A 287,089-nucleotide genomic window follows, 5' to 3' on the forward strand; every position below is an offset into this window, starting at 1 on the left:
GAATTACAATGTCATCGGCGAACCTCAAAGTTTTTATTTCTTCTCCGTGGATTTCAATTCCTACTCCAATTTTTCTTTTGTTTCCTTTACTGCTTGCTCAATATACAGATTGAATAACATCGGGGATAGGCTACAACCCTGTCTCACTCCCTTCTCAACCACTGCTTCCCTTCCATGCCCCTCGACTCTTATAACTGCCATCTGGTTTCCGTACAAATTGTAAATAGCCTTTCGCTCCCTGTATTTTACCTCTGCCATCTTTAGAATTTCAAAGGGAGTATTCCAGTCAACATTGTCAAAAGCTTTCTCTAAGTCTACAAATGCTAGAAACGTAGGTTTGCTTCTCCTTAATCTATCTTCTAAGATGAGTAGTAGGGTCAGTGTTCCTACATTTCTACAGAATCCAAACTGTTCTTCCCCGCGGTCGGCTTCTACCAGTCTTTCCACTCGTCTGTAAAGAATTCACGTTAATATTTATGAAACTGATAGTTCGATAATTTTCAAATCTGTCAACGCCTGTTTTCTTTGGAATTGGAATTATTATATTCTTCCTGAAGTCTGAGGGTATGTCGCCTGTCACATACATCTTGCTCACCAGATGATACAGTTTTGTCAGGGCTGACTCTCCCAAGGCTGCTAAACAAACTATAGGACATGAAATACGGGGCTAGTATAAATGATTCATTCGTTTTCAAAACTCTATGTTTTCCAACGTCTCATATGGATAAATGTAACTGATATATGAATAGAACTGTAACCTCACCAAGTTTGCATTTTGCACTGGGTCTACGTTCTATGAGTGCACCTCTGGTCACACGACACACTTCAAAGCGGAGGTCAAGCGCGTTCTTAATTTATGCATCAACATCCTGATAATTGTCATCATAGGAATTATGTGAGCTACTCAGTGTTCTTGGGAGTTGGAATGCGTGAACGAGATTCTTAATGTGCCCCTAAAGAAAAAGTTACAAGGTGGAAGGTCTGACGCCCTGGGGTGGGAGGGGGGGGGGGCGTAAGAAGTCATAGCCAATTCACCACTCCACGGCGACTAGCATCGGTGCTGCAGCGACTGGGTGTGCCTTTTTGTTGAAAGATTAAATTCTCATAATCAGCAGTCAGCTGTGGAAACAAACACAACTGCAACATACCGTAATAAGAGGTATTCGTCACAGTATTCTCACTGAAGAAAAACGTCCCCTACAGCTTCGTCTGTGACTTCACAGAAAACATTAACCTCCAGCGAATCTCCATCACGCGACGCAATTTCATGAGGCAGTCCCTTACTCTCACAGTATTGCGGTTAACATTTCCAAATAAATGGAAAGTTGCTTCGTCGCTGACTATGAGCTTGGAGGGGAAATATTCGTCAAATGCTTCCTCCTTTGTGATGGCGCCGACCACAGTCTTCTGGTTTCAACTGTTGCACGAGATGTAGACAGAACGGTTCGATGTGTAAAATCTTGCAAACTCATGCACCCAGTGTGTTGCGGTATTCCAAGTTCGTGGCTTGCGCGGCCAATTGACTTTCTTGGTATGCGTACGAAAATTCCCTCAGCCTCTCCACGGTTGTATCTGGCACACTTGGTCAACCGGTACTTTTCTGTTAACACAGACAGCCAGTGTCCTTAAGCTGTCGGTGCCAATGCACAATGCTTTGTTTTTATGGCGGTTCTTTTCCATAATTCTTTCTGAATGCACACTCCATTGATGCAACGCATTAACATCTAGCGTATTTCAACAAACAATAACACTCTTCTTGCGTTGTTGCCATTTTGTCAAATCACTGCATTCGTAACGCCAGCTGGCGTGCACAATGCAGAGTGAGTTTAGGGTTGTATTCATGCATCATATTTGTACATGTAATACTTCGGAAAATAGGAAACTTTGAAAACGAGTTAATCGTTTATAGAAGACCTGTATTATCCGTTCGGACGTAATCGGGATTTTTACATATCTCGGCAAAGTTAATCTGGAGTAGAGTTTTCAGCAGGAGAATCGTGACAGTACCACCTATGGCTAGACCTACACTGGATCGGTATTCCTTCCGATACGATGTAAAGTGCTTACAGGAACCAATGTCGCTGTCCATCATCTGCCATGAATGTCTACAATGGCCCAAGTTAAGACCCGACTGGGAAGCAGTTACAGTTGTGTCATGGGATACCATGGCTGACAGAATAATTTTTTCTGTTGGCTTCTCTGGAAAAGAACGTTCTCCTTAATAAGAGATGTAAGAAAAAGTTATTGTCGTAGCAGTTTAATGAAAAGTTAAAGCAATTTGAAGTCCAGCATTACAAATATTGTAATTAAAATCTTCATTTTACAAATAATTGCTCCCTTAGGGACTGCCACAGTTCAGGTTTAACATCCTGGTTATGGTAGCCTCTGTTCTGCTGGTCCCATTGGCGAGACTCACTCTTTGCAAGAAAAATCGAAAACTCTTTCTCGATTTTAGCCGTCATTATGTGCCATCAGTTTGAGCTATCGAACTAGAGACTAACAGAATATCTGCCAGTATGATTAACTTAGAAGTAGATATCCTCGGTGTAGCGAAGCACCGTAAATCACTAAATAATGGTTAGTCTTCTGGTCCAGTTAGGTTCCCTCTAGAGTATGCTGATGCAATAGTCCCATATTCAGCAATCGTATAAAACCGCTCGATCGACGAAAGATGCGTACCAAAAGACTGAAAAGTTGCACAGCTCACACCAATGCTCGAGAAAGAAAATAGGAGTAATGCGACGAATTACAGAGTCGTATCACTGACGCCTACACGCAGTAGGATTTTGGAACATATACTGTGTTCGAACATTATGATTTACTTCGAAGGTAACGGTCTATTAACAGATGACCACTACGGATTCAGAAACTATCGTTCTTGTGAAACACAAGCACGATGTAATGAATGGTATCGACAGTGGGTGGCTTTTGTCGCCGTTCCTCGGAAGAAACTTGTAATCAAATTACGTGTCTATGGAGTATCGCTTCAGTTGTCCGACTGACTTCGAGATTTCCTGCCAGAAAGGTCACAGTGCGTAGCAATCGAAGCAAAATCATCTAGTAAAGCAGACTGATCAAGACTGGATATGTCGTCTTGTTCTTTTCAAGCGGCTTCACTTTTACTCTTTAGGCTGAATTTGTGATGACCGCTCGCAACTGTGCCGCTACAAATTGGACAAATGAGACCTCTCACTTGATAGCCGCCATACTCGCGGACGATAGTCATCCAGAATGGTGCAGAACCCCGATTCGTCGTTGTTCAGTCCGCCTCCATAGCTGAGTGGTGAGCGCGTTAAAATGCCATGGAGAGGTCCGGGTCCGATTGCCGGCTGGGTCAAGACTTTCTCCGCTAGGGCTGAGTGTTGTGTTGCCTTCATCATCATTTTATCCTCATCGATCCGCAAGTCGCCGAAGTGGCGTCAACTAATAAGACTTGCATCAGGTGACCAGTCTACTTGACGGTAGGCCCTAGCCATACACATATTTCATATATCATTGTCGCCATAGATAATGCGACGCCATTCATCAACAGATCATACTTCCTTATCACGATGCCAGTCCAAACGCATCTGTTTGTTTTGTAGTGTACCTGGAACGGCAATTCCCTAGTCCGGTTGCAGCCAGTCTGCGACGAATAATGCGGCATGACAAAGAATATTTCGGGAATCCATTACATTTTCTTGGACGTATAACCGCTCTTTTAATTGAGAACAATATTATCAGGTTTATTCTCAAATAGGGGAGAGGTGATCGATAGTATCGAAAATAATTAATAGCACTGAAAAAATCTGAATTAAAATTATCGATATATAATCTCTCATCAGAATAACGCTCGCATCAAAATAGCGCCTCACGGAAATCAAAGAGGCTTCAAGGCGGCTACTTTTGTTTCCAAATTCTACAATACAAACCATGCGCGGGTATTGTTAGTTCTCTTGTCTTGTTTACTGCGCTCTAAATAAGACTACGTAGCTGCGGTGTGCGACATAGCTGGCATTTCCGTGTGATATGCTACGAAAGGGATCAAGGCACTTCTGTTAAACTGCAAAAAAAGTTACTATGGTTAATTTATGTGAGACAGACTTACGTTTAAACGTATACTGAGGTCTACATAGATCTTTGCCTTAAGGTCACGGACTAAGAATACAGGGTGCGTCAAAAAAATGTATACACTCTTTGAAGCGTCATAGAAAATTTATTTCCCGTTCTACAATGTTAAATTTCTGGAAATGGAAAGCTTAAAGTCCAATTGGAAAAATAAATGTACCTTGCAAATGGTGCAAACTGGTGGCCTTCAGCATCAATACATTTCTGAGTGCGAGTCACCACTGATTCCGAACATCGTACCAAAGTGTCCAATGAGATTTCTGCGCAAACCGCCTGAATCTCATTCCAAAGTGTGTCCAGGTTACGTGGTTTACGTTTGTACACCTCATCTTTTACTGTGCCCCATAAGAAGAAATCCAGCGGCGTGAGGTCTGGAGAGCGTGCAGGAAACTCAATTGGTACCCTGCATCCTATCCACTGGCCTGATCCAGGTATGCTCATACGTCCCTATGATAGTGCGGCGGGGCGCCATCTTGTTGGAAATAAAACTCATCATTACCGCATAATGTACGAATGGCAGGGAATATGGAGTCAGCAAGCATTGTTAGGTACGTTTTTCCAGTAACAGTACTTTCAAAGTGGAAAGACCCAATTAGTCCCCTTCCAGACAAACCACACCACACATTTACACCAGGCAAATTCATAGCCTTTTCAACTGTAATGTGAGGATTATCTTCAGCCCAGTACACACAATTGTGCCTATTGACAGTTCCATTGAGTTTGAATTGGGCTTCATCCGACCAAATTATGCTACCCATAAATCCCGGTTCACGTCTCACCATCTCCTGAACCCATTCACAAAATTCTAACCTTCAATCTGGATTGTCGTCACTTAGCTGCTGCACCAGCCTTGGAATGTACACACGAAAATTGCCTTTCTTCAGATTGCGTAGCACACTACTAGCACTTACATTAGTCTCACGTGCCACTTGCCTTGAAGACTTTTGAGGCGAATGCTGAAACAGTTCCAAGACCGCAGTTGTGGAATCATCCCTTGTAGCTGTACGAGGTCGCCCTTATCGACCTTTATGGACATCACACACTGTTCCATGAATTTCGAATTTGTCTCGTAGACTTGTAAGTGTTAACCTTGAAGGTGGTTCTGTACCATACTCACTTCTCTGCTGTCTTCGAACCACAGCTACATTCTCAAACTTCCAGTACCACTTAACTATCTGCTTCCGCACTTCAAAGATCAAACGCACATCCGCCATGTTGCAGTTACTTCCTTGCCACTGCTGCCACCTGTTTAAGAAACATAACATTAATTTCTTACAGATATTTAACCTTGTAGAACGGGAAATAAATTCTCTATGACAGTTCAAAGTGTGTATACATTTTTTTGACGCGCCCTGTATATGAGGAATTGTGTGCGCGAGAAAAAGTAGCGTTCAGTATTAAACTCAATTACATACCGAATAACTAATAATGCGACATGTGGACTGTGCGAAAAAACGTTAAATTGAATATGAGAACGGAATTGGACACTTAGATTTGTGAAAGTAAAACTGTATGAAGTCTGAATGACTATATCGAAGTATAGTAATGGACCATAGTCCTTGCTATAATATCTTTAAGTGGAAAACTACCAAACTCACGGACATTTTAGTTGCCGCAATTGCTGCGAGTAATTGTAGGATCAATTCTCCTTTTCTCTATATACAAAACGCAATGGTTCATAATCATTTAATTATTATTAAATGTTGTTAATAAAAAACTAAAGTGATTTCCACAATAACGTGTGTATTCGTCAACGACAATCATAGGCAAGCTGCAAAATGTATCTCTGGTTGACAAAAGATTTGATTATGAAATATTACGAAGCATAAATTGTGATTTAAAAGCTATTTAACATTTCATTTCCAATCGGACGGAAATAATACAAAATCAGAAACAGTGTGACTAAGTAGTAATGTCGGAAATAGGAACTTGAAATAATAACTAACATCCAAAGACGTTATTAACTATCTTGTCTTCTGTAACTCAGCATCAAATGAAAGGTGATCGACTGTGCAAAAAGTCAACATTAATTGTTATTATGAAAACCCGAAATTTAGTCGCCGTTACAGCGAAGATGTTGGTTGCTGCTCTGATGTGTAGATCTAACGAAAGGTCGGGCAACATCAGTACCTTACGTCAGAGAAGTCGACGACAGGAGATCGACTGAGGGCGGCTATGGATGGTAGACGCAGTTGTGAAAGGGATACCAGGTGCGTGGTGCACAACATGGCGATCCTCCCTTGTGGTGGTCAGACGTGGTCGACAGGAAAATTGATGAAGAGTGTGCCTGCCCCACGTTCCCATAAAGTCCAGCATCGGAAAACAGTTACATTCGAATGCCTACAATCTGGATATTGCATGACTCGACTAGTCGGCCAAATGGAGACCCACAATGAAGCCCTCTTGATGTGTGTAGTGGGTACATCACGCATGATCAGGTCTGTGGATGCCGAGTTTGACTTTTAACCGCTGTTGTGGCTGAATGGAAAGTTGGTTGTAGATTCAGTTTTTGTCAATAGAGCAGCCTGATGACGGTGAAGTGTGTCACTGAAACCGGTTGCATGTCAAAGCGTTATAAACACACTGACCATCCGTTGTCCCACACTCCACCCCAAAGTACAAAATGAATATAGAAAAGCGTCTGACGGCCAGCCGGTGTGGCCGAACGGTTCTAGGCGCTTCAGTCTGGAACCGCGTGACCGCTACGGTCGCACTTTCGAATTCTGTCTCGGGCATGGATGTGCGTGGTGTTAGGTTTAAGTATTTCTAAGTTCTAGGGGACTGATGACCTCAGATGTTTAGTCCCATAGTGCTCAGAGCTATTTGAATCAAGCATCTGACGCTGTTCACTTCCCTTATATACCCTGCAAGGTAACAAAACTAAACACGAAACACCTTAATGCGCACTGGTGGCCGTTCCCCCTCCAACAACCAATATACTGCCGACCGCTCATTCAAGACTTTGGTGGGATCCAACAAGTCAGCTCGTCAGAGAACCCATTTGCGCCATGCCTGCTCAGACAAAGCGCTTTGAGACTCTACATTTAATAATGTTTTTCCTTAATTATTTTGTTTTGATTTTACGACTACTGTCTCAGTCATTCCGTTGTTTTGCACACATCCACTGAAGAAGAGACTTATGATTTGATGAAAGATGATCAAGCCTCGTACCTGGCAAACAAGAAATCAATTTTTCCCTATATCGTCGCTAAAACTTTACATTCAGCACATTTTGGCGCCTAGTGTGGCCTTGATATTACGCTGGTTATCGCCCTGTATTCTTGCTGCCTGCACAACGGCTCCTTCATCCGAGGAAACAGGAAGGTTCAAATGGTTCAAATGGCTCTGAGCACTATGGGACCTTACATCTGAGGTCATCAGTCCCCTAGAACTTAGAACTACTTAAACCTAACTAACCTAACGACATCACACACATCCATGCCCGAGGCAGGATTCGAACCTGCGACCATAGCGGTTGCGCGGTTCCAGACTGTAGCGCCTAGAACCGCTCGGCCACACCGACCGGCAAACAGGAAGGAATCACAGGCTACAATGTCAGGAGATTACAGGCAGTAAGGAAATATTTGATTGTTCAGAGAATGTGTTCTTGCAGTATGAAATGGGGCGTTGTTGTGGAGAGAAACCGCCCCATGACACGTTCCGGCGACGTTTCTTCATGATAATCTACCGCAGACTCGTCAGGAGAGTTCGGTGGTATGTTCCTGTGACCGGTGTGCCCCTTACAATGATAATCTGTTATCACAAAAAATCCTCAGCATAACGTAGTCGGATACTCGTGGGCCATGGCGTTTTTGGCAGCGGTGAGTCCACATGTTCCCACTGCTTGCCTTGCCATTTTGTCTCGGGGTCGTAATGACAACACCCAGTGCTAGTCAACAGTGGTTAGGCGCCTAAGGAATCCATCTGGACTGATCTCACACAGCTGCAACATTTCTGCTGCTGCCTCGGTTCGGCGATCTGTTTGAAGCTTGTAAGCAGCTGCGAAACATTTTATCACGTTCAGAATGTCGATCAAGGTGCTGAAAAACTGATCTGTGACTAATTTTCTCTCTTTCCAGTTATCTCATCGACTGTGGTACGCTTAGACCTTCGCTTCTTTGGGGAATCTCGGTTCTTCACGGAAAGATGAACTGCCACTTTGTTGCTCGCTATTCAGAGTTGTTTGACGACACTGGAAACGACTGCGCCAACTAACCACCGAGACGTATTGTTGTGAATTCTTGCCGTACATTTCCACCAACTCAGCATAGCCTATTGTAATCCATAGCGCACTAGGTATGGTCCCTCAGACGGTGCGAAAATTTTCGAATTCACTCTCCTAGTCCAGCTCTAGCGGAATGCCAGTGCGCTTCTCCTACCCTCCTTAAATCGCCAACCCTATAATATTTTGCTGTCGATAGCATTACCGCCTTCTTTTTTTTTTTTTTTTTGACACATATTACTCGCACGTGTTGGGGTCTCCCAGGCCGTGCCTCGTGAACTATGTATCTGTTTTCTTCGGTATGGTACAAAATGTGTCTGTAGCAACGCGTCACTTTTAACGATCGTAAGCTTGATGAAATTTTTAGACGGTGGATGGAGGAAGATGTCAGTGGTACAGATCAATGAATAGACGAAAAACAATAGCCGGTGCTTACAATTTTGCTAGTAGAGGACCATCCAGAGGAATAACTTCAAGAAATTTGTGATGGGGACCTTTCTGGTTCTCCAATGAAATACTTAAACTATTAATTAAAATAAAATGTGTTTTGAGTGGTGATAAAAAAATTACATCCCATCAATAAATTTCAAATTTTCGTTCCTATCGAGGTCAATTTTTATGTAGAAGTTTAAATCCAGGAATTTAGTTTTAAGTGAAAATTAACTTACCGTAGAATACTATAATGTCGCAGAATGTGAAATTGTTTCTCTAAAGGTGCGTCCACACTACTGGTGCTCGCCATACTTGTGCTCGTTATACTTGTCTGTCGGGAGACTTGTCAAACTTGTCTGACTTGCGCTCGTGCTGCTTCTGTCTTCGTCCACACTACTCCAGTTGCTTGCCAGGCTTTGGCTCCTGAGGATCCGCACCGTACTCGCAGCCGTGGCCAGTACCAGTTTCCTAATTTAAAAATGGACGAAGTGGTTATAACAAGTGCCTTGTGATGCGCCGTTTAGCTGAGCAAGAGGATAGAAGAAGACGCTACAAAATCCCAAGAAAACGCAGGTGGTGGATGACCACAGCTTTCATAAGCAGAAAAAGATATTGTGGGAGTGATTTGATGGATGACTTGGATGTTGAAAACATACATGCCAAGACATTTTGCCGTATGTCCGCATCAGATTTTTAATATCTGATAAATTTGGTAGGACCGAAAATATCAAAGGCTGACAGCAAATTTCGGAAAGCTATACCAGTTGCTGGGCGGTTGGAACTTACGCACAGATGCCTAGAAACTGGCGATTCCTACACCAGCTTCAGTTTTTTTAAAGTCTCCAAGCAAGTGATATCAAACATTGTTCCTGAAGTATGTGCAGATCTTACTGGCAGCTTGAAGGAGTTTGTAAAGGTAAGTTAATAAATTATACAAATTTTGTTATTAATGCACTTTTATTCATCAGGTAATAAGCAAAAGAAATAAAAACATTTAGATTTAAAGAATGAGAAACAATTAAACGCAAAGATTATTACTTTTAATTATTATAAATCAAGCAGATCCAGAAAATGTGGAGAGCCTTGTTCGGTGTTTTCAGAAGTCTGTTGGAAGTTGCTTTATATCTGCTCATGGGCATGAACTTGGTGAGTTGAAGGAATCTGTAAATGCGACGAGCAATAAAAACATTTAGATTTAAAGAATGAGAAACAATTAAACGCAAAGATTATTACTTTTAATTATTATAAATCAAGCAGATCCAGAAAATGTGGAGAGCCTTGTTCGGTGTTTTCAGAAGTCTGTTGGAAATTGCCTTGTATCTGCTCATGGGCATGAACTTGTTGAGTTGAAGGAATCTGTAAATGCGACAAGCAACTGTAATCGCTGTTGGTTGAATTTAGTCTAGAATGCCGCTTTCTGCTCTGAAAATCGTGTCGGAAAATTCTTTTTTAACAAAAGCACGTGTTCTGTTATCCATGGGCCGTAGAACGTTCGCTATGTACTCTCCACAGGCGTCAAACTCGTCTCTGGTTTTAAATAAAGCAGTTTGTAGTGCATTATATGCCTCTCCTGTACGAGAATCTTCGGCTCCTGTTTCTCTTCTTTTTTCTTTTTTTAGGTGAAGTAAATACCTTCGTGCGTTTGTTTGGTGTGAGTGGTAGTTTGTCGCCTTGTGTTGTTTGATGATCGACACCTTGACTACAAATTTCTTCGCAAGTGCTCGCTGTACCTTCGTTTGTATCCATGTCCGCGAGCCTCAGTTCTTCCAAATCCTCCTTAAATTCCTCCTAAAACAAAGCGACGACAAAAGATTGATATAAACAATAGCAAAGCAAGTAAAATAAAAATAAAAGAATGGATGTAGGAATAGGGAGATACACGATAATAATCGTAAAAAATTGGGAACAATGTCAAGTTGATAAGTCAAATTCAGAACATTTGTTATAATGATTACTACCTATTATTACGCAAAATTACTGCTTTAATTATTATTAATGGTCATAATTATTAGAATGTCCATTATTGTCTATGCATTTGATAATTACTTACATTATTAGCAGTTATTAGTTTCTATTTACATTTTTGCAGATGCCACAGGCACAACAAGAGTGGTTAGTTGTAGCAGAGGACTATGACAGAAAATGGAACTCTCCTCATTGCCTCGGTGCACTGGATGACAAACACTGCACAGTCCAAAGCCCAGTTAATTCTGGAAGCGATTTTTTCAATTATAAGACATTTTTCAGTATTGTTCTTTTTGGTCTAGTGGATTCTGACTATTGTTTTTTTATGCTGGTGTCGGCTACCAAGGTCGAATTTCAGAGGGTGGTGTTTTTCGAAATACATCTTTTTTTGAAGAATATGAGTAATTGTACCATCGTTTTTCCGGACGATCGTACCCACCCAGGTAGACAGAAAAAGTACCCTATATTACTGGCGCAGACGACGCATTTCCCCTCAACAATCACATCACGAAGCCGTAAAGTGGACAACAACCACGGAGGTCAATGAAAAGAATTTTTAACTACAGACTTTCAAGAGCACGGCGGATTGTGGAAAATGCGTTCGGAATACTTTGTTCCGTATTCCGGATACTAAGAAAGCCTATATTACTACAGCCTGAGAAAGCCCTTAGTGTTCCATAATTTCTTGCGAAAAAATTCTGCTTCCAGACAAGTTTATACCCCTGTAGGAGCAGTGAATCATGAGGAGAACGGGCATTTAAAGCCAGGAACTTGGAGAAATGAGATCAGTCCTGCTACACGATTAGCGAGCATTCCATGACGTTCAGTGCAGACTGCCCAAGACATTAGAGATGAATTCGCTGCTTATTTCATTTCCGAAGAGGGAAGATTGCCATGGCAAGACGGTTACCAATAACTTACTAAAGAATTTTCACCTACTAGCTACGTACGTACTAGTGACTGCCTGACTGCACACATTTCAACTACCTAGATATGTGAAGTTTTACCTTTATTAATTCCTATTTTATTATTTTTATTTTCTCAAATAACATAATATACAAATAAAATACATATATATGTACAGGTGCTTCAGTATACTGTGTTAGAAAAATAAATGTTATTCATTATTATTTATTTATTACTAGCTGAGTACCCAGAGTTGCCCCAGAATGTATCCAATCCTGTTACTCCATTTCCTCCTTTCCCCTCTGTGACGTTCAGAACTCATTTAGCCATAAACCTTATAATTTTATTACAATTAGAACTTTTTTAATTTTTAAATTTGAAAACTATAAGCAATTACTAGGTACATTCCTAATAGAAATGGTAGTAAGCTAAAATAAATACGAAAAAATATCTTAAGCAATAATATGATTAATGGTATATAAGGGAATAACACCAAAAACTTTAAAATTAACAAATGAGCGGGGATCGAAATGTAAGCTGAGAAAGATAAAAAGTGGAGACAGAACCAAAAAGGGACTGAATCCCATTAAGTTTGTTAATAGTTTGTTTATACATTTCCAAAAATAAATATATTTTACTTACATCTCTGTTGATTGTGTTACATGGCTGACATTTGCAATACAGAAATTCACATGCTTTGAAAGCGAACCAGTTTGGAGCGTTCACTTCCTCAATCCCAGTGCGAGACTTCCCAGGCTCATTCTTCTTCTGTCGGACTTTCCTATAAGTGGCTGATAAGCTGGTCATTTTTTTTTGTAATTCGGCCACATCCAGGCCGAGTTCTGTCGCGATGAAATCCCACACTTCACTTTTTTTTAAATTTTATTTTATATTGTGAATTTGTTGCCTCCCACAGCACAGGATATTGTTCATAAGTATTTATGAATTTAATGACAAAATCGTCGGTCCACTCCATTTCAAAAGAAATACCGATGTCCACAACACAGAGAAAGAATAATACCAAGACCAAACTGTACGAGTGCAGCGAGCCAACGGGTCAATGCTTGCTGCTGTCCACACCACTCGCGCAGCTAGCCGCGCATCCCTTTGATGTACCGACAACAGCAGGAGTCAGACAAGCCTTAAGCTCGGGCGGCTCGGAAGCCTGTTTCGCGGCGAGCCCTCGGAGCCTACCCAAATCCACATTACTCGGAAGGCTCTCAAGTCTCACAAGTACACTAGCCACACGAGAAGTATGGACGCACCTTAACACTTATTTTAAGTGTACTATTAAATAACTGCACAAAAGTATGTGATTTTGTGTGATAAGAAGTGAAATACTATAGGCATTAATTACTACAATAAAATCAACAACGAGTATTTAAACAATACCTAAATAATTGCACGTGTTCTATAACTAATATAAAAATTTCATAAGATTTTCGCTTTATATCTCGGTTTAAACATGGGTGTCTCGAAGACCTCGCCTCAAAGAGTACGTTACAGAAAGATTAAGGGATAGCTTATTTCACGGTAAATCTAGAAAAGCAAATTAGTGCACGATACTCCAATATTTATCAATGGGCTGCGTCATTTTTGCATCATTTAGTGGCATGCTCAGATATTTGGTGCGGAAATTTCAATGTATACTAGGACTGCTGGCATGTATCGACGAACAATCAAACATAAGTAGATAACTTTAATTTTTCGAGGTGATAATTAAAAATCAGCGACCATCCCCTTTGTGTGCGTTCATGCACATGGGAACTGTATGTCAGCGGTCATCCCACTTGTGTGTGTTCATGCGCATGGAAATTGTGTGTGTGTGTGTGTGTGTGTGTGTGTGTGTGTGTGTGTGTGTGTGTGTGTCTGTGTGTGTGTGTGTGTGTGTGTGTGTGAGTGTGTGTGTAAAATAGAAAGAGAGACAGAGAAAGAAACGAGGTCAGATAGGCTGAGGAGTATTACGCTTTACAATGCCTCTGTGCCATGTGAGATGCAGTACGTCACCCTTTTAACCGCTAGTTCGTTTCCGTTGTCATGTAACTGATTTTTCTTAGTATTCCGCTATCAGAAAATTCTGCCATAGTCCGTGACTTCATCCAAGTACACAGCGGTTTCTCATAAGACTCTTCTGCACGGTAGATAACTATAATATTGTAGTAAGGAAACAACTATTAAATATAAAGGGCGATAAAAAGTCCCCGTTCGCGGGCCCCTCCTTGTCTATATGTCGGTGCTTATATACCCGCATCGGACTCGCTCTAGGTTGAATATGTGCTGCAGCACCACACTAAAATAGAAACTTTTTCAGCACGTGAGACAGTTGCTTGAAACAACCACATATAAAAATCTTTCACATAACAACAATTTATACTGTTTGAAGTTATTTTACTGAAGCAATGAAGAGACTGTTGTGATCTCCAGCCTGAAAACTGGTTTGATGTAGCTTTCCCACGCTAGTGCATGCGCAAATATTAAAAAGCAAAAGTAGATCATAACTGAAAAATATCATGGTGTATCTTATACCGAACCGATCGAGACTGGATCAGCGCTCGAAACCGGTGGCGGTAGATAAAGCATAAAAGAAAACCATCTCTGGTGGATTATGATTATAACAGTATGCGACAGTTACATTTCAAAAGCTCCTATTCTCTTATTTTCTGAATTGTTTATTGCTCACGTTTCACTACTACACAAGGCTACATTCCAGACCGCTTGAGAAATGAATATCTCTTTTTCAGAAATGATTGTCTAGATATTGCCAGTCTGCACCTCACTTCGGCCATCGTCACTTGTTTTGCTGTCTGCTACTTTCACTGTCTCATTTCCTAATCTAATTTCCTCAGTATCGCCTGATTTAAATCGACTGTATTCCATTACCCTTCTTGTGCCTTTGCTGATGTCTATCTTATAAGATCTTTTCAAGATACTCTCCGTTCTATTCAACTAATCTTTCAAAACCTCTGAGGGCTCTAACAGAATTACAGTCATTAGCAAACTTCAGAGCGTTTATTTCCTGTCCCTGAAAGTTAATTCCTTTTGTAAATGTCTACTTCATTTTATGACATCAAATCAAAAAGTCCTTACCCCTACTTTTATTAGCCAATGTAAGGTACTTACAGGTAATGACGAATAAGCACCCTATTCAAGGTCCTTACACTATTTTGCCACATAGTCCCCACACTGGAACACACATTTGTCCCATCGCAGCACGAAATTTGAGGTGCCCCTGCAGTGGAATTCGTCCGGCTAACTATGGAACCACCGTCGGACTTTCGAATCTCCGTCCTGCCAGGAACTTCTTCAGCGGTCAGAAAACGTGGAAATCACTAGGGGCGCGGTACAGAATCTCCCAGTGAAATGCGCGGAGCTTTTCGGCAGTTCTGATTGCCACGTGAGGTCTCGCATTGTCAGGGAGCGGAAGCACGTTGTCCACATCGAGAATCCCTCGGCACGTGCCACAGAGCTGACAGTGTGGAACAATAACTGTCGGCATTGATAGTTGCACCTTTTGGCATGAAATCCAGCAGGAGCGGTCCACAGCTATCCCAAAAGGTCGTAAACATCACTTTCCCAACATATGGAGCTGAACGAAACTTTTGTCTTAGACGAACCCACATGTTTCTACATCATGCTCTGCTGCTTAGATTCTGGCGTGAAATGCAGTATCCACGTTTCATTGCCAGCAACAATGCGGTCCAGGAAACTTTCACCCTCCTTGGAGTACCGTTCGAGATGATTTAGTGGCTTTCGTCACGCCATTCAACTGCTTAAATACCCACCGGCATGAAACCTTCCGGTATCCTAAGGACCCGTGAACGATGTCATAAGCACTTCCATACGATATGCTGGGCTCCTGGGAAATGGCCGTGACGTGCATACGCCTATCAGCTTTTACCATTGCATCTACGCGGGAAATGTGGCCGATCGCTCATCGTCATGCAAGACTTCAAGGTCTTTGCCCAACTCAACAACACCTCACAGTTCTCAAAGTGAGACAGTTCTCCCCATATGTGGAATGCTTTTCCCTGTAGGTCTCGACGGGCTTTCGTCCCTTGTTCCAAAGTAAACAGATCACAATTCATTGCTCTAACGCTGTGGACGTGTGAAGCACAACCGCCATCTTTAACAACTGACAGCATCGCGGTGCGGTGGAGCTACGGGTAGATAAGGCCAGCACGAACCAATAAAGGTCCAACGCTGGGAATGGGTATGTTGACTTCGCATTTACGGCCGTAATTTGGCTAAAAAAAGGGGAAAAGACTTTCTGGTTTGCCATCATATGAAAACACGTACATTATCTGTTCAAAAATATCCACACACTATGTAACGCGTTATTGGCCACTAGATGTCATGAGAGGCGGACTGTCAAATATAAAAGGAGGCGGGAACTACTGTGTTCTACATCTACATCTACATCTACATGGATACTCTGCAAATCACATTCAAGTCCCTGGCAGAGGGTTCATCGAACCACCTTCACAATTCTCTATTATTCAAATCTCGTATAGCGAGATGAAAGAACGAACACTTATATCTTTCCGTACGAGCTCTGATTTCCCTTATTTTATCGTGGTGATCGTTCCTCCCTATGTAGGTCGGTGTCAACAAAATATTTTCGCATTTGGAGGAGAAAGTTGGTGATTGGAATTTCGTGAGAAGATTTCGTCGCAACGAAAAACGCCTTTCTTTTAATGATGTCCAGCCCAAATCCTGTATCATTTCAGTGACACTCTCTCCCACATTTACAACATTTTCTATGTGTTCCTTCCAATTTAAGTTGTTCGTAATTGTAACAATTAAGTATTTAGTTGAATTTACGGCTTTTAGATTAGACTGATTTATCGTGTAACCGAAGTTTGAGTTCCTTTTAGCGCTCATGTGGATGACCTCACACTTTTCGTTATTTAGGGTCAACTGCCACATTTCGCACCATTCAGATATCTTTTCTAAATCGTTTTGCTGTTTGTTTTGATCTTCTGATGCCTTTATTAGTCGATAAATGACAGCGTCATCTGCAAACAAGCGAAGACGGCTGCTCAGATTGTCTCCCAAATCGTTTATATAGATAAGGAACAGCAAAGGGGCTATAACACTACCTTGGGGAACGCCAGAAATCACTTCTGTTTTACTCGATGACTTTCCGTCGATTACTACGAACTGTGACCTCTCTGACAGGAAATCGCAAATCCAGTCACATATCTGAGACGATATTCCATAAGCACGCAATTTCACTACGAGCCGCTTGTGTGGTACAGTGTCAAAAGCCTTCCGGAAATCCAGAAATACGGAATCGATCTGAAATCCCTTCTCAATAGCACTCAACACTTCATGTGAATAAACAGCTAGTTGTGTTTCACAGGAACGATGTTTTCACAACCCATGTTGACTGTGTGTCAATAGACCGTTTTCTTCGAGGTAAGCCGGCCGCTGTGGCCGAGCGGTTCTAGGCTCTTCAGTCCGCAACCGCGCTGCTGCTACGGTCGCAGGTTCGAATCCTACCTCGGGCACGGATGTCTGTGATGTCCTTAGTTTAGTTAGGTTTAAGTAGTTCTAAGTCTAGGGGACTGATGACCTCAGATGGAAAGTCCCATAGTGCTTAGAGCCATTTGAACCATATTCGAGGTAATTCATAATGTTCGAACACAATATATGTTCCAAAATCCTGCTGCATATCGACGTTAACGATATGGACCTGTTATGTAGTGGATTACTCCTACTACCTTTCTTGAATATTGGTGTGACCTGTCCAACCTTCCAGTCTTTAAGTACGGGTCTTTTGTCGAGCGAACGGTTTTATATGACTTAATGACTCCGAACATGGACCAGCCACTGGATGTAATCTGAGTAAAGAAACCAGCAAGTACATTTCAAGCCTTCTAAAGCTTCCCAAGTAGTCTGTTTGCGATTATGATGTGGAAACGCGAAGGAAGAATCGCACCTACACTAAGACCAGGCTGACCTTACGTACTGACGGATAGGGACCGTCGAACATTGCGGGGGGGGGGGGGGGTTCGTTGTAAGTGACTGTATGGGGAGTTACAAAGAATCGATTACAATGGACTGTGGATGACTGGAAACTAACGATTTGGAGTGATGAATCAGAACGTATCCGGGGACAATCCGATAAAACGTTACTTTCCATCACGTGTAGTGCCAACAAGAAGTACGGAGGATATTGTGTTATGGTCCAGGGCTGTTTTATCGTTTAGTGTGTGGTCCCATTATCGTGTTTAAGAAAACGCTAAATGTGGACGGATATGAACACATTTAACATCTCGGAAATAATTTATATTGACATGACAATGCACCCTGTCATAAAGACGCATCTGTGCAGCATTGGTTTGTGGACAGTGAAATTCCTGTAATGGACTCTCCTGCCCAGGGCACCAAGCTGAACCCAACGCAACACCTTTGGAATGAGCTGGGACGACGCCTTCGCTCCAGACTGCAGAATCCCACATCACTACTTGCTTTTAGCTGTTGAGTGAGAGTGAACCGCCATTCCTCCACAGACATTCACACACCTCTGTGAAAGTGTCTTCAACAGAATTCAAGCCGCCATAACGAGGACGGATAGTCACCCAGTATCAATGTACACGTATAAGGGTCCGGCTACTTTTGATCACATAGTGTTGGTGTCTGTAACGCTACTCTCATATTCCAAGTTGTCTCTCTCCTTTATGTAAACGATGCTACACTACTGCCAATTAAAATTAGTACAACACGAAGATGACGTGCTACAGACGCGAAATTTAACCCACGGGAAGAAGATGCTGTGATCTGCAAATGATTAGCTTTTCAGAGCATTCACACAAGATTGGTGCCGGTGGCGACACCTACAACGTGCTGACATGAGGAAAGTTTCCAACCGATTTCTCATACACAAACAGCAGTTGACCGGCGTTGCCTGGTGAAACGTTGTTGTGATGCTTCGTGTAAGGAGGAGAAATGCGTACCATCACATTTACGACTTTGATAAAGGTCGGTTTGTAGCCTATCGCGATTGCGGTTTATCGTATCGCGACATTGCTGCTCGCGTTGGTCCAGATCCAACGACTGTTAGCAGAATATGGAATCGGTGGGTTCAGGGGGATAATATGGAACGCCGTGCTGCATCTCAACGGCCTCGTATCACTAGCAGTCGAGATCACATTGGAAACGGGTGTTCGTCATCACCATACTGGCGTATCTCCCGGCGTGATGGTATGGAGTGCCATAGGTTACAAAAAATAGTTCAACTGGCTCTGAGCACTATGCGACTTAACATCTGAGGTCATCAGTCCTCTAGAACTTAGAACTACTTAAACCTAACTAACCTAAGGACATCACACACATCCATGCCCGAGGCAGGATTCGAACCTGCGACCGTAGCGGTCGCACAGTTCCGGACTGAAACACCTAGAACCGCTCGGCCACACAGGCCGGCACCATTGGTTACACGTCTCGGTCACCTCTTGTTCGCATTGACGGCAGTTTAAACAGAGGACGTTACATTTCAGATGTTTTACGACCCGTGGCTCTACCCTTCATTCGATCCCTGCGAAATCCTATATTTCAGCAGGATAATGCACAACCACATGTTCCAGATCCTGTACGGGCCTTTATGGATACAGAAAATGTTCAACTGCTGCTCTGGCCAGCACATTCTCCAGATCTCTCACCAACTGAAAACGTCTGGTCACTGGTGGCCGAGCAACTGACTCGTCACAATACGTCAGTCACTACTCTTGATGAACTGTGGTATCGTGTTGGAGCTGCATGGGCAGCTGTACCTGTACACACCATCCAAGCTCTGTTTGACTCAATGCCCAGGCGTATCATGGCAGTTATTACTGCCAGAGGTGGTTGTTCTGGGTACTAATTTCTCAGGATCTTTGCACCCAAATAGCGTGAAAATGTAATTACATGTCCGTTCTAGTATAATATAGGTATTTGTCCAACGAATACCCGTTTATCAACTGCATTTCTTCTTGGTGTAGCAATTTTAATGGCCAGTAGTGTATTTGAGGTTGTGTGAACACGATCTATGATTAAAATTGCGACGAAGAACTCGTGAGCGCATGTGAATGTTGCGACAGAGACACCTACGTGTTGTCACAGAAGGACTGGAAAGAGTGCTTCGAAGAGATCAACGGTGTGGAATACTGTAGCAACTCCGTACAAAAGTTATTGCGCACCGTACAAAACAGTTCTCTGTGGTCCGCTCACGTAGAGGGCACGTTTGCTTCGCGATAACACGCGTTCTAGCGATACCCAAAACACGGATGAGCCGTTCGAAAAGCTTCCGTGCGAGCCACTGGACCACCCACAGTCCAAACCGGAACTAATGCCTTTTTTTTACAGCGTCCGTAACATGTCTTATCACCTCGCTGCAATAGAAATTTTTTCTTGGAAGTACGTCGTTGCATGTTCTCATGAGATAGCTTAGCCTTTTGCCATACCGGTACACGGATGGACCGTTCGAATAGCTTCGTGCGAGCCACCGGACCACCCACAGTCCAAACCGGAACTAATGCACTTTTTTACAGCGTCCGTAACGTGTCTTATCACCTCGCTGCAATAGCTAATTTTTCTTGGAAGTACATGCGTTGCATGTTCTCATGACATCGCTTAGGCTTTTGCGATACCGGTATTTAGCTCTGTATACGTTAATTAGTGCTCCTTGAAGTTTTTCTTCGTTTCATCTGATGTTCCGATGACACATGTAGCAGGGGATTTACATACATTTAATGTGGTGACATACATTAAATTTTTAAGGAAACAGGTATCAATGTAGCCAGTGGTAATTCTGTAGAATATGATGTATCTTTCATTTTAACCAAAAGGGAAATATAGTGCATAGGAAAATATGTTTTCTGGTCGGTGTTCCATTTAAATGACAAGGAATACGGACACGACTACAATTCACCGTAACTGCTCGCTGACTGACACACAATGTCTTTTTCCCGTTCCTTCAAATGCCTCGTCTTGTGCGGCCGTCCCCGTTTGACGCTATTGTCACGCTGACGTTATGCTGTGTGACGTATAGCTTTCTGTGTACGACTGCCAGACCTCTTGTAACACGCTCCCGCAGTTCAATTTATTTCCAACAAGTTATTAAAATGTCATGTTACTTTAGCTATCTCGTACATAAATTTCACAGAGCAATTTACTTTAATGATATTGGGTGTGTTAACGTGGTATAGAAGAAAAGATGTATCATGGGATCGAGGTAAAATATTCTGTTCAATGTCTTCAGGCTGTTCACCAGAATACACGGAAATAAAAATCATTATAAAGGCAAGGCTCCTACGAAAGTAATATACAGTGTCTGAAGCACACATTTATCGAATTCATTTTGGAAGTAATAGATACATATAAGACAAACAGTCATGATGGGATTACATGTTTCTTGCATATCATGAGTAACAAAATAAGTCGTTTGCGTTTCATGGACGGAAATTCGTATAAAGGCACTCACTATCCTGTTGTGTTATTGCACTGTCCAATCTTCATTCTCCATAATTACCTCAAAAATTCTCTTCAAAATTGATGTGATAGGGTTTGTAGTTCTTGAAGTGAAATTGTCGTCCATTCTTCTCGTATCCCTCTTCTCAGCTCACATATGAGCTCAAATTGCCTTCAATTGCGATGAACAGGCCTTGCGAATATCCCCCAAACGTTTTCCACGGGGTTCAAATTAGAGATGGGCAAAACTGTTCTTTTCAGAGATCGGATCAGAACTGTTCACTCCCTGAAATGAACTAGCTCTTTTTCATGACTCACCACTCATTCACAATAGAAAATAAAGGGAAGGCACATTGTCCTTTAAACTTGGTTTATTCCAGTACTATACCTGTATTTTGATCTTATTTGATCCTATTTTGAAGTAACACAGATAATGAGTAAGAATTTTGTATTGTTTATTGAAATTTCCACGATATGACAAAGTTTTTGATTATTGATTTATTTTGCACTATCGTGGTTTTTTGGGTGATCGGAAAATGTTGTAACTTGAGATTTACATTAACAATATATTTGGCTATAATGTATTAAAATTTCATTAACCTCGTACAAATACATCGCAAGCCATATATTTTTAAAGTGAACGTTTCCTTTCGAAGACGCCTAAAATCGCAAAATCCGTACCAGAATAAGAAAAAAAAATATAAATTTGACTGTAAGACTAAAGTGCTGCATATAGCCTTACGCAGAATAAAACAAGGAAAATATTGGTGTATCACATTTTGCGATACGTTTATCGGTTCACTCGTAATTAAAGCGTAAATTCGAGTGTCCATAATAAAAATCCTATAGTAAGAGGAGTCGTCAGGAACCTAATCTGATCAGTTTAAACAAATAAAAATAAAATAAAAACAAATGATGTATACATAACATAATAATGTAATATACATAGCAGTATTACTACGAAGAACAATATCCAGTAGAGACGAACTCTGATGCAGAAGCGCTGAGTCAAGCAGGTCGAGCCGCGAGCTATATTACTGCGTGAGCTAAGACCGCAGAGACCAGAGTGACACCTGAGTTGCTTTGCTCAACGCTCTGGCTAGAGTCGAGAACGGTGGGATGAGCGTTGAGCGGGCGAGTTCCGAGGGTGGGGGAAGCGATGAACGGCCACCAGTCACCGGCTCCGAGACAAATCGTCCGTTCTCTTGCGAGCAGGTTGTTGCAAGTAGTTCTTATGTTCTCCACTAGGAGGCTCTCTGTCCTGTTGCTCGCATCAACTGCCCAGAGGGCAGGACGTGCGACTGAAACGATCGCCGACAGAGTGTGATGCTAAGTTAAGCTGCGCCAGACACTGCACGCGGCAGAGGACGCACAGAGACGGCACGACATATGTGAAACACAAAATCCAATGGGGCACTGCACAATGCAGGCAGCCAAGGTAGAAGCAGGGCAGAGGCCGGCGCCGGCAGTGTTGTGTGGCGTGCACTGTGCTCTGACCAGCAGAGGCGCTGCTGATATGCTCCGTCTCTCTCTCTCTCTCTCTCTCTCTCTCTCCGCCGTGGGAAACGTTTCGAGCTACCGTTCTTTTTTTCTGAATCACTGATTGTTCACTCCTTTGAAAGATTGAACTCTATGAATCAGTTCAGGAATGGATCCCCCATCTCTAGTTCAAATCCAGGCTACGTGCAGACCAGAGCAACACATCGATATCTTTATCTTCAAACCACTTTCCCCTTGTTGACGAAACATGCACAGATGCATTATCGTGTTCAAACATTAGACTTCCGTCCCCTACATCCCCATACATTCTAATCCGTTCTGTCTATAGCATCTCCTACTGTTCACCAAAACAATGCGTGTTTAGCATTAGTACAGAGGGCTCCAAAATCATAACACTTACACCACCAAAATTTATCCTCATTCTTACCTGCTGCTGTGTTCTCAGATCACGACAATCATGCTGAAATCCATCCGGACCCTCTAATTCAAACTTCCTCTTATCACTAAGCGCGTGATATATGACCGAGCGATGCCGGCACGGTAGCTCAGCGTGTTCGGTCAGAGGGTTAGCTGACCTCTGTAATAAAAAAACGGAGTTAATGGATCAATGACGGACTGAAACGGGTGTCTTGCGACGTCCGCCCCGAGCAGATACAATGAACAAACACGAACAAAATGGGATTTAAAATAAAGCGAGGTGGCGCAATGGTTAGCATACTGGACTCGCATTCGGGAATACGACGGTTCAAACCCGCGTCCGGCCATCCTGTTTTAGATTTTCTGTCACTTCCCTAAATCGCATCGGGCAAATGCCGGGATGATTCCTTTGAATGGGCACGGCCGACCTAACCCCATCCTTCCTTAATCCGATGGGACCGATGACCTCGCTGTTTGGTCCCCTCCCACAGATTAACCAACCAACCCTGATATATGTTTATGCTCAGGTGTTAGAGTAGTTATCTGCTGTCGTTTCTTGAACGCAATACGTTTGCCATCAGACAAAAGTTGTCGTTCACGTCTGGCAGTTACTGGCAGCTGTAAACCAGCAGGAAGTTGAGAAGAACAACAATTTGTGGCCATCGCTTTACTCAAGAGTAACCGTTTCGATGCCTTATATAATTTTCTACTTTGCCCATATTTTCAGTCCTCCCCAGTCTAACGAAATTATATATCACTGTACTTGAATGGTTCAATTTCTTGGCGATTTGACGATTAGAATGTCCCATTTCCTTCTAGGCGCCGACTTTCCTTTTTCATCACACGGAAACTGTTTCCCGCGTGGCATTTTCACACACAGGTTTATGAACACAATACGCATTGTCACTGTTTTCTGTATGCAGGAAAGGTGCACAGACGCGCACGCTAACACCGCATAGATCCGACTGGCATAATACCGATTTCCACCTTCTACTACCTGAATCGTTGATATCTTGTTATGCACTGTACTCTTGATATCAAATGTGATACCATTTGACTGCATTTTTCACTATACTGGATCTCATACTACACACGTCAAAAAAAGCCTTGCATCATCCCGGTTTCCAGAACTCCTGAAGATACACATTGACTGTGGATTTTGTATCACATACACAGTCCCTTTGACGACACTAAATCCGCCCAATAATATAAACAACCAAGCATGAGCAGCGCCTATTAGACGGGGGGGGGGGGGGGGGTCCGACAGCCGATCAGTTTCAGTCATTCCACCAGGAAGGAGGTACACGGCTCGTGTTGTCTGTAGTTCAACCATTCCTAGACGGTCAATACCGCGTTTCGATCGCGTCCGTATTGTTGCTTTGTGCCAGGAAGGGCTCTCAACAAAGGAAGTGTCCAGGCGTCTCGGAGTGAACCAAAGAGATGTTGTTCTGACATGGAGGGGATACGTAGAGACAGGAACTGTCGATGACATGCCTCTCTCAGGACGCTCATGGGCTATTACTGCAGTGGATGAGCGCTACCTACGGATTATGGCTCGGAGGAACCCTGACAGCAACGCCACCATGTTGAATAATGCTTTTCGTGCAGCAACAGGACGTCGTGTTACGACTCAAATTGTGCGCAATAGGCTGCATGATGCGCAACTTGACTCCCGACGTCCATGGCGAGGTCCATCTTTTCAACCACGACACCATGTTGTGCCGTAAAGATGAGCCCAACAACATGCCGAATGGACCGCTCAGGATTGTCATCACGTTCTCTTCACCGATGAGTGTCGCATATGCCTTCAACCAGACAATGTTCTTTGAAGGCAACGCCGTCAGACTGAACGCCTTAGACACACTGTCCAGCAAGTGCAGCAAGGTGGAGGTTCTCTGCTGTTTTGGGATGCCATTATGTGGGGCCGACGTACGCCGATGGTGGTCATGGAAGGCGCCGTAACGGCTGTACGATACGTGAATGTCATCCTCCGAACGATAGTGCAACCATATCGGCAGCATATTGGCGAGGCATTCGTCTTCATGAACGACAATTCGCGCCCCCATCGTGCCCATCTTGTGAATGACTCCCTTCAGGATAACGACTTCGTTCGACTAGAGTGGCCAGCATGTTCTCCAGGCATGAACCCTATCGAACATGTCTGTGATAGATTGAAAAGGGCTGTTTATGGTCGACGTGACCCACTAACCACTCTCAGGTATCTATGACGAATCGCCTTTGAGGAGTATGACAATCTGGATCAACAGTGCCTTGATGAACTTGTGGATAGTATGCCACGACGAATACAGGCATGCATCAATGTAAGAGGACGTGCTACTGGATATTAGGGGTACTGGTGTGTACAGCAATCTGGACCACCACCTCTGAAGGTCTCACTGTATGGTGGTGCAACATGCAATGTGTGGTTTTCATGAGCAATAAAAAGGGCGGAAATGATGTTTATGTTGATCTCTATTCTAATTTTCTGTACACGTTCCGGAACTCTCGGAAGCGAGGTGATGGAAAACTTTTTTGATGTGTGTTTTTTTTTTTTTTTGTATGTAGACCGTGCGCACCTATTCCAAGCGATAATGTTAATTTTCCTATAAATATTCATTCCTTTATACTGATTTCCACTAGTGTATAAGCAGGTGTGATGTTCACTAAGATATTTAAGTGGCAGAGGAACTGCACAAGGTCTGTTTTTATGTCATATCCTTTAGAGCATGGGTCGCCAAACTACGGCCCGCGGATCGGATCCGACCTGCGACTTAAGTTCTTCCGGTCCGCGCGACGCTACTTAAACGTGCTTCACACGAAGTATGTAGCACGAGACGTTGTGATACAATTTAAATTTGATCATTATTTTTAGAGCAAAAAGAGATCTTAAATATCGTTTTTAGAGTAATAGATCTTCTGACTGCTATATGCCTTAAACGCGCCATTTTCAGCTTTAAATTAGTGTATGTAAATATAGTATAGAACGACGGTGCGGCCCACGCTCTTCATTTTGTCCGTTATCCTGCCCGCTGTGAAAAAAGTTTAGTGACCTCTGCTTTACACAAATGTTGTTCGAGTTCAGACGCTGCTGTACAGTGTGGAGTCAATCTCTAGAGATTTCTTGCAAACCCATGTAAGCCTTACGGACATGAAGCTCTGTATAGTAGCTTGGAAAGTCACTCTGACTCGTTGCCCCCTATTGCTCCCTCCCCGTGCACTGTCTTACGCGGGCTTCGGTGTTCCCGCATTGTCAACAGTGGTAAGAGCAGTCGAATGGCAGTCTTGAAATTTTTTTTACTCTATCTTTTAGACCTGTCGTCGGCTGAAAGCATTACAGTCTTTTGAGTCTGCAACCAATGCGAGCAGGTAACAGTTCGCCTACATACGATCTTGTAAAGAGGAGATGCAAAATATTTCTGGTGGGGAAAAGGAAAGAACGGAAACAGTGTTCACGTGGAGTCGTCTCCAAGAGGTTTAGTGGGAAGACCTCATCCGGAGTGGTTGACGTGTTCCCTGCCCACCAGATGTTTTTTTTTTTTTTTTGTTTTCCTTTCTTCCTTCACGTTTCTGGACACTGTCTTCGGATTCATTACAGAGTCACAGACATTGAACATTAACATAAACAAGAACTATACTGGAAGCCCCCTACAATTATTATATATATACACTCCTGGAAATGGAAAAAAGAACACATTGACACCGGTGTGTCAGACCCACCATACTTGCTCCGGACACTGCGAGAGGGCTGTACAAGCAATGATCACACGCACGGCACAGCGGACACACCAGGAACCGCGGTGTTGGCCGTCGAATGGCGCTAGCTGCGCAGCATTTGTGCACCGCCGCCGTCAGTGTCAGCCAGTTTGCCGTGGCATACGGAGCTCCATCGCAGTCTTTAACACTGGTAACATGCCGCGACAGCGTGGACGTGAACCGTATGTGCAGTTGACGGACTTTGAGCGAGGGCGTATAGTGGGCATGCGGGAGGCCGGGTGGACGTACCGCCGAATTGCTCAACACGTGGGGCGTGAGGTCTCCACAGTACATCGATGTTGTCGCCAGTAGTCGGCGGAAGGTGCACGTGCCCGTCGACCTGGGACCGGACCGCAGCGACGCACGGATGCACGCCAAGACCGTAGGATCCTACGCAATGCCGTAGGGGACCGCACCGCCACTTCCCAGCAAATTAGGGACACTGTTGTTCCTGGGGTATCGGCGAGGACCATTCGCAACCGTCTCCATGCAGCTGGGCTACGGTCCCGCACACCGTTAGGCCGTCTTCCGCTCACGCCCCAACATCGTGCAGCCCGCCTCCAGTGGTGTCGCGACAGGCGTGAATGGAGAAACGAATGGAGACGTGTCGTCTTCAGCGATGAGAGTCGCTTCTGCCTTGGTGCCAATGATGGTCGTATGCGTGTTTGGCGCCGTGCAGGTGAGCGCCACAATCAGGACTGCATACGACCGAGGCACACAGGGCCAACACCCGGCATCATGGTGTGGGGAGCGATCTCCTACACTGGCCGTACACCACTGGTGATCGTCGAGGGGACACTGAATAGTGCACGGTACATCCAAACCGTTCTACCATTCCTAGACCGGCAAGGGAACTTGCTGTTCCAACAGGACAATGCACGTCCGCATGTATCCCGTGCCACCCAACGTGCTCTAGAAGGTGTAAGTCAACTACCCTGGCCAGCAGGATCTCCGGATCTGTCCCCCATTGAGCATGTTTGGGACTGGATGAAGCGTCGTCTCACGCGGTCTGCACGTCCAGCACGAACGCTGGTCCAACTGAGGCGCCAGGTGGAAATGGCATGGCAAGCCGTTCCACAGGACTACATCCAGCATCTCTACGATCGTCTCCATGGGAGAATAGCAGCCTGCATTGCTGCGAAAGGTGGATATACACTGTACTAGTGCCGACATTGTGCATGCTCTGTTGCCTGTGTCTATGTGCCTGTGGTTCTGTCAGTGTGATCATGTGATGTATCTGACCCCAGGAATGTGTCAATAAAGTTTCCCCTTCCTGGGACAATGAATTCACGGTGTTCTTATTTCAATTTCCAGGAGTGTATTTTGCGTTGTGTGACGTCCCCTCTCCCCTTTTGTTGTTGCTGTATATGTTGAGCCGCTACTGCTACAGCTCAGTCGGTGGAATGGAGACGCGACGCGCAGTGATGGTTGTCCCCGTCGGATAACGTGGAACATCACCTGAAAATCTCTAAAGAAAATTGTTCCTCGCGTAATGTATGGAAGTCCGTTTGCCAGTCCGCGCAGTCTTCTCAGCGATGCGAACTGCTGATTTTAGTTGTCTGTTATGGTGATTTGCTATGCCCGGTTAGTTAGTTATTGTAGGATTGAGTGAATCATTCATCATCTACATCTACATCTACATCTATACTCCGCGAGCCACCTTACGGTGTGTGGCGGAGGGTACTTATTGTACCACTATCTGATCCCCCCTTCCCTGTTCCATTCACGAATTGTGCGTGGGAAGAACGACTGCTTGTAAGCCTCCGTATTTGCTCTAATTTCTCGGATCTTTTCGTTGTGATCATTACGCGAGATATATGTGGGCGGTAGTAATATGTTGCCCATCTCTTCCCGGAATGTGCTCTCTCGTAATTTCGATAATAAACCTCTCCGTATTGCGTAACGCCTTTCTTGAAGTGTCCGCCACTGGAGCTTGTTCAGCATCTCCGTAACGCTCTCGCGCTGACTAAATGTCCCCATGACGAATCGCGCTGCTTTTCGCTGGATCATGTCTATCTCTTCTATTAATCCAACCTGGTAAGGGTCCCATACTGATGAGCAATACTCAAGAATCGGACGAACAAGCGTTTTGTAAGCTACTTCTTTCGTCGATGAGTCACATTTTCTTAGAATTCTTCCTATGAATCTCAACCTGGCGCCTGCTTTTCCCACTATTTGTTTTATGTGATCATTCCACTTCAGATCGCTCCGGATAGTAACTCCTAAGTATTTTACGGTCGTTACCGCTTCCAATGATTTACCACCTATGGCATAATCATACTGGAATGGATTTCTGCCCCTATGTATGCGCATTATATTACATTTATCTACGTTTAGGGAAAGCTGCCAGCTGTCGCACCATGCATTAATCCTCTGCAGGTCTTCCTGGAGTACGTACGAGTCTTCTGATGTTGCTACTTTCTTGTAGACAACCGTGTCATCTGCAAATAGCCTCACGGAGCTACCGATGTTGTCAACTAAGTCATTTATGTATATTGTAAACAATAAAGGTCCTATCACGCTTCCTTGCGGTACTCCCGAAATTACCTCTACATCTGCAGATTTTGAACCGTTAAGAATGACATGTTGAGTTCTTTCTTCTAGGAAATCCTGAATCCAATCACAAACCTGGTCCGATATTCCGTAAGCTCGTATTTTTTTCATTAAACGTAAGTGCGGAACCGTATCAAATGCCTTCCTGAAGTCCAGGAATACGGCATCAATCTGCTCGCCAGTGTCTACGGTACTGTGAATTTCTTGGGCAAATAGGGCGAGCTGAGTTTCACATGATCTCTGTTTGCGGAATCCATGTTGGTTATGATGAAGGAGATTTGTATTATCTAAGAACGTCATAATACGAGAACACAAAACATGTTCCATTATTCTACAACAGATTGACGTAAGCGAAATAGGCCTATAATTATTCGCATCTGATTTATGACCCTTCTTGAAAATGGGAACGACCTGCGCTTTCTTCCAGTCGCTAGGTACTTTACGTTCTTCCAGCGATCTACGATAAATTGCTGATAGAAAGGGGGCAAGTTCTTTAGCATAATCACTGTAGAATCTTAAGGGTATCTCGTCTGGTCCGGATGCTTTTCCGCTACTAAGTGATAGCAGTTGTTTTTCAATTCCGATATCGTTTATTTCAATATTTTCCATTTTGGCGTCCGTGCGACGGCTGAAGTCAGGGACCGTGTTACGATTTTCCGCAGTGAAACAGTTTCGGAACACTGAATTCAGTATTTCTGCCTTTCTTCGGTCGTCCTCTGTTTCGGTGCCATCGTGGTCAACGAGTGACTGAATAGGGGATTTAGATCCGCTTACCGATTTTACATATGACCAAAACTTTTTAGGGTTCTTGTTTAGATTGTTTGCCAATGTTTTATGTTCGAATTCGTTGAATGCTTCTCTCATTGCTCTCTTTACGCTCTTTTTCGCTTCGTTCAGCTTTTCCTTATCAGCTATGATTCGACTACTCTTAAACCTATGATGAAGCTTTCTTTGTTTCCGTAGTACCTTTCGTACATGATTGTTATACCACGGTGGATCTTTCCCCTCGCTTTGGACCTTAGTCGGTACGAACTTATCTAAGGCGTACTGGACGATGTTTCTGAATTTTTTCCATTTTTGTTCCACATCCTCTTCCTCAGAAATGAACGTTTGATGGTGGTCACTCAGATATTCTGCGATTTGTGCCCTATCACTCTTGTTAAGCAAATATATTTTCCTTCCTTTCTTGGCATTTCTTATTACACTTGTAGTCATTGATGCAACCACTGACTTATGATCACTGATACCCTCTTCTACATTCACGGAGTCGAAAAGTTCCGGTCTATTTGTTGCTATGAGGTCTAAAACGTTAGCTTCACGAGTTGGTTCTCTAACTATCTGCTCGAAGTAATTCTCGGACAAGGCAGTCAGGATAATGTCACAAGAGTCTCTGTCCCTGGACCCAGTTCTGATTGTGTGACTATCCCATTCTATACCTGGTAGATTGAAGTCTCCCCCTATTACAATAGTATGATCACGAAACTTCTTCACGACGTTCTGCAGGTTCTCTCTGAGGCGCTCAACTACTACGGTTGCTGATGCAGGTGGTCTATAGAAGCATCCGACTATCATATCTGACCCACCTTTGATACTTAGCTTAACCCAGATTATTTCACATTCGCATTCGCTAATAACTTCACTGGATATTATTGAATTCTTTACTGCTATAAATACTCCTCCACCATTGGCGTTTATCCTATCCTTGCGGTATATATTCCATTCTGTGTCTAGGATTTCGTTACTGTTCACTTCCGGTTTTAACCAACTTTCCGTTCCTAATACTATATGCGCACTATTTCCTTCAATAAGAGATACTAATTCAGGAACCTTGCCCTGGATACTCCTGCAGTTTACCAATATTACGTTAACTTTTCCTGTTTTTGGTCTCTGAGGACGGACGTTCTTTATCAACGATGATAATGTCCTCTCTGGTAAGCCGTCAGGTATTTTATCGTTTCGCCCAAGGGGGGGTCCCTCTAACCTAAAAAACCCCCGTGTGCACGCCACACGTACTCTGCTACCCTAGTAGCTGCTTCCGGTGTGTAGTGCACGCCTGACCTGTCTAGGGGGGCCCTACAGTTCTCCACCCAATAACGGAGGTCGATGAATTTGCAACCATTATAGTCGCAGAGTCGTCTGAGCCTCTGGTTTAGACCCTCCACACGGCTCCAAACCAGAGGACCGCGATCGACTCTGGGCACTATGCTGCAGATATTAAGCTCAGCTTGCACTCCGCGTGCGATGCTGGTTGTCTTAACCAAATCAGCCAGCCGCCGGAAGGAACCAAGGATGGCCTCAGAACCCAAGCGGCAGGCGTCATTCGTTCCGACATGTGCTACTATCTGCAGCCGGTCACACCCAGTGCGTTCAATAGCTGCCGGAAGGGCCTCCTCCACATTACGGACGAGACCCCCCGGCAAGCACACCGAGTGCACACTGGCATTCTTCCCCGACCTACCCGCTATTTTCCTGAGGGGCTCCATAACCCGCCTAACGTTGGAGCTCCCTATAACTAATAGGCCCGCCCTCTGTGACTGTCGGGACCTTGCCGGAGAATCGGCCACTGGCCCAACAGGCGAGGCATCCTGTGGTGGCTCGGAAACGATGTCATCACCACTAGGAAGCACCCCGTACCTGTTGGAAAGGGGTAAGGCAGCTGCCACGCGGCCAGATCCCACCTTCGCCTTTCGGCCAGGCACGCGAGAGCCCACCACTGTCCGCCATTCACCCTGGAGTGATGGCTGACCGGTAAGATGCTCACTGCCGGAAGACGCAGCGACATCAGGGGTTCCATGTGATTCCAAGGCCACCGAAGTAGGCATAGGTCTCACCACAGTTGCCCCAACGCCACTACGAGCCGACGCCTGCGCCTCGAGCTCGATGAGCCTAACAGACAAAGCCTCCACCTGCCCCCGAAGAGTGGCCAATTCTCCTTGCGTCCGCTCACAACAACCACAGTCCCTACACATGACTATGTTTACCCTACCCTATACGGTGACAATTTCCCAAGATAATCTTCTGATGAGCTACTCTGATAATCAAGAAACACTCACTGAAATACGAGACGCGAAAACTACGCTAGGTTTTCCCAGAAAAACTATTTAAAAGCTAAGCGCAGCAAATATGTACAAAAACGCTTTATACAAACAGTACTCGCTGCTGCTGGTGCTCTCGCTCTCGCTGTCACAAGACAACTGCTGATTCAAGTGACTAGTGGCTAACGGCCGCGAAACAAACAAATGACGGTTTTAGGGCGCTTTCTGTTCTAAACGATCAAGAAAACACTAAGAAATCTAACACGAAAACTACGTAAAGTTTTATCAAGAACTGTTAGTTACTATGCAGAGCAGATAAACACAAATAGAATCCCTTCCTTAGTGGAAGGTCGTAAACAAAATGCAAAATAAACGCTTTATACAAACAGTACTCGCTGCTGCTGGTGCTCTCGCTCTCGCTGTCACAAGACAACTGCTGATTCAAGTGACTAGTGGCTAACGGCCGCGAAACAAACAAATGACGGTTTTAGGGCGCTTTCTGTTCTAAACGATCAAGAAAACACTAAGAAATCTAACACGAAAACTACGTAAAGTTTTATCAAGAACTGTTAGTTACTATGCAGAGCAGATAAACACAAATAGAATCCCTTCCTTAGTGGAAGGTCGTAAACAAAATGCAAAATAAACGCTTTATACAAACAGTACTGTGCTGCTGCTGGTGCTCTCGCTCTCGCTGTCACACCACTGAAGCGAGGAAAAATTCATTTGCGGTTCAGTATCAGTCGTTGTTGTTACGTTGCTAGGCAGAATTGTTCACTATGGCACGACACAAATCCAGAGATAATCTGTAATGCTATCTTCCTTCTGTGCGTCGTAATATTATTTCAGCAAAACACTCCTTTCAATGATCAGTGTTCATCAAGTCACTCTTTCAATTAAAATGTTCACAGTTAATTAATTTTGATCATCAACTATCACACAGTTCAATTAATGATGGAGTCTACACGTGAGATTTCCATTACTGACGAGCAATTTTTATTGTTTCTTCTTAGCAGTTAGTTTATAATCATCACACACCACGCACACCCCTGGATCAGATCAATTACGATTCTTTTCATTTCGGTGATCGTGGCAATTACGACAACTTTTACAATCGGCGTATTTGTATTGTCTTCGTGTGGTCGTATTAATGGTTCCTACTCAAGATTAATCAGGTATTGCAGTCTTCGGTACTATGTCCATTCTTCGTTGTAACTGTTCACTTTGATGAAGGTTGAGTCCAACAATAATATCTCCAATAATTAAAGTTCATGAACTTGTCATACACTATCAGAATATCACTTCAGTTCAAGTTCTCAAGTCAGAATAACTGAGAACGAACTCCGCGCATCTCTGTCACGCAATAGTACTTTTTCTTGAATAGAAACAATCTCGTAGCGTTCCGTTTGTAGTACTATAATAAACGGTGCTCTCCCACGATTTGATAGCAAGCAAGCTAGCAAGCGACAAACATTTCCATGATGGAGCATTGTAGACGCATTGAATTTCCTTTTGCCGGCCGGTGTGGCCGTGCGGTTCTAGGCGCTTCAGTTTGGACCCGCGTGACCGCTACGGTCGCAGGTTCGAATCCTGCCTCGGGCATGGATGTGTGTGATGTCCTTAGGTTAGTTAGGTTTAAGTAGTTCTAAGTTCTAGGGGACTGATGACCTCAGAGTCCCATAGTGCTCAGAGCCATTTTTTTTTTAAATTTCCTTTACGACGCTTTTACAACTCTCTTTCACAATAAATGTTAGCTCTGACCGACATATTACCGTGAACTTAGCTTTCGTCGTACTGTTTTGCAGTTATTACGGAGATGTTTGATAGCTAATTAAAAACAACCTTTCTTTCTTTCTACTTTTATATCATGACATACTCAGTAATTATTGAAATTGGTGTTCATCAAAAGTTTAAGGTGTTATATTATTATCAAAGTTGTCGTAACTGTCAGGATAACACTGTTCCCTACTTTAAATTATCATGACATTCTTATTTGGGTTTTCCGGTTTCTCGGGGTGTTACAGTTGTCGTGAACTTTCTCACAAAAATAGCCCTTGCAAAGTGGCAAAAAACGTTTTTCTCAAAAAGCTTTTGACAAGGATTCCTGCTGTAGAATCGCCCTATCTCAGAGCTGGAATAAATCAGAACAAGGGCTGATTCTGCAAAATTCGATCAATGCAAATGCTGGCTCTTGCCCACAGTTACTAGAATGTTCTGAAACCTCAAAAAATAAGCGTTATTTTTGTAATGAACTCTTCAGAAGCGATGACGAGTTGACCGTCATGTCGAATTTACAGATTCGCTTATGATATGCTGTTGGATAGTAAATGGGTACACATTACTGAACAGGAGTTACGTTACGACGATAGACGCGTAGGCCTCTTTTCTTCTGCAGTATGTAGCTCTTGACGAGATTACCTCCACTGCCTGGTTGAACTTGCCTGACTGACACGTGCGATGCACTGCCTCATGTGGTTCTCGACGTACTCGCACATTGCCCCCAGCATCTGTCAATGTCTACGTATTGGCGTTCTCGCACACTGCCATCGGTATAAGCCAAAAAGTGTGTCTCTATGTGCTCTCATACTGCCATTGACGTGTGTCATCGTACACCTCTCGATGTACTCACACACTGCAGCTGGCATGGGCCAGTGTGCATATCTCGACTTACTCGTACATTATCATTGGGATGTCCTAACATCTCGACATGCACACTGCCATTGGCATGTGCCAGTGTGCACGGCGAATGACAAGTCCAGCTATCCTTTTTCCATGCTTACAGCGTCCAAGAGCAGTGTTACTGTCTCCTTAAATATATCTTGCACGAGACACGCAGACTAGGCAGAGGTACACACGCAACGACTGATGGCTTCTGTACCACATGGTGTGGCTGCACCACGGTTACTGTTGCGCAGATCTAACCCAGCGAAAATTTGTTGCACTGCTGGCATTTATCCGCTGCTGTACTTCGCAGCATTTGATATGGTGGCACGTGAAAAGTCGTGTCTGCGTGCTCTCGGTAGCGGACATGAGTGTAAGGAGAGGAAATAAGAGAAGCGTTCAGTGAAATTAAAAGTAAAATTTTGTCCACAGATCTTGCTGAATATCCCAAGGGGTTTTGATCTTGTGCAACTTTTGCAAGCGGATCCAAATCATCTATTGAGTCCCTCAGTGGCCGTACTGGTACTGAGTTGGAAGAAGACAGAAAGAATACCAACATACTGAATTCGATTTTCTGAAATTCTTTCGCCGCGGAAGATGGTAATATGGTCCCTCCTTTCAATGAATGCGCGAATACCGTAATGGCAGATAGACAAGTAATCACTGAATTCAAATGCAAAGAAAATCACTTAATAGTCAAAAGGCATCTAGGCCGGGTGAGATACCTGTGAGTTCTGTGAGTTCCTACAAAGATTATGCGAAATAACTTGCTTCCCCTCTAGGAGCGATTTATCGTAGATTGCTGGAACAACGAAAGGTACCCAGCGACTGGAAGAAAGGGCAGGTCAATCACGTTTTCAAGAAGACTGTAACGACCTCATGGAAGACCTGCAGTGGACTGATGATTGGTGCTGGGGTCGCCAGTTGACCCTAACGTAAATAAATGCAGCGTACAGCTCATAAATAGGCAAAGAAATCCTCTACTGCACTATTACATTATTGGTAACAAATCATTGTGGCTACCCTAAAATACCTAGGAAGTGCCATACGGAGCGACCACAAGAGGAATGACCACATAAAACAAATAATAGGAAGAGCAGATGCCAGACAGGTTCATTGGAAGAATCCTAAGGAACTGTAATGCATCCATGCAGGAAGTGGCTTACAAAACACTTGTTCAACAGATTTCTGAGCATTCTTACCAGTCTGGGATCCTTACCAGGCTGGGTTATTAGGACATACTGACAAGATGCAACGAAGAGAGGCACGTTTTGTCGCGGGGGTTAGTCGATGCGAGAGCTTGAAATTTGTTCAACCCTAACCATGAATTATTAGGATATTCTTACTGCATAGGATAAGAACTACACTCAGCAGAAACCTATCTTGCTTTTTTTTTTTTTTTTGGTCATCAGTCTACTGACTGGTTTGATGCGGCCCGCCACGAATTCCTTTCCTGTGCTAACCTCTTCATCTCAGAGTAGCACTTGCAACCTACGTCCTCAATTATTTGCTTGACGTATTCCAATCTCCGTCTTCCTCTACAGTTTTTGCCCTCTACAGCTCCCTCTAGTACCATGGAAGTCATTCCCTCATGTCTTAGCAGATGTCCTATCATCCTGTCCCTTCTCCTTATCAGTGTTTTCCACATATTCCTTTCCTCTCCGATTCTGCGTAGAACCTCCTCATTCCTTACCTTATCTGTCCACCTAATTTTCAACATTCGTCTATAGCACCACATCTCAAATGCTTCGATTCTTTTCTGTTCCGGTTTTCCCACAGTCCATGTTTCACTACCATACAATGCTGTACTCCAGACGTACATCCTCAGAAATTTCTTCCTCAAATTAAGTCCGGTATCTGATATTAGTAGACTTCTCTTGGCCAGAAATGCCTTTTTTCCCATAGCGAGTCTGCTTTTGATGTCCTCCTTGCTCCGTCCGTCATTGGTTATTTTACTGCCTAGGTAGCAGAATTCCTTAACTTCATTGACTTCGTGACCCTCAATCCTGATGTTAAGTTTCTCGCTGTTCTCATTTCTACTACTTCCCATTACCTTCGTCTTTCTCCGATTTACTCTCAAACCATACTGTGTACTCATTAGACTGTTCATTCCGTTCAGCAGATCATTTAATTCTTCTTCACTTTCACTCAGGATAGCAATGTCATCAGCGAATCGTATCATTGATATCCTTTCACCTTGTATTTCAATTCCACTCCTGAACCTTTCTTTTATTTCCATCATTGCTTCCACGATGTACAGATTGAAGAGTAGGGGCGAAAGGCTACAGCCTTGTCTTACACCCCTCTTAATACGAGCACTTCGTTCTTGATCGTCCACTCTTATTATTCCCTCTTGGTTGTTGTACATCTTGTATATGACCCGTCTCTCCCTACAGCCCTACTTTTTTCAGAATCTCGAACAGCTTGCACCATTTTATATTGTCGAACGCTTTTTCCAGGTCGACAAATCCTATGAAAGTGTCTTGATTTTTCTTTAGCCTTGCTTCCATTATTAGCCGTAACGTCAGAATTGCCTCTCTCGTCCCTTTACTTTTCCTAAAGCCAAACTGATCGTCATCTAGCGCATTCTCAATTTTCTTTTCCATTCTTCTGTATATTATTCTTGTAAGCAGCTTCGATGCATGAGCTGTTAAGCTGATTGTGCGATAATTCTCACATTTGTCAGCTCTTGCCGTCTTCGGAATTGTGTGGATGATGCTTTTCCGAAAGTCAGATGGTATATCGCCAGACTCATATATTCTACACACCAACGTGAATAGTGGTTTTGTTGCCACTTCCCCCAATGATTTTAGAAATTCTGATGGAATGTTATCTATCCCTTCTGCCTTATTTGACCGTAAGTCCTCCAAAGCTCTTTTAAATTCCGATTCTAATACTGGATCCCCTATCTCTTCTAAATCGACTCCTGTTTCTTCTTCTATCACATCAGACAAATCTTCACCCTCATAGAGGCTTTCAATGTATTCTTTCCACCTATCTGCTCTTTCCTCTGCTATTTAGCCATTAATAATTGGCACATCAGTTTAAATGGATAGGAGGAATAAGTACAAAAGTACACCGGGAATGTACTTTAGAGCCAAGTGCGTGCAACCGTAAGTGAAGGAGTAAGAGGGCTGCGTGATCCGGATGCCTATTAGTGGACATGAGTATGGGGTGTTTCCATTCTCCGCCTTCATGAGTGCATCAACTCTGCTGGGGACACTTTCGATGGGGTGTTCGAAAGTCTATGGAAGAATGGCAGTCCACTGTTCCTCAAGAGCCGAGATCGGAGAAGGTGGTGATATTGGACCCTGGAGTCTAGGTGAAGTCGGTGTTCTAGCTCATCCCAGAGGTGCATTTCAGGAATGTTACTGTCCACAAACTATTGCCTCCCAAATGCTACTTGTGCTGAGTGAGAGGGCGTAGCGGTAAGCACACTGGGATCACATACGGAAGGCTACGATTCAAATCCCTGTCCTGTCATACAGATAAAGGACTTCCATGTTTTCCCTAAATCTCTCCAGGCAAAAATCCGGTGTGATACCTTCGAAAATGACTCGGCTGATTCCTTTCTTATCCATCCGTAGTCCGAGCTCGTGCTTCGTCTCAGTACGTTAAACTCTAATCTTCCTTCTCTCTGCCGCATTGTGAGAGGGTGGAATGTCATGCTGAAACGAACAATAATCGTCTGAGAACCATTGTTCTACTGTGCGCAGTACAAAATGCTGTGAAACGTGTTCATATCCTGCCGCATATAGTGTTTTAAAAGCGCAATAAGACGCGACACTCTAATCATGAATAACACTCTCATAACGTGTACTTCACTTTTGGGCTACACGTGATGGCAGGAAACTTTCTCCAGGATGTCGACCAACCAAAACCCTTCTGTCGGATTCCCACAGTGTACCCTTATAACGAGATTCATCGCTCCACGTCAGCCGCGTCGAGACATCCGCTGTTCAGATGCGCCACCTAAAGCGCGCTTAAGACTGACTACAGAAATGTGTGACCTATGATGAGCTGCTCGATCATTGTACCCCATTCTCTATAACTGACTACGAGCAGTCCTTGTGCTAGATGGACTGCGGGTCTCACTTTGGAAATCATAAGTGACTCCTTGAGTTGATTTCATGCGACTTTTCAGAACCACTCTCCGCAATGCTTGTCGGTCCTTGCTCAGCAATAAATGAGTTTTGGTTTAGCTGCCTTTGTTCCTTCGCGTTCCCACTTTACACTCTGTGAGGTCTCGTTTTGTCTCGGCTCGCTGGTGATGGTTGTCCCAGTGGAGATGACGTGTAACGGCCTCCGTCGATCACAACAACACCAATCTGTAACTATCAGAAAAACAAACTCCTCGCGCGGTTTGGTTATTTTTCAGATACTGTCTCTCAAAACCGATATCTAAGTCTCGACGGAGCAGCACGCCGAAGTGTGTGCGCCGCCCTTGCTTGTAATTAAAGCAATGGTGTTCGATGTCTGTCGATCTTCTCCACTTATAAATATAGCGACTGCATTACTCGATAACGCGATGACTCCCTTGATCTGAAATGATAACCAAAAGTCCTTTGGGTGTTCGCGACAGATTTCTCAGTTTAAGCGAACTTGCTGACTGTAGTTCTTATGCCCGGTTTGAGAATGGGTATTCAAACGTTGAAAATATAATGTCTTGAATCATCAGTCCATCACCCAAGCCGAGGCCACATCAGGATTTTGCGAGGACATTGAGCTGTTAATTATTATTCCGTCGTCAAGGCGTCACTACGCCGCGTATTCAACAACTACGCGACGTAATTCCAGAGATAACATACCCTTGAGCAATGTTCAGAATGCGTCGTATTTCGGTGTAAAATTATTGCTGTTTACAGTTAAACTGTCTCTAAATCACTTTTCACCTTTATGTTATCCAAAGAATCAGTTAATTCCATAAATACACTTTAAATGTCCATTAAATGATATAGGCGACACGAAGAAATAATGCTGCATTGAAGTTTATTGTTCTTCGTAATTATTTGTCCCTACACTGAGCACACACACCGATTTTTCATTCAGGGAATTGCGTCTGTTAGCATCACGATAGCTTCTGACAACATATCGCAATTGTAAGTTCTTCGTGATTGCGTTTATCTGTTGCCTGCATTGAGTTTATGTCGGCGATCAGTCTCTTTCTGTGTCCTTTTGAGGTTCGTGACTATTAAGTATCACGAAGGCTAAGTCCCATCACAAATCAGCAATCACATGAGTCATTTTTCTGTCACATATATCAACCATACCGCTATCTGTTTAAACGGTAACATGATTTTACTTCAGTCCGACTTTTGACTAATACTTCCAACCGTAAAACTTTTAAACTTCAGATCGGTTTGAAAATAATCTAGTAGCGCTTAACATGCGTACTACTATTGCAAGAGTACAAGATAGAAGTGAAGTTAACATCTCCATTGCCAAGTTATATTGTAGTCGCAGCGAACTTACAGCTCGATGCGGCTACAACTCTTTTGTAGGATAAATGTTTTCTTTGGTCAATTTATGGTCTGGGCTTTAACCTTCGTAAATAATTTTTTTTTTAAATTCTTTCTTTAAAGTTTCTGTTTCGTATCATATGGCATTCTTTCATTCAGTCCTTTCTTTATGATAAGCATTAGTATTTACATAACATTTTTGTTAATCAAATTGTCAGGAGTGTAAATTTTGTTGTCAGTAAATGTCATCACTGTCAGGATGACTGATTATTCTATTTCTTTTTGCAACAAAGGAGTGTTCATTATGGGTTCTATAATTGGGGTGTTACAAATCACATTATCAGCAGTCGACTTGGCAGCCTTAGGAAGGTTGAAATATCGGTCGAGTATTTGTTACTCAGATGACATCCAATGAGTTCTTCGCATTCGAAGTCACTGAGCACTCCTGGCCGATCCCCTTCTGCTGTTTTTGCATATGTGCCGACAACACATTATTCACCACCGCCTTTTATGCTTCCGGTTCTTTTTAATTGAAAAAATACATCCAGGTCCGCCTTCCGTGGCATCTAGTGGTCAATTCCACTTAACGGTACATAATGAGGCACGGATCCTTTTGATCCTTTTGATCTAGTGTAGATGTAGGACCAAAACGTGGTTATAGCTCATACTAAAGTGTAACCGAGATTGCTAAACCTTGTAAATACAGAGTATAACGAGTATGAGTGTAGACATTTCTGTTGGTGGAGGACGGCGGTGTATTGGACAACATTACATCAGTAATTACGTCATTTACGGACTAGTAAATATAGCCATAATAGGTCGTATGTTTTTAGGTTTGCTTGTACCTCCAAGTACATGTGGCAAGAGTAAGCCGTTAATGCTTATTTTCCCCCGAGCAGCAGGTCAGGTGTAGAAGTGTGGACACATGGATGCAAAACGGTTTTGTCTATACTAACTGGCGTGGTCCATTTAGTGGTGCAGGACGACCGTGGAGAAAACATCAATTCATAAAATTTGTGACGCGTTTGTGGAAGGACCGTTCTACACAGAGAGAAAAAACAACCAGGAGACGGATGTGCGTACATGTTAAGGTACCACACATAAAAATATCTGCACTTATACCTGTTACACCCTGTATATATGACGTAGTTCTCGCGAAGCCGTAATGGATAAATCTCGAGAATCTGTATTCAGAGAATACTATTCGACTATCATCCTGCTACCATCGTATTTCTCGCAAAGTGATCATGAGAATAAGATAAGATTTATTAGGACATGTAGAGAGGTATATAGACAGCAATTTTTCCATGAATCATATAGGAAGGAAATTTATAATATTAGTACGATCTGCCCTCCACCGTGGAATTCGGAGTGTAGGTGTGGATGTAGATGTGTACGTCTCTATGCCAGTGGGGTGAAGCTGGGTCAACTTTGTGGGAAAGACACGTTTCCCTGGAGCATTATTTATTAAGTCACAGAATGGTCTTCTACATCCTCTTTTGCAGCCAGCTGAGTTTTTACTTCCATTTACTCCATTCTGTGTGTGACAGCGTCCTGACATCTTTTTGTCGGACCGTAGCGGTCATTTCGGTAGCTCTCCTCGCATTTATTTCTGGGCCTGGCATCCCAGATAGCGAACTTCCTTTCTCATCACTTTCTGTTACTGCTGGCGGGACATTAGGCGTCCAGGTTCCGGATTCGGAGAAGTGCTTTTCGTTTATTCACTTTTTTGATAACGCGGAATGCATACTGTAATCACTGCTTTTGGGGGTTTAACGCTGACAAATGAGTTCGTTATCGTTATCTGAGTTGCTGTGGCGGCTGAACTCTGCTGCAGACGTCTTTATCTACGTCTGCTGGATAACGCTGCACCGCCCCGAAATACGTAAAGATAACGTTTTTCATCGTCTCACATACAGTAACGGAAAATTAAGTAAGCATGACGTAAAATAATTGTTCCAATGATATTTTATCTTTCTGATCCATCATCAGTCTAATAATGGGTCTCTCCCTCTCTCTCTCTCTCTCTCTCTCTCTCTCTCTCTCTCTCTCTCACACACACACACACACATATATACACTCCTGGAAATGGAAAAAAGAACACATTGACACCGGTGTGTCAGACCCACCATACTTGCTCCGGACACTGCGAGAGGGCTGTACAAGCAATGATCACACGCACGGCACAGCGGACACACCAGGAACCGCGGTGTTGGCCGTCGAATGGCGCTAGCTGCGCAGCATTTGTGCACCGCCGCCGTCAGTGTCAGCCAGTTTGCCGTGGCATACGGAGCTCCATCGCAGTCTTTAACACTGGTAGCATGCCGCGACAGCGTGGACGTGAACCGTATGTGCAGTTGACGGACTTTGAGCGAGGGCGTATAGTGGGCACGCGGGAGGCCGGGTGGACGTACCGCCGAATTGCTCAACACGTGGGGCGTGAGGTCTCCACAGTACACCGATGTTGTCGCCAGTGGTCGGCGGAAGGTGCACGTGCCCGTCGACCTGGGACCGGACTGTAGCGACGCACGGATGCACGCCAAGACCGTAGGATCCTACGCAGTGCCGTAGGGGACCGCACCGCCACTTCCCAGCAAATTAGGGACACTGTTGCTCCTGGGGTATCGGCGAGGACCATTCGCAACCGTCTCCATGAAGCTGGGCTACGGTCCCGCACACCGTTAGGCCGTCTTCCGCTCACGCCCCAACATCGTGCAGCCCGCCTCCAGTGGTGTCGCGACAGGCGTGAATGGAGGGACGAATGGAGACGTGTCGTCTTCAGCGATGAGAGTCGCTTCTGCCTTGGTGCCAATGATGGTCGTATGCGTGTTTGGCGCCGTGCAGGTGAGCGCCACAATCAGGACTGCATACGACCGAGGCACACAGGGCCAACACCCGGCATCATGGTGTGGGGAGCGATCTCCTACACTGGCAGTACACCACTGGTGATCGTCGAGGGGACACTGAATAGTGCACGGTACATCCAAACCGTCATCGAACCCATCGTTCTACCATTCCTAGACCGGCAAGGGAACTTGCTGTTCCAACAGGACAATCCACGTCCGCATGTATCCCGTGCCACCCAACGTGCTCTAGAAGGTGTAAGTCAACTACCCTGGCCAGCAAGATCTCCGGATCTGTCCCCCATTGAGCATGTTTGGGACTGGATGAAGCGTCGTCTCACGCGGTCTGCACGTCCAGCACGAACGCTGGTCCAACTGAGGCGCCAGGTGGAAATGGCATGGCAAGCCGTTCCACAGGACTACATCCAGCATCTCTACGATCGTCTCCATGGGAGAATAGCAGCCTGCATTGCTGCGAAAGGTGGATATACACTGTACTAGTGCCGACATTGTGCATGCTCTGTTGCCTGTGTCTATGTTCCTGTGGTTCTGTCAGTGTGATCATGTGATGTATCTGACCCCAGGAATGTGTCAATAAAGTTTCCCCTTCCTGGGACAATGAATTCACGGTGTTCTTATTTCAATTTCCAGGAGTGTATATATATATATATATATATATATATATATATATATATATATATATATATATATATATATATATATATATATATATATGACCAAAACGACGCACCACGAAGGAATTATCCGACAGGGGTGGACAAAATGCACAGATAAACAAATCATTACATTTTCAGAAAAACTGGATGATTTATTCAAGAGAAAGAGCTTCACAAACTGAGCAAGTTATGCGTTGGTCCCCTTCTGGCCCTTATGCAATCAGTTATTCAGCTTGGCATGATTGACATAGTTGTTCGATGGCTGCCTGATATCGTGCCATATTCTGTGCAACCGGCACACTAGATGGTCAAAATCCCGAGATGGTTCGATGCCCCTGCCCATAATGCACCAAACGTTCTCAACTGAGCTGACATCCAGTGACCTAGCTGGCCAAGGTAGGATTTGGCAAGCACGCAGACAAACACTAGAAACTCTCACCGTTTGCGGGTGGGCATTGTCTTGCTGAAATGTAAGCCCAAGATAGCTTGCCATTGTAAGAGGTCCATGATTAAGGAATTTGTTGCTAGCGCACTCGAGCAGATGTAATTTCGATGGCTGCCAAATTTTTGCTCCCCCCCCCCTCCCCCCACCCAGTGAAGGGTTATGTAAGAGGTCCATGATTAAGGAATTTGTTGCTAGCGCACTCGAGCAGATGTAATTTCGATGGATTGCTCACGCGCTGCCTGCGATATGTAAGCTATAAGAGAATCTGAGACCAAAGAGCAGTGTTGACTGCAGTAGGAACTGTGTAGTAGTAGTAGCTAACAGTCTGGTGAATCTTGTTGGCTGAGCCGGTCGTGGTTAAAAGCAGCCTCGCGCATATGTAGTATTGTTGTAACAAGTCCCATGTAAATGTTTTAAAAATCTCTTAATAATAATTTTTCTCATAAAAAGTAACTTTCGACAACCATTCATTTCAATTTAAAGAATTTACTAATTTCTCCAATCCTTGGTCAACCCGATTATTGAAAGGAAAAATCAGTTGTTTCTTTTTATACATGACAAATCTATCGGGCAGCATTACACAGAGCTGCGCCAGAAAAATTTTTTATAGGAGCAGATATACACGCGTTATCCAGCGGCCTAATTGAGGTAAGATTTTTCAATTTATTCAGAATGAATTTTCATGGCCATGGCGCAGCACTGCTGACGTCCAAAATATACCAGTTTAAATTCACAATTATTGAAAGGTTATAAGTGAGTCGCAATTTTATTGAGAGATTAGTCGCATTTTATTATTGATAGGTTAAGCAATTTATCTTTTAGTAGGTCACGCTAAATGTCAATGCTATACATATTTTCACTGTTGGGTAGTTACGCTAAATGAGAATATTATTTATATTATTTTTTGCTGTTGGGAGGTTACGGAATAAATCTGTTGGAAGCTTACTCTAAATGTGAATGATATAAATAATTATTGTTTTTACTGTTGGGAGGTTACGGAATTTATTTTGTGGGGAGGTTACACCATGAAGAACCACAAAACGGAGTGTACAGTATCTTAGTGTTTCCGAGGCTATGCATCTGGCAGTGCCACCTTACCAACACCGGCAGCACTGTGACATTATAAAGTCTTACCGTGCGAGCTTCTATTTTACTATGATGGTCATAGATGGTGCTCAACAAAATATTTTGACATGCTTAGGAGAAAGTTGGTGATTGAAATTTTGTGAAAAACTCTCCCCACAACGAGAAAAGTAGACCAACTCGCGTATCGTATGATGCATGACACTCTAGTCCTTTTTCGCGATGTCACAAAACGAGCATCCAATCTTTAAACTTGCTGATAAAATATCAGCTGCATTGCACGAAGCATGCAGACTAGCATTCCCATACAGAATAATAGAAATAAGAACTCACAATATTGATTTTTAAACTGGCAGCGATTGCAGCTTGTAAATATAAGGACCCCACGTGATTACAAATACACGGATGTAAGCACGTAAAGCAAATGGTGTCTGGCTATTGCTGACGTTTAAGTCACGTGAAAACTGTAGAAAGTAGTTACTGTAACCACGTTGTCGCGTGAAACGTGTAAATAGTTTGGTTACGCAAACTAAGGCGGAATAAGTACAAATAGACGCGTAACTAACGGAAACTAATTATTGCACAGTAGTCTCAGATACAGCACTGCAGGTGCTTCTGGGATGTATGATTACTGGCCTTTCAGAAAAGCAGTATCACTGTGGAGAACAACTAAGTTAAAATACGAGGTTGCAAAGCGAAGATGCTAGAGCTCCATGTTCTATTCCGAAGTACATGTTTCAAACTGACTACAGTATGTAAGCGTACACCAGATGCGGTTTAAATTCAGAGAAAGAGTACTGATGATCTTATGTGAATTGCGAGGTTTATACGTAATAAATCAATGAGAGGCGGAAAAGATGAGGTGTCAAATATATTGCTTCCCCCTACTTATATCTCCCGAGGAGATCACTAATGTAAAATTAGAGAGATTCGAGCGCGCACGGAGGTTTTCCGGCAGTCGTTCTTCCTGCGAACCATACGCGGCTGGAACAGGGAAGGAAAGTAATGACAGTGGCACGTGAAGTGCCCTCCGCCACACACCGTTGGGTGGCTTGCGGAGTATAAATGTAGATGTAGGTGTAGCATACAAAAAAAGGGGAAAACACTGTTGAAGAAGCAACGAAACAAGCATGCCAGATTTAAAAGAACGCAAAATCTGGAAGATGGGCGATGTTTTACAGAATCTCGAAACTTAACACATACTTCTGTGCGAGACCCTTCTGATCGCTTCTCCATAGAAACTTTGCCTCGAAATCTGGCAGAAAATACAAAGAAATTCTGCTCGTACATGCAGCATACCAGATGCAAGACACAATCAACAGCTACAATCCGTGATAGCACTGATCACGTTACCGATGACATGATACGAAATACACTATCTGATCAAAAGTAACCAGACACTTTATTTAGTGGGGAACTGAGTACTAGATGTTACGAGAGGGCAAGCCATCAATATGGACTGATCAGCCAGAAAATTATGACCACCTACCTAATAGCGGTATGTCCACCTTTGGCACGGATAACAGCAACAACCCTTCGTGCCATGGAAGCAATGAGGTCTTGGTAGGTTTCGGGAGAGAGTTGGTTCCATATCTGTACAGACAAGTCACCTAATTCCCGTAATTTCTGGGGAGGGCGATGAGCTCTGACGCCACGTGTTCGAACGGGTTCAGGTCTGGCGAGTTGTTGTGGGGGGAGGGGGGGGTGAAAGGGTGGCAGCACGTCGATTGGAGCTAGCCTTGAACCACTCCGTCGTACTATTGGCCTTGTGACATGGCGTATTGTCTTGTTGGAAAGTGCCACTGCCATCAGGGAACGTGATCGTCATGAAGGGGGGGTGTACATGGTCTGCAACCAGAGTACGATATTCCTTTACCGTCATAGTGCCTTGCACGAGCTCCTATGGACCAATGGACGCCCAAGCGAATGTTCGTCAGAGCACAACGGAACAGCCGCCAGCTTGTCTCCGTCCCGCAGTACAGGTGTCAAGGAGCTGTTCTATGGAAGAAGACGGATTCGCGCCCTCTCATTGGCATGAAGTATGAAACGCTCTGGCACGGCGTCACTGTCCAGCGCCGATGATCACGTGCCTATGTCACTCGTAGTTGCCGACGCCATGGTGTTAACATTGGCACATGCATGGGTTTGTAATATCTCTTAATATTCGATGAATTATTCTGATACAATTCTAACCTTGAATGACGTTTACAAATTTTCTATCTTCATACTCGCAGAATCCATGCGCAAAATAGTTTCATACAATAGCTATGGGATGAGCGCATGAGTATTCTTTGTAGTACTCTCTCTGGTGGTTGTTAAAAAAAAAAAGTAAGGAATCTTCCGAGATTGTCTTCGTGCCGATTAGCATGAGCTTGGTTTGGAAGAACTGTAATTTGATTATTGAGATTTATCACAGAAGATAACTGATACGAACTGTAGGATTAAAAAGGAAGTATATATATATTGCTCCTTCAAAAAAAGGTGTGTATGTGACATTTGGGAATTAATGATATTTATCGATATATTGCGTAGTTGTTAATCAGAAGGGACTTCCGAAAGACTGGATACGAACCTGCATTTAATTATCCAAGAGCTCCATTACTTCTTCGGAAGGTTAAACTTCATCAAAGCCAAATATCCGCTTGATCTGAGGTTTCCAGACTGATTATACAACGCTCCCAAAATTACGAGGCATTTTATTTGTACAGATTAGCAGACTGCCGCAAAGCACGAGCCTGCAGAGAAGAAGAATCATCGCCTGATTTCATTCTAACAAGTAAAATTTCACAATCATTTTTGAGTGACTGAGCTATGACTGTGTTTCCTATCATGAATGATTGATTGCTCGAACGAATTGAAAGCTACAGAATTACGTAGATAAGGAGAAAAAAATTACAGGTTGTCGACTGCCGAGGCCCATCGTTAGGAGTGTTCCGTGCACTCTATGTTCAGGCACACTTGCATTATGCCCAGAATTAAAGTCTGATATTAGTTCCCCCACAGTTCGCCGCCTGTCCTGTTTTATCAGTCTGTCCAGCCTACGAAGTCCGACGCCTGTAATGAAGGGTGGCCGCCCAACCCACAAAGTCTGGACGTATTTGCACATTAGTTTCGCCACGTTTTGAAAGTACTCCTCGAACACCCTACAAATCTTGCAGTTTCCGAAATGGTCGTGCTGAGCGTCCGGGCCATCACAATCTGCCCTCAGCCAGACTGAGATAGATCACGTGCTTTCCCTGTTCTAAACGCGGACAGCGCGCTCCCTGATACCGCATACACCATGCGTGTGACTAGCGGTCATTATTCGCCAGGAACAGTTTACATCGAAAGTAGGTCGGTGGTCATAATGTTCTGGCTGATCAGCATAAAATGAGACAGATGGTAATCTGTTATCAGTAGACATGCAGTAACAGCAGAATGGTCTACTAGAAAAGCTCAGTGACTGAATGTGCACTGGTCGCTGGATGTCACCTGAGTAACGAATCCATCAGAATAAGTCATCCTTTCTAAATCTGTCAATGTCGACTATTTGTGAAGCGGTTAAGAAGTGAAAACAAAAAGTAGTAACCACAGCTAAACCAGGACCAGGTAGACATGTATGACGGACAGGGACCGTCGAGCATAATGGAGGGTGGTTGTAAAAAAAAACCCGAGAAATCAGTAGGAGTCACACGTGAGTTCCAAAGTGCTACCAGCAGTCGAACTAGCACAATGACTGTGCGTAATGAGGTAAAAAGAATGGGATACAATGGTCGAGCACCTCCTCATGTTCCACATGTTTTCTGTGTCAGGACTAAGCGACGCTTGAAGTGTTGTATAGAGCAACGTCACTGAACAGTGGACGAATGGAAACGAGTGGTTTGGAATGATCAACTGCGGCATACGCTGTGGCAGTTCGACTGAAGGGTTTTAAGGAATTGTCCTTTATTGCGCTTAAGAAAGGGCTAAGTGCAGTAAGGGAACAGTGTGGAACCGAAAACTGTGTCAGTTTCACAATGTATCCTGTCATGAAACAACATCTCTGAAATAACTGTCTGTGGACAATAACATTCCCGAAAAGAACTGACCTGCCACGTACAGCTACCTTGTCCCGATGGAACATCTCTGGGATGAGTTAGAACGTCGACTTCACTCCAGACGCGGCGTCCAACATAACTACAGTACAACCTCTGATCTGTCACCTCTGGGACTGGGGTATGGGTTGGAACGCAAATACTGTCGTATTATCAGGAAGTGCAGAAAAATACGAATTTACATTAAAATAAACAATCTCTAAACTCAAAAATGACAACTATAGGTATGTATATTGTTCTCTACAGTAAAAACATTCCAATAAACCGCACACAAGCCGTTACTTTTGTGTGTTGAAAGAGAGCAATACCGTACTGCACATATTGTCGAAGAAGAAGCAGAATAGCAGAGTCACTGTGGTGTAGTGGTTACGATATTAAAATGTTGCATGGAGAGTCGTGAGTTCAAAACTCAACTGAAATGTAAAATTTTAATTTCTATATTCGGTTCTGGTACATTCTAGAAGTATCCACAAATGTCAAGAATCATTGTACTGGAATGTTCTGTAGCTCCAGCCAGAGCATATATATATATATATATATATATATATATATATATATATATATATATATATATATATATATATATGCTCTGGCCGGAGGCAGTTCGCTCGGCGCTCTTGTATATGCGAGTGCTGAATAAACCTTCGCTAAGTAAAGCTAGTGTTCGTCATTCATCTAATGACATATTCTTCTATATGACAATATGTTCAGTTCTGTAAAAACTGAAGGTATACTATACACTAGTAAAAAATTATTTACAAAGTAAACATCTCATTGCACATCTCTCACATTTAGTGGTAAGATGGCCCGTCAAAAACTGAACATAGATCAAGCATGATAAAAGGACGAAGGTGTAGTGAATTGTGAAAGAAGAAGAAAAGTAGAAACAGTGAACGGTCCAAGCTCAGCATGCACAACATTGAGCAAATTCGAGTAGCTGCGGCGTCGTGGTTCTGTGATCAATGTGTTGGACAGCGAAGGGAGAGTTTCGTGTTCAAATCTACCTCGTGTTAGACATTTCTTTTTTTTTCACAAAATTATGAACTCTCCTCCCAGTCCATGACGTGTCTGTTCACTGCACTCAAATCTGCGTCTGTGGCGTGGTGTGACGTCAGTTTGCAACAGCAAGGTGTAAGGAAGGAACCTCCAGATGTACGTGCCTCCTATTTGTTCTACACATGTACAACGTGTTATGACTCGCGTTGCGTTTTGGAAGTTTCGACTCTTTGAATGCCTCTGCTGTAACATAGGTCACACTCGTTTATTTGTTGCTTTCATTTCTCTGGGAGATCTCGCCTACTCTCACTGTTCATCAAGTGTACACCTGATGGTAATATATTCTCACGATATGACTCATATTCTATACCGATGTGTAGTATGAAAACTGCCAAAAATACAGAAGACGAACTGACACCCCAATGACCGGACGAAAAGTTCATAATTTTGTGAAAGAATTTCTTTTTTTTCTCTTTTTTTTGAGACGAGTTAGATTTGATCATAGATCTCCCCCTTTGCAGTCATCACCGTGACCACATAATTACGACTCTGTGGCTATTCAACTTTCCTCTATGTTGTACATCTTGAGCTTTGAGATATCCACTGAGCTGTTTTAAATAAGATCTGAGGGGAGTGCAATAGGGAATATCCCTTATTAGGAAGAAAGTCAATTATAGATTTCTATTTAGCAGATGAAATTCGTGACTTAGTTCCATTTCTTGATACACAAAATGCCCAAGATATTGTGGTTGAGATCTGCTTGATGTACTGAAGGGAAATACCAAAAGCGTTCTTTGCGTCTGTGTGTGAAATCCGGGTAGGGGCTTCGTCATCATCACCGTCAGAGTCCTCGTTCACAGTTTATTCACTATTTTTTCAAAACAGCAGCAATAATCTGGTTGTCATTGAGCTCTTTACTGGTTTCATTGGCAAATGGCAATCCACTCCTCAACTTCACTGGCAGAGACATCCACTTGTACAGCTTGTAGATCTTTGATTTCCTGCGTATCGTTGTTTTACTCGCCTTCGATCTGATCGAGTGATCAGTCATGACTTACAGCTAAAGCTTAAACCCAGATTTTCACAGCGTGTCAAGCTTTAGTTCCTTTCATGACTCAGCAATCGTATAGATAGCATCTTTGACGTTGAGGCATTTCATAGCTTCAAGTACATTACAGACTACTTCGGACGTCTCTAAAATTGAGCTGATGTACGCTGTTATACCGCCTCTTGAACCATTTTATCGTTCCTTGATCCGTTCGTTGGGTGAGAGATGTGACATTTGGTGGAAGGAAAATAGCTTTTATGTCCGCTTTCACTAAATCACTTAAATGTTGTAGAGAAAATAGGATCTAAATGATCATTAGAAGAAGCAAGGCAGTTAATGGAAGAGGCCTTACCCACACCATTTTATACAATTGAAATTGCACCCACCTCTCCTTCTGAAATTAGGAAGATAATAAACTCTCTCAAGAATAAAAGCTCACATAGAATTGATGGCATTTCCAGCAGGATAATAAAAGCTTGTTCCCAAGAAATAAGTGGAATTCTTAGCCACATATGTAATAGCTCTCTGAAGCAGGGTAGTTTCCCAGATAGACTGAAGTATGCCATTGTTAAACCACTGCATAGAAAAGGGGATACGTCTGACGTCAACAACTACCGCCCAATCTCTCTTCTGACTGCCTTATCCAAAATTCTTGAAAAAGTAATGTATTGTAGAGTAGCTACACACCTTTGTAAAAACAAAGTTTTAACGAAATGTCAGTTTGGTTTCCAGAAGGATTTTTCAACGGAAAATGCTATATATACTTTCACTAATGAAATATTAAATGCTCTGAGTAACCGGAAGTTACGCGATGGGATTTTTTGTGATCTATCAAAGGCTTTTCATTGTGTAAATCATGGAATACTTCTAGATAAGCTCAAGTACTATGGTATGAATGTGAGAGTGCTCAAATTGTTTAAATCATAACTAACTGGAAGAGCGCAGAAAGTTGAAATAAACAGTTCACATAATATGCCAAAAACTGGTGATTTCTCAAACTGGAGAACAATCAAGAATGGGGTGCCGCAAGGTTTGGTCTTGGGTCCTCTGCTGTTCTTAATATATATTAATGACTTGCCATTCTATATTCACGAAGATGCAAAGCTGGTACTTTTTGCCAATGATACAAGTATAGCTATCACACCCAACAGACAAGAATTAACTGGTGAAACTGTAAACGATGTTTTTCAGAAAATCATTAAGTAGTTCTCTGCAAATGGGCTTTCATTAAACTTTGACAAAACATAGTATATACAGCTCTACACAGTAAATGAAATGACACCATTAATATAGACTTCAATCAGAAATCGGTAGTTAAGGTAGAATATTCAAAATTTCTAGATGTATGCATTGATGAGGGGTTGAACTGGAAAAAAACACACTGGGGATCTGCTGAAACGTTTGAGTTCAGCTACATATGCTATTAGGGTCACTGCAAATTTTGGCGATATACATCTGAGTAAATTAGCTTACCACGCCTATTTTCATTCTCTGCTTTCGTATGACATCATATTCTGGGGTAACTCATCATTGAGAAAAAGAGTGTTTATTGCACAAAAGCGTGTAATCAGAATAATTGCAGGGGCTCATCCAAGATCATCCTGCAGACACTTCTTTAAAGAGCTAGAGATCTTCACTGTAGCCTCACTTATGAAATTTTTTATTAACAATCCGAACGAATTCAAAAGTAATAGCAGTGTACATGGCTACAACACTAGGAGAAAGGATGATCTTCACTACTCAAGGTTAAATCTAACTTTGGCTCAGAAGGGGGTAAATTATGCTGCCACAGAAGTCTTTGGTCACTTACCTAATAACATCAAAAGTCTGACAGATAGCCACATAGCATTTAAAAGGAAATTTAAAAGAATTTCTTAATGGCAATTCCTTCTACTCATTAGATGAATTTTTGTATATAGTAAGTGGGTAATTTCCCAACCCCCACAAAAAAAATTAAAAATATTGAGTGTCATGTAATATTTTGTGTAATGTAATATCTTGTATCGACACCTTTTATTAACCTGGCACGTTCCACATCATTATGAATTGTCGTATTCATGATATATGGAACAAGTACTAATCTAATCTAATCTAATCCATAGATGGATGTGATGGGGAACGAATTTGCGTAAAACCAAGATTTGAAAAAACTGCAGTTCATCCAAGCAGATTTTTGAATGAGGTAATAAAACGGCAAGTAAGATAAGTTAGCCATGTTTCTGAATGACCTAGGCTTCTTACATTTGTCAACAATGAAAAGGGGAAGCTTTTGTGTACCATCAGCGTTGCTGCGAGGGGCATATCTTCTTTTAAGTTTCGTTCCTGCCACAGTTTAATTTGATGGAGAGAGCGTTCTGTTTGGCAGCATTTTATAGTTTAGGCTTGTCTCGTCTATGTTATAGACTTGGAAAGTTAACAGTTCTTTTCCTTGGACTACTTTTTAAAACTTGACGAAAAACTCCTTAGCCGCCTCGGCATCAGCAGACATTTTCCGCAGAAATTGAAACGAACCGAACGCCATGACGGATTTCCAGCGACGAATCTATCCTAGCTGCGATCTCACTTCCGGCTTCTAGTTTTTTGTGCAAATCCTTTGCTTTTCTTTTATAATGGGCCCAGATATAAGGATTCCTTTCCTTCTTTCTTGGTGGAACCACATCCACAATGCGTTTTTAAGCGGTTCAAGTTTAGTCTTTTTCAAACTCTTCACCATCTATCGCCACTGTACCTGATTCAATGTCTTTCCGATTTGCTCTGCAATCTTTTACTGTCGAAACGCCTGCACTGAGTTCCTTCGCTGTTTTTTGGAGTTATTCCGCCTTGTGCCGTCTTCGTAGCTCTGCTAATTTTTATTTAATGACATGTGGGAAAAACATACATGACTGTACAGTACACAAAATGTATACCAAACAAATAAATACAGTACAGTAACGAACAAACAAGAACAATGTCGTAAAACATCGAACGGTAAGAACTAAAAACTTCACAGTGCCATAGTGTACAAAAGACACTGACGATGACAAAAGCGATACGAGAGATGACGGTGCACTAAAACAGACAAGCGATAACAAATGGTACCTGTATACAACAAAACAGTAAACAACAATGGCGCGACGAATAGTGGGTCACCGCCACAAGTGGGGGCAAGTTCGGCTCGAGCGAGCACGGTCGGACCAACCGGAGCGGCTGAAAACCGGTGGGCGGACGAGAGCGAATTCTGCTGTACCTTCCATGGATTCGAGACTTGAGGAAGAATGGTTTGCTCTCTCCACAGACATTCAGACAACTCACTGAAAGTGTCCCCAGCAGAGTTCAAGACGACATAAAGGTGAAGAGAGCACACATCCCATATCAGTATCCACTTACAGGTGTTCGAATTCATATGGTCAGATAGCGTAAAAGTAATGCACTGCATTGCAGACTCATATCACAGACGTAGATCCGCAATAGAATTTTGGAACATAGACCATGTTTAAACATAATGAAATACCTAGAAGAAACTAGCTGTTGACACAGCATCGATTTTGAAAATATCGTGCTTGTGAAAGACAGCTGGCTCTTTTTCTTCACGTGCAGTAATGAGAGCTATCGACAGGTGATTCAAACTGATACCATATTTGTGGATTTCCAAAACGCTATTGACACCGTTTTTCAAAAGCTAATTGTAATCAAATTGCATGCCTATGGAGGATAGTCGCGGTTGTATAACTGGATTCGTGATTTCCTGTCGGAAAAACAGTTCGTAGTAATTGATATAAAGTCAGCGGGTAAAACAGAAATGATATCTGGCGCTCTCAAGGAAGTTTTTTAACCACTCTGCTGTTCCTAATCTATATAAACGATTTAGACAATCTGAGCTGCCTACTTAAATTATTATCAGGTGGTGCTGTCGATTGCCGCCTAGTTAAGTCATCAGAAAATCAAAAGCAATTATCCAGAAATGATTTGGGCAAGATATCTGTAAGACGTCAAACATGTCAATAAACTCTAAACAATAAAAAGTGTGAGGTCATCCAAATGATTACTAAAAGAAATCTGTTAAATTTCGGGTACACGACAAATTATCCAAATTTAAAAGCTGTCACCTGAGCTAAATACTTCGGAGCTACGATTACAAACAGCTTAAACTGAAATGTTCAGTTGAAAAATGTTGTGGGGAAGGCGAACCAAACATTTTGTTTTGTTTGCAGAACAGAAGATGCAACGTGTCTACTAAAAGGATTGGCTACACTACATTTGTTCGTCATCTTCCAGAGTATTTCCGTGGGTCAGTACCACAAAGGATTTTATCAACAAGTATGTTGAAAGAAGGAAGATTAGAGTTGGTTGTCTCGTCGAGGACGACATCATTAGAGACAGAGTACAAGCTCGGATTGGGCAAGGCAGTCGGCAGTTTCCCTTCGAAGGATTCGTTCCGGATTTTGACTTCAGCGAAAGGGAAATCACGGAAAAGCTAAATCTGAATGACCGAAAGGGTATACGAACCGTCTTCGTCCCGAACACAGCGTCCTCAAAATGTGTGTTGAAGTCAGTCCACTGGTATTCATCTTTTATATTCTTATGAAGTTAGTCGTGTGTAATTTGAGTCTTAAATTCCTGTACCGCTGACAGTACAGGTCAATGTCTTGAGGGGGTTCTAATGCTCACATGGAAGAGCAGTCTCTTGTTTTATAGTCATGCCCCTTAGATACGGGTCATACCCAGTAACTAAAAGAGTCATGCCTCTGCCACGATTCACATCTTTCATGATAAACCGCTTCCTGATCTCTTGGAAAGTACTGGAGACCCTACGGCTCTTATCGCTAATTTTTAATTTCCTTTGCCAGACGTTCACCTGCATTAGTTGTAACTGGTATCTGTAATCGATGTTTCTGGAATTGCTATTAGTGTTTCCGGTTTATTCATTCGCATGCAGCGCAATATCTGATTGTTGAGCGGGACTGTTGATACATCACACGACGCTGAGTGTAGCCCTTCGTAGTCCGTCGAGTCCAGATGCGCATGACAGTCACGGGAACCTGACCAACTGGAGCAGCATTATCGCGGTACGATAAACCGCAATATAGATAGATGGGCCACGATCGTGACGTCAACTGGATACAGACGTTTCACCTTCTTCCACGAGGCGTATCACGATCTTTTCACAAGCAACCAATATTCAAATGAGAATGTCGAATAACAAACTCGCTGCTTAATCTTACATTATGTACAGAATTTAGATGGCGCTAGTCCTTACTTCGTGCATTTGCGCTAAAATGCTAATCATTTGCGTGTCCAAGCACGTAATAAGTTACACTACATGTCAATTTGACGCATTCGTGGTGTTGAAATATTAATGGGTACCAGAATACTTAGGATAATTGATGACCCAATTTAGACAAGTTCATTCGTTCAGTTGATTAGATTTTCCAGTTGTCACGCTTTCGTCTTAAAACGTGCCGTTAAGTAAGGCGCAGTCGAGTTTTGGTGCAGTCCAGCATGAAGTTGAATAAGGACATCTGCAGAGCTGCTCCAAATGGTTCAAATGGCTCTGAGCACTATGGGACTCAACTGCTGTGGTCATAAGTCCCCTAGAACTTAGAACTACTTAAACCTAACTAACCTAAGGACATCACACACATCCATGCCCGAGGCAGGATTCGAACCTGCGACCGTAGCGGTGGTGCGGTTCCAGACTGTAGCGCCTTTAACCGCTCGGCCACTCCGGCCGGCAGCTGCTCCAAAATAGAGTCCCCACACTCTGTCAGTTCCCATATTTGAGTATCGATCAGTCTGCAGAAAAGTACCGGCCCAGTTGAGTAGAGGTGATCGCCAGTTCCCAGTACATCCCACTCCATTTGCACCAGTAGAACATAAACATGGCGGCAGTATACCTGGATGACATTCATCGTCTGTTCCTAGTTTGACACCCTCTCCCGCCCTCTCAATACTCGCACAGCTGAATTAATACAATAACACTTATCGCCCATTGCTGAGAAGCAATCCGTTTTACAATGAAGAACAACTGTAGTGGAACCTGAAGAACACGTCAATGGTATGAAGTCGGTCATTTCTTTTTGCCTCATCTGTGGGCCCAAATGCGTGTTGCAAAGTACAGTGTTGGGACAAAAATCTTATGATCACAGCACACTGCGAGACTGAAAGTCGCCTGGTGACGTTGCTGGGACGTGATGAAGTAAGAAAAGTATGTAAGCGAAGCAGGAGCGAATGGGGGATTATCACTGCGACGATACGGACCGGTGGAAGATCCGGCGACAGAGTGCAGCCCCGGTACGAACAAGATTTTTGGAGGCACTGCTAAGCGCGCAGTTCATTGACGTGGGGGAGGGGACCAAACATCGAGGTCATCGGTCCCATTGGATTATGGAAGGATGGGGAAGGAAGTTGGCCGTGCGCTTTCAAAGGAGCCATTCCGGCATTTGCCTGAAGCGATTTAGGGAATTCACGGAAAATCTAAATCAGAAAGGCCCGACGCGGGTTTGAACCGTCGTTCTCCCGAATGCGAGTCCAGTGTGTTAACCACTACACCACCTCGCTCGGTGCGCTCATTGTTGAACGTGGGTCTTCGCAGAAGACGATTTCTGCTCGTTCCCACATTGAACCGACAACATCTTTAATTCCGGTTCTGTGGGTGCAATATCATCGAGATTCGACCGTGGATCAATGAAAACGTGTCTCCTGGCCTGTTCGAAAAAACGGACATCACGCACTCATATAACTGATATACCTCTGTTGTTGTTGTGGTCTTCAGAACTGAGACTGGTTTGATGGAGCTCTTCATGCTACTCTATCCTCTGCTAGCTTCTTCATATCCCAGTACCTACTGCAGCCTACATCATTCTGAATCTGCTTAGTGTATTTATCTCTTGGTCTCCCTCTACGATTTTTACCCTCCACGCTGCCCTCCAGTACTAAATTGGCGATCCCTTGAGGCCTCAGAACATGTCTTACCAACCGATCCTTTCTTCTAGTCAAGTTGTGCCACAAACTCCTCTTCTCCCCAATTCTATTCAATACCTCCTCATTAGTTATGTGATCTACCCATCTAATCTTCAGCATTCTTCTGTAGCACCACATTTCGAAAGCTTCTATTCTCTTCTTGTCTAAACTATTTATCCATACATGGCTACACTCCATACAATTACTTTCAGAAACGACTTCCTGACACTTAAATCTATACTCGATGTTAACAAATTTCTCTTCTTCAGAAATGCTTTCCTTGCCATTGCCAGTCTACATTTTATATCCTCTCTACTTCGACCATCATCAGTTATTTTGCTCCCCAAATAGCAAAACTCCTTTACTACTTTAAGTGTCTCATTTCCTAATCTAATTCCCTCAGCATCACCCGATTTAATTCGACTACATTCCATTATCCTCGTTTTGCTTCTGTTGATGTTCATATTATACCCTCCTTTCAAGACACTGTCCATTCCGTTCAACTGCTCTTCCAAGTCTTTTGCTGTGTCTGACAGAATTACAATGTCATCGGCGAACCTCAAAGTTTTTATTTCTTCTCCATGGATTTTAATACCTACTTCGAACATTTCTTTTGTTTCCTTTACTGCTTGCTCAATATACAGATTGAATAGCATCTTCCCAACCACTGCTTCCCTTTCATGTCCCTCTTATAACTGCCATCTGCTTTCCGTACAAATTGTAAATAGCCTGTCGCTCCCTATATTTTACCCCTGCCACCTTCAGAATTTGAAAGAGAGTATTCCAGCCAACATTGTCAAAAGCTTTCTCTAAGTCTACAAATGCCAGAAACGTAGTTTTGCCTTTCTTCTAAGATAAGTCGGCTTCTTCCAGTTTTTCCATACGGCTGTAAAGAATTCGCGTTAGTATTTTGCAGCTGTGACTTATTAAACTGATAGTTCGGTAATTTTCACATCTGTCAACACCTGCATTCTTTGGGATTGGAATTATTATATTCTTCTTGAAGTCTGAGGTAATTTCGCCTGTCTCATACATCTTGCTCACCAGATGGTAGAGTTTTGTCAGGACTGGCTCTCCCAAGGCTGTCAGTAGTTCTAATCGAATGTTGTCTACTCTCAGGTCTTTCAATGCTATGGGCTATGAATTCACAAACTGTGGTGTCACCGCCAGACACCACACTTGCTAGGTGGTAGCCTTTAAATCGGCCGCGGTCCGTTAGTATACGTCGGACCCGCGTGTCGCTACTATCAGTGATTGTAGACCGAGCGCTGCCACACGGCAGGTCCAGAGAGACTTCCTAGCACTCGCCCCAGTGGTACAACCGACTTTGCTAGCGATGGTTCACTGACAAAATACGCTCTCATTTGCTGAGACAATAGTTAGCATAGCCTTCAGCTACGTCGTTTGCTACGACCTAGCAAGGCGCCATTACCAGTTACTATTGATGCTGTAAAACATGTACCGTCAAGAGCGACGTTCACCATTTACGGATTAAAATTAAGTATTCCAGCTGCTACGTACGTTTTCTGCTAAAGTCTAATTTCCTTGACCTGTTCCAGACCTCACACCAGCCTGCGTGAGCTAAAATGCGTGCCTTTCGGCTTCCTCTCATACCGGTGTTGGCTCTCCTGCCAATCCACAACATTTGGCGACGAGGCAACACCGCGTTTGTAACTATACTGCCCTGATTTACTTGTGTAATGGCTTCGCCACCATCTCCAGATGTACTATCCGAATTTTATCGTTTACAGAATCAGCAGACGCAGGCCTTACTGGATGCCCTTGGACAGCTCGTCCAGGGTCAATGTGCAATGCAGAGCAATGTGGCAGCCGCCGCTCCACCGCTAACGCAGCCAAAACACGCAGTTGCACCAACTTTTTGTCCTTTTGATGCTGCACTGGAAAGCTGGACGGAGTGTTCACGCCAATTTGGATTCCATCTCGCCGCCTACAGAATTCAAGGTAACGAGCGGCAGCCTTTTTTATTGTCCTCCGTCGGGGTGCACACGTACTGTGTGATAGTCAAAGTATTTCCCCGATGCGACGTAGCAACTCTGTCCTACGACGAAATTTTGTCTGCATTAGATGCATATTTCAAAGAATCAGTCAATGTAGTTGCCAAGTATACCTTCTTTCGTACAAAACGTACGGCAGGTCAGACTAATCGGGAGTGGGTTGCAATCTTGCAAGGCCTTAGTAGGGATTGTGCTTTTGAGTGTCAATGTGGACTCCCTTATTCAGATACTATGGTACGTGATGCAATTGCACAGAACTTTTCTGATGTTCGTATATGGGAACAGATTTTGAAACTAGTCAATCCCTCCCTTCAACAAGTGATGGATATATTGGATCGGTAGGACACACCTGACTTTGCTCAGGAATCATTTGCAACTTCGCCACCCTTGTGTCAGGTTAACCAGCCCGCCAGGCGAGCTGCACGGAACAGTAAACAGTTCTCGCGCCCGACCGCGCCGCTGCCGCCAAACTCTCAGCCACGTGTACCGCGCCGGCAAGCAAAAGCAGTGCTAAAATCGTGCCCGCGGTGTGCTACTAGACATTCGCGTGAGAATTGCCCATCACGTCAAGCTCTTTGCTTTTACTGTAGTAAAAAAGGACATGTTCAAAGAGTTTGCCAGAAAAAGCTCAGATTGGAAACTCAAAATCATTCCAGGTCCTTTGCTTCGCGCCGGAATCGAACCAAGGATACTCAGGCTCGCGAAACTTCACCCATGGAAATTCATGTAGTTCATTCCACTCCGCCCAGTGCCACTCTCTCTAACAGTGACTGTGTTCGTCCCACATATAGTGTGCGTCGACGTCGCCGGAACTCCCATCAAGTCGCAAGTGATTTTGTACCAGTGTCAGTTCACGTTGCACGAGACAGTCACTCTTGTCGTCAGCAGGACAATAAACTTTTTGTGGACTTGGACATTAACGGCAAAGTGATACCATTCCAGCTCGATACCGGGGCTGCAGTTTCACTGATCAATCAAGACACTTACAAACTGATGGGCACACCTCCACTGCGTGCCGCAAATGTTAAGTACCTATATAGGTCAAGTGATCCCTGTGTTAGGACAGTGCAGCCTTCTTGCCACATACAAGGGACAAACAAAACTTGTGTCATTTTAGTCCTTTATTCTTCTTCTGCAGTGAACTTGTTTGGTTTCGATTTATTTCAGTTGTTTAACTTGTCTATAGTAAATCAGGTCCTATCAGTGAACCAGACTGTGCCTTCAGCCAGTGTTTCTCGTCTATGTGAAGAATTTGCAGACATTTTTGCTCCGGGCCTCGGTTGCGCTAAGAACTATAAAGCACATTTGGAACTGAAAGTTATGAAACGTCCCCTTAGAACAATTATACATGACTGTGCTTAAACTGACACACAGTATTTGCTTTTCAAACAGCTGAGCAAAACTGAACGTACTCAAACATTCATTAAAGTGACACACAATATTTTTAGCGCAACGCAATATGACTTTCAAAAATCCCTACAAAAGAATGGCCCTGACTAACATTAACCTATACCTTTCACAAACCACTTACCTCACAAAAATCTTCGTTACTCAAGCTACAGCAATACAGCGAGCGCCACTACTGCCAGCTAAATAAAAGATTCAAACCACGGAAGGCACTAACTACTAATAGGCATAGTTAGCAAATGATAGATTTTAATAGAGAACAAACAATGTATTTACCTTAATAGTGTTGAAAAATCATAATATATACAGCAGTTCATGACATCCATTTTTACAAATTTCAAAACTCCGCCATTTCTCTCCCCACATCCACAACTGCTGGCGGCTCACCTCCAACTGCGGAACGCTACGCGCTGTTAACATCCAGCTGCCCAACACTACAATGGCAGACAACAATGCTAACTAGCCACAGACTGCACACAGCACAGCCAGTGATTTTCATACAGAGCGCTACGTAACATTGCCAATAAGAAAATATAAACAGCCTACTTACAAAGTAAACGCACAACCGAAATTTTTCAGAGCGCGCAATGTTCCCCACGCATTGCGTGATGAGGTCGCAAAAACATTACACGATATGGAATCACAAGGTGTAATTGAACGTGTGCAGGCTTCTCTCTGGGCATCACCCTTAGTAATTTTGCCAAAACCTTCCGGAAAATTGCGACTTTGTGTGGACTTCAAGGCAACAGTGAATCCACAACTAGTGATTGCAACTTTTCCTTTACCCCGCCCAGAAGATCTTTTTGACAAACTGTGCCCGGGTAAATATTTTTCGAAGTTGGACCTAGCAGATGCGTACTTGCAAATACCGGTGGACGAAGAATCCCAGCGCGTTTTGGTGGTTAACACGCATCTGGGTTTGTATCGATTCAAACGACTGCCATTCGGGTGTGCATCCGCCCCTGCATTGTTTCAGCAGTATCTACAAACTGTTTGTGAGTCGGTCCCTACTGCAGCAAACTATCTGGACGATATTGTGATCTCCACAAAGACGGAAGAAGAACATTTAGCCAATCTCAGAACATTATTTCAAGTCTTGCGACAAAATGGTCTTCGCTTGCGGAAGGACAAATGTGTGTTTTTTGCTCGTGACTTACCCTATTTGGGACATGTACTCAATGCCCAAGGCATACATCCCAGTCCAGAGCACCTCAGTGCCATACAAGACTTGCCTTCGCCGCAGAATTTGAAGCAGCTACAGAGTGTGCTGGGAAAAATAAATTATTATCATAAATATGTCCCCCACGCCTCTTCCATTTCAGCTCCGCTTCATCGCTTATGCCGTAAAGGTGTTCCGTTCGTCTGGACGACGGAATGCGAAGGCGCCTTTCGCCAGTTGAAATCGGCGTTGCTTTCCAATACTTGCCTTACGCCATTCGATCTCCGGAAGCCCCTTTTGTTGATGGTGGATGCATCGGATTTCGGGATCGGTGCTGTGCTTGCGCACAAAGATGGTTCGCACGATCGCCCTATTGCCTTTGCGTCCAAATTGCTCTCGTCTGCGCAACGAAATTATTCACAGATCGAGAAAGAAGCATTGGCTCTCGTATTTGGTGTTACAAAGTTCCATGATTTCTTGTATGGTCGTCACTTTACCATCCTCACAGACCACAAACCTTTGACATCGCTTTTTCATCCGACCAAGCCTGTACCTCCATGTACAGCGCAGAAATTCATTCGCTGGTCTATTTTCCTCTCGCAATACCGCTACGATATCTTGTATCGGTCCACTGCTAAGCACGGAAACGCCTATGCGTTGTCCCGTTTGCCTGTTGCTGAGGATAGAGCATTCGATTCCTCCGAGCTTGCTTGCATGTTCATTGATTCGGAAACCGATGACGTGGTCGAATCGTTTTCGATTGATTTTCGTCGTGTAGCTACAGCCACAGCTGCCGACCCTGTCCTTGCTACCGTTCTGCGTTTTGTTGCTACGCAATGGTCCTTGTCAAAGTCACTGATTGGGGATCCGTTGGTTTTTGCTCACAAGGAGAGACTTTTTGTACGACGTGGTGTTTTGCTGTTGCGTTCTGATAATGATCAGTCCAGGGTCGTGGTCCCACGTTCGTTACAGTCCTCTGTCTTACGGCTTCTCCACCAAGGACATTGGGGTATAGTGAGAACGAAATAACTTGCTTGTCAGCACTGTACTTGGTTCGGAATCGATGCCGCGATTACGAATATGTGCTCTTCTTGCATGGTGTGTGCCGAACAACAATCAGCACCACCGCGGAAATTCTTTGCATGGCCAAAAGCCACTTCCCCTTGGCAACGCTTACATATCGATTTTGCTGGTCCATTCTGGAATGCTCGATGATTGGTTGTGGTAGATTCATTCAGTAATTTTCCTTTTGTTGTCCAGATGTCTTCCACGACGTCATCTGCCACCACCCAAGCGTTATCTGCTATCTTTTGCATTGAAGGTCTTCCACAGACTATTGTTTCCGACAATGGCCCACAATTCCTGTCCGCAGAATTTCAGTCATTCTGCAAGGCCAATGGTATTCAACATCTGACGTCCGCGCCGTTTTCGCCACAGTCAAACGGTGCTGCTGAACGATTGGTCAGGACTTTCAAGTCACAGATGTTGAAGTTGAGAGAGTCGCATTCTCGGGAGGACGCGTTATTGCTCTTTTTGTCCTCGTATCGCTCTCAGCCTCGAGATGGTCGCTCGCCGGCTGAGTTGCTTCACGGTCGCCCTCATCGAACCTTGATGTCTTTGCTACATCCGCCGCATCAGGTTCCTGTAGAGCGGCAGACACCTGCTTTTTCCCCAAGGCGACGTTGTCTACTACCGCAACTATCGAGGTTCACGGCGTTGGCTCGAAGGGCGCATTCTTCGCTGCCTCGGCCGCACTATGTATCTGGTTTTGGGGCCTCTGGTGAGGTGCGTCGGCATCTCAATCAGCTGCGCCTCTGTCGTCGCACGGGATCTGCCGCTCCCCGTCTGCTTTCAGCGACGGTGCCGTCCGGTCAGCGCCCTGGGGACCCATCTACTGGCTCGCCTCAGCCCCAGGTGTTACCGTCGCTGCCTTCCATTTTGCCCCATGGCGACGCGGCGCCGCCGCCGCCGCCGCCGCCGCCGCCGCCGCCGCATGTTCTCCCGGCGGCGACGCCCGCAGTGGACGCGTCGCTGTACCCGCCGGACACCTCCCTGGGTCACGCGCCGCCGATCGCTTCCCGTGACCAGTTGTCCTCCGACATGGAACTCTTTACCGCTCCGGACCATATGTCGTCTTCGCTCGTCGGGTGCCCCGGCCCGATGGAGGTCGACCATTCGGCCCCTCCTGTCTCTCTACGGGCGCATACACCGCATGTTGGCGTGCACCCTGGAGCAGGTTTTCAGGCGTTTCCTAGCTCCCCGCGGACCGAATGGCAGGGTGCGGGTGGCACAGCCTCGCCTGTTGTTAGGCTTCCCACCTCGTCGCATACGTCAACATGGGGTCCTCCCCACGGCGGGCGGAAGCTTTATGTCACAACCGTCCGCCGATTTGCGGGGGAGGAATGTGGTGTCACCGCCAGACACCACACTTACTAGGTGGCAGCTTTTAAATCGGCCGCGGTCCGTTAGTATACGTCGGACCCGCGTGTCGCTACTATCAGTGATTGTAGACCGAGCGCCGCCACACGGCAGGTCTAGAGAGACTTCCTAGCACTCGCCCCAGTGGTACAACCGACTTTGCTAGCGATGGTTCATTGACAAAATACGCTCTCATTTGCCGAGACGATAGTTAGCATAGCCTTCAGCTACGTCATTTGCTACGGCCTAGCAAGGCGCCATTACCAGTTACTATTGATGCTGTAAAACATGTACCGTCAAGAGCGACGTTCACCATTTACGGATTAAAGGTAAGTATTCCAGCAGCTACGTACGTTTTTTGCTAAAGTCTAATTTCCTTGACCTGTTCCAGACCTCACGCCAGCCTGCGTGAGCTAAAACGCGTGCCTTTCGGCTTCCTCTCATACCGGTGTTGGCTCTCCTGCCAACCCACAACACAAACAACAGTGCAGATGCACTTTTGCTTTCGACCTCCGGTGAGAATCTAAAATTAGCAAGCACAGAGCACAGGGTCGGGGACTGGGGCGCTATGTGGGAGTGAGAGCCAGCCGAGATGGTCCGCGCCTTGGCGATTAACACTGTGCATCTGTGGTTCAGCCACTGCCTAGTCAGCGAAAGATTCCGAATTCGTGTCCAGGTCCAGCACACATGTTCACTCGTCATTGCTGATTCTGTATAAAGTCCTGATGCAGCTGATATCATCAGTCCCATCCCTTTCCTTTCCTTTCTCCCCCATCCACCTTCAAGTTACATGATATGTATCTCAGCTGTGGATTTCGCTTTGTGTCTGTTCTTTCGGACATGTCCAGAAGAAAAGACACCACGCGTTCATGTAATATACATTGACTTTAGTTTGACAATAAGCTGAACTGTTTGCAATGCAAGTTTGTTGTCATCTTCAAGTTTCTCGCTATTATCTTTGACGTACACACATACGAAGTCACAAACTCAGGTGTTCACGGTACTGGCAAGCAAAAATTACGAGGGTGAGTCAAATGAAAGCCTTAAATTTGTAATAACAAATCGAAATTTCGCGCTGTTATCCTGTAAGTTGGTAAGCGTGCTACAAATAGCGTGCAGAATGGCCTGTAGGTGGCAGCATAGTGCAGATGCACACATACCGTCACAGTATCATTTAAAGATGGCCGCCCCACTTGCGACTTGCACCAGAGAAGAACAACGTTCTGTTATTCGATTTTTGTCTAGTGAAGGTGTGAACCCTACTGAAAATCATCGACGAATGAAGGCTCAGTACGGTGATGCATGTTTGTCACAGCAGCAAGTCTATGAATGGAGTAGGAGGTTCGCAAATGGTGTGACTTCAGTGGAAGATGCTCCTCGTCCAGGTCAGGCACAACGAGTTGTGACTCCACAGAACATTGCAGCAGTTGAAGCCATAGTGTAGGAAAACCGCCGAGTGACACTGAATGACATTGCAGCATGTTTATAGATTAGTCATGGGTCAGCACACCACATTGTGCATGATGTGCTCCAGTTTCACAAAGTGTCTGCAAGATGGCTGCCACGCCAGTTGACTCCTGAAATGAGAGAAGGACGTGTTGATGCTTTTGAAGAACTTCTTCAGCGCTTTGAACGAGAAGGAGATGGCTTCCTTGCTAGAATCGTTACTGATAACGAAACCTGGGTTCACTTCCACCAACCGGAAACGAAGAGAGCGAGCAAGGAATGGCGCCTTTCCGCACCACCAAAGCCAAAGACGTTTCGAACGGAACCATCAGCAGGGAAGGTTATGCTGACTCTCTTTTGGGACGAAAAAGGCGTCATTTTGGAGCATTACACGCCTAGAGAGACCACTGTCACCAGTGCATCATACACAGATCTCCTAAAAAATCATCTGCGGCCTGCAATCAAATCAAAGCGACGTGGATTGCTGTCAGCAGGTGTCCTTTTGTAACATGACAATGCAAGGCCCCACACTGCCCGTACAACGGTTGCAACAATCACAGACCTGCATTTTGAGTGTCTTCCTCATCCACCATATTCACCAGACCTTGCCTCAAGTGATTTCCATATGTTTGGACCACTCAAAGACGCAATGGGAGGAAAGAAGTTCCGTTGTGATGAAGAGGTACGCCACGCGGTGCATGAGTGGTTGCGAGGACTACGAAAAGAAATTTTTTCTAAAGAAATTTATGCACTTTGTAAGCGCTGGAGGACTTGCATCGAGCGTGGGGGAGATTATGTTGAAACGTGATACAGCTTTGTACCACTTCTGCACAATAAATAATATTTTAAAAAATATTTAAGGTTTTCATTTGACTCACCCTCGTATCTTACAAAAAGCTCAAGTTCTCGATATAGTCACAACTCTTAACGATAGTTTTTTTAAGGTAAATGTGTAGGAACAAAGGCGAAACAATAACCAAAATTAAGCATATTAAACTTTAATTCAACGATTTTCATCCATATTTGACAAAGAGCCAACCACCTTCAAGAGTCACATCATTAGTGACATTTAGTTGAGCTTGTGTGTTAACAGGAGCACGTTAATGAATTTAGTTGTGGCATGTGTTCAAGAAGAACAAGAGCAATAGCTGCAGCCGAATGATTCTGATACTCTTAGCCACCTCATGAGGCCAACTATACTAGAGGGCATACCGAAGATTATTTTCTCACGTTGCGATGTCTTCGCAATTCCGCGAGCGTCACATACGGCTTGCGTCGTCATAACGTCATCTGTGACAGTCCTGTAACCATGAAACATTTGCACATCCCTAAGAAAAGTAAGTGTAAATTCCTCACATCATGCATATTAATGATTGCCATCTACTAACTTTTTTTTAACGAATTACTACTTAGTCCGTTGCGATACCTGCTTATTTCCTGTTAGTGTATAACACCTCTTGCAACTTTCTTTTAGCGTGAATCCTTAGTTCCAGCTATTCATGGATACCTGAACGTCTCATCCTGCGTATCATGTGACATTTCTTCTCTGTGCGTCACGTCTTTTATTAGTCTCTTACATGCTCCTCCTCCTCTGTACCACGTGATGGATCTCCGTCTTCTGCTATTAACAAACGAAACAGAATGTGAAGGAGTTACGGATATTACGTCTCCAGTCTCCGTGATTGGCAGCTGGACGCCACACAATTACGAGGACTTTCTCGCTTATCTGGGAGTCTGTTCGTTGCCACTCATCTCCTATCGTCATCTCACCGATTCAGTGAGACACTGTAAGAAACCTAATTCTGCAAAAGGTCAAAATCTCCCTCGGAGCATGCCCAATCAACTTCATCTCAGCACTAAGCTGCAAGAAGGCTGCAATTCCCGCCAAATCAAAGTATTCTATGTCTGTAATATTAATGAGTCATTACTTGAACCGGCCAACTCATATAAATACATGCCTGTATCACTTTGTAGGTATATGAAATGGAATGATCACACTGGTTCAGTTGTGGGTAAAGCAGATGTTAGACTTCGGTTTATTGATAGAATACTGGGGAAGTGCAAACAATCTACAAAAGAGACTGCTCACAAATCACTACTGCGACCGGTTCTAAAATATTGCTCAAGTGTGTGGGACCTGTGCGAAACAGGATTAGCACGGGTTATCGAACGTATACGGAGAACGACAGCACGAATGGTCACAGGTTTCTCTGATACGTGGCAGTGTCACAGAGATAATAAAGGAACTGAACTGGAAGACTCTTGAAGATAGACGTAAAGTAGCCTAGAAAATCTATTAACAAAGTTTCAAGAACCAGCTTCAAATGATGACTCTAGGAATATATTACAGCCCACTACGTGTCGCTCACACAGGGATTAATAACTGCACGCACACAGGCATTCGAACAGTCATTCTTCCAGCGCTCCATGCGTGCATGGAAATGGAAGAAAGTCTAACAACTGGTACAGTGGGACGTATCCTCTGCCACGCATCTCACAGTGATTTTTCAGAGACTAAATGTAGATGTAAATCAACATCACCTCATGTATCACTTCCAAAGCTCCCTCGCGTGGGTGCAACAACTTCATTCACCTACTTGCTATACGAAAACATCAACAACTCCCGGACAACACTGACTAAGTTTGAGCACCCACGTGGATCATGTGACGAAGATTCCTTCAGATAAGACAACCACGCTCCCTATATACCCTATTTGCCTGTTTCAAACACTTACGGACTATCATATGCAAAACTATTTCACCACTTAAACAGACAACATTTCGAACCACACGTAGGGCGGCGTAACCAACATATCATCTTCATGATGTACGTTCGTCTGCGTGTACCGTAACATCAAAAACTAAATCAACACCGGGGGTGAACCTCAACAGACTTAACCCACACAACAGCAACAAACAGCAGACTTCAACAAAATTCGCCATTTTCTTCGCACAGCTTCACTTCCTGCGCCCTACAACGCCCACTACTCATAACACTTACGAAGCTCTGAAACCGACGGTGGCAAATTGCCCTAAAATCAAATTGTCGTCACTATCACATCCATTTTTACCCACAGAATTAGTTTTAACGATGTTCGTCGCTTAAACCTGTGGCATTCCTCTCTGAAGGGTTTCACGTTGCTCAAATGATGCGCACCCCGGGATTTACGTGATTTGATGGATTAAACTTCAACAACACGGGTTGAACAAAACCGTCCAATTATACCTTACATCTAAGGGCAGGGAAAGACAGGTGTTCTCGAGAAAAGAGAGAAGAAATAAGGAAAAGATTAAACTACATTACGCCCTTCAAGTACATATTAACTGATACACCATACACTAGAACAAACACATGTTTACCATCTGTTAACTTATAACTACAGAATCATTTTTCTATACTCCTATAGTACTCCGAGCGTACCTTTCTCGCCAACTCTTTCTCACCACCTCCGTCAACACAATCTCAGCACAGCTTACTTCCACTGCAACGACTCTGTTGGATACGGCGTCGCGAGAATTCGGGGCGCGTGCAGCTCCTATGCGTTCGATTCTTTTCCTTACTACGGTGAATCGAGTTCGCGTCGCCATCATCATGTATTCGCTTTCGACTATCTTTGCCGTAGGCATAATGACGTAAGCTAGTTGCCTCGTGCCGTCTCACGTACCTTCCGTACCCATGTACTGAAGGAGACGGATTCTTTCGTCCATTATTTCTGCCTTCCTTGTGACTTCGGACGACCCACGACTCGTTCATATTTTCCCGGAAGGTTTCCAAATTGCCTTCACATCGCCCCACTAGGACTTCTTGATATGCGCTTGGTAATTTCGTATAACAAACTCGGAGGAGATCAGAGCCGCTCAAGTGGACAACAAGAAACTCATTGCCCCTCAGCATCTCATGCAAGAACATCACAGGATTATCACACCCCGACTCATTAAACATGGGTCTCGTAATGACGTTATGTCCCACTTGCTCCTGCATTTCTCGTGGCCAATACCAAGTCAAGAATGTTAGTTCGAATTCCGAGAACGACTTGGCGGCTTAATCTCGTCCCACGCATGTTTGATACGGCATCAGCATAATGGTACTCCCAGATAAAATTCAAATATTACCTCACAGGTCAAGTAGGGGACAGCAGATCAGGGAAATGGCAAATCCAGGGGACTGGATGGATTTCCTTGCCGTTATTCCAAAATGTTTGGAATTTGCGGAAGGTAAGTTAATGTTCATTATCACAAGTCCTTCAGGCAGCCTATTGACTACTAGCTGTCTCTGACTCATTACACCGAAATTCTCGTATCTCCTTAATTATTTCTGCCATCACGTCAATGTTGTTTTCTTTCAGTCGTTCTACCGCCTCGGATATTCGCCTCTCCGTATCCACGGACCATTGGTCCACACTCGCTTCTAATGTTTGTACACGTGTGGCTAAACCTTCAACTTACGTCTCTTGTACGACTTGTGACTTTCAAAGTTACCAGTCTGTTGTTACAACAATGGAAGTTGTTACAAGTCGGAGCTGCGACTGCTAATTGTTCCTCCATGTCTACCAAAGCCGATCCGACTCGCTACCTAGATCTTTAACCATTGGCTTGTTTCTTGCGTTCTATGATCCGTTTGTGTCACCAAAGGGTCTGCTCTTTACAGAATAATCTCTGTCGTCTTTGCCGCATCCCTCGACGCACACTCCGTCAGGTTTTGAAGCTGGCTGCTCATCTTCCTTAGCCGTTCATTCGCTGCTTATGTCACCGTCAGGGCTTCACGTCTGGCGACCATCTCGTCACATTGAGCTCGCAGTTCCTCTAAGAGGGTGGATGTCGCACCAGTTACGCCTACATACACCCCTAGCAAGTTCACAGAATTCTCCCTTACACATCTCGCAACGTCCTAAACGTCCGCATTCACATTCGTTTTCCATAATACCACGTCTGTCTCATTCTTGCGTTCGTCCACCAAAACCACTTCGAGCTCCGTTGTGCCTACTGGTATTATGGAATTTACTAGTGGGACCAAAGTAACGCTCTCGGAAACTAATTTTGATAATAACGTTCTATGACTGGCACACAACTCCTTCAGATACAACTCCACTTGGGGCTCGACAACTTCACTCTGCTTCTGCATCTTCGTATGCCTACGTCTTCGTATGCCCACTTCGGATTGTCGAAATCACTGAAGCTACCTTTCGCCACAGCCTGCGTCAACGATTCCTCGAGGCACTGATTCACCTATACCACATGCCTCCTTTCGATTGCCAGTAATCACTTCCCTCACACAAAATTCGTACATCACGTATCCAAGGATTAGCATAGGGTAATCCTCGGTAGTGACACCCAAAAACTTGTTGCAGAACACGGAGCACGCCAGAGAGGAACAGAAAGAACCATGACTCTTTGTTTCTCATTGACTGAGCGAAAATCGTTAATTCCTTAGATTTCGTTACTTGAATTATCTGCAACCGCATATATCACGACTTTTGAAACCCCTGGTACACAATTTTATCCATGTGATTCGCGTAGCTCTTACTTCCCTACTACCTAATCGCTTGCCCGTTCTCTTGCAGTCATTCGTATAAATTACCTTCTCCTTCTCATGTTCAGTCATGCGCGCTCTCCACAAGCTCCCATGTGATGTCCATACCGTCTGCATACTAAATAAAGATGCGATGCAGATCGCTGGCATGGCGCCCGATGCCCTGTGAGGTTACAATGTAAGCACATAATAATGTACAAGCTACCATCTGCCTCTCTGGTATTACACCTATGCTCTCTATAAATTTCAGCTAACCTTTCATCAATAGGCTCCATTTGCAATTTCGGGTTTTCTACGTTTTCAAAAAAAAAAAAAAAAATAAAGAAAAGGTTCAAATGGCTCTGAGCACTATGGGACTTAACATCTGAGGTCATCAGTCCCCTAGAACTTAGAACTACTTAAACCTAACAAACCTAAGGACATCACACCCTTCCATGACCGAGACAGGATTCGAACCTGCGACCGTAGCGGTCGCACGGTTACGTACTGAAGCGCCTACAACCGCTCGGCCACTCCGGCCGGCTATTTTCTACGTTTTCTTATCCCTACAAACACACTCAACTTCTCCAAATATACCAACACACAAAATATGCGAGGAGTCCCCTCCAAGATCCACAGACCAACAACGCCGAACAACAATAAAGTAACGCAACAATAAAGTAATCAGAGCTGGAAAGAACACAACATGGAAAAATGTACACAGTAATTTATACTTAATAACCCCAACTTTTAAAAACAAAGCCATAATTTTAATCATTATCCCCTGATCTAACATATAAAATTTAAATTAGACTCACAATCGCTATTTCCTAATACAACCGTCACCTGGGAACTTCACTGTCAATAATTACATATATTTATCTATGTGACTTGATCAGAAGGTTAAGCTAACGATAAGATCCAGGCTAAGGGTCGCCATTATTTAATGCAAGGCGCCACTGCGTTGAGGCTCCGGTCAATCTGTTTTGCCACTGACACTGAGTATCCTCTCTCAAGGTGCAAGTCACTCATTATCGTCCAAATGAAAAAGCAACTGCGCGCCCGGAAACGGTCACTAACAGTTCGACTGGAATTGTTTGTGTGTCCGGATAAACACTGATAATTACTAAGCTGCGGTGGGGCCCATCGGCTACTGTAATGAAATGAGGGTTCAAATCACGTACATTTATTGCTTGTGAATTCAATGATTGCTCAGAAAAAAATGATCAAAGACGGGAGAATTAGTGTATATACATATACACTGAAGAACCAAAGAAACTGGTACACCTGCATAATATCGTGTAGGCTCCCCCGCGAGTACGCAGAACTTCCGCAACACGGAGTGGCATCGACTCGAATAATTTCTGAAGCAGTGACGGAGGGAACTGACACCGTGAAACCTGCAGGGCTGTCCATTAATACAGAGAGTACGAGGGGTGGAAATCTCTTCTGAACAGCTCGTTGTAAGGCAACCCAGATATGCTCAATAATGTTATTGTCTGGGGAGTTTGATGGCCAGAGGAAGTGTTTAAACTCCGAAGAGTTTTCCTGGAGCCATTCTGTAGCAATTCTGGCTGTGTGGGGTGTCGTTTTGTCCTGCTGGAATTGCCCAAGTACGTCGGAATGCACAATGGAGAAAAATGGATGCAGGTGATCACAGGAATGCTTTACGTACGTGTCAGCTATCAGAGTCGTATCTAGACGTTTCAGGAGTCCCATATCACTCCAACTGCACAGGTCCCACACTGTTACAGACACTCCACCAACCTGAACAATCCCTTGCTGACATGCACGGTCCATGTATTCATGAGGATGTCTTCATACCTGTACACATCTGTCCGCTCGAAGCAATTTGAAGCGAGACGCTTACGACCAGACAATTTGGTTGCAGTCGTCAACAGTCCAATTCTGTGTTGACGGACCCAGGAGAGGCGTAAAGCTTTGTGTCGTACAGTTATCAAAGGTACACGAGTGGGCCTTCGGCTCCGAAAGCGTATATCGGTGATGTTTCGTAGAATGGTTCACACGCTGACACTTGTTGATGGCCCAGCATTGAAATCTGCAGCAATTTGCGGAAGAGCTGCACTTCTGTCACGTGAAATACTCTCTTCAGTTGATTCCGTTGTTGCAGGATCTTTTTCCAGCCGCAGCGATATCGGAGATCTGATGTTTTACCGGATTCCTGATTTCACGATACACTCATGAAATGATCGTACGGGAAAATCCCCACTTCATCGCTACCTCGGAGATGCTGTGTCTCATCGCTCGTCCACCGACTGTAACACTACGTTCGAACTCACTTAAATCTTGATAATCTGCCATTGTAGTAGCACTAACTGATCTCACAACTGCGCCAGACACTTGTTGTCTTATACAGGCGTTGCCGACGGCAATGCCGTATTCTGCCTGTTTACACATCTCTGTATTTGAATACGCGTGCCTGTACCAGTTTCTTTGGCGCTCCAGTGTATGAACATGTGATAATAGTGGATCTTTAGAAAGGATTGGAAAGTTCTCATAAAACAGACCGAACGAACAAGAAATCGTGTTAATTGACTGCTACTCGCGAAACTGAAGTGTTGGTGATGATTGCGTCGGAATGTTAGTGAATAAAGAGAAACAGAGCCCCGAAGAGTAAAATCATGTCTGAAAGGTTACCACCAGCGATTGACTGACTGATATGAACCAACTTGCCTATCATTCCGTCCGAATTTCGTACGCCTTTGCTGTGACCCTTACATCATTTGCAGGAGATGAGGCACGGTCAGGTAACCGTTAGGGAAGGACGCTGGCATGTCACAGCCCGTCTGCTCTTAAATATGATGCTTCTCTCGTGGTGAAGAATTCTGTTCTCTACACCTCTCAATGGCCAAGTGTTCTCTGCTTCTCGTCGACAAAGTCTCTACTGTGGTTCCCGACGGATAAGTGTCTGATACTTTTCTCCTGCTCCTTCTCAGTGTGAGCTCGCCAAAACTGCCATTTTGGCCAGTCTGAGACCACGTGCTTTATTTTGTCAATCCGAGATCCCCCAACAATTTTGTTCTGGAAGGTTCTGACTTGTACGAACTCCTATTTCCAGCAGCTGGCGAGTGCCGCCCTGTACCACATCGCCATTCCGAAAGATTCGAAGTTCTGAAACTGTCAAAAGGCGTCCCACCAAAAACTACCCACAACTTTGTCTCCTCAGTGTTTATGCTCAAGGCCTCAGTGACCCGTCAGCACTAGACAAAATACTCGCCTGTGGAAGCGCCGCGTGGCTACTGCACAATGCTGTGACGTTATCACACGGCACATGCAATCTGCGTAGGTGATCTTTCGGAGAAACCTCAGTATTCACATACGAGAACTGGCGGGGGAATGGCAAGTTCGCTGAACTCAGCACGCAGGTGCGTTCTTTCCGGAGCACAGCTAACTTTGTCAAAGAAGCATGCCGCCCTCTGCCACGGTGAATGCGACAACGGCCGACGCAGGTGGCCGGCTGTAGCCCCAGCTTGTGTCGTCAGCTGTCTCGTCCACTAAAGACAGGCGAAGGCGAGCGGAATCTGGTAACGCCATATTTTCGCCCCGCGGTAACTGCCAGAATGAATTCATCATGCACTTTGGAATTGGGGAGCAGTTAAAGGAATCTACAATTGTCACCCACACTTACGGATCCCAGGGGTCGGCGCTGGGGCCACTGCTGTTTCTTATTTATATAAATGATATGCCTTCTAGTATTGCAGGTGATTCAAAAATATTTCTGTTTGCTGATGACACCAGCTTGGTAGTGAAGGATCTTGTGTGTAACATTGAAACAGTATCAAATAATGTAGTTCATGAAACAAGTTCGTGGCTTGTGGAAAATAATTTGATGCTAAATCACAGTAAGACTCAGTTTTTACAGTTTCTAACTCGCAATTCAACAATAACGGATATCTTGATCAGACAGAATGGGCATATTATAAGCGAGACGGAGCAGTTGAAGTTCCTAGGCGTTCGGATAGACAGTAAGCTGTTGTGGAAAGCCCTTGTTCAGGATCTTGTTCAGAAACTAAATGCTGCTTTATTTACCGTTAGAACAGTATCTGAAATAAGTGACAGCTCAACACGAAAAGTAGTCTACTTCGCATATTTTCATACGCTTATGTCGTATGGTATTATTTTTTTGGGGTAATTCTTCTGATTCAAAAAGGGTATTTTTGGCTCAAAAACGGGCTGTTCGAGCTATATGTGGTGTAAGTTCGAGAACCTCTTGTCGACCCCTATTCAATAGTCTGGGAATTCTGACATTGCCCTCACAGTATATGTTTTCTTTAATGTCGTTTGTTGTTAGTAATATTAGCTTATTCCCAAGAGTTAGCAGCTTTCACTCAGTTAATACTAGGCAGAAATCAAATCTGCATGTGGAATGCACTTCCTTGACTCTTGTGCAGAAAGGAGTGCAGTATTACGCTGCATCCATTTTCAATAAGCTACCACAAGAACTCAATCTTAGCAGTAGTACACTTTTAAGTCTAAACTGAAGAGTTTCCTCATGGCTCACTCCTTCTATTCTGTCGAGGAGATCCTGGAAGAGCTGAAAAATTAAGCAAATTCCAGTGTTAGATTGTTGATTTTCTTTATTCAAACTTACGACTTGTCGCCTGAATATGTTTATTATATTTCATTTTATCTGTTTCTACTATCGTGTTATAATTTCAAGTATTGACTCGTTCCATAACCATGGAGACTTCTCCTTGATTTGGACCCACGGAACAATAAATAAATAAATAAAAAATCCATACTCTGATAGCCTCCTGATGGTGTGTGGCGGAGGGTACCTTGAGTACCTCTATCGATTCTCCCTTCTATTCCAGCCTTGTTTTGTTCGTGGAAAGAAAGATTGTCGATATGCCTCTGTGTGGGCTCTAATCTCTCTGATTTTATCCTCATGGTCTCTTCGCGAGATATACGTACGAGGGAGCAATATATTGCTTGACTCCTCGGTAAAGGTATGTTCTCGAAACTTCAACAAAAGCCCGTACTGAGCTACTGAGCGTCCCTCCTGCGGAGTCTTCCACTGGAGTTTATCATCTCCGTAACGCTTTCGCGATTACTAAATGATCCTGTAACGAAGTGCGCTGCTCTCCGTTGGATCTTCTCTATCTCTTCTATCAATCCTATCTGGTACGGATCCCACACTGGTGAGCAGTAGTCAAGTAGTGGGCGAACAAGTGTACTGTAACCTACTTCCTTTGTTTTCGGATTGCATTTCCTTAGGATTCTTCCAATGAATCTCAGTCTGGCAACTGCTTTACCGACGATCAACTTTATATGATCATTCCATTTTAAATCACTCCTAATGCATACTCCCAGCTAATTTATGGAATTAACTGCATCCAGTTTGTGACCTGCTATATTGTCGCTAAATGATAAAGGATCTTTCTTTCTATATATTCGCAGCATATTACACTTGTCTACATTGAGATTCAATTGCCATTCCCTGCACCATGCGTCAATTCGTTGCAGATACTCCTGCATTTCAGTATACTTTTCCATTGTTACAACCTCTCGATATACTACAGCATCATCCGCAAAAGCCTCAGTGAACTTCCGATTTTATCCACAAGGTCATTTATGTATACTGTGAATAGCAACGGTCCTACGACACTCCCCTGCGGCACACGTGAAATCGCTCTTACTTCGGAAGACTTCTCTCCACTGAGAAAGACATGCTGCGTTCTGTTATCTAGGAACTCTTCAATCCCATCACACAATTGGCCTGATAGTCCATATGCTCTTACTTTGTTCCTTAAACGACTGTGGGGAAACTGTGTCGAACGCCTTGCGGAAGTCAAGAAACACGGCATCTACCTGGGAACCTGTGTCTATGACCCTCTGAGTCCCGTGGACGAATAGCGCGAGCTGGGTTTCACACGATCGTCTTTTTCGAAACTCATGCTGATTCCTACAGAGTAGATGTCTAGTCTCCAGAAAAGTCATTATACTCTTTCCTATATACATCGGAATTTATTGAATTTATTGATTAATTATACCCATCCTACCGACGATCAAGCGTGCTTAATGAAAGAAAAGAACGAAATATGAGACTGGGTACAGCCCGACGCATTTCAGCATGCAGACAAACAAATGATTACAGTTCCGAACAAATTGGATGATTTACTCAAGAGACAGGGAGTCGTTGGATGTCCTCCTGAAGCATATTGTGCCAAATTCTGTACAATTGGCGCGTTAGATCGTCAAAACCCCGAGATAGTTGAGGACCTTGTCCGTAATTCTCCGGACACCCAGCGACCTTGCTGGCCAAGGTGTTGTTTGGCAAGCAAGAAGACAAGCAGTAGAACCTCTCGCTGTGTACAGACAGACCTTATATTGTTGAAATTTAAGCCCATGTTAGCTTGCCATGAAGGGCTACATAACGGGACATGGAATATCGTTGACGTATCGCTGTTCTGGAAAGTTGCCGCAGATAACAAAGGCGTCCTGCAGTGAAAAGAAATGGCACCCCTGGTGTCGGGCTTATGCCTGGTGACAGTCAGGTAGGGCTTCCAGAAACTGTAATCGTTCGTTTGCTGTACATGCACATCGCATCTACCATTTGGATAATTCCTTCATGGTGCGTCATTATCTTTCCTTTTGTCTTACAGTGTACACTCATGTTCATAAATTAAGGATAATGCTGATACATGGTGAAACAACGCTCTGGTGAGCGGTTTTCGGGTTTCAATCAACTAGGGGTATGACCATGCGGTGCATTTGACCTGCGGTCGTCGCACGGTGGCGCTGGCAGCAGTCCACATACGCAGAGGTGTGTTGGTGCATGTCAGAGTACGGTGTAGCGAGTAAGTGTGCAGACGTTTTCGGACGTGCTAATGGTGACTCTGTATTGAAAATGGCTCAAAGAACACAAATTGATAACGTTATGAGGGGCAGAATACTAGGGCGACTGGAGACTGGTCAAACACAACAGGTCGTAGCATGGGTCCTCCGTGTGCCACAAGATTATGGCAACGATTCCAGCAGACAAGGGGGGAGGCGGTGAGGGGTGAGAATGTCTCAATAGGGTTCCTCCAGCCAGTGACTTCCGATTGCTTTTAATAGCCTTAATTTTTATAATACCGACGATAAATTTTAATTTGTTCTTGTTTTGGATATGTTACATACCTTGTTTTTCAAATGTACTTCCATTTTTTAATTATTATAGAACTACACTGCCGGTAAAAAATTATTCCACCCTTTTAGATGTTTCCAATTCACTCAAGAATTATTTTTGCAATTGTGCATATGGAGTACGTGAAATGATTGTGCACTACTGGCCATTAAAATTGCAACACAAAGAAGAAATGCAGATGATAAACGGGTATTCATTGGACAAATATATTATACTAGAACTGACATGTTATTACATTTTCACTCAATTTGGGTGCATAGATTCTGAGAAATCAGTATCCAGAACAACACCTCTGGCCGTAATAACGGCCTTGATACGCCTGGGCATTGAGTCAAACAGAACTTGGATGGCGTGTACAGGTACAGCTGCCTATGCAGCTTCAACACGATACCACAGTTCATCAAGAGTAGTGGCGTATTGTGACGAGCCAGTTGCACGGCCAACATTGAGCAGACGTTTTCAATTGGTGAGAGATCTGGAGAATGTGCTGGCCAGGGCAGCAATCGAACATTTTCTGTATCCAGAAAGGCCCGTACAGGACCTCCAACACGCGGTCGTGCATTATCCTGCTGAAATGTAGGGTTTCGCAGGGATCGAATGAAGGGTAGAGCCACGGGTCGTAACACACCTGAAATGTAACGTCCACTGTTCAAAGTGCTGTAAATGCGAACAAGAGGTGACGGAGACGTGTATACAATCAGGCCGGGTGGTACGCCAGTATGGCGATGACGAATACACGATTCCAATGTGCGTTCACCGCGATGTCGCCAAACACGAATGCGACCATCAATGATGCTGTAAACAGAACCTGGATTCATCCGAAAAAATGACGTTTTGCCATTCGTGCACCTAGGTTCGTTGTTGAGTACACCATCGCAGGCGCTCCTGCCTGTGATGCAGCGTCAAGGGTAACCGCAGCCATGGTCTCCGAGCTGATAGTCCATGCTACTGCAAACGCCGTCGAACTGTTCGTGCAGATGATTGTTGTCTTGGAAACGTTCCCATTTGTTGACTCAGGGATCGAGACGTGGCTGCACGATCCGTTACAGCCATGCGCATAAGATGCCTGTCATTTCGACTGCTAGTGATACGAGGCCGTTGGGATCTAGCACGGCGTTCCGTATTACCCCCCTGAACCCACCGATTCCATATTCTGCTAACAGTCATTGGATCTCGACCAACTCGAGCAGCAATGTCGCATTACGAGAAACCGCAATCGCGATAGGCTACAATCCGACCTTTATCAAAGTCGGAAACGTGATGGTACGCATTTCTCCTCCTTACAGAAGGCGTCACAACAACGTTTCACCAGGCAACGCCGGTAAACTACTGTTTGTGTATGAGAAATCGGTTGGGAACTTTCCTCATGTCAGCATGTTGTAGGTGTCGCCACCGGGGCCAACCTTGTTTGAATGCTCTGAGAAGCAAATCATTTGCATCTCACAGCATATTCTTCCTGTCGGTTATATTTCGCGTCTGTAGCATGTCATCTTTGTGGTGTAGCAATTTTAATGGCCAGTAGTGTATTTACACCACAAGCAGTTCTGAGGTACCAGGTATCGACCCCTGCTGCAACACCCATTTTAGTATGTGGCATAGCCTCCACGGGCGGCAATTCAGGCGCCGACTCTGGCGTCCAGTAAATTGTACAGATGGCGAATACTGTCCTAGAATACGTTATGCCACGCCTCCTCGATCTGTTCATGTAGTTCTGTAAGATTTGTTCGGTGACGAGTCGCCCGTGTCACTTCTCGTCCCATCATATCCCACACATGCTCGACTGGACTAGGGTGTCGTTTCGTTTCGCAGCAGGACCCCATTGGTTGTGACCCTTGGCATCCTAGCAGCACTGCGGTACGTCGACGATATTCTACGCTCCGTTCTATTGTCGTTCATGGCAAGGCAACCTGGGCATAAATTTAGCAAGAAATTGCCCGCCTCTACATATGACGAGAGTTTCTACTGTTTGTCTTCATGCTTGCCAAACAGTACCTTGGCAGTTGACGGATGTCTCCTCGATTGAGAACATATGGAGCATTATGGGCAAAGCCCTCCAACTATCTCAGGATGTAGACGGTCTAACCGCCAGAATCGGAGAGAATTTGGCACAATATTACTCACGAGGACATCCAACAACTCTCTCACTCAATGCCAAGCCCAATAACCACTTGCATAAGGGCCAGAGGAGGGCCAGTGTGTTACTGTCTTGCTCAGTTTGTGAAGCTCTTTTTCTTGGATAAATTATCCAATTTTTCTGAGATTGTAATCATTTGTCTATATACTGCGACGCTTCAAGCTGTAAGGCTGTAGCCAGCCTCGTGTTTAAATTTTTTTTTTACTAAACACACTTGATCCATCGGTAAGATAGGTCTAGTTAATCAACAAATTTCGATGTACATGCAGAAGAGCAATATAATCTGTGTTTGCTAGGGAAGTTGCTGCTCGTCTTGCAGAGCACTTTGAGTGTCACGGACAGTGTGTGGGCAAGCAGTATCCTGTTGAAGCAACACATCACCTCCTGTTGCTAGAACGGCAAAACAATAGGTATAACAACATTCTGCAGGTACCAAGCGCTGGTTAGCGTCGCCTCCAAATACACCAAAGGTGAACGAGAGCTGTAACTTATCGCAACCCAGACCACAAGGCCTGGGGTGGGGTCAACATGTCTTGGACGAATGCAGTCTACGAGACAGCGCTCACCACGTCTGCATCGTAAGCGCGTGCAGGTAGAATTTTCTTTAATCGCCTTTATCTTCTCAGTGATCCTCTGACGCCACCAGTCGAGCCGTACACGTCAATGTTGTATCGTGAGTGGAAGACGGGCTGGAGATGTGCATGCCCGTAGTGCCACTGCTAATACCTGGTTCCCAACAGTACGTCTAGGGTCACAAGCCCTCTTATCTGTGCAGTGATAGCTGTACAATCTGCCACTGCTGCCCTTAAAATACGACGATTCTGGCGGGCGTCTGTGCTGCGTGGACATCCAGAACCTCGTCAACGGGTGTGAGAATCTTCTCGTGACCACTGGTACAAGCATAGTTACACAGCTGACGCAGCACGCCCTACCTGTGTGGCAATTCTCCTAAAGGATCATCGCCCCACTCGGACGGCCACAACTTGACCCCTTTCAAATTCGTCCAGTTGGCTGTAGGCAGCACGAGTGCGACTGCGCTGCATAGTCGCCTGCTTACTTCACACACTTGTATCACAATGAGCCTTCTTCTGGCTGTGAGCATTCTCTGTTAATAGGTAGACACAGATGGCGCTCTGGTAGCTATGCTGCTACGCAATCTATTGGCGGACGACGTTGAAACCAATATCAGTGCATCTACTATCCCCTAGGTGGCATATGCCGTCATCGAACCAAAATCAACGTTGTCATTCCATTAGTACTCATTTTTTTCGGCAGTGTATTTACACTACTGGCCATTAAAATTGCTACACCACGAAGATGACGTGCTACAGACGCGAAATTTAACCGACAGGAAGAAGATACTGTGATATGCAAATGATTAGCTTTTCAGAACATTCACACAAGGTTGGCGCCGGTGGCAACACCTACAACGTGCTGACATGAGGAAAGTTTCCAACCGATTTCTCATACACAAACAGCAGTTGACCGGCGTTGCCTGGTGAAACGTTGTTGTGATGGCTCGTGTATGGAGGAGAAATGCGTACCATCACGTTTCCGACTTTGATAAAGGTCAGATTGTAGCCTATCGCGATTGCGGTTTATCGTATCGCGACATTGCTGCTCGCGTTGGTCGAAATCCAATCACTGTTAGCAGAATATGGAATCGGTGGGTTCAGGAGGGTAATACGGAACGCCGTGCTGGATCCCAACGGCCTCGTATCACTATCAGTCGAGATGACAGGCATCTTATCCGCATGGCTGTAACGGATCGTGCAGCCACGTCTCGATCCCTGAGTCAACAGATGGGGACGTTCGCAAGACAACAACCATCTGCACGAACAGTTTGACGACGTTTGCAGCAGCATCGACTAGCAGCTCGGAGACCATGGCTGCGGTTACCCTTGACGCTGCATCACAGTCAGGAGCTCCTGCGATGGTGTACTCAAAGACGAACCTGGGTGCACGAATGGCAAAACGTCATTTTTTCGGATGAATCCAGGTTATGTTTACAGGAACATGATGGTCGCATCCGTGTTTGGCGACATCGCGGTGAACGCTCATTGGAAGCGTGTGGTCGTCATCGCCATACTGGCGTATCTCCCGGCGTGATGGTATGCGGTGCCATTGGTTACACGTCTCGATGACTTCTTGTTCGCATTGACAGCACTTTGAACAGTGGACGTTACATTTAAGATGTGTTACGACCCGTGGCACTACCCTTCATTCGATACCTGCGAAACCCTACATTTCAGCAGGATAATGCACGACCGCATGTTGCAGGTCCTGTACGGGCCTTTCTGGATACAGAAAATGTTCGACTGCTGCCCTGGCCAGCACATTCTCCAGATCTCAATTGAAAACGTTTGATCAATGGTGGCCGAGCAACTCGCTCGTCACAATACGCCACTCACTACTGTTGATGAACTGTTGTATCGTGTAGAAGCTACATTGGCAGCTGTGCCTGTACACGCCTTCCAAGCTCTGTTTGACTGAATGCACAGGCGTATCAAGGCCGTTAATACGGCCAGAGGTGTTGTTCTGGGTACTGATTTCTCACGATCTATGCACCCAAACTGCGTGAAAATTTAATCACATGTCAGTTCTAGTATAATATATTTGTCCAATGAATACCCGTTTATCATCTGCATTTCTTCTTGGTGTAGCAATTTTAATGGCCAGTAATGTATCTTAGAACAGATTGAAAGTGATGGCTTGCGGTGGAGTCACCGGTAACTAACTGAATTTACTGTTTATGTCTCCTTATATGTTCCAGGCTATTAGGTTTATTTTGTATTCGCTTACTATATCCAAGCTTATATGTTGGGAGTCTGTATTTGCTTCCCTCGATTACGCTTAACGATCATATTGACTTCTGTGCATTTGTCTTTCGTCTTCGTCAGAAATTGTCCTAGTGCTGCATATTTTGTAATCGGGGACGTGATCGCCCGTTTAGGTACTCAGTGTGGAGTGCTGAAGAAATTGTGTCGACTAAAGTGTGTTCCATGCGTCTTCGTTACAAACTACGTTGTGTATGGTGTCCTCTGCTAATGCGTTTCTGTATTGCCCTGTTTGCCCTTGGTTACTGAGCAGCCTATTAGTCAGGCCGGCATGTTTCGTGGTTCCAGTTACCCTGCTTGTACAGCTCGAGTCGTTGCTCAGTGTCACGCAGTGGAAATGCATAAGATAAGGACCGTGACAGAAAGTTAACCATGCCAGGCCTGGGACTGGTGTAGCTCATCTTCAGCCACTCCTGTATGTCATCAGAGAATAAGTTGTATACCTACACGGCGCCCATTGCCGTTCCTGTTGCCAGGTCTCCACCCGCCAGAGTGAGCTGACCCGTGTCGTGAATTGGTACTCCAGTGATCTGTTCAGTTCTGTCAGGTCTGAAAATTTTAAACCCGTATGATGCTGCACGATATCTGACCGTAATATCGACGCGGTTAGTAGCACATACAGTGCTTCCGCTGATGCGGTACCAAACGTTCTGGAAGTTCTTGGTAACATAGTCCTCTGACCTCGCCCGATAGCTCTTTTGTCCATGGCGAGTTTTAGACGATGTGAGCATGCACTCGCAGCAAAGCTCAATACTGATCCAAATAGCGCACAGTGGTATGTTCGTCTCAATGTGGCTGGTAATCTGTAATTGGCCGATTTTGTGCGTGTCAGTTTTTGTAGTATCTTTTTCTGTTTTGTCCGTTGTCAATCATGTATGTTCGTTGAAACAATATTTCTCGTCGTCGTATATCCCTAAATATCTTGTTACTTTTACGCATTTAATGCTTGTGTTCCCAAGTTTAACGCACGGATTCCTTTTCAGTGATTATTTCATTAAAATGTACGCAGTTTTGTTGTTAACCTGTTCGTATTGCACCATTGTTTAATTGTCTGTTGTACTTGCTTTCTCTTCTATCTGGTCTCTTTTGGCAGCCGATGCGAGAACTAATACGTCATCCGCTAGTGCTACTACTCCACACTCTTTAGTGTCTCTTTCCAGTACATGGAGGAGGGTTCATTGGAGTTATGCTAGCAAATGGACCATCAGATCTATCCGTGCGGACAACCCTTGGTTATTTTCTTAATAACTCTGAAGTTGCCCGAGCACAATTCTACGACCCTGTCCCTACATTATTCAAGGGAACTGCGGTACAGAGCTTCAGGTAAGTCCAGTTCTTTAAGCGTCGCGAACATTGTAGACCACCAGAGAGTGTCAAAGGCGCCTACAATGTTTATGGTTACTGCAACTGCATGTTTATATGTGGTTCCTGAGAATATACAGGGTAGCCCATTGATAGGACCGGACCAAATATCCCACGAAATAAGCATCAAACGAAAATACTACAAAGAACGAAACTCGTCTAGCTTGAAGGGGGAAACCAGATGGCGATATGGTTGGCTCGCTAGATGGCGCTGCCATAGGTCAAACGGATATCAACTGTGTGTTTTTTTTAATAGGAACCCCAATTTTTTATTACGTATTCGTGTAGTACGTAAAGAAATATGAATGTTTTAGTTGGACCACATTTTTCGCTTTGTGATAGATGGCGCTGTAATACTCACAGACGTAAAGTACGTGGTATCACGTAACATTCCGCCAGTGCGGACGGTATTTGCTTCGTGATCATTACCCGTGTTAAAATGGACCGTTTACCAATTGCGGAACAGGTCGATATCGTGTTGGTGTATGACTATTGTGATCAAAATGCCCAACGGGCGTGTGCTATGTATGCTGGAAACAGGAAGTGTTCAGCCACATGTGAAACATCAACCACGACCTGCAACAAATGATTATGCCCAAGTAGGTGTGTTAGCTACTGTCGCGGCTAATCCGCAGATCAGTAGCAGACAAATAGCGCGAGAATCGGGAATTTCAAAAACGTCGGTGTTGAGAATGCTACATCAACATCGATTGCACCCGTACCATATTTCTATGCACCAGGAATTGCATGGCGATGACTTTGAACGTCGTGTACAGTTCTGCCACTGGGCACAAGAGAAATTACGGGACGATGACAGATTTTTTGCACGGGTTCTATTTAGCGACGAAGCGTCATTCACCAACAGCTGTAACGTAAACCGGCATAATATGCACTATTGGCCAACGGAAAATCCACAATGGCTGCGACAAGTGGAACATCAGCAACCTTGGCAGGTTAATGTATGGTGCGGCATTATGGGAGGAAGGATAACTGGCCCCTGTTTTATCGATGGCAATCTAAATGGTGCAATGTATGCTGATTTCCTACGTAATATTCTACCGATGTTACTAAAAGATGTTTCACTGCATGAGAGAATGGCGATGTACTTACAGCATGATGGATGTCCGGCATATAGCTCGCGTGCTGTTGAAACGGCATTGAATAGCATATTTCATGGCAGATGGATTGGTCGTCGAAGCATTATATACCATGGCCCGCACGTTCACCGGATCAACGCCTGACAACTTGCGTCAGCGCATTGCCAATGCATATGCGAACGTTACTGAAGGCAACTACTTGCTGTTGAGAAGAATGTCCTTACACGTATTGCCAAATGCATTGAGGTTTACGGACATCATTTTGAGCATTTATTGCATTAATGTGGTATTTACAGGTAATCACGCTGTAACAGAATGCGTTTTCAGAAATGATAAGTTCACAAAGGTACATGTATCACATTGGAACAACCGAAATAAAATGTTCAAACGTACCTACGTTCCGTATTTTAATTTAAAAAACCTACCCGTTACCAACTGTTCGTCTAAAATTGTGAGCCATATGTTTGTGACAATTACAACGCCATCTATCACAAAGCGATAAACGTGGTCCAACTAAAACATTTATATTTGTTTACGTACAACACGAATACGTAATGAAAAATGGGCGTTCCTATTTAAAAAATCGCAGTTGATATCCGTTTGACCTATGGCAGTGCCATCTAGCGGGCCAACCATAGCGCCATCTGGTTTGCCCCTTCAAGCTAGACAAGTTTCGTTCTTTGTAGTTTTTTCGTTTGACGCTTATTGAGATACTTGGGCCGGTCACGATAAATTGACCACCCTATAGTGAAAGCCCCGTTTATGGCATCATCGATTGAAGGCATATTGATGTGAGCTGAGTCAGTGAAGGGCTGTGTGTGCGTGCAAGCGGTCGCACAGGAGCCTCTCCTGGACCGTAGCTACTGTATTTATTAGACAGATAGGTCTGTATGATTCTAGAACTAACGGATTACTGTCCGCAAATTCTTTTGATTTTTATTGAGTTGGCTGTCTTCCAAACTATTGATACTCTGACCAGCCTTAGTGCAGCATTTAATACTCTGGTTAATATTGGAACGACCTGTGGCGATGCCTGTTGTAATACCTCAGAGTGGATCCCATCCGGCCTGGCTGCCTTTTCCTTTCTCAGTCTTGCAATCGCTTACGCAGCCTCCTCTTAAGCAAACGGACAGGTAAAAGTAGTCGTGTGGTTCCTCAAGCTGTTCTTGCAGTGTGCTGTGTGGTACCTAGTCTGTGGTCATGACATCATCACGAAGGAGTTCATCCAGCAGGTAATTTGCTATTTGCCTCCATCCTGGTGTCATGGATCTATCTCCATGCCTTAGCGTTGCAAGAATGAATGGAGATTTCATTTCTTCAGTCAGTGTTTTGTATGGTCCTCCCCGCATGTTTTTTTTGTGTTTGTGTAGCCACAAATTGCCCATGTCGAGTGTTTTTTCTTGGTCTCTGTGAGAGTGGTTGTAAAAGTTTCCTTCGCTACTCTATATGCAGCTTACCTTAGTTGTTCCCTAGTTATAATGATTCTCTGGTATAAACGTCTTCTTCGTTGCGTCCCGCACTCCATACCGATTTTGTTCTTTTCTTGGTTGCTCTTGAAATTGCCTTCTGCTGCGCTTTTTGTAGTGTTTCAAATAGTTTGAGGTCTCGGAATTTCTATTAATCTGTTTTTTTCTTACATTCTCTTTTTTCCCTGTCCGCTGTGCCTATTAATAACTGTTTTGTCTTTCTTTCTCAGGTTGAGGTTGTGTCTTGCGTCTTTGTGGTGTGAAATATTACATTGTGATCGCGTGTCGTTAAATGTTAGATTAAAGTTATATCTACAATCACGAGCCAAAACATTATTGTGGTGTCACCGCCAGACACCACACTTACTAGGTGGTAGCCTTTAAATCGGCCGCAGTCCATTAGTATACGTCGGACCCACGTGTCGCCACTATCAGTGATTGCAGACCGAGCACCGCCACACGGCAGGTCTACAGACACTTCCTAGCATTCGCCCCAGTTAGACAGCCGACTTTGCTAGCGATGGTTCACTGACAAATTACGCTCTCATTTGCCGAGACGATAGTTAGCATAGCCTTCAGCTACGTCATTTGCTACGACCTAGCAAGGCGCCATTGTCATTTGCTATTTATCTTGTGATGCATGAACCATCAGACCGATGTTCACCAATTATGGATTAAAGTTAAGTATTCCAGAAGCTACGTACCTTTTTTGCTAGTATAATTACTTTACCTGTTCCAGACTTCACGCCAGCTTGCGTGAGCTTAAACGCGTGCCTTTCGGCTTCCTCTCATAGTGGCTTGGCTGTCTTGCCAAGTCACAACAATTATGACCACCTGTTATGTTTGTCCGCCTTTGGAACGAAATACATAACTGATTCCGCGTATCAAGGACCCGACAGTTTGTTGGTAGGTTTGTGGAGATATGTGACATTCGATGTCTACGAACAGGTCGTGTAATTCGCGTAAATACTGGCCGCTGATTTGCGTACGCGGTAATGGCGCCGGATAGTGACCCAGATGGGTTCTGTAGGATTTACATCAGACGAATTTGGTCGCCAACACATTCACATGACTACACTACAATGCTCCACAAATCAGTGTAGCACGGTTCTAGCTCCGAGACACGGACAATATTACTGCTGAAAGATGACATCGCCGTCTAGGAAACATCAAGCATGAGCGGATGCCAGTGGTTCGTAACTATCAGCCTATCTTCGATTCATACCACAGGTCCCAGGTAAGCGCGAGAGAACATCTCCCATAGCATACTTGTGCTTCCACAGGCCTGCATCCGCGGCGTGCTGCACGTTTCGAGCCGCCGTGCACCTCGATGACGGCGTTTGTGGAGACAACCATCGACCTTGTGTAGCAAAAATGTGGTTCACCCGAAGAGCCGACACTTTCCCTTGACTGACAGTCGAATCCCGGCGGTCCCTTGCCCATTGCAATCGTAATTGACGGTGTCGTTGGGTCAAAATGTCAACACATAGGAGTGGTCTGATGCGAAACTCCAGGTTCAACAACGTACGATGAGCAGTATGCTCTGAAACACTCTTGCGTACACCGGCATTGTGCTCTTTCATCAGAGAGGCCATAGATCACAATCTATCAATTTATAGAGCAGACAAGCCTCCGAAACCCTTGTTTTGTGAATAGTCGTGGACGTCCAACCATGTACCGCTTAGTGGAAGTTTTACTGTCCTTCCTTGTTTCGTACAAGCTCATGACAGCAGCACGTGAACATTCGCCCAGATTCACCTTTTTCGAGATGTTCACAGGGTCTGCGTAATAATAATCTACCCTTTGTCAAATTCGCTTGCCTCAATAGATTTTCCCATTTTCAGCCCATACCTTCCTTCGCGTGATTCCTCGTCGTGTCTGCTTCGCTTACATACGTGGGCAGTGGTCACAATGTTTTGGCTCATCACCGTATATTGCTAGTTGATCCGTCGCGTCCCGTGTATATTGGGAGTTTTCCTTCCTTGCTTACTACGTGCAGTCCACATTCTTCAATGATGTCGTTAATTACTACTCTTCCCTCGTTTGTCCTGTCTGACTTCCACTGGGTAGACCGTGAGTTGATGTCTGAAGTTACAATTAGTCTCATTCATTGTAGCCGGCTGGAGTGGCCGAGCGGTTCTAGACGCTACAGTCTGGAACCGCGCGACCACTACTGTCGCAGGCTCGAATCCTGCGTCGGGCATGGATGTGTGTGATGTCCTTAGGTTAGTTACGTTTAAGTAGTTCTAAGTTCTAGGGGACTGATGACCTCAGAAGTTAAGTCCCATAGTGCTCAGAGCCATTTGAACCATTTGAATCTTTCATTGTATGTTGTTATGTCCTTCATAAACGCTGCATATGGTTCCACCCTGTGGAAAAACTGTCCATAAATGGGTACCACCACCCATGTTTCATTGCCCTGTGTTACATCAACCGGCACGAGCTGTTCGTTACGTAGCCGGCTGACCTTCTCAACTGCCGATTCAGGGCCTGAACAGCTACGTCGCCTTGGCCTCTGGGCTTGCTGTAGCCGTTATTGCCCTTGTTGGTTGATTGATTAATTTTCCCCCTTTGATGCAGTGCTCTTATAAACACGTGATATCCATTCTTAGCTGTCAATGGTTTTTGGGAATTCTGCAGGAATCAAAATGCCTGCATGACATTACAATGTAGAATTCTCAAAGGTGTTTCGCATATACAGGGTGTAAATTTTAAGTTGAGAAACCACGAAAAAATGTGTAGAATTCAAAGTTGATTATTTCCGAGGGGGAAATCTGCTGGTGCTAAAATTAGCCCTCTACCCCAGCCCCCTGGGGGTGGGGCGAAGGCAACGTTAAAATTTCAAATGGGAACCCCCATTTTTTATTGCAGAATGATATTCTACATAAAAAAAACTACGTACAATTTGTCTTACGAATTTTTTTTTCATTCTTGGTAGTTGGCGCTGTAATTCAAGAAAATCCATGTTCCTTGTATTTGTCTTCAATGTGTTCCACGAAAAAGAAAGGCTTTGCGGCCAAGAAGGTGTCCCCATCGGTCCTGGTACAGACCAGGTACTGGATGACGATTTTGCTCCTTGCTGTCTAGCCCTGTGTTCTTCCTACAACATGGCCAGGGAAGGGAACAAGTTTGGATCGTACTTTGTTGCATCATACGACGCCTCTCCATTTGAAGAGACTTCTGGGGCTGTGTGATCGCCACCAGGAGAAAGTTTAAGTCACATCATGTGTGAACTATCTGTCACGGCGTTACCCACTTCAGATGAGGTTCTCCCCATGGGCGCCACCCAGCCACTGCACAGCAACGGCTACCTGGGAATTCCCGTGCCCCGGTCATGACAGGCACATACTCCATGGCATATATGGGGAGTGAGCAACGCAGGCGCCGACATTGTGATCCCTGTGTGGTCATGGGGCACCATCGTGCAGGTACTTCATGAACTCCCCCACCACAGGGGAATGGCTACCGTGCTGGGTTTTGGGTGCACTATGACAACAGGAAGGTCAGGTGCCAGGGTGGAAGGGTAGATGGGTGGAAGTACAGAAAGGCACTGAGGGGCAGAGCACACACCACAATGGGCGACCTTCCCTGCACGACACAGACTTCTGTAAAATCTGGAAAAGATAACACGTCAAACCCAATAATGGGGACAATGTAATCGTCAATGGAAGATGGGAGTAAAACTATAAATCAAAACGAAAATCGTGAACCAAGGGAGGGTCTGCACCAAGAATACTGGCCGACAGAAAGGCAGAGGAGGTAAGAGATTGTCGAAGCATTGAAGTAATGCTGCAAAGGCTGGGGCCCCATGGCAGCCAAGCTCCTACTTACCACAGAGTGGTGAGCATCCTAGGTGGAGTAATGGTGGCAGTGCCAGTAGTGGCAGGGCTGGCGACAGTGGTGCTGATGGTGCCAGTACCAGTGGTGGTGGTGGTGGTGGTGGCTGCTTCGGTGGCAGCAGTGACAGTGACAGGGGCGACAGTGCTGAGCCGGCACTAACGGTGCTGACAGCGACGGTTGTGCTGACTATTTTGCAGGTGCCACTGTTGCTGGTGGCGTCAGTGCCAGTGGTGACGCTGCTAGGGGTGATGCGCTGGTGAGCAATGGTACTGGTGGCGATGACAGTGGTAGTGACGGTGCAAGACATGGCTGTTGTTTACAATGAAGGACTGGCAGCGATTCGAGGAGTGGCTTGGAGAATAATGTGGATTGTTTACGGTCTGGAGAAAGTAGAATGGATGGTCAACGAGCCCTGTAGCGTGAAGGAAGAGGCTTTCGAATATTGAGTTTGTCTAGGAGCTTGAAATTTGTCTGAGTAGGCGCTGGCTTCGACCTATAATTGAACATAGGACAGAGGAGCAATGTCAGCACCAACGTTATGGGATTGTAGATCGTAATATGTATTAGCACCAGAGTAAGCGAGGAGAAAAGCTCATTGTCGAGTGTCATCTTGAACCACAGAAGCCAAAATGTACTGTTTCAACCACGTGACGAAGACAGCCACAGCTCCAACTCTTCACTGAATTCCTGAAGTAGCAGAGGCTGCGCTGTCGATTACGGGGTAAAGGGGGCATCTCGGTGGGTTAACTTCAGTAAGAAAAGTTCGAAGCCGTGTTGTCGGTACTGTACGCAAATCAGGAGCTGCGGCAAGATGCCTGAGGGTTGTGATTTCGCTCCGAAAAGAGGCAGTGGGCATTGAGAGCACACACATGCAGGGAAAAAGTCAAAAACAGTCGTAAGTAGTGCATGAGTAGGAAACAGGTAATCTGGGAAAACATGAAAAGTCTGTTCATTTGGATACTACTCACAGTTGGGACGTAATCCCTAAGCCAGTTATCTTCTTTCTCGTAGTAGTGTTTGTGACAGAAGCAACACACTTCGATTGCTGTACCTGGGTAGCAAGGAACAACTGTACTTAAATATATTTAACAGAATATTGTAAAAGTTTCTCTATATCTGAACCCACGCTACTTGGTTTAAGCTGAAGGTCAATCACTGACACAGCATTGGAATGTTCTTGGCTGAAGATCAGTGGCTGACGTTGCTCTGGAATGTCCTTAGATAGACAAAGTCTGTGAGTCTGTGGTCGGTGGTGAGCAGTAGGCTGAAGATGGGTTAAGATAGTCCAGTGAGGCAGTGAGTTCGAGGGTGGGTTGAAGATTGGCCCAGCGAGGCGATGAGATTCAGAACAGGTAGAAGACAAACTCCACTGAGGCAGTAAGTAGAGGTTTAGCTACTTGGACGCAGCAATGAAATGATCATCACTCTGCTTGGCCATGTGAACTGGCTGTAGAATGGCTGGGCAGCATTCGTAATACCGACCCACTGGAAGAACATCAGCTCGGCAGTCAGTGGGTACGTGACTCGGGAATAGAGGTAGTACTCAGTGGCAGCAATGCTTACAGCGGTGCTTACGCCTCTGACATAATACTGGCGCAACATAGTACCATGACAGCTGCTGGAGATTCGGATGGAAACAACCCAGCTTATTTGTGTTGATCTCTTTTTTCGTGCTGTCGCCGGAGGTAGTATATAGATATATTTTATGTTTTGCTATCAAATAACGTGAAGTTCTCATTGTAATGTATGACATATAATAATAATAATGTTTATTAAAATTCATATATTGTGAAAAATTGGTGGGATGTTATCTCTACTTGAAAATTACACAGTTTCATACGCACCCCGTTTGCTGCACGATAAATGCTAAGCAAAGTAAGAGCTTTTGTAGCTTTGCCACTGTGCAGGCCACTACGAAAGTAATGTCCCGTGTGATCGATAAAACATTATCTGATCATAGGTGTATGGACACCTATTAGTAGACATAACTATGGGGTGTGTGTACCCTTCACCTTTTTAGCAGCTTGAAATCTACTGGGATACTTTCATTGAGATGCCTAAATACCTGTGCAGGAATGGCAGCTCATTCTTCCTCAAGATCCGAAAGCAGAGTAATTAGTATAACGCTAGTGCGGAATTTTAAATGTGCCAAAGATGACCTTAACATGCACAAAGCGTTACCCTCTGGGAAGAATTTTGAAAAGTTTGACCATGTATTAAACAAACGGACAGAGGGATTCGAACGTGAACTTCGTAAAGGTGGCAATTAGTAGACAGCTGAAATACTATAATTTAGAAAATAATGAAAGTAGAGAAAATTTACATAAATGAAACAAAAAAGCGGTCGCCAGTCTAATTAGGCATAATAATGTGTAAACATTATTCTAAATGGATTTATGTATACTCTTTCAAAAGCATTAATTCTTTCTTAGTAAAGTGCAATGAACACTTATAACGACCAGACGAACTACACAGTGGGTAGCAGTAATTATAAACAGTATAAATTAGCGATCACAGAAATGTAAGAGAGAATTTCTCCCTGTTAACTACAATCATCACCTCAACCATTAACTAATTCAGCACAGAAAATGTTAACAAAAAACAACACGAGAGTAGGAAACTTTCTGGCAGATTAAAACTGTGTGCCCGACCGAGACTCGAACTCGGGACCTTTGCCTTTCGCGGGCAAGTGCTCTACCATCTGAGCTACCGAAGGCAAAGGTCCCGAGTTCGAGTCTCGGCCGGGCACACAGTTTTAATCAGCCAGGAAGTTTCATATCAGCGCACACTCCGCTGCAGAGTGAAAATCTCATTCTGGAAACATCCCCCAGGCTGTGGCTGAGCCATGTCTACGCAGTATCCTTTCTTTGAGGAGTGCTAGTTCTGAAAGGTTCGCAGGAGAGCTTCTGTAAAGTTTGGAAGGTAGGAGACGAGATACTGGCAGAAGTGAAGCTGTGAGGACCGGGCGTGAGTCGTGCTTCGGTAGCTCAGATGGTAGAGCACTTGCCCGCGAAAGCCAAAGGTCCCGATTTCGAGTCTCGGTCGGGCACACAGTTTTAATCTGCCAGGAAGTTTCATATCAGCGCACACTCCACTGCAGAGTGAAAATCTCATTCTGAACACGAGAGTAGGTGGCACCTGGCAAGAGTTCAAGTTTAACTAACATACATATACACATCACAAACGCAATAATATGACACTGAAATAATACATTTCATTTTCATACCACAGTGGCAATGTTTCAGATTCACTGCAAAACCCAGATTCAAATTGACTTTCTCCTGCTAGTAAAGATCAAAGTGGGGGCCCTTAAACTGTCCCTTTCTTTATGAGTAACTATTCTGACATTTCAGAAACACTTTGCATCACAAAAATGCTGAACCGCAACTCCACTTTAAATTATTTAGCCCTCAATGCTTTAAAACAATTTACGCTAGCAATATTCTTATTAAGCTTTGGAAATAAATTAAAGTTAAATTCATAACACCACTAGTGAAGCAAATGATTTCAACTAACCACATTTATGTTCATTAGTACTAAAACTTTGGTACTTTCAAATTAAAGCAGTTCATAGGAAATTAAAACTGTTCATCAGTTAAATATCATGTCCCTCTCTTTTTATCTGTTAAACAAATGATTTAACTAACAACTTACATATACTTTAATGCATTTAAAACTGAACTTAGGCATATTTAAAGAGAAAAAGATTAGCATTTCTTCATAGTTACGATAGTCGGTTATTAACACAGTTAGGATAGGATCATACTTGGTATCGCGAAGAAGTCAGTTCAAAAATTAAACACGTATTTTGCAACACTGATTATTATTGCAAAAGTACACACTGGTTCATACTGACATACATATGTTTTCCAAAGTTGATGAGGCAGTTGCGCAATATTGGTGGCAAGCACGTAGTGGCTTTCAGGTCTCCTTCTGGTGGTTTTAAGCTCTATTTAAAGAGCTTATCCAAATACGAGAGCACCCTTTTTTACAGACGGAACCACATCCGAGGCCATTCCATTATACACCCCTGGAAATTGAAATAAGAACACCGTGAATTCATTGTCCCAGGAAGGGGAAACTTTATTGACACCTTCCTGGGGTCAGATACATCACATGATCACACTGACAGAACCACAGGCACATAGACACAGGCAACAGAGCATGCACAATGTCGGCACTAGTACAGTGTATATCCACCTTTCGCAGCAATGCAGGCTGCTATTCTCCCATGGAGACGATCGTAGAGATGCTGGATGTAGTCCTGTGGAACGGCTTGCCATGCCATTTCCACCTGGCGCCTCAGTTGGATCAGCGTTCGTGCTGGACGTGCAGACCGCGTGAGACGACGCTGCATCCAGTCCCAAACATGCTCAATGGGGGACAGATCCGGAGATCTTGCTGGCCAGGGTAGTTGACTTACACCTTCTAGAGCACGTTGGGTGGCACGGGATACATGCGGACGTGCATTGTCCTGTTGGAACAGAAAGTTCCCTTGCCGGTCTAGGAATGGTAGAACGATGGGTTCGATGACGGTTTGGTTGTACCGTGCACTATTCAATGTCCCCTCGACGATCACCAGTGGTGTACGGCCAGTGTAGGAGATCGCTCCCCACACCATGATGCCGGGTGTTGGCCCTGTGTGCCTCGGTCGTATGCAGTCCTGATTGTGGCGCTCACCTGCACGGCGCCAAACACGCATACGACCATCATTGGCACCAAGGCAGAAGCGACTCTCATCGCTGAAGACGACACGTCTCCATTCGTCCCTCCATTCACGCCTGTCGCGACACCACTGGAGGCGGGCTGCACGATGTTGGGGCGTGAGCAGAAGACGGCCTAACGGTGTGCGGGACCGTAGCCCAGCTTCATGGAGACGGTTGCGAATGGTCCTCGCCGATACCCCAGGAGCAACAGTGTCCCTAATTTGCTGGGAAGTGGCGGTGCGGTCCCCTACGGCACTGCGTAGGATCCTACGGTCTTGGCGTGCATCCGTGCGTCGCTGCGGTCCGGTCCCAGGTCGACGGGCACGTGCACCTTCCGCCGACCACTGGCGACAACATCGATGTACTGTGGAGACCTCACGCCCCACGTGTTGAGCAATTCGGCGGTACGTCCACCCGGCCTCCCGCATGCCCACTATACGCCCTCGCTCAAAGGTGCACAAATGCTGCCCAGCTAGCGCCAATCGACCGCCAACACCGCGGTTGCTGGTGTGTCCGCTGTGCCGTGCGTGTGATCATTGCTTGTACAGCTCTCTCGCAGTGTCCGGAGCAAGTATGGTGGGTCTGACACACCGGTGTCAATGTGTTCTTTTTTCCATTTCCAGGAGTGTAGATTTGGTTACAGAACGCCTCACTTGGCACCTGCGGGGTTGACAATGTGAATGCTGGCTACTGACTACTTTAACATGCTCTCTCTCTTGCAGCCCAGAGTGACCGCCACTTCCACCTTTCCTTGTGCATCAAGTCCCTTCTGTAGTGGAGGGGTTTCCCTAAGTCTTTTCTTTCCTTACAAAACAACTCCCTAAGTACAAACAATTTTGTTTTCATAGACAGACATATTTAATAAAGTTTCATTATTTGAGCACACTGTTAAGTTAAACGAATTATACATAATCAAGTTCCATTTCCCTCCAACAATTCAAAGATCTTAACTCATAAAGAATAAACACTTCAAAGTTATATACAGGGTGGTCCATTGATAGTAACCGGGCCAAATGCCTCACGAAATAAGCATCAAACGAAAAAACTACAATGAACGAAACTCGTCTAGCTTGAAGGGGTAAACCAGATGGCGCTATGGTTGGGCCGCTAGATGGCTCTGCCATAGGTCAAACGGATATCAACTGCGTTTTTTTAAATAGGAACCCCGATTTTCATTACATATTCTTTTAGTACGTAAAGAAATATGGATGTTTTAGTTGGACCACTTTTTTCGCTTTGTGATAGATGGCGCTGTAATAGTCACAAACGTATAAGTACATGGTATCACGTAACATTCCGCCATTGCGGACGGTATTTGCTTCGTGATACATTACCCTTTTAAAACGGACCGTTTACCAATTGCGGGGAAGGTCGATATCGTGTTGATGCATGGCTATTGTGAACAAAAAGCCCAACTGGAGTGTGCTGTGTATGCTGCTCGGTATCCTGGAGGACATCATCCAAGTGTCCGGACCGCTCGCCGGATAGTTACGTTATTTAAGGAAACAGGAAATGTTCAGCCACATGTGAAACGTCAACCACGACCTGCGACAAATGATGATGCCCAAGCAGGTGTTTTAGCTGCTGTCACGGCTAATCCGCACACCACTAGCAGACAAATTGCGCGAGAATCGGGAATCTCAAAAACGACAGTGTTGAGAAAGCTACGTCAACATCGATTGCACCCGTACCATATTTCTATGCACCAGGAATTGCATGGCGACGACTTTGAACGTCGTGTACAGTTCTGCCACTGGGCACAAGAGAAATTACGGGACGATGACACAGTTTTTGCACGCGTTATATTTAGCGACGAAGCGTCATTCACCAGCAGCGGTAAAGCAAACCGGCATAATATGCACTATTGGGCAACGGAAAATCCATGATGGCTGCGACAAGTGGAACATTAGCGACCTTCGTGGGTTAATGTATGGTGCTTCATTATGGGAGGAAGGATAATTGGCCCCCATTTTATCGATGGCAATCTTAATGGTGCAATGTATGTTGATTTCCTATGTAATGTTCTACCGATATTACTACAAGATGTTTCACTGCATGACAGAATGGCGATGTACTTCCAGCATGATGGATGTCCGGCACATAGCTCGCGTGCGGTTAAAGCGGTATTGAATAGCATATTTCATGACAGATGGATCGGTCGTCGAAGCACCATACCACGACCCGCACGTTCACCGGATCTGACGTCCCCGGATTTCTTTGTGTGTGGAAAGTTGAAGGATATTTGCTATCGTGATCCACCGACAACGCCTGACAACATGCGTCAGCTCATTGTCAATGCATGTGCGAACATTACTGAAGGCGAACTACTCGGTGTTGAGAGGAATGTCGTTACACGTATTGCCAAATACATTGAGGTTGACAGACATCATTTTGAGCATTTATCGCATTAATGTGGTATTTACAGGTAATCACGCTGGAACAGAATGCGTTCTCAGAAATGATAAGTTCACAAAGGTACATGTGTCACATTGGAACAACGGAAATAAAATGTTCAAACCTACCTACGTTCTGTATTTTAATTTAAAAAACCTACCTGTTACCAACTGTTAATCTAAAATTGTGATCCATGTTTGTGACAAAGCGAAAAAAGTGGTCCAACTAAAACATTCATATTTCTTTACGTGCTACACGAATATGTAATAAAAAATGGGGGTTCCTAAAGGCAGTTGATATCCGTTCGACCTATGGCAGCGCCATCTATCGGGTCAACCACAGCGCCATCTGGTTTCCCCCTTCAAGCTAGACAAGTTTCGTTCTTTGTAGTTTTTTCGTTTGACGTTGATTTCGTGAGATATTTGGCCCGGTCACAATCAATGGACCACCCTGTATACTTAATTACACTATACTAACTACTCATAATCAATAATGGTGTTAGAGTAGGAATGTCGGATTCTGGGGTCTGTAGAAATTTCAAAGCTCTAATTCATCCCAAAGATATTCCACCGAATTCAAGTCGGGATTCTGGCATGCCAGACGCATTGCCTCACAGTTGCTGCTTTATGACAGCGTGCATTGTCACATTGATACAGTCATCATCTCCGAACTGTTCCTCTACTGTACACAGTACACAGTGCTGTGAAACGTGTTCAGATCCTTTCGCATTCAGTGCTTTCTTATGCACAATAGGGGGACCACACTAACCATGAAAATCGTGGCCTGGTTCAAAATTCCAAATCACTCGTTTCCAGTCACTTGCTATCCACGCCGACGTGCCTTACACCACCTCAAGCATCGCTTAAGCACTGACTACTAAATGTGTGGGTGATGAGGGGCTGCTCGACCATTGTACCTCATTATCTCCAATTCCCTACGCTCGGTCACGCTGCGCAAGTTGGACAGCTGCCAGCAACTTTGGTGCTCCCGAGTGATGCCTTCTGCTGATTCCATGTGATTTTTTACAATCGGTCTCCGCAGTGTTCGACGGTACCTTTATATCAATACATGAGATCTGCCTAGCCTTGCTTTAGCTATGGTAATTCCTTCGCGTTTACAGCTCGCAATCATATCGCCAAGAGTCTACTTGGGCCACTATAGAAGGGATGAAATGGCCCTGACGGTTTTGTTACTTGGGTGACATCCAATGACTAGTTCACGTTTGAAGTCAACTAAGCTCTCGTGACCGACCCATTCCACTGTTACTTCTGATATTGGCGAGTCTGCCTTAGTGAAATCTAGTGGTTATTTAGCATTGCACAGGGGTGTCCAAAAATGTAAAAGAGACAAATTTTTAACAGTGAAACACGCTAATTACACTGGAACTACTGCGGTTTTGGAACTGTTTTGAGCCGGCCTGAGTGGCCGAGCGCTTCTAGGCGCTGCAGTCTGGAACCGCGCGACCGATACGGTCGCAGGTTCGAATCCTGCCTCGGGCATGGATGTGTGTGATGTCCTTAGGTTAGTTAGGTTTAAGTATTTCTAAGTTATAGGGGACTGATGACCTCAGCAGTTTAGCCCCATAGTGCTCAGAGCCATTTGAACCATTTTGAACTGTTTTGAAATGCATTTTCTTGTAAGGAAAACATAAAAATTTCAGGTTGTTTCTTTGCGTATATCAAGACTTCAAGATCAAAACGATGACGGCTCTGCTGACAGGACGAAATGGTTTCACAAGGCGCTGCTTGCTGAGCACTGGTTCAGATTTTTCGCCCTGCAGCAACATGTAAACTATTGTGATACTTCCTCGCAGATTAAAATTTCATGCAGGATGCAGATCGATCACAGATCGTTGCAGATGATGGGTGATGCTACTGTCAATTGAGCTATCCAACGACTCACGACTCTCAATACAACTTCTATCTGTCAATATCTCTCATCTGCGAAAGGGAAAGGTCTGCGTTCGACTCCCAAACCTGTTGTAACATCTCATTTCCTGGCCGCGCCTATGTGCTCTTCCTGCGGCTATAGTCTATGACAGGATCGTATTCTGTGGGAAGGATTAACTGGTCAGTTATTACCTAATCATCCTAAATGGGTTGTGGCTAGAGCATTCATATTTGACTTATAAGGAGGGTAATTTAGGTATGACGGTCGGTGTCTCCAAGACCTATTGGACAAAAAGTTCATAAGATCCTGGTAGAAGTTAGGACATTACACAAGCGCTGTGAGGAGGAGCAAGAAGTGGCCAATGAGACTGCCTAGATTGTGCTGCTGATTCTGATTGGTTAGAATGCTTCAAGCTTGCCTTTTTTTGTGGGGCGTTTTAGGTACTCACGACACTGGGAATTTTGACTGGAGGTGCGGCGTATTTCTGAAACAATAACCCGTGGTTTAAGGTTAGTGTCTTTGATTCGTAACCAAAATGTTCTCTTTACCGGGTATGAACCCCGCCACTGCTTAAATTTGGAATAAAAATCATCAGCAATGGTATCCTAAGACTTCCGGCATAACAAGTCACTTCCGGCATAATAAGTCACTCTCATTCAGCCAACAGCCTTGTCAAAGAGTGCGGAGGAGCTCAGAGAGGTTTAGGGCACTCTCTTGCTCATGATGGGAAACCGCCACTAACGGCGGAAGAATCAGCAATGATCAACGGTATGAGGATGCAGAAGGCATTAAAGATAATGTATATCACCGAATATGTGGTCTTTAATTGAAAAAGTGTCATGATGGCCTATCCATTGGTAAGAGATTCCGAAATAGTCTTCCATTCGCATCTCCGGGAGGGGACTGCCAAGGGGGTGGTGATCGTGAGAAGAATATTGAATAAGCAACGAAAGGATAACGTTCTACGACTCGGGGCGTGGAATATCAGAAGTTTGAAAGTGGTAGAGAAGATAGAAAATATGAAAATGGGAATGCTAAGGCTCAATCTAGATATAACAGGGGTCAGTGAAGTGAATTGGAAGGAAGAAGACAAGGATTTCTGGTCAGGCGAGTATAGGGTGATATCAACTGTAGCAGAAAATAGTATAATGGGAGCGGATTTAGCTATGAATAGGAAGGTAGGACAGAGAGTGACCTACTGCGAACAGTTCTGTGGTAGAGCCATTCTCGTCAGAAGCGAAAGCAGACCAACACTGACAACAATACTTCAGGTATACGTGCCGACATCACAAGAAGAAGAGATATGGAAAGTATAGGAGGATATTGAACGAGTAATTCAGTACGTAAAGGAAGATGAAAATCTAATAGTTATGGTTGATTGGAATACAGTAGTCGGGGAGGGAGTAGAAGAAAAGGTTACGGGACAATATGGACTTGGTAGTAGAAACGAGAGAGAAGAAACACTAATTTCGTTCTGCAATAAATATCAGTTAGTAATAGTGAATACTCTGTTCAAGAATCACAATAGGAGGAGATACACTTGGAAACGGTCGGGAGATAGGGGAAGATTTCAGTTAGATTACGCCATGATCAGGCAGAAATTCCTAAATCAGATGCTGAATTGTAAGGCGTACCTTGTAGCAGAAATAGACTCAGATCACAATTTAGTAGTGCTGAAGAGAAGGCTGTAGCTAAAGATATTAGTCAGGAAGAATCAGTACGCAAAGAAGTTGGATATGGAGGTACTAAGAAATGAAGAGATGCGTTTGAAGTGCTCTGAGACTATAGACTCTGCAATAATGAATAGCTCAGTACGCAGTTCAGTTGAAGAGGAATGGGTATCTCTAAAGAGGGCTGTCGCAGAAGTTGGAAAGTAAACCTTAGATACAAGGAAGACAACTGCGGTGAAACCATAGAAATCAAATGAAGTATTTCAGCAGATCGATGGAAGATTGAAGTACAAAAATGTACAGGGACATTCGGGAATACAGAAATACGAGTTACATAGGAATGAATTAAATCTTAAAGACAGGGAACCTAAGAGGAAATGACTCCACGAAAAATATGAAGAAATCGAACACGAAATTATTGTCGAAAGGATTGGTTCAACATATTGAAAAGTCAAAACAGTCTTCAATGAGACTAATAGCAAGGGTGGTAACATTAAGAGTGCAATGGAAATTCTACGTGAAATGCAGAGGAGAGAGCGGTTAGGTGGAAAGAGTACACTTGTTGCTTCTGCTAGAGAGAGGATTTATCTGATGACGTGATAGAAGAAGAAACAGGAGTCGATATAGAAGAGATAAGGGATCCAGCATTATGTTCAGAATTTGAAAGAGCTGTGGAAGACTTAAGATCAAGTAAGGCAAAAGGGATGGATAACATTCCATAGGAATTTCTAAAATCATTTGGGAAGTGCAACAAAACGCCTAGTCACATTGGTGTGTCAACTGCATGACTCTGGCGACATACCATCAGACTTTCGGAAAAACATCATCCACACAATACCGAAGACAGCAAGAGCCGACAAGTGTGAGAATTATCGCACTATCAGCCTAACAGCTCATGCAGTCAAGTTTCTGACAAGGACAGAGGATGGAAAGGAAACTGGCGATCTATTAGATGACGATCAGTTTGGCTTTAGAAAAGGTAAAGGCCCAGAGAGGCAGTTCTGACGTTGCGGTTGATAATGGAAGCAAGACTGGAGATAAATCAAGACACGTTCATTGGATTTGTCGACCTGGAAAAAGCGTTCGGTAATGTCAAATGGTACAAATCTTCGAAATTCTGAGAAAAATAGGGGTAAGCTGTAAGGAAACATGGGTAATATACTATATGTACAAGGCCCAAGAGAGAACAGTAAGAGAAAGATCAAGAACGAAGTACTCGAATTAAAAAGAGAGTACGACAGGGGTGTAATCTTTCGCCTCTGCTGTTCAATCTATACATCTGAGAAGCAATGGCGAAAATAAAGGATCAAGAGTGGAATTAAAAGTCAGGGTGAAAGGATACCAATGATAGGATTAGGCGATGGCATTGATATCTTCAGTGAATGTGAAGAATAATTACAGGATATGTTGAATAAATTGAACAGTCTAATAAGTACAGAATATGAACTGAAAGTAAATCGAAGAAAGTCGGAAGAAATCAGAAGTAGCAGAAATAAGAACAGCGAGAGACTTAACATCAGGATTGGTGATTATGATGTAGATGAAGTCAAGGAATTCTACTACCTAGGCAGCAAAACAATCCATGACGGACAGAGCAAGGAAGATATCAAAAGTAGACTGGCACTGATGAAAATGGCATTCCTGTCCAAGAGAAGTCTGCTAGTAAAAATGGTTCAAATGGCTCTGAGCACTATGGCACTTAACATCTGAGGTCACCAGTTCCCTAGAACTTTCAACTACTTAAACCTCACTAACCTAAGGACATCACACACATCCATGCCCGAGGCAGAATTCGAACCTGCGACCGTAGCGGTCTCGCGGTTTCAGACTGAAGCGCCTAGAACCGCTCGGCCACACCGGCCGGCCTGCTAGTATCGAACATAGGTCTTAACGTGAGGAAGACATTTCTGAGAATGCACGTTGGAGTGTTATTGTATGATAGTGAGACCTGGACTGCGGGAAAACCAGAACAGAAGTTTTTGAGATGTGGTTCTACAGAATGTTGAAAATCAGGTGGACTGATGAAGTAAGGAATGTGGAGGTGCTCCGCAGAATCGGTGAGGAAAAGCAATATATGAAAACCACTGACAAGAAGAAGGGACAGGATGATAGGGCACCTGTTAAGGCACCAGGAAACAACTTCCATGATACTAGAGGGAGTAGAGGGAGCTGTAGATGGTAAAAACTGTAGAGGAAGACAGAGATTGGAATACATCCAGCAGATAATTGAGGACGCAGGTTGCAATTGCTATTCTGAGACGCAGATGTTGGGACAGGAGACGAATTCGTGACGGGCCGCATCAAACCAGTCAGAAAAGTGATGACTCAAAAAAAAAAAAAAAAAAAAAAAAAAAAAAAAAAAAAAAAAAAAAAATCTGGATCAAGTAAGTATGGTCAGATGCCGAAATTGGGCACTGGAGATCCCAAAATACCTAGGAGTAACACTTTATAGGCCTCTTACTTTCAAGAAGCACTGCATCAACTGCAAGTCCAAAGTTTACACGAGGAACAATCTTCCTCTGGAACTGGCCAGATCACAGTGAGGGTAACCAACCTCAAACTATACGAACTACCGCAGTGGCACTGCGTTAGTATGCACAGAGTATGCACGTCCTGTCTGGCATAATTCAACACATGCTAAACAGGTGGACACTGCTCTGCGTGACACACCCATAATCAGAACATGTAGCTTTAAATCCACTTCAGTCGAATGACCTTGCCACTTCGCAGGAATGACGCCACCTCCTGTTCTACGAGCAATATCTAAAAATGAAGAAAGGAAGTGAAGCTGGAGAGAACCCATTCTGTGTGTGAGGACGAACTTCACCCGCAACAATTGACATCAAGGAAGAGTTTCCTTAGTAGATCAACGACGCTTTGAATCAATGCTGAAAAAGCTAGGTTGCAGCTATGGAGGGCTATGACTTACCTTCCTCCCCCTCCCCCTGAAAATCAATGCTCAGAGCAGAGTTCCTTGTCGAACTTCTCCATCTGGTCTTATTATTTTATACGGCCACTGAATTACGATAAGTCTTGCGGCTATCATCATTTCCACCGTGACGTCATCTACTCCGGAGCATTGCCATTTTTCTTTTCTAACTCAGCTTTCTTTCCATCCAAATTCTACAGATCTTCTCTTTCTATTTCCTCTGTAATGGTTTCACTTCTTGTATATTTATTTCATCCTGTCCATATAGATTTTGGAAATATTCTTTTCCACACTTTCAGAAATTGTGTCTTCCTCCCACATGAATTTTCCTTCTTTGTTGATGACTTTTGAAGAATTTTATTTACACTTTCGTATTAACACGTGACGTTATTTTCAGACCTTGGTAAGTCACTTTTTATTTACATCGTCTTAATGATGTATCATTTATTTCCAAGATCAACATGCACATAAAAAACGAGAGCATTTTATTTGTTGTTTCATGTTGCTGATGAGACATTTTCACACTGACACTGTAACAGAACTCTTTAGATTAATTATCATTATTTTCCTAGCAAAACGAGAGATGTGCTACGCTTCCTACCTGGAACACGGATCATTGTGATAGTTAAAAGACAGTATAATTTTTTTCGTACAATATCAGTAAGTACAGTCAATAAATTGTAGATCGTAGGTAAATTCATTTATTATAAGTACACTATATCTCGCTGTTGGCTTGTCTCGTTGATCAATTGTGGAGTATGATTTTAGAGGTACAGTATGTGTGTGTGTGTGTGTGTGTGTGTGTGTGTGTGTGTGTGTGTGTGTGTGTGTTTTTAACGCTGAATGTTAGTTACGTTAGGAAACTGGTAAACTGTGAAAAGCATAACATGGAGTAAGGCCTGTTGTACTGCATACGAGGGCTATTCGCATAGTAAGTTGCGAAATGGTTGCGAAATGGAAAAAGAGTGTAAATCCGGTGAACACTTGCACGGATGTGTTGAGCAGTGTGTCTAGTACACCTGTCGATCGCATCACGTCGCTGTTGTCAGTTCTGAGCACACAACGTGCACGTAAAAAGTCTAGAACAATAGTGTCTCCCGCCAAGTATGAGTGTCCGCTGCGACGTGTCGTCTGATTTCATGCAAACCCACATGACGTCGCGCATTTCCTTCTTCGTGACAATTCTCGGTTGCACACTGCTGGGTCAGTGAGGTTGACCCTGCAGCGTTTTCGATGGGAAGTGTTTGATCACCCACCATACGGCACAGACTTGACTCCCTTTTATGTTCATCGCTGCTCACATGAATCGCTGTTTATGGAGACAACTTTTTTACGTAGACAACGAACTGCAGACCAGCTTAGAGAAGCCACAGAAAGCACCGGCGTCTACCTTCTATGACGAGGGTATTGGAAAGTTGGTACAACGTTACGACAAATGTCTAAGTCGTAGCGGCGATAACGTAGAGAAGAAGCTGGGAGATAAAGCAAACTGTTGCAAATGAAACATTTTTGATTTTCGTTGTGGTTTCCATTTCGCGACCGATTGCAGATTACTTGTCCAATTGATCTCATATTGTGGTTTCTTCCCGTTCCATTCATGTATGTAGCATGAGAAGAATGATTGTTTAAATGCCTCTGTGTGTGCTGTGCGAGTAATTAATCTAATCTTGTCCTTGCGATCCCTATGGGAGCGATAAGTGTAGATCTGTTGTTTGTTCGTACTCGTCGTTTAAAGCTGATTCTTGAAACTTTGTAGTAGGATTTCTCACATTAATTTACGTCTGTCTTCAAGTGTCTGCCAATTCAGTTTCTTCAGCATCTGTGCGACACTTTTCATGGGTCAAACAAACTTGTAACCATTCGTGATGCTCTTTTCTGTATACGTTCAGTAGCTTCTGTCTGTTCATTAAGCTGGCTGTGTGATGATATAGATTAAGGAATAAAAATGTCCATTTTGTATTAATTTATTTTCTTTGTCTTCAGTGTGAACAGTGCTTAGTACTTGTTCCAAAGGTCGTCTTTTATGGATAAGTGCACTGAGAAAGTAAATTTATTCAGACTGAAGTTTCGGACATGCAGGTGTTCTTTAAATTGCATTTTAAAATACATACAGGCTGGTCAGAAAGGAGGAGGAGGAGGATATTAGTGTTTAACGTCCCGTCGACAACGAGGTCATTAGAGACGGAGCGCAAGCTCGGGTGAGGGAAGGATGGGGAAGGAAATCGGCCGTGCCCTTTCACAGGAACCATCCCGGCATTTGCCTGAAGCGATTTAGGGAAATCACGGAAAACCTAAATCAGGATGGCCGGAGACGGGATTGAACCGTCGTCCTCCCGAATGCGAGTCCAGTGTGCTAACCACTGCGCCACCTCGCTCGGTAGGTCAGAAACAGTCTGAAAAGTTTACAAGGGTGTTGCCTGGTAGGTTGTGCTGAGAAATAATTGCTAACAAGGGAACCTCCCCATCGCACCCCCTTCAGATGTAGTTATAAGTTGGCACAGTGGATAGGCCTTGAAAAACTGAATACAGGTCAACCGAGAAAACAGGAAGAAGTTGCGTGGAACTATGAAAAAATAAGCAAAATATACAACCTGAGTAGTCCTTGGTCAAGATAGGCAACAACAAGGAATAAGCCAGAGTAAGAGTGCCGTGGTCCCGTGGTTAGTGTGAGCAGCTGCGGATCAAGAGGTCCTTGGTTCAAGCCTTCCCTCGGTTAAAAAGTTTAACTTTTTTTTTTCAGTTTATGTGACAAACGCTTGTGTTTTCATCACTTTTTTTGGGAGTGATTATCACATCCACAAGAAAACCTAAATCGGGCAAGGTAGAAGAATTTTTTTTACCCATTCGCCAAGTGTACAAGTTAGGTGGGTCGACAACATATTCCTGTCATGTGACGCACATGCCGTCACCAAGGTCGTATAGAATATATCAGACGTGTTTTCCTGTGGAGGAATCGGTTGACCTATGACCTTGCGATCAAATGTTTTCGGTTCCCATTGGAGAGGCACGTCCTTTCGTCGACTAATCGCACGGTTTTGCGGTGCGGTCGCAAAACACAGACACTAAACTTATTACAGTGAACAAAGACGTCAGTGAACGAACGGACAGATCATAACTTTGTGAAAATAAAGATGGAAAACTTTTCACCCGAGGGAAGATTTGAACCAAAGACCTCTCATTCCGCAACTGCTCACGCTAACCACGGGACCACGGCGCCCCTGAGGTAATACTATCCTTGATGTTGCCTATCTGGCATATGGACTACTCAGTTTGTATATTTTGCTTACTTTTTCATAGTTCCACACAACTTCTTCCTGTTTTCTCGATTGATCTGTGCTTAGTTTTTCAAGGCCTATCCACTGTGCCAACTTATAACTAAATCTGAGGGGGGTGCGATGGGAGGTTCACTTGTAAGAAAAAGTTCGATACGTTGCGACGTTTCCAATTCAGTTAGCACGGAAATGAGTCAATCATGTCGTAGAGAGCTCAAATGCAAGCAACCCGCCAGGGACAGTGTCGCCAAACGTGTTCTTCGTTGTGGTTTCGTCAAACCGAACAAACGTAGCTTATGCTAACTGAAATTTATCGCTTCAGAAAAAGACACATTTCAGCTAGTAATGAGCATTTGAACAAGTCGTGTCACATGGACCCACAAATGTCGGTGCATTGTCTCATTTTAGTGCGCGTAAATTCTTGATGTAGTGCATGCAACGATCTGATTGACTAACGACCATGCTCATTAAATCGGAAACGGCGCAACGTATCAAATTTTTTGCTTAACAATTATTTTCCCGCTCAACCTCCCCTGTAACATTCTTACAGACTGTTTCCGACTATCCTGCATAGTGAGACGTGTATTAGTTTTTCTTTGAAACATGCATATTCCTCTGTGTAATTCTAGGTCGGTATGCTGAAGTAAATGATAAATGGCCATTCTGTATGAACCATGATTTTTTAAAGTGTCATACTGCTAGCATTAAGTATTTCACAGACAGTATCGTCATTAGATGTTTTTACTTTAAAATTTCATACGCGCGTGTGTGTGTTTACAGTAATCGTTTTTATGTTTTTTTCATCCCAACCTTCGTCAGTGGTGCTGAAAATTGTCAAGGGAAGTATAAAAAACCAATGTACAGTAATTGCTGCACTTCTCTCACAAAACAGGATCTCATGTGTAGAAAGAAGTAAGACAGACACAGCCTAAGTGTCATAGAATGACAGTTTATCATTCACCTAAAGGATTATGATAAAGAGAAAACTTATGCAAACTGGTTGTCTCCAGAAAGAAGACTGAGAAAATACATATAGTCCAGAATAAGTAAGAAAATGAAAACGCAAATAGGAAGAAGAAAATGTGTTTCAAACAAAAGGAAATTTATACAAGACAACTTGTTCACAAAATTGTCGAATGTGCTTGGGTGTTGCTGCATAATTTTCATCTGTGGCATCGGTTTGAACTTCTATGCCAGTAGGGGCAACGTCAAGAATATGTTACTTGTGTATTTAACCTACCGTTTATGGCGCCTCATTTACTTAGTACAATTACATGACCATTCTGTAGGACAGAGGCTTTGAAAGTGATCTATTCGAATGCACACCACCGCCATTACTGATTGCACCTAAGCTTCACATGTTACCGCAGAACGAGGAAGTGAGGAAGCAAACATTAAAGAGAGTCAGTTGGTGTTACGTGGCACGTACAAACAAAGCAGTTCGATCAGGGTTTCCACAACGCGCACACATTACCACGTAATGTCAACATTTCGGGTGTTCCCCCGTCACCGCTCCGCCTGACTACTGTCGCGCGTTGACACGGCCCAGCGAGCGCTAGTTATCGCTGCTCAAGGCCAGCCGGTGGAATATCTTTGGTCGCGTCCCCCGTTCCCACGCAGTCCAGAGGCAGCTCGTGCGGCGTGAGCATCGGACAGACGAAAACACCGTGACATGGCGGAACAGGCAGCGAAGATCTCGCAGCAAAGGAGCTGCAAAGGTTAGTTAATTGCAGCTGCATCTGCGACTGACTTGCACTGCTCTTGCACAACGTCTCCGAACTGTACGAGAACCTGTCGCAACTTTCCACTGAAAAGCATTCAGCCACTCTTCGTCCTTAAAGATATTTATGTTTTGACATGGATTTGATGTTACTTCACACACGCTTAACCATTTTTAAGTTCAGCTTTGTGGAAACATTTTCAGCAGTAAATATTATCTTCTTTTATGCAGCGTCTACTGTACCTGTGTCACATCCCACGTGGACCTTTGTTTACAAACATTTGCCTACGTCAGTGCAGCCGGCAAGTAAACAGTAATTCATATTGTGTCAAAACATTGATACAGGAAGTCCTCTTTCACACATGTCAACTTTTTAGCAGATCACCATTCCTCATGTATTACCTGAGTCTTCTTTTGAAACTATGCCTAAGTGGTAGTGTGTCGTGTATAGAATAATGTTAGGCTAAGTATTGAAACTTTGACTCGGGTAAGGATACCCGGCACAGCACTTGTAGGAATTTCTAGTTCAATATCTATCGTAAAGTGGAGGGAAAGGAAAGAGACATTGGTCGGTGATGGAAGTTGAAACCAAGCTATTCTTTTATAGCAATGGAACAGAACTGTCTCCATAAAATAAAAAATAGCTGTGAATTTGTTTAGTGCGAACGGTGCTGCCATTGAACATTTTTAGGGGATGGGACTGGAGGGAGTATGCGTTCAAACATTGTCACGTAGTAGCGCAGACGTGGATTCCAAATATATCTTGTGTGGATAAGAATTATGTAGTGGCATCCCCGCATTTTTCATAGGCGATGTAAGGTATATGTACATAATATGCACCAAATATTCATAAGAGATTCGTCCAGTATATAGTCAAAGATTTCTGAGTTTACCTTTTCATAGGCGATGTAAGGTATATGTACATAATATGCACCAAATATTCGTAAGAGATTCGTCCAGTATATAGTCAAAGATTTCTGAGTTTACCTTCCAGTTTGCTATTCATAAAGAATAGTGAGCTAAGTAACGTGCGAATTTAGATTACGATAGATTGAGACTATCACTCTCAAATCCTGATGTATAGGCATCTTTACCTGGACAGATGATTTGACAGTAGTTAGCATTTACCAAACAGGTCTGCAGTCTTCTATAGATGACACCTTCAACTGTGTTTTCGATAGGTGATGCTTCACAGTCGCAGCGTGTTTTATGAAGTTCATGTGAGACATAGCGACAGTTGCTAAGGAAATTGTACTACTTGTTTTGATCTGAAGTCATCGTAAAGACACAAAAAATTGTGTGTGTGTGAGTGCGTGTGTGTGCGTACTCAGTCTGTTTCTGTAATAACCATTCAGTCACAAGTTAAATAAAGGTATAGCCAAAATTACTTGAAAATTTCTGTCTTCGCATTTTTAAATATGGACAAAACTGCAGGTTGAACGTGTATAGTGGCTGTCTATAAACAGCTCCATTTGAAACGCCGACACCTACCTAAACACTTCTCTACTGTCTTCAAACGACAGAAACTGTCGAAAAGCAACACGTACGTGATATTTGTTGCTATTTCAAATATCAGCATTAAAATCTAATAAGTGCTGCAGCGTTCACCATTAAATGCTTTCACATCCATCAGTGTGTTCAGTCTGCAATTTTGTCCATAAGTGACAAGGAAACAAGTTTAGATGCCGGTTTGACTTTGCATACATCAGAATTGAGACAGGTCATTATCGAAATAATGATTTATTATATATATGCTAAGGCAACTTTTTATCACCAGATGATAGGGAAGAACGCAAAAGGTATCACAGTAAATTCATTTAGCAACTGTTGGTGGGTTTTCTAACATGACTTTCATTAAATCTGTACAAGCGTCGATGGGTCAAGCGTGCGTTACGTAACTGGTTTCTTATCGCCCAGTTCAGAGCGTAATAAATGTAAACAAGGCGATTACAGTTTCTGAAATGGATTAAAATTAGCTTGAGCGCATCTGATTACGACAAACGCAGGCTTGATACTTCATAGCTATTGTTTTCTGCCATGAAAAATGCTTGTTCTCTGCAGCTAACAGTGTTTAAGTATGAAGACCTCTTTTAGGTGGTCAGTTAAGTGGTGGTCTGTTATAATCATTCGGGAAGAGTGATCTTCAGTGTCTGGTAAAGTCATTCTCATCTCCTTTGTGCAGCCTCCCTAACGCACTACTCACTAGTATTACACTGACTCTGTAACAAAGCCACGAACAATTCCTTCTCCATCTTTTTCGACTGAAAAAAAAACTGCTGTTTATACTGAAAGATTTTAAATAAAAGGTGGTTAGCCAATTAACAATATTACGGGAAAGCTGAAGTAATGACATCACCGCTGGGAATAAGAGGCATGTATGGTATTGAATCGTCCTTGCACGTATTCAGACGTCCCACAAACTGTTAAGAAAGTAGTATTTGTTCTCATTCGCGAATAAGGTTGGTCGGGAACGCATACTTGATACAGAGTAATACGAACCAAAGCTATTATCTACCTCTAAGTGCAGTACCACGAACTCGCTATGACATATGTTTACGGAAATACACGTTCATTTTCCTTGAGAAATTCAGAAATAGTAACTCTTTCCTAAACAGTGTGTTTCACTTTTTTATATATTTATTTGTAGCATGACATGGCAATTACATGAGAGCTTATAGTTTTTAATGCAGGCCGTCCTGTAACAGTTCTATTTACAGTAATTTCACAAAAATAAGGCTTCAGAGAATCACGCTAGCTAGTGCTACATCGGCACTGTCAGTTATCTATGCGGCGCTTGTTTAATGATAATGGAGCGTATTTTCTAAGAGACTTACGCACACGTATAGGAGCTAACGCGAGATACGGACCACAGTCTTACAAACTTGAGCCTTGTGAGGCACATGATGTGCCAAATTAAGTGCTCCGTCGTCACACATCAGTTAGTGCGTCTGACTCCTTTATTCGCTTCTAATTGTTTCCTGCCTCTTTGGCGAGCGGACCAGAGTAGCTGTCATTGGAACGGCAGCTTCAGCGGTCCGTTGATGTGGAGTGTTGTGGAAACCATTCCACAATTGATTCCATCAGCTGTTTTTATACATAATTTTACCGCTTAATATCTCTCGGGAGAGGCCAAGTACCACAGCAACTATCAAGACTGCAGAAGTAAAGGTCTGGTGTCGGTCTCTCGATGATACAAGGCGTTTTTCCCCTCGATCTTCAAAACGCGGAAAATCACAAGTTGCAATGTGTTTGGGTAGCAATATGAGCTTACCTCTTGGACCGTAGCCACACGAGTGCTTTGATCTTGAAACAAACAAACTGCAATTTCCTAAGTATTACGAGGATACTACATAAAAGTTTGTGTAGAGAGCAGATCCAGCCATAAATATCTTTAAAAAAGCATTTTTTTTGCCATGAAAGATTTTGGGCCTGCCATGTTCACCTTCGAATGGTTACTCTCGTTGTAGTACAGTATTAGATTGGTCAGCAGCATGTCGCCCTCTCTTAAATTTGGTTCTTGTGATCGTCCTTCGTGTGATTACTTGCGCTGCCTACACTTAAACACCTAGTGCGTCCTCTCAGAAATGTACAAGGCAGAAAACGATACAAAACAACGTTCACTAGAACGAACTGTAAAAAGCGGATGACGTGCTGTTGTCGAATGTAACGCGTATTAAACAAGTGTAGCCGCCTGAAGATGAATATGATGGCTCGAAATTGACCACTGCAATAAAATAGCGTTTTAATAGTATTTGAGGTAAGTTTTGCTCTACATCAACAATGCTTAATTGAATAACAGCCACTGAGTTCAACATGCAGCAGGGATAAAATAATTTTATACTGCCTTTAATGCTGAAATTAGAGAGACCTGTACAAGAAGTGAGTAGTACAGAGTAATGAAAACATTATGTAAACCAGAGTTCACCCTGCTCACAAGAAGCACAGTGTACAAGGTAAACGAAGGATTTTCTACGACAGAATACAAAAGAAAGCATAATCATCTCCGTGGAGTATTGCTAAATCCATTATCTAATTTAGAGCCAAAGGATGGTGCATTGTCTCAGTAAAGGTACAGGCTGCATGCGAGGGCCTTTCGACGAACGTAAGGATGAGTATGGTCAGATAGGAGGAACCTGTATCTTTTATCAGTGAGAAACTGTGGCAGACTAATCGTACCATGCACATATCCCCCATACTAGAAGACTTCCAGCATCCGCCTGAACATCGTCTCATGTGGTATTAGATGTACACTGTCAGATCAAAGGGAGGACGACATCGATATGTAATTTGGAATTGACCTCCAGATGTCACGAGAAGCGGACCCGCTGGTATAAAAGGAGGCAGGAAATGTTGTGTTGTCAGCAGAGAAGCAGTAACAACAAAATGTGTCTGAGAGCACAGTGACTTCTAAAGTGGTTAGTCTTCTTAACAAGATAGTTCAAGCTTTAGAAAAGCTGCCCAAGTCAATTGTTGGTATGGTTGGTAAGTGAAAATGTGAAGGAACAACCACAGACTAGGCAGACTTCATGTACTGGATGGGCCAGGACCGTCTCAATTTGCGTAGGACTGTTGGAAAAAAAAGGCGCACGAAATCAGCGTGAAGTAATCACTCGTGAGTTCAAAAATGCTGCTAGTAGTCCAGCTAGTACAAAGACTGCACATAGGGAGTTAAAAACACATTTCTGTAGTCACTCCTAAGGGACCCTTGAGGTGGTCTAACGAGCGACGATAGTGGACACTGGATGATTAGAAATGATTGATTTGTAGTGATGAACCACTCTGCCCTCTGGGAACCTGATGGAAGGGTTTGGCTAATGACTGGAGAACGTTACCTGACACATGCAGTGCCAACAGCCAGGTACAGGGGATGTGGCGTTACGGTATGATTGTTTTATGTACTGCATAAAGTAAATGAACATTACAGAGCCAATGATTGATTGGATCAGCATAATAATGCATCCTTTCATCAAGCAACATCTGTGAGGCAATTGTTCGTGGCCCTTTCATGAAATGGACTGGCCTGCTCCAAGTCCCAATCTGAACGCAATGTAACACCTTTGGGATGAGTTAGAATGTCGTCGTCGTTCCAGTGACGTCAGCAGAGTTAAAGAGGGCATAAAGGAGAAGGGTTGATACAACCCATATTAATATCCACTAACATGCGTATTTGTATACTACCATCGAGATGTACGAAAGTGTACTTTGCAACAGTTTAAACTACGAGATGTGTAGGTGGTGGCATAAGACACCCGGAAAGTACATCTACGTGATTACTCTGCTATTCACAATAAAGTGTCTGGCAGAGGGTTCAATGAACCACCTTCAAGCTGTCTCTCTACCGTTCCACTCTCGAACGGCACGCGGGGAAAACGAGCAATTGAATTATTCTGTGCGAGCCCTGATTTTTCTTATTTTATCGTGATGATCATTTCTCCCCATGTACGTGGGTGCCAACAGAATGTTTTCGCAATCGGATGAGAAAACTGGTGATTTAAATTTCATGAGAAGATCCCGTCGCAACGAAAAACGCCTTTGTTTTAATGATTGCCACTCCAATTCACGTATCATGTCTGTGACACTATCTCCCCTATTTCGCGATAATACAAAACGAGCTGCCCTTCTTTGTACTTTTTCGATGCCATCCGTCAGTCCCACCTGACGCGGATCCCACACTGCACAGCAATACTCCAGAATAGGGCGGACAAGCGTGGTGTAAGCAGTCTCTTTAGTAGACCTGTAAATCAAGTTTCAACAACTGTCTCGTCAGGTTACTATAACTTTGTAAATCTGTAATCCGCAAGTCACCTTACAGTGTGTGGCGAATGACGAATGGGAAAAATTGTCGGCAAACCGTATTAGCTATAATTTATCTTACTTTTTCGTTGTCGTATCGCGAAACGTGTGTGGAAAGTAATATGTTGGCCGACTCTTCCCAGAAAGAACTCTTGTTTCCATTAGAGTGTCCCAACTTCATAAATCGTTTTTCTTATTACAGTCATGCGTCTCGTTTTTATTATCCAGTTGAGTTTTATTTAAAAAATTGTACTTCTGAGCTTTGAAACTGTTTTTCTGAAAAATTACGTTTTTGGCCTAGGGAAACCACTGTAACTGTAGTGTTTATTATTTGATTAGATAATAAAGAAGTACCGGGTGATCAAAAAGTCAGTATAAATTTGAAAAATTAATAAAATACGGAATAATGTGGATAGAGAGGTAAAAATTGACACACATGCTTGGAATGACATGGGGTTTTATTAGAACAACAAAAAAAAATCAGTATTGCTAGACGCGTGAAAGATCTCTTGCGCGCGTCGTTTGGTGATGATCGTGTACTCAGCCGCCACTTTCGTCATGCTTGGCCTCCCAGGTCCCCAGACCTCAATCCATGCGATTGTTGGCTTTGGGGTTACCTGAAGCCGCAAGTGTATCGTGATCGACCGACATCTCTAGGGATGCAGAAAGACAACATCCGACGCCAATGCCTCACCATAACTCCGGACTGCTTTACAGTGCTGTTCACAACATTATTCCTCGACTACAGCTATTGCAGACTGTAGCACCTAGAACCGCATGGCCACTCCGGCCGGACAAGCATTTATGAAGTTCTTCCATTCACCTAGAAATCTTATTATTGGAGGTTCACTGCTGTTGTGTTCTACTGTTTGCTCCATTGTACCATGCATTCTGGGCGGTGTACAATACCTTATTTGAAAGAGATGAGTTGCATAATACATGCCTGACTCTGAAGACAATAAGGCGACTCCAGACGTCTCTTGGAACCTGTGTGCCTGTAGACTGTGCGGTTGTATCAGTCTGATTCTCCAGCCATCGTTCAGCAATCAGTGTCAAATTAGTTCCCGAGCGCTCTCGCAAATTGTGGTGGATACTGTTGAGAACCCATGCAGATTTTTAGATTTAAGTCTGGGATATGGAGCCGGCTGGAGTGGTCGAGCGGTTCTAGCCGCTACAGTCAGGAACCATCGACCGCTACGGTCTCAGGTTCGAATCCTGCCTTGGGCATGGATGTGTGTGATGTCCTTAGGTTAGTTAGGTTTAAGTAGTTCTAAGTTCTAGAGGACTGATGACCTCAGAAGTTAAGTCCCATAGTGCACAGAGCCATTTGAACCATTTCTGGCATGTGGATGGCGAGAACTAACCTGTTGCACGATTTACTCCATTTCTCGGTCCTCTGCCTGCTGTAGAGATTTGATGGTGCTTTATTGGATAAGGCCTGGAGCCACGGAATTGATGTTGGTTTAAGCGTTACAACGACAATTCTACAGCACCTTGTGACATCTGTTTCTTCGTTTCTGTGTCTGAGAATTTTTTGATAGGTTACTGAACTTCAGCCTCCTCTTACCCGGCAGGTCGTAAACTAGGTATTAACCGCGATGTACTATAAAGACAAGTATTGTTTCAGAAGGAATTTTCAACCTGCAGTGAAGTGTTCTCTGATCTGAAACTTCCTAGCAGATTAAAAATGTGTGCTGCGTAAGAACCTGATACCTTCGCCTTCTACCTTCCAGATTTCGAAGCAGATCTCCCGCATGTCTTGCGGTAAGAGCACTCTTGGAATAAAGGATATTGCGGATACATGGCTTAGCCCATGTTGTGGTACCACTGGTGACTCAGCAGACTTCGTTACCGGCAGAATGACAACGCATTACCGCTCAATGGAGTGTCTGCCGGAGCGAGTGACAAACACTGGTTACTCAATCAGTCGAGTGCAGAGATAGCGTCACACATGAGGAAGCGCAAATAACTTGCCACCAAATTACCCAACCGATAAAATATATTCTTTCGTACTTTGTAACACTGGTGGTATGTTTAGAGTCGAAAAGTTTCCCGTTGGCATACTTTTAGGCTTGTCACTCGCTTTCTTTATGTAATTTATAGTTAGTTTCTGCACCCAGCAAGGGATGTTACATATAAACTGCCACGACACCACCTCCACACACCTGGCAGTACTCCCCTAAGGGCTGCGAAAGTGGACCGAGTTAGCCAAATGCAGTTCCGTCGTGTAGCCAGTAAGCAACACCAATCGTTAGCAGTTCATTTCTACAAACGCCTAACTGAGTGGAAGGAGCTGCGCGACGGTCTTATACACTACTGGGCATTAAAATTGCTACACCACCAAGATGACGTGCTACAGACGCGAAATTTAACCGACAGGAAGAAGATGCTGTGACATGCAAATGATTACCTTTTCAGAGCATTCACACAAAGTTGGCGCCGGTGGCGACACCTACAACGTGCTGACATGAGGAAAGTTTCCAAACGATTTCTCATACACAAACAGCAGTTGACCGGCGTTGCCTGGTGAAACTTTGTTGTGATGCCTCGTGTAAGGAGGAGAAATGCGTACCATCACCTTTCCGACTTTGATAAAGGCCGGATTGTAGCCTATCGCGATTGCGGTTTGTCGCATCGCGACATTTCTGCTCGCGTTGGTCGAAATCCAATGACTTAGCAGAATATGGAATCGGAGGGTTCAGAAGGGTAATACGGAACGCCGTGCTGGATTCCAACGGCCTCATATCACTATCAGTCGAGATGGCAGGCATCTTATCCGAATGGCTGTAACGGATCGTACAGCCACGTCTCGGCCCCTGAGTCAACAGATGGGGACTTTTGCGAGACAACAACCATCTGCACGAACAGTTCGACGACGTTTGCAGCAGCATCGACTATCAGCTCTGGGACCATGGCTGGGGTTACCCTTGACGCTGCATCACAGACAGGAGCGCCTGCGATGGTATACTCAACGACGAACCTGGGTGCACGAATGGCAAAACGTCATTTTTTCGGATGAATCCAGGTTCTGTTTACAGCATTATGATGGTCGCATCCATGTTTGGCGACATCGCGGTGAACGCACATTGGAAGCGTGTATTCGTCATCGCCATATTGGCGTATTACCCGGCGTGATTGTGTGGGGTGCCATTTGTTACACGTCTCGATCACCTCTTGTTCGCATTGACGGCACTTTGAACAGTGGACGTTAGATTTCAGATGTGTTACCAGCCGTGGCTCTACCCTTCATTCGATCCCTGCGAAATCCTACATTTCAGCAGGATAATGCACGACCGCATGTTGCAGGTCCTGTGCGGACCTTCCTGGACACAAAAAATGTTCGACTGCTGCCCTGGCCAGCACATTCACCAGATCTCTCATCAATTGAAAACGTCTGGTCAATGGTGGCCGAGCAACTGGCTCGTTACAATACGCCAGTCACTACTCTTGATGAACTGTGGTATCGTGTTGAAGCTACATGGGCATCTCTACCTATACACGCCATTCAAGCTCTGTTTCACTCAATGTCCAGGCGAATCAAGACCGTTATTACGGCCAGAGGTGGTTGTTCTGGGTGCTGATTTCTCAGGATCTATACACCCAAATTGCGTGAAAATGCAATCACACGTCAGTCCTAGTATAATATATTTGTCCAATGAATACCCGTTTATCATCTGCATTTCTTCTTGGTGAAGCAATTTTAATGGTCAGTAGTGTAGTTGTTTTTATTGATCTCGGCCTTGTATCCATCACTTCCTGGCGCTCTTCGTCCCGTAGGAGCATCACTGTCTCACATTGTGAAGGGGCACAAACCTCTTTGCCTGGGCTACTAGCTGTCATTCTCACAGACAAACAGGTGTGTCGGTACCAAGCAAAATGCCTCTTTTTCCCGTCTTTCATACTGGGAAGACGACGGAGATATTCTGGACTTTATTTGCTGGAAACAAGTGGTGAAGAACTTAGAGATTAGGAACAACGATTCTGCTCCTCTTATGATAAGTAACGTCTAACTATAGATACCAGATACAACGGCATATTGTCGATTTACAGATTTCACAATGGCAAGACACTTGACTTTCATTGACGGAAAGGGCGGTTCAAATTCATTTCCATTCTTAGCGTGGTTTACTTAAATCGCCCAACACACTTGCCAGGATGGTTCCTTTCAGCAGGCGACGACGCAATTCCTTAGCCAGCTACAGCTTTTGCTCGGTCTCTAAAGAGCTCGCCGTCGAGGGGCGTTGAATATATTTTTTTCTTTCCATCGATCTTTTGGAGCGACAGCACTGTTGTAGCCCCGGATAATAGGCTACTACCGATGAAAAGCTTTCAGCTTCCCAGCCGAATGGAAGTGTTGAAGTTAGCAAAATAATACTTGTTGCAATGCTAGCCTTTAAATACAGGGTGTTTCAAAAAGAAATGCGTATCCTGTTGTTAAAATTATCGATCGCTGCGCCTCGGCTCAGTTGTCGGAGAATAGAATACCTTTTCTAGTTTATATTCATCACCGGTCGATGGCTGTTCTCTGCTTGGTTAACGCCGCAATTTGCAAAATAGCTACTCCGCAGCAGAAATCTTTTTTATTCTCGAGTTTGCGAAGTGTAATTCCAGTGCAAAGATGTTTCAAGCTGAGGTACCAAAGTGATCCTTTGGAGTAACATTCGCAGATGGTATCGACAATTTGTACACACAGAATGTGTGTGTCTAAAGGAAAGCGATCTGGCCGCCCTCGTGTTCCCGACGGAACTATCCCGCGAATTCAAACCGCTTTCGAACGTAGTGCTACAAAATCAACTTACAGTTAGTGCCACTTAGGAGTTACAAAGGCCTAAAACAAAAATTTGCCGTGTTTTGAGACGTTGGTTGGTTATGAAGCCGTACAAGTTACAGATCTTACAGGTTCTATGTCATGGTAAACGCAAACTTGTGGCATTTTCTGAGTAGCTTCAGAATTCTATTAACGACACTTTCACACAATGCATCGTTTTCAGTGATGAAGCGAATTTCCACCTTAGTGTGAAAGTAAACAAACAAAATTTGAATACAGGGCCTACAAAACTCAAATCCACATGTACAAGATTAATCCAAAGCCAATGTGTTTTGTGCGATATATCCCACTAATATGTTTACGGCACATTCTTCTTTGATGGAAACAACGGTTAGCTGTATCTTTCTATGTTACAAAACTGGTTGCTTCTGAGGCTACAGGAGGACAACATTTTCCAACAAGATGGGGCACTCCCTCATTGGAGACATAAAGTGCGTGAATATTTGGATGAAACACTGCCGAGCTGTTGGATTGGTTGTCGAACAGCCGACAATTTAACACGTCACCTGGTCCCCATTCTGTATCTTTTCGCCATTGTGCCGATCGTTTCGGTACTCAAGAGCACCGAACGGTCTAGTACTCGAATTAAAGTTCCATCTTTATTCAGTTTGCATTTCGGTAGCGATACCGTTCGGGTCTAGAGAACCGGAGCAGAACCGGAGCACTGCAGCGCGCAGTGCAGCGCGCACAGCGCCACGAACACAAAGCGGCTAGCAGACGACACAGGCGCTCTATTCTTCGCAGTACCGAACTTGCGTTTTCGCAGTACGAAGTGTTGCTAAAAATACCAGAGGAAATGTCGGACGAAAATGAGCTTAGTAGGTTTACAGTTCAGTGACACTGAATAGTGCACTGATACATCTATAAAAACACTCGAAAAATTGATTGAGATTAAAAAGATAAACAGTAAATGATTAAATACCTCATTTCCCTATATGGTACGTCAACGATTTCGGTCTTAAAAACAAAACTGAAAAAAAACGCGTTTTCGAGAGCTCCTGCAGTTCGTCGAAGTTTATAACATGCATCTCATGAATGAAAATGTTTCGTATATGGTGCTACAGTCTAAAAATATCACGGCGGAGATCTTTCATCTCTGTCTACTGTTGTTGAGGATTATATCGCAGATAAAGACTTGTGACAAGCAAGATTATGAAGATGACTGCTGCTAGTTACATTCCCAGTAATTTAACTTGTGCTCTTAGATTCCTGTCTAACCGCATACTCGAAAATCGCTACATATTCGGAAAAAATGGTGAATTATTTCTGACAAGAGAAAATATAAAGGTCACTGTCGGTTGTTTCACTCACAGCAATTTCATCTCGAACAATTTCGTATTTTAAACACACAGAAATCACGAAATCATTACTGAGGAAGTGCGCTCTTACATGTAAGTAATAACGAATATTGCAGAAAAATCTTAACTTACACGAATAACAATGTCTCAGAACGTGTTCCATATATGAAGAGGGAAAAAAAATTTGCACCCATCCGCAATTACGCGTAGCAATCCCGCGCGCTATCCACTTGGCTACGCTAAACAACAGCTATGTATGGCTGAATTCTTATACTATTCCGGAGGAACGTAGGCTGACTTCATTGCCAAACGATGCTGCGTAAGTCAGAAATGCGTAATAGTTTGGAAGGTTTCTAATATCAGGCTTCACATAATTGCTTCTCATTGTTACTTGAAAGTTGTAAACACGTTTCAATAATTACTAACTAAACCATTTGTGGGAAAAAGTACACAAGTCACTAGTAACGTCAGTTCACTCTCATGTAATATACGTAAGCAGAGCCAATGACTTGCTACTTAATGATCTTTAAACTCTTATTTGCATTAAAATAACACGTATGTTGAGAGAATATTGACCGAAAACGTTTTCTTTTTGGATGTAATCATTCACGGTAACAACCTAACCTACTTATATTTCTAACAAAGGAAAATAGTCTATTATGAAGTCACTTTCCAACTGGATGCGTCCTCTGGTGATTCTTTAGTAACACAATCACTAAATCCAAAGCTAAAACCGCTAAATATGTTTAAAATAACAAATTATAGGTGTACATAAACCACAGCTCACCGATCGACAGGGCCATACCGAAATCCAAAACCTCTCGGTACAATTGTCGTAAAATCGTGGCACGACCGTTCGGTAACAGGTCTCAGAAGCTTACTGAATAGCATATTTCGATAAAGAACCGAAAATGACGTCACTACCGAAACGGACCAACTACATGATCGATATGAGCGATACAGAATAGGGCCCCTGACCTCCACAGTCAACCGCTCTGACACCCTGTGACTACTTGCTGTTGAGTTTCATTAAGGACAACGTTTATGCACCAACACTACAACAGAATCTAGAAGAGTTAAAGAACTGGGTCTGTACTGCCATAACAGCAATGACGATGAACAAGCTTAAGAGTCTGGGAAGAATTACAGTATCGATGTGATATTGTTCGTGTCCCTGGTGGAGGATTTATTGAACATCTGTAATCATAGCTTGAGAGATTCGTAAATGTGTGTCTCAAGTTTCATAGTTTTATGTCCCACAGTTTAATAAATATATGCGTTAGAAATACAGCTTTTCGTTTTGAAACATCCTGTAGAACTGTCTCAGCTATATGCAGCTCCCCAGCACGCGTTCTTGGCCATGCTGCGTACTTCATGAGGTGTTTTCTCGCAAACGGTGGATCGTACTATAGTCAGAGTATTTTTGTTCGCATCCGCACCAGTTTCTGGGCATCCTTCATATGTTTAGAAAACTTACATAAATACATGTTGTTAGGTCACTTTTATTACCGGTTGCTAGCACTCATGTCACATTGTTTCTGTCATGGAAGCGTAGCCTTGAGCACGTGCAGCGCTTGTTTCCTCTAATAGCCGCATCAGCCATTTCCGGGAATTGGTTGCTCAGTTAACGACGGTAGACCGCTTCTTTCTTCATCACGACGATTCTCACTTAATAAACTGACATTAGACAACCCAATGATTCACGCACTGTCTGGCGTCTGTAGTCTTTAGATTTACCTGCGAATATCTCCTGCTGAAATATTTAAGATATTCAGAAAATTAATGAGGACTTGATTCTCAGAAGCGGCTACCTATTTTATTTTGCTGATGCATACAGCTCACCACCATGAGCGATAGTAGCATGTATTCCAGGCAGTCTGTAATTTGCCTTGTGCTTAAGCTACAAAATTTCTACGTTAACTATAAGTGTGATTTTTCTATTATACTTCGCATGCTCCTTCCTGAAACATCGTGCAGACGTGCTAACGGTCAGACACAGAAGCATAAACATTTTCATAATACGAACCATTGTGTAACGCATACAGAGCGTGCAGATCCTGTAATGCCGCGTTGTGCCTGTATGCCGTCTTTCCTTCCTTTAGAGCAAGTAATTTTCCATTTATTGTCGAGTAATGCATTGCAGATCACCTCTTTGATCGCTCAGCTCCATGAAAAACACTTTAGATCCTATATTGTATTAGCCTTCTCTACTTATTTGTCCCGAGGAATACAGACGCAGATTTAGCATATACACTCCTGGAAATTGAAATAAGAACACCGTGAATTCATTGTCCCAGGAAGGGGAAACTTTATTGACACATTCCTGGGGTCAGATACATCACATGATCACACTGACAGAACCACAGGCACATAGACACAGGCAACAGAGCATGCACAATGTCGGCACTAGTACAGTGTATATCCACCTTTCGCAGCAATGCAGGCTGCTATTCTCCCATGGAGACGATCGTAGAGATGCTGGATGTAGTCCTGTGGAACGGCTTGCCATGCCATTTCCACCTGGCGCCTCGGTTGGACCAGCGTTCGTGCTGGACGTGCAGACCGCGTGAGACGACGCCTCATCCAGTCCCAAACATGCTCAATGGGGGACAGATCCGGAGATCTTGCTGGCCAGGGTAGTTGACTTACACCTTCTAGAGCACGTTGGGTGGCACGGGATACATGCGGACGTGCATTGTCCTGTTGGAACAGCAAGTTCCCTTGCCGGTCTAGGAATGGTAGAACGATGGGTTCGATGACGGTTTGGATGTACCGTGCACTATTCAGTGTCCCCTCGACGATCACCAGTGGTGTACGGCCAGTGTAGGAGATCGCTCCCCACACCATGATGCCGGGTGTTGGCCCTGTGTGCCTCGGTCGTATGCAGTCCTGATTGTGGCGCTCACCTGCACGGCGCCAAACACGCATACGACCATCATTGGCACCAAGGCAGAAGCGACTCTCATCGCTGAAGACGACACGTCTCCATTCGTCCCTCCATTCACGCCTGTCGCGACACCACTGGAGGCGGGCTGCACGATGTTGGGGCGTGAGCGGAAGACGGCCTAACGGTGTGCGGGACCGTAGCCCAGCTTCATGGAGACGATTGCGAATGGTCCTCGCCGATACCCCAGGAGCAACAGTGTCCCTAATTTGCTGGGAAGTGGCGGTGCGGTCCCCTACGGCACTGCGTAGGATCCTACGGTCTTGGCGTGCATCCGTGCGTCGCTGCGGTCCGGTCCCAGGTCGACGGGCACGTGCACCTTCCGCCGACCACTGGCGATAACATCGATGTACTGTGGAGACCTCACGCCCCACGTGTTGAGCAATTCGGCGGTACGTCCACCCGGCCTCCCGCATGCCCACTATACGCCCTCACTCAAAGTCCGTCAACTGCACATACGGTTCACGTCCACGCTGTCGCGGCATGCTACCAGTGTTAAAGACTGCGATGGAGCTCCGTATGCCACGGCAAACTGGCTGACACTGACGGCGGCGGTGCACAAATGCTGCGCAGCTAGCGCCATTCGACGGCCAACACCGCGGTTCCTGGTGTGTCCGCTGTGCCGTGCGTGTGATCATTGCTTGTACAGCCCTCTCGCAGTGTCCGGAGCAAGTATGGTGGGTCTGACACACCGGTGTCAATGTGTTCTTTTTTCCATTTCCAGGAGTGTAAAATAAAATCTATGTATAAAAAAGAGATTTATGTATATGTTCCAATATAATTCTGAAGGAACTAGGAAAGTCACAAATAAACCCGATTTACGTATGTCATACAATCAGATAAAATAATCTGAGGGTGAGAACTCTAGAATCCTAGAGCAATTCCTAATATTCGGTACACTTGTCGCCCATGTTGCACTGTGATTTGGAACAGCAACTGTTACAAAAGAAATTGAAACAATTGTGTGTCGGTCACGTTTTCGTAGGAAAAAAGTAACTGACATTGATAACTGCTTTGTCTTTTTGACGTGGTACATGTGTGAATCACTAAACGGGAAATATTGCTGAGGCGCTAAGACGCCCTTAGAAGTGATAAGATGATGAGACGATGAGGAGGAGGTGACAGAAATAATCTAAAACTAATCATTTTTAGCGCTAAACTCAGAATTAATAATTAATGTAGAACGCTATACAAGGAACCAAATATGAAAGAAATAATTTTCTCATAACAATTTCGTTGGAGTGACAATTTTCCGCTGGAAGTATATAAATATTCGTTTCATAAATTGAAAGCCTTATTCTTTCTGGAATTTAGTCACTAGACGCGTTTCACCTTTCACATTAACGCAGCTTCAGTGAATTTAATCTGCAGTAACACAGCTGTGTTTTTTATGCGATGCTTCCAGATTAGAAAACAGTTCGCGCTATAATTTTTACATTAATAAGTTATCACTGTTATTCATATGCCTGGCCGAAATGTGCGATTCTTGTCATCTGGTCCTAGGTTCGAGGTCGCATCGTCACTTCACGTCGAGATCTTGTTTTGTAGTTCTTATATCTCGTTAATTGAATGCTCGCTGTCTCTCTCTCTCTCTCTCTCTCTCTCTCTCTCTCTCTCTCTCTCTCTCTCTCTCTCTGTGTGTGTGTGTGTGTGTGTGTGTGTGTGTGTGTGTGTGTGTGTGTGTGTGTGTAGAAGATTTTTAGATTTATCAGACGTTGGATTTCTGGTTTGGAGGTTATTTGGAGTGCATCTGAGAAGAGTTGCTGAAAGCGTTTGGGTGCCATTATTCTCATAACCTGTTGGGATGTTACTGTAGTATTTTCTCTATTAATATCGACTGGGTGTCATTTGCAATATACACGTAATCGTTGTCAAAGGTTCTATCTTCTGCTTTGTTTTTCGTATACTTTACTTTTCTTTCAAGGTCAGAACAAGCCTTTTATTGTTTGTCCTGTGGAGTGAATTGGACTCCATTTTCTGTAATCTTAAAGTATATACGGTGCAAAAAAGCTACTCATTATGTACACATCATCTCAGACATCGTAATGTCGGTGTCGTCGTAACTGCCGTCTGCTTCACGTCTGCTGTGCAGCGAGCTACGTTAATTTAAGTATTAACTGTATTTTTCTTACTTGTCACTTCTTCCGTGTGTTTTTGCTTTTAGGAAGCTTTAATTGTCGAATGCTAGTAATAGTGTTACATTGATTTCGTGTTTGTTTTGAATACACTCAGAGAGAGTCCCTTTAGTCAGCCATAGTGCCAGTAGTGCTAGTGTTTGTTTTCAGTACTGTCCAGAGACAGGTAATGCTATTTTCATTGTTTTCTACAAGAAGTGTCTAGTAACCACAGTTTAGTCAACTATCAGCCGCCTTTAGTGAATTAGCAGTCTAGTTAAAAGTTGATTAACTCTCGACAGTAAATTGATTTCTTAGGATGGATAGGATGTGTGACTGCTGTGTACGGACGCAGGAGGAGCTGGCCACTGTTCGCGAACAGCTGAGCGTGTTGATGGCCGCGGTCAGCCGTCTTCAGGCTGCTGCCACGGAGTGTAGCGGCAGTGGGGAGTCTGGTGCTTCGCATGGTACAACCCCAAGTGTTACATGCTTCACCCACTGTCCCTGCTGTCGAGACATCTTCGCGGGTACCGGGCGCGGTTGGGCCACCTTCTCTCCAAGGGCAGTGGCGGGTTCAGCGGCGTACGAGGCGGAGGGTCAATGTGGAGGCTGGCCGTGTGGCATCGCCCGCTCTGCCTGTGAGTGGATATGTGGCCGCTCCTTCAGCAAGGTCCGAGCATGCACACGGGGGGGGGGGGTTATTAGTTATTGGGAGCTCCAACGTTAGGCGGGTGATGGAGCCCCTTAGGGAAATAGCGGAAAGGTCGGGGAAGAAGGCCAGTGTTCACTCTGTCTGCTTGCCGGGGGGTCTCATCCAAGATGTGGAGGAGGCCCTGCCGGCGGCGATGGAGACCACTGGGTGCACCCGACTGCAAATTGTTGCTCATGTCGGCACCAATGACTCCTGCCGTCTGGGTTCAGAGGTCATCCTCAGTTCGTACAGGCGGTTGGCGGAGTTGAAGGAGGAAAGCCTCGCTCGCGGGGTGTAATCTGAGCTAACTATTTGTAGTATCGTTCCCAGAACCGATCGCGGTCCTCTGGTTTGGAGCCGAGTGGAAGGCTTAAACCAGAGGCTCAGACGATTCTGCGGAGATCTGGGGTGCAAATTTCTCGACCTCCGCTATCGGGTGGAGAAATGTAGGGTCCCCCTGAATAGGTCAGGCGTGCACTGCACGCAGGAAGCGGCTACAAGGGTAGCGGAGTACGTGTGGAGTGCACATGTGAGTTTTTTAGGTTAGAGAATTCCCTCCCTAGGCCCGACAAGACGCCTCCTGAGACGCGGCAAGGTAGGGGTGGGCAAAATGCAACAGGAAATAACAATATTAATGTGCTAATAGTAAACTGCAGGAGCGTCTATAGAAAGGTCCCAGAACTGCTCTCATTAATAAACGGTCACAATGCCCACATAATACTAGGGACAGAAAGTTGGCTGAAACCAGATGTAAACAGTAATAATATTCTAAACTCAGATTGGAATGTATACCGCAGAGACAGGCTGGACAGTGAAGGGGGAGGCGTGTTTATAGCGATAAGAAGTGCAATAGTATCGACGGAAATTGACGGAGATCCGAAATGTGAAAAAATTTGGGTGAAGGTCACGGTTAAAGCAGGCTCAGACATGGTAATTGGATGTCTCTATAGGTACCCTGGCTCAGCAGCTGTTGTGGCTGAGCACCTGAAGGATAATTTGGAAAATATTTCGAGTAGATTTCCCCACCATGTTATAGTTCTGGGTGGAGATTTTAATTTGCCGGATATAGACTGGGAGACTCAGACGTTCATAACGGGTGGCAGGGACAAAGAATCCAGTGAAATTTTTTTAAGTGCTTTATCTGAAAACTACCTTGAGCAGTTAAACAGAGAACCGACTCGTGGCGATAACATATTAGACCTTCTGGTGACAAACAGACCCGAACTATTTGAAAAAGTTAACGCGGAACAGGGAATCAGTGATCATAAAGCGGTTACGGCATCGATGATTTCAGCCGTAAATAGGAATATTAAAAAGGGTAGGAAGATTTTTCTGTTTAGAAAAAGTGACAAAAAGCAGATTTCAGAGTACCTGTTGGCTCAACACAAAAGTTTTGTTTTAAGTACAGATAGTGTTGAGGATCAGTGGACAAAGTTCAAAACCATCGCACAATATGCGTTAGATAAGTATGTGCCAAGTAAGATCGTAAGAGATGGAAAAGAGCCATCGTGGTTCAACAACCGAGTTAGAAAACTGCTGCGGAAGCAAATGGAACTTCATAGCAAACATAAACATAGCCAACGCCTTGCAGCCAAACAAAAATTACGCGAAGCGAAATGTAATGTGAGGAGGACCATGCGAGAGGCGTTCAATGAATTCGAAAGTAAAGTTCTATGTACTGACTTGGCAAAAATCCTAAGAAATTTTGGTCTTATGTCAAAGTGGTAGGTGGATCAAAACAAAATGTCCAGACATTCTGTGACCAAAATGGTACTGAAACAGAGGATGACAAACTAAAGGCCGAAATACTAAATGTCTTTTTCCAAAGCTGTTTCACAGAGGAAGACTGCACTGTAGTTCCTTCTCTAGATTGTCGCAAAGATGAAAAAATGGTAGATATCGAAATAGACGACAGAGGGATAGAGAAACAATTAAAATCGCTCAAGAGGAAAGGCCGCTGGACCTGATGGGATACCAGTTCGATTTTACACAGAGTACGCGAAGAAACTTGCCCCCCTTCTTGCAGCGGTGTACCGTAGGTCCCTAGAAGAGCGTAGCGTTCCAAAGGATTGGAATAGGGCACAGGTCATCCCCGTTTTGAAGAAGGGACGTCGAACAGATGTGCAGAACTATAGACCTATATCTCTAACGTCTATCAGTTGTAGAATTTTGGAACACGTATTATGTTCGAGTATAATGACTTTTCTGGAGACTAAAAATCTACTCTGTAGGAATCATCAAGGGTTTCGAAAAAGACGATCGTGTGAATCCCAGCTCGCGCTATTCGTCCACGAGACTCAGATGGCCATAGACAGGGGTTCCCAGGTAGATGCCGTGTTTCTTGACTTCCGCAAGGCGTTCGATACAGTTACTCACAGTCGTTTAATGAACAAAGTAAGAGCATATGGACTATCAGACCAATTGTGTTATTGGATTGAAGAGTTCCTAGATAACAGAACGCAGCATGTCATTCTCAATGGAGAGAGGTCTTCCGAAGTAAGAGTGATTTTAGGTGTGCCGCAGGGGAGTGTCGTAGGACCGTTGCTATTCACAGTATACATAAATGACCTGGTGGATCACATCGGAAGTTCACTGAGACTTTTTGCGGATGATGCTGTGGTATTTCGAGAGGTTGTAACAATGGAATATTATGCTGAAATGCAGGAGGATCTGAAGCGAATTGACGCATGGTGCAGGGAATGGCAATTGAATATCAATGTAGACAAGTGTAATGTGCTGCGGATACATAGAAAGAAAGATCCCTTATCATTTAGCTACCATATAGCAGGTCAGCAACTGGAAGCAGTTAATTCCATAAATTATCTGGGAGTACACATTAGGAGTGATTTAAAATGGAATGATCATATAAAGTTGATCGTCGGTAAAGCAGTTGTCAGACTGAGATTCATTGGAAGAATCCTAAGGAAATGCAATCCGAAAACAAAGGAAGTAGGTTACAGTACGCTTGTTCGCCCACTGATTGAATACTGCTCAGCAGTGTGGGATTCGTACCAGACAGGGTTGATAGAGAAGATCCAACGGAGAGCAGCGCGCTTCGTTACAGGATCATTTAGTAATCGCGAAAACGTTACGGGGATGATGGATAAACTCCAGTGGAAGACTCTGCAAGAGAGACGCTCAGTAGCTCGGTACGGGCTTTTATTGAAGTTTCGAGAACATACCTTCACCGAGGAGTCAAGCAGTATATTGCTCCCCCCTACGTATATCTCGCGAAGAGACCATGAGGATAAAATCAGAGAGATTAGAGCCCATACAGAGGCATACCGACAATCCTTCTTTCCACGAACAATACGTGACTGGAATAGAAGGGAGAACCGATAGAGGTACTCAAGGTACACTCCGCCACACTCCGTCAGGTGGCTTGCGGAGTGTGAATGTAGATGTATATCACCAGCCAGCCTCTAGGGAAGAATAAACAATAAACAAGCCTTCTAGCCTGGGAAGGAAATTATCTACAAAAAAAAAAAAAAACAAAGCAGAAAAGCAGTAATCCACCATGTAACCTCGAATCTCGTATTTCCCCATTTGTAGCGCCTGCCTCAGGAGTTAGGTGACAATCACCGTGACGCTTTCGCTGACTAAACGAGCACGTGAACACGTGCCAACGCGATCTTCTCCTTTGTATTGTCTCCTTTTTATCGTTTCTATTGCCTCTATCAATCATCTTTGGTACGGTCCCACACTGACGAGCAGTATTAAAGTACCGGATCGAATGAAGGATTTGTAATCTACCTCTTTCGTGGGAGTAGGGTTATTCTAATGAATCAAAGTTTCCGACTATTAATTTTTTCTAGGGTCGCTCCACTTTAAGTCACCTGCCTAAGTATTCTGAATTATATTTGTTCACGTTGAGGATTAGTTGCCAATCGCAGCACCAAGTGTCTATACTCGGGAGGTCTTTGTGCGCTGCGCTTCGGGTTTGTAGGGTTTCGTCTTCTCTACATACGTCTTTCACGAACAGTCGTCACGCAGCTTCAGATTTTATCCACTACGTCTTTTATGTAGACTATGGACAATAATGGGACAATAAAGCTTCCTCCGATGCCACTTCTACGCCTGAAGACATCTTGCCGTTAATTCGCTGAATTTATGAACTCTTTAATGTAGTCACAAAGCCGGTCTGGCGTTCGGCGTGTTTGTATTTTGTTCATCAACCTACAGAGCAGAACTGTACCGAACTCCTTCCAGAGGGAACACGGCATAGCACCTGGGCGCCGATAACTACGGTCATCTTTAAGATCACGTGAACGAATGGGCCAAGCTGGGTTTCACATGATCATTGGTTTTGGAACCCATGTTGAGTACCACAGAGAAGTTTTTGTCGTCCAAGAAAATCACAATACTTTTCCAATCACTTGGACAGTTTCGTCCGTCAAGCGTTCTACGGTAGCCAGAGTGCAGCTAGGCTTACGGAAAGAATGCGCTTTTACACTGAAGATCCAAAGAAACTGGTACACCTGCCTAATATCGTGTAGGGCCCCGCGAGCTCGCAGAATTGCCGCAACACGTAGTGGCATCGACTCGACTAATGTTTGAAGTACTGCTGTAGGAAATTAGATTAGATTAGTACTTGTTCCATAGATCATGACTACGACACTTCGTAATGATGTGATGTGGAACGTGTGAGGTTAATAAAAGGTGTCTATACAAAATATTACATTACACAAAATATTACATGACACTCAATATTTTTTTTTTTGTGGCGGTTGGGGAAATTACATACCCACTTACTATATCCAAAAATTCATCTAATGAGTAGAAGGAGTTGCCATTAAGAAATTCTTTTAATTTCCTTTTAAATGCTATATGGCTATCTGTCAGACTTTTGATGCTATTAGGTAAGTGACCAAAGACTTTTGTGGCAGCATAATTTACCCCCTTCTGAGCCAAAGTTAGATTTAACCTTGAGTAGTGAAGATCATCCTTTCTCCTAGTGTTGTAGCCATGTACACTGCTATTACTTTTGAATTCGTTCGAATTGTTAATAACAAATTTCATAAGTGAATATATATATTGTGAGGCTACAGTGAAGATCTCTAGCTCTTTAAATAAGTGTCTGCAGGATGACGTTGGATAAGCTCCAGCAATTATTCTGATTACACGCTTTTGTGCAATGAATACTCTTTTACTCAATGATGAGTTACCCCGGAATATGATGCCATACGAAAGCAGAGAATGAAAATAGGCGTGGTAAGCTAATTTATTCAGATGTATATCGCCAAAATTTGCGATGACCCTAATAGCATAAGTAGCTGAAATCAAACGTTTCAGCAGATACTCAGTGTGTTTTTTTCCAGTTCAACCCCTCATCAATGCATACACCTAGAAATTTTGAATATTCTACCTTAGCTACCGATTTCTGATTGAAGTCTATATTTATTAATGGTGTCATTCCATTTACTGTGTGGAACTGTATATTCTGTCAAATTTTAATGAGAGCCCATTTGCAGAGGACCACTTAATCATTTTCTGAAAAACATCGTTTACAATTTTACCAGTTAATTCTTGTCTGTTGGGTGTAATAGCTATACTTGTATCATCGGCAAAAAGTACCAGCTTTGCATCTTCGTGAATATAGAGTGGCAAGTTCTTAATATATATTAAGAACAGCAGAGGACCCAAGACCGAACCTTGCGGCACCCCATTCTTGATTGTTCCCCAGTTTCAGAAATCACCAGTTTTTTTGCATATGGTGTGAACTGTTTCTTTCAACTTTCTGCACTCTTCCAGTTAGGTATGATTTAAACCATTTGAGCACTATCCTATTCATAACACAGTACTTGAGCTTATCTAGAAGTATTCCATGATGTACACAATCAAAAGCCTTTGATAGTTCACAAAAAATCCCAACAGGTGACTTCCGCTTACTCAGAGCATTTAATATTTCATTAGTGAAAGTATATATAGCATTTTCCGTTGAAAAGCCCTGATTGGATTGACGCCATGAATCCTACAGGGCTGTCCATAAATCCGTGAGAGTACGAGGGGTGGAGAACTCTTCTGAACAGCACGTTGCAAGACATCTCACATATGCTCAATAATGTTCGTGTGTGGGGAATTTGATGGCCAGCGGAAGTGTTTAAACTCAGAAGAGAGTTGCCGGCCGGGGTGGCCGATCGGTTCTAGGCGCTAGTCTGGAACCGCGCTACCGCTATGGTCGCAGTTTCTAATCCTGCCTCGGGCATGGATGTGTGTGATGTCCTTAGGTTAGTTAGGTTTAAGTAGTTCTAAGTTCTAGGGGACTGATGACCTCAGAAGTTAAGTTCCATAGTGCTCAGAGTCATTTGAACCCTTTTTATCAGAAGAGAGTTGCTGGAGAAATTCTGGACGTGCAGGGGTGCCGCATTGCCCTGCTGGAATTGCCCAGGTCCGTCGGAATGCACAATGGACATGAATGGATCCAGGTGATCAGAAAGGATGCTTACATTCGTGTCACCTGTCCGAGACGTATCTAGACGTATCAGGGGTCCCGTATCACACCATCTGCACACGCCCCACACCATTACAGAGCCTCCACCGGCTTGAACAATCCCCTGCTGACATGCAGGGTCCATGGATTAATAAGGTTGTCTCTATACCCGTACAAGTCCATGCGATCGATACAATCTGAAACAAAACCCCTACGACCAGGCAACATGTTTCCAGTCACCAACAGTCCGATGTCGGTGTTGACGGGTCCAGGCAAGGCTCAAAGCTTTGTGTCGTGCAGTCATCAAGTGTACACGAGTGGGCCTTTGGCTCCGAAAGCCCATATCGATTATGTTCGGTTGAATGGTTCGCATGCTGGCACTTCTGGATGACCCAGTATTGAAATTTGCAGCAATCTGCGGAAGGGTTGCATTTCTGTCACGTTGAACGACTCTCTTCAGTCGTCGCTGGTCCCGTTCTTGCAGCATCCTTTTCCGGCCGCAGCGATATCGCAGTTTTGATGTTTTACCAGATTCCTTATATTCACAGTACACTCGTGAAACGGTCGTAGAGGAAAGTCTCCACTTCATCGCTACCACATGGATGCTGTGTCCCATCACTCGTACGTAGACTAAACACCATGTTCAAATTCACTTAAATCTTAGTAACTTGCTATTGTAGCAGCAATAACCGAACTAACAATTGCCGACCGGAGCGCCGTATTTTGCCTGTTTAAATATCTCTGTATTTGAATACGCATGCCTATGCGACTTTCTTTGGCGCTTCACTGTACAAAAGAATACGGATTCACATGAAACAGGCGATTCTGTGAGTTACGGACTTAAAAGAATGTCACTGTCTTTCCCTAAAGCACAAGATGTGAACTGTCACTGCTGACTAATGCGAAAAATACACACCTCGTGATCGCTTGCACAGATACATGAATGAACGAAATCAGAACCCTACCATCTCAGCGTAGTTACCTAACGCAGGTGTGGTCGGCCTTGCGGCAAGCCAACGTGACAAGATCTTTGATGTTACAGAGTGTTCGCAGAGACGTGATAGGACAAAGTAAGCAGCGTCCTCCATGTGCCCTCCAACTAAATATATTTATAATGTGTTAGTCACAACACGTAACATTTTCTATGCTAAAGTGAATCATGTTTTATGTGGAAACTTACTGGAAAGTAGATAAACTCTAAAGGTCGGTTAGAAATCACTACGGTTAGTTATTCAACGCAGTAACTGTAACCAGAATCAATAAAACTCTGATTCCTTGGGTACAATAAGCCGAGTGATTTAACAGGACAAACACGTGATCATATCAAACAAGAAATCAAAGCTATTACGAAGTGACACATAAGATTTGGCTTGAGCTTCTTGAAGCCCAGTGATAAAAAACGGTTCGTATTTGGCAGGAGGTGAGTTGAATTTCCCATCACATGATCATGGTTCAGAGTTATCGAGGTTTTGGAGGATAAGCGGAATGTTTAAAAGGAAAAAAGGTTTGACAGAATTTAATGTTTTGTCCGCCATATTTCACGACGGACTAGTGAGTATAAAGTCTCGAAGTCACATGTGATGTGGGAACTCTGACAGTGGAATACGTGAACATTAGAGTCGTTTGTACGATGCTGTAAACTGATTTATTATATTCATCGGTACTGGCATTATAGGGTAGGCAAACGCGACCAACGTGTAGCTTGTGTTAGAGTACGCAAACTGCCGATTGCATAATGTGATGGGTACACATGATCATCTCTGATGTACAGGTCATTAAGACTGCTGTCTCATAACTTCACACGTACAGTCGATTAGTCCTAGAGAAACGGTATTGTATCCAGTTAAGGAATTAGCAGACATAACGAAAAAGAAAATTCTTCCTTGAACTAAATCTACAATCCGTATGTCAGCTTTTAGTGTCTGGCGGCGCAGAATAGTCCGTCCATCACTGTTACTTACCCTCTTCAGTCGGATATGGCGCCAGGGACAACGATTGTGATGTGTGTATGTGTGAGCTCGAATATTTAATTCCACCTTCATAGTCTCTTTCCTGGATAAAGGAGTACGAGGGTCATTCAATATTTAGAGACAAATTGGTCCTGGGTAAAAACTGTTAGTAGGGCAAGTTTGGCATCACTGTGATGAGCCCTGATCAGCTCATGTATCAGTATTATTTTGTTTATAACCTCAAAAATACATTTAAAGATGGCAAGTCCGCTTGAAACGTCCACATTAGTTGAACAACGTTCTGTTCGTTTACTTGCTGAAGGCGAGAAACCAGTGAATATATTCTGTAGAATGTCTAAAGTTTATGGTTAAGGTTGTATGAATCGTGCAAATTTTTACAAATTCGTGGAGCAGTTCAAAAATTTTCGCGACTCAGTGATTGACGAACAACGTTCTGGCCGACAAGTGGCAGTTTCAACTCTCTCACTTGAAAGTCTAGTTGATGACATTATTCGTGCCGACCGCCGTGTGACTGTGGAAATGGTAGTTGATAAGGCTCAAGTTAGTACTGGTACAGTTCATAACATTATCTGTAACAAGCTGAAGCACCGCAAAACATGTGCAAGATGGATCCCAAAGGAGTTGACGCTGCTACACTAGGAAACAAGGTTGAGTGTGTGTACAGAGCTAAAGGAACATTATGAAAGTGAAGGTGAGCACTTCCTCAACAAAATTTTAACCTGTGATGAAACTTGGGTTCGCTATTATGAGCCTGAATAATAAAGACAAAGCATGGAGTGGAAGCACGCCAACTCACCTGTAAAGAAAAAATTCAGAAGCCACGCATCAGCAGGAAAAGTCATGTTGACGGTGTTCTGGGATGCTGAAGGTCCAGTTTTTTGTGAGTATCTCGACGAGCAGCGTACAATGAACAGCCAATATTACTCGGGTTTGCTTTTAAACAAGGTGAAGCCAGCCATGAGAGAGACACGTCGGGGATCTCAGAGTAGAGGTGTGATTCTTCTGCAAGACAACGCACGTCCTCAGATTGCTCAACTAACCCGTGAAGCCGTCGACAAAATGGGCTGGGAAGTACTGCCTCGTCCCCCTTACAGTCCTGATTCAGAACCTACTGATTTCCATTTGTTTGGTGCAATGAAGGAGGCATTACGTTAGAAGAGGTTCCAGGACAACGAGGACGTGAAAAAGTTTGTGGGAAATTGGTTCAAACATCAAGATAGTTATTTGCAGCCGGAATAAAAAAAAGCTTCTAACCCGTTGGAACAAGTGCATAAATGTTCAAGGGGATTATGTGGAAAAGTAGGAAAAGTATTGTTTTGTAAAAATAAACGCTTTTTTTCCTCCAGACCAATTTCTCTTTTTAATTATTGAATTACCCTCGTAATATATTGGTTGACTGTTCTCGGAATGTACGGTCAAAGAATTTAAACAGTAAACCGTAGTTCATAACACCTCTTTTTTAACGTGTATCACAGGCGTTAGCAGAGCATCCCCTTGACGCTTTCATGCTTGCTGAATAAACATGTGACGAAACGTGCTGCTCTTATACCGATCTCGTTTTCCTGTCTCCTATTTCCTAAGGCCTATCTCGTATGTATCCCATACTGACGCGGAATAGCAAAGTGTTACTCGAATGAGGGTACTGTACGCTACCTTCTTCTTCCGTAAGACTACACTTTCAGAGGATTCTTTCGATGAATCTGACATCAACCATTTCCGTGTACTTCTCATTGATAAGCTTCTTGGTGGCAGGCGTTCGCAGCGCCTTTGTGGAAGGGTACGTGGAATTCATTAACACACTTTGAAAAAGCGAAATGCTTACGTAAATGTTTAATTCTAGTTGTATTTTATGAAAGTCATAGTTACAGCTATGTTTATCTACTATTAGTTATTTTACGTGAAAAGTAATGTGTACAACGATCGTAATAAATACAGCTGGCAAATTGCTTCCCATCAAAACGGAAACGCGCGATGAAGCTGTAAAAAGTTTGTAAGTCTTAAAATCTATGTGGTATAAAATTATGGGTCACTACCGCAGACCACCATCTATGGCAGTAGTAGCAAGAATGTCCTTTGTGGGATTTCGTTCTTTGCGATACCTTCTGTGTTCCATAGCTCTGGTTTTCTCACATTTATGGAATTCGCAGTTGCCTCGTCTGGCCAGTTCTACGTTCTCGCAGACTACGAACAAATCGAATGCCTCTACGTTCGTTCGCCGTATTACAAACTAAAGCGAAATACACTACTGGCCATTAAAACTGCTACACGACGAAGATGACGTGCTACAGACGCGAAATTTAACCGACAGGAAGAAGATGCTGCGGTATGCAAATGATTAGCTTTTCAGAGCATTCACACAACGTTGGCGCCGGTAGCGACACCTACAACGTGCTGAAATGAAGAAAGTTTCCAACCGATTTCTCACACACAACCAGCAGTTGACCGAAGTTGCCTGGTGAAACGTTGTTGTGATGCGTACCATCACGTTTCCGACTTTGATAAAGGTCGGATTGTAGCCTATCGCGATTGCGGTTTATCGTATCGCGACATTGTTGCTCGCGTTGGTCGAGATCCTATGACTGTTAGCAGAATATAGAATCGGTGGGTTCAAGAGGATAATACGGAAAGCCGTGCTGGATCCCAACGGCCTCGTATCACTAGCAGTCGAGGTGACAGGGATCTTATCCGCATGGCTGTAACGGATCGTGCAGCCACGTCTCGATCCCTATAGTCTGGGAGACGAGTCTTTGGTATTGACAGCTCGGTAGCGTCTTTCCGTTGCTTAGCGACCGCAGGCAGGCAGCCAATGACGGCCTGATATTGAGCGGGTAGCAAGGGCCACGTTGCCGCTCTGAAACCCGGTTGCGCGCGCTTATGAAACTTACCAGTGTCTTGTGTGCAGGCGGTGCGGTCGTTCGTCGTTTGTCTGAAGTTGAATTCGCAGTTTATTTCGTTTTTGTTGTTTTTAGTTTTTCTTTGTTTATGTTTCGTTGTAAACAATGTCTAGTGCGGCGGGTAGTACCAGCCCAACACAAGAAGTGAAACGGAGGAAGAAAAGTGTGCTACACACCCAGGCCCGTGAATTCGTGTGCTCTGTGAGGGATTACTTTGAGAAAGAAAAGGACAAAGGTGGGCCCTTAATTCCTGTTGTTCAGGTTGTGAAGAGAACTGCAGCAGCATTGAAAATAAGTAAGAACACTGTTGTAAAGATAGGGAAAGAAAAGTATAGTGTAGATTGTGACGAGAGTGGCACAACAAAGCTGCACACACCAGGAAAGAAGCGACCGAGTAATAAGCAGGTGACAGCTTTGGACGATTTTCAGAAAGACACTATTCGTCGTCATATATACAGCTATTATAAGAGAAGGGAACATCCCACTCTATGTAAATTACTGGTGTCGCTTCAGAAAGACGATCTTTTTAAAGGGAGCAAATTTTCATTGCTTACAGTGTTGAAAGACATAGGCTTCAGCTATTCACTGTTTAACGGACGCAATACATTAATGGAAAGGACAGATGTAGTTGCACGTCGGTGCAGATTTCCGCGCAGGATCATGGGTGTGGAATTCGAAAGTACAGTGTGGTTACATGAAACTTGGGTCAATGCCAGCCATTCTTTACGTAGAGGCTGGAATGATGGAACGCCCGAGGGGACAATGGCAGTGCCTGTTGGCAAAGGAGGGCGTATTATTGTCTTACATGCAGGAACATCGAAAGGTTTTGTGCCAAACTGCTTGAAAATGTTTCGGTCAAAAAAGACGGGAGATTACCATGAAGAAATGAACAGTGTAGTATTTCAAGAATGGTTCGAGACATCGCTTATGACGAATCTGACAAGTCCATCAGTGATTGTTATGGACAATGCGCCTTATCATTCCGTTGTTCACGATAAGGCACCAACGTTGGCAACAAAAAAATACGATATCATTCAGTGGTTGAAACGGCGAAAAGTAGATTTCAGAGAAGATTTAAGGCAGGCGGAACTGCTCGAAATTGTGGCACAAAAGAAACCCCAATTTCCAACATATGTAATTGACGAGATTGCTAAAAGGCACGGGCATGAAATCGTTCGGCTTCCTCCATACCACTGTCACTTCAATGCAATTGAAGGAGTGTGGGCGCAGATAAAAAATTACATTGCTGCAAACAATAAAAAATTCACGATCTCTGAAGTGGAAACTCTCCTTCTAGCAGCTATCAATAAAGTGACAAGCGAGACGTGGGCTAAAATTGTAAACAGCACTGCAAGTGCCATCAGAGAGGCGGCCAAAACCGAAGGGGTTGTGGAAGAATGCATCGAAAATTTAATCATGCATCTGGGAGAGAGCAGTGATAGTTCGAGTAGTGCTGAGGAAGACAATGTCAAATCAGATTCTGACAGTGATGTGAGTGGTGTTTTTCCATTACAGTAACTACAACGTATTCAGAAATGTAAGGAGGGAGTTTGCTATTGATCTACAACCAGATCATCACATTGTGAGTACTTTCTTCAGATTATAACTCTTAATACACTGACCAATTATTCTGTAGCTTGTAGTAGAACAAATTAATAATGCTAATACTTAACAATGGAAACCAAAACTGCTAATGTTCAACAACTTGCGAAAATAGTTTTCATTTCAGTTGTGAAGTTTAATAAATAACTTTATTATGTTTCAGCATCTTCGATACTTGTACTAAATAGCTCTTATCAGTTTTCGAGTTAATATGTTTCAAGCATCAACTTTCAATAAATTCACGCGTACCAATACGACTTGTATTTTGTCTCGCTTTTATTTTTGCTGCTAGAGAATGCTTGTAGCAGACAGGGCGCCGCGTGCTGTGAGCCACGCTCGGCAACAGCGCCGTCTGCCCGCCGCAACTGTCAGTTCCAATCACTCGTCTCACGGACTGTAAGTCAACAGATTGGTACGTTTGCAAGACAACAACCATCTGCAAGAACAGTTCGACGACGTTTGCAGCAGCATGGAATATCAGCTCGGAGACCGTGGCTGCGGGTACCCTTGACGCTGCATCACGGACAGGAGTGCCTGCGATGGTGTACTCAACGACGAACCTGGGTGCACGAATGGCAAAACGTCATTTTTTCGATTGAATCCAGGTTCTGTTTACAGCATCATGATGGTCGCATTCGTGTTTGGCGAAATCGCGGTGAACGTACATTGGAAGCGTGTATTCGTCATCGCCATATTAGCGTATCACCCGGCGTGATGGTATGGCGTGCCATTGGTTACACGTCTCGGTCACCTCTTGTTCGCATTGACGGCACTTTGAACAGTGGTCGTTACATTTCAGATGTGTTACGACACGTGGCTCTACCCTTCATTCGATCCCTGCGAAACCCTACATTTCAGCAGGATAATGCACGACCCCATGTTGCAGGTCCTGTACGGACCTTTTTGGATGCAGAAAATGTTCGACTGCTGCCCTGGCCAGCACATCTATAGATTTCTCTCCAATTGAAAACGTCTGGTCAATGGTGGCCGAGCAACTGGCTCGTCGCAATACGCCAGTCACTACTTTTGATGAACTGTGGTACCGTGTTGAAGCTGCGTGGGCAGCTATATCTGCTCACGCCATCCAGGCTCTGTTCGACTCAATGCCCAGGCGTATCAAGGCCGTTATTACGGCCAGAGGTGGTTGTTCTGGGTACTGATTTCTGAGGATCTATGCACCCAAATTGCGTGAAAATTTAATCACATGTCAGTTCTAGTATAATATATTTGTCCAATGAAACCCGTTTATCATCTGCATTTCTTCTTGGTGTACCAGTTTTAATGGCCAGTACTGTAGTATCGTTTTACCGTTCACATTACGTGATTTGGTACCGCAGCGCTGTCAGCTAACGAAAAATTAAGGTAGGCTGAAAGTGTGATGGCAGTATTTAACTATAACGACAGAGATAGATGTGACCTACCTCGCCGACACGTCGGCAACTACCTGCATAGCTTCCTGCAGCATCAGGATTGCCGGTTCGCGCTCTAGTCCTGCTGTCTGTTGCAGCTCATTGCGGCAATGTTGACGGCAGCACTGTTCCGGCCGCACAGTGGCGTAAGATACGGCCCGTGTAAACACAGCGTCAGCACAGAACGTGGCAAGTGCATATCCCATATCCTCCTCGTCATTCAAAGTGTGACTTTTTTGTACAACTGACAGCAGTATCACTCTACCCCTTCCGCCTCCAAGACAACGAAAAAAATATAAACAATGTCCATGCCTCGTACTGGAGTGTGGACTGGGCGCCATTGCTGTAACCCACACTCGAATAAACGGATTGTCCAACATGCATCACGCGACAGAAAATAAACGGTAGTCTCACCGTTTTAAACCCAGTGCCAGGCAGATGTGACCGTATGAAGACATGCAAAACAGTATCTGCTAGTCGCAAAGGAAGAAAAACGACTCGCCATAGACATACTAAAAGTGCCTATGAATATCTGGGATGCTCTGGTTTTCCGGCAACAGAACCTCTGTGAGTTCTCTGCTTCGAATGCACCTCCGTTACAGACACCATTCTGAAGGCTACGTATAGCGCCGTCATCTATTGGTATTTCATGAAACTAAGCGGTTGAAACTGGAATATGGCACGATGTGTCCAAAAACGAATTCCGCATTTTTTTCAATCGGAATCGGTCGAGGGAACAAGTGCGGTGCATTACTTATACCCTCGAAAATTCTGAATAGTTTCTCTCCTAACAAGGGAATCTCCCCATCGCAACCCCCTCAGATTTAGTTATAAGTTGGTACAGTGGATAGGCCTTGAAAAACTGAACACAGATCAATCGAGAAAACAGGAAGAAGTGTGTGGAACTATGAAAAAAATAAGCAAAATATACAAACTGAGTAGTCCATGCACAAGATAGGCAACATCAAGGATGGTCTGAGTACAGGAGCGCCGTGGTCCCGTGGTTAGCGTGAGCAGCTGAGGAACAAGAGGTGCTTGGTTCAAGTCTCCCCTCGAGTGAAAAGTTTACTTACTTTATTTTCGCAAAGTTATGATCTGTCCGTTTGTTCATTGACGTCTCTGTTCACTGTAATAAGTTTAGTGTCTGTGTTTTGCGACCGCATCGCAAAACCGTGCGATTAGTAGACGAACGGACGTGCCTCTCCAATGGGAACCGAAAACATTTGATCGGAAGGTCATAGGTCAACTGATTCCTCCACAGGAAAACACGTCTGATATATTCTATACGACACTGGTGACGGCATGTGCGTCACATGACAGGAGTATGTTGTCGACCCACCTAACTTGTACACTTGGCGAATGGGTAAAAAGATTCTTCTACCTTGCCCGATTTAGGTTTTCTTGTGGATGTGATAATCACTCCAAAAAAAGTGATGAAAACATAAGAGTTTGTCACAGAAACTGCAACAAATGTGAATGCAACAGTTTCACAGTCGCACAGTTTTCCCTGTGCTCTGTCAAAAGGGATGTTTTTAACGTTTTCAAATTTTTCCTTATGTAGACCGTCAAATCATGCATATGTCCAAGGAAATCTGAACATGTCCTGGAATTTTGGAGAGCGAAGTTGATTATGTGTGAGTGCCTGAACTTTGATATATAATTGACACACGATCACGTAAACAATACTGCTCTGTGTACCTTTGCAGCTTCGCAAAATCATAGAATCTTTTCACAAAGTATTTCACTTGCCGAAAACCTCGCATCGGACGGACGGACCGGCAGATAATAATTGTCAGAAAATAAAAAAGTAAACTTTTCACTCGAGGGAAGACTTGAACCAATCACCTCTGGTTCCGCAGCTGCTCACGCTAACCACGGGACCACGGCGCTCCTGTACTCAGACCATCCTTGATGTTTCCTATCTTGCGCATGGACTGCTCATTTTGTATATTTTTTTTCATGGTTCCACACAACTTCTTCCTGTTCCTCGAGTGATCTGTGTTCACTTTTTCAAGGCCTATCCACTGTGCCAACTTATATCTAAATCTGAGAGGGGTGCGATGGGGAGGTTCCCTTGTAAGTAAGAATACTACTTGTTTGTTTCTATAGGCCCCGACACTCGCACCAAAGCTGTGAGTACCGGGCGTGAGTCGTGCTTCGGTAGCTCAGGTGGTAGAGCACTTGCCCGCGAAAGGCAAAGGTCCCGAGTTCGAGTCTCGGTCGGGCACACAGTTTTAATCTGCCAGGAAGTTTCATATCAGCGCACACTCCGCTGCAGAGTGAAAATCTCATTCTGGAAACACCCCCCAGGCTGTGGCTAAGCCATGTCTCCGCAATATCCTTTCTTTCAGGGGTGCTAGTTCTGCAAGGTTCGCAGGAGAGCTTCTGTAAAGTTTGCAAGGTAGGAGACGAGGTACTGGCAGAAGTAAAGCTGTGAGTACCGGGCGTGAGTCGTGCTTCGGTAGCTCAGGTGGTAGAGCACTTGCCCGCGAAAGGCAAAGGTCCCGAGTTCGAGTCTCGGTCGGGCACACAGTTTTAATCTGCCAGGAAGTTTCATATCAGCGCACACTCCGCTGCAGAGTGAAAATCTCATTCTGGAAACATCCCCCTGGCTGTGGCTAAGCCATGTCTCCGCAATATCCTTTCTTTCAGGGGTGCTAGTTCTGCAAGGTTCGCAGGAGAGCTTCTGTAAAGTTTGGAAGGTAGGAGACGAGGTACTGGCAGAAGTAAAGCTGTGAGTACCGGGCGTGAGTCGTGCTTCGGTAGCTCAGGTGGTAGAGCACTTGCCCGCGAAAGGCAAAGGTCCCGAGTTCGAGTCTCGGTCGGGCACACAGTTTTAATCTGCCAGGAAGTTTCATATCAGCGCACACTCCGCTGCAGAGTGAAAATCTCATTCTGGAAACATCCCCCAGGCTGTGGCTAAGCCATGTCTCCGCAATATCCTTTCTTTCAGGGGTGCTAGTTCTGCAAGGTTCGCAGGAGAGCTTCTGTAAAGTTTGCAAGGTAGGAGACGAGGTACTGGCAGAAGTAAAGCTGTGAGTACCGGGCGTGAGTCGTGCTTCGGTAGCTCAGGTGGTAGAGCACTTGCCCGCGAAAGGCAAAGGTCCCGAGTTCGAGTCTCGGTCGGGCACACAGTTTTAATCTGCCAGGAAGTTTCAGAAGGCAAACTGTTGTCGAGCGTTTCATACGACTGCGCTACACAAAACACGACCTAGTTTGTTGGGTGGAGTCGTCGGTTGTCGGGTGGTCCTATCCGTCCAACATCCCGACATTTGTCGGTCGGTAGGTAGGTCGATCGGTCAAAACGCTTACATACGTACAGTTTGTCGGTCGGTCGGTTTGTGCGTGTGTAGGGACCCATAAGTCTGTAGGCTTTGAGATATCAGTGAACATGTGAGTCTTTGAGGTACCCGTCTTCAAAGGTAGTTTCGTGTTCAGCTAGCGCTTTCGCATCTGCATTTACTCTTCCAATATAAACGACGCTGTATGTAATCCACAGTAACATTTCCTGCATTATAAAGTATAAAACTAATAAGGGCGTCGTGTGTAAACATATTTACAGCTAGTTTTTTTCAGCACCGTACGTGCAAGCAAATAGATTGTGAATCCAGTTCCTAATTACATCCAGTTGTACTGATTACATGCTGTGAAATGCTGCTTCTAACGAAGAATGAACTTTGCAAATATTGTTTCACAAATTATCTCGAAAATCTTAGCAACTGAGGTAGTAAAAATTATTTCCTGCTCACGGTGGACGTGTAGGATGATTACTGAAAATATGTAACATGACGAAAACCGATTTTGTACACACTCGATGTTCAAATGGCTCTGAGCACTATGGGACTTAACTTCTGAGGTCATCAGTCCCCTAGAACTTAGAACTACTTAAACCTAACTAACCTAAGGACATCTCATACACTCGAATGTAATAGACAAACTATTTACTCTTTTTTGGTTGCTTCTTATAGAGGAACTGTATTGATAATCATGGATCTTTCCTTTAGTTCAATAAGAATTAAGTCCTGGAGGTGGCAGACATCCATGGTAGATGTAGTTCTGCCTGTCAGAGGTTACAGAAGAGCGCGCAGAACATTCAGAATTTGAAGGAGATTCTGATACAGATGACGTAGCAAGTATCTTTACTGTTTCAAACACTGCTACAGTAACTAATAGGAGTCTGGGCAACAGTGGCAGATGGACCAGTGAGATAACATCTAGCATAAGTTTAACAGGTAGGATAAACAGTTTGCCTGTACTCGAAGAAGCATTTTATGAAAGTCGTGAAACTGACTCAGAAACTGAAGTGGCTGCAAACGTAGATTTATACGCATGGCCTAAAGTTTGATGTGAGCCTCTTTCCTTTGGGATGTGTCTTTCTCCTGAGGATACTTGTGGTAACGGAAGCAGACATAGTTTCCTGCAGATGTTCTCAAACATAACAGTGAAACTATCATATATGATTCTGTGCCCCTGATTCATTGTTATGAGTAGTTACCACCCCATAATTCACAATGGACTTGGACATCTGTACTAATAATAAAACTGTAAAACCGGCGTTTCTGACTTTTTAAAAACGCTAATCTCCAAAACTTATATTAGAATTTTCATGGGTTTTCCACATGTAACTTGAGTACAGCGTGTGGCAATCTACAAGCTTCATTTCATCAAAACCGAAACACAGAAAAAATATCGTAATTCAAAATTTTACTCAAACTCGTCTGCTCAGCTTAGTAGTTCGGATGTTTAATCATCACAGTGCAATACACCAAGGAACGAACAGACAGTACCGCTAGTTTCGTAGTACACCAATGAAACAATAGATGACGCTGTTAATTTCTTAAACTCTATGCCAGAATTAAGCTACACAGTCTTATCTTTCCGAAGACAAACTAACATGGAAGGTACTGGGCTATGAGATATGGATTTACTGATTTTGCTTTGTGTATTAAAAACTAATCGACATTGCTTCGCTCCTTTTCATAATTTTATTTATACTCTTTTCTAGGCACAACGGATTTATCAAGTTCGTTTTGTGATTTGTGTGGGTATTTATCACATTTTGAATTAGTTTTGTACACGAATAAAAATGGCTAGAAAACGGTCGAGTCTTTCTGAATACACGAGAATGGCTAAAAGACCAAGGACTGTGTGGTCACAAGAATCCAATGAAGATCGTGAGACGAGAATTGCTGTGGATGGAAAACATCAGACTTTAACTCGCTTTTTGGAAATTCCTTCTGGAAGCGTGGTGCGCTGTAACTCTGATAGAGAATGTCATGTACTAGCTCTCTCCTCAGAACACTTCACCCACGGAGGCTTAAAGTTGCTTTTCTGCAATGTAACATTATTTTGGTGGGAAGTGGCGCCGGAGAGAGAGTTTTTATACCACGAATTTCTCTTATTACTAATTGTGAACCATTGTCCTTTAAACGTATACAGTTCATCGTGAGCGTATGTTATGGCACGACCGTAAATAAAGCGCAAGGCCAAACGCTGCGTGATGTAGTCGTGGACCTTAGTGTCAGCTGCTTTTTGCGCGGGGCCAGCCCTTCATTCATGTCCCCAGTCAAGCTACTTAAAACATTGTGTACAAGGAAACCTCAAAAGCCAGAAGTATATTCCACGGATTCGAAGTGTCGGCACAGTTGTAAATAAATAATCAAAACAACGCCGTGTTCTCAACTAGTACATAACTTCATCAGTCTTATTGATTTATATTCCCAAAGAACATGTTTCCAATTATTTCACTATTTTGCTTGCTGGGCCATTTCGGCACATGAACATCCAACTTCTGTATGACTCACTAGTAGTCAAAAACTGGAGGGTTATCGCCAGTCTAGCTAAAATTGGTATAAAAGTTTTCATACTGGTACTGACATTACTAATTCTCGGACGAATCCCCTTAAAGGATATCAGTTCGCTTGCTTAGAAAACAGTTAGAAAATATTGCGTTCACAAAGCCCAATTTCTCATCTTTTCGCTATATTTCTCCTTGTTGATTATAAATACACGGGAGCAGCTCACACCTCCACTAGCGCGCATTCCCCCATTTCGCGACCACAGTATGGTTCGTGTAAACACATCTCCACAGGAAAAGTTGCAGAACATGTGACTGCAATTCATGTCATGTTTTCGGGCAACATTGCCGCGCTATAATGACGGCGACATATAATTGTTCTAACATGTGTGAACCTACCTCAAGAGTCAATTAATAGAGGTAAACACCAAAGTATATGCGGAATTCGTGTCAGCACTGCGACCAAAGATCGTCATGAGATTTTGACTGTATGTGTTCTGGTTTGTGCTTTCGCTGCAGGAGGTAAATACTGATTCTTCTTGCCGATTTCCGAACGGCAACTCTGAAGGGAATTGTATCGCGTGAACATTTGAACCACCGTTGCTCACAAGAGGTGTCTGTTTATTGCTACCCATAATTTGCTCCGTCGCACGTATTAAAGGTGAACCGTCGAAGGATTGGAAACGCGTCTCTGTCGGATGGATTATTTTTTATCCGCTTGTGAATTTATGGGTTCATTATTCAGCTCGTAGACCCCAAGAAGCCTTGCGAATGGTTCCTCATTACCGCCATCTAAATCCAGAACCTTTCCTGCCCCGTGAAACAGACAACGTTGAGATAGCACGAAGGTGATGTTTCCGTCGGATGAACGTGGTTATAATACGTATTCAGGTGCTTTCCACAACACCAAACATAGTTTCGATTTACGTCTGATAGAAATGCAGTCAGAGCAACATTCCTTCAGCAAACTCTGGCGTCGGCGTAGTTGATACCTCTTTCTTTATTTTTTGAACGGTGACTAAGCATGAGCCTGCAAATCCAAAAATTCGTTTCTCACAATATTTTGTTCCTTCGATTTTTTGTCACTTACTGGGTCTTTCATCTCTGTAAACTATTTCTTTATGCGGGAAGTGCCAGGTTTCACAACGGTACAGCGTCCACGTTGAACTATAGATCCTCCTGTGTCTGGCGGTTTAAGTGAGATCAAAGATCGGAGGAAGGGAAGCGCTGTGGTGTTAAAATCTACCTTCGGGTTTTACTAATCGGATATTTGTGAGGGTTTGTTATTGTAAATCAGTCCCCCCAAACATTCAACCTGCAGAAACCGATGTGGAGATCTCAATGAGAATCTGTTATTGAAATCTTCTCGCTTTATCAGACGACTGAGAGCTTTTGAATGCGACATTCCAGCGAGTTTTCTACCCATCATCCTGATAACACAAGATTACTTAGCCACTGAAATGTGCTGACACTCAGCTTTCGAAAACATTGAAATATCTTATCTTCCATTCAGAGTTCATCTCACCGCCAAGCTTTGTAAATGACATAATTTTCGAGATTAATTACAACAGCTGTGCCACGTGACAGGGGAGAGCAGTATCCGAATCCCGCCTTCCCCCACACGGAAAAAAAATCGCCAACCGAACCCTCAACCTGCAGCGCCGGACAGACGTATGAATTCAGTATCAGACAGAAGAATACCAGAATATTTATGAGATACAGACTCGTAGAAGATGTGCCTAGAACTATGTGCGCTGAAATATCTCAACTATTTCGTCACTTCGTCGTTTCAGCAAGAGATTTTCCTGAGCTGCCCATGCTGAAATTCTAAATTTCTCTGTACCTATTTTTGTTGTATGTGAGAGCAATTTTCACTATATTAGGTTTCATAGCGGAAAATGAAATTTTTTAAGCTACCACATCACTTAGTTATTATTCCAAGTTTACCTAGGATTGTAAACAACATACATAGGAAACTGATGATTTTTTGTTGTTTCGTTCAACAAATAATGCTGAGTCGTAATATTTTGCCACAGAAAAGTTTGAAATGTTGTTATAGACTCCATTTACAATGAGAGAACTCATGGTAGATGTACAGTCTGCATTGTTTTATCATTCAGGTTTGTTAAACATACTCCAACCATTATAGAAACATATACATAATATCACTACATTCATAGCTCTATAATCACGAATAGGTACTTAGACTTTGAGGTGCTCGTAATAGTTTAATCTGTGTTATTACATAGCTAAAACTATGACTGTCTCAGGTTTCCTCTCTAACGGGCTGCAGGAGCAACAAAAATTTGATTTTCATTATTTCTTGTTATTGATGGAATTTAAAAATTTACAATGCTGTCATAATGTAGTCATTAAGAGGCATAGTCTTAGGTTAAATGATTAACACAGTAAGACAGCCGGCCGGAGTGCCCGTGCGGTTCTAGGCGCTACAGTCTGGAACCGAGCGACCGCTACGGTCGCAGGTTCGAATCCTGCCTCGGGCATGGATGAGTGTGATGTCCTTAGGTTAGTTAGGTTTAATTAGTTCTAAGTTCTAGGCGACTGATGACCTAGAGCTCAGAGCCATTTTTGAACAGTAAGACAAATATTTAAGTGAGACAATATGGGACTGTGGATCAGCTTTGATGCAGAACGCTATTACTTCTTTGCCAACCTAATTTCAGTGAAATACCACCACCAGCTGTGGATTTAGTTATTTTAAAACATGGAAAACTTAATATCGTCACAAACACAACGAAAAAAGTTATTACATATGTACTTTTTAGTTCCAGATTGTTTTATATTACCTTTTTATTTTAGAATCTTTTCATAATTTCTATGTTTCTTGTCGTCTTTTCACTGCAGGACCTACAGAATGACACATCGGTGACTATGGCATCTCCCCAAATTAGAATTGTAACAACCACAGTGGAGTAGTTGCACCAGTGGCCAGGACACATTGGTAAACCATCCGCTCCGTATTGTGAAATCGAATTAGTTCGCTCCTGCAAGTGGGCAACCGAATGAACAGACTTGCAAAGCGGGCTGCTGCTGTTACGACTAAATGGACAGGGCGCAGATCATCTTCCTCTCGTTTTGACGACCGATCGTGGCGGCGCAGTGGTTAGCACATTGGACTCGCATTCCGGAGGACGCCGTTCAAACCTGTATCCGGTCATCCGAGTTTAGCTTTTCCGTGACGTCCCAAAATTGCTTCAGGCAATTGCCGGGATGGTTCCTTTGAAAGGGCACGGCCGACTTCCTTTCCTAATCAGATGGGACCGGTGATCTTGCTATTTGGTCCCCTCCCCAGATTCAGCCAAGCAATCGTTCTGACGTTTTCTGCGTCACAGACGTTGCTCATATCGAGCACCTGTAAAGTGTGTGCATTGTCTGCATGTCTTACGTTTTCGCGCCGTCGTCTTCTGAAACCCTCGAGGTACTTCTGAATAACCCTACATATTATAAATAGTAACTGTTGTGTAAATAGCCCTACATATTGTAAGTAGAAACTGTTGTGTACAGACTTCGTATACAATGGTAAGATGAGTTGGGCTATAGTGTGATGCGGCAGCTGTCGTCATAGAAAAACGAGATAGGAGCAGATTTGATTAGCGATCAAGTTAACTCAGTAAAGATAAGATTTACTTAACGTGTACTTCTCCAAGCGTAAGAAGACTCATTACAAATAATTCGCCGGCCGCGGTGGTCTTGCGGTTCTAGGCGCTGCAGTCCGGAACGGCGGGACTGCTACGGTCGCAGGTTCGAATCCTGCCTCGGGCATGGATGTGTGTGATGTCTTTAGGTTAGTTAGGTTTAAGTAGTTCTAAGTTCTAGGGGACTGATGACCTAAGATGTTGAGTCCCATAGTGCTCAGAGCCATTTTAACCATTTTTTGAACAAATAATTCAGCAAGAAATAGTCCAGCTCTCAACTTCAACAAGGAGGAGGCTCACTGTACTAGCACAAACGATGACGCCGTAGCGAAGAGGCTCCAAGTGCGCAAGTGGGTGTGTAGCTGCTGCCGGCTGTCCTACATCGCGGTGGCAGAGAGCGCTTGTGGTCCAGAGCCACTGTAGTCGTGGCTTAGCGGGCGCGCACTATGGGGTCTGCCACATCCGCGCGACCCCTAACGCCATCAGACTGAAACTTGAAATGGTGCAAAAGGCTCTGAGCACTATGGGACTCAACTGCTGTGGTCGTAAGTCCCCTAGAATTTAGAACTACTTAAACCTAACTAACCTAAGGACATCACACACACCCATGCCCGAGGCAGGATTCGAACCTGCGACCGTAGCGGTCGTGCGATTCCAGACTGTAGCGCCTTTAACCGCTCGGCTACTCCGGCCGGCCTGAAACTTGAAAATGCGTTGCCAGCTGTGACGCTCGTGGGGTGATATTGATACGTGATACCACTGAAATGACCCTGTAAGAATTCTCCTTTGGGTTGCATGTGATTGCATTGACTAGTTTTAGTGCCTTTCCAGAAATTATGTTGACTCCACATACCCAGTGGAACATACCTAATACTTCTTCAGAAGGGACCTCTGAACGTTTACTTGCCACAGTATGAAAATACAACGTAACAATGTCGAATATGACTGTGGAGCATTCATGAACGTAGAATAACAGAACGAAACATCGTCGGGATTTCGTTGTCTTCTACCAGGGTGATTCAAGAACGTTTTACACGTTACAGGCCGAACCCATCAGATACCTTTCAGGAATACAGCTTTCGGAAGCTTAAGTGCAGTGTCCCGTCCCGACAAAAGTCCTATCACCAGCTAGAGACGAGGGTGTGTCCTGCTTGGCGGAGTAATGATGTTGATGACAGCGTCGCCTAATGCCCAGCTAAGTTACTTTTAACGGAGTGAGAGGGATATTTAGCACAGCTGATTTTGGAACAGAGAAGAGAAGTCGCTTGCTTTGTAGGAAATGAATAAGGTCGCGAACATTTAAAGATTCAATTTAAGAACGATTTATTTTGCCAATAGTTCAACTTTATTTGGAGAGGTGTCCTACAGCGGCTTTATCTCTTTACAAATCAGTGAGTACACCCTATCACTCTGCATGTTAGTCCTTTCCAGCAACTCCCAGTTCCTGAGTTCTCCTTTCGATACCAGAGATGAGCGTTCTGCTTGCAACTCGTTCTGACAATGGGCAATTAAATATTTTAACCACAGTGGGACACTACTGCGAGACGGTGCTTGTTTCTATTTATATTTCGACACAGAAAATATCAGCTATCACTCGTTGCCACCATACGCAATAATTCACAAAAGAAGGCAAGAGCGAGGCAGAGCTTGTTCCTCTTTATACCCTGACAAACAGAAAGTATCAACTATTACTTATTGCTACTGCTAGAGACAAACTCTACAGAGCTTGTTCTTTACTAACAAGCAGAAAACTCAACATAATAACTGTTGGTGTGTACTAATCGGGAACTCAGTTGTCCTTCCTCCGATCTGTGCAGCTTTCTCGTAATTTACTTGGTGTTGGGAACAATCAAATTAAAACAATCGATTTAGCCAGTTGTTGGAAAACAATCGACTCATTCGATTGTCGCTTTATGTATCGGTTGAATTATTCATATGTATGAGAACAACCGAATGGAAAACAAGCGAGTCAGTCGGTTGCGAGGTCCCGGCAATGCTGCGCTGCGCTCGCGCCGGCTGCAACCCTGGCGCTGGAGACGGCAGTAGAGGCCGCTACGACGGCGGACCAAAGCGCCCGCCCCAGCGACCCTGAAATCACCCGAACCCACAGACTGAGTGAAAACATTCATGTAACTGGCGTAACCGAAGATACTTGTCAACCAGTTGTCTCGCATTAAATGAAATCAGTCAAACCAGGCGTGTGAGTGAAAACATTCATACGAGGCGTGTTTTTTAAGTAAGTACCGTTTTGAAATTAAAAAGAAGACGTGCTAAGATATCTCAACAATTTTATTTTTACATGAAAGCCTGTACTTTAATCTAATTTTCTACATAATTTCCGTCAATATTGAGGCACTTGTCATAACGTTGTACCAGTTGTTGAATACCCTCCTCATAGAAGTTTGCCGCCTGACTTGTTTACCACTGCATCACCACTGTTTTCACTTCGTCATCGTCTTGAAGACGCTGACCGCCCAGGTGTTTCTTCAAGTGCAGGAGCAGATGGTAGTCACTGGGCGCAAGATCGGGGCTGTACGGAGGATGATACAGAGTTTCCCATCGAAAAGATGTGATGAGATCTTTAGTCTGATCCGCCACATGCGTACGGGCATTGTCTTGCAGCAAAACGATGCCCTTGCTCAATTTCCATGGATTTTTGCTTTGATTCTGTTGTGACGTAGGTCACCCATGTTTCATCGCCCGTCACAATTTGGCTTAAGAAATCATCACCGTCGTTGCGGTACCGCTCAACGAAAGTCAATGCACTGTCTAAACGTTTGGGTTTGTGCACATCCGTCAACATTTTCGGTACCCAACGTGCACCCATTTTCGGTAATTCAAGTGCCCGGTCACAATGCCACACAAAACACTACGAGAAATATTAGGAAAGTCATCCCGCAAGGAGGAAATCGTAAAGCGTCTGTTTTCTCTCACCTTATTGTCCACTTCCTGCACCAAACTTTCATTAACGACCGAAGGACGCCGACTCCGTTGTTCATCACGCACATTTGTGAGGCCATCTTTAAATGTTCTCACCCACTTTCTTACCATTCCATCACTCATAATGTTTTCTCCGTAAACTTCACAGATCTCACGATGAATATCGATCGCTTTTAGGCCTTTAGCACTAAGAAATCTTATAACAGCCCGTACGTCACAGTCGGCGGGACTCACGACTGTCGGAGGCATCTTAAACACTCAGTACACAACGTAAACAAGGAAGAATCAGACTGTAATGGCGTCAGTGCGTAGATTAAGGTACAGGCTTTCATGTAAAAATAAAATTATTGAGATATCTTTTTTAATTTCAAAACGGTACTTACTTAAAAAACACGCCTCGTATAACGGCCGCAGTCGACAGAGACTTGTGGGTCGGTTGTGTCGCATTGAATGAAACCACTCAATCACGGCAACTGAGCGAAAATATTCACATATCAGGCGTGGCCGCAGGGACTAGTTTCATTCGGTTGTTTCATTCGACTGAAAAAACCGTCTCAAGGGAAAAACAGTCGATTGGCCAGTCTGTTATTGAAAACAATCGGTTGTCCCACCATTAAGTTTCCCACCATTAAGTTTACCGCAGCAGCAGCATCATCGAAGTGTCACTCCATAGTGAGTCCAAAGCTCGGTCATAGTAATGCTTTTCTGCTTTCTGGTAATCATTGTCTTGGCCCCTTGCACCGGCCGTTTATACGCTGGTTTTTCAGAACTTTTCTGCGATCTTCCCATACTCTCCTGAAGGTGTTCCTAAAGATTCTCCCATTCTGGTTGTATGCCAGTATGTCACCTGGGTTCCCGAGGGTGTTGTCCTCGCCTAGACATTACAGCACCGCCACTTCCAGGGCATACCTCCCACACTTTTGTTCTACTTATTATTTTAGATTTGTCGTTTTCAGTGTTGTCGTTCCTAAAATTTTATCGTCTTCTTTGTGCCGCTCGTTTTCTTGGGGTAAGTGTTGGTCGGATGCGGAAGAGCATCACCCACAACATATCACGCCCCGCGGCCCTCCAACTGCATTCTGGGCTTCCGTCTCACTCCTCTCCTTGCTTTTATCTCTGTCTTGTCGTATCTCGATTACAATCGGGCTTCCCTGGATTTGCCTTCTGTTTGTTTCCTCTGAGGATTATTCTTGGTTCTTATGTATAGGATGAAAGGGCCGGTGACTTCACAGTTTGGTCCCTTTGATTCCGAAAAGCCAACCAACCGTCACTTCCTCAGCAGGTTGTCAACAAGTCTGACTTTGAACGGAAATCTGGCCCACTTTCTGATGTCCGCCTGGCATCAGGTGTTGGAAAAATTGTCTTTAATATTACTCTTAATAAAGTTTCTCTCCTTTTCTCGCAGTCACATCACTTACTACATTAATAAAGTTAGTGATGACAGCAGTATCTGGGAATTTTTAATTTAATACTTACATGCTATCAAATTAAGGCAATTCAAGGGACTTGCACTTGAAAAATGTGTAAAAAACTGTTCTGTTTCAGTACGATTTGTTTTTATAAAATGTCGGAAAATGGTATGTCGCTCATTAAAGGTGCTTCGGTACTTGTAAGTGCCAAGGTGCGGATGAGAATACAGCCCGTACATCCGATTTACTATGGTAATGTGTGTGTGTGTGCGCGCATCAGCAGTGATTATGTAAAAACTGAAACTTTCAGTGTAACTTTGAAGCTATAGAGACAATTATTTAGTAATACAAACTTCGATGACAAATATCAAGTGCGTATTTGGTAGTGTCACTGCTGGATAAAGGCCGCCTAGATTTTTCTGCATTTTATAAAATTCAGCTGTATGCTTCCATGCGGCTCTTGCAAGAGTTCTTTAACCTATCCACCTTCCATTAGGGTGCCTTTTGGTCTTTTATTAGCTCTTTAGATACACCAAAAAATTTCCTTAGTTCACCATCAAGAGTTACTCTGACTACGAGTCCTACACGCCTCCATATAATTTTTATTAAAGACATAATCACATCTTCCTCTCCAGTCTGTACCCGTACCCATTTATTCGTTTACCTGACTTCCTACTATATCCCAGGAAATTTCCACCATGCTAGCAAAGTATCACTATTTTTGAGTGGTTTTCGCATTAAAAGGACATTTCTCACGTCGTAAACTGAAAATTGTAATACACACTGACTGTAAAATTTGCAATTCACACACAGAGGCAGTTCTGTTAATTTACAAAAATCACTTCAGAACATTTTTAGTGATACACGTATTTCTTCTGCTGTACTCTGTTAGAAATTCGGAGATCTACATTCTATTCCTGGTATAACCCTTCACAAATGTTGGAAATGTCGTTTGCGTCTTCAGATTGTTGCATATGACTTAGTCTAGCAATAAGGCAAAGCTCTCTCGTCAACATGTTAAGCACCTTTGAATCAAGTGAAGCTTCCTCATTGTTCTTTGGGATTTTCTCCGCCAATCTTCGACAGTCGCCAGTAAAGATAGCACGTATGTTTGACAGATGTACATTTACGGAAGCAAAATCTACTATTTGTGCACCAAATGTTGCGGGCAGCTGTCACTGAAGAGCGCTGCGATCGCAGATCACGTTAATGAGCACGTACCGTATCTACGTCTACATCTACACACATACTCGACGAACCCCCGTGGAGAAGGTGCTTCCAACTGTACGACCAGGGTTTCTTCCCGTTCCGTTTGCGTACGGAGCGCAGTAAGGACGATTCCTTACCGGCCTCGGTGAGTGCTGCACTTACTGCAGTCTTGTCTTCGTGCTGGTCCTTGAAACTTTGTAAGTAGGATTTCGCGGTATAGTCAACGTCCATCTTCAAGGATTTGCCATTTCAGGTTTTTCATCATTTCCTTGACACTCTCCCTTGAGTCAAACTAATGACCATTCGCGCTGCCCTTCTTTGTAGACGCTGAACATCCCCCGTTAGTGTTTTCTCTTATGGACCCCAGGCACCTTAGCAATATTCTAGTATTGATCGTTCAAGTGTTCTGTACGCAGTAGCCGTTGCAGACTGACTTCATTTTCCCAGTATCCCACCAACGAATCAGTTTGCCACCTGCTTTATCTACGATTGGGCTTATGAGTTATGACTACGTAGGTTTTCCCGGCGTAATAAGTCTTGGAAAATCTCTTCGGGTTTGCCGCATGGTACTAAAATCAACTCGATTCAATATTTCGGCGATCCAATTGTTCGCCACGTTCAGTAGAACGCTGCTTCTGCTGCTGAGTCCCGCTGAGAACTGATGTGTTCATTCTGTTTTATATCCTCACAGACACAGGGTGACAATTATTGAAGTAGACGAAATAAAGTCGTCGTAAGTTCCGAACGGTTTGCCATAGGACGTTCAAACTGCACGGTTGGCTGCGGGTCAGGATGGGAATTAGTATGAGCTGCATGGTTTGGCTTAGTGACGAAGCCCACTTTCAATTGGTTGGGTTCAGCAATAAGCAAAATTGAGACATTTGGGGGACTGAGAATCCGCACTTCGCGATCGAGAAGTATCTTCACCCTCAACGGGTGACTGTGTGTTGTGCAATATCCAGTCACGGCATAATCGGTGCGATATTCCTTGATCGCAAGTGACTACCGAACGGTACGTGAAGGTTTTGGAAGTCGATTTCATCCCCACTGTACAAAGGTACCCTGATTTCGACAAGGTGTGGTTCATGCAAGAAGGAGTGTTTGATGTATGGAGGAGCACTTTGGGGTCGCATTCTGACGCTGAAATACTCAGGGGCCACTGGCATGGGCCTCGATTGGCCGCCATATTCTCCGGATCTGAACACATGCGACTCCTTGTTGTAGGGATGTATTAAAGACAAGGTGTACAGCAATAACCCCAAAACCATTGTTGAGCTGAAAACAGTATTTCAGGAGGTTATCGACAGCGTCGATGTTCCGACACGCCAGCGAGTCATGCAGAATTTGGCTATTCGTCTGCGCCACATCATCGCTAATGGTGGCAGGCATATCGAAAATGTGATAACCTATATCCGGATACCTGTAGAGACGTTTACATGTGGAATAAAGTGCGTACACGCCGTAGTTTGTAAGTAATTTGTTTTTTCCTTGTAGTTCAATAACTGTCACTCTGTATGTATTTTATGTGATGCATTCCAACAACTCGCTGATGTAGTCATGTGATTTTGCGTTTTTCGGCGCGGACAATTTTACATTTTTGGTCATTGAAAGCGAATTGTCAACTTTGTTCTGGTTTGAAATCTCATCAAAATCCATTACATAGGGTGTCCAGGAGGAATGATCAATATTCAGGGAAATGTCAGGTACGATCATTCGAAGCAAACAAGTCTGGTAAACATGGGCTGTAAAATGCTTGCCTTAATAGCTACGAGCACTTGTTCAGTAGAAGACATGTTTTTTTTTGTAGCGAAGATGTAGTAGTGCTCATAGCTCAAATGGTTCAAATGGCTCTGAGCACTGTGGGACTTAACATCTGAGGTCATCAGTCCCCATGAAATTAGAACTACTTAAACCTAACTAACTAAGGACAACACACACATCCATGCCCGAGGCTGGATTCGAACCTGCGACCGTAGTGGTCGCGCAGTTCCAGACTGAAGCGCCTAGAACTGCTCGGCCACTCTGGCCGGCGCTCATAGCTCGTGTGGTATGTATTTTAGAGCCCATGTTTACGATACTTTTTTGGTTCGAATGATGGTTTTTGTAACATCCCTGAATATTGACCATCCCTCCTGGGACACCAGTAGATATCATCTGTGGCACGCCTGAAGTTACTTCATCCTTCGATGACACTCTATCCAAGATAAAATGCTGCGTCCTTCCTACGAAGAGATCGTCAATCAGCTCACTTATTTCGTCTGATAACCCATACGATCGTACATTTGATAATAAGCGTTCGTATGATACTGAATCAGATGCTTACCTGTAGTTAAGAAATGCTGCATCTACCTGAATGTCTCGATCCCTGCATTTCAAGATGTGGTGTGAAGAAAAAGCGACCGATGTGGTTGGCAAGGGGAACTCATTCTGATAATCTCATTACGTTTGTGCTCATGATATGTCCTAAGATTCTACAATAGGTGGATGTCAGTGATATTGGACGGTAGTTTCGTGGTCCCCTTCTGCTACCTTCCATTGTAGACGGATGTAACCTGTGATTTGAGCGATTCAGAGAGCTCACCATCCACGCAAGAAAGCAGGTGCACGTTCGCGTTCACTTCATGTATGTAGACTTTCAAGAGATATACGACCCCATGTGAGCTCAGCCAAGCTTACCCAATTCACCGGAGTGCGCCTGGCATAACAATGTTTGCTTATATCCTCCGAGTTTGTTTGCCTTCGGTGTCGGCCTGAAGCTACAAGCGGCGCTTGTATCTAAAGCACGAGAAATGTTGTTAGTACCTGCAACGTAGTTGCTTACGATACACCAGTATACAAGGTGGTCCATTGATCGTGACCGGGCCAAATATCCCACGAAGTAAGTGTCAAACGAAAAAACTATAAAGTACGAAACTTGTCTAGCTTGAAGGGGGAAACCAGATAGCGCTATGGTTGGCCCGCTAGATGGCGCTGCCATAGGTCGAAAGGATATCAACTGCGTTTTTTTTTCTTTTTAAAAATAGGAACCACCATTTTTACTTCATATTCGTGTATTACGTAAAGAAATATGAATGTTTTAGTTTGACCACTTTTTTCGCTTTGTCACAAACATATGGGTCACAATTTTAGACGAACAGTTGGTAACAGGTAGGTTTTTTAAACTAAAATACAGAACGTAGGTACGTTTGAACATTTTATTTCGGATGTTCCAATGTGATACATGTACCTTTGTGAACTTACCATTTCTGATAACGCATGCTGTTACAGCGTGATTACCTGTAAATACCACATTAATGCAATAAATGCTCAAAATGATGTCCGTCAACCGCAATGCATTTGGCAATACGTGTAACGACATTCCTCTCAACAGCGAGTAGTTCACCTTCCGTAATGTTCGCACATGCATTGACAGTGCGCTGACGCATGTTGTCAGTGGATCACAATAGCAAATGTCCTTCAACTTTCCCCACAGAAAGAAATGCGCGGGATGACAGATCTAGTGAACGTGCGGACGTGCTTCGACGACCAATCCACGTATCATGAAATATGGTATTCAATACCGCTTCAACTGCACGCGAGCTATCTCCGGACATCCATCATGTTGGAAGTACATCGCCATTCTGTCATGCAGTGAAACATCTTGTAATAACATCGGTAGAAGATCAGGCCTACGTAGGAAATCAGCACACATTGAACCATTTAGATTGCCATTGATAAAATGGGGGCCAATTATCCTTCCTCCCATAATGCCGCACCATACATTAACCCGCCAAGGTCGCTGATGTTCCACTTGTCGCAGCCATCGTGGATTTTCCGTTGCCCAATAGTGCATATTATTGCGGTTTACGTTACCGCTGTTGGTGAATGACGCTTCGTCGCTAAATAGAGCGCGTGTAAAAAATCTCTCATCGTCCCGTAATTTCTCTTGTGCCCAGTAGCAGAACTGTACACGACGTTCAAAGTCGTCGCCATGCAATTCTTGGTGCATAAACATATGTTACGGGTGCAATCGATGATGATGTAGCATTCTCAACACCGACGTTTTTGAGATTCCCGATTCTCGCGCACTTTGTCTGCTACGGATGTGCGGATTAGCCGCGACAGCAGCTAAAACAAATACTTGGGCATGATCATTTGTTGCAGGTCGTGGTTGACGTTTCACATGTGGCTGAACGCTTCCTGTTTCCTTAAATAATGTAACTATTAGGCGAACGGTCCGGACACTTGGATGATGTCGTCCAGGATACCGAGCAGCATACATAGCACACGCCCGTTGGGTATTTGGATCACAATAGCCATACAGCAACCCGATATCGACTTTTTCCGCAATTGGTAAACGGTCCATTTTAACACGGGTAATGTATCACGAAGCAAATACCGTACGCACTGGCGGAATGTTACGTGATACCACGTACTTATACGTTTATGACTATTACAGCACCATCTGTCACAAAGCGAAGAAAGTGGTCCAACTAAAACATTCATATTTCTTTACGTACTACACGAATATGTAATAAAAAATGGGGGTTCCTATTTAAAAAAAAAACGCAATTGATATCCGTTTGACCTATGGCAGCGCCATCAAGCGGGCCAACCATAGCGCCATCTGGTTTCCCCCTTCAAGCTAGACGAGTTTCGTTCTGTGTAGTTTTTTCGTTTGATGCTTATTTCGTGAGGTATTCGGCCCGGTCACTATCAATGGACCACCCTTTATATCTATCATCAACAAAGTACACTGAGGACAGACGGAAGATATGTAAAGATATAACAGTAGGTACATTCCGGTAATCTTAGAAACGCGGCGCTACTGAGTTAAATGACGATTGTCAAGTTTTAGCAAGTGTTATTTCTTTCGTTTACTGCTCAGGGCCTTTCGCTGGCAGTATGTGAAAGATTATCTTCAGTGGACAAGTTACGATAATCCTGAACTGTGACCGTGAACTTGTCTTCTGCCGATGAAGACGGCGGCGACGACAAAGACGACTTTTCACTTGTGTACGTCCCATTTGACACAAGTTCAGAATCTTTCTCATTATCCATCAAAGCATTTATCATCCGAAAATCAGATCACACTTTTATAACTACAAGATTTATTAGTTTACTCCAGTAATTTATTACAGTTACTGCAAAGATTTGAGCCAAATATTTTTGCTCGGAGCCCAGCAGTAACGCAGGCAGCTCTTTTAATGATTCGAAGTGAGGAGGTTTATGGGAAGTAGATACAAAAAATATGCAGAAGTTTAACATTGACACTCGATCTTGTGCAGTTACAGCATCGTATAACGTCGTCATGGCAAAATGGCGCGCCGCGCAGTGTGATAGTATGTCTGAAATATCTGTATCATTAGCCTATGTATTAGCAATGAACACGATGGCGGTGTAATACTTTACAATATTTATTGTTTTACAATCCGGCTTTCGGCTGTTAAGTCATCGTCAGGTGCAAAGATAAAAATAAATATTCTAGAAATTGCATCAGTGTAGTGTGGTTTTTCAGTCGTAATGTATAAAATGTTCTAGAAACAACTGAGGGTGCGGTCAGTTAATGCTAATACCTCTTGTTCTGTCAGAACAAAGTTTCGCCCTGATAACGTCAACAGCAAGCCGTCACATTTAGAGGTGACATTTTCTGTAATAGGCCAAAACTCCAGCCGGCCGGAGTGGCCGAGCGGTTAAAGGCGCTACAGTCTGGAACCGCACGACCGCTACGATCGCAGGTTCCAATCCTGCTTCGGGCATGGATGTGTGTGATGTCCTTAGGTTAGTTAGGTTTAAGTAGTTCTAAGTTCTAGGGAACTTATGACCACAGCAGTTGAGTCCCATAGTGCTCAGAGCCATTTGAACCATTTGAACCAAAACTCCAAGCACCCGCCGTTGCAAAGTCGTTGATATTTAGGGCGAAGAGGGGGGGGGGGGAAGACATTCTATGAGTGGTAACTGTGATTTAAACAAGTAATAGTTAAAAATAAATCGAATAAGCGATATATATATAGTATGATATGTGAATTTAAATATGAATGCTCTTTCGAACATGTCCGAAAGAACAGACACCACGCATTCATATAAAGATATATTTGGTGCCATAACCCAACCGCCACTCGTTGCAGATTTGTTTGCGATAGGGATAAGTGAAGTTGCTTTTCGTGGTCCCACAAGTATGCTCAGCTCTTTCAACGATCCCACTTAGTTTCTCTCTTTGTAGAATTAGGTGTATAGACAAAAACGAAGCACTTTTGAATTTGAGTCGTCAGTCCTTAAGTGTGTTACCTTATTCCGTAATTTTTAAGAGAAGATTGGAAAAAATGGCACTGCTTCTTCTCTCTGGGTCTGTTCGAGATCATTTGTCCACACAGGCGACACATCATCCCCTACCTATCTGCCACAGACATTGCCTCCCTTAGACCCTTATACCTTTTACTAATATCATAGTTATAATTATCCTCCTCTGTAGCTGAAAGGGAGGATTCACACTTTTAAACGATGGAGCTGGCAACTGGCTTCGGTTACTGGTGACACCACCAATTTAAACTGTTATGGCCATCATCAGTCAAATAGCTTCAGATGAAGGTATTTGCGCCAAACTGTGAGCCACACGAGAGATATTATTTAACTATAACATTAAGATAAATATTTGATTTTATACTAAGGAAGTCGGAAACGCTTTTGCTAAATGCATATGAGAATTGGATATACTTTCTAATCACTTTCTCTCTCTCTCTCTCTCTCTCTCTCTCTCTCTCTCTCTCTCTCTCTCTCTCTCTCTCTCCCTCTCTCTCTCTCTCTCTCACACACACACACACCATCCGCTCCTCTTCCCTCCCTTTTTCCAGCTCCTCCTCCTGCCCCCTATCTCTGTCCACATACTATGCCCCCTTCTTCCTCACCGTGAGCCTCGTTTTTTATTATTACTGCAAATGAAATGTTGATTGGGAATGGAAGTCGCTTGAGTGAGCCACTAAATCGGTGAGATTATTTGGTATGCAGAGTATTGGAGAGACTTCTCCAGCTGCTGGATCTGTGAGAACAGTAACTTCAATGACAATATTATGCAGAATTTTATTCTACGACCGGGTAGGCCATAATACAACAAAACAGCATATTGTCGTATAGATAATTTTTGTATAAAACTATATATAAAAGAGGCAATACACATGGGAAAAGCGATATGTCTAATACTGTAAATACACGGCTAGCGTAGTTAAAACTGACTGTGAGAAAGTAAACGAAACTGCATATTTGCACAATGTTATATGCAGGGTGAGTGACGTAAGCCGTAACACCCTTTTTATTTCGTGAACGGTTACTCCTATAGGAACGCAGTCTTCGGTAAGTGTTAGACCGTCGAGGGGGGGTTAATGTATTTAGCGGTGGTATCAGAGGCGACACTGAAGCAAGTACTTTTTTTTAATGGAATCGTATACTTTTTATAATTGCATTCGATAGCTCTTGAGAAGGCAAAGTGATTTAGCATTTGTTCGTGTTGACATTGAAACCTGTCTTTAAAAAATTCGAGAAATGTCCTAGAATTTGAAAGCACGGTTGTCGGAATCGGCATTAGCGGTACCAACACTGCCAAGCAGAGCTCCCGTGCTACGCCGTGGAAGAATGTAAACACATTTGCCTGTTTACTTGTCTGCATAGCAGGCCTCTCATCTCTGCTTCAACATTCGTTTCGTGATCACACGTACACCAATGAGGAGAAGTTGATTATACAACTTTTATGTGGTGAATGCAAAAAAAATAAAAAAAAGGTTCATATGGCTCTGAGCACTATGGGACTTAACTTCTGAGGTCATCAGTCCCCTAGAACTTAAGTAGTTCTAAGTTCTAGGGGGACTGATGACCTCAGAAGTTAAGTCCCATAGTGCTCAGAGCCATTTGGATCAATTAATTGTGCAGTCTTGTCAAGATTGAGATGATCTGGGGTTGGAAAAAGGTCGTACCATACTAGAGTGACTAGTGCAGTATTGCATTCAAATGTGAGGATGACACATGGGACACTCAGGTAAGAGAGTACAGTATGCTGTAACAGTATTTTCCTTCTTGTTAAGGTAGGTCTTGGGTGAAATTTGAACCCAATTAGATGGGGATTTGATCGGAATGTTTACGTTTCGAATTCACCTATAAAATTGCTACATTAATGTCCCCCGAAGCGTTTAACGTGAAGTCTAATCTCAGGAACTACTGTAGGGAATTCGATATTGTTTTCACTAATACATAGACAGATTCACGAGGACGGTTTGTGTATGTAATCTATTACCCCTACAACAGAGAAGTGATCCTGTAGTAGAGCCTTTGTGCTACCCGTGCGAAGCCTGGGCAGTTCGCTACTTTATACTAACCAGGTCAGTAATACTTCAGTATGAAGTCAGTGACGTTTCGTAATTACACTTTCAGTTTTTTCACAAACGGACGGGTTTGCCGGTCATGTTCCCTGGAACTTTACTGCTTCTGTAATCGTGCACTTTGATCCTTGACATCTTTGGTTACTAATTACGATGCACCCTAGGCACAGCAGTTGCACATGGACGTCTCTGACGGCCAAAGCCGCCGCTTGTGTCTTTTGGCCATAAACCAGCCCTGTCTCTTCTCAAATTACTAAGCTGCGCTTCAGTCCAATGTTTAAAATATAGCGTTTGTGCGGGATTTCCAGTGACCACAACCAACTGTCTATATACACCCAAACGCAAGTTATGTATATTAAATATTAGAGGTAGACGGGATTTATAGCCCCACTCTAAATATTCTGATAAATTGTCGGAATGATGGCTAATGGGATATTCTTTTACTTTCTTTTTGAATATCTGGAGATTTTTCAATTTCCTGCGCGATATCTACTGGCATGTTAGTATGGACTTTTGCATCAGAGTATAAAACTCAGTTCTGGACTCTTCACAACTATGCGTAGTCTATACGAAATTTATTTTTACGTCTAGTATTGTGGTTGTGGATATCTCAGTTCATCCTAAAGTCACTCCTATTATTAATCAGAATTTTTTTAAGTATATGTCTCGAGCAGATCAACAAAATGACAATTTTCGAGCTGCAAACATGACAGAGCTGAGGTTCTTAGTTAATTTAACCACTTTCTGCTGCAATCTCCATTTATTATCCATCTGGATGCTAAGGAACGTCGTATCTGGATCGCATGACTCGGATAAATAATTTGTTTATTTAGATGCATGAAGGTAACGAAGACATGGTTAGCCAGTTTCATGAAGCAACGTTTCGATGAGCCGCTAGTTGTAAGCGAATGAAATGTGTAGTTCTATTAACGGTGCAGGTACATTCACTGTCTGCATATTAGATTAGAGCTATAATTTTCAAGACACGGATGCCATCCAGCCGCGGATCGAATATGCCCGCCGGAGTATCAGTCCCCTCCATTGGCACTACGCCTATCCGGGTTCAAAGACTTTTTCATGGATTCACCTTTCCCCCTACCAAGTAACACCGAACACTTAAAAAATAGTACAGAATACATGTGATGCTGTTTATGAATGTTATTCTCCTCGATTGTCATGAAGATGAAGATGTGGTGGATGGAAGAGTAAGCAGACACAAAAATGTCAGATTGATGGTTAACAGGCTCGATGCACACGAGCGAGTAACAGTCGCGCATGTTCGAAGCGTCAGAAATTGTTTCAGTGCAGACACTAGGGCTGTTGATAAAATATCGATATCGATGTTTTTTCCAAAAGTTATCCATATACATTGGCGGTATTTTTCTTCCCGATACCTCAGTATATAGATATCGAAATAGCAACATCAAGTGCCGATATATTTATTTTATATTTTTTTCGCAATTTTCGATAAATATTTGAAACTGTTCATTTGAAATTGTAGTAGAGCATAATTTTACTTTCACTACTTTCTGAACTTTCATCACGTCCAGTCTTTCTCACTGACTGTGTGGCACAAAGTAGTAGTCCGATCCGATTGCACTGGAGGTGGGTGGGGGATACGGTGTGAATGAAATAACAAGATTTCCGATGTGAAGAAATAGCACAACAATTACGTTAAAAAACAATTTTTAAAGCAACTAGTGTGCTCTAAAACGGGCAGTGTATTTACAATATGCAGCCGATATTTTTATGTGCCGGTATTTTTTTTCTGTCGATATGTCTACACTTTCCTCGATATCTCTACGGCCGACAATATTATTTTTAATACCGATACATCGGATTCCAGATATTTTTTTTAATAAATCAGGAGTCCTGATGTTAATTGGAGCCTCATATGGGAAGGTAATTCCCTAGGGCCGGCCGGAGTGGCCAAGCGGTTCTAGGCGCTACAGTCTGGAACCGCGCGACCGCTACGGTCGCAGGTTCGAATCCTGCCTCGGGCATGGAAAATTTTGACGTCCTTAGGTTAGTTAGGTTTAAGTAGTTCTAAGTCTTAGGGGATTGATGACGTCAGCAGTTAAGTCCCGTAGTGCTCAGAGCCAATTCCGTAGCCCGACTGCTGCTAGTCTCCGACTAATGGTGTCGCATGACACAAAATATTGCAGGAAGTCCGTTACTTGTTCATCCATGGCAGATTCAGATGAGATGGGGTTACGATATGTTTGGTGCACAATGCAGCTATCGCCTCTTGCGGTTTTTAGACGTGGTTGACCGGATTCCTGACAACGAGTATTGCTGCCTTCACGTTCCCATATAGTCCACCATATGGCTGCTGCCACATCCGGATGCCTCAGAAATCTGTATACTGCACTATCCTACCAGTCGGCCAAATGCAGACCCTCGCTGTTTCACTCGAGATATGCGGCATCTCCTTCAATGGTCACTCAGCATCTGGAGCCGTTCATGCCTCTTATACACACTACCGGGACTACAACAACACCAAACACAAACAAAACTAAACAAGTCTGGTGGCCGCACTATCTGTCACAGAGAATTGTAACTCTAATCATTTACATACCAGTCGATATTGTGTACATGTACAAAGTTAAACTGACATGCTGCCATGATTTCTGGATGACTGTTTTTTTGTCAGGCAGTGTAGACTGGAAGGTCAACAGTATGCATATACACTCATGCTCATAAATTAAGGATAATTGGAGAATGTGGTGCCGCACAACGTGGCACTACACACAACTGGCGCTAATAGCATAGGCACATAGGGAACACACACGACACGGATAGGTAAGTCCACGGTATTTTTTAATAAGTTGAGAAAACCGTCCCGAAACACATGTGCTACTAAACGCCACTGTTTCCTTTGCATGTACCCCGACATCAATATGGGATATGATCACCATGCACATGTACACAGGCCGCACAACGGGTTGGCATACTCTGGATCAGGTGGTCGAACAGCTGCTAGTGTATAGCCTACTATTCTAGCACCAGTGCCTGTCAGAGCTCCTGCAGTGTCCTAGGGGTTTGAAGATGTGCAGGAATAAGTCGACCGGGAACATCCCAGACGTGCTCGATGGTTATTAGGTCTGGAGAACAGGCAGGCCACTCCATTCGCCTGATATCTTCTGTTTCAAGGTACTCCTCCACTATGGCAGCTCGGTGGGGCCGTGCGTTATCATCCATCAGGAGGAAGGGGGGACACACTACACCCCTGAAAAGGCGGACATACTGGTGCAAAATGACGTCCCAATACACCTGACCTGTTACAGTTCCTCTGTCAAAGACATGCAGCGGTGTACGTGCACCAATCATAATCCAACCCCACACCATCAAACCACGACCCCCATACAGATCCCTTTCAAGGACTTTAAGGAGTTGATATCTGGTTCCTGGTTCACGCCAGATGAAAACCCGGCGAGAATCACTGTTGAGACTATACATGGACTCGTCTGTGAACATAACCTGGAACCATTGTTCCAATGACCATGTACTGTGTTCTTGACACTAGGCTTTACGGGCTCTTCTGTGACCAAGGGTCAGTGGAATGCACCTTGCAGGTCTCCGGGCGAATAAACTATGTCTGTTCAGTCTTCTGTAGACTGTGTGTCTGGGGACAACTGTTCCAGTGGCTGCGGTAAGGTCCCGAGCGAGGCTACCTGCAGTACTCCGTGGCCGTCTGAGGGTGCTGATGGTGAGATATCGGTCTTCTTGTGGTGTTGTACACTGTGGACGTCCCGTACTGTAGCGCATGGACACGTTTCCTGTCTGCTGGAATCGTTGCCATAATCTTGAGGTCACGCTTTGTGGCACACGGAAGGACCGTGCTACGACCTGCTGTGTTTGACCAGCCTCTAGTCGCGCTAGTATTCTACCTCTCATAACGTCATCAATGTGTGTTCTTTGAGCCATTTTGAACACACAGTCACCATTAGCACGTCTGAAGACGTCTGCACGCTTACTCGCTTCACCGTACTCTGACATGCACCAACACACCTCTGCATGTGTGGACTGCTGCTAGCGCCACCGTGCGACGACCGCAGGTCAAATGCACCGCATGGTCATACCCCGAGGTGATTTAAACCCGCAAACCGCCCACCAGAGCGTTGTTTCACCATGTATCAGCATTATCCTTAATTTATGAGCATGAGTGTAGATTGAAGAAAGCAGACAGTATACCTGCAATACAGTAAAGCATTGGTTACTCTGAACCGACAAAAATAAAGAAAAATGCATTCTAAACTGTTAATATTGACTCAAGATTTGTACAGTCAGATGAAAGGGATCATGCCAGAGAGGAAAGCAGTCGATGGTTAGGGCGATGTCAAGTTTTGAATGGCCGCATTCGAGCCAAAACGTCAGCGCTAGAACACAAACACGAAATTGTTTAACAATGATACTCGCCTATACCATCTTTCTCGGAATTCGAGTTCGCAGCAAAACCGCCGTAGAACTGCACAAACTTAAAAAACAATGCGGCTCTGTTCTTATCATTATACTCCTTGTGAGATATATAGACCACATTTCAGAGTATTTCTTCGCCTCTTCAACGAACAGTTCCACAGCTAAACCGTCTGCGTCCATGAGAGGCTGTGACGGCAGGTAGGGTAGTGAACACATGTGCACTGCCAAATTCTCACAACTCCTGTTACTCCGCGGTGTCGACGAGATCGTTGCGAAGCAGCTGTTGGCGGCGAGCGCAATTCTCTCGCGACTCCGTTGCGACGAGTTCGCAGCTTCTTTGCCGTGGTTTTCGTTTCACACAGTTCCAATTGAAGGCTGTTTATCTAACGACTTTCAGGGGCAAAAAATAGATTTTCAGTATTTTATATATTTATTCAGACTTTAAGAAGCTGTCATCATCTACTCAATAAGAGGTACAATTTGCGTTAAATTAAAATTTAAACTGTGGAGACTGTGACGTGAGACAGTGCAAATTACTGAGACTGTAAGTATATATCGTTTGAGAAAGAGAGCACTTCGTGATCAAAGAAACTTAACACAGATTCAGACCTTTTCTAAACTTTCTCGTTGATATCCTGCATAGGTTAATGAAAGGACAGAACTTTATCGCTTACTACATTTTCACTATTCATGCAGTAGAACTTCAGTATGAGGCGCGAACTTTTTAATTTATTACTTCTTTACTATTAACTCTATTCGATACGCATTTTGCCAACAGTATCAACATATACCACTTAATGTACCTGCAAAATTATATCATTGTAAAACTGACAGACGGCCGAAGTGGCCGTGCGGTTAAAGGCGCTGCAGTCTGGAACCGCAAGACCGCTACGGTCGCAGGTTCGAATGCTGCCTCGGGCATGGATGTTTGTGATGTCCGTTAGGTTTAACTACACTCCTGGAAATGGAAAAAAGAACACATTGACACCGGTGTGTCAGACCCACCATACTTACTCCGGACACTGCGAGAGGGCTGTACAAGCAATGATCACACGCACGGCACAGCGGACACACCAGGAACCGCGGTGTTGGCCGTCGAATGGCGCTAGCTGCGCAGCATTTGTGCACCGCCGCCGTCAGTGTCAGCCAGTTTGCCGTGGCATACGGAGCTCCATCGCAGTCTTTAACACTGGTAGCATGCCGCGACAGCGTGGACGTGAACCGTATGTGCAGTTGACGGACTTTGAGCGAGGGCGTATAGTGGGCATGCGGGAGGCCGGGTGGACGTACCGCCGAATTGCTCAACACGTGGGGCGTGAAGTCTCCACAGTACATCGATGTTGTCGCCAGTGGTCGGCGGAAGGTGCACGCGCCCGTCGACCTGGGACCGGACCGCAGCGACGCACGGATGCACGCCAAGACCGTAGGATCCTACGCAGTGCCGTAGGGGACCGCACCGCCACTTCACAGCAAATTAGGGACACTGTTGCTCCTGGGGTATCGGCGAGGACCATTCGCAACCGTCTCCATGAAGCTGGGCTACGGTCCCGCACACCGTTAGGCCGTCTTCCGCTCACGCCCCAACATCGTGCAGCCCGCCTCCAGTGGTGTCGCGACAGGCGTGAATGGAGGGACGAATGGAGACGTGTCGTCTTCAGCGATGAGAGTCGCTTCTGCCTTGGTGTCAATGATGGTCGTATGCGTGTTTGGCGCCGTGCAGGTGAGCGCCACAATCAGGACTGGATACGACCGAGGCACACAGGGCCAACACCCGGCATCATGGTGTGGGGAGCGATCTCCTACACTGGCCGTACACCACTGGTGATCGTCGAGGGGACACTGAATAGTGCACGGTACATCCAAACCGCCATCGAACCCATCGTTCTACCATTCCTAGACCGGCAAGGGAACTTGCTGTTCCAACAGGACAATGCACGTCCGCATGTATCCCGTGCCACCCAACGTGCTCTAGAAGGTGTAAGTCAACTACCCTGGCCAGCAAGATCTCCGGATCTGTCCCCCATTGAGCATGTTTGGGACTGGATGAAGCGTCGTCTCACGCGGTCTGCACGTCCAGCACGAACGCTGGTCCAACTGAGGCGCCAGGTGGAAATGGCATGGCAAGCCGTTCCACAGGACTACATCCAGCATCTCTACGATCGTCTCCATGGGAGAACAGCAGCCTGCATTGCTGCGAAAGGTGGCTATACACTGTACTAGTGCTGACATTGTGCATGCTCTGTTGCCTGTGTCTATGTGCCTGTGGTTCTGTCAGTGTGATCATGTGATGTATCTGACCCCAGGAATGTGTCAATAAAGTTTCCCCTTCCTGGGACAATGAATTCACGGTGTTCTTATTTCAATTTCCAGGAGTGTAGTTCTAAGTTCTAGGGGACTAATGACCTGAGCAGTTGAGTCCCATAGTGCTCAGAGCCATTTGAACCATTACAACTGACAGTTCAGGAGATAAGACGTCATAAACACTGATACTAACATAATTAGGATTTTTCGCCTTCAGCCATAAAGGTTTTACTTGCTTAACGCCAATTAACTGATTTGTAAAGTGATCAGACGTTTGAAGCCCTGTTATAAGTGAGAATTAGATTCATTAAAAGATACGTTGGTTGGGAGAGGGGGTTAACTGTCAAGTATAGGTCTATTCTACACTGAAGAGCCAAAGGAACTGGTACACCTGAATAACATCGTGTAGGGCCCCCGCGAGCACGTAGAAGTGTCGCAACACGGCGTGGCATCGACTCGACTAATGTCTGAAATAGTGCTGGAGGGAATGAATCCTGCAGGGCTGCCCATAAATCCGTAAGAGTAAGAGGGGTGGAGATCTCTTCTGAACAGCACGTTGCAAGGCATACCACATATGCTCAATGTGTTCATGTCTGGGGAGCTTGGTGGCCAGCGGAAGTGTTTAAACTGAGAAGAGTGTTCCTGGAGCCACTTTGTAGCAATTCTGGACGTGTTGGGTGTCGCATTGTCCTGCAGGAATTACCAAAGTCCGTCTGAATGCGCAATGAACATGAATGGATGCAGGTGATCAGACAGGATGCTTATGTATGTTTCACCTGTCTGCGTAGTATGTAGACGCATCAGGGCCCCCTATCACTCCAACTGCACACGCTCCATACCATTACAGAGCCTCCATCAGCTTGAATAATCCCCTGCTGCCATACAGGGTCCATGGATTCATGAGGTTGTCTCCATATCCGAACACGTTCATCTACTCGATACTGTTTGAAACGAGACTCGTTCGACCAGGCAACATGTTTCCAGTCATCAACAGTGCAATGTCGGTGTTGACGGGCCCAGGCGAGGCGTAAAGCTTTGTGTCGTGCAGTCATCGAGGGTACACGAGTGGGCCTTCGGCTCCGAAAGCCCATATCGATGATGTTTCGTTGAATAGTTCGCACGCTGACACTTGTTGATAGCCCAGCACAGAAATCTGCAGCAGTTTACTTCAGGGTTACACTTCTGTCACGTTGAACGATTCGCTTCAGTCTAGTTGGTCCCGTTCTTGCACGATCTTTTTCCGGCTGCAGCGATGTCGGAGATTTGATGTTGTACCGGATTCCTGATATTCACAGTACACTCGTGAAATGGCCGTACGGGAAAGTCCCCACTTCGTCGCTACCTCGGAGATGCTGTGTCCCATCACTCGTACGCCGTCTATAACACCACGTTCAAACTCAAATCTCATTAACCTGCCATTGTAGCAGCAGCAACCGATCTAACAACTGCACCAGACAGTTGTCTTATAAAGGCGTTGCCGACACCAGTACCGCGTTCTGCCCATTTATATATCTCTGTATTTGAATACGCATGCCTATACTAGTTTCTTTGGCGCTTCAGTGTATATCTGTATCTTCTGTACTAATAATAAAACTGTGAAACCATCGTGTCTGTCTGTTTAGTAGACGAATTTTCACAGATAACCTGAGCATAGCTTGGGGCAACGTATAGACTTTGATGAAACTGTCAGATCACGAAAAACAAAAAATTATCGTAATTTAAAGATTTAAGAGTCTGCTCAGCTTAATAGTTTGGAGGTTTACCTTAGTGACACGATCGTCACTGCTTGCTACACCAAAGAACCAATAGGCTGCGCGGTTTCCTTTTTTACCTCAGCGACAGAAGTCTTTTTCCGTAAGTTTACGTCAGTGACAGAATTAAGCGCCGCCATCTGATTTTTACGAACACAAACTAACGTTGCATTTACTTGGCTAGGATATGTGGATTTATTGATTTCGCTTCGGGTATTAAAAACTAATTGAAATTGCTTTGCTTATTTCAATAGGTACTTTTTTATATTTGACTTCTTGGTAGGGAAAAACGAATTTACTGATAAAATGAATCTATAAGGGTTCAATGTTTGCTGATAGGGGCACGGAACCCTATAAAGCGGCGGTGTGCAAGGGCCCTACTTTAACGTCGTTCGTTGCGAAGCATGGGCTTATTAGTCCAGTCAAACTGTCAGAAAAAAGCCTGTACCTTGCAAAAGGTGGGGTAGAATATTTTATTTTTTTGAACTCGTTCATATTGTTGGGAAGGTTAGAAAACCAAGTGTTGCCAACAAAATTTCTCTTGGGAAAACTCTCTACAGTCAAAAAACTTCGAAAATTTCGGAATTTTTTCAGTTTTTTCAAAATATCTCAGTTTCATTTGCTCCTATCGCCTTGAAGTCTATTTTCTTTTTTAAAGAGCACAAAATTCTCTACAAATTTGATTTTTACCATTTTTTCTAGTCCCAGTATCTAAGACGCTACAGCGCGTCAAAAAATCGAAATTTTTCAAATTTCGAGCAAAGTGGCAAATTACCTAATTTTTGAACACTGTTATTTCAGTTTCTATTTGTGTAGTATAAACATATTACTCATCATGTTATTAATTGGAATTTACTATCTCACTCTGCTGCAGGGCCAGGACAAACAGCATCATATTCAGTAATTACGAACACATTCACGTCGGATTGCGTGAAGTTTATTTGTGTTACAATATGTAATACGATTGCATGCAGGTGCTATACATTTCCTACAGTTGGTTGACGTTAATGATCAGTTATAAGAAAATAGCCCAAAGCTATGTTTCTTACCTGCAACGTCATTTTGGATCTCAATTTGCTATTCTGTAGGAGTATTTCTTGTCCTGTGTCGTCTGACGTCTTTCCTGTTGTTCGTTTTTTATTCTCTTTGGGTGGTTTTACTTTTTTTGGAAAAAGGGACCGATGACCGTCGCAGTCTGGTCCCTTTAATCCCCTCCCAAACCAAACCAAACCAAACCAATTTGCTATTGTATTTGATGGGTATCCATGTGAGGGAGACAAATGTAGCACAAAGAGTGCTGAGAGGATTCGTAGGTCCAAAAAACATTCTTCTGTTGACGTTGTGGTTGAATCAGAGTTGGTGAACCAAGTCCCTCAGGACAAGTTCTTGTACAACGAACGAAAGAAGATGCGTTTGATCACAGTTCTTAAACAGGAATTTCTGGAGTGTAGCATTGAAGTGCACCAGGCACAAGAAGATGCTGACGTTATGATTGTAACATCTGCCATGTCAAGAACCAAAGATTTTGGAAGTGTTGTCATTGTAGGAGAAGATGTTGACCTGCTTGTGCTCATGACCAGTTTGGGGCAGGGCATTGAAAACTTATTTTTCTTAAAGCCAGGAAGAGGAACTGCAGAAGACAAGTGGTTTTCCACTGCATCTTACAATTTGACAGTGAATATATGCTGTTCACTCACGCCTGTAGCGGATGTGATACAACATCCGCTTTTTTTGGTCAAGGAAAAATTAAGTGCAGCAGTATTGTTGCGAAAAATGAACACCTAACCCCAGCGCTTTGCACGTTCAATAAACCACATGCTACCCGTGAAGAAATAATAACAGCACGAGAACAGGTTACCTACGCATTGTATAGTGGAGGTGTCAGCAGTTCCCACACACTAGACCATTTGCGGTACCAGCTATTCGCCAAGTCTGCCACAAAAAGCAAACTGAAATTTGCACGGTTGCCACCTACACAAGATGCTGCACATCATCATTCGTTGCGGACTTACCAAGTCCAATGTTGGATGGGAAACTGGAAACCTCCTGATAAATGGGGGCTGGAATCACAGTGACCACGGTCCAATACTCGTTATAATGAGCCAAGCTCCAGCACCTGAAGCACTTCTTCACATTGTTTCATGCTCATGCAAGCTGAACTGTCGCGGAGAGTGCTCCTGCAGAAAAGCGGGTTTGAAATGTTCTTCAATTTGCAAGAAATGTATTGGGGTCAACTGTGAAAACGTGCCAAAATTTTTATATGAAGACAGTGAAGATGTTATGGAGGATGTTGAGGAAACCGCTGACGAAATCAACGTACTTGTTGAGGCTGACTCGCTGTTTAAAGAAGAGGTCAATCTGGGATCAACTCTATGTACAGACCCTGAATCCGTATCTCAAGGTATTTCTGGTGACACTGAGGAACCTGGCCCATCAAACCGTTGGAAGTGATGCTCATATCTGTCTCAAGTGCGCTAAAGTGCGATATTACAAGTATTACACACCCAGAACTGTCAACATTTATTAGTAACTGACAATGCATTTTAATTGCAATAAAGCTACTTATTTTTAATGTCTGTGTGGCTTTTATACACAAGAATAATTACCTACCCAATTAGGTTGCCTATTGCAGCTAATAATAGTTCAGTTTTCTGAGACAATTTATTTTGTGTGTGTGTGTGTGTGTGTGTGTGTGTGTGTGTGTGTGTGTGTGTGTCTCTGCCTATGTCTCTTAATGATGTATTTTTATATTTATAGTTTTACAAATACCAGGGCTGAGGTGGCCCATAGTGAATTTCAGGTAGTGATGTAAGAATCACAGTAGTTGGGTGACCAGCAATCGCCATGTTGCATACAGAGAAATTGAATACCTGAAAGTGAGGTGGTAAATTCCAACATATAACATGATGTATAATGTATTTATACTACACAAACAGAAACTGAAAAAATAGTGTTAAAAAATAAGGCATCTTGCCACTATGCTCAAAATTTGAAAAATTGGTATTTTTTGAGGCGCTGTAGCGCCTTAGATCTTGGGAGTAGAAAAAAATGGCAAGAATCAAATTTGTAGAAAATTTTGTGCTCTTTAAAAAAGAAAATACATTAAAGCGATAGGAGCAAATGAAACTGAGATATTTTGGAAAAACTGAAAAAGGCCTAAATTTTCCAAGTTTTTTGACTGCAGAAAGTTTTCCGAAGCGAAATTTTGTTGACAAAACTCGATTTTCTAATCTTTCCAACCATATGAACGAGTTGAAAAAATTAACTCTTCTACCCCACCTTTTGCAAGGTATATCTGCTATTTGACTGGACTATATAGCTAGTATACAATAAAACCCGAGCTAACGCTGCCCACACCCCGCAAACAACTAAGAGCTATACTGTTAAAGGACAGGCACGACATCACAATTACACCTATAAACAAAACACATGCAGGCAAAACATCACAAAATCTAATTGATATCTGATGCCAAGCTTCACAGCACTCACGATGGCTCACTCTGTTTGTTAGAATCGATTAGAGTATGTAGCCAGAAGATTCTCGTACCGTCGAAATGAGTAACGAATTTGAAAAATGCTCGGGGAAATTATGTTTTCTTTAAAAAGATGTGTAACTACCAGTATTGAAATAGTTTCAAATGAGGAGTGTTCTCTTTGTAACGATGGGTAGAAGTTATTGTTATAAACCAGTATAATCAATCAGAATTTTGCCTCATCTATACACGAGGGTGCATTTGATGATTTTATTTATTCTCCTTTGCAAAGAGTGTGGGGACACACAAAAATAGAAAGGGTGTGGAAAGACGGAAAACGTTTCTATATTACGTTACTACACGTAAGATATTTCGAACACATGGGATACTTCCCAAATCACTATAAAGGCTCGGCAGAAGATACTGCCGTACGCAGCTATTTCTGTTCCGTTCATGCATGGAGCCCTGGAAAAGTGATTGCTTGTACAAGGAAAGGTTGTGAATTTCTCGGTCTGTCAGTTAAAAATGCATTCATTTTATGACATACCATCAACTGGCGCATCTTTGCAGCGTGACAACCGTTATATTAGTTTGGTACATAACTTCGTAGCTTTTTTCCATAAGTTTAATAAACGCAACAGACACACGTAACAGCGACTTCAGTCATCAATAATGCATTCACCGAAAAGAATCTCAACACCGAGGAGGAGTCGTGCGACGCAAACGAAAATTGGTTGGCGGGTTTCTACACCTGAAAGATGACATCTATTCAAATTTCGGGCCAGTCGCAATGAGCGTGGCGCTAGGAGCGCCCCTATGAGGATGCAAATCAGGTTTGCTTTAAACACGTGTAGGAAATGTCGTGAGCGTTAGTTACCTTTGGACGTGGTGAGTTGATGTTAGTCAAGAATGCCTTTTACGCGACAGAGAATACATTATCAACACCTCAGTGGCTTTGAACGGGGTCATGTAATAGGGCTACGAGAAGCTGGATGTTTCTTCTGCAATACTGCAGAAAAACTTGGCTGGAATGTAGTAACTGTACGTGACTGCTGGCAGCAGTGATCACGAGAATCTACGGTCGCAACTAGAGCGAATTCGGACGGCCACGTGGTACTACAGAAGAGAAGACCATCGTGTTCGACGTATGACTCTGGCGCATCGTACTCCATCTGCAGCAGCAGGTTGAGCACCGGTTGTCATCACAGTGACACAACGAACTGTTACATATCGGTTACTTCAAGGACAGCTCCAAGCCAGACACCTTTAAGTGCTCATTCTATTGACCCAATTTGTGACCCCGGTGGTGTCAAGCGAGAGCTCATTGGAAGGCTGGGTGAAGGTCTGATGATGTGTTTTGTGATTCAAGCTAGTTCTGTCTCGATCACAGTGATGGCCGCGTGCTGATTAGGAAGAGGCCTGTAGAAGGCCTGCAACCAACCTGTCTAGACACACTGGACACACTGGACACACTGGACCTACATCTGGAGTTATGGTCTGGAGCGCGATTTCATATTACAGTAGGAGCGCTCTTGTGGTTATCCCAAACAGGCTGACTGCATATTTGTGCGTCAGTCTGATGATTCGATCTGCTGTGAACAGCATTCCAGGGGGTGTTTTGCATCACGAAAACGCCCTCCACATACCGCTACTGTAACCCAACATGTTCTCGGGCTATCGACATGTTGCCTTGGCCTGCTTGATTACCAGATCTGTCTCCAATCGAGCATATATGGGACATCATCGGACGAAAACCTCCAGCGTCACCCACAAACAACATTAACTGTCCCTGTATTGACCGACAAACTGCAGCAGGCATGGAAACCCATCCCACAAAATGACATCCGGAACGTGAACATCTACATCTACATTTATATTCCTCAAACCACCCAACGGCGTTTGGCGGAGGGCACTTTACGTGCCACTGTCATCACCTCCCTTTCCTGTTCCAGTCGCGTGTGGGTCGCGGGAAGAACGACTGCCGGAATGCCTCCGTGCGCGCTCGATTCTCTCTAATTTTACATTCGTAATCTCCTCTGGAGGTATAAGTAGGGGGAAGCAATATATTCGATACCTCATCCAGAAACGCACCCTCTCCAAACCTGGACAGCAAGCTACACCGCGATGCAGAGCGCATCTCAGCCTGCCACTTGAGTTTGTTAAACGTCTCCGTAACGCTATCACGCTTACCAAATAACCCTCTGATGAAACGCGCCGCTGTTCTTTGGATCTTCTCTATCTCCTCTGTCAACCCGACCTGGTACGGATCCCACACTGATGAGCAATACTCAAGTATAGGTCTAACGAGTGTTTTGTAAGCCACCTCCTTTGTTAATGGACTACATTTTCTAAGGACTCTCCCAGTGAATCTCAACCTGGCACCCGCCTTACCAACAATTAATTTTATATGATCATTCCACTTCAAATCGTTCCGTACGCATACTCCCAGATATTTTGCAGAAGTAACTGCTAGCAGTGTTTGTTCCGCTATCATATAATCATACAATAAAGGATCCTTCTTTCTATGTATTCGCAATACATTACATTTGTCTATGTTAAGGGTCAGTTGCCACTCACTGTACCAAGTGCCTATCGGCTGCAGATCTTCCTGCATTTCACTGCAATTTTCTAATGCTGCAGCTTCTCTGTATACAACAGCATCATCCGCGAAAAGCAGCATCGAACTTCCGACACTGTCTACTAGGTCATTTATATACAGGGCTATTACAAATGATTGAAGCGATTTCATAAATTCACTGTAGCTCCATTCATTGACATATGGTCTCGACACACTACAGATACGTAGAAAAACTCATAAAGTTTTGTTCGGCTGAAGCCGCACTTCAGGTTTCTGTCGCGAGAGCGCTCGAGAGCGCAGTGAGACAAAATGGCGACAGGAGCCGGGAAAGCGTATGTCGTGCTTGAAATGCACTCACATATGTCAGTCATAACAGTGCAACGACACTTCAGGACGAAGTTCAACAAAGATCCACCAACTGCTAACTCCATTCGGCGATGGTATGCGTAGTTTAAAGCTTCTGGATGCCTCTGTAAGGGGAAATCAACGGGTCGGCCTGCAGTGAGCGAAGAAACGGTTGAACGCGTAGCCCGCGGAAAATTGGCTCATGCCACAACTGGAGACCGACAGCGCCGACTTCATCTTTCAACAGGATGGTGCTCCATCATGATGTTCGGCATTTCTTAAACAGGAGATTGGAAAACCGATGGATCGGTCGTGGTGGAGATCATGATCAGCAATTCATGTCATGGCCTCCACGCTCTCCCGACTTAACCCCATGCGATTTCTTTCTGTTGGGTTATGTGAAAGATTCAGTGTTTAAACCTCCTCTACCAAGAAACGTGCCAGAACTGCGAGCTCACATCAACGATGCTTTCGAACTCATTGATGGGGACATGCTGCGCCGAGTGTGGGAGGAACTTGATTATCGGCTTGATGTCTGCCGATCACTAAAGGGGTACATATCGAACATTTGTGAATGCCTAAAAAAACTTTTTGAGTTTTTGTATGTGTGTGCAAAGCATTGTGAAAATATCTCAAATAATAAAGTTATTGTAGAGCTGTGAAATCGCTTCAATCATTTGTTATAACCCTGTATATTGGGAAAAGCAATGGTCCCATAACACTCCCCTGTGGCACGCCAGAGGTTACTTTAACGTCTGTAGACGTCTCCATCGAGAACAACATGCTGTGTTTCGTTTGCTAAAAATTCTTCAATCCAGCCACACAGCTGGTCTGATATTCCGTAGGCTCTTACTTTATCAGGCGACAGTGCGGAACTGTATCGAACGCCTTCCGGAAGTTAAGGAAAATGGCATCTAGCTGGGAGCCTGTATCTAATTTTTTCTGGGTCTCGTGAACAAATAAAGCGAGTTGGGTCTCACACGATCGCTGTATCCGGAATCCATGTTGATTCCTCAAGAGTAGATTCTGGGTTTCCAGAAATGACATGATACGCGAGCAAAAAACATGTTCTAAAATTCTACAACAGATCGACGTCAGAGATATAGGTCTATAGTTTTGTGCATCTGCTCGACGACCCTTCTTGAAGACTGGGACTACCTGTGCTCTTTTCCAATCATTTGGAACCTTCCGCTCCTCTAGAGACTTGCGGTACACGGCTGTTAGAAGGTGGGCAAGTTCTTCCGCGTACTCTGTGTAGAATCGAATTGGTATCCCGTCAGGTCCAGTGGACTTTCCTCTGTTGTACAACACACTGCATGCTTGCATTCAACATTCTGACGGTTACATCGGTCATTAATATACCAGCATTTCGTATTTGCAATGCCTTATCTCGCGCTTATATTAGCCTCTGAATTTACAGTGTTAATCACTTAAAAATGTTACCTCAACAAATGTATTCCCGAAGTTTGTCCCTGACATTAAATATTTTTTGGTGCTGCGATTTTTTTCTGTCAGTGTATATTCTCCTTCACTATTTACAACAGTCTGCCAAAGCGAGGGGCACGTTTCCGATGCCGCAGCTGTAGAAATCATGTGGTTGAGCGGCGAAGAACACGTCGAGCCACGTTCGAAACGCATTTTCAGCCGCATAGGAAGTTACTTTAAGGGTTCTCGATGGAGATCGGAATTGTGGATGCGTGCATGTGTCTGTAGGAGAGGTCGCTACTGTGTTTGGGCTCAACGATTCCTTTCTTTTCCTTGGGTTAACGTAAGGACACCATTTCTCGTCACCAGTAACGCTACAGGATAGGAATAGTCGGTGTCGTTTCCGATCCAGTTGACGAAGAGCAAGCAGAGATGCACTTATGGCCTCTCGCCGATGTTTGTGATTTTGGCTTCGAGTATGCGATACCCATACACCCGATTTTTGAATCTTTCCTATGATATGCAAATGTCGCACGATGATGATCACAGGTCATCACATTTGCCAACTCTCTAGTTCACTGACGTAGATCATTATGGATTAATGGATTTAAACGATCTTCATCAAACCCCGTAGTTCTTTCTGAATGAAGAGAGTCACTAAAGTGAAAACGAGCCTCCTTAAAACGAGAAAACCACTTTATTGCTGTGTTCTTTCCAGTGGCATTATCCCCATATAAGGCGCAAACGTTTCTGGCTGCCTCTGCTGTTGTCACCCCTCTGTTGATCTCAAACGGAAGAATATGTCGGAAATTCTCAGATATCTCCACTTGGCACTCCATTTTCTAGCGTCCGCAGCTCCATTCACTACCTCCAAAATAAAATGACAATACGTGAACTCAAATAGCAACACTGAGCTACAAATAAAAAAAGACAATCAGTAAATTTATCCATAGCTACCGGAAGACCAACATGCAAAACAAAGGTACTACGAATGTAAGCACCAACCTAAAAATTCTGAACTAAATAAAAAAATGTGACACTTTTTGCATCACATGCAGAAGATATTTAGTAATAGTCACCTTCGTTTTCAGCATTTACAAGTGTTTACAAGACCCTATCGATGTTTTCGCTTTCATCTCGGAAGAGATTTTATTGTCTGGTTTAAAAGTATCTCACAATTCTGATTCACCACATTTTAATAGAAACTGTTTCTTCATGACATTCTGAGTGGGTTTCCACGGGGTTTGTGAACAGAGGAAGGAAGCTTCGGTTACCAAATCCCAACCCATGATGACAGTCGAAAGGTGAAGGGTGGTGAGGGAGAAACAAGTTGTGCTTTCTTGACACAGTTTTGACAGTACACATATGCTATCTCATTTGACTCAACAGGACATGACACGACAATCATTTCGTAGTGGATACGACACACACAGGTAGTGTATCGTTAGATCGTTAATGTTGGCGGCGTCCAGACACATAACGTTAGTGGCCTGGTGTCGACAGCTGATCCAGATCTTGGGAGCACGTGTTCAGAACACTGTAAACAAACTAAATTTCTATTAAAATAACTTTGTGATTAACAGATTGCAGTGGCAGGGGCAGTGCAGCTGGTGTGTAGCCACCCAACCTTTCAAGATGCTGCATGCACCTACTAGTTCTTCACTTTCTAAAGAGCTACCGCATGTTCGCTGATAGGAGTCGCTGTTTTGATAGAAATCGAAAAGTTGTGTGCGACTAAGGAACGATATTCCCTTGTTTCCAGTCACTACCAAACATTATGTTCCAATAATGTGGGCCAGTGTGCTGATATTGGTGTAGACATATTGCCTCCAGGTTAACATTTCCTGACTGAGTTGTGAATGGTGAGCGATTTGTGATTTGTAACTATTTTGAAAATTAGTGATGATATTCTGCAACACCCAAATGGCAGCTTTTTTCAAATGGTTCAGAGCACTATGGGACTTAACATCTGAGGTCATCAGTCCCCTAGACTTAGAACTACTTAAACCTAACTAACCTAAGGACGTCACACATATCCATGCCCGAGGCAGGATTCGAACCTGCGACCGTAGCGGTCGCGCGGTTCCAGACTGAAGCGCCTAGAAACGCTCGGCCACTGCGGCCGGCGGTAGCTTTCTAAAGCCGACTGGAGGCTTTACTCCTTCCTTGCGACCTTCGATGAACAACATTTCCCCAGTTCCGATGAACTAGTAGAATATCTTACATATTACGCTTACCACCACAGAACATTTCATTCCTCACACTCCCTCTTTACCCCAGCGTGTCCCGGTCCCTTGGTGGACTGAGGCATGCTGCGATGCAATTTGTGCACAGAGACGTGCTCTCTGCATTTTTAACCGTCATCCTATGATGGCAAACAGCATTCGTTACAAACAGTTGCATGCATAGTTTCGTTGAGATCTTCTGGTAGCAGAAAAGCTAGCTGGATTCCCTTAACTAGTTCTCTTAAATCTTCCACTCCCTCTTCCATCGTGTGGGACAACCTCCGACGGCTCTCTGGGGCCAAGACCCATACCCCAATTTCCGGCTTTGACAGTAGCAGATGATGTCATAGTGAACCCTACTGATATCTCCAACACCTTGGGCCGCTATTTAGCGGAGATTTCGAGCGCCACCCACCATCAACCTGCCTTCCTCCACCGGAAACCAGTGGAGGCGGCTTGGGTGACACCTTTCTCTTCTCAGAATCGCGAGTGCTACAATGCCGTCTTTACTGTGAGGGAGCTAGATTATGCTCTCACTTCATCCCGATCCTCCTCCCCGGGGTTGGACAATGTTCACATTCAGATGTTGCAGACCCTTTCTCTTCCGGGCAAGCACTTTCTCCTTCTTACGTACAATTGCATCAGATCAAAGGGCGCGCTCCCAAGATGCTGGCGTGAAGCCAATGTCATACCCATACCTAAGCCTGGCAAGGACGAACACCTTCCTTCTAGTTATCGCACCATTTCTGTCACCAGCTGTGTTTGCAAGGGGATAGAACGTATTATTCATGCATGCCTGGTTGGTATGGTGACTCGAGTCCCGCAATTTACTAACAACTGCACAGTGTGGATTTTGAGTGCACCGTCCTGCAGTTGACCATCTCGTCACTTTATCATGTCGTGCATGGTTTTTGGTGGAAATACCAGACTCTGGCCGTGTTTTTCAATATAGAAAAAGCCTAATACATCTGCTGGGGGGCTGGTATCGTCCGTACACTTTAACTGTAGGGCTTCAGTGGCCGCACGCTCCTAGTTTTCAAGCTTCACGTGGGTTCTGCCTAGTCGGACACCTTTATCCAGGAAAAGTGTGCCTCAGGGTTCCGTCCTGACCAGGCGCGGCTCGTAATTAAAGGCTCTGAGGCGGAGCCGCCCCAAAATATATGTTAAAGTAAATTTTGCAAGATCGTATTACATAATTTAAATTATCGGGACGAATTTCGCATATTTCCCATTCCGATTAAAATAACGGCGGTCAACGTTTTTGGAACTGTTTGTATCGATAGATGTTTTCCGAACGGTTAGTAGTGTTTAGGCTGCGCCATGGAACGTCCGTAAGCTGCATGCAGTAGCGGTTTGGGGGCGTGGCTTCTACATAGTACTGCTCTTTTTGGGCGACCCGAAGGCTCAGAGCTTGCAGCCTAAGGGTGTCATACCAACCACCACACATTTTTCAGGTTCCACTATCTATGTAATAAAGGAATGTAGAGTGGCCGAAACTTCGCTATCCAATCTCTGTCTCTGCACATCTCTACTACGCTTCGATGCGTCATTAATCGACGTTTAGTATTATTGTTTTGATAATGTTTTACATAGTTGTTTTGTTTCAGCCATTGGCTATTTTATCCACATTTAGAATAAGTTTGCAAATATCCCGCCAGAGTGCACTACACACAGTAACATACCAGTACTGCCATCTAGCGAGAGTTTCCTAAGTGGTTAGAGGACCAAGCGCGCGAAATTTGTCCCATTACTTTACTTTCCTTGCTTGCTGATGCTGACTGCTTTTGTTGATACCGTGTAATATTAGCAAGTTTCTTTTTCGGAGTATATTTTGCAAGATTTTAGTGAGTTTTACTTGCTGGTGAATATCTGCGACATACCGCGAGTTTGAAACAAGCGCAATATGAATTAAGTGTGCAATTTAATAGGTAAAAACTTGGAACACGGCCATAGAATGAAAGTGAAAGAACTTTGTGCATCCAGACCCGCATTAAAGATCTCTCCGAAACGCGTCTTTCCATATGATTTGTTGCAAAGTGTCAGGAAATGTAATGATGACGTATAAAAACACTTACCAAAGATTTTAACTCGAAGTTAGCTTCTAATAATATTTAATACCTGACTATAGAAGATACAGTACGTAAAATTATGGGTAGAGAGTGATCTGCCCACCCCGTCCACCTGAATTCTTAGTTGTTTATGTCAGACTAATCTGTAGCATAACCCGAGGTCTACGTTGGCTCCGATCGATAAATGCAGCAGCCTTCCCCAGTATAGAAACCACGAGCCGCGCCTGGTCCTGACTGTCGTTCTCTTTCCTATTGCCATTAACCCTGTAATGTCCTGTCTCCTGCCAGGCATCTACAGCTCCCTTTTAGTTGATGATTTTGCGATCTATTGCAGTTCTCCACGGACTTGTCTCCTTGAGCAGCATCTTTAGTGATGTCTCGACTGTCTTTACTCATGGAGCGTTGACAATGGCTTTCGCTTTTCCACTGTCAAAATTGTTCATATGAATTACTGGCGATGCAATTGGCTTCTTCCACCGCCTTTACATCTTGGGCCTGTTGCTCCTCCGGTAATTGAAACAGCGAAATTCCTAGGGCTCATGCTCAATAGGAAACTTTCTCGATCCTCCCATGCATCTTACATGGCTGCCCACGTTACACAGTTCCTCAGTGTCCTAGTGTCCTCAGCGGTACTTTCTGGGGAGCGGATTGTATCAGTCCCTCGTCCATTCGAAACTAGATTATGGGTGTATCGTTCATGCATCTGCACATCCATCTCTCTTATGCCGTCTCAGTACTATCACCATCATGGCATCCATTTGGTCACTGGTGCCTTTTATAATAGCCCGATTGAGAGCCTGTATGCCGAAGCTGCTGAACTACCGCTGTCCATGACTTTCTCCTCAGCAGATACGTATGCTGTTTATCTGCCATACCTGACCAACCAACCTACATCTCCTTCGATGACTCCTTTGATCGTCAGTACGGGGCACGTCCCTCTTCTCTGTTACCTACTGGAGTTTGCTTTCGGTTTTTGCTCAAGCAGCGTATCTTCATGCTATCTGCCACTTTCTCGATGGGTGTGACCTCTTCAGTACTGTGGCTGCATGCAGTGGCCCGTGTTCATCTTGGCCTTCATTTGCTTCCTAAGGATGCTTCTCCAACCTTGCTCTATCGCTGAAGACCTTTGCATGGAGCTTTGTGATAGTGTCTTTGTGTACGCTGATGGCTCTTGGACTGACTGTGGTGTTAGGTGTGCCTTCATCATTGGCACTGATGATTTTGGGTATCTGCTTCTGGAACACTGCTCAGTATTTACAGCAGAGCTCTTTGCTCTGTATCAGACCACGCATTACATTCAGCAGCTCTGCTCCAACTCTCTCAGTGCCCTTCAAAGCCTTCATGTGCAACAGGTCCGGAAAGCTGTCCTGGTCACATCAGTCTGATGGGAAATGAGGCTGTTGACGCTACTGCCAAGGCTCCAGTCCTCATACCTTAGCCCACTAGTTCTCCCATTCCCTCTGATGATCTCTGTGTTGCCGTCTGTCAGCAGGTGACATCACTTTGGTAACACCACATGTCCACCCTTCATGGGAACTAGCTCCAGGCAGTTAAGCCTCACAACATCTTGGATGACCTCCTCTTGGCTCTCTCACGGGCACTTTCCTTTCAGCCATCGCCATTTGTTAAGTGGTGCTCCCCCACCACTTTGTGCTCATTGCTCTCAACCTCTGACGGTTTGCCATTTCCTGACAGAATGCCCTATTTTTAACTGCTTATGTTCTCATTTATGTTTGCCACCTGAGTTATCGGCCATTTTAGCAAACAACGTGCAGGCTGTTGACTGCATTTTATGTTTTATCTGTCATAGTAATATGGCAAGAGATGTTTAATCTTAGTTCAGGACATCCATTTCTCTACGGCATATTTTATGACATTTCTCCAAGACCCTGTTTATAGCTGTCTTTCATTCCATCAGTTGGACTTAATGTGTACTCGTTTTTAACTCATTTTTATTTGTCTTCATGTTCTACGGTTCTGACATGGGCACATACGTGTCCTAAGACAAAACAAAACAGTGAAATTGTTTCTTCTTTCTGTCTCCAACATCTTGAGAGGCCGTAGTGCTATTGATATTGAGTCTTTCAATTCAAAGACAATTACTGACCAAGATTTTCTTCTCATCAAATGCAACAGGCATACCTCTATTAATTCACCACCAACCTGTGATGACTTATTGGGAGAAGATGCTAGCAAACCTTAAAATAAAATGTGGAGAATATTGGATACCAGACAAGATTAGCAAACAGAAATTATACATCCTATGAAAGTTTTGCAGTATTCCCAGACCGGTGCAAGAAAGACAACAACAGGTAGAAAGAAACAAAAATCAACTACCCTTACCAGTACATCAGCTGAACAAAGTTAGATCTATCAGCAGAGACACCACATCAAAGCATTTGCCAAAAAAGCATACATTCAATGAAGTAAAACCTTCAGTTGAATGCCATAAATTGGAAGAGAGCAGCAGCAACTCTCAAGATGCTGACTACGTCCAGTACATCGATTCCTCTAATACTGACTCTGCACAAGTGGTGACAAAATGTTGAAACAGAGAAGAAGGGGGCTTCATTCTAGTCAGAGTAGGAGGGGAAACTGCCATGAGTGAGTGGTCACTATTATGTTGCTCAAGTCTTTAAAATGTATGATGATGGCTGGGAAGTAAAATGTTTTACTACAGTTGTTTCTACTACAAAATTATAAGCTGCAGAAGAAGATGGTACCCTTGTTTCTTTAAATTAAGTAATTGTCAAACTATCCAATCCAATATATGGCACTAGGACTTGCTATGAAAATATGATTTGGTTCTCGATTGATGTAGCTAAATTCGTTGTGCACTAGTTTTATTTCCACAATTTTTTAAATATTTTATAAAGGTGTATTTAGAATTGTTACTAACAGTGTTACAATATGTTATAACGTCAAGTTTAACACATATATTTCAGAACGACACAACACGTATAAGTCACAGAGCAAGTTGACAAGCAAGACATGTGTACACGGTAGCAGTCGAATGAGCACTGAGTCCCAGTCTAGCGGCCGCTGCTCGGCTGGCCGCTTAGGTGGCGCAGCTGCTGCATGGCTGGCAGACAGCGCCGCACGTAGAGGGCACGCGTAATTGCGCGGCGGCGCTTTGAATGATCGGCGAGTCACAACACAATAAGTTTTTGTATTTAGCGTCCTGTAATAATTTATTTAACAGAGGGGTCAGATTAACCCCTACATACCAGTCCAGTTAACCCAGGCACGGGTTAAATTGTCCAATGTAGTGTCAAAGTTCTTCTCCAGTTCTATAAAATCTGTGCGAAACAACGCAAAAATTAAAGTTCCTATAGTTTCTTTGTACATGTTTTTCTCAAGCATCACGAATAAAAGTTTTAAAAGTCCCATTCTATAAGCACGGTTTCAAAGGAAGAAGAAAACATGGGTCCAATTAACCCCAACTTCGCCTAGCTGTTTTTGTATGCTAGAAGCTAATGTCCTTCTAGGATAATGTGCTTAAACAGACAGTCACTGAGATTATATCACGCATTCAAAAACCCATATTATCCTTTACTATATTAATCTGACATTCTGAGAGAATATGCAAACAGTTATTTCTCAAATACATGTGTGCACAGAGAGGTTATACTTACGCATCAACCAGAAGATCAGGCAGATAATGCATTTTCAGCAAACAAAGTTTTCTCATACACATACAATAATGCTGACTCAACAATGGAAGGTAAATATTGCTTTAAACAATAGTATGGGCAGTTGGGTGAAGTGTCCACTAATGCTATATGTTGGAAGGTAGAATAAAGAAGTACCCAATATAAGAAGTTTTAAGCTCCTCTGCAAAATTTCTTCCTGAAGTGCAGCACTCATATCTGGGTTAATGCAGACTCAGTCCACTGCAGTGGAGCAATCCAGAATGAATGATTGCATTAGTGGCAGTGCAAGTGAAACTAATAACTGAAGTGAATCTGTCATAGTACAAAACTGAATGTAGGTTTGATTTAAATTATTCATTTGTCTGGCTACAGTCTTCATAATTGCTTTACTATTATTAAAGACATGTTAAATCTGTAACTGCAGCTACTAAAAAATGAGCAAGCAGAAATTCCACATATAAGCAGAAATCAGACAAAAATTCTAGAAAGTGGAAAAGTGTTAATTAGTACAAAACAGCCAACACATTGGACACTTGGCACTTGAGAATTTACTACGATTGGCTGTCAGGTGGCCCCTATCACTCACCTTACCAAAACATCAATCATAAAGTTATTTTAATCAAAGTATGTACATGTTTTGCTTCATTGAGCTTGTAATGGTCTTTTGGAACTGGTTTTACATGTAAATATTATGTTACATTAGGTGTAATGGTGTCACTTGAAACTTTACACCAGGAAACTTGGTAGAAAGAGACAACTGTGCCAACTGTCTGATGAAAATTTCAGAATACGTCTGAAGTGTGACAGTTTAAAGCTGCTGTTTCAATGTTTTAAATATTTATATGCACTTAGTTTTCCAATAAGGAGTTTGCAGAGTTTATATAATCTTTCCTCTTGCATACTTTGGTGGTCACTTTTTTGGCACAGTTGATGAAGCTACCTCATTTCTGTATCTTTGTCATTGCCATCTGCAAATTTTTTAACATTTAATTTGTTTTGTCAGTACGTCATCTTTCCACTAATTGTGAATGTACAGACGAAGACTAGTGGTTTGTAGTGCCAACATAAGTGATGATGCTCTGGGTTCAATAATGGAGAGTGTGAATACCATGAACCTGAACCTCATTACTAGGCAGAGATATCTCAGAGAGCATGTGTACATCACAGAAGCTCAGAACGAACTAATTCGAAGATTGTCCTGTGCCTTAGTGCTGGCCAAAGAGGTTCCTTATGAAGCATCATGCAATCACTGCTAAGTTTCCTCAGAGCTTCCACGCACCCTGGTAATGCAGAACACTGGGGTTGTGGATGGTGCAGCTGCAAATCTCATCTTCACACAGGTGCACGTGATCAGCCATGCCATGGCTGGCTGCTAACACAGGGGCAGTGCTTGACAGTTTTAAGTGCGTGGAGTAGGTAGAACGTAAAAGATCAGTAGTAGTAAAAAAAAAAAGGTGGTATTCCACAAGTTGAGGTGACAGCCAGTGAGGTCGTCCAAAATGGGAGTGGACCTCAGTGCTGAAGAGGAAGGCATCACTGTGATGGCAGTTCATGTGCCTTACTCCATTGGTGAATGCTGGAGCCGACTATGTTTTTTAAAAACCATAACTGTGAGAACCCCATTTGCTGATAATGTGGGTGTGACAGAATCCAGAGTGACATCCTATGAGAGACTGTATTCTTGGGAGAATGTTCCTATGAGTGTGCTCCCATGAGTCCATTGCTCATCTCATTGTCCTTCCACAACTACAAGACTGTTGATTAGTTTCACTGAGATCTCCTCAGCTTGTAACTGGTGCAAGTCCATTTGCATTATAATTTTTTTGTCATCCAAGTCAATGTGCAGAATGTTGTATATGTGTATTGTAATGCTACTTCTAGATGTCTTTGGCGTCAAGTAGAGTCCATGCTGGTATAAAGTCCATTAACTGTAACAGCAGTCAGTATGCCATGCAGTTAAATGTCAAAGGTTTGCCACCCCTCTAATCACTTTGTGGGTCTGAGTAGAGCAAGTGAGAGTGACAATATCCTCGGCAGCATGCACATGTGCTCAGTATCGTTTGGCTCCCTGCTGTTGTCACAGCCTGTTCCCTGACTGAGGCATAGCCAGACATCATGTCCATTGAATTATTGCATTGTTGATGTTGTAACACTATAAAAAGTCTGTCCACTGAAATTAACCTCCTTTGCAATGCTTCATGGTCATGTGAGATCATTGCTAACTGAGGAGGTAAACTTCACAATCTATAGTGTCTGCAAGGTGTGGTCTGGCATGAGTACCTAAACATTTTATGTAGGTAAGTTGACGTAGTAGCTTTTCTGGTGTTCGAATAAGACATCAGGCAAGGTGCAGTCTCTACCACATCACATTTGTTGATATCCAGAGTAACAATATAATATAATTTATGGGGTCGGCATGATCACCAAGGTGGTGCAGTAAGGTGACGAACTTGGGCTATCATCAGAAATGCCATAATTGTGGACAGTGCACTTAGTGACAGCAAACCACATGTCTGGTTGTGAGGTTGGCAGTTCTGCCAGTGAATTTAGGTGCACACGACTGCCATTAAAATTCTGGGTTCATGTAGCACTGCAGTTGGTCAAAGGATGGTAACTGACAAGCTCTTGTGTGAAGGCCATGGCACAGAAACAAAACTTGGGAAGGTGCCTGTGCATAGCCCAGCCAGATGTGCCATGAATGGCAATGTACGCATACTCTGCAAAACTGTAAACAGTGCAGGAGTTGTTACCTAATCAAACCACATCAGTGCCTATCCATGATGGTTTTGTTGAGAACCATCTTGTTTGTTTATTGAAGAGTTTCATTAGTTGCCAAAATCAGCCAGAAGGTTGGGAATCATTATTGATCATTATTGATACAACTGACACTGCACAAGAAAATATCAGTTTCACAATTAAACAAAGGTAAGAATTCACAGCTGACATGAAGCAGTGAATTCAACACTGTATAAGTCACCGTCTTGTATTTGCTTGACTCAATGACTAAGGTTTTAAGATGGTTCCATTGTTGTTGCAAGCAATATGAGATTTAGAATGTAGACTAATCCACAGCTGATAACATCATTTGATGCAGGGTCACCAATTTATAGTAGATGTAGGTGAAAATGCTGCAGGTTATATAATGGAGATCACAAATACTGTGGATCTGCACTTTATTATTAGTTACAGACGCAGCAGAGAACAAGTGTACACCCCAGAAACTCAGAACAGACTAATTCAAAGATTCTCCTGTGGCAGAGCTGTAGTGTTGGTCTAAGAGTTTGTTACCCTACGTCATGTGATTGCTGCTAGCTCACCACAGGTATATGATGTTTTCACACATTTTCATATACATCAATTAACACAACCACTGAAAGAAATTAAAAAACGTTTTTTTTATTTGAAGGCGGTCCCCTTTTTAGCTCAGGGTATTTTGACCACCCATGGCTATGTTAACCCCTTCACTGACATCTGAATGTTTTTCAACCACAAATCGAAATAAATACCAGTAGGTGGAAGTTGGAGAATGACAATTCTGATGACTGGAATGGATGATCCAACATTTATGTTTCAAATCCCATAATTTTCCTATTGCTGGATGGTCCTGACCTGAAATGATTTGTGTCCAGACTTTTTCCTTTGTCTTTTTTTGTCCAAGCAATCAAAAAGACCAGTAATATATTCACCACTTATCATTTAACTCATTGCAAGGTAATCAGTAATATAAATCATTTTTGCATACTACCAACTTCTTTGTTACTATAGCATTGGAAGTAATTTGTAATAAATACTTCCATCTGTCTCAACATTTGTAAACAACAAGATTGTTCTTCATGATAAGGTTTGTGCTACAGTACATGTGAATGGATGAAGCTTCAGGAGCTTTTGTATTGTATCAGTTAAAAGTTTTGTACTGCACATGCTAGTTGGTGATTTCTTTCTTGCTTGTCATAGTTTTCTGAATAAATTATAATCATAACTTGTATCAGCTATTACTGGTATTAATGCTTTTTATACCCTTTGTTTTTGTTAGTTTTCATTTTTTTCAATACTTCTTTCTTTCAGGTCATGGTTGTGGTCCTGGCTATGCATCTCCCTTGGAAGCTATGCGGTGTGGACCTCGAGAAAAAATTGTGTATGTACCTTGCATTCAGCCTGCTGAAGCTCGAAAGACTAGACCAGACTTCTTGGCAACTGTTGACATTGATCCTGATAGTCCTACATTCTGCCAGGTGAGTGGAGCCTCTCTGTAACAGTTCTGGTTAAGATAATTTACTCTTTCAGATAATCTACTTAAAATTAGAACAAACTGAGATGGTTATGAAACTCATGTTTACCATATTGCTGCTTATTTCAGTTCTGTTCATTTAAATATCAATTTTAATGCAAGCAGATGCTTGTTTTCCTTTAGTAGTGATAAGGGAGGAAGTGTTGTTTGTCGGACAATTTGTAATGTGGCAGAAATTAATTTCCTTTTGTTCTGTGCTTGTAACTCAAAGATTGTGAATTTAAAAATATCTGTGTATTCATAGCTATTCTTCATCAGTGCTCATATGAAGTATGAGGCTCTTCCAAATTGATTTATTAAGATCTGCTATGACAATAAAATGAGTGTTCTATGTTGTGTCAAAGATACAGTTTGAAAACTGGTACTCTTTACAGGTAATACATCGTCTGCCAATGCCTTACCTAGGTGATGAACTCCATCACTCAGGATGGAATGTTTGTAGTAGCTGCCATGAAGATTCAACAAAATGTAGAGACAAGCTGATTTTGCCATCACTCGGCAGTTCAAGAGTGTATGTTATCGATGTTGGAACCAATGAGAGAGCACCTCGAATGCACAAGGTTTGTAATCTTATATAAAACTGACTTTCATTGTTTGTTATTTTCACTGTACTGATTTCTCTTTCTTCCATGCTTGTTGAGTATACAGAAAATTCTGCTGTTTATGATAGATAAAACTGATTATTTTTCCTTCAGTTGTATTTATTTATGTAATTCTTTTTAAAATGCAATCATTTTGAAGGTAATAACTTATGTTTCATCATTAAGCATTTTTGCTTGATAAAATATAAACTTGCACTTGTGCAAATCTAGTTATGCTTTGGTGGGCATCCTATGTATATTCCAACTAACAGTGTGTATCAAAGCACATTAACTGATCGACTTATGCCAGTTAATGTGCCTCAATAGACTGTTTAGTTGGGAATGTATGAGAGGCATTCAGGAATGATTTACAGTAGCAGTTTTTGTACCTTATTAATTAATTAACATGAGTCAATGCTCATCGGATCTCTCAATGTACTCCCCGCTGATATCAATCTATGACTGCCACTTCCTGGGAACTCCATTGCTGCATCATGGAGTCACTGTCTGAAGGTATTACAAACCCACTAATGGGCAGCCGCTTGCAATTATTCATTGTTGCTGAACTTCCTACCTCACAGTGCCTCCTTTATGTTATCGAATAAAGCGTAATTAGATGTAGTAAAGTGTGGTGAATATATTTCACAGGAAACGACCCCAGTGGTGTCAGCTTTGTAATCAAGGCATTGCTGGTCTGGAGCCACACATTTTCATACTTGAGGAGCACTCCTTTCAATGACTTTCCCTGTTGCTTTAGTTGAATTCTGCATCTAAGTTGTGTAAGGGTGTCACAGTAAACCTTGGTGTTGACAATTGTTTCTTGTGGAAGCTAATCCACTAGTAGTATGCTATGTGTGTGAGAAAGGGAAAGGAGAGAAGTAGAAAAGGGAAAAGGACCATTTAGGTGCATTGACAGGATAGATGACGTGTAGTGCTGGAGTGGGAGCAGGGGAGTAGTAGGCAGGTGGAAGCTGTTTCACAGAGGAAGACCGCACTGCAGTTCCTTCTCTAAATCCTCGCACAAACAAAAAAATGGCTGACATCGAAATAAGTGTCCAAGGAATAGAAAAGCAACTGGAATCACTCAACAGAGGAAAGTCCACTGGACCTGACGGGATACCAATTCGATTCTACACAGAATACGCGAAAGAACTTGCCCCCCTTCTAACAGCCGTGTACCGCAAGTCTCTAGAGGAACAGAAGGTTCCAAATGATTGGAAAAGAGCACAGGTAGTCCCAGTCTTCAAGAAGGGTCGTCGAGCAGATGCGCAAAACTATAGACCTATATCTCTGACGTTGATCTGTTGTAGAATTTTAGAACATGTGTTTTGCTCGAGTATCATGTCGTTTTTGGAAACTCAGAATCTACTATGTAGGAATCAACATGGATTCTGGAAACAGCGATCGTGTGAGACCCAACTCGCTTTATTTGTTCATGAGACCCAGAAAATATTAGATACAGGCTCCCAGGTAGATGCTATTTTTCTTGACTTCCGGAAGGCGTTCGATACAGTTCCGCACTGTCGCCTGATAAACAAAGTAAGAGCCTACGGAATATCAGACCAGCTGTGTAGCTGGATTGAAGAGTTTTTAGCAGACAGAACACAGAATGTTGTTAGCAACGGAGAGACGTCTACAGACATTAAAGTAACCTCTGGCGTGCCACAGGGGAGTGTTATGGGACCATTGCTTTTCACAATATATATAAATGACCTAGTAGATAGTGTCGGAAGTTCCATGCGGCTTTTCGCGGATGATGCTGTAGTATACAGAGAAGTTGCAGCATTAGAAAATTGTAGCGAAATGCAGGAAGATCTGCAGCGGATAGGCACTTGGTGCAGGGAGTGGCAACTGACCCTTAACATAGACAAATGTAATGTATTGCGGATACATAGAAAGAAGGATCCTTTATTGTATGATTATATGATAGCGGAACAAACACTGGTAGCAGTTACTTCTGTAAAATATCTGGGAGTATGCGTGCGGAACGATTTGAAGTGGAATGATCATATAAAATTAATTGTTGGTAAGGCAGGTACCAGGTTGAGATTCATTGGGAGAGTCCTTAGAAAATGTAGTCCATCAACAAAGGAGGTGGCTTACAAAACACTCGTTCGACCTATACTTGAGTATTGCTCATCAGTGTGGGATCCGTACCAGGTCGGGTTGACGGAGGAGATAGAGAAGATCCAAAGAAGAGTGGCACGTTTCGTCACAGGGTTATTTGGTAACCGTGATAGCGTTACGGAGATGTTTAACAAACTCAAGTGGCAGACTCTGCAAGAGAGGCGCTCTGCATCGCGGTGTAGCTTGCTCGCCAGGTTTCGAGAGGGTGCGTTTCTGGATGAGGTATCGAATATATTGCTTCCCCCTACTTATACCTCCCGAGGAGATCACGAATGTAAAATTAGAGAGATTAGAGCACGCACAGAGGCTTTCAGACAGTCGTTCTTCCCGCGAACCATACGCGAGTGGAACAGGAAAGGGAGGTAATGACAGTGGCACGTAAAGTGCCCTCCGCCACACACCGTTGGGTGGCTTGCGGAGTATAAATGTAGATGTAGATGTAGATGTAGATGTAGAAGATGGGGATTAGCAGAAGCTGAGGCAAGAGGGTTACAGGAATGAAGAATATGTTGTAACTAGAGTTCCCCGTTGCACGGTTCAGAAAAGTTGGTGGGAAGAATCTGGATGCTACAGGCTGTGAAACAGTCATTAAAGTGAATCCCATCTTGTTGGGTGGCATGACCAGAAACTTGGTGGTCCATCTGTCTCTTGGCTTCTGTCTAGTAGCAGCCATCTATGCAAACAGCCAGCTTGGTAGATGTCAAGCCCATCTAGAATGGAGCAAAGTGGTTGCAGCTAAGTTCATAGATCCAGTGGCTGCTTTCACAAGTGGCACTGCATCTAATGGGGACAGAGATGTCTGTGACTGGCCTTCTAACCTGTCAACACACTTACATAGTCCTTTACCTTTGTCTACTTCTCTCCTCTTGCCCTCTCTCATCCCTCCTCTTTCCTAATCTAATTCCCCCTCATCACCTGACTTCATTCGACTGCACACAATCACTATTGTTTTACTTTTGCCAATATTCATCATAACCTCTCTTCAATACAGTATTTATTTGATTCTGCTGATCTTCCAAGTCCTTTGCTGTTTCTGAAGTTGCAACTCTCTCAAAGTTTGTATTTCTTCTCACTGAACTGTACTACATTTTCCTTGGTCTACTGCTTGTTGAATTTTCATATTCAGTAATACTGGGGATAAGTTACAAACTTGTCTTTCTCCCTTCTCAACTACTGCTTCCATTTCATGTTCTTTGACTCTTATTACTGCAGTTTGGTCTTATGAATTCTGTTTATGCTCCTTACTAATGCCTCTCTTTCCTCCTAAGGTCTCTAATTTTCCTATAGTTTGCACCTATATTTCCTGTAGGAATGCATGTTTCTATGGCATTACATTTAGCTCCTAGCTATTCCTGCATAGCCAGTTTGCATGTTGTCACTCATTTTTTAAACATCTGTATTTCTTTTCTGCCTGCTTCATTTGTTACAGTTTTATTTTGCATTTACATATTGATGTCTTGAGAAATATGAGTGGATATGAAAGCTAAAAGTGGTAAGAACATCAAAATTTTTAAGTGATTTACTGATACGAGGGTTTTTTAATGGTATTTTAGGGGAAAGCAAATGAAATAAGAATTTAATAATAAATGTGTAAATTGGCTCAAAGAGCAGAATTCCATTACAGTGATCAGAAAATTAAGCCAGGAAGATACAGGCAATGTATCTTTTGATAGCTATTTTTATTTATTACCAAGAAATCAGAAACTTCAAACAATGATTACTGTAGCATATTTGGTCATGAGTTTGCTACTGCATCTGTGAGTGTTGTAATTATCTGCCCTCCCTGTAGCTGCTGATGGGATACAGATTCTTTGAAGAAAATTTTGCATCTTCAACCCTTGTAAACAAATTCAGAGTCACGTAAAATATCAGAGCTGGAACCTCAGTTGTGAATCAACGGTCATGTCAATAAAGAGAAAAAAAATTGATACATGATCCACTTTTGGTATTTTCTACCTTCTTTGTGTGAAGTACAACAATGTCCCTAAATTGTCAGCTACACAAAGTGGTTTTAGAACAATGTTCCTAAATTGTCAGTTACACAAAGTGGTAAAATATCCTTTGACTTTCAATGTTTGTTTCCTTGCCACATGATTATTGGTGTCATTTTTATGTACATGTGCTACCAGATACATTGATGTCCCTAGTTTGTAGTTGAACACAATTTCTCAACTAGTCCTTTGTGTTTGTTTGCTGGGGCATGAATACAGAAGTGTGCTCAGAAGCATAACATTGACATTGTTGAGACTGTTAAGTGGAAATTTGAATCTTGAATTCTTGCAGATAATACTGATTCAGCAGGTACTTGTTCATTTACAAAATGATGACTTTTATCAAACACAATTTTGTAGTCAATCCCTAACACAGATTCATAAACAGCTAAGCTTTTAGGAAATCGTGTTCTTTGAACACACTGTTTTTCCTAATATTGCCCAGATGAAAGTAAGAATACCCAGGTCTCGAAGAGAAGTGGCAAGTTAGTGTTCATCTGAAGGGAAAAAAGGCTTACTAAGAACAATATATAGGTCAATGTTGCTCCTGAATATTTGCTGGGAATTCAGTTTCATTCTCAGTGACTTGGCATAAAGTACCCCTCATTCATGAATAATAGTTCATTAGTTGTTTAAACCATCAACTATTATTTTGCACTTGACTAAAAACATGACTCTGTGAACAGTGTTCTTGGCTACATTACAGTTCGTGCCAATGATTGATGTGTTGTGGTGGTCTTGTCTTGAGACCATGTATGGCATTGACAGACTACTTTTGATGGTCTCCTTTTAACAAACACTGTTTAAAAGACTAAACTTGATATGAGAGTGGACCTAGTTTCTACTACTGCACAGTAGCTGAAGCTATTGGGCTGTTTCCTTAGATGCTAAAATACACTATATGATCAAAAGTATCCAGACACTTGGCTGGAAATTACTTAAAAATTCATGGCACCATCCTTCGATAATGCTGGAATTCAATATGATGATGTCCCAGTCTTAGCCTTGAGGACAGCTTCCACTCTTGGAGGCATATATTCAGTCAGGTGCTGGAAGGTTTCTTTGAGAATGGTAGGCAGTTGTTCAAGGAGTGCTGCACTGAGGAGAGGTATTGATGTTGGTCGGTGAGGCCTGGCGTGAAGTCGGCATTCCAAAACATCCCAAAGGTGTTTTACAGGATTCAGGTAAGTGCTCTGTGCAGGCCAGTCCATTACAGGATGTTATTGTCGTGTAACCACTCCGCCACAGGCCATGCATTATGAACAGATACTTGATCATGTTGAAAGATGGAATCACCATCCCTGAATTGCTCTTCCAACAGTGGGGACCAAGAAGATGCTTAAAACATAAATGTAGACCTGTGCTGTCACATTGCCATGCAAAACAACAAGGGGAGCAAGCCCCCTACATGCAAAACACGACCACACCATAACAAACCACCACCTCCGAATTTTACTGTTGGCACTACACATGGTGGCAGATGACGTTCACTGGGCATCCGCCATACCCAATCCCTGCCATGTGACACAAGTGAAACCCATTCACCTGACCACGTTCGAAGTCCGTGAGTTTCGTGGAGTGCCCCATTCTTCTCTCTCATGATGTCTAATGACTACTGAGGTTGCTGTTATGGAGTACCAGGCAGTAGGCGGCGGCACAATGCACTAATATAAAAAACGTATGTTTTGGGGGCTGTCCGGATACTTTTGATCACATATTGTATGTGACAGTCCATAGTGTTTCAGACTGTTGAGGACATAGTGATCAACATGTTCTACAATTGTGCAAAGAAACTTCAGTGTACAGCATCAAGAAAGATACTGACGGAAACTGTGTTTACTTGGCATGGAGCACCTTGATCTGCTTATGAGTTTTTTAATAATTATGTGTTGTGTGTTTCCATAAACAAGATACTATAGTGACCAGAATGGAACAGGTAATTAACTAATTCATTTTTAATATCAAAACTTAGTTCAGACCTTACATTTCTAATATTCCAACATTAAATTTAAAAGTCAATGGGAAACTTCAGCTCCTGCTATCAAACTTTTCTTAAGAATCTGTGGAAGTTTTTCACTTTGCTTGGAATCACAGTCACACTGTATTTATGAATTGACAACATTTTCAGTAGGTGATTCCTGTAGAATGATATTCTACGTTTTCCCACTGTTGATTCTGGCATACAGTCACTTCGAAGTGGTTTGAAGAACTGCAGCACGTCAGACTACAACAAAACAACTGATGTATAAAATATTTGTCATCGTCAACACTCGAGACAGTGTACATAAGCATCAAATGTTCTGTTTGTTGTTCATGTAAATAGCTATAACTGCTGACAGTCAAATATTTTGCATGTTGGTGGTTCGGTGGTAGTCTGTGACATGTGATAAGGCACTTCAGAACTACTTGAAAATGCCTGCATTCTCTCGAAGTTTGTTAGAAGAGTTCATATTACTCTTACTTGAAGGCAAAGGCTAATTCTGAGAGTGATGTAATCAAAATACAGCAGAATGTTGCATATTTGATTATTTAAAGTGGCTGTCAACTCAGTAACATTTTATTAATTAATGTTATTGTAACTGTTTACATTCACACTACAAATATGAAAAAAATTCCTGTAAATTTTGGAAAAATGCCGTAGCAATAAGTCAAGAAAACCAATACATTAGGAGACATTTGTGGGCCAGCATTTCTTCAGGATGCAAAATATAGACAAATTCTTGTGCCTACCTGCATCCTCAGTACAGGTAGGCCACTGTCATCCTGGAATGCAAGTGACCTGCCATTCCCTTTATAATATTCACCATACTATTCCTCTCTAATCTGTGAAGAAAGAACTATTAGTTCTGAAAGCTATGATAGTGTGTCATTTTTACTTTAATATATGTGTATCAGCAGTACTACACATTTCACCTCCTCAAGGTAAGTTCAGGCCAGCAGTTCTTTCTCATTTGAATTCATTTTTGTCCATTTCAAGAAATATTCCTCAGTAACATACTGTTGCTTAATATTTTGTGAAATTTTGGCAAGGATGATGGGTCCAAAAACTTGATAGAACAGACACACTCAAACTGTTTCACGGATATATGTTAACTGTTTGACCTTTCCCTATGACACTGCTGTCTTATGTAACATAAAGAATTCAGCAATTAATAGGCTCAGTTGCATGAATAAAATGGAAATATTTTAATTTACATAATTGTTAATTTGAGTGGATTAGCCCCAAGTGTTATTGGTTGTTAATACACTTTACAGAAGTAGTCTCCAGTGTTGTGTCATTTTACTTGTTCCAAATCCCTGAGTGGGGATAAGGGGATGAGCACTGACTGTGAAAAGACTGACAAGACCAAGAAATTAAAATCATTTGATTTGGTGATTCAGCAGAAATGGATAGAACAGAAAGCAATCAGTGCTAGGTCACACCTAATTTTAAGATCATCTCATCTGACACTGGAAGACCATAACAGTTTGTGTGATGAAGCTTCTGGCTGGATTTCATAACTGATAGCATTGTAGCCATGCTGAAGTACTACTTGTATAAAGAAATTCTTATGAGAGGATTATATGCGTCAGAAACTTAACAAGGAATAACAAGGACCAAATTTGGAGCTGATTAGAAGTAGTTCAAGCTATAGATGGGTTGGTGGATAGGGACACTGTCACAGCAAAGAAAGTAGACATTAACCTGAAGACTGAGGATATATTGGCGGGATTTCATGGCTCGAAGGAAAACTGGACCAAAACAAACAAATTGATTTTTCACTGTTAACATGAAGTTGATGGAGGTGGAGTAAAAAAGGGGAGGAAACCATGAATATATTGTCCTAGAATAACACACTAGTTTGTTCTACTTTCATTTCGCAACTCTTCAAAGTGGATTTTCTATTAGACATGTATTAAAAGTTATTTATGTTTTGTTGTTTTCCTATACTGTAGTGAACTGATGCCATTTATGAATTTTTAAGGTTGTAGATCCTCAAGATATAATAAGTCAACTTGATGTTACTGCACTTCACACAACACATTGCCTTCCAACTGGAGAAATAATGATATCGACATTGGGTGACAGCAATGATGAAGGAAAAGGAAATTTTCTTCTTCTTGATGCAGAAGCTTTTGAGATTAAAAGTGAGTATCACAAATATAAGAATTTGTGTTCCTCATAATGCACAATTACAACACTTTGTGAGGGAACAGGATTATCAGACTGTAAACACATGTGCAGCAATGCACAGTTATCTTAGGACAATGGTGCAAAACTATGCTGATACAAAAATGTCAGATTTTTCCCTTATAAGAATGTCTGTATGAAGTATTTCTATATTTTTTCTAGAGAGCACTTCATTTAAGGCAGGGGCGGGCAGTAATCCTGCACGCGTGCGGTGCACTTGCACGCGTGCGGTGCACTTGCACGTGTGCAGTTAACAGTCGTTCTGCATGCACACAGGGGCAAGCTGGCTACCCGCTTCTCTCACCTCCCCACCATACTGTCTCTCTGCTTCTTCCTCTGTAATGCATTTTGTTTCCTAGCTTGCTTTATTGAATGAAGGAATAAAGTTAGTAGGAGTGCTTGAAAGAAATCATGGTTTGAAAGAGTACCTATTACCTACGATATGTTTTAATTAATTATCACAGGTGGAGTTTACAATATGTTTAATGTCTGGAACAAAATTTCTACCTACAGACAAATGCAAACAGTTAAATTTTCGTCACTGATGTTTGCTCTTAACCGAGACTTATTAATTTTTATAACAGAAAAAAATCTCTCACAAACGTACGTCGAATCAAACATTGATATTATCTTCACGGCTTCACGATGAAGACAAGGAAACTCTTGCTGTGGAAAGTCATGATAAAAGTCTACTACATGTCTTGCCAAAAGGAACTTGTCTCCCAGATGAGAATTACACTGTAGCTCTAATAATTCCATTTGCAAATTGGGATGAATGTCGTCTACAGAAACAGCAAATGGTCTCGAGAACCATTCAGAAGCTTGGGATAAATATGATATATCCCCAAATTGCTTGAGAAATTCCTCTTTCAATGCACTAAGTTTGGAAACATACTCTTTGCAGTTCTGTTCTCACACAGTAGACAGAGTAGGGAAATGCACTGCGTTCCCTGACAAGAGCTGTCGTTCCCACAGCTCAAGCTTCACAAATTATCTGATTTTCTCCTTGCAAACTTGTGTTCAATGCATTCATGTGTCCGGTAATGTCCACTAAAAATGCAAGATTGGCAACCCACTCTGAATCTTCTAACTTGGGGTCGTACCTTCCTTTGTGCTTTAAAAACTAATTTATAGGTATTCTCAGCTCAAAAAATCTTTTGAGTACATTACTGCAGCTAGGCCAGTGGACTTCACTGTGTTATGGTATGTCACCGACTCTTCCCCAATTTCAGCTAAATATGTGTGAAACTGTCTAAGTGTAAGCCCATGGGATCTCAAATAATTAAGTGCGCGAATAATCACTTGCATGATGTCCCCCAGTTTTGCTGCTTTTGTACAGAGTACTTCTTGGTACAAAATGCAGTGGATGCTGTACAATGATTCTTCTGTACACTGTAGCTTTTTTCTTAGTAATCCAACAAATCCCATTTGTTCCCCTTTCATTGCAGGTGCTCTCTCTGTTGTCACTGACACTAAACGTTCCCAGTTTAAGCCAGTTAAATCGGCAGCTTCTTCAATGGCTTTTAGGATGTCCGCGCCGGTAGTCGTGCTTTTTAAACTTATCATATCTAAGAAATCCTGTGTTATGTGCAGAGCAGTGTCCACGCCACAGACATAGATCACTAATTGTGCAGTGTCTGAAATATTTGTGGACTCGTCAAGTGCGATGGAAAATGCAATTAACTCCTGTACTGCACTCCTTAATTGACGGTAAACATCACCTGCCATGGCACTTATACAATGAGAAAGAGTGATAGCTCGAAACTGTGGGCAGAGTAAATCAGCAGCGTCATTGATGCACTCCTTTATAAACTCACCTTCAGCAAAAGGTTTTCCAGCTCTCACTATATTAAGCGCAATCTTATAACTTGCACGTACCACTGGGCTATCAATGTTGTCATCCTGAAAAATTGAAATCAGTGCTCCATAAAAGGTTAAATCAGTAAGATGAGAGACATCATGAAAGAAAGTCGCAGATCTCTCGCGACAACAGCAACTTGCATCAAATTCATCTAGTGTTGTCAGATCGCTCTTCTTAAGAACAGTCAATTTGCCCACCCGTTCAGAATCCGACAATAAATTGTACTCGTCCTTGTGAAATTTATTATAATTGCAAACCTCTTTGCATTTACATTTTACATTTTGCATTTACGTGTGTGTGTGTGTGTGTGTGTGTGTGTGTGTGTGTGAACCCACATCCTTTCATCTTTCCCTCTCCTTCCCTCTTTCGTGATGAAGCAACCTTGGGTTGCAAAAGCTTGAAATTTGTGTGTGTTTTTTATTGTCTTATCAACCAGTGCTTTCTCATTTGGTAAGTTACAGCATCTTTGTTTTTTAAATATATTCCACATGGAATAGATGCTGTGGCTTACCAAACGGGAAAGCACTGGTAGATAGACAGAATAAAAAACACAAAAACACACACACACAAATATCAAGCTTTTGCAACCTACGGTTGCTTCATCAGGAAAGAGGGAAGGAGAAGGAGAGGGAAAGATGAAAGGATGTGGGTTTTAAGGGAGAGGGTAAGGAGTCATTCCAATCCCGGGAGCGGAAAGACTTACCATAGGGGGGGAAAAAGGGCAGGTATACACTTGCGCGTGCACGCTGACACACACACACACACACACACACACACACACACACACACACACACACACACACACACACACACACACATATATATATATAAACAAAGATGATGTGACTTACCAAATGAAAGTGCTGGCAGGTCGACAGACACACAAACGAACACAAACACACACACACAAAATTCAAGCTTTCGCAACAAACTGTTGCCTCATCAGGAAAGAGGGAAGGAGAGGGAAAGACGGAAGGATGTGGGTTTTAAGGGAGAGGGTAAGGAGTCATTCCAGTCCCGGGAGCGGAAAGACTTATCTTAGGGGGAAAAAAGGACGGGTACACACTCGCACACAGACACACACATCCATCCATACATATACAGACACAAGCAGACATATTTAAAGACCAAATATGTCTGCTTGTGTCTGTATATGTATGGATGGATATGTGTGTCTGTGTGCGAGTGTGTACCGTTCTTTTTTCCCCCTAAGATAAGTCTTTCCGCTCCCGGGACTGGAATGACTCCTTACCCTCTCCCTTAAAACCCACATCCTTCCGTCTTTCCCTCTCCTTCCCTCTTTCCTGATGAGGCAACAGTTTGTTGCGAAAGCTTGAATTTTGTGTGTGTGTGTGTTTGTGTTCGTTTGTGTGTCTGTCGACCTGCCAGCACTTTCATTTGGTAAGTCACATCATCTTTGTTTTTAGATATATTTTTCCTTGGTGGAATGTTCCCTTCTATATATATATATATATATATATATATATATATATATATATATATATACACACACACTAGCTCGTTTCCCAGATTCTCCTATAAAATAGGCTTTAGTCAACAATGACAAGTGTTGACATGGTAAATTAGAATGATCTCAGCAATAGAGATATATGTATGTGGACAGGGGGAAGAATAGCTTTGTACTCTGATGAGAAGTAAGATATGAAATAGAAAATTCGGAGTGTTGGAGTTGAAGAAGAAAAGATGATACACCCCACAGATTAGAACAGCATTACACATGAAACATAATTATGTGACAGAGAATAGTATAAGTAATTCATTCCTCATGACAATATAGTGACAAAGCATACTTGCATATAAGTGAGTGTTTATATACAAAAATATTAAGTTTGTTACAAAACTGTTAACAGAATATGTTTCCACTGATAATGATCATAAAGTGTATGTGCTAACCAGGTATTTGTGAAAGATAAACAGAAGTGGAGGCAAACTGGCCATCACTCAAATGAGATTCAAGCAAAATAAATGTGCCATATGCGAATGATTCAACTTTAAGTACATGGTGTTGCATCTGTTATTGAACTGGAAGACCACCAATTAAACTATTTTCAGGATATGAGACTTCATATCATTATGTGTCACCAAGGTACTTCAGTCTACAACCACATTAGTAACGTTACACCTCCCACCACCCCCCAGGAACCAGTTAACGAGAAGCACCCCCCTGCCCCCCCCATCCCCCTCATCACCCAGTATCATCTTAAACTGCAGCAGCTAAACCATGTTGTGAGCCAGGGCATTTAAGTTGTATTTGACTGTCCACTCATCCTACACAATATCCTGCTCCATCTCTATGCCACTCCCAGTCCCATCCCCTTGCCAGAAGTGTCATATCACATGGAAGATTTGTTTGCAAGATGTACTCTGTTCAACCCACCCCCCACCTCCTCTCACCCTCTATATCGAGCACATACAACTCTAGTCCCATCATAGGCTTAGCCTTCCCTATCAAAGGAATCTGTGAAAACACTCATGTCATATACCAGCTCTACTGAAATTTCTACATAGTAGTTTATATGGGCATGACCACCAGCCATCTTTTCACAAGAATGTATTGGCTACTGATGAACAGTCGCCGAGACCAGAGTTGACTAACCACTAGCAGCACTCTGGTGAATAAAACATGCTCAGATTCAATGGCTGCTTCACAACCTGTGCCATCTGAATCCTTGTCTGAACTACATAGATGGAAGCTATCCTTGCAACATATCCTTTAGTCCCATAATCCTCCTGGCCTCAGTCTCCACTAACCCACTACATCCACCCTCTTTCCTCTGTCCTGTCACCCACTCTCAATTCATGCCTCCATGTTATCATTTGCCAATACACATTTATGTTAGACAGATTACTCATTTGATTGCACAACAAGTGCCCTTTCATGTACAAGCATCTGTAATAAAACAGTCAGTAAGAGCTGATGGTAAATTCAACTAATTTTACTTTATTTCCAGAACTGTGGGCTAATAAGGAGGATGAAACGCCCTTTGGTTATGATTACTGGTATCAGCCATTCCATGATGTACTAGTCTCATCAGAATGGGCATCACCGAAAGCATTCAAGTATGGATTCAAACCCGAGGATGGAATGAATCCAGGTAAGCTGGTAAAGAAAACTACTCTTCATATCACAATGCATTAATGTTATAAATAGAGAACTATTGATAATAACACCTACATTTAAAAAATGAATGATGGGGTTGACTTTGGGAGCATCATTGCAAACATCTTACCCGTGCTGGACATAGGGCAGCATGTGACTATTTTTTATCTGGAGTGTGTTGATGTGGACATGATCATGTGTTTATGGTTATAGTAGCATCTAACAGGAGTTTAGTTGAGGTCTTGATGGTGATATAGAATTACCTACTGGTGACATGAAGTTGCTCTAAAATGAACATATTGTTCAAAACTTCCAGTGTTTCACTTCTGGAAGTGAATAACTTGTCAAAAATATTGTTTTTGTTAAATGAGGTTTTCAAAGACCGCAGTAATCTTATCCCAGTAATAGATACAAAAAGAAGGGGTGCAGAACCATTTGGAAAGAAAATAGAATGCCTGTCAAATAAACATCAACATATTTATTTTGTAAGTGTTATCTTACTGCTGTGGCAGTGAAATAAACTTTTCAGCTTTCTGTAGAATTGGAGCTTGTAGCATTACCACTCTCCCATAGTTTGAAAAGTGTGGTTTTTCTTTTCTGTCCTGTTCTATGATGTAATTTCTTTGTGAAAAAACTAAAATGAAACCAGCAGATATTTGTTCCACACTGATTGCATATATAGTAGCATAAAATTACGGAAAGATAAAATGGCTTGCCAGTAGTTAACTTCAGGATGTGAAATTTCTGTACTGCTGATACAATTAAAAGTAGCAAAAACTATTCATAGCTATTGAACTGATAGTTATGTTCTTAGGAAGGAAAGAGGAATTAGTTCAAGAAAGAGGGGCAGGTCACTCACTCTTTGGATTGATTAATTGATTTCATATTTTTTAGCATCCTTAGTTTAAGTAATAATTGTCAAAGAGCCAGCTGATAACTCCCTTAATGAGGCTGTTCTGATGCATTCCCATGAGGTGACAGTGCTATTGATCATCTCCCAGGACTCCAACAAGCAAGATCGGGTAGTATTGGCTACCTTCCAGATGCCCCACCTGCATGTGTTCTGTGTTTGTGTGGCCGGCTTGACCGCACCTGGCTGCCTGTGCTTGGCTGGTGAAATATGGTCACATACTATAAAAAACACTGTAATATTTTTGGAAAGTCATTAAAATATGTCATTAAAGTATGTATACCCTAAAATAAATTAATGATCTAAATAACAACATTAAAAGTATGTGGGATGTTGTCAACGGGGAGGCAGGACAGTCAGCCATCTCACAGGATACCATATCAATTAAACTAAATGATTGTTGAGTGTGAATTCACCAGTTCCAAGTACTTTTAATGATTACTTTCTAAAGGAAGCAACAAAAATAATAATAAATAGTTCAGTTGAAGAAGCAAAGGAATATATTAAAAATTTCATTCTGCAAAAGTTCATGTAACTAGGAGTAGCACCAATATCCTTTACTAAAATGAATATAATTCTAAGAAACAGGAGCCCACATGGTGTTGATGGTGTTACAAAGAGATTTCTCAAAGTTGTTCTAACTTAATAAGCAATGTCCTTAGTGATATGCATAATGCACATGGAATTTTTCCAGACAAATTAAAGTGAGCAATTGTTGGACTGCTTCATAAGAAAGCTGACAAGAAAAACTAAAATAAGCAGCATCCACTTTCCATACTGACATCTTTTTCCAAAATATTAGAAAAAGTAATGCACTCGACAGTAGCCTCACATTTAAGTAAAATGATTTACTTAACATATCACACTTTGGACTCCAGGAGGGTTACTCAAGAGAATGCTACTTATTCATTCACTCTTCAAATATTACAAGCATTAAGTAATAAAATAACAACAGTTTGTGATATTTCCAATGTATTTGACTGTGTAGATCATGTTACACTTTCAGAAAAACTCAAGTTTTATGGAATTGATGGCTTTACACACAACTGGTTTTAATTAAAAGATGAATGCAAAAATTGTGCTGAACAATTAAAACAATGTTGTAAGGTTAGAAAATTTTTGTGTCTGGGCAGAAATTACAAAAGGAGTCTCAAATGGTTCAGTTCTGGGTCTAGTCCTAGTCCTTACATATGTGAATGACCTTCCACTTCACATTTAACAAACACAATTTATACTTTTTGCAAAAGATGCATGTGTTATAATAAATCCTATTGAAGTGAAAGCCACAGAAGACATTTTTAATGATGTTTTTCAAAGAATTAGTAAGTGGCTCTCTGAAAATGGTCTCCCTAAATTTTGAGAAAACACACTATATTCAGTCTGTACTGAATATCAACAATTGATATAGCATGTGAAAAGGAGTCAGTAAATGGGGTTGATGTTCCAAATCTTTAGGTGTTCATATTGATGAAACATCAGCTGGAAACAGAATATTACTGAGATTCTCAAACAGTTAAGTTAGCTACTTTTACCCTTCACATAATTGTTAGTCTTGGAAATAAATGAAGTAACGTCTTGACATATTTTTCGTATTTCCACTCAGTAATGTCTTAAAGAATAATTTCTTGGGTAGCTCACCACTTAGAAAGAATGTATTGTGTGCACAAAAGTAAGCAATCTAAGAATAGTGTGGTGTCACCGCCAGACACCACACTTGCTAGGTGGTAGCTTAAATCGGCCGCGGTCCATTAGTACATGTCGGACCCGCGTGTCGCCGCCATCAGTACTTGCAGACCTAGCGCCACCACATGGCAGGTCTAGAAAGACGGACTAGCACTCGCCCCAGTTGTACGGACGACATTGCTAGCGACTAGACGTACGAGGCCTTCCTCTCATTTGCCGAGAGACAGTTAGAATAGCCTTCAGCTAAGCACATGACTACGACCTAGCAAGGCGCCATTAGCCTTACCTACTTTGAGAGTTATAGTATAAATGTCTCAAGAAGAACGCTGTATTCATCAGAGAATAAAAGTTAAGTATAAAGCAACTACGTACTTTTCTTGCTACCATTCAATAGTTATCCTGTTTCAGACTTCACGCCCGTCTGCATTAGTTAGCGTGCCTTTCGGCTACCTCCGAGTGGTGTGGCTGTCTTGCTACGCCACAACAAATAGTACATGGTGTTCAGCCACAGGCTTTAATGTTCGTACCTCTCCAAGCAGCTACACATTTTAACTGTGCTGTCACAATACACATATCTGCTGATGACATCTATGTAAATAATACATTACAATTCGAGAAAAATGGTGTTGGCCATACCTACAACACTAGAAGGAAAAAAATCCTTCACTACCAATTATAAAAGCTGCCAGTGGCTCAGAATAGAGTTCAGTAAGCTGCAGTAAATAGTTTTGATCGCTTGCCCAATAATATAAAATGCCTGAAAGGTAGCAAAACAAGTTTGAAATCTACCCTGAAATTATTTATCCTAGACATCTTCTTCTGGTCCATGGATGAATTTCGATTTAAAAACTAGTAACTTATAAAAAATTGTTTTCAAAAGTAATAACACAAGTAGGACTAAAAAATGTGTTCATTAATGATAATACTATTTGTGTATACATATCTGATAAACTGACTCAGTCCACATCATTTTGATAAAAGAATCATTTAAATAAGTTAGGGAACATCTCACTAACTAGCTGACTACTCTACAACCTGGTTGCTAGATTGCCCACCCCTGTGCTTGTGCCAACCCAGATGCCACTGGGTGAGCATGAGCATGCAAGCTGAAACAGCCTGGCCTTGGTAAGAATTGGGAGAAGGATATTCTTGTTGATTGGTATTCAGTTCCTTATTATTATCGGTTCTACAGAAATTAAATCAAGTTAAGCTATTTTTGCTGACTTCACAATAATTATAAACCATACTCATTTGTTGTAATGTTCAGTCTGAGGACTAGTTTGATGCAGCTCTTGGATGAAGCAGCTTGCCAGAGTAGAGCAGCATCAAGAGATCATACTTGTACACTGTTATTAGAAAACTAAAAAGTTAATGTTTTCCTAGTGATTCAGTTCATAATGTTGTAAATCTTGATAAAGTGTTGAATTTTGCTTCTATAGATAACATTTCATACAATTATGCAGTTGTTTATATATATTTTAGCTAACGAGTGTCTGAACTGTACAGCAATATTTTAATAAACTTGCATCAAATGTTTAGTGAAATTAATAGCAATTTATTGATATACCACAATCAAACATCCCCTGTCACTCTCTGAGTGCTCCCTTGATCATCATAACATTCAACAGCATATATGTATCTTGGCTGGTTACATATTGATTCTATTTAGACTCCAAAAGTTTTGGAACTCATTACTGTGTCATTGTAATGTTTAATCTATTGTGATAATTTTGTGTCTGTAGACAAAAACATGTAGATAAAGCCATTTTGTGGAAATCAAATAAGCATTTCTCTGTTGTCATCAGCTGTTTATGGACGTCATTTAAATTTTTTTTCGTGGAGCACACACAAGAAGATTCAGAGTATTGATCTCGGAGAGGAGGGAATTGCACCACTAGAAGTGCGTTTCTTGCATAACCCACGCAGCCGTACTGGATATGTTGGCTGTGCTCTTGGCTCAACAATTTTCCGGTATGCATTTTCTTAGTTATATACGAGGCCTGTCTAAAAAGTATCTGACCTTGGGCCAGAAAAAATATTTCAAATACCCGACAGCGTTGGGACCCTAATCCCCTTCAAAGTAGGCCCCTTGTGCTTGCACACACTTAGCCCACTGATCCTTCTACTGGCAGAAACACCTCTGGAAGTCTTCTTTTGGACTGGTGTTCAGCTCCGTTGTCATGTTCCATATTATCTCTTCTGTACTCTCAAAATGGGGTTCTTTCAGTGGCGTCTTCAATTTTGGAAACAACCAGAAGTCGCAAGGAGCCATGCCTGGAGAGTAGGGAGGTTGGCGAACGGCTGTAATTCCATATTTGGCCAAGAAATTTTGTACCAAGTGGGATGAATGTGCGGGGGCGTTGTTGTGATGCAGTTGACTGTTTTGCACCGTCCACATGTCTGGTCTTTTGTGCCAAACTGCATCACAGTCACCAGAGAACAACTTGATAGTACTCCTTTGTCACTGTTTGTCCTTCTAGTGCGTACTGATGATGCACAATTCCACAGACATCAAAGAAGACAGTCATCATCACCTTGATTGTGCTTCACATCTGCCACACTTTCTTCAGCCTTGGAGATGTGGGATGTTTCCATTGCAACGATTGTCTTTTTGTTTCTGGGTCATACCTGTACACCCATGACTCACATCCAGTTATCACAGTGATCAGAAACCCAGGATCAGTGTTGGTGGTGTCCAGAAGGTCCTGTGCAACATAGAAACAGAGGTCTTTTTGTTTCGGCAACAACTTGGGCATGAATTTTGCAGCCGCTTGGTGCAAGTTCAAATCATGACACAAAATTGCGTTTGCAGAATCTTTACTCACTCCAGCCTCTTGGGCAATCTCCTGCATGATCAAATGATGATCTGCCATCACCGAATTTTGCAGCCTCTCAACAACAGCTGCACTCTGAGCAGTTTAGGGCCTGCCAGAACGCTGGTCATTCTCCGCTGATGTGCGGCTGTTTTTGAATCGGTTGAACCACTCCTTAATTTGTGTTTCACCCATCACATCTTCTCCAAACAACTGCTGAATCTTAGGAATCTTTGAGAATCACCAAGTTTTAACAAAATGTGATGCAGTATCTTTGCTCAACATGCTCAGTCACCTTGAGAGAATTGATAATCCGATGAACATGTTGTGCAACACCTCACTCAGCAACTGACAGGCAGTGACTGACGCATTGGAAGGCGGGGACAAAATTCACTCATGTGCATAAAGGTCTCTTCCTTTACTGTATGCAGTGGCGCCACACTATCATCTCTATTTTGCATGGGAAAATCAAAGGTCAGATACTTTTTAGACAGGCCTCATATTTATTCTGATCTGTGTATTATTTCTTATTTACAATGATTTAATACCTTCTATAAAATAGAAGTTAGCAGCCTATTTTGCATTTGTCTTATTTATTTATGTAAGCTTTTAATGATGTCAGAGGAAGACTGAACATACAGACATTTTATTTTTACAGATTTATCAAAAAGGTTGATGGTACTTGGGCAGCTGAAAAGGTTATCAGTGTACCCAGCAAAAAAGTGTCAGGGTGGCAAATGCCAGTAATGCCTGGTGAGTACCCCTGTTCGTTTGATTTGGGTGTGTGGACTAGATATATACACAAACAAATGCTTATAAAAAAAGAACTTGACATTTTATTTTGCTGGGCAAATACCCACTTAATATACACTCTCCAAGACATGATCCTCATCATTTCATAAACAGTGCTGAACCATATGGTGCATATGCACAAATTTTTACTGTGCAGCAGGCAGACATACTCCTGACAGTCGACGTGAGGACACCCCAGTGAAAGGTGCAGTGTGTGCTATGGTTAGCAGAGTTAAAATCTGTAACATGTGTTCAGTAGTGAGCAAGAAGAGAATGGAATGTGGATCCTTCCATTTGTAAATTCATTTATCAGTGGGACAGAACTCTTAGAGGAATGGGAAGTTTGATTTCAAATGCTGGAAAAATCCTAAAATGCATGTGAATGAAGAGACTGTGGAATGTGTGTGTGTGTGTGTGTGTGTGTGTGTGTGTGTGTGTGTGTGTGTGTGAATCATTCACTAGAAGCCCAGATAAATCCATTTGATAAGCTAGTAGGGAACTAGCTATCTTCCATTTGAGGATGCACAACAATGTACACAAATGTCTCTGGTTGCAAACTTACAGTGTCCAACTTTTGCATTACATTAAGCTTGAGGATCACTGCAGAAAAGTGATTATGATGTAAATTGTAATTACATGTTAATGTGTGGTTGGCATTACATAAACATAGTGTGATTAGTCCATTTCTTATTCCCAATATGCTGCTGAATTAAGCAATTCACCAGATGCTTCCAATGTCATTTTCCAGATGGATGGTGCCCCATCTGACTATCATTGGGATTTTAAGGCATTTCTCCATGAGACATTTCCTGAGCATTGAATCAAGGGGAGTTCCATTGCCTGACCCCTCAGCCTCCCTATCAGACTTCACTGAATTTCAGTGTATGGGGGTTTATCTAGAACATTGTATACAGAACAAAGTTTTGAGATTTGTTAGAACTGGGACAATGGGTCTATGCCACAGTAGAGGCCATATCACCTGTCATACTTATTCATAAGTTGCAATAATTGGAATACCATTTCGATATCTATTGAGCTACAAATGGTGCCCACATTGAAATGTATCAACATTTATAAAAATCTTTGAGCTTTTGTGCACAATGTTGGACAATTAAAGTTATAAGCCTTAATAAGTTTTGAAATATTAACAAATGTTTTTGTATACCTGTAGCCCAGATACTCTGTACAATTAATGCGTGATTTAAACATTTATGGCATAAAATTGTTGTTGTGGTTATGCACCTGATGGATGTAAGTTATTGCTTCCATGGGCTGCAACAAGTACCTATCCTGGCACCCAATTTGTCACCTGTTGCAATTAATATCAGCTAATTCTACATGCTTCAAAACTTAGTTGCAATTGTGTTAATAAGTAATTGTGTGATGGTCATGTTTTTTTTTTATTTATTTACATCACCTGGCAAGCCTTCATGCCTCTTGTGCCTGTTATCCTTTAAATTATCTTCATAAAATTTAGTGAAAACGCTCTTTGGGGAGCAGGGGGAGAGGAGAAATATGAAAAATACAGATATTTAGATGGAAGGGAAGAGTTTCAATAGAAAGATTGATGAAAGTAAGAGGAGAACAGGCAACAGGGATTTGGTCCCTTCACAGGGAAGAGAGGGGAAGTGTTGGTGAAGAGATTCTACACAATTATTGTGAGAAAATGCTTCAATCATATTGAAAAGGCTTACCGTATTTACTCGAATCTAAGCCGCACTCGAATCTAAGCCGCACTTGAAAAATTAGACTCGAAATAAAGGAAAAAAAAATTCTCGAATCTAAGCCGCACCTGAAATCTGAGACTCGAAATTTAAGGGGAGAAAAAAGTTTTAGGCCGCACCTCCAAATCGAAACAAAGTTGGTACATTCTAATATGAGACACAATTTAGGTCGAATGAATGACGATGCAGCTACAGTAGTTTGGTTCGAGTCGTAAGCTTAGCAGTTAAGCTTTACCAGGTAGCCATTGCTATGCATCAGGCGCTCCGTCCGTATTTATACGGGTACCCTTCCTTTTTCACGTGCTTCGTCTGGTTTGAATCGATTGCTTATTTTGCTTTGAGCTGATAAGTGCCGTTTTCTTTGTTATAGGTGTTTACGTCACTCTAAGCTGAAACTGCATTACTGTACTGTGTCATGCATTGTTTGTCGCATTCTGATAGTGCGTGTTTACGGCCTGTCGCCGCTCGCGGCATGGCTTGCTTTTGTGCGCGCTACTGCCGCTTACAATTAAAACAAACCGAAACAAACAAATAACCGAAACAACGGCAAGAGACTGCTATTTGTTGTTACTTACACTGCTGCTTTCTTTGATAATGATCAACAAGAACCAAATAATAGACTGCGTATGATAGAACATAGTTCTGAATGAGAGTTAGGCGAAAATTTTTCTCCGTTTGAAAATCTTTGCGGCCGCTTCTTTAGTACATCAAATTCTGCACAGAAATTAGTCATCTTAGATTTAAAAATCTAGTCAGTTGCCGTGCTTCATTTCTGACTGTATCACTATTAGGCATAAGAATAATACGAATATAAACATGAAACGATACGTATATTCTTCCGCGTTTGCTGTTGTCCCACTCTAGTTTCGTAGTTTATTAGGCAGACAGGATTTAAATGAGATAGCAGCAAACACGAAAGAATACATGGCAAAATGTTTATATTCGTATTATTCTTATGGTGAAGAGAATGCTGCATGTGATTCACATTTCATCAGGTTTCTATTAGCAACCATCTCTTCTCACATGTAGGGAAAAATTCAGAACGTAGAGTTCGCCATATTGACAAACATCCCACACAGTCTTGCCAGTCGGATTTTCGTATTACATTGAAATTCTGCTACATTCGAAGATGAACAATACGGAATTTGTATTTACTTCATTGAGTAATGTATGAAAATGCAGTGGTCGAAACTCGGGGCGGAGAAAAAAGCTCGTCTTCCACATTTTTTTTAATTTATTTACTGACGCAGAGGTTTTGGCGCCAGTATTTATCTTTGTGTCTACAAAGCATGCCCGTGTAGCGCTACATATATTCGATGGCAGAAGTTAGTTGTGGCGGCACCTACCAACATTTTTCAGAACTTCCGCTTGCTTTGCACTCGATTCTAAGCCGCAGGCGGTTTTTTGGATTACAAAAACCGGAAAAAAAGTGCGGCTTAGATTCGAGTAAATACGGTAGGTTTTTGATAAGTGCTCCACAAGTTAAGGCACTGAATGAGCTTTTGGGAGGAGCAATGTTTGACTCTTTGCCTAGTCATTCAAAAAGATGCTTTTACTATGCAAGAATGGCTCCTTTGAAAAGGACATTGTCAATTTCCTTCCCCATCAGTAAACAATCACACTAATTCCCTGTGCACAGTTTCTGATGACATTGCTGTTGGCAGGATGTTAAATCCAGATTTTCCCTTTTTTTATTTTTATTTGTTTGCATTTTAAGTTCAAGATTATGCAGGAATTTCTTATGTAGCTTGTGCCAGGAGTTGATGGTGCCATAGAAAAGTGACAATAGGTACTTCATAGTTATTAGTTAAGTATGTAATGTATGAAGAGAGGTATTACGTACTTTGCACACCAAGAAATAGAGCATATGGCTACATGTAAATTATCTGGTTGAATTAATCCTGCAGGTCTATAAAATAAACTGATAAAATTAGCTTTCACAAGCATATTGGTCACAAGCATTTGTGATTGTAAGACTTTTGGACTTTTGCAACTTCCACCATATGGAACTGCATCACAGTGGTATATAAATGTTGGAAATATTTGTATGTCTGCATAAAATGCATATAACACTGACACCAACATGTAAAAGGTCATGTTTCAAAATCTTGAGATATGAACCTTAAGGCAGGAGGTCAAGGAAGACTAAATGTAGATATTACATGAGGCACATGCCCAGCATTTGAAATGATGAAGATGGAGAATGATGTATGCACCAATTGCTCATCATTGTATAATTACAGGAAACAGGGAAGCAATGAGGTAGTTGCTACTGATGTTCAAATCATGGATAACTGAAACTGCATTAGGCATTGCAGAAATGAGTATAGATAAGTTTTAATAAATTAGAAGATGGAATTATTGACCAATACATAACTTCAGGTGACAAAAAGTGTAGTACTATTGATGGACACTTGTAAAAAATCACACTTTACCTTGCTAACTGAACTAATAGTTTCTTTCTCAAGAAGAGGGGTGACACACACACACACACACACACACACACACACACACACACACTCTCTCTCTCTCTCTCTCTCTCTCTCTCTCTCTCTCTCTCTCTCCCTCCATGCACACACAACTGCCAACTCCAGTTTCTCGGGCCTTAATGCAACTATCAAGTGAGAGGCAAATGGCAATCAGGAAGGGGCAGGGAAAAGGAAGGGGGGATAGTAGTGTATGGTTGGGGAAACAGATGGACACTGTCTGGTAGAGTGTGCAGGGACTATGTTGCCAACAGGTGCTGTGTCAGGAGGTTGTGGAGCAGGGAGGTGGGGAAAAAGGAGCAAAATAGGAGAGGAGTGGGCAAAGATGGGTGGATGCATTGGCAGAGGGCTGCAAATAAACAGGGAGAGAGATGAGAATGGAATAGAGGGGGTGGAAACTGTTAGGTGGAGTGTGTGGGGATACTATGTTAGTGTAGGCTGAGGCCAGGATAATTATAGAAGTGGAGAATGTGTTGTAAGAATAACTCCAATCTGTGCAGTTTACAAAAGCTAGGGCTGGAGGAAAGGATTCAGATGGCTCGGGTAGTGAAGCAGCCATTGAAATCAAGTGTGTTATGTCAGCTACATGTTGTGCCACAGGGTGGTCTACTTTGCTCTTGGCCATAGTTTGGTGGTGGCTGTTCATCCTGGTGGACAGCTGGGTGGTAGTCATACCAACATAAAAAGCTGTGCAGTGATTGCAGCAGAGCTGATAAATGACATGGCTGCATTCACAGGTAGCCCAATCCCTGATGGGGGTAGTATAAACTTCCTGACAGGAATGGAATAGGAAATGCTGGGTGGGTGGATTGGGCAGGTTTTGCACCTGAGTCTTCACAGGAATATGATCCTCGTGGCAAGGGGTTGGGATTGGGATTGGGAATGGCGTAGGGAATGGCATAGGGATGGACTAGGAGGGGTGGGAAGTATCTCAGATAGGATATTCTTCATTTCAGGGATAGGTAATCAAAGCCCTGGTGAAGGATGCAGTTCAGTTGTTCCAGTCTGGAGCAGTACTGAGTGATGAAGGGGACCCTGCTTTGTGGCTGGTTCGTAGGGGTGATAGGAGGATTAGGGGTATGAGGGAAATGGCACAGGAGATCTGTTTGTGGACTAGGTCTGGGGAATAGTGCCTGTCTGTGAAGGCCTTGGGGAGACCGTTAGCATACTGAGTAAGGGAGCTTTTGTCACTGCAGATTCGTCATCCCCAGGTGGCCAAGCTATATGTGATTTTTTTGTGTGACAGCTGTGTCAATATGCAGGTACTGTTGGTGGTTGTTGGGTTTAATATGGACAAGGGTGCAGTTGGAACTGTCACAGAGGAGGAGGTCAACATATAGGAAGGTGACATGCTGGGTTGAGGAAGTCCTTTTGAAGTGGATCAGAGATAAGTTGTTGATGGTTTGAAGGAACAAAGATAGGGTGTCTTGGCCCTGAGTCCAGATCAGGAAGATATCATCAATGAACATGAATCAGACTTGGGGCTTGGCGGTTTGGGAGGCTACAAAGGTCTCCACTAGAAGGTCCATAAAAAGGATGGCATAGGAGGGCACCATGTGGGTGCCCATGGATGTGCTGTGGATTTGTTTATATGCCTTCCCCATCAAATGAGTAGTAGTTGTGAGTTAGGATAAAGTTAGTGAGGTGTATGAGGAATGAGATTGTAGGTTTGGATTCTGAAGGACATTGGGGAAGGTAGTGTTTAGTATGGGTAAGACAATGGGCATGAGGGATGTTGGTGTATAGGGAGATGGCATCAGCAGTGACAAGTAGAGATCCAGGAGGTAAAAACGTGGGGATGTGGAGTATCAGTGAAGGAAGTGGTAGGTGTCTTTGACATGGGAGGCTAGATTACAGGCAATTGGTTGGAGGTTTTGGTTAATGAGGGCTGAAATTATTTCAGTGGGAGCACAATAACCAGCCACAATGGGGTGTCAAGAATTGTTGTGTTTGTGGATTTTGGGGAGCATGTACAGTAGAAGTTGGATGTGTGGAGTGTTATAGGGATGAGAAGAGAAATGGATTTGGAGGAGATGTTCTGGAAAGGCCTAAGGCTTTAATCAGGGGTTGGAATTTGTGTTGGACTTCTGGAATGGTATTACTCTGGCATAGGTTATAGGTAGAGGAGTCAGAGAATTGACAGAGGCCTTCTGCCAGGTAGTCACTGCGATTCATAACAACTGTGTTGGAACCTTTGTCTGCAGGTAGGATGATTAGGTCAGGATTTATTTGGAGGTTGTGTGCGGCTGTTCTTTCTATGACAGAAAGGTTGGTGTTATGAGGAAGCGACCTGGGGAAGAATGGTGAGGCTAAGCTGGAGGCAAGGAATTCCTGGAAGGTGACGAACAGTTGGTTAGGTGGGAGGGGGGGATCATGGTTGGATGGTGACATGAACTGGAAAAAAGGCAGGGTCCAATTTAGGAATTAAGGTGGTTTTGGTTGGAGGGATTGGAGGCAAAGAAGTGCTTCCATTGCAGGGATCAGAATAAGGGTAGTAGGTCTCTGACAAGTCCAGCATGGTTAAATTTGGGTGTTAGGCTAAAGGTGAGGCCTTGGGGTAGTACTGAAACTTCTGTGGAGCTGAAGGTTTTGGTGGAAAGGTTAACAACAGTGTTATGGAAATGTTCTGGGTTTGGTGGAAATTTGGTAGGGAGTTTTGGGGGATGGGGCAAGTTTAAAAGATCAGCTAGGTGGGGTTTAGCTACCATGAGGGGTGGATGAGAAGGAACACTGTAGGTATGATAGGGGTTGGATAGCCATGCCCTGAGGCAGCAGTAGGATGTCAACAGGTGGATAACTTATGGAGGTGATGTCTGGAATCTTCTTCCAGGTGCTGGAGAACAAGGGATTCAATTTCTGAGATGTGATGTATGGAGTAGGGATTGCAGAGTAGTAGTATTCTGCAGAGGGAGCAGAGGTGGTTCTGGGATGCCTGTGCCATGGAGATGTGTTTTTGCAGTACCAGGCTTGTGAGGGCCAGGAATTGGCAGAATGTGAAAAGGTGTAGGCCATTGTGAAAGGAGAAGTGGGATCCCAGAGACCAGAATCCTTACAGGTAGGCCATCTGGAGGGATTTCATGGTTCAGGCAGCATTTGAGAACAGGATGTGGGACTGGGTTTTAGCTAGAGAAAGGGATACTTCTCTGAACTGGCGCAGAAAGGTAGAGGAAGGGTCCATTGTGGCAGGAATGGTGTAAAATGTGGAGTTTCCATTGTTTGATAGCCACATCTCAGTAAAATATGTCTCAGCTTCAATATTCAGACTTCATTTGTTCATGGAATTAGTGATGGCAGATATTTCTGTATAAAAGCAAGTTTCACACATTTAAGTTTTTACTTAAAGAAGATATAAATACAATAGATGTCTTCAAAGAAAAGTCTTGAATTAAAAAAAGCTTATTTCTTGTAAAAAACATTGATAGTGTAGTTGTGCTGTTCTGTAGAAAACTTGAACTTATCACAAGAGTTACCATATTAAATTGGTGAGATGAACAACAAATGTGCAAAAGTATGTAACTTCATTTCCTAAATTTTGTAGGTGTGCCCTGAAACACAGCAGCATGTTTTCAAAGCACAAATACATTGTGTCCATATTATCTAAAGTGTGAAATGAGAAAGTGTCTGTTATCTTTCTATGAAAATGATGGTCATTTTCTGCTTACTATGAATAATTTTTAAATACTTCTAAGATAATGTATAATTGCATTAAATGTCAATTAAAATGTTTTAGGTCTTGTGACTGACATCATTATATCATTAGATGATCGTTACTTGTACTTCTGTAACTGGCTTCATGGGGACATACGGCAGTTTGACATTACAGACACAGCTCATCCAAAGCTTGTGGGACAAATTTTCTTGGGAGGCAGTATTGTAAAAGGTGGTCCAGTTCAAGTGACAGAAGATTGTGAGTTAACGGTTAGTTGCATTGCATGTTGCTCCCCAATTCTTTTTGTGTATTTCTGTATATTTTTAAGCTATTATTATTATTATTATTCCAGAAATCTTTTACTGTAAGACTGAGGTTAACAAGGGAAATATTTTGAACTTAGTGCTTTGCATAAGCTTTTCAGAGGTTATATTTCCATATTGCTACTTACTGATTGATTTTGTGTGTGTGTGTGTGTGTGTGTGTGTGTGTGTGTGTGTGTGTGTGTGTGTGTGTGTGTGTTTAACAAGAGTGTACGTAACAAGCTACCAGGTTGACAACCAGTAAATGCACAATTTATGTGAACTGGAAGGAGCCCAATGAAAAGGTTAGGGCAATCACAATACTATTTTATAATTTCCATAATGGAGTATGGGATTGGAATTTACTTACTGAAAAAAATTGTACGCAGTGCTTTGATCTAAAGTGGGACTATATAAAAGAGAAAAAAGCCACACAACTCTCTTCATGTGACAGTGCATGCAGTTTTTTTTAATATATCTGGTAAACAGTAAGTCTCTCATGACCAGGGGTTTCATATGACTTTTCCAAACTCTCCCAATTTCCTATACCACACCAGTACTTTTCCTTTACCTCTCATCCTTCCCTTTCACCCTTTCTGCCAGAGGGAGGAGCCGTTGGCTCTGACAGCTTGCAGATTTAAATACCTTTTTGTGTGTGTTCTCCTGCCACTGCTTGGTCAATAGATGTTTTATCTGTCTAATTACACTATTATTATGTGTCATCCATGGCTGTTTTCTATAATCCATCTATTTTTCCCCAGTACTCTGTCTGCTGTTGATGATGTATTGCATATTATTTCTATAGATGGAACTATCTTTTTCTGTATTAAATTCTACTAGCTTAGCTCTATTCAATTGAAACTACAACTGACAGTAACCAGCCACAATTTTTTTGTATTCCCATGATGCATTTCAGAGGGTAAACATTCATCATCAGGTGGATTTATGTCAGTTAATAAACCTTTATGTATTGTACGTATGTTTTTTGCAAACTTTGGCACTGTCTTCCAGTGGTTACAGGTTCATTTCTCTGTTGTATTTACATACAACATGACATACGCTTTACATACTTGGAACTAAGCATACTTGTTGGATTACTATCTAACAAGTGCAAATAAATTCAGATATAAAAATAAGTAGAGTAGTTATTGTAGCTATTAGCTTAAACTGATTTTCATAAGTCACGACAGAATCTAAGCTGAAATTTTCACATTAACTTTCTTCTTTACCATGGTCTTCACAAACATGCATTGGTGTCCACAAAGGGGAGAGGGGGCAAGAGAGGATGCTTGCCCCCTCCTGGAATCTCGATACATGCTTTATATTCAATACAGATTTCTCACATGTTTCTGGCAATGATTATCAGTGACTGTACCACAGATTTAACATTGCTAAGCCTGATTGGAAATACATTGACGTTAGCAAACAATATACGTTATGACTTTTTGTGGTTTTCATGCCGTTCATGGGAAATTGTGCTAATTCTTAGATGCAGAGGTGATTTGAACACTGTTCTGCAGTCAAGATGGATGTGGAACTTTATAGAACTGTGCTGAAGTAGTGTCCTCAATCTTTTCTTTGTCAGTTCATCATGCAGTCCTTATCAAATTGCAAATTCCCTGTCACATGGAATCCAATAGCAATTCCCAGAACAATACAAACATAGCAGCAATATGTGTACCCATCACCTATCCCCCAATTACCATAAGGGTATCTTCTCCAGCCATTGGTTGCTCTTGTAACTGGGAAATCTAAAGTAAATTCTACACTGGGCCACTATTTCTGCTTCCCAACCTCCCAAGAAAAAATTATATGCTGGGAAAACTGTTTCTGTCACCTCTTAACATGTTACTTGTCAAGTTTGCATTATGCTGACCATCATGAACACTAAACTGGGGAAATACTCTCACCAAAATACCTAATGTAGACAGCTCTTCTTTTTCCCCTGGAATGAATGACAGCTCTTTACAGCCGGAATAAAAATCAAGGAATGCAAGAAGATACACTAAACAAGAACAGAAAACTGGAACCCAACAAAAAGACAAAAACAAGCTGAGAGTAGGAACGTTAAATGTAATAACCTTGATAGGAAATACTGAAGAGATTGTAGACATTATGGAAAGGAGAAAGATTCATATCCTTGGATAGAGTGAGACCAAGTGGAAGGGAAAAACCTCTAAATTGCTGAGAGGTGGGTACAAATTATACTGGCAGGGTCACAACAAAGAGGCAAAAATGGAGTGGGGTTTGTGTTTCACAAAGACATTGACACAGTTACAGATGTGAGCTTTGTAATGAAAGGATAATTAGAGCAAGACTGAACTTGGGAAAGATTAGCTTTACTATACTCAAAGTGTACGCACCTCAGCAAGGATGCAGCGAGGGGGAAAAAAAATTCCTTTAAGACCTGGAAGACCAAGTAAGGGGAGATAACACTATGATATTTGGGGATCTGAATGCTCAGATTAGCATGGATAGAAATGGATATGAGGAGGTGATGGGCTCTTTTGGATATGGAAGACAAAATGTTGAGGGTGAAGAAATTCTAAATCTGTGCGTAAGGAATCATCTTTTAGTGAAGAATACATTCTTCAAGACACAAGATAATCATAAGATTACTGGATATGGCTGGGATGGCAAATCTAAGACAGTTATAGACTATATATTAATGGACAAATTAATTGGAGGAAAAGTAAGGGACACTAAAGTCATACCAAGCCAGCACTTTGATAGCAACCATGGGTTATTAGTGGCTGATCTAAATTATAAGATGAAAAATTTGAATGCTGTACAAAGAATGCCAAAAATTATAGAGTGGAAGTTGAAATAAGAAGAAAATAAGAAAAGTTTCCAAAATCTAGTACCACAAAAATTGCCAAAAACTGAAAGGGGTAGTGTAGAGGAAGAGTGGAACCTATTTAAAACATCAGTAGTTAAGAGTGCTGTGCAGATATGCAGCAAAACAAAGGGTAAAGTGAAAGACAAAGAAACCAGTTGGTGGAAGAATAGAGTAAAAGATGCAATTAAAAAACGTAATATGGCAAAGGAAAACATGGAGTTTGAAAAAATAAAACAGAACCAGGGGCTGGTACCAAAAGATGAACACCAAGTGACAACACTGGAAAAGGAATACTGACAAAAGAAACTCCAAGCAAAGAGAATTGTGAAAAAAGGAAAGGAGAACAACTTGACACACCATCAGGAGAAAACATCATCTGCCGTCTTGCTAAGTCACATCACCGTTCAATTTAGGACATTGTGCACATCATGCACATCAAGGGAGCCAATGCCAAACTGCTAAAAGGTAAACAATCTATTCTCCAATGTTGGACAGACTACTTTCATAACATCAGCAACATAGAGTTTACGCGTCCACCAATTACTAGTCCTGATGTTACCTTAGGACCTGTCCCCTCAATTAATGCTTGCCATTATCAAGATGAAAAATGAAAAAGCAACTGGCCCAAATGACCTACCAGTGGAAATCTGGAAAATGCTCGGAAAGCCTGCTTCAGAATTCCTTGCCTCACTCTACACTCGAATCATCATTGAAAAACATCTTCCACAAGCATGGACAACTAGCATAACAGTTCCAATCTGGAAGGGAAAAGGAGACGTGAACGATTTGATCTACTTATCGCCCTCTTCGACTCCTCTGTCATACTTTAAAGATCTTTGAACGGGTACTTGCTTGCAGACTCAGAAGTAATGTCTCTGCAACACCAAACCAGTGTGTATTTGTTAAGGGTTGCAGCACTATTGATGCTATCTGTGCCGTGCGCCTTTTGCCGGAAAAACACAGAGACAGAAGAATGTTCACATGGCACTTCTAGACCTAGAAAAGGCTTTCGATCATATCCTACATGATTTTATCTGGCAAGCTCTTCACTGCCATGGCATCCCTGAAGAGTATGTAAGCTGGGTGCAACTTTTGTATCGTAATTTCCCTAGTGTTGTTCGGGATGCTGCTGGAATTTGTTTGCCATTTGATATCACTGTGGGTGTTCATCAGGGTTCTGCCCTTTCACCATTGCTATTCATCCTTTGCAAGGATACAGCAACAGCTGACATACAAACTTCACATCCCTGGACCCTTCTTTATGCAGATGATGTGGTACTCAAATGGAGACAGGTCACTGCAGCCCTCTGCATAAAAAGATGCCTCAGTGTCTAAAGAAAAAGTATGTAAGACCATGGTACACCCAGCAGCAATGTATGGGACTGAGTGTCACTCTATGATGAAACAACAGGAGTAAATGTTACACACCGTGGAGATGAAGATGCTTCGATGGTCCTTGGGGCTGATGCGATGTGACCACATAAAAAATACAGATGTCCAGCAAAGGTTTGGTGTCATGCTGATCACTGACAAAGTGAGGGAAGCCCATCTCCACTGGTACAGCCACGTCATGAGAAAGCAAGACAACTCAGTTGCAAAAACAGTGCTCCACATCAACCCTGGAGGAACAAGACCACCAGGAAGACTGTCAAAGAGATGGACTGACAACATCAGGGGAGACATGCATGTTGTTGGCTTAAGACCAGAAGATGTCAATGACAGGGAGAAATGAAGATGATGTAGGAAAACAGCAGTCCCCGCATGTCACGATTAATGCTTGGAAAGAGAGAGAGAGAGAGAGAGAGAGAGAGAGAGAGAGAGAGAGAGAGTGAGTGCTGGGAATATTCACCCAGAGACTAGAGCAGGCTGCTATATGGGTTATTGAAAAGTAAAAGATCTGATAGAGAAGACATAAAAGCGATTGAAACAGAGGCTGGGAATATTATCAGTGACATGGAAGGTACCAGAGAAGAGATGAACAATTATTTTGAAATCATACTGAATGGGGAAGGTACACAAGAAAGTGACACTGAAGTCATTGAATTAGAGGAAGAGCATTGTTCATTGTTCAAGAAAGGTAGTAGAAAGAAATGCACCAACTGCCGAGGAATCACACTGTTCTCACACTGCCTTAAGATACTGGAAAAGGTCATAGAAAAAAGATTGCAGAAAATTCTAGAACAATAATTAGAGGAACAACAGCATGGGTTCAGAAATAATAGGGGGACAGTTGATCTCATTTCCTCTCTGCGTCAGTTAATGGATAAATACTGGGAAAACAGAAAGGACTCGATAGTGGTGTTTGTGGATTTGGAAAAAGCATATGACAGTGTACCAAGGTATAAAATAATGTTCCTCATTCATTAATCAAAGAAGTCCAGATGCTGTACAATGGTTGTGAGAGCAGTGTATAAATAGGAGGTGGAAGATCAAAATGGTTTAAGACAAAGAGAGGTGTTCAGCAAGGCAGTTTGCTCTCCACTTTACTCCTCATTACACTTATAGACACAGTCATGAAAGAAATGAAGGAAGAAGAAAATGAAGATCTCAATGCGTTCGTTTGTTGATGACATCGCCATTTGGGGAGAGACGGAAAAGGAGGTTCAGAGGAGACTAGATTACTGGAACATAAACATTTAAAAAATCAAGTTAACTGTGAGTAGGAACAAGACAGTGACAATGAAGATGAGCAGGACACCCACACCTTATGACATCGTACTAGAGGGGGAGAAGGTTGAATGTGTAAAAAGCTTCAATTATCTGGGTAGCATCTCATCATGCGATGGAAGTTCCAAACTAGAAGTCTTAAATAGAATAACAAAAGGATCTAGCTTCTTCCACAAGTACAAAATCTAATCTGGGACAAGGAAGTCCATCAAAGAGCCAAACAAACCATGTATAAAAATTATCTCCTGCCAATCATGATGTATAGTCTAAAGGCCTGTGTCATACATGTGTCATAAATAAGAGACAAGAGAGTCAAACACAAGCATGTGAAATGAAGTTCCTTAGGTCAGCTCTACAAAAAACTAGTTGAGACGGAGTCTGGAATGATTATGTAAGGAGAGACCTGCAGGTGACATTGACTACAGAGGAGAGAATAGGTGCTTTGAGATTGAAGTGGTTCGGTCATGTGAAGTGAATGCACCCAACTCGAACTCCACGCCAGTATTTGGAGATGGAGGTACCAGGAAGAAGACCAATTGAGCGACCTAGAAAGAGATGGACAGACCAGATTAAGGAAGATCTCAAGAGGATAGAAGTAACATGGGATGTAGTGGAGATGGAAAAGCTATACCAGGCTTGCTGGAAGGAAATCCTGATGATGATGATGATGATGATGATGATGATGATGACTCTCATCATACCTTAGCTGACATGAAAATTGGTGCTAAATTTTCTATTTGTACCACAAAGTGCATGCAACAGATGCAGCTGAGGGAGGCTATTGGCTGGTATGTCATGTTGTACACTGCCCCTTGCCATTGTGTGTGGGCCCACCAACTACTTACTTATGTACACACTACTATGACATTACTGGATTTCTTTCTCAAATAGTTTACTATCCTCACAAAGCACATAACATTTCAAATGGAAATTATTAGTTTTGGTGCTCTCTGGTTATCTTCAGATGGTTATCCAAGCAGCCTAAGACTGTGCTTTTGGATTCACTAGTGCTTCTCCTGTATAATTTTCTGCAAGTTCTGTACTTTGCTAGAAAGCACTGCAGTTTTTTCTCTCTGTATAGAATACATAGCTCCTTCATGTTTTCATTTAACTTAACCATGTTCGTAAGCATTTTAAAACTCTTCGAATTTTCTGATTCTCTTAAAAGTTTTACCATTTTACATGTCTGATTCAAATTCTGGCCCAATATTTCAAACAAATGCCTACACTTTTCATTGGTATTAAATGTTTCATATACCTGCTACCAATTTGTGTGAAGGGACTTTCTTACTTTCATTATGGTCAATTGTTCTTTTACAAGTAAGTCACCATGTGACATTGTTCCATGATCTGTATTAATCTGGATGAGTGGAGGTGTGTGATTAGAGAGATGGTTTTCAATAGTTCTAACTCTAATTTCTTTCTTTAAATATGTAACATGGTCAATGTAAATCTGTGAGGTGGATGTTATTTTTATTGGTGAGAACATTATTTGGGTATAGTTGTAGCATTATAATAAGACAGAATACCTAATGTAATTTATATTTTAGCTTAAATAGCTTATATTCAGGTCTCCTAATTTTATAGCTTTTTTCCCAGCCAGAGATTTTATCCCAAAGTTGTAATGACAGAATTAATCATCACTGTCCAGTTACTTATAATGCTCAAATATTATTAACCTGAGCTGGCCTATCTTTATTGTTACTGCTGTTGATTCAAACCCATCTCCATGGAAATGTTTTCCACACTACTCGTTATTTATGTTATTATTGTCTACACCACAACCCTTTTGGACATCTTTCTATAGAATACAGCCACAATAATTACTTAAATAAACCCTTTGAGTACAAGTGGTTTCTGCCTGAAACTACCATTTTATTAATTTTTAAAAAAATACCTACCAGTGCCGTTAGCATGCAACACCAATTCTGTTGCAAGACAGACACACGTAGTGGTACACTGAGATACTTCTATGAATATAATGCATTGTAGCAGTCAATTACAGCATCCAAAGTAATAGTCGATGCAGAGATTGTGCTATGTGATTGTAGGAGATAGTGATGTGTGGCTTTTGTTAAAGTGTCCATACTGAGGAGATCATTGACATTCAAAGCTGTTATTACACTCTCCTTCCTAGTTGCTGCTACTGCTCACCAATGTGCAAAGTCTTATTTGAAGACTTTTAGAGATGGCTCCAGTTGTTCTTGTCTAGGGGTCTCATCCTTGAAGCTGAAATTCTCACATTTTAGGTTCTCATGGTTCAAATGATCTAAATAATTTTGAAGATTGTCATTGCAGAATTTTTATTATTACATCAATTTATTTTGCCACATTTTTGTGTAGCACAGTCTTTTGAATTTTCACATTGACAAAGCCGAAATTAAATTGTTCACCCAAAATACAAAAACATGTCCAAACACATCACAGGCATTCTTACCACTATTTCACTATGCTATAATAACAATATTCCAAAGGGTTTACAAATTTTCTTGACAAATGAATTTATATTAGTTTCAATTATTGTTTCATAAATGAATCCAGAAATAAACATAATAAACCATACTAGATGGTGTAACCAATAATAGAAATTTCAAGTATGCCAAATAATTCCTAATTTCAAATGTTTCAAAAAAAACTGTACATTCAGAGCAACTACATATTGATTGTAACAACAAAAATAAAGTAATTTCTGTTCATAAATTTTAGCTTGGAAATATATCACATTGTGTATAAATTATATGAAACTTTTCAGTAAAACAGCTGATATAATATTGGCCTGTCCAAAATTCAAAACATATTACTCGTATTGACTACTATTGTTGAGGAAAAGTAGTGTTAGAGGAGGATGCCCCTTTACAAAGTCAATATACGAGGGCTATCCACAAAGTACATTGTGTTTTGGAATTAAAAATAATAAAGTATTGGAAATTTTTTTATTATATACAGATGAAAGCCACACTTAAATACTACTTTTCTACATAGTTGCCATTTAAATTAAGGCACTTATCGTAGTGATGGACAAGCTTGGAAATTCCTTCGTCGTAAAATTTGGCCGCCTGCGCCTTCAACCACGTGTTTACCTCTTCTTGAAGCTGTGCGTCGTCATCAAAACGCTGCATAGCCAACCACTTCTTCATTGCTGGGGATAAGTGGAAGTCGCTCGGTACCAGGTTGGGACAGTATGGCGGATGAGGAAACAACTCCCACTTAAAAGATTCGAGAACTTGACGAGTGGCATTTGCCGTGTGGGCCCGGGCGTTGTCGTGAATCAGCAAGATCTTTGAGCCCAACTTTCCCCTGCGCTTGTTTTTTATTGCTCTTCTGAGGTTGTGCAGAGTTTGGCAATACCTTTGAGAGGTTATTGTAGTGCCTCTTTCCAGGAAATCCACAAAAAATCACACCTTTTCTGTCCCAAAAGAGGTAACCATGTGGTTGAAGGCACAGGTGGCCGAATTTTACGACGAAGGAATTTCCAAGCTCATCCATTGCTACGATAAGTGCCTTAATTTAAATGGCAACTATGTAGAAAAGTAGTATTTAAGTGTGGCTTTCATCTGTATATAATAAAAAAAATTCCAGTACTTTATTTATTTTTAATTCCAAAACATAATGTACTTTGTGGATAGCCCTCGTACAATGTCATTGTAACGTAAGTTTCAGACTGTACTGCTGCTTTTATGAGAGGTTTTGAAATGGAACCACAAGGACAGCATGTAGTTTTGATATCAAATTTATTATATTTTGAGCCCATTTTAGCTTGTTTTTTAAGGACTATAATTTGTTTTAGGCATTAAAAGTTCATAAAAGTTTAGAGATGTGGGACTGTCTAGAAAAAATGTGAATTTGGTTTCAAATGTGTCACATGGAATGATAGGGGGTTGGAAACTCTATGTCCTAGTGTTTCCAAAGTAAACTATCTCCTTAAAACAATTTATTGTTTGTTTTGCCAGTTTCTTATTTTATTCATTGCTTACTATTATGATAAAAGTTTGTTTTGTGAAATATTCCAAAAAAAAGCCAGTCCCCCGAAACCAACTGAAGGTTTACTTTTGGCCAATGTCTTCTTGTATTCATTGCTTATTCTGATAACAAAGGCTACTTTTGTGAAAAATTTTAAAATTATATTTGTTTTCATATTGCTGGGATTCAGTGGGCTACATATGAGTCTGTTCAGTCTTGCAGCCAAGTTTATTCACAATACATAAGTGAAGTGTGTTACTTCTTGGAAATTTGCCAACTTGTTCTTCTTTATTAATCAATTACGGAACAATCTGTAACATAACTTTAAATTTTTTGGGTTCATTGGTGCTGGCAGCTGGTGCTCTTAATAGAAAAGTGAATATTCCTGGTGCATATGATCTGAAATGCTTTGTGTTCACTAGTATAGTTTATTTATAAATTAATAATGGATAATTTTTCCAATATTGCAAAACAATTCAATAAATTATGTGTGATTAAAAGTCTATTTCAATACATTTTTTTAAAACTAGGAACAGCCTGATCCATTGTTTGTAAAAGGAAAAAGACTGTATGGTTCACCACAAATGCTGCAACTTAGTTTGGATGGAAAACGGTTATATGTCACCTCATCTTTACACAGTGCTTGGGACTGGCAGTTCTATCCTGATATGGTCAAGTATGTATAAATTCAGTCTTTTATTGCCTTATTACACTGACAATCTCACATGTGCAAGTGTTATATTGCGTATAACACATGTATCATGAAGAGAATTATGAACAATGTCACTGATGGTATAAGTATACCAGTTTTCATACAATTTCCATTTTTTTGCAGACATGGTTCATACATGCTGAAACTACATGTAAACACAGAGAAAGGGGGGCTCACTCTGGATAAAGACTTCCTTGTGGAGTTCAGAGACGAAACAGGTGGACCTGTCAGTGCACATGAGATTCGGTGAGTACTGTGATCTCAAAATTGCTATGAAACAATGTTAATATGTAATGAATACTGTCAATGTTGTTAACAACAGTCACAGCTGTGGGAGAGTAGGTGTTTGAAAATTTTGCTATAGAGTGAACATGTGTGGTAAAAGTTAAATCACTATTTAATGTGAGGTAGTTGCAAGACAGTTATGCATTATTGAATAATATGTGCAGTTATTAAACTTCTGCCGGCCATTGTGGCTGAGTGGTTATAGGCACTACAGTCTGGAACTGCGCTACTGCTACGGTTGCAGGTTCGAATTCTGCCTCCGGCATGGATGTGTGTGTGATGTCCTTAGGTTAGTTAGGTTTAAGTAGTTCTACGTTCTAGGTAACTGATGTCCTCAGATGTTAAGTCCCATAGTGCTCAGAGCCATTTGAACCATTATTAAACTTCTGAGTTGTTGTTCTTCAGAAGCTAAGAGTGTGGAAGATTAGTGGACATCATTAGTCACAGTTATTGAAAAGCGAACAAAGTAACCTTCTACAGAACTATCTTGAATAAAAATTTAAAAACTGAAAGAGTGAGATTTTATCATGTATGTCTCTTTCTTGGTGAGGACTTCTTTCTTTCACTGATGGTCTTCAGTTTTTTTATAATTACATACATCTCTGTTTAATAATCATTCCTTAATATTTGATTCTCTCACAAAAGATAAATGTTTGAAGAATAGTTTACGAGATTGGCTACTGCCTATTTTTGCAACTAATAAATTCTTCATATGCTACTCTTGTTGTTCAACATTTCAGCAAATCTGTGCATCTTCAATTAAAATTTTAGTAAATTAGGAAACTAGTAAAAATGTGACAAATATGATGAAATGTGTTTGGATGAGAAAAGTAGAGCATTTGTCCCCTTCAGTAGCAGTTGGAAGCCATTCCTAAAATTTTTTCACCTTATAAGTTTATCAGGTAACTTCTTTTCATTGGAGGCTTCCAAAATGTGTCATAAAATAGGAATAGAAGTTCGTGATCTTCTGAAGGAATCTGACATTGTCTGTCAATATCTGCTTGTGCTCACTGGAGTATTGGGAGCATGATTCCAATTCCAATCATCATCCACATTAGCAATCACAGCCATGGACTTCAGAGGAGCATCTGTGTGGCTTTACTGTTTCCCATACTCATTCACATGATTGAGACTTTTGCTTCAAGCACATTTAAAACAGAACATAAAGTACAGAATAGACTAGTTCAAGATGTCTTTTGCCATTTGTTCTGCTCAAGAGGTTGCCATAACAGCAGCCAAGCAGTCAGTTGTTTCTAATGAAGATAATGGAGGACTAGATCAAAAGCTTATGATTTTACACAGGTTTAACATTACAAATAAACCAAAAATGCTTTATATGACTGGAAACTAAAGGGCTGGGGAAATTAATAATTGTTCAAGAATGTAGCAAATAGAAAAATACAAACAATATTGCAATATTGTTTCTCTCTTCATGAAATATAACTATTTCCTTCTTGTACTCTGTTCACTTAACATAGGACTGTCACCATGGGCCTTTAATTAACAGTAACTTCTTTGTAAATTAGAGTGACTGACATCTTTAAGGAATGTTGGTTCATCAGTTCATCCTAAACGTCTCAATACTACAATCTAAAATTGGTGCCTATAAAATGGAGCTCCCCAATAGTGATTTTTTTCAAGGATATTATCACCTCCGACAATTTTTAGTTTATGAATGGCAGTAACAACAGTAAAAGCATCATGAATTGAAGCATTTTTGGTCTGTTCTGTCCTCAAATATTATTTGCTTAACCATCTTCCTTTCAGTTGTTTAATGTCACTTTTTCACTGATCTGGCTGCACCCGTTCTTGCTCCTTACACCCCTTCTTGCCCAATACACGGTATCTTGTATCAGGTTTGATACAATAATGTAAGAGAGCACTGGAGTTTCTGAAGTATATTTAGAAAACTAAATGCTTGTAGTCCTTGATGCATGTTATTCATGAACTGACCCTCACCATACCGTAGCAGTTGCTGCTACAATAATAATAATAATAATAATAATAATAATAATAATAATAGATCACAACCATCTGCATAAACAAAAACCATGCTGCATCTATAGTTGTAAGAGAATTGCTATTTTCCTTTCAGAATTTAAAATGAATGAGTAAAATTAAATGGCTTGTACTGAAATCTGCATTCATGGAATGTTAAATGACATGTGTTATTCAACCATACAGCACAGACAGTGATTGTTTCGGATTATAAACATGAGAATTAAAATATCCAAAGAAGATAGCACACTGTTAGGTAATTTGGTCCCGTACAGGGTGTTCATTTAAGTCAGCCTAAACTCTTACGAGTTTTGATAGCAAAGTCTTGTACACTGGTCAAATCCTTATCTCCAGACACTCTTTTACATAAATTTCATTGAATGCTGGGTTTCACATGTAAAATGTAAGAAAAAAACCAGAGCAGATCAATAGCAGACAGACTTAATGGCTGTTAACAGGATATAGATAAAGCCATCTAAATTCTGCATGCCTCTTAGAGGAGAGAACCAGAAGCTTCTTGATACAGCAGATGAAAATTGTGTGATTTGGTGAACAGATAGTATGGTCACAGACCTTTATAGAGATTTCATTTACCATGTCATTAAGTTTAGTTTTCATGGAAAGAGTGAATTCAATGGGGCCTCTAGAAACTATTGACAAGAGGCTGCGTGCTTATATGGAAGTGCATGATCATCAGATATTGTATGTATTGTTTCCCTCAACTGCTATTTGGTTAGTGGATGCTCTTGAAACTATTTTTTCTGTACTTTCTTACAATGCAATTTATAAGTGGCTTTCACATGCAAAATATGTAACATGTTTATTTGGAAGCTGTATTGTGATCATTTAATATCAAATGCAGTTTTAATGTGGCACACCATAGTATTTTAGATTTACAATCAGAAATCACTCTCTATAGAAGTTTTGAGAAAGATTGTTAGGTGCTCATTATACTGTTGTTGTGCTAGTTTGACAGATATATCTAACAGTGTTCAATGGCCTTCGTGGCGATCTGTTCACATATCTTATGATTAACAGAAGAAGCAACACATATGCTGTGTATTGGTTAGCAATTGCACTGACTAGAATGTGAGTGTATTGAAATAGTGTCCCAAGAAACAAAGCTATAAATAACTGCAGGTAAGAAACTAATGAGTATCATGTTTAGGGTATCACTTTCAACTAAATATTTTGCAGATGGTTTCAATGTATGAAAATTTCTTGCAGTACGCCACTTTGACATCAAAGTAACATAATATGGAATCATCACATAAAATGTACTGGAAATGGCAGCAATAGGGTGTCTTCCAGAGGGAGGCATGTCTTCTCCACAGTAGACATGTTAAAAGGAGATCTGTATGTTCAGTCCTTAATTATTGATCTATTGATCAAAATTTTTATCAGAGTGAAATAGCAGAAGAAATTCAAAGTTTCGAAGTAAAACTGTGAAGCATCTGATGCCTGTCCTGTCTGATCTGCATGAGAACATTACAATCATGTTAAATTAGTTACTGTGCTGACTGCAACTGTAATAAAAGCCTGTGTCATATTTCAAAAATTTCAGCAAAGCGTTCGCAAAATTGTAATCATAGGGGATCTTAAGAAGAATAGTACTATTTCCTATATACATAGGGCTACAAAGTTAAAAGCGGAGAGATTGGAGAAAATAATCATGATTAGAGCCGTATGTATCACATGCATGAAAGAGTTAAGAACAAACACAAATAATAAATGTAATGATTACCTTTCACCATTCACCACAAGGCACTGAAAGTAGGCAGTTTTAGATAAAAGGTAAATAATTTTCAGTGACAGTTTTTAAATTAGAATCACTGATGAAGATTTCAAGTTGCTAGTAATTGAAGTACATGCGTGTGCAAACTAGAAAAGGTTATTTTCAAATAACTGTGTGCAAATTAGTTTTAAATGCATGTATTCATGAACAGAATGTTAAGTTATGTCATATGAAAGATATAAATGTTTGACTATAAGAGCCACAGTCAATGAAATTGATTTTTACATTTTGATTTGAGCAGGCATTTTTCTCTCTTTTAAGCAGTTCAGATCATTTATTCATCCAAGCTCCATACATAGCTATGATGTCTGACATATACAATATGTAGACAGGTAAAGAGACTTTGATTCAGTCATGAAGATGACCCTCATACACAAAGTTGATAATCACAAGTCAGGACTAAGGAACAGCAGCAGATATACAAAATACTGAACTTAGGAACATATTTCCAAATAATGAGGAAGAGAACATGGGATGATGCCATACACGAACTCTGCCATAGAGATTGAGTGACTGAACGAATGTGAGCAAATGGTGCTCTGTCAATGCTACAGTCCAGAGCAGTTGAGCATTAATCGCCACGAAACACAAGACACCATGAATGGCACTGCTTGCATTCTATAACTGCTAAGTTCTTCATGTAAATGATTAAGACTCCTGTCTTATTATGCATATAGAATATGTAAGTACCAATGACATGAGCATCATGTCCTCTTCAAAAGACATGATTATGTATTAGCACATTTGCAGTGAGTGTCATTTGAGAATCGTATGACAGACTGAAATCACTACCATGAATACACACATTTAACAGAAGTGCAGGCAAAAAATGTTGGTGTATACAAAAAATGCCTGGTAGTGTTGATTTAGGGGGACTGAAAGGATCTGTAGGGGGAGAAAAAAATAGCAGGAACAGGAAAAGACTAAGAGTATGCAAAAGAGACTGTAAAACATTGACTTCCCTGACTGTCAAGCAGCAATGGTAGAAGACAAGTGTTATAACTGCCATACAAGAAATGACCAGCAAACGTAAGATAAGTGAAATGGTGACTATGTTTGACATTTCAGTTTTCCTCCTAAGAAATTGCACATATATAAAAACACACATCAACAGACTGAATGGGGAAGGTATCATTGGTCTCAGTTTGAAGTTGTAGTGTAGTGATTGTAGATTGTGAGACAGCTTTTCCTATGGTTATGAAGTTGTTCATCATTTAGTGTCTTCTACACTGCCTTAATTCAGAAGTAGATTATCTCTACAACAGGGATAAACCTCTCTGATAAAAATTTTATCCTTTTTAAGAATTTCAGTATTTTTTTATGATGTATCCTATCAAAGGATTTCTCATAATAAGGAAACCTGGACAAATATTAACTCTTTTCTTGTAACAGCTTTGTAAAATATTTTTGCTACAACATTCACTTCTCATGTACCTAAAACATTTCTAAATTCAGACCATGAATGACTAAAATACCTTAAGGTTTAACTAAAGAGTTTTGGGAGTAATTCTTAGACATCTTCATCAAGCCAGGCTTGTTTAGGTAACAAGCATATGTTCATCACATCTTCTCATACTTTGTTTTGTAGGTAGAAAGATTAATATTGATAAAGTTCATTGTATTGGGTAAATACTAGTCTCCTAAATCCCAATGAAAATGTTTTGATTCATGGTAACACTTCTTTGGGAAAGAGAGTTCAAACTGTTTTACTGCAATTTATGGCATTCTCATCAACTTTTTAAATCAGTAGGCCTATTGTTTTGTACTTCAATCTCATTGTTTATTCTTTTCCATCTAAATGATGAGTGATATAATCACCTAACACAATTTTTTTTGTTACTGAGGATGACAGTTTCATACCAAAGACGTGAAACCAAAATAAGAAATGACATACCTAAATTAAGTAGCAAAGTTATGGACTGAATCAAGTGTATGAACATTTGTTACCTAAATATATGCTGGTGATCCTTCCTGGCCACCACCTTTGTGGACTTCTTCAACAATATGTGACATTGCCTGTACCTCATCATTCCTGCACTCTGCATCTTCCTTTAAAGCTCAAGTATTCAAGATGACTTTGCAAATTCTGTGTTCTGTAAAAAAATGATTGAGTTGAGTATTCATTCAGTGAGCTCACCAAACCCAGAGTTACAAGATGTAGATTACTTTGAAAATTCCACTCTCTTGTCCATTTATTTGCAATGCTAAACTGAGCTTTCTGCAATCTGGAAATTACTGTGAAGGTTGGTTCTGGAAATTTCAGGTGGCCTGGTAATTCCTGCAGGTCATGATAGAACATGTGTTTCATCAAATGCACCTAATCCCAAACTGTCAGCAGTAAAACATTCCTGATTTGGTGGGTGGGTAGCCCTGTGCTGTATTCACAAAATGCACTTGGCATGGCACATATAAAACTAAGCTGTGGGAGTCGCAGTATTTGTACCGGTCAGCCTACACCGATGACGATACCATGTGCCAAGAGAGATCAAATGTTCCCCAGTTTCCAGAACCTGTCAGTGTTCTATACCATGCCACAGTGCCCAGATCTGCTCTTCAGGCTTTCCTTTTAGCTATTTCTACAGTGTCCATGTGGTAAAGCCATTGCTGCATATGACACGGCATTATTACTCCACTGTGCATGTTCAACAGAATGACATTGTGCTCCCTTGTCTTTGAGGTTACTTTGCTACCTCATCATCTAGTCCTCCAACTCGGGTGGTGTGTGGCAATTTGGCTCAATGGTGTGTTCATGCTGTCTGCAATATCGAATGTTCTGTGGAGTTCTCATTCCAATATAAATATTGCTCTGGCACTGCCCAGGGAAATCATAAAAATTTTCTGATCCACTTGGAATATCATTCTAATGCACAACAGTAGTATGAAGGAGGCCCATGGCAATAGTTCAGTGTTGACTTGTACTGACCTGGTTTTGAATACTTGGAGAGTCCTAAATTCAGTGAACGATGGCTAACGTAACTTGCAGAATGTCCAATTTGACTGTTCTTAGGTGTGACTGTAGTCTGATAGTTTTCCTGTGGTGCTGTGCCGATACAGTCCGAGTGGAACCATGTGTTGGCTTATATGTGCATTTGACAGATGGATGTCGATCATGGAACTATTTTCATGACATAAGGTGGAAGTATAAAGTAGGTCTTGTCATAACTCAGTTGCACCCAAGTTGCAGGCAACCCGGGTCTGTTCTATGTAGGGTGTCCCCATATCTTCTGGAGGACACTGCACCATCAATGTAATATTAGATATAGTCTAATAGTCTAATTCTCCCCCCCCCCCCCCCCCCCCCACACACACACACACACAAACAACACAACACAACACAACACTTATTGTGGACATCAACTGTACTGAAACAAGCAGTGAATAGTGGCACATTTAGACCATATTTTGCTGCTAAGAAAAAGGAAGATTAGGGCTAAACATCCCATCCGAGCCTCACACACAACTCAAATGTCTGACATATACAAAAGGTAGACAGGTAAAGAGCCTTTGAGTCACCCATGAAGGTGGTCATTAAAAAGAAAGAGACGGAGCAGATGCTCGTGTTACAGAAGGGCCATTTTCAAAGGAAACATCCCAGCATTTGCCTGGAGTGAATTGGGGAAATCACAGAAAACCTAAAATCTGGATGACCAGATGGGGATTTGAACTGTTGTCCTCCCAAATATGAGTCAAGTATGCTAATCACAGTGCCACGTGCTTCTAAGTATGCAGGGCCTGGGGGATTCCCTCTCCCACAATGCCAATCAAATTTGTGCTAGTGAGCTGCTTCCTGGTACTGCATGTAACCTTGATCTTACCAGGTAAATTGGTAAACTATTTTTATGAACTTAGTAGTCTATCCAGTGTGGTTACTAGATACTCTAATAAATCTTCATGCACCAGCTCCAACATTTGGTAGGATTTTGACATTGGAATCTTCTAAGTTAAAACTTTCCAATCAGCAAATTAGGAGTGCTGTTGGGAGAGTTCCTGTCTAAATATTCGTTCTCATTCATTGTAGTTCAGGTTTGAAATTGATTATTGATAGGTTATGTGATACCTTGAATAGTATTATGAAGTATGTCATTTGGGATTATAAGTTGTCATACCACTTACACTTGATATTGTAGGTTCACAAGCTAATAAAAATATTATTTGTTGCAGGTATCCTGGCGGTGACTGTACGTCAGACATTTGGCTGGTGTGTGATGAGTGATCTGCAAATCCACCATGAAATAACTTGAGTCGTACTAACGAGGCTCTCACAGAAACTTGGGGAATTGCCTGTGTGATAGTTTGTCATCGTGTTTCAGCTTACCTGGATTAATCACACCATAATGGGAAAACTGCACTTATCAGAAAACTAATATTTAAGCAGGATATCTATGCAAATGACAGAAAACATTTAGGACCAGTAAACACTGTAACATTATTTTCTGTTAATTTAAATGAAGCTGTATTCTGAGATTTTAGAATTTTTTGTATGTTTCATTTTAAAATTTGTATTTCGCTGTTGAAAAAATAAATCACATTGCTGTGTAGCTCGCTGTTAATTATTCCAGCATGAGAAAGTGGTAAGAACAGTCTGACCTACATACTTCTTGTAATTTCTTGCAAAATTTTATTTATATGCACAAGATATTAAATTTACAATAATTCTTCATAATGATACCCTCAGCTGCTATACAGTCATGACATTGTCACACAGTGTTCAGTCATAACTGTTACATAATGTCAGTGTTGTCTGAACAATTTAAACTGCTGCACAGCTGGCCTGTAGGTGAATGTGACTCTTTCAGACATCATCATATCATTAATTTCTCAAAACATTTCATGCTATAGAGCAAGAGAAATAAATCTTGATGGCTAGCTTTAAGAAATGCACAAAACGTTATCAGTGGACCCAACAGCCAGAATAATCAGGAAGACATAGGAGCTGCTCAATTGGAACAGGATCTTATTAATAAATCTCTCTTGGGCACCTCGATCACATTTATTTTACACTTTCCAAAAGTTTATGAGAAGGACACACCACTATGGCCCGTTATGAGCATCACTACATTGTAGACTTGTAGATGTGCAAAACATGTGACCAGCCCTCAACTCTACATGTTTATTACTGTGTGCATAGTATCAACTATAAGATTAATTTCATCAGCTGAATCAAAAGCTTGCATCTTGGAGGTGGAGATATGATGGTCAGCTTTCATGGGGTCTCATTCATGCATGTTCCCATCAAACTTCAGAGATCTCTCCCAGTTATTCCGTGCTAAAGTTCTGGATTTATTTAAGCACATTCTGACCATCATATTTTTTATATGGTGGATAATATTTCAGTCAGATGGGTGGAGTCAGAATGGGAAGCCATTAGCTACAGTTTATGGAGTACCCTGAGGACGTCACTCTGGACACAGCTGCTGCAAAATCTGTTTTATCATTACACATTTATTGTCTGGCCGCATGGATGTGAAAACCTGGAAGAATTCTTGGGTTATGTCAACAATACAGGCACCTCACTGCTCCTTGACACCCTTGTCTGCTGAAATCTGAAATCTGAAATCTGGCATCTGCATACTACCAGCTATCGTCCACCAGAACAGAACTAGTCTGTTCAGAAGACCCTGGTGCACCTAGACAAAGCCATTTCAGACATTGAAAATGTGCTGAAAGAACTGAGGCACTTACTGTTGATTGTTTTAGTAATTTTTTAAAAAGTTTTCGAAGAAAATGACTGAAATACTGAACAGATTTTGCAATCTATTTCACCAAAGTGTTATAAACAGAAGCTTTCGGTGGAAGACATGAAGTAGTATGTGTTTTTGCCATTCTGTGGTTCAGTAACAGGAAAGATTTGCCAGCTTGTACAGAGGCATAAAATCAATTCAGTATTCAGGCCTCCAGCAAAAATTCAACTACTCATAAGATCTGTTAAAGATGATGTAGTCCTCAGAACACCAAGAATTTACAGGGTACTGTATGGGTGTGGACAGTTTTATGCTAGACTTTGCACACTACTAAGCAGTATGAGATGTTTTTTGCCTCTGAATATCCTGAGAAATCTGGAAAGCGGTCACCAAATTGCATTTGACAGAACATCTATACTAAACAGACAAATGCTTCCAGAGGTAGCATTGTAAAAGAAGTGATCCATATAAAAATTTCTGAAAACACTCTCATTAAAGACTGTGGTCTGCAATTAAGCACAATTTGGGACATGGCCATTGCTACAGCTTACCAGACAAAATATCTGAACATGAAAAATAGTGTTTTGCACAGTTCACACCAATATACAGGGTGGTTCAAAAAGAATACCACAACTTTAAAAATATGTATTTGATGAAAGAAACATAATATAACCTTCTGTTATACATCATTACAAAGAGTATTTAAAAAGGTTTTTTTTCACTCAAAAACAAGTTCAGAGATGTTCAATATGGCTCCCTCCAGACACTCGAGCAATATCAACCCGATACTCCAACTCGTTCCACACTCTCTGTAGCATATCAGGCGTAACAGTTTGGATAGCTGCTGTTATTTCTCGTTTCAAATCATCAATGGTGGCTGGGAGAGGTGGCCGAAACACAATATCCTTAACATACCCCCATAAGAAAAAATCGCAGGGGATAAGATCAGGGCTTCTTGGAGGCCAGTGATGAAGTGCTCTGTCACGGGCTGCCTGGCGGCCGATCCATCGCCTCAGGTAGTTACGGACAGATAAGTGCCAATGTAGTGGCACTCCATCCTGCTGAAATATGAATTGTTGTGCTTCTTGTTCGAGCTGAGGGAACAGCCAATTCTCTAACATCTCCAGATACTGTAGTCCAGTTACAGTAGCACCTTCAAAGAAAAAGGGACCAAAAACTTTATTGGCTGAAATGGCACAGAAAACGTTCACCTTAGGCGAGTCACGTTCATACTGAGTTGTTTCCCGCAGATTCTCAGTGCCCCATATACAGACATTGAGACGGTTGACTTTCCCGTTAGTGTGGAAAGTTGCTTCATCACTAAACACAATCTTTGAACGAAAGATTCATCTGTTTCCATTTAAGCATTCTCTGTAAACTGTTTATACCAACGTTTAATACACCACCTTTCAGGAGGTTTAACACCGTACTTCATTCGAATGCACGCTGAACAACTGTCGTCGATTCACATCTGCCGTACTCAATAACACAAAAAGCTTTCTGTTGAGCGGTTGCCATCTTAGCATCAACTGACGCTGACGCCTAGTCAACAGCACCTCAAGCGAACAAATGTACAACTAAATGAAACTTTATAGCTCCCTTAATTCGCCGACAGATAGTGCTTAGCTCTGCCTTTTGTCGTTGCAGAGTTTTAAATTCCTAAAATTGTGGTATTCTTTTTGAATCACCCTCCATTGAATTACAACATTATATGTTCGACTTTGCTTTGTTGTAGAATTTTGCACATATACGGTGTTGCAACATTACTAAATACCCTGAAGGAATTAGCTGAGGTGACTCTAGTCTTTATGAAGGGTATCAAATCAGATCCTGCAAACTACAGACCAATTTTGCTAATTCAATTACTAGGAAAAGTCTTTGAAGGCATAATATATCAGCAGATGTATGAATACCTAGAAATAAGTGATATGTTAAGTGCATCACAGTTTGGTTACAGAAAAGGAAGGTCAGCTATACATGCCATAGAGCTCTTAGTCAGAGATATTTTCACAGCATTTGGGGACCATGCTCATACACAGGTAACCTTATGTGAACTGAGCAAAGTCTTTTACTGTGTTGACCACTCACTTTTGCTCTCTAAACTTGAGTACTATGGAATATGTGATAAAAGTTTAAAACTCATCAAATCATACCTCAATAAAAGGATGGTGAGTTCAGGAAGTCATGTGTCAAACACATTCGAGGTTCAACACGGAGTGCTGCAGCGATCTAAATTGGGACCACTTCTTTTGTTTGTACACATAAATAACTTACCAGGATATATAGATGTAAAGACGTATAAGTATGCAGATGCTACAACTTTTCTCTCTGTAAACCTTAGAAGTGGTATGAAATTGGCAAAAGAAAATGCAACATCATGGTTTAATGCAAATGGTCTACTATTAAATGAGGAAAAGACCCAGAATATGTGGTTCAGTCTGTCAAAGACAACAAAAATAGAAAAACAAAATGCAAAGTTTCTAGGTATCATACTTGACAATAGGCTAACATGGAACTCTCATGTTGATCACATAGTGGTTCGGTTGTCAAGAGTTATATATTTGTTGAAGAGACTGGTGTGTTGTGTGACATTTGAGTATGTAAGGACAGTGTATTTTGCCTTTTTTCAGTCTGTTTTAAGGTATGGGTTAATACTCTGGGGAAACAGCAGAAAATTAAATGAAATTATGGTGATCCAGAAGAAATCAATCAGAGCAATGGCTAAGGTAGATAATAGGACACATTGTAAACCATTGTTCATTAAATATAGAATTTTAACCGTTATTAATTTATATATTCTTGACAGCGTTAACTATATACTTGCTGAACTACCAAATTTAAGTGTAACAAATCAGAGGCATGACTATTATTCAAGAACCTGTACTCCTCTGATGTTGCCACAAAATAGATTAGCTAAAACTAGCAATAGTCATACGTATATGGCAATTAAAATATATAACAAATTGTCTAAGAACGTGTCAATCAAACCTGACAAATTATTTAAAGAAAATGTACATAACTACTTGTTAACTAATCCATGCTATTCATTAGAAGAATTTTTAGAAATGCACACTATCAACTTAAATATGCAAAAATTTATTTTGTAAAATTAATAGGTTAAGTGAACTGACGAAGTCTATTGCATGTAATAATGCTGAATGACCAATAAATTATTTGAGTCTATTGTTCCACAACCTGCATGGATTCAGGATATATCATTCTTGTGAAACACAACTAGCTCTTTATTCATACATAGTAATGAATGCTATGGATCTCAAGTTGATTACATATTTATAGGTTTCGAGAGGGCTCTTGGCTCTGCTTCTAACAAGCAGCTTCCAATATAACTGTGGGCCTGTGGAGTATCATCTCAACTGTGCATCTGCATATGTGATTTCCTGTCAGGAAGGTCACAGTTCATAATAACTGATGAAAGTTATACCAGGGGTTTCCCAAGGGAGTGTTACATGATAGGTTCTCTGCTTTTCCTAATCTATATAAATAATTTAGGAGACAGTCTGAGCAACCATCTCAGATTGTTTGCAGATGATTGTTGTTTACTGTCTACTAAAGTAACCAGAAGATGAAAACAAATTAGAAAGTGACTTAAACAAAATATTTGCATGGTGTGACAAGTGGCAGTTGACTTTGAACAATAATTTCTATTACAAAGTGAGTCTTGCAAATTGAAGGATGACAATCTAACTAAATATCTAGGGAATCTAAATGATTAATGGAAAATCTCATATAAAGATGTGAAACAAATACTAACAAAGAGATAGAGGGGCTGGCCAGTACTTACCTCAGCTCAGTACAGCCGATAGATACACAAAAAACAGAACCGAAAATGTACGTTCCTAGCTTTCGGAACAAATGGTCCTTCATCAGGGAGGAGAGGGGGGAAGAAAGGGAAGAAGGGAAAGTAGATTCAGTTACTCACAACCCAGGTTTTGTGTATCTATCGGCTGTACTGAGCTGAGGTAAGTACTGGCCAGCCCCTCTATCTCTTTGTTAGTATTTGTTTCACATCTTTATATGAGATTTTCCATTAATCATTTAGATCACCTATATGGTCCACATCCTTCATTGTTTTGTCCCTTTTGTTAGCTATCACTTACATCTGTCATCTTAACACTTTCTCTTCTTCGGTGTTTTATATATACATAAATAAATATTTTCGTCACCAACTGTGCTAGTTTCATCTTCCTCCTATTATCTTGTTCCGTTTATGGTCCACTTCTCTTTTTTTATTTATTGATTTATTTATTTAACATTCCATAGTTTTAACGTTCATTATTCGCTGTTTTCCAGCCAACAACCACTGCCAACAATCTCTTCCACACCTACCAGTATCATCCATTTCCGTCGATTTCTTGTTGCTGGCGATATTTTTGTGTCATTGGCTATCTTTCTCTGCCACAGGAAAATTTTTTTGGAACATTTCTGCGCCACCCGCGAACTTTTTTGCGGCACGCGCGATCTCTTTTGCGGCACGTGCGATCTTTTTTTTGCCACTCGCTATCTCTGTTTTTGAGCAACGTGTGTTCTTTTCCCCTGATCTGGACATACTTGCTTGGTCTGGTCAACTTTTTCCGTATTTTTCTTATTTAGTGGCCTTCCTTTGGTATTGAACATTACCAACACAATTTCTTTCTTTCTCGTCCTTCCCTCCGTGTTTTATTCCTTCTTATGATTACTATTTCAACTTTAGTTATTTAATTTCCCTACCCACCAGTTACCCACTATGTACCCTAATCCTATACCACATTATTTACATTCATTCCGGAAACATGCATTCACCATAGCCAAACTACAATCCCACATACTTTTCCTCTGGTCCTGCTTAACCTTTGGAATTACCCCTAAAGGACTTACCTTAAAAGTTCCCATCTCTGGGTGCAATTCCTCCTTCCACCAGTCTCTCCTGGACTTCCAGAACCTTCAATCCTTAGCCCTTACCCAACTTGTCCTGAATCTACACTACTTCATGTAATCACCACTCCCAACAGCTCCTATCTGTCTTCAAAGTCCTCCACCTCTTGCTTGGAGAACACACTCAGGAACATCATCCTAGAAGCCAGCTGCAAACTTGAGTTCCATGCCACACACCACCTGAAAAAACTATTCACAGTGCTAGTGCAACACCTAAGAAGTGGGGTTCCTCTCCCTATCCCTCACAAACACCAACCACAACAGAAACTTCAACAAACCCCCTCATAGCCAACAAACCTAGCCTAGCCACCCTACTCAGTCTCCCCATCCCAGCACATACCCCACACAGACCAAATCTCAACTATAACCACAGTCAAATGCCACATATCACCAGTCCCAATTCAGTTCTAAGCCTCTCATCCAGATCCCTCTCTCCTCCGGAGACATCTGTTCTATCAAAAGGCTTAACCTTTAGCCCCACGCCTAAATTCAACCACACTGCCCTGGTTAAAGATCTCCTCTCATTCACCCGGAACCTCAACTGGAAATATCACTTCACTACCCAAACACAGCCCCCAAATACTAGACCCAGTGTTGAACCCTGTCTAGAACAGTTCTGACCGCCATCTCAAAGGGATCCTCCTGCCCTCCCCTAAAACCATCCCTTGCAGACATTTCAGGAATTCCTCACATCCAGTGTTGCCTCCTAGTCCTTCTTGAAGAACATCCCGACAACCCCCAACATCACCGCAGCTGAATCCTGTGCCATTAAGAAGCTGAAAATAGACCGCTCTATTGTCATCCTCCCAGCGGATAAAGGCTCCACAACTGTCGTACTTGACCGTGTGGAGTATGTGGTAGAAGGACTGCGTCAACTCTCCAAAACCTCAACCTACAAAGCTGTTACCCAGGATCCCATTCCCTCCATCGAGACTGAGCTGCAGAAAATCCTAAAAATCCAAGGTCCCTCACAAGGCCTCACAACGGCTTCCATAGACTTACTCACTCCACCTGAGCCACGTACCCCACCTTCTACCTATTACCCAAAATCCACAAAGAGAACCATCCTAGCCGTCCCATTGTAGCAGGCTTCAAAGCCCCAACAGAACGTATCTCAGCTCTGGTAGACCAGCACCTCCAACCTATCACCCGCAGACTCCCATCCTACATCAAAGACACAAACCACTTCCTAGAACGCCTCAAATCCATTCCCACTCCTCTCCCACCTGAAACCTTTCTTGTCACCATAGATGCTACATCCCTTTACACAAACATCCCACATTAACATGGTCTCTCTGCCCTTGAGCACTACCTCTCCCAATGCCCACCTGAAGATCTTCCAAAAACCTCGTTCCTTATCACACTTACCAACTTCATCCTCACCCATAATTACTTCACTTTTGAAGGCCAGACCTACAAACAAATCAGGGGAACGGCCACGGGAACCAGGATGGCTCCGTCCTATGCCAACCTCTTCATGGGCCGCATGGAGGAGGCTTTCCTGAAGACCCAACAGCTGCTTCCCCTGGCCTGGTATAGGTTTATAGATGACATCTTTGTGGTCTGGGCTCATGGTGAAGAAACACTCCTTAATTTCCTCCATAACCTCAACTCCTTTTCGAATCTGAATTTCACCTGGTCCTTCTCCAAAACCCAAGCCACCTTCCTGGATGTTGACCTTCATCTTGCTGAAGCTCACATTCACACCTCTGTCCATATCAAACCCACAAACAAACAACAGTACCTTCACTTTGATAGCTGCCATCCATTCCACATCAAATGCTCCCTTCCCTACAACCTAGGTATTCATGGCAAACATATCTGCTCCAGTGACGAATCCCTCAACAATTACACCAATAACCTGACCAGTGCTTTCCTCTCCTGCAACTATCCTGCAGAGCTTGTCCACAAACAGATCTCCCGAGCAATACATTCCTACCCGTCCAACAACAATGTTCCTACCCTCAGAGCACACAGAAGCATCCCCCTTGTCACCCAATATTATCCTGGCCTCGAAAACATCAACAAATTACTCCACCAGGGATAGGACTTTCTCAAGTCAACCCCTGAAATGAGATCATCCCGTGACAAAATTCTCCCCACACCACCCAGAGTTGCCTTTCATCGCCCCCCTAACCTCCGTAACATCCTTGTTAAGCCCTACCATATTCCCAGACTACCTTCTCTACCCAGCGGTTCCTACCCCTGTAACCGACCCTGCTGCAAAACCTGCCCCATGCATCCCCCCACAACCACCTACTCCAGCCCCGCTACTGGTAAAACATACACAATACAAGGCAGGGCCACGTGTGAAATAACACATGTCATTTATCAACTGACATGCCTGCACTGCACAGCCTTTTACATCAGTATGACAACAACTAAACTGGCTGAGCGCATGAACGGACACAGACGAACTGTCCGCCTAGGAGATGCCCAATACCCAGTAGCGGAGCATGCCCTCCAGCATAATTCTAGGGACCTAGGAACCTGCTATACCGTATGTGCCATTTGGCTTCTCCCACCCAACACCAGTCCCTCTGAACTGCGGAGATGGGAACTTGCACTCCAACACATCCTTTCATCCCGCCATCCCCCTGGACTGAACCTACGTTAAACAACCTCACTCCCATTTACTCTTCAGTCTTCTCCTCTTTCCCTTTGCTCTTTAGCCATTCACGCATCTTTTCATCCTACATAGTTGTGTTTATCTTTATACTATATACCTCTTTACTTCTGTATGCATCCTCTTTGGTTTGAAGCTGGCACAGTACTTACAGTAGAATATCTTTGGCTTCCCTCTGACAACCATGCCTTCATCCTTGCTACCCTCCCTGTTTTCCTTTCCCTGTTGCTTCATAACCTGGGTTGTGAGTAACTGAATCTACTTTCCCTTCTTCCCTTTCTTCCCCCCTCTCCTCCCTGATGAAGGAACATTTGTTCCGAAAGCTAGGAATGTAAATTTTTGGTTCTGTTTTTTGTGTATCTATCGGCTGTACTGAGCTGAGGTAAGTACTGGCCAGCCCCTCTATCTCTTTGTTAGTATTTGTTTCACATCTAAATATCTAGGGATTATTTTTACAAACAACTTAACTTGAAACCATCACATATTGTGAGGGAGGGCAATCAAAGACTGTATTTTGTTGGCAGAAAACTTAGGAGATGCAACAGATTTACTGTAGACACTGCCTACATTACACTTGTTCTCTTCTGAAGTATTGCTATGTGGTATGGGTTTCCTTGACAGGTAGGATTGGCAGTGGACATTGAAAAGTCCAAAAACGGGCAACTCAGTTTTTTTATTGTGAAACAGGGGAGGCTGTGTCATGGATATGATATGGAGTTGGTAATCATTAAGACAATGGCATTTTTTATTGCAGTATATCATTTCACAAAATTTTAATCACCAACCTTCTTTTCCAAATGTCAAAATATTTTACAAATACAGATACAAATGTTTTATTCCATCATTGAGCATATTTACATGCAGTTGGTGTCATCAGTGTTTACATAATAATAATAATAATAATAATAATAATAATAATAATATAAACTTTGACATGACAAATGTTATTAACTACACTATAATAATCGACAATGGAAATACATATTTGTGCAAATGTCAATAATGTCAACAAGTTTCCTAATCGATCAATTACAAGATAAATGAACTACATAGTTCAGTGAATGACAAATAAATAATCAAACAGATAATAAACAATAAGTACATGAAACAGTAGTAAAATAGTTGCCCAGTGTGGGATATGTATAGTTTGCAGTTACTTTATGGTTCATTCTCATAAAGAAAATGGGTCATTCGTCACATACTCAAGGAACTCTTGACCAAAGTAAATTACTTTACTTTTGATGCACCTTGAAAGACTGAATTTAAATTTATTTACTGGCACTGTGTAGGCATTTTCAGGGAATTTGTTGAAGTAGACAGGACCAAGATATTTGTAGCTGTTATGTGTCTTTGCAAGGCTAGCATGTGGCATATTAATTGTACATCCACTTCCTTTGTTATGGTCATGAACTGTTCTCCTTAAGTCAAATTTACTCGGATTCTCTATAACAAAGACAAGGCCGTTGTAAATATAAAGGCGAGGCACTGTAATTATATTTAGTTTCTTAAAATAATATCGACATGATTCATATGGGCTAAGTTGTAATATGCACCTTATGGCTTTCTTTTGCCATTTAAACACTAATTTTGAGCCTATGGAATTGCCCCATAATAGTATTCCAAAACTCAGGTGCGAATGGAAGGATGCAAAATATTCATATAACAGAAGTTCTTTACTGACACTGCTCCACAGCATGTACAGCAGATATATGGCACGTGCAAATTTACCACATATCTTCCCTGTGTGGATATCCCAGCTGAGCTTTTGATCTATATGAAATCCTAATAATTTTAGTGTTTTGTTATCATGACTGGGAGCATTCAAATTGAATACAATAGCTTCAGTTTTACTATAATTCTTCTGCTGTACATTTGCCTCATACCAAGTAGTGCACGTCTCCATTGCCACTGCCATGCTGTGTTGTACATTTTCAATATTGGTATCACATGTGATAAGCATTGTGTCATCAGCATATAGCACTGCATCACATGATACAACTGCAGGTAAATCATTGTATAAATAATGAAAAGGAAAGATCCAAGAACAGATTCTTGAGGTAAACACTTTACAACTAGCAGACATTCTGACATTTGATTATTTACCTTAAGTAACTGTTTATGATTGTTCAAGTATGACTGCATTAGGCACAGGGCATTCTCTCTCACTTCATAGTGGTAGAGTTTATTTTATTTATTTATGTAGTCCTTCAAATCCTATATGTATAGAATGTATACAAGGATATTGGACATGGTTAGGTATTTACAAGATAAAATACAGTTTGTATTGCAATCCTAAGGACTAAATATTGAAGTAATTTAGCACTGATTCATAAATACAACAAACATTACAGGCAACATACAAAGTAGAATATTAATAATGCATCTTTATTTTTGTTGTTTGGCTTTTATATATTCTGTCAGACTGTAAAGGCAATGATCAATTAAATATGCCTTTACTTCAGCCTTAAAACTACAGAGTTTACCTATTGATTTAATATGTTTAGGTAGATTATTGAAAATCTTTATCCCAGTATGTAGTGTGCCTTTTTGGCACAATGATGTTCTCACCTGTTTCACATGAAGGTCAGATTTTTGCCTTGTATTGTGTGCATGTATATCTTCATTTTTTAATAAGATATCTGGGTGTCTGTCGATATATTGTTTGATGAAAACTGATGTTTCATAGATAAAAATGCAAGGAAGAGGAAGAACTGACAGTTTTTTGAATATGGGTCTGCACGATTTCGTATTGTTTACCCCTTCAATAATTCTTAGTATTCTCTTTTGCATCCTGAAAAGTTTAACATTTGTTGTTGTGTTGCCCCAGAAGATTATGCCATATTTAATTACAGAATGCACATAGGAGTAGTATACATTTAACAGGCTGGCTTTGCTGCAACAAGTTTTTAAGATCCGTATCATGTAACAGGTTTTGCTTAGTTTTCTTTGCAAATATTCAATATGTACCTCCCATTTTGTGTTGTTCTGGAGCCAGAATCCCAGAAATTTAGTGCTGTCAACACTTTCAAGAACTCTGCCCCTAAGTTCTATTTCTATGTTTGGGTGGTGTCTTCCTTTTACATTATAGAAGTTCAGTGCTACTGTCTTTTCTTTGTTTATAATTAGCTTGTTGTAGCTGAACCACTGTTCTACACTGTTCATTGTTTGGATAATGGAGTCTTTTAGTTTTTCTTCTGTTTTACCACTAATAAGGAAGCTTGTATCATCTGCAAATTGGAGGGTAGTTTGACAATACTTGTTGTACGTAAGATCATTGACATAGAGGAGAAACAGAATGGGTCCTAATACTGATCCTTGAGGGACACCATATTTCACATTTTCATATCCTGAATAGTAGTAGCTGATTTTGTTATGGTCAGTACATCACACTTCAACCACCTGTTTGCGACCACATAGGTATGTTTTGAGCCACTCATTGGATATACCTCTAATTCCTAACTGGTCAAGCTTCTGCAGTAGGGCATTATGGTCAATGACATCAAAAGCTTTAGATAAATCAAGACATATGCCTGTCACAAACTCACTTGCATCAGTTTAGTATAGATTTCATTAAGAAATTCAAATATTGCACTTTCAGTTGAATAGCCTTTCCTGCAGCCATGCTGTGAAGGAGAGAGAATTTTATTTTTATTTAGGAAATCAGACAATCTCTTATAAAAACTTTTTCTAAAATTTTAGAAAATATAGGCAGTAGGGCTATTGGACTATAATTTGAAACACATTCTGGATTTCCTTTTTTGAACAGTGGTTTCAGCTTTGCTGTTTTTAAGCATGAAGGGAAGGTTCCTGATGCCAGTGAGCTGTTGCACAAATGTGTCAAGGGTTCAGCTAAGGCAAGACAGCATTTTTTGATAATTGCATCTGGTATTCAATCAATTCCACATGAGTACCCTGTTTTCAAGGTTTTTATAACTGATAAAATTTCTTCAGAATTTGTGGGTGAAAGGAACAAAGATGTAGACACATTTATCACACTATTGCATGATGGAGGTTATATTTTGTTGTGTTCTTCCAGTCCACTCACAAACTGTTCACTTATGTTTGCAAAATATTTGTTGAAGGTCCCTGCAATTTCTGTTGGGCAAGAAATAATTTGTCCTTCATAACATAAGTTCATATTTTTATATTGTTTAGTTTCACTTGTTGTTTGAATTTTTATAACTTCCCATATAGCTTTAGATTTGTTTTTTGAATTTTCAATGTATTTGTCATGTGCCATTGTTTTAGCTTTCCTTACAACATTTTTGAGGATCCTCTTGTAATTCTTCAGGTACAAATGAAATTCATGAGGCATGTTCTGTGTCTTTGCTATAGTGTGTAATCTTCTTTTCTCTGCACAAGATATTCTAATACCTGTTGTAATCCATTTGTTCTTTTTGAAGTTAGGTTGACATTTCTGCTTTTTTAATGGAAATGCAGCTTCAAAGTATGACATGAAGATTTCCATGAATTTTTCAAACTTTTTGTTAGTATATTCACAAGTATACACTTCATACCAAGTTTCTTCACTTAGTCTCTGTACAAAAAGGTTTATTTGTTTGTTAGTGAATTTCCTTGCTTCTTTTACAAGTTCCTCTTTCTCAGTTGTTTCACTTGGGGTGTGCAATTTTCTTTATGAGAGCAGTGTTGCACAGATAATATCTTTACTTTCACAACAATTGTATATTTTTGCTACCATACTCTCAACCATTTTGACCATAGAAAGGCTAGATCTGAAATCATACTGTGAGGAGGTGAGTATATCATTATGTTCAAAATATTGACTCATCTGTTTATGCATTCAGTATTCTATTGTTTTTGATATGGGTATAAGTGATATTGGTCGATAGTTATCTGGTGATGCTATATCTCCTTTCTTATGTCCTGGTTTAACTACAGATTTTTTAAACATTCTGGATAAATACTTTTATTTAAAATTTTGTTGATTATTTTAGTCAGTGGCATTACAATTTGATTTCTGATATATTTAATAACATAATTTGAGAGACGGTATTAATCCTCTGCTCTAGAATTACTGAGTTTAGATATTAATTCATTGACCATCTTCCAGTGAAAGCTGTCTGTCAGCTTACTGTTCATTTCTGGCAGCAGTGCCTCTGCCTTACTCACATTCTGCATTATGCTGTTATTTATTTATTTATTTATTTATTTTATTTCTGATTGAGGTCTGACAAAATGCGCATTTAGAGTATCAGATGGAATTGGTGTCTGGTATACTTTATCATCACAGTTAGTTTCTGTTTTAATAATGTCCCATGCAGCTTTGAATTTATTTACTGAGTTCAGTATATATGTATCATTTGCTTTGCACTTAGCTGCCTTGATTTCAGACCTGTAAATCTTTTCCACTATCATGTACATTTCCTTGTCAGCAATATTGTGCTTGGACTTATCATGATAGAGAAGCATTGTGATTCTTATTCTACTTAGATGTGGGGTGTACCAGCTTTTTAGATTTTGTGGTTTGGTGTAACAATTTTGCTTTGATATTTTCTTGCAGCATTTAGGACAATAAGCTTCAAAATTTTCAGTTACCAGTTCTAGAAATTTGTTGGTAGATTAATCTGCATATGCAGTGGTTTTATTGTACCCCATTTTATTAAATTAAATTTACTTATCAGCTTGTTTAGCTTTGATTCAGTAATTGGTCTTATAATTTTTCTATAGTCTGTGGAAGTTTCAGTTGCTTTGCTGTTAAGAGTTTGTCTGACCCATAGTCCCTAATGATATGAAATACGTAGCTTGATTGTGTTGAATTCTGTTTTGCTTAGATGAAAATTACAAATTATGTTATCTAGACATGCTTCCTGTATTTTGATTTTGTCATTTACGCAACTGAAGTTAAGGGAACTTAATGTATTTATCAAGTGATCAACCTTTCTATTCTTAAACCTAATGTTCATATTGATATCACCAAATATTAGTATTCTGTAATGTTTGTATTTCAGTAGCAAAAGTATCAGTTTCTCCAGAAGCTCCACAAACAGGTCTTCATTCTGTTTTGGGCAGTATGCTCAAGCTATTAATTTCCTGGGTTAGCAGCATTATGGCTGCAGCTTCAAATTTTGCTTCTATGCACAGTCCACTTACATCTGCTCCATGCTTCCCAAAAAAAAATGGTATTGGGGTGAGATATACGGGATACTGGTACTGTTGTGTTTTTATTTCCATTTTGTTTGTTCACTTTAAACATATAGTTCAGAATTGTACTACAAACTTACTTGAAAGGCTTTCACTAGTACATGACTTCCACTCACATAGAGAGGAATTAACATTGTGATAAAATAAGAGAAATTAGAGCTTCCACGTAAATAAATCTGGTGATGCTGAGGCAATTAGATTAGGAAATGAGACATTTAAAGTAGTAAATGAGTTTTGCTATTTGGGGAGCAAAATAAATGATAATGGTCAAAGTAGAGAGGATATAAAATGAAGACTAGCAATGGCAAGGAAAGTGTTTCTGAAGAAGAGAAATTTGCTAACATCGAGTATAGATTTAAGTGTCAGGAAGTCGTTTCTGAAAGTATTTGTTTGGAGTGTAGCCATTATTGGAAGTGAAACATGGTCGATAAATAGTTTGGACAAGAAGAGAATAGAAGGTTTCAAAATGTGGTGCTACAGAAGAATGCTGAAGATTAGATGGGTAGATCACATAACTAATGAGGAGGTATTGAATAGAATTGGGGAGAAGAGGAGTTTGTGGCACAACTTGACAAGAAGAAGGAACCAGTTGGTAGGACATGTTCTGAGGCATCAAGGGATCACAAATTTAGCATTGGAGGGCAGCGTGGAGAGTAAAAATCGTAGAGGGAGACCAAGAGATGAATACACTAGGCAGATTCAGAAGGATGTAGGTTGCAGTAAGTACTGGGAGATAAAGAAGCTTGCACAAAATAGGGTAGCATGGGAAGCTGCATTGAACCAGTCTCTGGACTGAAGACCACAACAACAACATGTAAAGATTTTGGTAATGATTTTTCTCAGGGGCTCCTCAAGTGTGGAACTGGTTGAGAAACAGTCTGAAAGTGGTTCTATGAACCCTCTGCCAAACACTAAAGATTAATCATGTAGATGTTTATGTGGTTCCCTGGCAGGCATTCCTATCAGACTGTCCAAATAGAGATCCCTAATGTCCACTGAAAAGCTCAAATGACTCTCACTTATGCTGTTTGCAGACCCAGACATATGTGACAACTGAGACATATCGGTCATAGTCATATGCACATGTTCCATGCTTATAGAGGGACAACTTCTTCAGTAATTGAAAGCACTATGCAACTTTAATATGAAGCCTTTGCCAAAGGTGGTCTTTGCCTGCAGTTTGTGCAGTGAGAGAGTGACTATGCTGGTGTCATGGCAAATTACCTAAAATGGAAAAATCTCAAGTGTTGCCACCACCTGTGTATTGAAAACTCTGTATACTGGCAACTCTATCAGGTCTCTTGCTGTCCATGATGTACATTAATGACATTGCAAACATTATTACTAAAAGCCCCAACCTCAGACTTTTTGTAGATGAGGTAGTTACCTGTACTGAAGTACTGTGTGAAAAAGTGTCAAACATTCAGATCTCTCTAAGATTTCAAAGTGTTGGAGAGATTATCACCTTGTTTTAAATGTGGGGAAATGTAAAATTTTGCACTTCACATAATGAGAAAAAGTTTTATCCTATGGCTAAAATATCAATGAGTTAATACTGGAATCAGTCGATTATACAAATACCTGGATGTAATGCAAATCAGTTCATACACTGTAAAGTATAAAGCTGAATACAGTTTTTATTCTGGAAGACATTGCTGTAGGAAAGTAGGAACAGGCACTAAAATATTTCTGGTTTGGACATCACATTGGGATGGATGTCTTTTTATTTGAGTCAAAAATATTCGAGGATTTGAAAACAGCTGATGAGGGACAAACCTTAATGCTTTCAAACAAGGTAATATGAATTTAAAACACATTTATTGGTGGAGGATCCAAATAAATACCTGCCAAAGATGTATCGAAATCCTAGTATTAACTACTGAACCAGGTACAACGGAGTTCCAGAGTTTCAAGCACTCCTAAAAAGCACTGAAGCTCATGTAATATTAGACACACAAAGCTGGTAACAACCTTAAGTTGATGGTAATGAGATCTGTGGAGAAAGTTCAATCCTGTATTGAAAGGATAGGGAAACAGGAAATGGATGTGGTGTATTTGTCACAGTAGACAAGAAACTCGCATCCACGGAGATGGAAACTGAAACTGCATGTGAGACAGGGCAAGACACAGTATCAAAGGTGGGCATAAAATGATAACATGTTACTTCTATTGACAAACAGATTCTCTTCCTGATATACCCAAAAACTTGAGAGAGAATCTCAGTTCATTTCGTTAGTGGTGGGTATGATGAGATCATGCGAAACATTACTCAATACCTTCCATGAAAAATGCTTGGAACAGATAGTTCAGAACTCCATTCATTATGGAAATATATTAGATCTAATGGCAACAGACAGACCTGACCTCTTCAAAACTATTCCACATTGAAACAGGTATTGGTGATCATGAGGCAATTGTAGTGACAATGAATACCAAAACACAAAGGGCAACTAAAACAAGCAGAAGATTTATAAGTTCAGCAAACATGACAGAGAAACAGTAGTGTCATATCTTAATGAGAAACTTGAAACTTTTAGCTCAGAAGAGGAGCATATAGAAGAACTGAGGCTCAAATTTAAAAGAATAGTTCACCATGCACTGGACAGATACATACCCAGTACAATGATTCATAATGTGAGAGATCCTCCATGGTATACTGTCACCATAAAGAAACTACTAAAGAAGAAGAGACTGTTGGGTGATAGGTGTAAAACAACAAAGGGCTTTAGATAGAGAGATGCTGAATGAAATGCATTTGGCAGTCAAGATAGCAATGTGTGAAGCCTTTAATGACTACTGTAGTGGGAATATTGTCAAATGTGCTTTCACAAAACTCAAAGAAATTCTGGTCATATGAAAAGTGGTACCAGAGCACAGTCACTCATGGATGGGACTGGAGCCGAAATTGAGAGTAGCAAAGCAAAAGCAGGAATACTTAACTGTGTTTTCAAATGTTCTTTTACAAAGGAAAATTCATGAGTATTGCCCCAATTTAATTCTCATAACACTGAAAAGATGAATGAAATAGTTATTAGTGTTTTTTGCACTGAGAAACAGCTGAAATCATTAAAACAGAAAAAAACCCTGGGCCCTATGGAATTCCCATCAGATTCTACACCTAGTTTGCAGCTAAGTTAGCCCCTCCATCCACTATAATATACCATAGATCCTTTGAACAAAAAATTATGCCCCTTAGCTGTAAGAAAGCACAGGTCACACCTATCTACAAGAAGGGTAGCAGAAGTGAACCCCAAAGCTACCATGCAGTATCCTTGACATTCATTTGTTGTAGAATTTTAGAACATACTCTGCCCTCAAACATAATGAGGTATCTTAAACAGGATAACTTCCTTCAAGCCAACCAGAATGGATTTCAAAAACATAGATCATGTGAAATGTAACTTGCACTTTTCTCACATGACATTCTGAAAGCCGTGGATCAAGGCAGTCAGGTAGATGCAGTATTTCTCAAATTCTAAAAAGAATTTGACTCAGTGTCACACCTAAACTTACTATAAGAAATAGTAAGTGATATGGGGCATCAGACAAAATATGTGATGAGATTGAGAATTTTTTGGTAGGGAGGATACAGCATGTTATCATAGATGAAGAGTCATCGACAGATGTAAAAGTAACTTTGGGTGTACCCCAGAAAAGTGTGTTGGGTCCATTGCTGTTCATGTTTTATATTAATAATCTTGTGGACAATATTGATAGTAACCTTAGACTTGTCACAGGTGATGCAGTTATCTACAATGAAGTACAGTTTGAGGGCAGCTGTACAAATATTCAGCCAGACCTTGATATGATTTCAAAGTATTGAAGTGATTGTAACTTGCTTTAAATGTTGAAAAATGTAAAACTCTCCACTTCACAAAATGAAAAAGACCTAGTATTCTATGAATATATTATTAATGAGTCACAATAGAATCATACAGATATTTGGGGTTAACACTTAACAGGGATATGAAGTGGTATGATCACAAAGCTCAGTCATGAGTGAAGCAGGTAGCAGGCATTGGTTAACTTGCAGAATACTAGAAAATGCAAACAGTCTACAAAGGAGATTGCTAAAAAGTCATAGAAATGATCATAGGGCTATAAATGACTGAGCAGAATCATTAGCACAAAATTCTAGCAGAACATTCAACAGATTAATACAAAATTTGACAAATTCTAAAGAACAGTTAATATGTTACGTACAAGAATTGTAGTACTTGAAAATGTACAAGAGAGATGGGAAAAAAGAAACTATAACTAGCATGAGAGTATATAAGTTTCATACTGTCCCAAAGTCTCTTCAGTGCACAACAACATGTTGACAATATACAGAGTTTTTGAGGCATGTAAGGTGATGTGGCGAAAATTAAAATTGCTAAGAGCAGGTCAGTTAGAAAGAAAACAATCTCTGAGAAACTTTTAAGCCTCTTGCTGAAACGCTTGAACAATGCTTACAAAGGATGAGTAATTCAAATAGAGGAGAAGAAGAAGAAGAAGAAGAAGAAGAAGATACAATTGCTGATTTCATTCAATGTCATAGCTATATCAAGCTTGATGGAAAATATGAAGACAGCAGAGAATAATATTAGATGTTGTGTGCGCTACCTGTAACTGTAACCGAGCATGGGATATGGGTTGGAAATAGAGAATTTGAAAGAACATTTGATTTACTAGGACTAGTGTTCCCAAAAACTTCAAAACAAGATGAATATTTAGGGAAGAAGAAACTAAAATGTATCCAGAAATATTACATATCACTAATGTACATAGGAAAAACAATTCCTTAATAGGGGTAAAAAGCCCTCACAGTAGGAAAAACAGAAATGGAAAATGATGGAGAGCTGTTACTGACATTCACCATAAAAAAGAACAACTGAACTGTACAAAATATGTATCATAATATTGTTGTTATTCCATCCTGGATTGTCCATTGTTCAAAATCATATCAATCATCTCAGAGGAATATATGTCATCTAATAATTATTGAAAGCCAGTTCAAGGGCAACACGAACCAGTATGTCAAACATTTCTGCACAGGCATTTTATAATATAAGGCTTCACTAACTTAGGGCAGTGATTGATATGAAGCAATATTCACAAGAGAATAAAGGTTTCAAACACACTTTAATGCTTACATAGTTCAGAAACTAGAGCTGCTATGCTTTCAGCTTCCTAGTTTTGCCTACTTTTCAATGTCACCATCCCAAAAACACTCAAACATTTTTGAACATTTAAGATTCTCTTAGGATTTCTGATAGAGACAGGGAATACGAAATCAAGCCTTTTTTGTAAAAATTGTTTACTGATTTATGAATACACTTCTGCACATAGAAAACAAACGTTTGTTTCTTTGGTGTATTTTTAATAACACTGAGCTTAATTTTTAAGTTGTTCTTTAAATCTTCATCAGAGTCATCTAATTCCCCCCCCCCCCCCCCCCCCCCCCGAGTAATAATTTGATAAAAACAAAGAAAGCATGTTCTCAAATGCTAATACATATCTAACTTTTTTTCATATAAACTATCTGTTGTATGGCGTTAGTAATTAGCACTGTCCCTTCTTGCAATTCTTCTAGCAGAGAGTATTTGGGAAGTCTAATTATGCATTTTAGTCTCTCCAACTAATATTTTTAAGGCATTATACATCTTTTCAGGAGTAAGATGGTAACTTTTCCCCATATTATAGCATAAATTGCATATATTACTTTAAATTTACCACTTTAATGAATGATTGGCTGTTAAAATGTAGTTATTCTATCACTTTTGAACTCTGCAAATGACTTTTCTGTTGCTAGATGGATGAAGTCAAGACCACAGCATGCTAGTACAATATAACAGTCCTTATTAAGCAGGTCCATATAGGAATGGAGTTTATAAACAGTTCTTTCATAAATCCTTTACATATTCATGTTGAAACTCAAGGTGCTTGTTACAAAGTATCATGTAGGATGCACTCTGTTAAGTGAAGTGGCTCAAAAGAGGACTGTCTCATACACATATTCTCCAGTGAGTGGTCAAGAAAGAAGGCTCAAATGGCTCTGAGCACTATAGGACTTAACATCTGTGGTCATCAGTCCCCTAGAACTTAGAACTACTTAAACCTAACTAACCTAAACACATCACACACATCCATACCCAAGGCAGGATTCGAACCTGTGACTGTAGCAGTCGCACGGTTGCGGACTGGGCACCTAAAACCGCTTGGCCACTGCGGCCATTGAGAAAATAAGGCCGGATGAAACTGACGCCATCATTTGGGCTAAATTCCTGATCCTGAAACAGATCCAGAGTTGTATGAAGTAGTGATGGTGAATATGATTCATGGACCTTGTGGCAATCACAACCAGGAGTCAACCTTCATGATCGTAAACAAATTCTCCAAATATTATCCACATGTTATGTTGGCTGACACACTCATAGGCAATCATGGTTATCCCCTCTACCATCATTGCCCTACCCAAGACAATGATAATGTTGAAACTGAAAACGAAAGATGTTATAGTTGACTGTATTTGATGCTGCTTTCCAAAACATTCAAAGTGCTTTGAAATGCTGAGTACTGCACTTCTGTCAAGTCTATCAAATACAATTGCAAGTACGTCACAATATGAAGCGGCATGGCTATATTTGGTATTGCAACTCCTGATTCCAATGATTAAGTTTTGCGGGATCAGATGGGAAATATGTCAGCAGCAATGACGCAGTTTGGAAAGGCTTTTCATTCTTCATGCATGAATGTCAACCAACTGCCACCATGTACCAGTACCTGATGAATAGTCAGCGAGATCATTTCCTGGCAGCCAGCACAGCACAGCACAGCACAGAGGACGGAATGATCACCAGAGATGATGATGACAAGCTTCTTCATAACATGTGCAAGCAATCCATTTGCAAGAACACTGATTTACTTGCAGATATTAAGATATTTCACATGGAATGTATCATTAAAAAATTCCAAAATTGGAAACACGGAAAGTCTGTTCCTGGATATATATATTTATTTATTTATTTTGATCCAACATCAACTGATTACAAAAAAAAAAGGTTTTTTTGTTACAGTCTTCTGGATAAATCAGAGCCTTACTTGCTAGGGTTACATACTATCGGCTGGCACTTTTATCTACACAACTTTTTCTAAATTTAGTTGAGAGAACAGGGTTACATATATGGACTATACATAAAAAAATTTGTTATTGCCATACTTAGATTACGGAATCTACAGTTTGTAACAGAGTATTCATATCTGACATTCAAATATATTCAGTTTGTGACACAGTCTAAGATCTGAGATTACATATATTTTTAGATAAATGGTCTTCCATCATACAAGTGTATTAAATCTAGAAACTCATCTATTGAATATACAGGATTGTTTAGGAGCCATAATTTTAATTTCATTTTTAGTTTTGTAATGGGCAATTTGGAGATATTAGGATGGAAGCAATTCAGTAGTTTTATGCCTGCATAGTGAGGGCTTTTCTCATAAAGTGTTGTTCTATGAGAGATGATGTGGGGTCTCTCTCTACCTCTAGTGTTGTGATCGTGCAACGAAGAGATTGCAGTAGCTGAATTTTGTATGGTTTCATGTGTATATATCGACACAACATACACCAGATGGATATTGGGGGCATGTGGAGTTGCTGAACAGATTTCTGTGGACTCCTTGTGGAATGCGCTCGACAGGCACTCGGGGATGACCCGGCGATTTGCCTTTACACAAACAACCTGTTTCTCGGAATTGCTCATGCCACCAGCTAATGATCTGTGTCATAGGAGGATCTACACCATACCTTGCATGAAAGTCACCCTGAACAGTTATTACTGATCCGCACTGTGCAGAATGTGTAACACAAAACGCTTTCTATTGTGCTAACACCATTTTTACTACAACTGAAGAGAGCACACACTAATGTTACCTAGGGGGAACCATGTAAAACTAGAGAGTTTGCTCTTTCGAATAGTACGTTGTTCAATTTCAAATTTCATTTTTAAAACGGGTGACTTTTTGATACACCCTGTATATTCAACTGATGCATTGCGCCGCATTTTCACAGTTCATTCGAGTAATGACGAATGTTTTTATCTGCATTTGTTATTCGTTAATGTTCGTGGGCCTACTTCATTTGAATTTTTACAAACTGGCAATGGTGAGTTGTGCGCAATGTACCGAGAAGCCTGTCAGTGTTTACATTTGCTCTAGGATGAGATTCATTGAGATTAGACACTCGCTGATGCTGTTATTTCGTCTACTGTGCATCAAATTCTATTACTTTCTGCCTTCATCATTTCAATGTGTTCTCCATTGGACCCGCTTCATTTGTGGAACAAATACAAAGACTGTATGGCTCAAGCCATTCTGCATCGAGTGCATACAACAATAGCGAATACCGAACTTGAATTTTACATGGAGATCCACAATGGGGCGTTGATTTCTATGGAGGACTGGTGCCTGATGATATCCAGCAAGATGTTGCGCGAACTAGGAATACCAGCGCCGAATCACCCCGTGCACGACGCATTCAACCGAGAAACGGAATGTCATTACCTGTTATATGATTGTTGAACGTATTCTGAGCTCTGAGGTAATGGCACACTTTTAGCAGGAAAGAATGTAACCTAAGGCAGCATCACTACTGTGAAACACTGTTTACTGTTTAGACACATGAAATCTCACAAATCATAGATTCCTATTGTATTCTATTCTCTATAGCTACGAGAACGGCCTTGACAGCAGCAAAAAGCTGCACACCACACTTTGATGACAGTAATAAACGACGAACAAAGAGGAATCTTCTTCCAATGATGTGCCTGGAGGGATTACAAAAATGTTACCTAATTTCACTGATTTTAGCTTCGATTCGCGCACAAAGTCACTTAGCCCTGGCTGTAGCATCATCTGGTATCGTTGTCACATAGTTAGGATGACGAACAGTTCATGCTGCTCTCAACTGCCATTGATTTGCAAACGATAGATGAACTGGTGTGCACCATTACCAAAATTCAGCAATGGCAGAAGTCCTACAAAACTGCAAAATAATGATTTCAGATCAATGTACGATGGTGCACAAATGAACATTGGGGACACTCGATCGAACGTTGAGAGACTTGCGCAAAAATCTGAACCCCTTTGGAGTACGATGATTTTACTGGCCAGTGATTTTCACCAAACAGTGCCAGTTATTCCAAGATCAACAGCTACTGATGAAATAAACGCTTGCCTGAAGCCAACGACTTTGCGGATATACTTGAAAACTCTTAAGTTAACAACGACTATGCGAATCGTGTTACAAAATCGGCGAAAGTGTTTTCCAAGCGATTATTAGATATTGGCAATGGAAAAACTCCGTTTGACGCTTCCACTGGCCTCATTCGTTTCCACCTAACTTTTGTCAGTTCGTAACATCGAAAGAAGAATTACCACGAACGTATTCCAAAATATTGCTGCAAATTACAAAAACATGTCTGGGTGAAAGAATTAACTATTTTGGCAACAAAAAATTAGGACGTAGACGATTTGAACATAACAATTCAAATCCAAATCGCTGGCCATCTCCATTGACTTAATTCGATCGAGTCCATTACCAATCTAGGTGAAGCTGTCAACTATCCAACTGAATTCCTGCATTCATTGGATTTGTCAGGAATGCCGCAGCACAATTTGCAGCTCAAGTTCGGCTCGGTGATGGAAAAGCCGTGTGGCTAAGGCCTCCCGTCGGGTAGACCGTTCACCCGGTTCAAGTCTTTCGAGTTGACGCCACTCCGGCGACTTGCGTGTCGATGGGGATGAAATGATGATGATTAAGGACAATCCCTGAACGGAGAAAATCTCCGACCAGCCGGGAATCGAACCCGGGCCGTTAGGTACGACATTCCGTCGCGCTGACCACTCAGCTACCAGGGGTGGACGGTTTGGTGACAATCATGTTACACAACCTGAACCAACCAAAACTACGCAGTGGAACAAGATTCGTTGGTAAGAACCTGATAAACAACGTGACTGAAGCATCGATAATCACAGGAAAGTTTAAAGGCTAGGATGTTCTGGTTCCAAGAATACCACTAATTCCACCCGACTTGCCGTTTCAGTTCAAGCGTGTCCAATTTCCGGTTTGCCTTGAATCACAATGACGAGTAATAAAACGCAAGGCCAGTTGTTAGAAGTTTGTGAAATAAACGAACTGGCGTGTTTTTCCCATGGGCAGCTGTACGTGGCGTGCTCAAGAGTTGGTAAGCCGCTGGCGCTATTCGTTTTCTCTCCAGACGGTAATACAATAAAATATCGTTCACACCCAAGCATCGCAATGAACACTTTGAAAACACGAACAAATTATTGTCAAAATAACGGATTCCGATTTATTTCATATCAATAAATTCATGATCTTACTGAAAATGTCTTGTTTCAATTCATACAGATTCAAGGAAAGATTCAGTTGGATGAATCCCTTCTCGAGCGACTGACTGACTGACAATGTACAGCCTAAACCACTGGACATATAGACGTGTTATACAGAGTGGGGCAGATAAAAGTGGCCCAGACGAGTGGATACTACTGGATGTAAATGTATGCATATAGCCACACCCTTGACGTGTATGCAATGTGTACACCTGCCACATGATCCAGAGCAGTTCAGACCGTAATGTGGACAGTGTCAGTGTGGGTGGAGCAGTGTAAGTGGGATGATGGTAATGACAGTGGAGCAACAAGTCCTTGTTGTTGAAAGTTACTTGACAACAAAGTCATGGAAATGGAGTGGTCAGTTGTCTGCTAAGATGTTTAATGGTGTCAAAATGCCAGCAAAAAGCACCATGCAACGCTTAGCCTGAAAATGTCATCAGACATGATCTGTTTTGAAGGAGTCAAAGAACATTCCCAAATGTGCCCACATAACATAAAATGAGGCTGCAGTCCACCAGAAAATGCTTCAGTCCTACCGAACCAACCCAATGCGTGCTGCAAGAGATCGCCATGTCTCATCGATCAAGCAGACGAATACTCCCCCTGGACCTGCACACACGTCCCTACCAATTGTCTGTTGTCCATGCAGATGCTTCTCAGTGGCTCCAGTTTTGCAAATGCCTGTTCACTGAGATAACGATGAATGGCTTGGACATGGATCTGTTCTTTATGTCTGATGAAGTCTGGTTTCACATGAGTGGTTATGTCAACTCACAGAATCACATGTTTGGGGCTGCAGTGAATCTGAGTAACTTCTACAAAACACTATCGCATGATAAGAAGGTTGAGGTTTGGTGTAGACTGTCTGCATGCCACTTTATTGGTCCCATCTTCTCTTATCAGATGCTGACTTTGGCGCGTTACATTGCCAACACTGTGAAACCATTTGTGGCAGCAATAATAGAGGAGGAAAATCCCTATGTACAACAAGATGGAGCAGCTGCACATACAGCAGGCTGAACGTTGAAGCACATTTATACAATCTTCATGCCTGACAGCATTGTTAGCAGGGGTTAGTCTTCTCGCAGCCCTAACTGGCCATCCAGGTCACCTGATCTGTTAGGGTGCGATTACTTTCTGTGGGGAGCCCTCAGTTCTACAGTGTATCACAAGAACCCTCATAGTCTTTAAGAACTGCAGTGGAATATTTTGGATGAGCTTACGCAATTCCAACAGTTCAGCTTCGACCAGACTTCAGCAGCTTGCTAACCAAGATCCAAAAGTGCCAAGAGATCAGCATTTGCTAAAGTCAGGCTAGTACTATACTTTCTTCCCTCTCCTGTGTTTCTCTGTACCCTGGGAATCTGTTCTCCAGGCCACTTGTCCCACGCTGTACAATAAACACTTTCTGTTAAACTGACTGCACGCAAGAACATGCTAAGCTGTGCTGTGAAAGTGTGCAGTTTTGTTTTCCGTTTCGCAGTCATTATTAACAGGAAACAGAAAAGAAACTTCCTGGCAGATTAAAACTGTGTGTCGGACCGAGAATCGAACTCGGTACTTTTGCCTTTCGCGGGCAAATGCTCTACCAAATGAGCTACCCAAGCACGACTCACGCCCCGTCCTCACAGCTTTAGTTCTGCCAGTACCTCGTCTCCTACCTTCCAAACTTTACAGAAGCTCTCCTGCGAACCTTGCAGAACTAGCACTCCTGAAAGAAAGGATATTGCGGAGACATGGCTTAGCCACAGCCTGGGAGATGTTTCCAGAATGAGATTTCCACTCTGCAGCGGAGTGTGCATTGATATGAAACTTCCTGGCACACAGTTTTAATCTGCCAGGAAGTTTCATATCAGCGCACACTCCGCTGCAGAGTGAAAATCTCATTCCAGAAAACAGAAAAGTTTTGTTTATTGCTGGCTTTATAACCCTTCCTGTTCGTAGATTAAAACCATGCGAAATACTGTCATTAAAGGTACTACCCTCACAGACCCAGCAGCTGGAAAGGTCTCTCTCATAGCCTGTGTCTAATGATTCCAATTGATTTGCCCATTCATTTTGTCTTTTATTCCTAACCAGAGTTCCGTTTGCAGTAACAAGTTAGAGAGAGTGTGGAGGAGGGGATGGACAGGCAAACGTGAAGGAAATCGATACAAACAAGGAGAAAGAAGATATGGAGAGAGGGATGAGAGAGGAGGAGATGGACAGAGAGAGTGTGGGGTGAGAGATGTACAGAAAGTGGGGGAAGGTGATGGACAGAGATAGGGGAAGGAGAAAGATATAGACAAATGGATTGGGGGAAGAAGAGAGGGGGGGGGATGGATATTAAAACGTACATCCAATTTTCATACATATTTAGAGCAATTGCGAAGCATTGCCAAGTTCGTTAGTGATTTATATAAATTCTCAGCACTTTACATTCATGCACTTAGTTTATTACATTGATGAAAATATTGTATTAACTAAAATGACAGCCATTAATTTTAAGACCAACTCTACTCACAACATTTCCGTTACGAATCCAGTTCTTTACTTTTGCGCTAATGTGTCACGTAGACGCTTCTGTTTCATTTAACCTTGCTATAGTACACACTGTAACTGTAATGCTGACATAGGCTGCAGATGTGATTAATCTGATAAACTGTGTAAGAAACGGAAACAGGAAACTCAAATGAACCCGGCATTGCGCGCGCAGCTGTTGCGCAGAGCTGCGTGCCGCGACTATGAAAGATATACAGGGTGAGTCAGAAAGAACGCCCTTTTCATTTGGCTATTGTGACTGCAGGTGTGTGCGCAGGTAGTAGGTGACACGTGAGCAGAATAGCAACATTGCAAGGGAGTGGGCAATTCAGTTAACAATGGAGATGTGGAGTGTGCAAGACCGTGCCCGTGCGGTAGGGTCTTAACTTTGAAACGGAGTCAATAGTAGCGACTCAACGAGCTTTCCGCAGATTAAACCATCGCAGATACGTTCGAAATGGCCATATCATAAGACATTGGACAGCTAAGTGGCCCAGGGATGGGTCAGTGCGTGACATCAAGACGCCTGGACGACCTCAAATGTGAGTACACGGACTAAAGGATCGTGTTCGGGCATAAATTGAAACAAGTCGTCGACGATCGCTTTACCGCAGGCCCCAGATACTGAACGTGATCCATGGCAGTGTACGACGCATTTTACACTTAGGTTTGAATGCGCGGCCCTACAAGATACAGATAGTGCAACGCTTAAGCCCCACCGATAAGGTCGCTTGTGTTCAATATTGTGACACGTTTCTGGAAATTTGGTCAGCTAATACAGTAATTGTTGACAGCCTGACGATGACTGACAAGGCATGCTTCTTACTGTCAGGGGCAATAAGAAAGCAAAACTGCCGTTTTAGGGGCACTGAGAGCCCACAGCAAGTTCGTGAACACTCGCTGCACAGCCTGAGATTAACGATGCGGTGCGGACTCACTACAGCTGGGACCGTCAGGCCAATACAGGGCTATTACAAATGATTGAAGCGATTTCATAAATTCACTGTAGCTCCATTCATTGACATATGGTCACGACACACTACAGATACGTAGAAAAACTCTTAAAGTTTTGTTCGGCTGAAGCCGCACTTCAGGTTTCTGCCGCCAGAGCGCTCGAGAGCGCAGTGAGACAAAATGACGACAGGAGCCGAGAAAGCGTATGTCGTGCTGGAAATGCACTCACATCAGTCAGTCATAACAGTGCAACGACACTTCAGGACGAAGTTCAACAAAGATCCACCAACTGCTAACTCCATTCGGCGATGGTATGCGCAGTTTAAAGCTTCTGGATGCCTCTGTAAGGGGAAATCAACGGGTCGGCCTGCAGTGAGCGAAGAAACGGCTGAACGTGTGCGACGAGTTTCACGCGTAGCCCGCGGAAAATTGGCTCTTGCCACAACTGGAGACCGACAGCGCCACCTTCATCTTTCAACAGTATGGTGCTCCACCGCATTTCCATCATGATGTTCGGCATTTCTTAAACAGGAGATTGGAAAACCGATGGATCGGTCGTGGTGGAGATCATGATCAGCAATTCATGTCATGGCCTCCACGCTCTCCCGACTTAACTCCATGCGATTTCTTTCTGTAGGGTTATGCGAAAGATTCAGTGTTTCAACCTCCTCTACCAAGAAACGTGCCAGAACTGCGAGCTCGCATCAACGATGCTTTCGAACTCATTGATAGAGACATGCTGCGCCAAGTGTGGGAGGAACTTGATTATCGGCTTGATGTCTGCCGAGTCACTAAAGGGGCACATATCGAACATTTGTGAATGCCTAAAAAAGCTTTTTGAGTTTTTGTATGTGTGTGCAAAGCATTGTGAAAATATCTCAAATAATAAAGTTATTGTAGAGCTGTGAAATCGCTTCAATCATTTGTAATAACCCTGTCTAATACAAGAACTGACATTTGATCATATTTTCACGGAATTTTGGTGCATAGCGATACGTGTCCATGCTTAGTCAGCCGGTGTCGTAATTTTGAAATAAGAGTTAGTATGAATGTCACGTAATAAATGTTTTGCGTGAAGTGCCGTTGCGATTAGGGAAAAGGTCAAATTGTGGAAACTAAGCCACTGAATATTAAATAAAAGTAACATTATTAAGGAGTACACCCGACTGACTACACAAAAGAAGTGGGCACGTACATTCGCGAGTTAGAGGTTCAAAACAAGAATTAATACTGTAAGGTAAATGGGTCATAAGTATAGTTACGTCGGTAGACACTCAGTTGTATGTGAACGTACAATCGGGATAGAGGCATGTACATTCTACTGTCATTTCCTGTAGCCTAAGTAAAAAGAATTGTGGTTAAATGCATTTATTCGCCGGAGAAAGAAAGTAGTGGAATTCGTAATTAAATTAAAAGAAAGATTGATGTTCTGAATATCGTGGCATGTATGACCTAAAATTGAAATTGACACTGGCGGCCACGAAAGGAAAGAGATGAACACATTCACGTATCTCTATTGTTGAGAAGCGCCGTCGTGAAGATCGTCGCCTCCATCTAAATTCTCCATACAAAATTAAAATAATAATTGTTAAACTAAATTGTTTCTATTAACGTATTTAAAAAGAAGTTTTGTGATAATTATTAATCAACATCATATATGAGCATAATGTTTTGTTTATCCCTGTTTTTTATTTTGAGTCACAGCACTCGCACTTTTACTTTTAGGAGTTTTTAGAAGCTCCTTGGTCAAGTGACTTCTTATGTAAACAGTGCCTCCAGATTCAGAAATAAATCTAAGTATTTGAGAACGAAACTCATCGCTTTTTGTCAGCAGCTGATCTTTATTGAGAGCAAATAAGTTTTTTTTCTCAACAAAATACAATAATAATGACCTGACAGAGTTACAGCGAGTGGGATCCATGGTATCGTAAATCAGAAAGTCATATTGTTTCAGAAGTTGCTTTCATTATTTAGCACAATTTCACTAGAAAATTACACTGCACTTCGCTTGTACGTCTTCTCACCAGGACATGAGAACAACAGAAGGTAACTATTACTAAAACTAATAAACGAAGAGCATTAATCTTTTTTTGTCCATTTATCAATAAGAAAAAGTTATTAACTTCCTTTAGAGGTTGAACGGTATGAATGGTTTCCTGGACGTCTGATTCCCCAATTTGGTGATGTGGCTTCGGCAGTACATTTATCAGATGTGACGGCTTCCGATTTCTTTCTCTGGGGATGTCTTACGTCCAGAGTGTTTGAAATCGCAATACAAAACCCCGGGCACTGGATGCCAACATCCATAGAGAAGACGCAGGTATTCCTGTTGCTGTATTGGAGTACTCTTTGTGTAACAGCTTCATAGCTCGTCTACATGTGTGCTCTGACAGGGCAGTGCTCACCTGAGTGATGTGATCTTTAAGAAGTCAGTGCTATATACCGCATGAAACTCCAAACTCACTAACACGTCTGCATTTGTAAAACATGAGGACCTGTATTAATAAAGTTTTTGTAAAGAGTTGAAAAGGGGCATTCTTTCTGGAACACCCTGTGTTTGCTACACATTTTAGTGAGATACGGCTTTCCTTCCATCCTTACAACATTTTCTGCCTTATGGCTGCACTTCGTGTACATTGATGTATGACATACTCCAGTGAGTGTGATGTATCAAGTTACCACATTTTTTAGTGCAAGCTCTCCGAATTAACTGCTGTAGGTGTCTCGGTTTCAGAACATTATAATAACTACGACTACTAAAGGTAAGCTATGATGTGAGACTGAAAGATATGAAAGAATCGAAACCTATAAACGAACAGTCTATTTGTGATAGCTTGATAAAGATTGTCAATCAGACGTTGTCCTTCTCAATATTTCTCTGCACAAATTGCGAGGCGTGTTTTTTAAAGTAAGGTCCGTTTTGTTGTAGACACTATAGTGTGTGTCATTTATGACAGCGGCCGAGTTTAGGTTCGTTCTGCGCATCTGACGTCACAAAACACAGTCAGCCAATGAACAGAGAACGACGTTGCCAGATCTCGACTGCAGTGCAGAGCATGGACGAGTGTCTTCAGTTTTAGAAATGTTCAGTCATGAATAAAGTAATAGAACAAAAGCAATGTCTTGATAGCAGACTTTCTTTTATAGAAAGTTTGGAAAAACCATTCTTTATATCAATTGCTTCATATTCTATTAATTAATTAAACCAAACAAGCAATAAGCCTCCTAATTCAGGCGATAGCAATGAAAGGTGTTTGTATCATTCTCACTAACCGCTTTTTCGCAATAAAGGACAGCGCAAATTGTTTATTTCCTATTGTACTTCGACAAAACGTGAGTAATTCATAATCATACCAACAGTGTTTGTCGGTATTTTGCGTGACATTTTAAATTGCTCCAGGACATTTTATGAATGATGAGCTCCTTTAGCGTAATGGTTAAAGTATTTAGTTGCCAAGTGAAAGGTTCTGAGTTCAAATCTTGTTTGATGCTCAATTTTTCGTTAATTTAAAAACAATATCGAAGTGTCTTACTTCATGAATTTTATTCGTTTGAATGTCATTTTTTGAAATTTCTTGTGGCAACTAAAATCGACCATACGGAAAGTATACGCTATGGACTTTTACCTCTGCAAACTCTTCAAAATTTCGTGCAATGGTTTACTACATATAATGCTGCACAATAACTGCATTGAACATCGAAACAAAATTAAGTCATTTATGGGGGGAAGGTATCAGTCAAGAAGATGTGTAAAGATCAAATTTTTGGGCCAAACAGTTTTTGTGAAATCGAATGATAAAGTGTGTCAAAGCAGTCTGAACACGATGTGTCTGCACAGGCGAGCAGTGCAGTGATGACAAAATCGCGCACAGCGCGGAATGCGGGGAGCACGTCTCTGTAGCAGCGAAAGGGTTAATGCGGCCATGGTGGCTTTACATCATAAACTGCGCGCTCCCCCCTAAATGTAAGTTTGCAAACTATACTATACTATGGCGCTGCTTCTCTTGCCATGTGCAACTGGCAACGCAACAATCTCCCGCGTCTGGGCGTGCATGCGCGAACCGCCAAGATAAAAGAATTGAGCTATTGTCGCAGACAGTTAGGGTACTCTGATTCTGTCCTGGGGAATACGGGGTGGCGGCAGGAAGGGCATCCGGCCATCCCTAACACTGTTGTTGTTGTGGTGGTCTTCAGTCCTGAGACTGGTTTGATATAGCTCTCCATGCTACTCTATCCTGTGCAAGCTTCTTCATCTCCCAGTACCTACTGCAGCCTACATCCTTCTGAATCTGCTTAGTGTATTCATCTCTTGGTCTCCCTCTACGATTTTTACCCTCCACGCTGCCCTCCAATACTAAATTGGTGATCCTTTGATGCCTCAGAACATGTCCTACCAACCAATCCCTCCTTCTAGTCAAAGTTGTGTCACAAACTTCTCTTCTCCCCAATCCTATTCAATACCCCCTCATTAGTTATGTGATCTACCCATCTAATCTTCAGCATTCTTCTGTAGCACCATATTTTGAAAGCTTCTATTCTCTTCTTGTCCAAACTATTTATCGTCCATGTTTCACTTCCATACATGGCTACATTCCATACAAATACTTTCAGAAACAACTTCCTGATACTTAAATCTATACTCGATGTTAACAAATTTCTCTTCTTCAGAAACGCTTTCCTTGCCATTGCCAGTCTACATTTTATATCCTCTCTACTTCGCCCATCATCAGTTATCTTGCTCCCCAAATAGCAAAACTCCTTTACTACTTTAAGTGTCTCATTTCCTAATCTAATTCTCTCAGCATCAACCGACTTAATTCGACTACATTCCATTATCCTCGTTTTGCTTTTGTTTATGTTCATCTTATACCCTCCTTTCAAGACACTGTCCATTCCGTTCAACTGCTGTTCCAAGTCCTTTGCTGTCTCTGACAGAATTACAATGTCATCGGCGAACCTCAAAGTTTTTATTTCTTCTCCATGGATTTTAATACCGACTCCGAACTTTTCTTTTGTATCCTTTTCTGCTTGCTCAATATACAGATTGAATAGCATCGGGGAGAGGCTACAACCCTGTCTCACTCCCTTCCCAACCACTGCTTCCCTTTCATGTCCCTCGACTCTTATAACTGCCATCTGATTTCTGTACAAATTGTAAATAGCCTTTCGCTCTCTGTATTTTACCCCTGCCACCTTCAGAATTTGAAAGAGAGTATTCCAGTCAACATTGTCAAAAGCTTTCTGTAAGTCTACAAATGCTAGAAACGTAGGTTTGCCTTTCCTTAATCTTTCTTCTAAGATAAGTCGTAGGGTCAGTACTGCCTCACGTATTCCAACATTTCTACGGAATCCAAACTGATCTTCCCCGAGGTCGGCTTCTACCAGTTTTTCCATTCGTCTGTAAAGAATTCGTGTTAGTATTTTGCAGCTATGACTTATTAAACTGATAGTTCGGTAATTTTCAAATCTGTCAACACCTGCTTTCTTTGGGATTGGAATTATTATATTCTTCTTGAAGTCTGAGGGCATTTCACCTGTCTCATACATCTTGCTCACCAGATTGTAGAGTTTTGTCAGGACTGGCTCTCCCAAGGCTGTCAGTAGTTCTAATGGAATGTTGTCTACTCCAGGAGCCTTGTTTCGACTTAGGTCTTTCAGTGCTCTGTCAAACTCTTCACGCAGTATCATATCTCTCATTTCATCTTCATCTACATCCTCTTCCATTTTCATAACATTGTCCTCAAGAACATCGCCCCTGCATAGACCCTCTATATACTCCTTTCACCTTTCTGCTTTCCCTTCTTTGCTTAGAACTGGGTTTCCATCTGAGCGCTTGATATTCATGCAAGTGGTTCTCTTTTCTACAAAGGTCTCTTTAATTTTCCTGTAGGCAGTAGCTACCTTTCTCCTCGTGAGATAAGCCTCTACATCCTTACATTTGTCCTCTAGCCATCCCTGCTTAGCCATTTTGCACTTCCTGTCGATCTCTTTTTGAGACGTTTGTATTCCTTTTTGCCTGCTTCACTTACTGCATTTTTGTATTTTCTCCTTTCATCAATTAAATTCGGTATCTCTTCTGTTACCCAAGGATTTCTACTAGCCCTCGTCTTTTTACCTAACACTGCCAAATCCGCTGTAACCACGCCAACCCTGCGTTCGCTGCGGGACTATGGCGAAAGAGAAAGAAAGCAAGAAAGAAAGAATGAGCTTTTTCGTGATGTTTGAATACAAATATGTCTATTTATCATATTTCATATTTTTTGTGAGTAAAAACTAAAATAAAAAATTAATATGAATTTGCAGGTTTTTCTTCTGGACCTCGATAAAAATTTTCAACAGTATCCGGACCCCTCTAAAATTACTTGCCAACCCTTGGTATATGATACCGTTCCCAATGGAATCAGTACTCACAGTTGGGCTGGCGGTAGTTGCAGCATTATACTTCCAAGCTGTTTACTTCCAACCTGTTTGCAAATCACTGGAATAACAAATATCACATATGCTCTACATTTTTGGTCATGGAGTGCACTAAGAGACATTTGTGAAGATCTTCGTTTTGAACTACGATTGCAAATTTATTAGCGTCGTAAACTGTATCCAGGTCTTTCAGGATGTGTTTGAAGTTATCAAATGACAGTCATACAACTTAGAATCTTAGTGAACCACGGAAATAGTAAAAGTATGTTGTGAATTTGTGAACTAAATCTTATTTATCGTTCGGCCATCGTTCTCATTTTTCGGTTACTTGCTTCCCGACAGTGCCCCTGTCTTTCGTTAAATCACTGCAGGTAGTAGTTTGGCCTTCTCAATTACACGTACACGGTGTATCTTCAATTACATTGTCCAGTCACATTAATGAGACAGCCCGTCAAAAGCCTGAATATCCACCTCTTGCAGCGTGGACCGCTGGGAGACGTGCAGGAAGAGGTTCTGAAAGGTATCGACAGGGAGGCGGAGCCATGTCGGCTCCAGCGCCGTGGCCAGATAGACTAGTTTTTTTGGTTGAGGATCCATGGCACGAACAGCTGATCTAAATGGTCCGAAGGATTCTCGACTGGACTTAGATCTGGAGAGTTTGGTGGCGAGCAGAGTACAGCAAACTCATCCTGGTCCTCTTCGAATCAACATGTACTCAGCGAGCTGTGTGACATGTTGCATTGTCCTGTTGGTAGATGCCACCGTGCAGATGAAAGCAAATGGCCCCTAAGAATAGATGCATACTTGTATTGATCCATTATGCCGTCCAGAACGTCAAGATTACCCGGGGAATGCCACGAAAACATTAGCCTGACCATAACGTTCCCTCTACATCTACATGGTTACTCTGCAATTCACACTTAAGTGCCTGGCAGAGGGTTCTTCGACCCATTTTCATACTACCTCTCTACCATTCCACTCTCGAATGGCGCTTGGGAAAAAGGAACACCTAAATATTTCCGTTCGAGCTCTGATTCCTTTTATTTTATTATGATGATCATTTCTCCCTACGTAGGTGAGTGTCAACAAAATATTTTCGCATTCGAAAGAGGAAGTTGATTGAAATTTCGTAAATAGATCTCGCCGCAAAGAAAACCTCCTTTCTTTCAGTGACTGCCACCCCCAACTCGCGTAACATCTCACTGACACTCTCACCCTTATTGCGCGATAACATGAAACGAGCTGCCCTTCTTTGCACTTTTTCGATGTCCTTCGTCAATACGGACAAGTGTAATGTAGGCTGTCTCTCTTGTGGGTTTGTCGCATCTTCTAAGTGTTCTGCCAACAAAGCGCAGTCTTTGTTTCGCCTTCCCCACAATATTATCTATGTGGTCTTTCCAATTTAAGTTGCTCGTAATTGTAATTCCTAGGTCTTTAGTCGAATTGACAGCCCTTAGATTCTTGCGATTTATCGTATTCCAAAAATTTATCGGATTTCTTTTAATAGCCATGTGGATGACCTCGCACTTTTCTTTGTTTAGTGCCAATTGCCACTTTTCGCACCATTCAGAAATTGTCTCTAGATCATTTTCTAATTGGAATTGATCGTCTGATGATTTTACTGGATGGTAAATTACAGCGTCATCTCCAAACAATCTAAGGAGGCTGTTCAGATTATCACCTAGATCATTTATGTAAATCAGGAACAGCAGAGGGCCTATGACACTACCTTGCGGAACGCCAGATATCACTTCTGTTCTACTCGATGATTTACCGTCTATCACGTCCGCAGCTCGTGGTTGTGCGGTAGCGTTCTCGCTTCCCACGCCCGGGTCCCCGGGTTCGATTCCCGGCGGGGTCAGGGATTTTTTCTGCCTCGTGATGACTGGTTGTTGTGTGCTGTCCTTAGGTTAGTTAGGTTTAAGTAGTTCTAAGTTCTAGGGGACTTATGACCATAGATGTTGAGTCCCACAGTGCTCAGAGCCAGGGCCAAATTAACGCCGTCACCAGCAATCGAACCAGATCTCCCACATGATTTCTCTTTCGCACAACACACAATTTTTTTCCCTTTTTGTGATTCACACATAAAAATTTTAACCCATTTTGGAAAATTTTATTGCAAATTTTCCAAAATTTAACTACTTACTGGTGAATTTTCATCACATGTAACATAAAGCTTACACAGTTGAATAGTGTCTTATGTTTACCCCGTCAATATAAAATTAAATGGTATTTTTAGTATTTCTGCCCCACTGTTTAGGATAAGATTAAAAAGCTCCATTACGAAACTATAAAAAGTTACATAAATTTATATTCTTATTTTTTCAACTCAGTTTAATAAAAAATATTTTTATTCAAGCTAGAACAATACAATAGGTCTAGTTCCTTCTGCTTTTATCAAAAACTTTGAAAGTCTCAAGAATTAAAGAAATGGAAATGTATTATTTCTTCTTTTAATATTAAACACTTCAATAAGTTTCATAAATTTATTTCTGTTTCAGACGTACAAAGCAGCTCTTATTTTAAAAGAAAAACGAGCCATTTTCCGAGCACTACATTTAGATTTATTTTTAAAGATCTTGCCAAGAGACCAAAGGAAGGCCTCTAACATTGGAGCAGTGGAGGGCGATGCAATGTCACGTCGCTTGTGTCAAAAAACGTTTGAACAGATCTACATGAGCAGCTTCACACGTTGGTCATCATCAGTGATCACGATGTTGACAATAGACTTTTCAAGTTTCGGGTTAAGAAATTCACATGAAAAAGCTCCATTTTATCAGCTGTCACGGTCATGTGGCGCAGTCTACGTAGTGTACCACTGCCGCTTTCCCCCTTTTCTCTTCCAATCGCGAATGATATGCAAAACGACCCCCCCCACCCTTAACGGACCTTGCCGTTGGTGGGGAGGCTTGCGTGCTTCAGCGATACAGATAGCCGTACCGTAGGTACAACCACAACGGAGGGGTATCTGTTGAGAGGCCGGACAAACGTGTGGTTCCTGAAGAGAGGCAGCAGCCTTTTCAGTAGTTGCAGGGGCAACAGTCTGGGTGATTGATCTGGCCTTGTAACACTAACCAAAACGGCCTTGCTGTGCTGGTACTGCGAACGGTTGAAAGCAAGGGGAAACTACAGCCGTAATTTTTCCCGAGGGCATGCAGCTTTACTGTATGGTTAATGATGATGGCGTCCTCTTGGGTAAAATATTCCGGAGGTAAAATAGTCCCCCATTCGGATCTCCGGGCGGGGACTACTCAAGAGGACGTCGTTATCAGGAGAAATATGACTTGGACGAGCAGTTGAACGGAATGGATAGCGTCTTGAAAGGAGGATATAAGATGAACATCAACAAAAGCAAAACGAGGGTAATGGAATGTAGTCGAATTAAGTCGGGAGATGCTGAGGGTATTAGATTAGGAAATGAGACACTTAAAGTAGTAAAGGAGTTTTGCTATTTGGGGAGCAAAATAACTGATGATGGTCGAAGTGGAGAGGATATAAAATGTAGACTGGCAATGGCAAGGAAAGCGTTTCTGAAGAAGAGAAATTTGTTAACATCGAGTATTGACTTAAGCGTCAGGAAGACGTTTCTGAAAGTATTTGTATGGAGTGTAGCCATATTTGGAAGTGAAACATAGACGATAAATAGCTTAGACAAGAAGAGAATAGAAGCTTCCGAAATGTGGTGCTACAGAAGAATGCTGAAGATTAGTTGGTTAGATCACAGAACTAATGAGGAGGTATTGAATAGGATTGGGGAGAAGTTTGTGGCACAACTTGACTAGAAGAATGGATCACCTGGTAGGGCATATTCTGAGGCATCAAGGGATCACCAATTTAGTATTGGAGGGCAGCGTGGAGAGTAAAAATCGCAGAGGGAGACCAAGAGATGAATACACTAAACAGATTCAGAAGGATGTAGGTTGCAGTAGGTACTGGGAGATGAAGAAGCTTACACAGGATAGAGTAGCATGGAGAGCTGCATCAAACCAGTCTCTGGAATGAAGACCACAACAACAACAACATTTGTTTCAGACGTACAAAGTAGCACTTATTTTAAAAGAAAAACGAGCCCTTTTCCGAGCACTACATTTAGATTTATTTTTAAAGATCTTGCCAAGAGACCAAAGGAAGGCCTCTAACATTGGAGCAGTGGAGGGCGATGCAAATGTCACGTCGCTTGTGTCAAAAAATGTTTGAACAGATCCACATGAGCAGCTTCACACGTTGGTCTTCATCAGTGATCATGATGTTGACAATAGGCAACTGTTACCGGAACCAGACCTGTACTTACAAGAAATTCTTTTTCTCTGTCGTGTTAGTCAGAAAGAAGTAACAATGATTGCCGGTGGACAATTTAATTTGCAATAGAAGTAAGTGACAATAAAGAAACCCGCCGTTTGTATCCACTTTTCAAGTTTTGGGCTAAGAAATCCGCCTGAAGAAGCTCCATTTTATCAACTGTCACGGTCAAGTGCCAGCATCTGATAAACTAACAATGTTTTCGTTATATTCTGTCTTCACATCTGTACTCCGCAAATTGGCGTGTGGCGCAGTCTACGTCGTGTACCACTGTCGCTTTCCTCTTTCCTCTTCCAGTCGCGAATGGTGTGCAAAACGAACGACTGTTGGTAAACCTCTGTGTGATCTCATATCTCTCTCATTTTACGATCATGGTCTTTTCACGAGGCTATTGGTAAGCCTCCACGTGAGCTCAAATCCAGCGGAATTTGACAGTAAACCACACCACCTTGCACAGGGCCGCAATTCTAGCGTCTGCCACTGGAGTCCTACAAGCGTGTTGGTAACGCCTTCGCGCATATCAAATGAATCTGCGACGAAACGCTCTCCTCTATTCTCTCTATCAATTCTATCAGTCCTACATGGTAAGTATCACCTACTGAGGAACAATACTCTAACATTAGTTCCAACGAAGGTTTTGTAAGCTGCCTCCAAGTTAGGTTGTCTACACTTTTAAACGATTCCTCCAATGACTCTCAGTTCCACTTTAGATGGTCCCGTATGCATGTCCCCAGATATGTAACAGATTTATCTGTTTCCATTGTTTGTCAGTCAAATGTGTAAATAAAGAATAACAGGTCTTCGTCACAGTTAATCTTCAAATTTATGCACTAGGCGTCGCTCTTCTGCTGTCTTCTGCAGTCCACTACAAGTTGAGCCTTTCTCGATATACAGAGGCATCATCGGCGAACAGCTTCACGGAATGGTCGTGTGATACTCTCTTGGTATACACCCGAAGCCACTTCTACGTCTAACAATTTCTGCCCGTTAAAAATTACGTACACATTGTAGTTTGTTTACAGAGCGAGGTGGCGCAGTTGTTAGCACAATGAACCCGCATTTGAGAGCACAACGGTCCAAACTCCTGTCCGGCCGTCCTGATTTAGGTTTTCCATCGCTTCAGGCAAATGCCGGGACGGTTCCTATGAAAGGCCTCGTCCGACGTCTTTCCCCATCCTACCCTAATCCGAGCTTGTGCTCCGTCTGCAAAGACGTTCTCGACGTCACGTTAAACACTAACCTCCTCCCTCCTCCAGTACCTTGTTTGGCGGAAACTGTTTAAGCCAGTCACAAAGCTGATCTGATATTCCATACGCTCATATTTTGTTCATGAGGCAGCTCTGCAGAACTATATAAAACGTCTTCCGAAAGTAAAGAAACGCGGTATCGATCTGAACGCCAGTGCCTACTTCCTTGTAGGCCTCTTGAAAGGACAAAACGCCCTGGGTTTCGCATGATCGTTGTTTGTGGAACGCATGTTTCTGTTTCCAGGAAGGACATACTGCAGGAGCGCTAAACGTTTTCCATTATTCTACTGGGTGTATCATAATTAATGGCGTAAACGCATGCACTAGAAGGTACATGACATTAGAAGGAAAAAAGTCTCAGTAAACAGAGGTCCGCAAACGAAACATTTGTGAGATAATTGCTAGTTTTTGGTTACCTGCCACCACTGACTTGATTATGTGTAAACAGTTACATAACTGTACTCTAGCTAAAAGTGTACCAAGTGCCTTCCTTGTACTCAGATGCAATCCTGTACCCGTCGCCGCAATGAGTTTCGAATCATTTCATATATACTTTGATCATTTAGGAATATTTTTGATACGTACTGACAAGTATCTGCTCAATTCTTCAACCGAAGTGGCGCACACTACACCTTTAACGTGACCACAAACAAATAAATCCGCAGGGTCCACACCAGGTGATGTTTGAGGCCACGCTACAGGTACTTCTCGCCCAGTCCATCTTTGGGCATGTCGTCCTACTGTAGCAGCAAAGCGTGTCGGTGATTTATCATACACGTACACTGTAGTGGACTGACAAGACAGCCAGTCCACAGTGACGGGTAACCGAAAGGCACGCGTACACACACGCCGACTGGCGTGAAGTCTGGAACAGGATACGTAATGAATGCTATTAAGAAAAGTACGTAGCTTCTATAATACTTAACTTTACTTCATCCTTGTGGTACATCGCTATTGTTAATACAAGTGAGACTCTCTCCAGATATGGTTAATGGCGCCTTGCTAGGTCGTAGTCATGGACTTAGCTGAAGGGTATTCTAACTGTCTCTCGGCAAATGAGAGAAAGGCTTCGTCAGTGTAGTCGCTAGCAAAGTCGTCGTACAACTGGGGCGAGTGCTAGTACGTCTTTCTAGACCTGCCATGTGGTGGCGCTAGGTCTGCAAATACTGACTGTGGCGACACGCGGGTCCGACATGTACTAATGGACCGCGACCGATTTAAAGCTACCATCTAGCAAGTGTGGTGTCTGGCGGTGACACCACATTCCTCCCCCGCAAATCGGCGAACGGTCGTGTTATAAGGCTTCCGCCCGCCGTGGGAAGGGCCCCATGTTGACGTATGCGATGAGGTGGGGAGCCTAACAACAGGCGAGGCTGTGCCACCCGCACCCGGCCATTCGGTCCGAGGGGAGCTAGGAAACGCCTGGAAACCTAGTCCAGGGTGCACGTCAACATGCGGTGTATGCGCCCGTAAAGAGACAGGAGGGACCGAAGGGTCGACCTCCATTGCGTCGGGGTATCCGACGCGCGATGACGCCATGTGGTCCGGAGCGGGCGAGAGTTCCATGGCTGAGGACAGCTGGTCACGGGAAGCGATCGGCGGCGCGTGACCCAGGGAGGCTGCAGCGAAGCGACCACTGCGGGCGGCGCCGGCGGCGGCTGCGGCGGCGACGGCGGCTGCGCGACGCCATGGGGCAAAATTGAAGGCATCGTCGGAAACACCTGGGGATGAGGCGAGCCAGTAGATGGGTCCCCAGGGCGCTGACCGGACGGCACCGTCGCTGAAAGCAGACGGGGAGCGGCAGAACCCGTGCGACGACAGAGGTGCAGCTGATTGAGATGCCGACGCACCTCACCAGAGGCCCCCAAAACCAAATACATCGCGCGGCCGAGGCAGCGAAGAATGCGCCCTGCGAGCCAACGCCGTGAACCGCGATAGTTGCGATAGCATACAACGTCGCCTGGAGCAAAAGCAGGAGTCTGCCGCTGCACAGGAACCTGATGCGGCGGATGTAGCAAAGACATCAAGGTTCGATGAGGACGACCATGGAGCAACTCAGCCGGCGAGCGACCATCTCGGGGCTGAGAGCGATACGAAGACAAAAAGACAACAACGCGTCCTCCCGAGAATGCGACTCTTTCAATTTCAACATCTGTGACTTGAAAGTCCGGACCAAACGTTCAGCGGCACCGTTTGACTGAGGCGAAAATGGCGCGGACGTCAGATGTTGAATACCATTGGCCGTGCAGAATGACTGAAATTCTGCGGACATGAATTGTGGGCCATTGTCGGAAACAATAGTCTGTGGAAGAACTTCAATGCAAAAGATAGCGGACAACTCGTGGATGGTGGCAGATGACGTCGTGGAAGACATCCGGACAACAAAAGGAAAATTACTGAAGGAATCGACAACCAACCATCGAGCATTCCAGAATGGACCAGCAAAATTGATATGTAAGCGTTGCCAAGGGGAAGTGGCTTTCGGCCATGTAAAGAATTTCCGCGGCGGTGCGGATTGTTGTTCGGCACACGCCATGCAAGAAGAGCACATATTCGTAATCGCAGCATCGATTCCGAGCCAAGTACAGTGCTGACGAGCAAGTTGTTTCGTACGCACTATACCCCAATGTCCTTGGTGGAGAAGCTTTAAGACAGAGGACTGTAACGAACGTGGGACCACGACCCTAGACTGATCATTATCAGAACGAAACAACAAAACACCACGTCGTACAAAAAGTCTCTCCTTGTGAGCAAAAAATCGGCGAACCAACGGATCACCGATCCGTGACTTCGACAAGGGCCATTGCGTAGCAACAAAACGCAAAATGGTAGCAAGGACAGGGTCAGCAGCTGTGGCAGTAGCTACACGACGAAAATCAATCGGAAACGATTCGACCACGTCATCGGTTTCTGCATCAATGAACATGCAAGCAGGTTCGGAAGAATCGAATGCTTTATCCTCAGCAACAGGCAAACGGGACAATGCATCGGCGTTTCCGTGCTTAGCAATGGACCGATACAAGATATCGTAGCGGTACTGCGAGAGGAAAATAGACCAGCGAATGAATTTCTGCGCTGTACGTGGAGGTACAGGCTTGTTCGATTGAAAAAGCGATGCCAAAGGTTTGTGGTCTGTGATGATGGTAAAATGACGACCATACAAGAAATCGTGAAACTTTGTAACACCGAACACGAGAGCCAAAGCTTCTTTCTCTATCTGGGAATAATTTCTTTGCGCTGACGAGAGCAATTTGGACGCAAAGGCAATAGGGCGATCATGCGAACCATCTTTGTGCGCAAGCACAGCACCGATCCCGAAATCCGATGCATCTACCATCAACAAAAGGGGTTTCTGGGGATCGAATGGCGTAAGGCAAGTATTGGAAAGCAACGCCGATTTCAATTGGCGAAAGGCGCGTTCGCATTCCGTCGACCAGACGAATGGAACACCCTTACGGCATAAGCGATGAAACCGAGCGGGGTGGCGCAGTGGTTAGACACTGGACTCGCATTCGGGAAGACGACGGTTCAATCCCGCGTCCGGCCATCCTGATTTAGGTTTTCCGTGATTTCCCTAAATCACTCCAGGCAAATGCCGGGATGGTTCCTCTGAAAGGGCACGGCCGACTTCCTTCCCAATCCTTCCCTAATCCGATGAGACCGATGACCACGCTGTCTGGTCTCCTACCCCAAACCAACCAACCAACCGTAAGCGATGAAGCGGAGCTGAAATGGAAGAGGCATGCGGAATATATTTATTATAATAGTTAATTTTTCCCAACACACTCTGTAGCTGCTTCAAAGTCTGCGGCGAAGGCCAGTCCTGTATGGCACGGAGGTGCTCCGGACTCAGATGTATGCCTTGGGCATTAAGGACATGTCCCAGATATGGCAAGTCACGAGCAAAAAACACACATTTGTCCTTCCTCAAGCGAAGACCATTTTGCCGCAAGACCTGAAATAATGTTCGTAGGTTTGCAAGATGTTCTTCTTCTGTCTTTCCGGAGATCACTATATCGTCCAGATAGTTTGCTGCAGTAGGGACCGACGCACAAATAGTTTGTAAATATTGCTGAAACAATGCAGGGGCGGATGCACACCCGAATGGCAGTCTTTTGAATCTGTACAATCCAAGATGCGTGTTAACCACCAATACGTGCTGGGATTCTTCGTCCACCGGTATTTGCAGGTACGCATCTGCTAGGTCCAACTTTGAAAAATATTTTCCCGGGCACAGTTTGTCAAAAAGATCTTCCGGGCGGGGCAAAGGAAAAGTAGCAGTCACTAGTTGTGGATTCACTGTAGCCTTGAAGTCCACGCAAAGTCTCAATTTTCCGGAAGGTTTTTGCAAAATTACTAAGGGTGAGGCCCAGATAGAAGCCTGCACACTTTCAATTACACCATGTGATTCTAAATCGTTTAATGTTCTTGCGAGCTCGTCACGCAATGCGTGGGGAACATTGCGCGCTCTGAAAAATTTCTGTTGCGCGTTTACTTTCAGTTCCAAATGTGCTTCATAGTTCTTAGCACAACCAAGGCCCGGTGCAA

The 287,089-nt window shown here is 42.5% G+C and overlaps 1 protein-coding gene across 1 annotated transcript; it reads left to right on the forward strand.

The window, feature by feature from the left end:
- The first annotated feature begins 110,848 nt into the window (after window positions 1–110,848).
- On the forward strand, window positions 110,849–241,846 carry LOC126175736 (methanethiol oxidase-like). The gene is made up of 11 exons (XM_049922687.1): window positions 110,849–110,983; window positions 194,619–194,785; window positions 195,216–195,401; window positions 203,506–203,668; window positions 208,545–208,688; window positions 213,092–213,257; window positions 214,758–214,852; window positions 222,832–223,019; window positions 233,049–233,194; window positions 233,354–233,476; window positions 241,470–241,846. Exons 1-11 carry the CDS (start codon window positions 110,938–110,940, stop codon window positions 241,519–241,521), a joined length of 1,476 nt encoding a protein of 491 aa, XP_049778644.1. The 5' UTR covers window positions 110,849–110,937; the 3' UTR covers window positions 241,522–241,846.
- The last annotated feature ends 45,243 nt before the right edge of the window (window positions 241,847–287,089 follow it).

This window comes from Schistocerca cancellata, chromosome 3, assembly GCF_023864275.1.
Source record: "Schistocerca cancellata isolate TAMUIC-IGC-003103 chromosome 3, iqSchCanc2.1, whole genome shotgun sequence".
In the NCBI taxonomy this organism is placed as follows: domain Eukaryota; kingdom Metazoa; phylum Arthropoda; class Insecta; order Orthoptera; family Acrididae; genus Schistocerca; species Schistocerca cancellata.

Coding starts and splice junctions, on each gene's coding strand:
- LOC126175736 (XM_049922687.1), top strand. CDS start 110,938: ATGGCGGAACAGGCAGCGAAGATCTCGCAGCAAAGGAGCTGCAAAG. Junction 110,984..194,618: donor GCAGCAAAGGAGCTGCAAAG/GTTAGTTAATTG, acceptor TCTTTCTTTCAG/GTCATGGTTGTGGTCCTGGC. Junction 214,853..222,831: donor GCAAATGCCAGTAATGCCTG/GTGAGTACCCCT, acceptor AAAATGTTTTAG/GTCTTGTGACTGACATCATT.